Source organism: Periplaneta americana, chromosome 3 (genome assembly GCF_040183065.1).
Source record: "Periplaneta americana isolate PAMFEO1 chromosome 3, P.americana_PAMFEO1_priV1, whole genome shotgun sequence".
Classification (NCBI taxonomy): Eukaryota; Metazoa; Arthropoda; class Insecta; order Blattodea; family Blattidae; genus Periplaneta; species Periplaneta americana.
In genome coordinates, this window is record NC_091119.1 from 118,781,459 (window position 1) to 119,017,176 (window position 235,718).

At 35.1% G+C, this 235,718-nt stretch overlaps 3 protein-coding genes across 5 annotated transcripts; 1 reads left to right on the top strand and 2 right to left on the bottom strand.

The window, feature by feature from the left end:
• Nucleotides 1-67,488: 67,488 nt before the first annotated feature.
• On the bottom strand, nucleotides 67,489-140,098 carry GPHR (golgi pH regulator). Its single transcript, XM_069821418.1, has 9 exons — nucleotides 139,911-140,098; nucleotides 139,649-139,812; nucleotides 119,521-119,627; nucleotides 110,701-110,926; nucleotides 94,876-95,075; nucleotides 80,397-80,578; nucleotides 79,181-79,366; nucleotides 74,140-74,205; nucleotides 67,489-68,050 (listed from the first exon to the last, which is right to left on the bottom strand). The coding sequence occupies exons 1-9, from the start codon at nucleotides 139,950-139,952 to the stop codon at nucleotides 67,850-67,852; spliced, it is 1,374 nt and encodes a 457-aa protein (XP_069677519.1). The 5' UTR covers nucleotides 139,953-140,098; the 3' UTR covers nucleotides 67,489-67,849.
• A 218-nt stretch (nucleotides 140,099-140,316) lies between these two features.
• Nucleotides 140,317-189,182, top strand: LOC138696444 (lys-63-specific deubiquitinase BRCC36-like). Of its 3 annotated transcripts, XR_011331382.1 has the most exons (7): nucleotides 140,317-140,565; nucleotides 143,424-143,631; nucleotides 150,913-151,001; nucleotides 151,100-151,231; nucleotides 156,957-157,065; nucleotides 158,116-158,229; nucleotides 159,328-159,464. XR_011331382.1 is itself a non-coding variant. In XM_069821420.1 (6 exons), exons 1-6 carry the CDS (start codon nucleotides 140,461-140,463, stop codon nucleotides 188,004-188,006), a joined length of 696 nt encoding a protein of 231 aa, XP_069677521.1. In that variant the 5' UTR covers nucleotides 140,317-140,460; the 3' UTR covers nucleotides 188,007-189,182. The 3 variants fall into 3 exon arrangements, 2 of the variants coding, with proteins under 2 accessions (XP_069677521.1, XP_069677520.1); XM_069821420.1 differs by lacking the exons at nucleotides 158,116-158,229; nucleotides 159,328-159,464 and adding an exon at nucleotides 187,954-189,182; XM_069821419.1 differs by lacking the exon at nucleotides 158,116-158,229 and having other exon boundaries at nucleotides 159,328-160,240.
• Tmem63 (transmembrane protein 63) lies at nucleotides 181,743-235,451 on the bottom strand. Its single transcript, XM_069821416.1, has 16 exons — nucleotides 234,448-235,451; nucleotides 234,157-234,328; nucleotides 233,902-234,058; nucleotides 232,982-233,064; nucleotides 221,630-221,764; nucleotides 217,897-218,088; nucleotides 208,868-209,053; nucleotides 208,498-208,578; nucleotides 200,224-200,350; nucleotides 195,552-195,811; nucleotides 193,289-193,439; nucleotides 192,305-192,498; nucleotides 189,180-189,368; nucleotides 185,852-185,988; nucleotides 185,345-185,625; nucleotides 181,743-184,125 (listed from the first exon to the last, which is right to left on the bottom strand). The coding sequence occupies exons 2-16, from the start codon at nucleotides 234,177-234,179 to the stop codon at nucleotides 183,817-183,819; spliced, it is 2,505 nt and encodes an 834-aa protein (XP_069677517.1). The 5' UTR covers nucleotides 234,180-234,328; nucleotides 234,448-235,451; the 3' UTR covers nucleotides 181,743-183,816.
• Between the last annotated feature and the right edge of the window lie 267 nt (nucleotides 235,452-235,718).

The following is a 235,718-nucleotide window of genomic DNA, read 5'->3' on the forward strand; positions in this document are numbered from 1 at the left end:
TTACCGAAATAATTTTGAAGAAGCAATGTCATCAGCTACATCTTTGGCAAAGAGCTGGGGCATTCCACCACAATTTGAAAATAAAAGAATTCGAAAAGTAAAAAAAAAAAACATTTTGATGAATTGTGTCAGGACGAGCTGCTAGTAGATCCAAAGATATATTTCAGAACCACTGTTTTTAATGGCTGTTTGGACATTATTGTAGATTAATTAAAAAACAGATTTGAGGGTATGAATAATGTTAACCATTTCTTCAAAATTATTTCCCCAAAATTTCTAAATTCTGCTTCCGAAGAAAAGAGATTCACAATGCATCTAGTGGTTCTTCAAAATGAATATGAGAAAGATTTACCCAGTGAATTCCCAGACCGGTAATAGGTTTCAGAAACGCTCTGAAAAAATAAATAGCCCCATTAACCTCTGAATCTGAATTAACAAATCTATTAGTAATAGAAAATTTAATTGTAGCTGTTAGCATTCCAGACTTATGCACGGCATTTTACCTATTCCAGTTACTGTTTCTTCGGCCGAACGATCATTTTCGAAGCTAAAACTTATAAAGAACTATTCTATGACCCAAGACAGACTTAGTGAATTCAACCTCCTCAGTATCGAATTGATGTCAGTGAAATCATCAATACCTTCGCATCACAGAAAGCACGCTGCATGGTCCAGTTCCACTAGAGTTCAATGTGAGTACAGTAAAATTTTATAAGTACAAAAAGCAGCAGATAGAAGTATATACTTATTGATAGGCCTAATCGCCTACTTAATTTCAATCACTATAGTATACTTATATGTGTTTTAATAAAATTTATTAATGATTGTTATTATTTTAATAATTTTACAATAATGAACTATTAATTTTTTTAGTTGGTTATTTAACGACGCTGTATCAACTACTAGGTTATTTAGCGTCGATGAAATTGGTGATAGTGAAATGGTATTTGGCGAGATGAGGCTGAGGATTCGCCATAGATTATCTGACATTCACCTTACGGTTGGGGAAAACCTCGGGAAAAACCCAACCAGGTAATCAGCCCAATCGAACCTGCGCCCGAACGCAACTTCAGACCAGCAGGCAGGCGCCTTAACTGACTGAGCCACGCCAGTGGCTGAACGATTAATCCCTTTGTTCTTATAACGTGGAAATATATTGCATTAAAGTTGAACTTCTATCTGCTGTAATTATACATCACATATTCATTTTGTATGAGGTCTTGCCCATCTCATTGAATATTACACGGCTACTATCAAGTAGCCAATATGTATTATTACTATTTAATACGAGAAAAATTCGTACTGGCACCGGGAATCGAACCCAGAACCTCTCAGCTCTGCGTGCTGAGATCTGAGCTATGCTGGGACACGATCCACTGCTCCGGCCGAACCCCTCTCGTAATGCTTATTTACGGCCTTACTACCTGCATTTGAGTCGATACAAGTCATATATGCAGGAGAGCATATTTAAATGACTTTGTGACCATATTCGACATCAGTTTGTGACAACTGCTAACAGTTAATACATCACATATTCATTTTGTATGAGGTCTCGCCCACCTCATTGAATATTACATGGCTACTATGAAGTAGCCAATATGTATTATTAGCGCAGAGCTGAGAGGTCCTGGGTTCGATTCCCGGTGCCGGTACGAATTTTTCTCGTATTAAATAGTAATAATACATATTGGCTACTTCATAGTAGCAGTGTAATATTCAATGAGGTAGGCGAGACCTCATACAAAATGAATATGTGATGTATTAACTGTTAGCAGTTGTCACAAACTGATGTTGAATATGGCCACAAAGTCATTTAAATATGCGCTCCTGCATATATGACTTGTATTGTCTCAAATGCAGGTAGTAAGGCTGTAAATGTCCCGGCATAGCTCAGTTTGACATAGCGCGCAGAGCTGAGAGATCCTGGGTTCAATTCCCGGTGCCGGTACGAATTTTTCTCGTATTAAATAGTAATAATGCTGTAATTATATTTATGTTATTGTTAGTTATTGATAGGTTATACATTTGGGTGCACCAATACATTTTATATTAGAGGGCCCATATCACATTTGTTACACCCTTGAAGAGAAACTAACTTGTAGCACTTCATGTGAACAATCTTGTATTATTATGTAAATGTGTAACAGTTATTCAGTCCTATGTTAGTGTGGTGGCGTGTTTACATTCATAATTTTTAAGACTTTCTAAATTCTTTAATGTTTTCGGTACATTCATCAATAGACCAACAAAAAATTTATATTCATATATGCATTCATATACGTATTTAAAGTGGCCGTTTATTTACCTTTTTTAGTCTCTCTTTAAATGTTTCAAACTTGCCAAAAACATACATTTCAGAGCACTCAATCGTTTTTTCTCCTGGTGTGTCTTCCATATTTTTCCTAGTAGATATGAAGCTGCTGAAGTATTTTGAATAGAGGCTGAGGCACTCCTACAACAATGACAAGCAGTTTGAATTCATTAAGATTACTTCAACCAGAATGAATAGAAGAAATAGTGTACGCACTCTGAGAGTTTACACGGATCCGCCGCAATGCGCCGCTGTTATTGCTAAGCGCAGACTCGGAAGGAATTCACAGTACTTGTTATGCTTAATGTAGTCCTTTTTAAAAGCAAATTTCTTCCATTTAACCCGGCTATTCGTAACTTAAGAAATACCTTTATAGTCTTTTATTCATAAATAATAGTCTTCTATCAGGTATTACTATTATGAACGTTCGTAACAGAAAATACAATGGGATCTGAAACGTTTTGAAAGCAATTATACGTTCAGTATTTAAATAATCTTTTCGTAACAAGTTGCGAATTCAGGGACAGAAAAACCTACGAAATGCTAGTAAATAAAGAGTTGAATGATATTTTACGTGCCTATAAATGAATTAAATTACTCACCATGATTAGTTGCCTTTGAGTTTGCAAGATGACTTGACGGATTTACGAGCTTGTAAAAATCTTCGGATTTTCTTTGTCCTGAAGAAGAATCGGCACTTTAAATAGTGGTAGACTAATTTTGGAATAATATCGATGATGTGTTCTCTGCAACAACCTGCTCCAGAAGACTGGATCGAAAGAGCGTCAAGATAGATCTCATCCCACATTGCACTTGCTAAGCTAATCTTTTCTTTAATTTTCAATTCTGTTTGAATAAGTACGTCATATACAGCTTGGGAGGGATGGTTTAAAAAACTGACGTTCCTACCTGATCCATAGTCTTTGATTTGGGTGAGAGCTGCACAATGTTTAGACCTATTACATTCCTGTCGAAGGGTACAGAGGGTACACACAATAAACTTAGAGGAATGATTTACTACATAACCGGCCACATACTACACTAAACATGTCAATCAATGCAGCAGGAGTGGTATTCACCAACTCGGGCACAGCACTTTCCCAGTATTGACCATGTATTTTTTCATAAATAACATTTTTTCCTTTTATACAGGTTTCTACAAACTTCCTAACTGTCTTATTGAGTAATTCCACTTTTCGCGCTAATGTTCGCATTTGGTTCACAAACGATGTCAGTAGTTCATCATCACTTTTCGTTTCAGAGTTTCCAGCGATGTTAAGAAGGATCTGCTTCGTAGTAAATGCATATGGAGGAAATCTATCGTCGAAGGATGGTCATCTGAACTGAGTGAAGACAAAATTCCGAAGTGATGTTCCAAGGGGTCTTGGGCGAATTTCCTTGTTAGGATATATTTGTATCCTTTGTTCTGGAGCCATTCGCTCATTTCTAAGGTACTCTGTAAGGTTACTACTAAACATTGTTGTAGCAGACGCAAATGTGTTGATTGTAGTTGTGAGACACTGAAGAAAATCAGTAAGGAATTAGTGATCAGAAGAGTCTTTATAAAGAGCCTTAGCAGAAATGTGTGAATTTAATGTGGCGGCAATACAGTTTAAATGCCTTGTAAATTCTTCAGTGCCCTCACTGCCTTCGAAACCCGATGACCCTAATTCTCGATAAAATTTAAGGCCTTTGGCGACACTGTTGCTAAAGAGTTGGAACGTGAGTCTGGTGGCATCCATTCTCTTAAAGGACGAGAGATCTAAATGAGTTGTTGTCAAACTTGGGACAAACTCTACACATTCGCACATCCAGATAAATCTTCCTTAACCCTTCGTTACTCGCGTTAAATTTCGTAACACCAGTACTCACCTGGATTACAATGGTAGTCCACATTTGTTTTTGTTTACAGACAAGGTTTAAACATTGGAATTAGGTTTCAATGTTAAGAAATATATTGTTTTCAGTTATTACAGTAATGATAATGGATATGGTACGCATAACGGAACGTATTAAATATAAATATTAATAATGAAATATATAGTACACAAATTGCATTCAAGTGACATGTTTGCATAATATTTCAACACTGGACGTGTCTTTGAGTCATAATTTATTGTTGCATCATAGTTATGAGTTAGTCCACTATCATCATAATTATTATGTAGGATATCTAGCATTGTTGCTCACTCGCTGTTTGAAGGTCACCTGAACTCTTGATGTAATCTCTCCCACAGGAAACGCAAGTTCACTACTGCTGACCTTTTTTACGTCATATTTGATAACTGAATACCTCACTCAGGGGTGTAGCAAGAAAAAATTCAGGGATGTAACAATCATTCTCACTTCACTTGTAATATTTTACAGATGTTTTTGTGTATTGTAAGAAGGATATTGATGCACTTTCATGTTTATGTTTGCATTTCACACTTTACACACGTGAGTCTAATCTACATGTGATTCAATTATCTCAGTAGGCCTATGCATTTCTTCTACACAGTTCAAACAAATTACATCTGAATGAGTAGGACAAATTCTCTTCAAGCACTGGGAACAAGATTGTCTTGTGCTCTTGTTTCTTGTTCTACCACACATGTAGCACCTACCAATACCTTATGGCCGTGTTCCTTCTTGACCTGTTTGTGGAATGCCTAACAGTTGCTCTCCTCTTCTCTTTACTTCTCTTGGAATTGTCTGTTGGGTGATACGCTCGGAAATTAGTGGCTTCATTAGGTCCAGAGCAAGGGTTTTTAGGAAGTTTTTCCGTTTGTTTGCAGAATAAACAACAAGAGCATTGACACCTGCTATGTTTAGTAAGTCAAAGAAAATAGTCAGAGGCCAGCAGCGTGAATTTCTGCTTACATCATAGGCTGAGCATAACTGGTCCAGGACATCCACAGCACATTTAGTTCTATTATAGAAAGATATTATTTCAGGCTTCTGGCTTCCTCCTGTTTCTCATCCATTGCCTTATCATAATGCATGGTTGATAATGCTAACACTGTTTTGTTTTTCTTTGGTACATACGAAATAATTGTGCAGTTTTCATTGAATCCAAACAATGTATCGGTACTGTTAACTTCCCTGTCTTGAGTAGTTGTGAAATGAGGAGGGATTTCTCTTTTGTTTTATTTTCAAGGTTCCTACAAGTGTAATTTTTCATTTTCTAGAAGATCTAAACACAGAGGTATGCTCGTGAACCAGTTATCGGTGGTCACATTTCTTCCTGTTCCTTTGATGGGATGAACCAGCCTCTTCACCACTGCATGTGCACTGTTACTTTGGTGAAATGGACCATCTGGTTGAATACCAGCATAAATTTCCAAGTTATGAGTGTAATATGTTTTCACATCCACCATAGCAAAAATTTTGATCCCATATTTTGCTGGTTTAGTAGGTATATACACTTTCATGGGACATCGTCCTCTGAATGCAACCAACTGCTCGTCTATAGTTACATATTCGCTTGGAATGTAGCACCTTTGTGAATTCTGAACAAATAACTCGAACACTTCACGTACAGCAGCCAGTTTATCAATTTCTTTCCTTTCCTGCCTGTCATGAATGTTATCAAAGCGTAGACATCGTAACAAAAATTGGAATCTATTGTAAATCATAGTCAGGTAAATTGGCTCTATACCTGTGCCATTTTTATCCCATAGTTCTCTTACGTTCAGTCTTCCCGATTTCAAAGCACCAGCAAGATACAAAATACCCAAGAGTGCTCGAATTTCAACGTCATTTGTTAATTTGCAATCTCTGTCACGTCCGTAATTACGCTTCACATTTTCAATATAAATATTGGTACACCTTACTATTACATTGATTATTGTCTGATCAATAAAGCAGTAAAAACACTCTGTGTGTGTCCGCGCATTTTTTGCAGCTCTTTTAGGGCCCGGTAAATGAATCACTATATTTTGTGCTCTTCTTCTCCCTCGTAGAGATACTGGTTCTTCCTGCCAAATTGTCGTGTTGTCTCTGCCCGTATAGCAGTTTCCATCATTTATAGACATTAGTCTTTCATCACCATCACCATAATCATCATCCTCCTCCTCATTGTCTTGTTCTGAATTAGAATCGTGAACTTCATTCAAAAGATCTTCCCTGTTCCTTTCATCATCACTTTCATTTTCAATGCCAACATCCAGATCTTCATCTAGCCACTTGCAAATATTGCTTGTATTTTCCGTACACATTGGAGCCAACTACAAAGAGGATGGAACGATATCACACACTTTTTTCATAAAGTTACTGCATTGTATCACTCATAACCATATAAAAACTATTTCACTTGCCTGAGCAAGAAACTGACGTCAGTACTCGCGTGGATTACAATGGTAATCCACTCGGAAAAACTGCGTGTAACTTGATAAAACTCCGTATAACTTTGAAAAGCGTTGCTACAAATACGTCTAAACACAAGTAATGCCTCACTTAGACTGTGAAGAGAAACTGCATTGACGCTCAACTACGCAGTGCTGCAGGCGGTGACGTAATACAGGATTAAATATCAATGGATTACTATTGTAATCCACGCGAGTACTGAAGGGTTAAAAAGTCTCCTGTAAAAACTAAAATTGATATTTTTCTCCTTGCAAGAGAGTTCGATTTTATCATGGAAATAATTTGTTATGCATTTCAGTATGTGCACAATATCTGAGAATGCCCGTATCTTTCTTTTTGTCGTCGAACGGATTAGGAATATAGTATTATGCTGGAAATTTTTTCCATTGATTTCTAAGACTTCCAGGCCTTTCCATTTGTTTGACTGCCATCACAAGTGTAACCGACTACTCTCGTCCCAACTGCTTCTAATAGTAGTATAACTTGTATAAGAATTTTAGCGAGAATGTCACCTGGAGTAGCGTTTCTGCTAGCATAAATAGCAATTGGTTGAATCCAATCTTGCATAAATACTAATGTATGATTTGCTAATTGTTTCTTTTGGACATCAGACGTGAGATCTCCGAAATCAACAAATACGTCCACTTTAAGGGAATAATTATTAAATTGAATTTCTTCTCTGAATTTGACCTCATCGAATATTACCACTCCGCAACGTTTATTTTCATGTATTTCATCACTTAGGTAAATTAGGAAAATGTGAGGTACAACTCTTAGTTGTAATTTTCAACGCACTCGCGGTATTGCCATCTTATGACGTTTTATATTAAAACAGTCTGATCGGTTATTTAACGAAAGCTGCCTATCTTTCCGCGGAATCACTCTGGCCCACATTCCAAACTCATCTTTTTCTTTGGGAGATGAAAAGAAATGTCTTGTTACACTATTTCTACTGTAGTCCGGTCTACAACACGGAACAAAACAGTACGGAATTTTTGTAATTATTTTGTAAACCACACACAATATTCTTTTGTCACTGGTTAATTCAAAGCACAACAAATTTAAGACATCTACATAACTCTCAACACCAAAGCATATTAACAACCCCTAACAACTTTCATCATTAAACGCGCGAGAAATATATTTTCGAGGTATCTGACTTCAGACAACAGATGGATCCTAGCAATCGAAGCGCCACTAGTTGTCAGGTCCGCCACCAACAATGGGAAAGCATAGAAGTGCGTACACTATTTCTTCTATTCTTCCTGCTTTAACTATTCTACTGGCCACCACTCAAAGATACTTTTCCACCTGCACTAAGTCCTGAGATTTAATTTACAAAAATATTAAGTTTATGTCTGCGTGTTTATAGCCTATATGAATATGTTTGTCTTTTTTTTCGATTGTAGTAATCTTAAGTCGTGTCACAACTTGATCTCTGTAGCATGTATCACAACATACAGAATCCTTTAAATTTCATAAAAATGTTGAAAACTTGTAGGAAACAAGCATTTTTTTTCTGATGTCAACAAAAATTATTAAATGACTTAAGAAATTTGTGTACTAAATATGAGAGCAAAATATTAGTCGCACAGTATGTTGCAAGTTTTGTGTTTTAGTATAGAACAATTACGGAAATTAATATCAGATGCCACAGGGACACTGTTAACTGAATGACTACTGTGTCAGCTTTCCAAACTGGTAACCAGAATTCGAATCCCAGTCGGTCCAAGTAGAATTTGTAATGGGCAAAGACAGAGCTTGATTGTAAGTTTTCGCAGGGTACTTCCACTTTCCCTATCAGCATTCTACCAGTGATCATCATCATGTAGTGCTACATATTTCACCTTTCATGGTGCACCGAGCAAAACACTTACAACAGCCAAAAGAACTACATCTTCAGCATGACGCTCATAGATAGGGATGCTTTAGTGAATAACACACAGTCATGTACCTGCTACTGGATAAAGAAATATATCATATGGCAGTAGCATCTTCATATATATCACGTTAATATACATATAACATCTATATTTATGTGATTTGTCCACTGTCATAGTTTTAAATTGTAAAGTATTCCACCTGATTGATATTTATACATGTGGCCCTGAGTTTATTTTGGATAGCACAAGAAAGGTATTATTTCATTACTGTACGTCTAGTCACTTCTTAGAAAATATTATTAAATGTCTTTTTCCTTTAAAAAAAAGGACTGTGGTCTTTGTTTAATTATTTTATGTTTTTTTTTAAACATAATATTGGGGCTAATAAGTTTTCACTTTCATGCTATATAAAAAATCACTTTGTTTGTAAAGAATTTGTGTGCTTGGTTTTAAAGGGCTTCACAATTGCCTGGAAATGACAACTAGAACGAGAATGGAAATGAGAAAAATCTTGAAAGCTTGATTTTTTTATGTATGGAAACACAATAGTTTTCTGGAAATGATAGGCCCTGGAACGAGAAACAAAACTTCATTAAGTTTTAATATTTCCATTCCTGGGATTCTTCTATGAACGTCAAATCAGTTATTGTTCAATTTCGATGTTGATTGTTCATCGAAATTATCATGGCAGCTATAGAGTTTGAAGAATTATTATTTACTTACGTGCAAGAAAAAGAATTCTTGTATGATAAGAAGAATGCTAATTACATAAATGAAAGAATGAAAGAAAATGCTTGGTCAATAAATGGAGAGATCTTGATTAGTGATGGTAAGTTGGCAATATTTCAATATTTTCCTTCTGATTTTGTGAAACACTCTACATCAGATCCATACAGGTTTTGCCTGTACAATCGTATTCTTGTTCCTGATGAAGGGAGAGCAGTGGAAGCTGACCGCACAATGAAAAAAAAAAAAAAAATACACGCACGCACACACACACACACACGCGCGCGCGCGCTCTCTCTCTCTCTCTCTCTCTCTCTCTCTCTCTCACACACACTTTTACATTTTAAAAGTTGGGTGAACTAAGTAAATAATTAAAATAAATACCAATAATACCTGGGATTACCATATTTGAAAATGAAAAAACACACATACTTCATTCATACAAAAATTATCACTTTTTCAGAAAAGAGTAGCCTACTGCTCATTCCCTTGAATCTTCCAAAGGAACTCATTTCTAGATCTGATGCTGTCACAGAACTGACAAGTGACACCTTTATAATTATAGGAGACAATAGCAAATTCTTGACACATTCTCTAGATAGTCTATTTATTTCATCTGTCCAATTAACATTTAAGAAGGAAAATATTCTTTCCAAGGCTGCATTATGGGCCGGGATTGCAATGAAAACGGTACAGTTTTCAACAATTCAGTGAGTTTGTTTTTAAAGTGCCTGTTCATGAAATTACACCACTATCCGAAATGATATTTTCTAAAAGTGTTACTCTATTTTCTTTTCCTAGCTGTTTACATACGAGCATTTTCAGATGGATCATTTCATCAAAGAGTGCATTGTCATCTACAGTACTGGTAATACCTTTCTTACTCAATATATCATACAGTTTACTAGTGCCTCACTCAGGTATACCTATTTTACAAAGAGTTAACCAACTGAACACTGTTAATTCATCATACTGTCTCATCCATTTGCTAAGGTAATCACTACAAACTAGGCCTATATAAAACCATTAATATTTCGGAAAACGTATTATTTGTCTTTCTTGTCTTAAATTTTCTTGTAATATAAAATTTAACACAAGAAAAACAAATAATACGTTTCCCGAAGTGATATAGTGTTAAAAGTTGTGTAATCAAGATGTACATTAACATTTTTCTCAAATACATGAACAAATTGCTCATTGTCACATTTAGAGATTAAATCCTGTACTTTGAAGGGACTGAATAGATATTAATAGCCCAGTTTCAAATATTTCAGTCTGATGGCACATAAATACAGAAACCGGAGTATTTGACTGTTTTTTTTTAATGTTTATCCGGGGGTTGAAAATGCGCATTAAAAACCGGATGGTATCCAGTTAAACTGGGTGATTTGATAACCCTCATAATACCTTCAAACTAGTTTCAATGTGTGTTAGTTCACTTGAAAGTTGGCTGAAGTTATAGGTGACGATGAATGCAGAAACATCTGAATTGAATATACGAGTCTCAGCATCACTTCATCTCTCTTGACTTACTTTGAATGACCACTGAAATTTTATGTGATTTTTTCAGAAACATCAATATGTACTGTTCTCTTCTGGTTGAAAATCTTACAACTGACTTAAATGAACATGCTTATGAAGAAATGTGTCATAAGAAATCCCCCCCAAGCTCAATATCTCAGAATTGGATATTTAGTGACTTACATTGATTGGCTACTGAGCCGTCCATATGTTACTAATTCGTCGTCGGCTATCTTGAAACTGTAAAATAAGGCAGACGCTTCGTCTTTCCATTCAGTTGTGAATATTAGTATTCCCGTTCTCATTTCTCGGCTTTCTGTTCTTATTCTAGTTACCGGTACCGTTCCCAGGCAATTGTGAAGCTGCCTTTATAGTGGCAATGTTATATTTTCTTTTTGCTATTATTAAATTTTGTCTGTTTAAAAAAGTAATAGGTAATGGGAGTAAATAGCCCTCGATGATGACGCACCCATTTAAACATCACTATCACAATCACTATCAAGAATAATGTTTTATAGTAATACTTTTGTAAATCATTGTAATCTTTCACTTTAGTTATATGTAGGGCCTATAGTTTCAATAATATACTGTTACTACTTCATAATTTTAAGATTTTATATATACTGAATACTGAAAGAATTTGAAAGCTATCATACCTCCATCTTTATTATTATGTCCTTTTTCGCGTGGTCCCAGATTCTTACAGTAAATCCATCTGTGAGGTAATGTCGACATGTTGTTATCATTTGATTAGTTATCTGTGGACACATAACCACTATTTTAGATTGAATATCTCATTTTTTCACATGTTACATGTTCCATAATGTTGAAGTATACCTTGACTAAAAGAGCTGTAACTCTTTCTGTGGTATTGTAGTAGCGTGAAGTAGCATATATCATGCGGATCACATACATTAATTTAGGAATGTGTTTTTCCATTTTGGAAGGCTCGAGATTGTACAGAGGAACGCAATATTTCTGTAGTGAATACAAGTATTTTACATTGTCTGCTGCCTCATTACTGGCAGCTGTTATTTTCTTATCTAGTTCCTTCCATTTCTGAAAAAAAATATATAAAATTGATGAAAAAACAAGAAACATATGTTAATAACCTTTCTCGTAACTATTCTGAAGTAATATGACACAGCGAGTTCTCAATGAAGATTGGATAAGATTGTTTCTCGACACACACCTCCACAGATTCAATATCGTCTGCTGCAAGGCAGAGTATCGTAAGCACCATTTTGTTAACTTTATAGAAGATACAGGTACGATTCCTACTTATCCAACATGATAGTGAATATGATAGTCAAAGTTTAAACAGAGGAGAAAATAAATTTTTGTGGCTCACAAAACTTTTACAGTCGATACACAATGCTGGGCGATTTATCCTATGCACCATAACTCATTTTCAGTAAAAGTAGTGCTTACGATATTTTGCCTTGCAAAACGCATTTGCATTTGCGAAAAACCAGATATCAGGATTGGTAGAGATCACTCTTTTACGTGTGAGAGGTTAACAAAAAAAAAAGAAAAACTGCATTGTCTCAATATTTCTGCAGTAAATACAAGTATTTTACATTATCTGCTACCTCATTTATTTCACAGGTTTCTTCCATTTCTGATAAAAATATAAAGTGAATGTAAAAACAAGAAACAAATGTCAATCACCTTTCTCGCAACAATTCTGAAAATTACGGCAATGCGATGTCCTCAATGAAGACTGGATAAGATTGTTTTTCTCGAGACACACATACACAGATTCAATGCGTATAAACTATTTGCGAGAAACCAGACACCAAGATTGGTGAAGATCACTTTCTCAGTTGAACAAAAACAAAGAAAAAAAACTGCATTATTTTTACATTTATCTTGGGTAGTAAGATTCTAAATGAATTAGACACTTCCAAATGGTTGACTATTGGGGGAAGCACTCTAGAAGACATCCATTTCAGCTATTGCACTTCACTTGTCCTACTTGTTAAACTACCAATCACTAAAAACTCCAAAATAAACAATATTATGCTGAGCATATTTATACAATTAGCAGTCCACCTCCCTTATTCCACCTATGGATCGTCAGTGGATTCTGTAGAGCAGTAGTGTCAGAGTTGTAAGCTCCGAAACCGGTTGTGGTGCTAGAGACGTCCAGTCGGAGCGTGAACTTGCTTATGTCTGTGGAAGCACCGGAGCTCGCAACGAGTTATAGTGGAGCGCTCAGCTCCGTTTAGGCTGTGTCTGACAACGCTGCTGTAGAGTAACTTTCGAATGACATCGCTTAGGATAGGGAGGAGCCTGCTCCCTTCTCTTCCCCAAGATAGCTAGCGAGCAGCGAGAGTTCATATAGCATTCCTCTCCCACGCCATTCCTTTCGCGTCCTGACTACTCATTGGACCAGCCAGGTATGACGCCAGTTGCGCAGAAGTCTTGTTTTGTGACTGGCATTCTACAGATTCCACGGACGGTCTATAACATTATTCTCTTCTTCCCGTTTTGGCCTTCAGAACGATATCCCCATCTCACATTTCCTACTGACATTAACTATTCATTTTTTATTTCTTCCATCTCTCTGTAATTTTATTTCAGACTCATAATCTTTATATGCTCTTTATATTCTAAAATTCTCAATCTGTACTTTCCTCCCATATTCAACTGCATAATCGTTTAGAATATCCTTATCTTCACTTTCATAGAAAGAAGAGGATATGATTAAATTTCTCTTTATTTGAACTATATCCAGTGTCGAAATCAAGAATTGCTTGTGCTCAGCACTGACAATAGTGGACAAAGCACAGATCACACTTTCCCATTATACTCTTCTTATGACATAGATCATTAAGAGTTTTTGTCACAGAACAGGAATATAATAGACGTGCACGGCACATGTTACAGCACGCAAGCAGAGAACAACAGATTCACTCCTGACTGTGAAGCTTAACATTTGAATAGTTGAGCGCGAAATGGGTGGTTTCATTGATCAAATTATAAAGATTGTTATAGATAAATGTTCTTATTTTTGTGTGTTTATGTTATTTAATTAAGACAATAAGTAAAAATTCGAACAGAACAAGTATAAATAAAATGTTAGTTGTTCTCATGAAATTGTCACTTATCTCCCTGTTTAAATAAACACACAAAAGACTCGTAACATCGTCATTAGATTCTCATCTCAAAACAAATATGGTGGTATCCAATTAGATCAACAAAACAACGGCCTGTACAGTCTTGTTACAGGAAACAAGGGGGTGAAACTGTGTGTGTGTGTGTGTTTGTGTTTGTATCCAATGCCCACCCACACTTGCTGTGATTCGGGTTCTGTATGCTGCGGATAGATGACAGAAATGGGACCCATTTTCTAGTTGTACACCACTTCGGCGGGTCACACTGTACATGATGTGTATCTGTGAAGAGTTATATCATGTACTAAGGTGTGTGTATGTGAAATGTAGTGTCTGGAATGAGTGATGATGATGATGATGATGAAGATGGAGAAAGGGAAACCCGTGCCAGCACGTAGCTTACTCCTGTCGAATAGCACCAAGGGGGCTGCCAGGCTTAACGTCCCCATCCGACGGACGAATCACTGTCATCACTGACATATGCCTTCTCTTCATATGCACTGCGGAGAGATTTGGGATTTAAACCAGGCATACTGATGCACAATCTAGTGATTAGAAGTTGTACACCGCCATCTCTCCTAGTCCTGAGGTAGAAATTTTATAATAAAGTTCCTGACCCTGCCGGGAATCGAACTCGGGCCGGCTAGTCTGGAGGCACACGCTACCACAGAACTAACTCGGCGGACTAGGGAGTGAAACTGAGATAGCAGTTTCTGATAACAAGACTGTCCAAGCTGGTATTGCCCGGCCATCAGTAGCACTAAATGTTTCAATGAAATTTTCTAATTGGATGCTGATAGGGAAACCCGGGAAATATATATATACTGTATATATATATATATATATATATATATATATATATATATATATATGATTATCTGAATCTATTCCCACTATCAAACAACAATCTTGTAGACCTATAAACATCTGGTGGAATAATGATTTAACTTACATGAGAAAACAACAGCAATCTGCTCGGCGACAATGGATGAAAACGATTACAGTTGATAACAAAATAAAATATAATAAAACAAGGGCAAATCTCAGAAGAAGTATTCTTGAAGCCAAAAGAACAAGCTGGCTGCGATTTGTTGGGTCTTTAAACCCAAATACTCCGCCTACAACTGTATGGAAAAGATTTAAAGCCATAGAAGGCAAGAGTTACGAATACACCACTCACCTTAAAGATAGTAATCAAACAATAATAACAGAAAATGCTAAAAAGGCAGAACTCTTAAATTCACACTATGCCCAAAGGCTGACTAATAATTCATCATGGTCTAAATATATGAATAAAGAGGAATAATATCTTACAAGTAATTTTCAACTCTTTTTCATCATAATGATATAACAGACAATGCTTTTACCACTGAGGAAATAAACTTGGCAATATCAGAGCTACACAATTCTACTACAGGAGAGGATGAAATCCATAACGCGCACGTTAATAAATTCCTCTAATAAAATTCGGCAAGAAATTCTCCATCTCTTCAATAATATTTGGAAAACAGACTTTTATCCTAAAACTTGGAAAAATGCAATTGTAATTCCTATTCTCAAACCAGGTAAAGACAAATTGGACCCTAAATCATACAGGCCGATATCTTTGACATCCTGCATTTCTAAATTACTGGAATGCATTGTTCACAGAAGATTAACCTGGAGACTTGAAACTTTCAATCTTTTAAGCCCATATCAGTTTGGCTTTAGTCCACCATGTGGCACAACTGAAGCTCTATTATATTTTGCTCAAGAAATTTATAAAGGTTTCACAGCAAAGAAGACCACATTAGCTGTAATGATAAACTTTGAAGCTGCTTTTGATAATACTCCACACAGATCCATTTTATTACAATCTATGAAACTTGGTATCAAAGGCAGAATGCTAAGATTTCTACATTCGTTTCTTAATGAGCGAACAATTCAAACCTCAGTAAATAATCATTTATCTTCATCCAAAAAAATTACAGGTGGTATACCTCAAGGTTCTGTTTTAAGCCCAAATTTATTTAATATAATGTTACATGACTTACCTGATGTTGTTCCATCTGAGGTAAAAATAAGTACTGGTATTTATGCAGATGATGTTACAGTATGGGCTACGAACAAAGATCCAAACGAATCATTAAGAGTTATACAAACAGCTGTAAATAATATCAGTAATTGGGCATCCAAATGGAATCTATCTCACAATCAAAAACTGAATATACTGTCTTCACAAGAAAATATAGCTTAAAAAACTATAAACCTCACATTTATTTGAATAATCAAGAAATTCAGAACAATCCAACTCCTAAGATCCTAGAATTAATTTTTGATGAAAAACTTTTATGGAAAACACATTTAACCAATGTTGCTTTGCAGTATCTACCACGATTAAATATCTTGAAGATCATAGCGAATAAGAAATGGGGATCAGATATCACGACAATGCGTCTGTTTTATAATGCTTATATACGATCAAAATTGACCTATGGATGTGAAATATGGGGAGGAGCATCAGCAACTCATCTACAAAAATTTCTGTTCTTCAAAACTCAGCCTTAAGATTATGCCTAGGAGTACCGAAAACCACATCAACTGTTGCCCTAGAAATTGAATGTAATATTCAACCAATCAGACACTATATATTACAAAAGGATCTAAAAATACATTTAAAATTGGAAGCCTCATCCAGATCTCAGATATTCTTCAAACTGTCAGATGATATCCTGTGTAATTTCTATAAAATAAACAAAGAAGAAATACCAATCTATATCACAGACACACTCATTGCTAAAACTCCAGTTGTGAACGAAATTCCTCCATGGAAATGGGTGATTCCAGAACATAGCATACAAATTCCAGGAAACCATTCCAAAAATGATCCTCCATACATTCTTAAGTTAGATGCCATGGAACTACTCTGCAGCACGTATAAGGATTACCTTCAAATTTATACAGATGGATCTCTAAATCCTCATAATGGGACATCAGGAGCAGGGTATTATATTCCAAAATATCAAGAAAGTTATTTCCTACCATGTTCATCCTCCTCCAGTCTTGACACTGAATTGCTAGTTATTGATGCTGCTCTTCAGTGTGTTACTCAAATTTCTGAAAAATCTATTTGCATACTTACCGACTCCAAGGAGGCTATATTTAATATAATTAACCCTCAACTACTATGGTGGGGTCATATTTGACCCACGCCATTTTCTTTCTTTTGTTTCTGCGCATGCGCGCCATTCTGAGTCATGCCACTCCATGTATTCTCACATCGCAATGAGATTTCACCAGAGACAAGTCTTGGGGTTTTTATTGTTAGTGGTTTACAAGTAAATGCGTGTTTGGGTCACCTGTGACCCCACAATAGTAGTTGCGTAACTTTATTTTCTTCGGTATGTCGAGTGAAGGTGTTATAATAGACGGGAATTTCGTTGCATCTGATGAAATAAATGACTTTATTGACAATGCTAGTATCGCTGGTGACGAGACTGAAGCTAAAAATGAAGATGATGACTAAGTGATAAGGAAAGTGAGCATAGCGATCACAATACTGGATCAGAAATTTCTGAGAGTGAAAATGAACATGAACGTGATGCAGAAGGTGATACTGATAATACTTCTGCTGGTAGCTTTTTTGGGAGGAATAGATATAAGTGGTCACAGAATTATCCTTCTGCATCGAAAACTCGAAATCACAATATCATTAGTCATTTGTCTGGTCTTAGGGGTCCTGCGCGTGATATCAAACCAAGAACTTCTCTTCAAGCTTGGACTCTCTTCATAACAGATGCTATCCTTCACACAATTATCAATCATACAAATAAGAAACTCGATGAAATGGCTGCCAGTTACGGTGAAACTGCAACGTTCACTAGACACCTAGACGAGCTGGAATTGAAAGCATTTATTTGTCTGGTATTCTTGGCAGGGATATTCATTTCAAACCATGAGGATGTAGACTCATTCTTCGCTACAGATGGAACAGGAAGAGATATATTCAGAGCTACTATGACCAAGGAGCGGTATTTGTTTCTTCTGTTAGCTCTTAGATTTGATAATATTGAAACTAGAGAAGAAAGGAAAAGACAAGGAAATAAGCTTGCTGCAATTTCAGAAGTTTGCGATAGTTTCATAAACAACTGTAACAGAAAATATTGTAGTTCAGAATACACCACTGCTGATGGGATTCTGGTTGGTTTCTGTGGCAGGTGTTCTTTCAGAGTGTATTTAAAAGGAAAGCTACAAAAGTATGGCCTAAAAATTATATGTGTTTGTGTGATTCCAAAACCCATTATCTGATCAATGCATTTGTATATACGGGGAAAATTTGTGGTCCTAACCCACAGGAGTTATTCGTTCCAACAAGGTTTGTCTTGTCTTTGGTGTCACCAATTTCAGGAACTAACAGAAATGTTACAGGGGATAACTGGTTCACATCAGTGGAGCTAATGGATGAGCTAAGAAAAATCGGCTTGATGTATATTGGAACAGTGCGGAAAAAAAAAAGAAATTCTGCCACAATTTTTGCCCGACAAAAAACGAGAAGTTGGATCAACGAAATTCGGATTCACAAGAGACAAAACAATAGTGTCTTTTGTGCCAAAGAAATCCAAAGCTGGTATTTGGTGTCTTCCATGCACCACGACAGTGCTATCCATTCCTCTGGAAAACCTGACATGATAATGGTCTATAATGCAACACAGAGTGGTGTCGATGCTCTCGACCAGAAATGTGCACTTTATAGGACTGGACGAAGATAAAAGATGGCCTTTAGCTATCTGGTATGTTATGTTAGATATTTCAACCGTGAATGGTTACATTACCCTAAGAGCTAGTGATAAAGGCTATGTAAAGTCGTCACAATTTTAAGGGCCTAGGGATGGAACTTATATTGGATCACCTTAAGGTGCCCGCCAATATTTCCACACTTCCAAGAGAAGTTCGGCAGATGATAGCCAGATTTGCAACAGCAGTATTATCTGATGCTGACACACAACTTGAAGGTCCACCAAAGCGAAGACGATGTTGCATTTGCCCAGGCTACAGCGACAAGAAACACCCGACTGTATGCAGTGTATGTGACCGAATTACGTGCAAGAGTCATTCTGAATAGCGAATCATCTGCTATGACTAAGTTGAGAAAAATTCGTTCCGGCACTGGGAGTCGAACTCGGGACCACTCAGATCTGCGTGATGAGCGCTTTTTTCAACAGAGCTATGTCGGGACAGGATCCACAGTGTCAGCCGAATTCTCCTCATTTGTTTCGTTTTATGTTTTCCATGGACAAATATAGTTATTACATTTTTTAAGAAAAAAAAACTATTTGTACACCTCTGTTAAATTTTATATACAAGAATTACCAAAGTATTTTTTTTCTTTGCAGTAATTCAACCATGTTTCTTTGAAATAAGTGTGGACATATCTCTCCTGCAGGTTCACTAGAAAGAGGACAATTTAAAAAAAAATGTCACAGTGTATTATTTTAGATAGAATTTGTATGTTTTTATTTGCACATACTTTTTTCGCACAATTAAAGTAATGATGTTACAAATTTGGTGTCATTGTGTCTCCATATATGTGACTTCTTCATGTTTTCAATTGAAAAAATAAATGTTAAATATAAAGTCTGTTTTTATTATATTTTGCAACCGGGTCACTTATGACCCCACGATAGTAGTCATGTAAAAAAAAATAAGGATAGTAGTTGAGGGTTAAATATGTACCAAACCTATATGCACATAGAATTATTCCAATTCAGAAACAACTAAGTAAACTAAAAGAACTCCAAAAGGAAATAACATTTCAATGGATACCTAGTCATTGCAGCATACCTCGAAACGAGAAAGTCGATAATATTGCAAAACAGGCAACATATTTGCAACCAGGACCACTTCAAGTGATATCTCTATCCAATGCTTTTGCTTCAGTAAAGTCTCATTTTACAAACCTATGGATCAACAATTGGCTCTCTTCTGACAAAGGAAAAATTTTACATTCTGTACAAAAGAAACCAAATGACCTGAAAATGTACAAAAACTTGCCCAGACATGTTCAAACATTTTTAACAAGAGCCAGAACAGGTCACATTGCCACTCAATTTTACCTACACCGATTTCACATTTCTGATAATCCTACTTGTCTGTGGTATAATAATCATGATGAAGGTCTGGAACACATTCTTCTATACTGTCCATCCATAAACCACAAAAGAAGTAAAATCATCAATACCAGTTGCAGAAGACACACCCCTGCAGTATATATCGTCACCTGAATGCAAAAACTAGGTAACTCGAAATTTGCGTTTTTTAGTTATCTCTTTTATAGCATAGAAAAAAATCGCACAAAATGTAATGCAAGGACTAGGTAACTGATTGAACGATACCAGCGACATCTATTTTCCAATGTAACAAATAGGTAAAAGAGAACGAGACATATTCCTTAGTGCAATAAATAAGTAAATAGGCAATGTCGCAAAATAAGAAAAAATCAAGTTACCTAGTTCTTGCATTCAGGTGACGATATTGACTACACCCCAACTCTGGCTACTAGCAACAGGCATCTATAATGAACACCGATCAAAATACCCCTCATTTCTTGTGAAAAACAACAACTGAATAGACTACAGTGGACTATAGTGGACTTTATGTTTGCCAGCAAACAGCTGGATACATTAAGAAGATTGATTATCTGATAATCATGTTGTTTGTTGTTTTCTAATGCCAGGCGTTTGACAATAAAGTCATTTGACAGTGTTGCACTCCAATATTTTTCAAAAATATTGTCATGGTCAGCCATTGAGGCACAGATTTTGAGGTGTTCCGAATTCATTTTTAGATTTGAATTTGATAATCATAGAATTGTATTAAATCATAATTACCAACCAAAAATACAAAATATAAGAAAATACAATTTAAAGAATTTAAAAAACATTAATTATTAATGTGCATAAAAAGGCCACACAGAACAACAAAATAGCGACCATTTCTTTTTGAGATGAGAACCTGATGACGATGTTCTAAGTCGTTTATATGTTTATATTCTTTAATTAAGAAAATAAGTGAAAATTTCATCAGAACAATTGTTTCATTTGTACTTGTTATGATTAAATGTATACTTATTATCTTAATTATATAACATAAACACAAAAATAATAACATTTATCTTTAACAATCTTTATATTTGAACAAAAAAACCACCAATTACGCACTCAAATGTTCACATGTTAAGCTTCAAAGTCAGGCTACCAGGAGTGCATCAGTTCTCTGTGCTGTGTATTTCTATTATATTGTTGTTCTGTGTCAGAAACTCCTATCTCAGTATCATTCTCCTGGTTTATGTAAAAGAAAAACAAAATTAACAATTATTTTAGAAAATTCTTCATGATTAATATTAAATCTATACTAAAATTACGAACCTTCACATATTTGGACTTGCTCTGAATGAGGCATTGAATTGTGTGTGTACATTTCTGGCTTTTTAAATGTTCAACAATCGAAGTGAATTTAACTAAAAGACGACGCCAATACTGGAGTTCAACTATAGGTCCAACATCATCTCTCTCACGACGTAGATGTTGACTCTGTGTCAGCACCTAAAAGACAATGGCAAACTATTCAAATTTCACTGATTAAGTAATTAAAAATTATTTTCATAAGCATATTTCAAAAGTTACAAAATTACAAAAATGGTATAAATAATTCAATATTACTAAAATACCGGCAATACTTTTTTAATTTTCATAAATGCAAGGGCTGTAGTTCTATATCAAGCTTTTAAATTCATAAGTGATAAAACTGTACCGGTAACAGAAACATTTCTTATATCTGAACTGCGACCGAACACGAGCGCTGCTCATTCGGTCTCAAATTTTGTTAATACTACTGTATCTCCTTTTTATATTGTTTGTATTATTTTATTTCTATTTCTCTTGTTTGTTTGTAATTATATTCTTTATTCTGTATATTTAAATTTAAATGAAATAAAATAAAAAATTAAGAAAAAGAACTTCTGACACAAACCTCTTCTATTTGCCTGGACCAAGTACGAATAATAGCTTCAATTTTCTTAACAACTTCTGTGTTCTTAGCAGACGTTCTAACTTCTTCAGCAGTAGATAAAACATCTGACCACATACTCTCCGGAAAATGGAAGTGGACAACTCCAGAAAGATCTGTTTTTGTCACTACAAAAAATGTTATAATGTGAAAGCTTACACATTGTTAGTGTCAGTTTTAGTCTTAGTGTTAGTATTAGTGTTAGTGTACCCTTGAGAGAGCCTCCAAACGCTAGAGAGCGTGCTCCCAGGTAGTGGATAGAGGAATGTTTCCATATGTGGGTGGTAGGAGGAAAATCGAATAGTTTCCATATACCAATAGGCAAACAAGGAGTGACTGACCTCATAAGTTCGAGAAGACAAACAGTCTAATCAGGACGAATAGAAGAAATAGTGTACGCACTCTGTGAGTTTACACGGATCCGCCACAATGCGGCGCTGTTACTGCAAAGCGCCAGAGTCCGTGGATATGCACAGACTCTGCTAGGAATTCACAGTACTTGTTAAGCTGAAAGTAGTCCTTTTTAAAAGCAAATTTCTTCCATTTAACCCGGCTATTCGTAACTTAAGAAATATCTTTATAGTCTCTTATTCATAATTAATAGTCTTCTATCAGGTATTACTATTATGAACGTTCGTAACAGAAAATACAATGGGATCTGAAACGTTGTGAAAGCAAATATACGTTCAGTATTTAAATAATCTTTTCGTAACAAGTTGCGAATTCAGGGACAGAAAAACCTACGAAATGCTAGTAAATAAAGAGTTGAACGATATTTTACGTGCCTATAAATGAATTAAATTACTCACCATGATTAGTTGCCTGCTACCTTCGAGAATTTGCGAGATGACTTGACTGATTTATGAGCTTGTAAAAATCTTCAGATTTACTTTGTCCTGAAGAAGAATCGGCACTTTAAATAGTGCTAGACTAATTTCGGAATAATATCGATGATGTGTTCTCTGCAACAACCTGCTCCCGAAGACTGGATCGAAAGAGCGTCAAGATAGATCTCATCCCACATTGCACTTGCTGAGCTAATCTTTTCTTTAATTTTCAATTCTGTTTGAATAAGTACGTCATATACAGCTTGGGAGGGATGGTTTAAAAAACTGACGTTCCTACCTGATCCATAGTCTTTGATTTGGGTGAGAGCTGCACAATGTTTAGACCTATTACATTCCTGTCGAAGGGCACAGAGGGTACACACAATAAACTTAGAGGAATGATTTACTACATAACCGGCCACATACTACACTAAACATGTCAATCAACGCAGCAGGAGTGGTATTCACCAACTCGGGCACAGCACTTTCCCAGTATTGACCATGTATTTTTTCATGAATAACATTTTTTCCTTTTATACAGGTTTCTACAGACTTCCTAACTGTCTTATTGAGTAATTCCACTTTTCGCGCTAATGTTCGCATTTGGTTCACAAACGATGTCAGTAGTTCATCATCACTTTTCGTTTCAGAGTTTCCAGCGATGTTAAGAAGGATCTGCTTCGTAGTAAATGCATATGGAGGAAATCTATCGTCGAAGGATGGTCATCTGAACTGAGTGAAGACAAAATTCCGAAGTGATGTTCCAAGGGGTCTTGGGCGAATTTCCCTGTTAGGATATATTTGTATCCTTTGTTCTGGAGCCATTCGCTCATTTCTAAGGTACTCTGCAAGGTTACTACTAAACATTGTTGTAGCAGACGCAAATGTGTTGGTTGTAGTTGTGAGACACTGAAGAAAATCAGTAAGGAATTAGTGATCAGAAGAGTCTTTATAAAGAGCCTTAGCAGAAATGTGTGAATTTAATGCGGCGGCAATACAGTTTAAATGCCTTGTAAATCCTTCAGTGCCCTCACTGCCTTCGAAATCCGATGACCCTACTTCCCGATAAAATTTGAGGCCTTTGGCGACACTGTTGCTAAAGAGTTGGAACGTGAGTCTGGTGGCATCCATTCTCTTAAAGGACAAGAGATATAAATGAGCTGTTGTCAAACTTGGGACAAACTCTACACATTCGCACATCCAGATATGTCTTCCTTAAAAAGTCTCCTATAAAATCTAAAATTGATATTTTTCTCCTTGCAAGAGAGTTCGATTTTATCATGGAAATAATTTGTTATGCATTTCAGTATGTGCACAAAATCTGAGAATGCCCATATCTTTATTTTTGTCGTGGAACGGATTAGGAATATAGTATTATGCTGGAAAATTTTTTCCATTGATTTCTAAGACTTCCAGGCCTTTCTATTTGTTTGACTGACATCACAAGTGAAACCGACTACTCTCGTCCGAACTGCTTCTAATTGTAGTATAACTTGTATAAGAATTTTAGCGAGAATATCACCTGGAGTAGCGTTTCTGCTAGCATAAATAGCAATTGGTTGAATCCAATCTTGCATAAATGCTAATGCATTATTTGCTAATTGTTTCTTTTGGACATCAGACGTGAGATCTCCGAAATCAACAAATACGTCCACTTTAAGGGAATAATTATTAAATTGAATTTCTTCTCTGAATTTGACCTCATCGAATACTACCACTCCGCAACGTTTATTTTCATATACTTCATCATTTCGGTAAATTAGGGAAAATGTGAGGTACAACTCTTGGTTGTAATTTTCAACGCACTCGCGGTATTGCTGTCTTATGACTTTTTATATTAAAACAGTCTGATCGGTTATTTACCGAAAGCTGCCTATCTTTCCTCGGAATCGCTCTGGCCCACTTTCCAAACTCATCTTTTTCTTTGGGAGATGAAAAGAAATGTCTTGTTACACTATTTCTACTGTATTCCGATCTACAACCCTGAACAAAACAGTACGGAATTTTTGTAATTATTTTGTAAACCACCACACAATATTCTTTTGTCACTGGTTAATTCAAAGCACAACAAATTTAAGACATCTACATAACTCTCAACAACAAAACATATTAACAACCCCTAGCTACGTTCATCATTAAATGCGCGAGAAATATATTTTCTAGGTATCTGACTTCAGACAACAGATGGATCGTAGCGATCGAAGCGCCACTAGTTGTCAGGCCCGCCACCGACAATGGGAAAGCATAGAAGTGCGTACACTATTTCTTCTATTCGTCCTGGTCTGATGGAGGAAAACCCAGAAAAAAAAATATACTCGACACTCAATAGTGGTTGTTGCAGTGGGCCAACTCCCCACTCCATGAGAAAACTTAACATTACTAATGGTCAAGAAACTAAGAATATTGGATGGATTAAGATACGACCATATGGGAATTTTATTGAAAACAGATAATGAACAATAGATGTTGGAATGTATGGGAAATCTCTACCAGGGGTATATTTCAGATCTTGCGACCTGACCCCTGGTGGTGCCAAGGTACTATTTTTTGAGGTCAGGGTACTTTTATGATTTTTATATTATCGTCAAATTTTGCATTTATAAAAAGTAATAATTTATCCATATTTTAAAAAATTCATAGTGCTGTCTACTGCACAGAACCATCAACTTCTATATCTAAATTCGAACCCATGTATTTTCGTCTTACATTCCATTCCTGAGGAAATGACTGATGATGATGATGATGATGATGATGATGATGATGATGATGATGATGATGATGATGATGATGATGATGATGAAAACGACGACGAAGACAACTAAAACCGGTACTACCGAAATCCTAGAGCCAGGGCACTTTTTCATTTATAAATATACCATTGATCTCTACTAACAAGGATGTTTTTGTAGAGGAATTAAAACATATGATACTAATGTAGCAGTTCTGTTGGAAACCAAGTAGAATTATTCTACCTACCTATCTTTCTGTCTGACCGTCCACCATATATCCATCCAGCTATATTATATTATATTCATTTCTGAAGCAGAGTATAAGGAGCAACATCAGGCTGTAGCAATCTTTTTAGACGCTAAAGGCTCTCCCAGTCTTCTATACCTTTGAGAGATTTCGAGCTTTTTCTCAATACTTCTTTACTTTAGAATGTAGTGAAGTACAGGTTCCAAAATCAAATTAAATATGAAGTATGAAATGTCATAATACTCAAATGAAAAATGACTCTTACTTTTAAGAAATGATATAAAATTACTGAAATAATTCAGAAAATTATCCTTGATGTTCATGCTTTCTGGAGTCTTGAGTAGGTCACCCCACACTTTACTCAGCAACACAACGGGCTTAGTAACTCCTTGCAGTAAGTCATACACCACAGCAACTGTAGTATTATTCTCAGGCTCCAGTTCAAATCCTACGAAATGAATCTCCTGAATAATAAAAAAAAAGTCAACATACCAATACATTATATTATAACTTGAGAAAAATACTTTTAGTCACACACATACTTCATGTACAGACCTCATTTAGGTTTCTTGCTTCTATAGAAACATTGTTTCTTGTTCGATAAGCTATAACACATATTCCTTTTGCCTCTGCGTCCATTCCATTAGTCACTATAACACGCCACATTTTGGAATTCTTTGGCAGATTTGGTGTATAGCGTCCAGATTCTGAAACCAATGACAATACACAGGAACAACACAATCTATGTATAACGCACATTGCTTTATTCATAGTGACAACCTACTCATTCGGTATTAAAACATAGCCTACATATTGTGGTGCCATGATGGAATATTCTGATCACGTCAGGGAATTGCGTGCACATCTAGCGAGAAGGAAGGCACGGGGAAATGGAAACTCGAACTTCGGTAGGAGCTGTAGCACGGTACAGAACGAGGGGAGAAGACTGTGGTGATGGTGCGGAGCGGAGAGAGCAAGGGAAACATCTAGAAGTGTATTCCTCTCGAAGATTCCAGAAGTTATGATGTAATAAATAAAAGCGCTAGTGGCCGACAGAGAGTGAGTCAGTCTTCAGAAGTCAGTCTTGAGTCTTCAAGTCTTGTCTTGGACAGCAGTGAGCGACGGGGACCTGAGTTCGACGTGTGGTGGACCGCAATTGGGAAGATCCGAGTTCGACATGTAGTGGACCACAACTGGGAAGACCTAAGTTCGACGTGCAGTGAACTTGAGTGAGTGAGTCCGTAACTGTGGTAGTGTCCAGGCGAGTGCGACGCATCCGGAAGACCCGAGTTCGATGTGCAGTGAACTTGAACAGTGAGCTAGAAGAACTAGCCAAGGCAAACGAACTGTGAACTGACAGTTTTGTTCTGCACATTATGCATTGTGAACATTAATTGAAATTAGGAGTACACTGTTGTTCTTCTCAATAATACACGTCGTGTATTGCCATTGTCGTCGTGTGGAGTGCAATAACGACTATTGTGTTGCTGTGTTGAGTGGAATACCCATTGTTGTTGGGTGAATTATTAAGAATAAAAGTCACATTGTTGTCGGGTGTGTGGTAGTTAAAGCAAATAAAAGTCATAATATCACTGAATTTTGCTTAACTGTAATTGGCTAGCATGTTGGCCCAGAAAGTCCAGGTTTACCAATCCAGCCAACTTAAGATTTTTCATGATATTCTGTAGTCTCTGCCTCTGAGGTAACTCAGTTTACTCATTTGCAGTGTGAATAAATACTAGAGTTCCCATACATACCGTATTGGAAAAAAATACGGAATACTTATCAGTTTTTACTGAGTAAGTTTAGTATGCTCACCCATCAAATATGCCAATCTTTTAAAGTGTGTGTGTAGTAAAATTTACTACATAAACACTTTACTAACTAACTAACTAAGAGTAAGTAAACAAATAGTAAACAAAATTTTAAGGGAGCATATTTGCATTAAGTTTAAGTTTCTTTATGCAAGTTGCCTTCAAATTGTTTTTACTAAGTTATTACAGAAATAGCTACAAAATACACTACTCATTGACAATATTATTATAAATTGGCTTGCAATATTTCTCTGAAGAATTAATTTCACTTAAAAATTGTTTATTTTGAAGAATCATATATGAAAAGCAACACAATTCTCACTGAAGAATGATTTTAAAACAAGCATTGATTTTACTGTTTTTACAGACAATTTATTTTTCTCATCAGCCCATAGAGCGTTCATGTGAGAAAATAATCTTTCGACACACACATTTGTTCCAGGGATACAAATAACGAACTCGAATATCCTCTTTAAAATTGAGAGTTCTCCTTCAGTACTTTTAAAAAGATCCACCCAGATTTCATCTAAACATTTGGTGTTGCCATCACTCGCTTGAGAAATTAATAACTCACAATAATTGTTTCATAATAGCCCATTTACAATGCAATGATAAAGTGCGATGTTTGTAATTTGTAATGTAGAATAGACATTGTAACTCTTCCATTTTTTCTCAGTTTAGAACTCTAAAATAAGGGACGAAAAGCTGTCCCAAAGACGTTTCTTGGGACAACAGGATGCATTAGCGAAAAATGGAATGATCCCGTATTTTACAGGACATCTGGGAACCCTAATAAATACATATATACAAATTGCAATAATAATAGTTTAAAAATAGATCCAGAAAACATTTTTCCATTTCCTTACCTGTTTTCCAATTCGTAATCACCATATTATCTCACCAACAATTTTGTTTTGTTCCAAATATTTGGACTGATTTTTACATTAATTTTTAACAAAAATAATTTAAATACTGCACTTACAATGAAAAATAATATTGTACTATCAGTTTATCAATTTATGAAAGTAAGAAATATGCTGGTAATGAAATAAAAATCTTAAAAATTTAACATTCCTACCTAGAGGAGGCAGATCCATTTCACTGTAAAACAGCATTACAGCCTGCCGACCACCAGTCACAAACAAACTGTCCAGTAATTTGATATGTGTGTCAGAGTCTAATACTCCTTCCTCCACAACTTTATAATCAATGTCCATAAAAAGAGCAGCAGTATCCATTACATGTCTGTGTTGACCGAGTAAACCACTGCTACGATTTGCACGTGCCTCTTTAGCTCTCATCTGTACAGCATGAGGAAAAATAATATTTACTCAGCGATAAACTATTGAGTTATTTAAATTAAATAAATAACAACTTTACTGTGCTAATATTTGAATTATGGTGATTAACACAGTGAAGTTATTATTTATTTAATTTAAATAACTAAGTAGTTCACCAGTGATTATATAAGTGTTAAAAGAGTGTAATCAAGAATTAAGAATGATTATCTTAGACAGCTCATGCTAAAAGTAGACCTTTTAATACAAGACACTCAAACTAAAAATTGCATATTATACAGTGACACTTTTGTTTAGCCGCGCAGTTTTCATTTTCCCATCGCCCATCACTAGGAGCTTATCTGCTGTCAAGCAGCCATCCATTCTTCGGGCACTGAAACATTTAATATATAGAAATTTGTACTTACCCAGCTCAAAGTAGGTGTTGAAAAATGTCCTCCACCAACTGCTACACATTGTTGACACCTTCTTATGAAATTGTTAATTACTTTAAGAAGTTCTGCTTCACTGATTGACTCGATTTCAGCTCTTATATAGTCTTTAAGCTCATTTATTGTATGTGGGTTTTTCGCATAAACCTTATTTTTAAGTGCCCCCCCCCCCACAGATAGAAATCGCATGGTGTTAAATCTAGACTTCGTGGGGCCCACAAATTTTTACTGATAATTCTCCTTCCGAAAATTCGCCGCAATTCTCTCATGGATTCTTCGGCAGTATGAGCAGTGGCGGATCTTGTTGGAAATATACTGAGGAACGTTCTCCATAAGTCAGTTCATCTAAAAATGGGTCATCACATAATGCTCACTGCTAATTATGCCCTGAGTGAAAACAGACCCAATAATTCTGTGTCCATTCAGTGAACATCACACACCTATTTTTTCACCATACAAAGGTGTTTCGAATGCAAGACTGGGTTTCTCCTGACTGCAATACCAATGATTTTGTGAGGATACGTGTCCATTTAAATGAAAATAGACCTCATCAGAAAAATAAATCAATGTCAGATCAATTTCCTCAGAATTTACTGTCTCTAAAATCAAATTACAAAAATGCAAAGTCTTATTGGGATCTTGTTCATTTAACTTTTGAAATACCGGAATTCTGTATGGCTTTAATTAACTTCTGTTTCCTGCGCCAAACGCTTAAGAGATTTTTGCGGGGTGCGTCTAGTCTCTGTCCTATCTCGTCTAATTTTTCTTTTGTAAGAACATGTCTCCTCCTTTGCTTTTACGATCATTTACTGAACCTGTTTGTTTGAATTTTTTGGCTAATCTTCTTATTGTACTGTCAATAGGCACGGGTCTATTTGGAAATTTGTTACGAAAATTCTGTCGTGTTCTCGCACAAGCTTTCTGTATTTTATATACGTAGTAAGCATATACACACGTTCACGTAACGAAAATCGCATTGCAACAATGCCGAACGCAACACAACACGACTAATTCGAACTTCACGCACGAGTGCAGATGATAAACTAACTCGCAACTATCATTGTATGGCACAGCATTCGTTAGTGGAAGCAGGCGGGAAACACACTAGCTGCATGGGTAACGCGGAAAATGAAAACCCCATGGCGTAACAAAACAGTGTCACTGTACCACTCAGTATTATAATATTTTTATAGTACTCCAGTGTTACCAACTCTGATTTCATGCCAAACAGATAACTTAAAGGATGCCATTAATAATAAATTCTTACCTACCTACCTACCTACTTACTTCGCACAAGGAATTCCCATTACAAATTGTAACAAGTGTACTATAAACATTTTGGTTAATAAATGTACACAAAGTAAATAAATTGTTCCAAGAATTATTTTATTGATAACTATATGAAACAATTAAATGCAATTATAAAAAAATGTGGGACACCCGAGTTTGAACTGGAGACCGCTTGATCTACAATCCAATGCTCTACCACTGAGCTAATTGATAACTCTGTCACGAGTACATCAGAAAGCGCAACAGCAGAACATGTTTTGTGCCACTGCACTGTTCTTGCAGTGAAACTTTTTGGACTAATGTCAATCAGCAACACTCTGATTTCGAACATCTCAAGTTCATCCAGAATCTTGTATGTTCAGGTCGCTGAGTAACTGTTTCAGAAGGTAGTACAATGAGCCTATATAAATGACTTGAGTCCATATAGACTTTTCTTACCGTCCATTTTATGCAATCCATTCAACAACATTCTCACAACAAAGTGTTATCGTGAATTTATTTCTGTATATTAATTTTTGAAAGCCATCTGTATTTATGTTACGCCAGTAGTCACAACATAAATTAAGCTAGAAAACAAATACATACTTGTGTTTCACGGTAACTCTTCTGTTGTGCAAGGAGGACTGTTGACATCTTCCTCTTCCTTGCAGCAGTGAAGTCTGGTGAGTTTTTGCCCGACTTTGTGTCTAGACTGAACTGCATCTTGATATCGTACTGAAAGTGAAAGCAATATTTTATCATTGTAATGCTTTAAAATCGAAATAAATGGAAATACGGAAGTGCAATAAAAGAAGCAATAAAAGATATGAAAAATGGAAAAGTTCTGAGACCACCCATTGAACTACAGCCATTCCATGAAAATTTGGACCTTATGTTAAAAAAATAAAAATGACAATTTCCCATGAGTTAGTGATAGATCAGTTTTAAAGCGAACGAAATTTTCATTATTAAATGTATTCTCGAATTTTTAAAACATTTCTCTTGAGATACTGTTATTTAAACTTCAGGTTTTTTTTCAGCTAGCTCTGATATATAAAATAACTGCATAATTGGCAGCACTTATAACTTGGAGGGAATCTGCTGATTTTTAAACTGTTGATGCAGCTACAAGTTGAAGACTATCATTGTGCTTTTATCTGCAGTGTTGTGAGGTTTCTGGTAGGCCTAAGTACTTAAATCACAATTTTTGTAAAAGTAGATTTTGTTGATCCTGTGTACCACTCATTACAAAAAAAACAGGTTTATAATATCTGTATTAGTCAGCACGTGTGCAAACATTTTTTTTTTTTTTTTTGTGAAAGTAAGATTGTGTGTGTTATAGTGAAATAAACAGTGAAGTCATTATTGTCTTTCTTGCATGGATTTTATTTGCCTATTTAAAATATTATGTCCCACCTGTTATACTAACAAGGGAAGTACCCAAGTTCGACTGGAAACACGTTTAAAATATAATGTTCTACCTGTTAGAATAGCTATCAATGTCATTCATCTGTAAAACTATGTGTATGGCCACTAGCGCCATCTGAAGGTCAGTGTATTAGCCTCGCTGTGTCATAGCAATACCATTGAAGTGTTCAGTAGTGAAGTGCAAGTACTAATGGCAGACCTGAGTAGGCTCAGCCAATTAATCCTGGGAATGTTGTTAACCTGCTGCAAGAAAAGGTACGTCGAACTTAAACACCGGATAATGAGGATGTAATTGGAGTGGAGGATGAGCCGTTTGCATGCATGTTACATAACATCATAATGCAAAAAATACTATGGGGACTTAACAGAATACATACCGACACATTGGATAGAAATAGGGATTGTGAGTCTGATGGCAGAGAAGAAACAGCATATGGGTATGAGAGTTCAACAGTTCTGAAACTGTCCTCTCCAGCAAATGAAGGAACTGCAAATCACCCCCAAAAATATCACGACCCAGTGTGCTACATCAGACAATATATTTTATGAGGATTATTTTAATCATGGTTACAATTCTTACAGGAAACTAGTGAACCGTTACAGCTGCATTCATTCGAAATCCAACTGCAAGGTAATTTTAGATTATGTGACACGCAAAAGGAAAGATCCAGCCACTTCAAGGGAAACAAAACATCAAAATTGAAGACTGTAAAAGGGTCTGTACGAGCACAGTTTGACAGAGCGAAAGACTATGGATCACTGCCACATTCAAGCATGGGGTCAGGAAGCTGCTAGAACAGTTGCTCTGGACAATTTTAAAGCTTCTTTGCATTTCGTCAATGGCTTTAAAGAAGAATATAACATTTCGTTCAGGCATATCAATATGTTCATAGCTCGCAGAGATTGAAGAAGACTATATTATTAGGCAGAGAGCAGAAACATTTGTGGCAGATATGAACATATTCATTAAAGACAAAGCATAGTTAAGGAATGCGTGTGGAATAGGAGCCAACTTTTTATTAACTATTGTCTTCTTCAACACTATCACACAGAGGTGAAAAATTAACAGCTGGTGTGGTACAGTCTGTTCATAGCTCCACACACAGTTACACAAAAGATGTGGTTGTGTTCATGGATGGTAGATTAGTGAACAAGGTTAACATTTTCTTGCAGGAAACACAGGGGTCGTTTGGTCAGCAGGTTGCAAAGAAACTAGCAGCAATGTTTCCACGCAACATTCATGTTGAAGCGAGTAAAAGTAGAGAAATGAGCAAAGTGCACATGAAAAGCTTCTTACATTCGGTCCTCAGTAAACATGTTGGTGAGAAAGGTCTATTACTTCGTGATTCCTGGTCAGAACACAAAGACCACAGTCTGATAGAAGAATGTTTTCCCAGCAAGGATAGTACGTTACAGATACTACCACCAAATACTGCAAACCTCTAGATGAATATATTTTATACAGTACAAACTCTATTGCAGATTTTGTACGCTTGCAAACTGAACAAACTCCAGCTCACACTACATAATCGATATTTCATCATCTGCCTTCACTCTGTCATCCACAACCAATTTCCAAGGTACAGATGTATGTTAATATGTGCGTGGGAAAAAGGTCCAGTGACGAAGTTGATATTCCTGTTGTAGCATTTAATAGTGTGATCATTGTGGCTTTTGATATTGAACTATTGCAGTGCAGATACACTGAAGACGATGTAGCATGTCCACATGTTTCCCTTGCCAAGTGTGCATACTATTCAATTCTGTTGTGTTTTACTCGCTTCATTGAAACTTCACACTTGCACTTTGATGACGAATAAGAGAAGAACGTACCACAACACAGCATCTTCTACTTTGGGAAATACGGACAGGTACATACTGCATGTGTTAATATTGTGGCACTCGTCTGGATGTTCTGGTCGCATCAGGGAGTTTCGCGCGCATCTGGCGAGAAAGAAGGCGTGGGAAAACAGAAACTCGAGTTTCGATAGGAGCTGTAGCGCAGTATGGAGCAAGGGGAGAAAGGCTACTATGATTGGGCGGAAGTAAGGAAGCATCAGGACGTGGATCTCTCTCGAAGATTCTGTAAGCCACACCAATCGAAGATTCCATTAGTTATGATGTAATAAATAAAAGTGCTAGAATCAGTCTTCGGAAGTCAGTCTACAAGCAGGACTGGGCAAAATACTGACATCCAAGTATTTCAAATACAAATACAAAATACTTCAAAGAATTGTATTTGAATTACAAATACAAAATACTTTTAAAAATTAACCAAAATACATGTATATTTCAAATACTCAAAATACATTTGTATTTCAAATATCCGATATAATATATAAAGAAATAAGAATATTACCGAAAATCTAAAATATTATATTAACATTAAAATTATTTTTATCTCGAAGTTTTATATAAACACTGTAACTGAACATTCTTCCTTTTCCCAATCAACAATGACATTGTGCTACATATGAATAATTACTGCTCCCTTTCAAAAAAGCCAGTTTCTCAAAAAGTTCATCAGGTAAGGATGCCCTTGCTGGTGAATGAATAAATCCTGCAAAACTAAACAGTCTTTCTACAGGTGCAGATGAACACAAACTTGTATTATACTTTATAAAAGCTTGTTTCACTGTTGGGTAATTCCCTAGAGTGCAAAGGATTGTCCCTTTGCCATTGAAGAATTGTATGAGCTCATACTCGGCAGTAGACAGGTTCTTTTCTTTTTGCTTTTCAAAGTATGTTGTAGTTGAGTTGAAAACATAAAAATTGTTTTCATCGTCTGAACTGACCAAAGGTGTATCGAGAACTACTAAGCTGATTTCACACACATATTCTGTATCCTCTTCTTTTCATTTGGTGAGGCAGTGTCAGGTAGCTATCTCATCTTAAATGATGGGTGAAAACAAGCTGCCAAAATAGCTCAATTTACCTCTAGGGTCAGATCAAACATCGCTTTAAATCTTGATGAAAGCGAACTCATTAGGACTGGAGTTACCTGGAATAGATGGCGTAGATTACTAGATAACATAATATGTAATCTGTTTTTGAGGGAAATTAATGTGGACAAAAGTTGGCCGTAATAGCACGTCTTCTCATTTTGCATTAAGTCAAGGGCTAAGGCAATGGGTTTCAGAATTGCACACTATTCTTCAAGGTACTGAAACTCAACATCTTTGAAGGTTGGAAATCCCAGTTTTTCACATATACTGTTTATATCATGTTTGATTTGCAATATTTGAGAGATTGAGCCACAAAGAGAATTCCATCGAGTTGGGCAAGGAAACTTTAATGAATATTTCAAGACATCTGATATAATTTCTGTGAATTTGGGTCTCCTAGACGCATTCCATAATGCTGAACACTTAGCAAGTGTTGGGTGATGGATCCTTGATGCTGTTGGAGATTTCTTTATGGCATTAAGGAAATCAGTTGTGGCAAGAAAACTAAGGGTATGGCTAGCACATCTGAAATGGGTAGGCAAATAAGACAGAAGTTCATTCTTCAAATACAAATCCAAACCTTGAAGGACAAGAAGAAGAAGAAGAAGAAGAAGAAGAAGAAGAAGAAAGTATTTTGAGTATTTGAAATACAAAATACAAAATACTTTCTAAAATCCTTGCAAATACAAAATACAAATGTATTTCAAATACTGCCCAGCCCTGTCTACAAGTGAGTCTTCGAGCGAGCAAGGAAACCAGCCTTTGAGAGCATCTGAAAGACTTGGCTTCGACGTGTAGAGAACCGTAGCCGGAAGACCGGGGTTCGACATGTGATGGACCGCAACTGGGGAGACTCGAGTTCAACGTGTCGTGGACTATAGCCAGAAGACCGGGGTTCGACGTGCAGTGAATTTGAGTGAGTCGGTAACTTTGACAGTGTCCACCAGGCGAGTGCGACGTAGTTATGAAGACCTGAGTTCGATGTGCAGTGAACTTGAACAGTAAGTTAGAAGAACTAGCCAAGGCGAGCGAACTGTGAACTGACAGTTTTGTTCTGCACATAGTGCATTGTGAACATTAATTGAAATTAGGAGTGCACTGTTGTTCTTCTCAATAATACACGTCGTATATTGCCATTGTCGTCGTGTGGAGTGCAATAACGACCATTGTGTTGCTGCGTTGAGTGGAATACCCAATTTTGTAGGGTGAATTATTAAGAATAAAAGTCACATTGTTGTCGGGTGTGTGGGGGTAAAAAGAAAATAATAGCTATTGTTTAAAGCAAATGTCGTGTAGCATTTTGCCAAATAATACCTAATTTATCTTTTTTTTTTATCTGCTTGTCATAACTGTCTGTTACACAGAATTGTTTCTTCAGTGATTTGTGCTTGTCTAGTCTTTAGATTTGTTATGCTTCAAACATCGATTGTACACAACTGCGGGGTTTTACATATAAATAACCTTGATGGGTGGTAGAAAAGGCATAGCTCCATATTTTAAACGCATTTGACTCGGTTTTAGCCATTCGAGCTGGGTTACTGCCCTTGTAAGTCTAGAACATCCCCCTCACAGATGGCACTCAAGTACTGGTACATCAGGAGGAAAGGGTGGTTAGGGGTGGGGTAGTCCTCGTTTTTTAGTAGGACATGGTCATAAGGAACTGGGATGGGGGTGAGAGTTTTGTAAAGTTATGAAAGAAAATATAGTCCCCTAAACCTGACGTATAATCTCAAATTGTAAGATTTATCTTGTTTCACGCGTGTAGTATTAATGAAACAAAATAAATATTAAAAAGAGCAATAATTGAGAATTACGAAATAATAAGTTAGTATTATACACGGTGATTAACGAATCATGTTTTGTCTCATTATATGTAAACTATGGACGTTAGCACGGACTGGACAGTGCAAACATGTAAATGGTTAAAGTGTCTCTATGCAGAGATAGCCTACTTGGCACATTTTTATGTTTATTTACGTTAAAGTTATAACTAACTTTTTTTTTAATAAATCATGTCACATTTTTGTACTACATTAGAAATATCCTTGTTGAAGAAATACATTGCCATTTGAACGAGGTTTCTATCCCTATTAGTTTACGAAGTACAGAGGTGTGAAATTTTACAATTACTACTGCTATCTTTATCGTTTGGTGTAAGGGCCAGGGCTGGCTTTCGAAGGGGGGCTACGGAGCTGCAGCACCCCCAGACATTTATGGTTCTTGTCTCGTTTTATGTTGTGAAATACATTTGTTATACAGTCTCTATTTAGCGGCTCGAATTTTAAAAACAATTTCACTCTCATTGACATGCATGCAATCATTAGTGAAGTCACTTCTTCCCCTGGTGCTGACATGCACGCAATCGTTAGTGAAGTCACTTCCTCCCCTGGTGCTGCCAGAGCGAAACCAGAGACAAGGACTATAGAGTGAAGCCACTTCCTTCCCTGGAGCTGCCCGTCTCGTCTCGGAAGCTTTGCGCGTTAGTTTTACCCCTCCCCCTGCTGCCCCTGGCCATGAATACAGAGTTTCCAGGCGCTGCAACATTTGCAGCAGTTTGTCAGTAGCGCGCAGTTTTAAATACATTTTCTTTAACGTTGTGAGTATAACAAGTGCGACAATGTTTAATTCTCTACAGTATTTACAGTCTATTCAGTTCAGTACCTTATCAATTCAGGAGAAATGTGAAATTAAGTGCCCATCAGTTAAATCTCATAATGGAAAGAGCCGCTAAACAAAATAGCCTACAAAGCTCGCATATTTTTTGCTAATGTATCCAGTATCCCTGCTTTCTTCTATCGATCTCCACATAGTCTGTATTAAATTAATGTGCTTGAAAGACAATTCCATCAGCTAGGGCAACAAGATGGAGTTTTAAATAAGAACAGTAAATGTTGTTAATGAGAAGAAGGAGCCATTGCTAGAATGTTTTCAAACCATAATGGAATCTGAAACATCTAACATCACAATAAATGATGCAAGCGCCCTGGTGCGTACTGTTGAAGATCCTGAATTCAATTTCTGGCTCAGTTTTTTTTTTTTTTTTTTTCATTTATTGATGTATCATGTAGATATATTATACAACCAGCTATAACATCACCAGTTAGATATTTCTAAGGTTCAAATCTCCATATACAAAAATTAAATTATGGTTATTTAACGACACTCGCAACTGCAGAGGTTATATCAGCGTCGCCAGTGTGCCGGAATTTTCTCCCACAGGATTCTTTTAAATGCCAGTAAATCTACTGACATGAGCCTGTTTCATTTCTTTTAAATGCCAGTAAATCTACTGACATAAGCCTGTTTCATTTAAACACACTTAAATGCCATCGACTTGGGCCGGGATCGAACCCGCAACCAACTATACTACCGAGGCCGACTCTACATATCAAGCTTTGTTAATGCCATACAGACAATACGAAACTGCACAGTTGAGCAGCGAGATCTGTGAAAATGAAAACCCTAAAAAGTGTCGTCAGGTCGAAAGGATTCAGACAAGGGTTGCGGCAGCCAAGGAAGTGTGTGACCTCATTATCACACAAGCTAACACCCGATTCCAGTTCATAGATTATCTGATATTATCTTCTCTTCTGTGTCAAGAAAAATTTGAATGCTACAAAAGCTCATTTCCTGAAAATGACCTAAATGTATGTGAAGCTTTTCCCAATGCTCGATAAAGACAAACTAAAAACGTAACTCAATCTGTTGTATCAGAAATATCAGTGACGTAGTCAAGCTCTTGCAGTTTCTTATATCTGAGAACTTGCAGGCCTCATTTTCAGAAGTTGTGAAACTACTACGCATAGCTATCACCATACCAATGACAACTTCCGAACCAGAACGTTTTTTCGTGCATTAAGGGAGTAAAATCCTATCTCAGAAATACGATGAGAGGAGAGAGACTGACCGCATTAGCTATGTTTTCCATTGTGAAGACTATGTTAAACGACATCGGATTTTAATAAGATAATGATTCAAAAGTTTGCAACCTACAAGACAAGGCGCATGGAACTAATCTTTAAATAAGGTACGTTGCTTGGTTTATTTTTGTATGCAGCCCCCCTTAATTCAATACTCACGAGCCGCCACTGGTAAGGGCTCCGTTTTTATGTCGCGTCTTTCATTCTCAACCTCGGAGGCCTGGTACAATTACCACCTTCCACTGTATTCCGTCAGAGTCGAAAGTTTCTGTTTTTTTTTTAATTGAGTTATTTTACGATGCTTTATCAACTGCTGTGGTTATCTAGCATCTGAATGATATGGAGGTGATAATGCCGGCGAAATGAGCGCAGGGTCCAGCGCAGAAAGTTACTCAGTATTTGCTCTTAAAGGGTTGAAGGAAAACTCGGAAAAACCTCAACCAGGTAACTTGTCCCAACCAGGATTTAAACCCGGACCCGCTCGTTGCACGGTCAGGCATGTTAACCGTTACTACACGGTGGTGAACCGTTTCTTTGTTGGAATCGTGTTAAGAAGAGGGGAATGAAAGGTAAGTCATAATGTAAAGTGACCAGTGGTACTCACTAGACATTAGAGGAGTGCCAAAAGTGAGAAATAGCAATTAGCCGAGAGCCACAATGCATTTCAGATTATTAAAACTTAAAATCGTGGAGAGATAATCGTCATAACATGCATTACTGGGCAGCAGAGAAGCCTCATTGGGCGCGACATGTTGAGCATCAACAAAAATAGTCACTGAATGTGTGGTGCGGAATTCTCGGCAACTACGTCATTGGGCCATACTTCATTGACGGAAATGTAACGGGACGAAGGTATGCACATTTTCTTCAATGCAATCTACTTCTGTTGGGGGATGTTAATTTAGATATCAGATGGAGAACGTGGTAGAAGCAAGGTGGGCATCCAGCTCATTCCAGCAATTAAGTAATTTGTGTGCTTAAAGTTCCGAAATAAATGGATCGGTAGGAGAGGCTCTCATCATTGGCCATCAAGATTACCTCACATAACACCCTTGGATTATTTTTATGGGGTATCTTAAAGACCGTGTTTACACCATAGAACCAATTACTTCTGAGGACATGAAACAGTGCACCAGAAAATCATATCTGTTCCATTGAAGTGTACCAGCTAGAGCTAGTGATGAGATCCTTTTGGAGATGTGTCAGGGCATGTTTAAATAAAGGCAGCACTTTTGAACATATTGAGTAGCCTATTCCAGTATCTAGTGGATCAATAAAAGACCATTTCAGGACTCCTCTGTACATACCAGCTGCGAGTATCTTGTTATAGTGACATCACTGTATGTACACATTTCTACATCCACGTCATGATAATCAATAGACTTATGAGCTGTGAGGATTGGAGTGATTATAAATTTCTTGCAATAAAATATATTTACAAATTAACTGTGTGTACATTATCAAAACAAAAAAATCCATATTGAAACTTAACACGTAGACTACACCTTTCAATGTATTAATAATACGTATTTTAAATCTTCTTTACCTTATTACTAGTAAGGGTAGTTGAGTAGAGAAAGGAATGACGTGGAGCAGTGCATTTCAAATGTCTACAGAGTGATGTCCTACCAAACAGCAAAGAAGTCTTAAAAACTATGCTTGATTTGTTCGTTGTCTAATTAATCTTATCCTGAATTCCATGCTTGCAGTATCTCCTCAATATGCATTAGTGTGGTACACGCTACATAGCGTACCCTAGACGAACATGTGAGACGGAGTTGCTCACCGCTAGTCTACACATGGGTACGCAGCTCGTGTGCAAACCGGGTTGCGTCTGCTCCTGAAAGTTCAACATCTCATAGCAATCGTAAAAACAAATATAAATGAATGAATCAAACTGAACTGTAAACCACATAATGAGTACATTCAATCTGTTATAAATAAAAAAAGGTCATTTAAAAAATTCTGTTGCGTGCCATAACTCTAAGGAAAATAAACACAAAAATGTAGCAAGTATCTCCGCATGGGGATAATTCACATGTCTGCACACTCCAGTCCATGGTAATGTCCATAGTTTACACATAATGAGATGAAACATGATTCGTGAATCAGCCTGTATAATACTATATAGAAAGCTGATATATTAATAATAACAAAAAGTTCCACTCGAGAGGGCATGAAGTTACACACTGACACTTCACTTATCTTTTGCGTATTCATTCATTGACTTTGTTCGTTTGGAGCACTTTTTCATGCGGTAACGTTCACATTAAATTTTTTATTACGCAATTCACAGACACACGTTTCTCCTGGCTTGTGGTATTTCTTGATTGAACATACTTTATGATGGAACCAATGTATGGCGTATCGTGTGAATGTGTAGCTGCTCCTGATTCACTTTCGTTCACTTCCTGTCAATCATGGCGCCGGTTCCGTAGAACTCAAGGTCAATTTCCCTCCTTTTTACCTTCACTTTTCCATCTGCTTGTCGTATGCTGCGGTGGATGGCAAATGCATTTTTAGTCCGATGTCTTCGGTGTGAAACGATTCTTTGGTCAGCTCGTAGCCTCGATGGTGCATTCATTCCTACTCTTACAAATATCGAGATTTTATTTTCTCAATTTTTTTCTATGTCATTCCTGGTCATCTTTTCCCGTATCAGGTCTACCATATTTTACTATTGGTGATATTGAAGTAATGAACAGAATCATAGCAATGTCTATAGGGATCGTTTGTAAAGATCTTTGATGCTATACGGTACCTATATATACCCTTAATAGCTACTGTTGATCTCTCTTGTATATGATAACGGAACGATGTCGCTCTTGTTTGCAGTGTAATGCCAAGATATTCGAATCTATTCACGACCTCACTAACTGATGTATTGTAGTCGGATATTAACACAGCTCGAGAGGCAACTGCATAGCATGATAACCAACGTCATACTAAGCCATATCATATACCCCCATTCTACTCGGAAAAGTAGGATCGTTCCTAAGAGAGACGGAAATAGGTTTCTGAGTGGATGCCACCATTTCAGAGCTGGACTATAGGCATATCACTCTTTTGATTATACTCCCTCTACCCAACTTAGCAGCTCTTACACGTCCTGCTTTGGTCGATACAAATACAAAAATGACACCCTACAGAGCAATTGTAGAGCCAACAATGACGTTATCATTGTCATGAGAAGCAGTTCTCTTTCTAAAGAGAATAGAAATAGATTTCTTAGAGTGATCGTGTAGGATATCTAGACTAGAACATACACCAAATGAGGAACTTAGAAGACAGACAAAAGAACTTGTACAAGCATAGAAAGAATGTTTTTAATTAAGTTGTATCAACTACTAAGTTATTTAACATTGATGGAATTGTGATAGCACTATGGTAATTGGCAAGGTGACGACGACGATTTGCAACAGATTACCTGACATTCGCTTTACAATTATTTGGGAGAACCTCGGAAAAAACCCAGTCAGGTAATTAGCCCAAGCGGAAATCGAACCCGTGCCCAAGCACAGCTCCGGATCAGCAGGCCTGCTGACTAAGCTATGCCAGTGGCTCGAGACAACTTACGTGGTACTGGTACTGAGACTTGATGAGAAAGCAGGAAACCAATGGCCAAACGAGCATTAAATTATAGTCCGAACAATAGGATATGAAGATGAAGAAGAATAAGAAGAAGAGGAGCAGGCGGCGGCAGACCTGTTGTAATATGGATGAATGAAATGGAATAAAAGCAACAATGAGAGAGCTATGACAGAAGAATGGAAAGAGATGGAAAGATGGCGACTGAAATGTGAGATGTGGCAGGAGTCGTAGAACCTCTCTCTCTCTCTCTCTCTCTCTCTCTCTCTCTCTATATATATATATATATATATATATATTGTCCACACCTGTGGAGTAACGGTCAGCGCGTCTGGCCGCGAAATCAGGTGGCCCGGGTTCGATTCCCGGTCGGGGCAAGTTACCTGGTTGAGGTTTTTTCCGGGGTTTTCCCTCAACCCAATATGAGCAAATGCTGGGTAACTTTCGGTGCTGGACCCCGGACTCATTTCACCGGCATTATCACCTTCATCTCATTCAGACGCTAAATAACCTAAGCTGTTGATAAAGCGTCGTAAAATAACCTACTAATATATATATATATATATACAGGGTGATTCACGAGGAAAAGTAAAAAATTTAGGATGTGAATTCTGAAGTCATTCTGAGTCAAAAAGTTCATATGAATATGGGTCCGTTTTCGAACGGTTACGGAGATATGGCTCTTTGATTTCACAAAACCTTCTGAGATTCTATTGTACTAACTCGCATTTAAGACAGATAACGGACAAATTTAAAGTTTATATTCACGTATGCATACATACCTAATATTTTAGACGTCGGGGTCGATGTTTTCGCACATTTTCAAAGGTACCTCCTTCTGCTTCAATGCACTGTTGCGCTCGGGCATGAATCGCGCTCATTGCTCGGGAGAGTTGCTCGTGGCTGTCCTTTATGCCGCATCCAAAATACGGTACCCTTCTGTTCGGAAAGCGTCGTTCATATTCAGCAATGGCATGCAAGGAACTTCCATCGCACAAACCATAAACATACATAATATCGGCGTATTCTGTAGTCGAAAATTTATAAGGCATCTTGAAAAACACAACTTAACACTTCCGATAACTGTACCTGTATAACTAAGTAGCTGACTGAGCTCCTGTGAACTAAGTGATAGTGGTATTTGTGTTATCTGCGGGTTCTGTGTCATTATGTCAGACAAGGGCAGGCGATTGGACATTTGTATTGCCCCACCACTCGGTTTCTTTCTCTTATCTACATCGCTCACAATGCAGATTTCAATGTTACGTAATTCACTGCGATCAGTGACTTTGTCTCACATTCTCACGTCAGCAACATATGAGTCATTCCACGTCAAATCGCACAAAATTATACAAATTTTGACCTTCATATTTCTGATTGCGTTTATATTTTTTTTATCAACTCTATGGGTCTAATAAACCAACAAGTGTGTTTTTATTTCCTCCTAAGTCTACATGTTTTTAAAATATTGCATGTTGAAATTCGTTAAAAATGTCGCACAGTGCAACATTCAAAGCGTCATATTTCTGAAGATATTGATGTTAAAATTTTTTTGAAAAAAAAAATGCATTTAAAAGCTTAAAGTACTGTCTTTTGTTAAATATTTACTAACTAATTTTAATATAATTATTACAAATATTTTTTTATGATTCAATTTTTAAAAGTTAGATATCAATTTGAAATAGCTGCATTAAAAATCTAAAAAAATGCCTACTAGGTGCACTGAAGTATTCTTAATAATTCCAGAAAAAATCACAATGGGATGTCCAATAGTTTAATGGAAATTTAATTACTTACGAAACAATGTGTACCTGTAGCGGTCAGTGCAGCAGCAGTGGACGAGAAGCGTTGAAGCGTGGGGAGGTTTATCGGCGCTGGATGATCAAGTGAACGTTGCAACATCACACTCAGTACGGATCAAGTCACTCGAGGAAACACTGCTAATTTACTTGTTATATCTTCAAATATTTGTACATTATGCTTTTTAAACGTTTGTTTTCATTCACACTACACTTTAAATTTTCATTCGCCTACCTTCTTTCTAGAAAGAAAATTGTTTTACTAAATCTTCAGTTTCTGACAACGGAGAGAAAGAATGTAATTTTAATGTACCAGTTATTGGTTTTAGATTGTGGTATCTGGCCTGCAAATTTTCAGTGTGGTTTTTGTGCTTATTCAATGGACAAAATATAAATGACACGCTAGAAATGTTTTTTGTGACCAATCAAACAGTTTTTTTTTTTTTTTTTTTGGTGTTGTTATAGGATCTTGATTAGGCTGGCTCTCGTGGAAGGTCTTTTAACAGTTTCTCCAATGCTATCACATGGACTTTTATCATGCAACGTTGCTAAGAAGTATCATTCGGCGCTAATTCCATAATCGTCTTCATGTAAGCAATTATTTTTAAAATTCTTTTTGTTTTTGTATTGTGAAATTGATCCATCGGAAAAGTAAATGATTTTTTCATATCGTTGAATTCTTGGTTTAAGAAATTGATTGCTTCGGATTGAAAAAAGTGAAAGGAATCGGTGTCACATTTCATGCTTTCTGAGATGACAACAATACTTTTGTGACGAATTTCTGTATCTTCTTTGAAATATACTACGAAAGGATGTATTGTGGTTTGGCATTTGTTCCAATGCACACCTTGAACTGAATCTTGTATTACAAATGAATAATTTTCAGAAAAGTCTGCAATAAATATGTCATTTTCAGGTTGTACATTTTCTTTGCATTCCGTCAAAAATAAAATATGGCCTACTTTTGAAGGGATGACGATGCATCTTCTACATGAAAAACTTTACTTGCTAGGGAGCCTTAAACTTTTTGAAACTTTTCACGGGGGTATCGTTTTTGTTGTAGTTTTCTTTTCTTGATAAGGGATTCTATTGACATCAAACTCTTGTTTAATTCCTCAATATTACTGATTTCTAGCAGTGTATCCATATAACTGCTAGAAGAAGAACTGGGATAATCACTTTCTCTGTCCGCACTTTCATTTGATTCATGTTTATTAATATCACAAGAACTACTGGCTTCACATATAATTTCACCTGATCTTTCCGGAAGTTGATAGATTTTGTATGGAAAGAATCACATATTCGCACATTCAAAGACTCCTTTAAATTGAGCTTTATCAATAAATCGCGACTTACGCGTCTTAGTGTACTTTTTTTTAAGCGTGATTAGGAAGGTGGGTGGATTTAAACACTTGTTATATATTACGCGATCTTTGCTGTCACTCATGTTGTATAGAAGTCACGTCACTCCAGGCAATTCAAACCCTGACTGATTATTTTTCTCTTCTATATTTTGTCTCCTGCCATCTGTTTACTGCCTTACCCAGCCTTGCTATCGTTAAACACTTGGTTATATTACAGTATAAACATATAGCATTATGAAGGGCTTCCCCTCTTAGCTGAGCTGACAATAATAAAATAACTTTAGATAAGATATTTACTGTTCCTTAAGGTATTAATCATTTGATGAATGAATGCATTTGATTTGTAATGTGGCGATATCAGTTATTATAATTATGCAACGAGGAATTTCGTAAAACTTTCCGTGGGCAGCCTTCTAGCCCATGGCCACAAGCAGTTCATTAGCTGGGGATCACGAGCACGTGCATACCTCCGGAAAATAAATTGTTACAAATGTATGTGTGCAGATCCCAAATTTCTAAATGCAGTAGCTTACAGATAATACATAAGGGAACAAGTCTATTTTTTTTTTCTTCAGATTTTTAACTTGGCTATATAATATAGTAATTTTGCTTTGAAAAATAAATGATTAAAAAATTAGGCCAAATTTTAAATTTATTTGCGATAAGCCTAAAGTAATAAAAAGTGTTGTATTTAGTCTTTCAAATGCACCAAACCGCAAATCTCAATTACATGTAGACACAGAGTTCCAAGTGAGTTTTTGTAACAGTGCATAATTTGCGTAATTTCAAATAGTCATAACTACATAAATAATTAATAATTGTGAAAATAAAACAATGCGGGTCTCCTTATTTGATGTCTGGAATTCATGAAAAAAAATTCGACCATTTCCGAGAAGGTCGTGTTTTATTGCTGTGCGATTTGACATGGAATGACTCATATGGTAACCTCTGATTCACATTGGGGCGAGACGTTTTACCAAAAAAATGCATCTAGCTCAGCCATCGTTTGAAAACGGACTTATGTTCATATGAACTTTTTCACTCAAAATGGCCTAAGATATCGTATCCTAAATTTTTTACCTTTTCTCGTGAATCACCATATATATATATATATATATATATATATATATACAGAGTGATTCAGGCTTTCATTTCAAAACTTCCCAGTCTAAATAACTAATTATTGAATTCAATTTAAACAAAAAACACGTCAATTTAGATATTGAGGGGGAAGTCTGAAACCAGGCTTAATTGCATTTTAGATTTCACCTCCAACCCTCAGTCACCCCCCTTTGAAATTTCAAATGGCACCCCTATATTTTTATACTTAAATATGAAAGAGCATTCAACTGTTTATACACCTCATTCGTTTTCGCATCTTTTGTTTTATATCGTCGCTTGGCGACCCGTATTTTTGTTATCAGTTGATTGTAGGATGAAAACACAGCTAATTTTGTGTAATTTCCTAAGTTTAATCAACAGGGATTATTTATGTTCTCTCTTGAAGGGTATACACCATTTTAAAATAATTTAATACACAAAAACAACCATTACATGAAATGCTAAAAAAGCTTTGTATAGCTTTATTCTTTTCAGATTTAATCAATAACAAAAATACACGCTGCCAGGCGACAATAGAAAACAAAAAATGTGAAAATAAATGAATGATATGTATAACAACTGAATGCTCTTTCATATTTAAGTATAAAAATATAGGGGTGCCATTTGAAATTACAAAGTGGGGGAGGCTAGAGGGTGGGGGTGAAATCTAAAATGCAACTAAGCCTGGTTTCACACTTCCCCCTCAATATCTAAATTGGCGTGTTTTTTTGTTTAAATCGAATTCAATTTAAATAATAAGTTATTTAGATGGGAAGTTTATAAATACTGGGAAGCTAGAAGGCAAATGGAGAACTTCCATGTGCCTGGGCAATAGATGATGATGACGCTGCTGCTGCTGCTACTACATTCGCATCTAATTTTACTTTATTAATTTCATTAATCATTTCCATATCTCACCTGGGCGAAAGTCGAACTTGCGAAATTGGAATTACTGCCATAGCATCTCAACCAAATGAGCCAAACTGGCATTCAGCAAAATCAAACTTAAAATATGCTTCTTAGGTTTATGTAAAGAAATACAATCACTTTCACCTCACGAATACTTATTATGAAAATTTCTAAATTATTCCCAAGACTTGAAAAGGAATAAATGAAACTGCCTATCCAGAGAAATATTGACACAAGTGCAAAAAACTAAATTGTTCAGAAGAGGCATTTAAAGTTTTAATGAATATCTGGTAATTCATATGAAATCTTATTATGCAATATGACATTTCAGTATATTCAAGACAATCAATATGCTAACACAACACGATATACAAAAGCCTACACAACAAATAAAATTGTATTTTAACATGCGAAATAATAACATAAATAATATACTTACTCAATTGTAAAGGTACTACAATATCAATACAAATTATACGTCTCCAATGTCTTGAAGTACTGGTAAAATTGTTACTGTTTATATGTAGCCATGGGATACCTAGTAACAAACCATAAAATACAGTTCATGAAACAAATGAGAGGCTTTTTTTAATTCTGATGACTGTTTTGAAAAATTCACGATTAATATTAATTCTAAGAATCAACTTCAAAAATAACATATGAATTTAACTGACAAAAAAATTAATGAAGTAAAAAATTAAGTATGGAACAACATTCTTAGAGTTTACTTTTACAGATGACCATCAGATATTGGTGAACGGAAAACCAAACATCATAATACTATAAAGTATAATACTATAATCTAACTACTAAGATTTGTTGAAAATCATCTGTCCTCAAGTGATGTTGATCACTGGGATCTGGAATTACAAACATCAAAATATAAAGAAAACTGAAATGAGTAAAATAATATAAATATGTTCATTGTTGAGAGTGTTATATGGACTATAATGGTGGACTGTTCGAATCATAAAATTATACAACTCGGTTCAGCCAAATATTCATGTGATAATGGGAATATACTTTAAAAAAATTCACTAAAGATCAATAGATGATTAAATTAAAATTGACTTGTTACAAATTTGGAAGTTCATCCAAGATTAATACAGAAACAAATACATTTAAATGTGAGAAGCAAAAGGAATTATAAGTTATTTTCGTAAATGTGCAGTTTTCGAATTATCCAAGTTACTTGGGATCAGTTGTACAATATAGGTAAATGGCGACAAAGTTGCGAAAAAATCAAGCTCAACTGTACAGAGAAGTTTGTAAAGAAATCATTTCAGGCAAATAAATACAGGGTGTCTTTAAAGTCCCTATCCATTTCATGAAGGAAGGCAGTGATCGAAAAATCAACGTTATTGTGAAGTTTTACACTCATTCTACTTCCTTTCTACATGACCGCCATTTATGTCAAAACACACACTCCATCTTTTCATCTTTCAGTAGTAGAACGAACTGTAGACCATGACATGTCAACCATTATAAGGACTGCTGGTTCCCTGATATGAGTCCGTAAATCAGGTAGACCATTCACCTTGCTAGTATACACTTTGGACTTTGTGTAGCTCCATGCAAAAAAAGTCTAACAGAGTAAGGTCTGATGAACAGGAAGCCCACAGTCGAGGTGACCCTCTATCTATCCATCTCCCTGGAAAAGTTATGTTCACATAATCATGGACAATGTGTGCAAAATGTGGAGGAGCACCATCTTGCTGGAACACAACTGTATCCAGTATATCATCCGGTAGAAGCTGCGGTTCCAGGAACAGTTCTAACATATCAAGGTAGGTGTTGCCCGTTATTGATTTCTCGGCAAAAAAAAAAAAAAAAAAAAAAAATGGGTCATACAGTTTTGATTTTGTCATATCCAATCAAACATTCACTTTTGGTGTATCATGTTCCCATTCCGATGTCTTGTGTGGCTATTCATAAATCCATATTCAGCAGTTGTGTCTGTGCACTTTCCCACAAACATGAAAAGTGCCTTTGTCAGAGAATAAAATGTTGTCCATTAAAATCTCATTCTGTACAGCCTCCACGAGCTCAAAAAACATTGCCCGCCACAGGCGAAATCTTCGTCCTCAAGATGATGCAAAACTTGGATGTTACAAGCACGTTTTCGTAGAGTGAAATGTAGAATTTTCCATTCTGTGTTTCAAGGGACATTCATCTCCCTACTGAGCTGTCGAGTTGATGTCTTTGGACTCCTATCACTGGGAATTTGAACCTGCTGTATCCTGCCGATGTGTGGTCATCCACGACGTTCCTCATCACACACACTGCCAATATGCTTAAATTTGTTTACAAGCAGACAAATGTGTGCCCTTGTTAGGACTGGTTTACGGAATTTATGAGTAAATTCTGCTCTAGTGTCTTCATAAATTGTCATATTATGACAATCCACGTACCCCTGCACAAACAATGGCAACCCATTCTTCCATGGTAAACATCATTCACTATGCTAACTGCAGCTGCAAAGAAAATAAGCAAAAGTCTGTGTTATCATGGAAATGTATAGGGACTTTAGAAACACACTGTACTTCCCTTTCAGTTGCCTTTTTTTGTGCAAGGGAAAATACAATTTTTTGATCAGGGCAATTATTTATTCGCAGATTGAACGCAATATTAACTTGATATTTTGTAACAGTATCCACTAAGCTAGTCAAAGTCTGGTCCAGGAATAATTATTCGAAATATACTACATAGTCAGTTTTACTAATCTTTACTTGTTTCTCCTCTCCTTTGGTTCGAGACTCAACATGGCATGGTCACTAATGCTGGAACAGTTTGCTTACCTGTATTCTAAAGTTTAATGGTTACTTGTGCCTGGGATTATGCACTTTTGTGTAGTTTACGGTTATGGTTACCTGAAAACAGAATTGGGTAGAACTGCCACTACCATAATAGTCTGACCTATACTTCAGAATACTGCATAAATACTTATGCATAAAGACTGTGCAAATTAAAAATAATTAAAACACATGTGTTTTATTGATAGCACAAGATAGGCAAATAAATAAGTACTGGTACATAAAAAAGATATGTCCCCTGGACCAAAAATAAATAATTTAATAAAGCAATAACGACATATGTTCTTATATGGTATTCTGAAGTTGTTCCATAGACTGGAGCTAAGAAGTGTGTGTGTGTGTTGGTACCAGTGGCGTAGCGTGAAATTTTGAGCAGGGTAAGCTAACTCAAATTGTCTTTCATATATGTTGCGAAAATGTAGCCTTAAAATAAATAGTAGTCAATGTCAAGTCAGCAGTCTGAAGATTCGTTGGAACCTCATAAGTAACGCCAGTAAGGCATCACCTCAAATGGTACATAGTAAAATATGATTTCATGATTTACACATATCTCTAACAAATAGACACGTACAGTATGTATAATTTAACATCAGCTCACTCCCTGTCATATTTAGAGAAATCACAATATTAACCGTCAATAGATACAGTGTTAGTATAATTACGTCAATCAGCGTTAAAATCTTTATCAGAAGATTATTTTTGACTACATGATTTTACAAAATCAGATGCCCTTACCTTAAAACTTTCTGTAGATGAGCTCCATTCTCTGCTCTTTCTTCTCTGCGAAGACGTCAATAACATACTCCAGAAATGAGGATTCTGAAGAGAGTTCACTAAGTAGTTTTTTTTCAATGGCTAGTGCACTCATACACGACAGTCGATTATTGGACATGGAGTTTCTTAGACATGTTTTGATCCTTTTGAGTGTGCTCATACTCCGTTCGCTGCTTGCTGTCGTGGCAGGGAAAGTTAGAATTAGTCTTAATAACTTACGTCGTTTCTTGATATATGGAATCCAGTCCAGTAGTCACAAAGTATTTTAGGAGTTCCTGAGGAGGTAACTGTTTCTTCTCATCTGCATAAATGTTGTGTAGTTCATTTTCAAGTTTTTCCGAATCAAAGAATGGATACTGTTTCAACAAGTCAGCCACTTGACTAGAGGGAAATTTTGTTCTGTAGTCCATGAATTTTTTTTCCTGAACTAATTCTACAAACTCAAGATGGGGAAAGTCTTCAAATCTCAATTTCATTTGAACTATTTGAGAATCTAATATTTCATAAGTTACAGCTCTCAAAGATATTTGGTGTTTTTCATTATATGACAAATTGTTGTTTAGCTTTTTACTTTTCTCGACGCAGATTTCAATGAAGATATCTTCTCTTAGATTTTCTAAGTTGCGAATAGCAAGATGTATTTCAGCATGACATACTGTGATACTAGCAGAGGTAGATTGCAAAAGTCTGAAGAGTGGCTCAATGTATACGAAGCAAGCTTCAAATACACACAACAAGTACACAAACATTGGATCATCCATATGTCTCTTCAGTCCAACAGCACAATTCCGGGAATCACCATCCCACAGACAATCATCATCGATTATTGCAGTGAAGACACTGTACAAGTCATTGAAATGTTTTAGAATTGTTGAAACTGCTCTAGAATGGAAGTTCCATCGAGTTGTACATGCTTGTGGCAATTTGAACCCCTTTTCATTTAACAAAACCGTTCGCTTGGAAGACTTACTGAAAAAGCTGTGAAATGCAGTTAGAGCAGATATAAATAAACGAACTTGTTTCACAGTTTTGCAACCATGCAAAAGCACTAAATTTAATTGGTGCGCATAACAGTGAATAAAAATAGCATATGGACAGAATTGTCTCACCAGTTTCTGCATTCCTCCTTCCCTACCAGACATCACCGTTGCGCCATCATATGTCTGACTTACAACTTTATTCCCTGCAATCTGCCACTCTGATAAAACCTTGCGCAAAACTTCGGACAATCCCAAAGCCGTCTTGTCTCCGGATACGTCATAAAAGCCAACGAATCGCTCTTCTATGCGGTCTTCAATACAATAGCGAAATATGATGCTCATTTGGCTTTTACACGATACATCTAAGGTTTCATCTGCTTGAACAGAAACGAAAGAACTTTCTTCAATTTCATTTTTAATTTTCTCATTTAATATAGACGTTATCACTTCAATCAAATCATTCTGTATATCTGGAGATGTTCCTTTAAAAAGAGAATTTGATTGCAGATGGTCTCGAATTAATGACTCATTTTGAGCAAGTAGGTCCAATAATTCCAAATAATTCCCTCTGTTGCCACTACTTTCATTTTCTCTATGACCCCGGAATGCAAGTTCTTGTTTTGACAGAAATATTGTTGCCTGAATAAGACGTGCTAAAATACGTCTATTGGACGAAACTTCTTCATTGTGTTTCATTGTTTGAAGGCGGGCAGATTCTGAAAGAGCATGCTCTATGCGAATTGATCCTAGGAGATGAAAAGACTCACTGTGTAGTAAATGTTGTTTCGATGATTGATGTTTCTCGGCTTTCTTTATGAAATTGTTCAAATCAGAAACCCCCTCAGTACACCATTCAGAATTATGTTTCCCCATCATAATACAAACATAACAATACATTTTGTTCTTCACCACACACCCTGTAAGCCACTTGTATCTCGTGTACCATGATGGTTGAAAAGTACGCGTCTGTCTTTTGGTTGTGTCCTTTATTGACAGCAAAGGAGTCGGTCGTTTGTTTTTTAAATCACACTTTTGTTCGTAAGTCAGTCTTGATAATGGAATTGTCCTCAAAAATTCAAGTACATTAGTGTTAGGAACTGTTATTTCACTCATAATTTATTATATCAGCCACAATGCACACTAACATTTCAACTGAACACAACTCACGAAAGGGATAACTCGGAAACTAAACTGTTTTCAATGTGAAAGCTAGCTTCTTGTTAGTCTTGCGACCAGGTAGTTTAGTTACAAAGGAATGGCAAATCTGCGGGGTGGGTTACACAGAAGAATGCGTGAAAGAAAACAGTTTGCTTAGAGAATAGTGGAGGGGGTTGGAAGCTGGTGTGTGCAGGCTTCATGTTTACTGCTGCATCACAAATCATCCTAAGCTGCCGCATCACAATATTTGAGTAAATATGAATTGCATTAAAATTAATACATAATTTTGTTCATAAACTGCAGGTTTATTATGAAGTTATTAACTGGGGAAGCTGAGCTTTTTAGCTTACATTGACGCTACGCCACTGGTTGGTACCATTGCTTATGTAATATTATATACAAGCTGGTGCATAGTACTTGAAATACAGCTCTCAAGAGGTTCCTCCATACTGTCCGTTCTGCCGCTAAGAGCACTGTTCAGTTCTAGAGATTCGTAGCAGAACACTTAAATTACATTAACATTTGGGGCATTTAAAGGACTCACCATTGCTTATTAAATGTGTCGTACAGTACTTTATGGATAATAGATACCATTTTCCAACTTCTGTGTCACAATTATATTAAAATAAATGGTTGCCATTCTTTATATTACATATTACAAACTAAGGCATTACCTTCCTATTGTCCAATTCAAACAACATACATTTTCGGAAATAATTAAAGAAACTGAAAACCAATACATTTTACATGAGCACTGTAGCCTACCCTTTTCACCTATTTTTTGTTATTATTATTATTATTATTATTATTATTATTATTATTATTATTAAGATGTTCCAGTGAATTAAGGTAGGCTATCAGTACTGTATTATCTTCCATTTCCCTGAATTCACAATTTAAACATTTATGGAAGAAGAGGTGTTTAGCCATTTGTCTCCAAGCAAAGTATCACGTGTCTGCAGCAGACAATTCAAAGAAGCCAATTTTAGCATTAGAACAACAAGAAAATTTTTGCTTGCTAATGTGGTACCATCTGTATTTGAGGATTTCCCAAAACATAAACAAATATCTCAGGGTTCTCAGGGACGTATTTTTTTCAGAATTCTGCCACCCATAGGCACATGCACATCTGCTCCCCCTGATCCCCATTTCTCTTTTGTTAATATCTGCATTTCGCTCCCCTAAAGTATTTTCTGTCGTCACTCATGGCTTGTAAATTTAATGAAAGTACAAAGAAAAATCTTTAGTATACCATACAGTGATAGTTGTACCTTATTACAACAAATTGCAGTAATTATTTATTTATTAGGCTACCATAAACCAGGATTAGATTGGCCGCCAGGCTTAACGTTTTCATCCAACAGACGAATCACTATCAACAATGACATATGCCTTCTCTTCATATGCACTATAGAGAGATTTGGAATTTAACCCAGGCATATTGATGCACAATTTAGTGCATGTTGAATCTTTCGTACACTACTTTTAACACTTGAATATAAATAATTGATTAACTGGCGATCTTACTCGTGTTAATTATGTAAGCATGTGCGGCTTACAGCTAGTAGGCTCTGAGGATGGTGTCAAATAGCACCGAAACAGCTGTAAGCCGCACATGCTTACATAATTAACACGATCGCCATTTAATCAATTATTTACAATTTAGTAATTAGAAGTTGTGCACCGCCACCTCTCCTAGTCTCGAGGAGAAATTTTACATGAAAATTTCTGACCCTGCTGGGAATTGAACCCAGGCCAGCTAGTCTGGAGACAGACGCACTACCACAGAGCTAACTTGGCGGACTGAGAAGAAGATATTACTTTCATTAAGTGACATACGTAGTTACATTAGTGAACTTTTTTTGTATTACACAGAAAAAGTATAGTTTGCAGAGTTTTTCAAAAAGTATATGCTAATTTTTGTAATTGTGATATTGTGATGCTAAATGTTTCTATTGATGTTTATTCTGTGAAAAGCTAATATTACCATTTACTGATGATATCGGAAATGAATAATGTATTGTGAGTTTGAAATCAGCATAATTTCTTACATACACCAATGGAGTTTGGGAATTCTATAAATTCAACAATTAATAATTTTCACTGGAACATATACAATAAACTCCATGTATGTGCATATTTAATAATAAATCAGAATTCTAATATTTTATTTAATCCACCTCTTTAAGACTTTATTTTCAACCATTCAAGATTTCTACAGATATATTTCAGTAATATTTACGAGGGTTATCCAGAAAGTAACTTCTATTAGGTCATTAAAAAAGACATCAATGCAGTTTCAGACTTTTTATTATATACAACTTAAAACTACGACTTTTCACTATTTAGACAAAGTATCCAGCTAAACTGAAAGATATGTTACAGTGTTAGATAAATACAGTTGTCAAAAAAAAAAAAAAAAAAAAGTGGCCACACTCGTGAACACACGGTGATGTTACACAATGCATGTGCTTATAGAAGCAGTTCCGGAACTATGGAAGTATTCCATATCTGCGTCTCGTAGATCAGTGGTAGAGTGCTTACTTAATGATTCGAAGGTTGTTGGTTCGTGCCTTCTTCAAGTTTTCACTTTATTTTTTAATCGTTCTTTAGTGATATAAATAATATTCAAATTATAATTTATATTCTGTTATCGTTCTCCATCGATATCAAGTTATTTATATTTTGTTATCGTTCTTTTAGCAATATAAATAATATTAAAGTTATAATTTTTTGTGTTTTGTTATCGTTTTTTAGAGATATAAATAATATTCAAGTCATCATTTGTATTCTGTTATTGTTCTTTAGCGATATAAATAATATTCAAGTTATCATTTATATTCTGTTTTCGTTCTTTAGCGTTATAAATAATATTAAAGTTATTTATATTCTGTTATTGTTCTTTCGTGATATAAATAATCTGTATTTTATGTAAGTAATTATTATAATACAAATAACCATTTTTCTTTATAAAATAGATTATTTTATTTAAATAATTAAATATATATTATATATTAATTAAACAAACCGATATTTATCATTTATATTCTCTTATCATTCTTTAGTGATACTGTATAAATAATATTCAAGTTATCGTTCTTTAGCGATATAAATAATAAATTTAATATTAAGTTTGGAACAATACAGTTGCATAATACTGGTGTTAGTTTTTCTTTTTATATTATTACATTATACTATCTTGAACCGCAATAAAATGAAAAGGAGTGACGAGGAATTGAACCTGAGATGCTGACATCTAAATTCCGAAGTTCTTCCGCTGAGCTACGAGGGCACAAGTGTGGAAACATTTGCGGAAAAATTGGCCCAATCCCCCTCCAAGATTTTCTGATGATTTGTAGAAGCTAGTCGAGGATGCGGGGGACAAAGGCTAATTTGAATTTCCCGGTCTCTGATTGGGTCAAACATCCTGTAATGTGATTTTATATAATGTTGATGTGCTGAATCCGGATTTTCAATCCGTTTGCTTCTATCACGTCAGATTTGTTTGCAAAATCACTTTAAATGTATTTTATAATTACGTGAATTTCATCACAAACTTTTTCATTTCACTTTTTTATTTCAAATTCAAAAACAATATTTAAAAGACACAACTTGCTGAAATTATGTGATGGTTGTTCATACATGTCACTAGAGTGTTTTTGCTTTGTTTTGTCTTGTTTACTTCACTATTGGATGTATAAATTAGCACAATGTATCACACAAAAAATTACACCACTTGCTTCTTGTTGAGAAAGTCCTCCTGTTCATCTGTCTTTTATGTTTGTCTTCAGGTATTTCACGCTTTAACATCCAACAATAATCACCAAGCATACTGATGCTCCCGCATCCCTGGTACCTTCTTTCAAACTCCTGCAGATCCTTGTGAAATCGTTCATCTTACTCTTAGCTGAAAAATCCTAGATTTTCGGCGAAATAATCTAGCTGAGAAAACAGAAAATTTTGATACTCATGTTACAACCAAACTCCTTGTATGCTTCAAGCATGTTAGCAACAATGTTTCGGTAATTAGGATCCTTGTTGCCAAGAAATTTTAAAACAACTTCACAAAACAACATCCATGCTGATTTCTCCTTTTCATCCATACTGTTTTTAAATGCTGCACCAGACATGTTTTCTTATGTCAGAACCATTAAATATATATCTTCTTTCAATTTTCTTCAGATAGCAGTGGAAATTTCTCACATCTGTACTTAAAACAGCCTCCTTCCGTATTTAAAGCTTGTACAAGGTGTTTCATTGAGCGAAGCTTGATGTGGAGAGATGGCAGCACAACTTTAGGAGAACTCACAAGGCTTTGGCGCACAACATTCTTACAACCGACTTCCAAATTTTGTCAAGGTGGCCAGTCTTTCATAGTCCAGTGATCAACTCGTGCCCTACATCCCACAGGCAAAGAAAGCATGGAAATTTGGTAAAACCAGATTGTTGACCCAGCAACATAGTAAGAACTTTGAAATCATCACAAACTTGCCAGTTGTGTTCCTATAGTCTAGTCGCAATAACAGCAGTTGCAAATTTGTGTATGATTTTTTGAGGATCACTAAATAGGCAACGGGTACTGAACCAAAAATGTTTCCGTTATGAAGGAGGAATCCTTTAAACTTCGCTTGGAAGCATCAATGAACAGTCTCCATTCACTTAGGTCATAGTTTGAAAGTCCAAGTTTTAGCATAAATTGTTTCACATTATTGCAATATACAAGATTATCATCTTTGGAGAAAAAGTATTTAAAACCTATTTCACGTTGCCAGTACCAATAGAATGATGTTTGCTTAAGATTTTCTGGTAGCACAGGGATTGGTACATTAGGCACAGGTAAAATGGCTGACCGAACAACTGAATACACGATTTGATTTTTATGTTTAGAATCGTACCCCTTCACATCACACGAACAGAAGTAGCAGTCACTACTATGGTTCAACTGCTCTCTCCAAACCATAGGTACCGGTACTCCAAAGATAGCAACGCTCTTCTCCAATTGATCAAATGACGAAGTTCTTCAGTGCATACTCTACATACTTTGTGTAGTGCCCAAGCTTTACTTTGGTCTCCAAGTTTGATTCCAAAGTAGGCATGGTATGACTTTTTCACAAAATCTGTAATATTACACTTCTGCTTAGGCAATGTGTATATCCTACATAAGTTATATAACAAAAGTGGTCTGGATTATTTAAACATCCTCGATGCAACATGGTAAATACTTTCTTACTGAACTAAAAACTTTCAAAATTCTACTCCACAATAAAGCTTCAAATTGATTTCGTTTCATTTCTAGATGAAACACAGACTAATGAAATGTGAGAGAAACTAGACGAGTTGACTATAATTATATGTGTACAAAACCGCCTTTCCTTATCATAAAATAAATAAATTAAATTCTCATTAACGTTTTCGATACTTGTACTTGATGCTAGGCTGATCAAGCACGAGCAGACCAACACATGTCAAACCACACGCCAGGCTGTACTAAATTTATGGACCTGACAACCTCCACATTGTATCAGTAATATATCTATGATTTACATCAATTTCATCAACTACAATTGGATGAAACGTCTTAACAACACGCATTTTAACAAAATATAAACATGTTAGTGACAAAACGACACTGCGCTTTAGTTCAACGTCAAACATCAAGATCAACAGAAACTGCCCTATTCAACGAACTTTAAATCGGCAAATACAGCCAACATATGTTCAACGTGATTATAATTTTTCAAAGTGATTTTACAAAGTGTTCACATCTCAATGACTACGCTAATAGTGGTTACAATTCTTAAACAGTTTTATTTTCATATATTTTAGATCATCACATGACTTGCAGTGATTTAAATCGGCAAATACAGCCAACACATGTTCAAAGTGATAAAACTTTTAAAGTGTTTATACAAAGTGTTCACATTTCAATAACTACGCTAATAGTGGTTACAATTCTTAAACAGTTTTATTTTATATTTTAGATCATAACATATGACTCGCAGGGATTTAACCTAACATAGCATGTATATCATAGATCAACCTAAGTTAAGTCCAAGCAATCACACTAATATGACCCGAAAATTACCAAATTAAGTTCCATCTAATAGGCAAGGTTTTCATCATATTAATCTAACATTTCACATCTGAAGATGATACACAAGTATCGAAAACGTTAATGAGAATTTATTTATTTTATGATAAGCAAAGGCGGTTTTGTACACATATAATTATAGTCAAACATTACTAGCTTATCGGCAAACTTCAACATGAAATTGATAGACGAGTTGAGTTCAGACTCTCACCAAGGAGTGGCTGACATTTCTATCTTTCACAAATAAAAATAATGGCAAGGCTGCACGTTATTTCGCCCTAACTTCCTTATGTGCTTGTACCCCCTATCTGGTAAGAAACATCCAGTGTCCTTGGTTTTCAATATAAACACCTTAAAAATATGTTGAATACATTTGGTTTTCATATCCTAACATACTAAACTTACATGTGTTAAAGTATTACAGTTTAAATAATTATGCTATAAATTGTCGTAATATATTATAAGAAAATTAAAATAACAAAAAAATGGTACGTGATAGGAACTTTTTGGCTTTGAATTTGATTTCAGCATGCTAAAAATACCCTAAAAACATTAAAACTTTGGAGGCAGGAATTTCATTGCAGACTAGTGATATTTAACCCTTGCAGTGAATTTTGGTGAAGTCCGGAGGGCCCAATTAGTCAAATCCACTCCCTCATCTCCACGCTTGGGCCTCCTGGGATCTAATAAGATTCAAAAGAGACAGTGGTGTGCAGAAAGCAACGGGAAGTTACTGTATTTATCCTCCCTAAGAAAAACTGCAAACATGAGCAAAGGAAGCTCTTAATAGAAAAAGGAGTATCTTCTGTGGACCTCTGGAAAAAGAACTAAGGAAGAGACTAGTGAAGTGCGTTGTGTGGAGTGTGGCATTGTATGGGGAAGAAACATGGACATTACGACGAAATGAAGAGAAACGAATAGAAGCATTTGAAATGTTGTTGTCTAGTGCCTTGCATTTGGCAATGAAGCCATTAGCAGGCATTTGAAATGTGGATGTGGAGAAGAATGGAGTGTGTGAAGTGGACAGACAGAATAAGAAATGAAGTTGTGTTGGAAAAAGTGGGTGAAAAAAGAATGATGCTGAAACTGATTAGAAAGAGAAAAAGGAATTGGTTGGGTCTCCGATTGAGAAGAATAATAGACGACATTAGGATATGTGGATCTTATGCGGAGACTAAGAGGAAGGCAGAAAATAGGAAAGATTGGAGAATGCTGGGTTTGCAATGAAAGACCTGCCCATGGATAGAACATTTATGTATGTATATATGTTCAGAATAGCCTAGAATGTCGTGTCTAAGAACAGTCGTTATTTGCAGAGACTAGTCGATTCCATGCCCACTCAACTGCAAGATGTGATCGAGATAAGGGGAAGATAGACTAAATATTGAATCGTGGCTTTTTGTTTTGTTTTTTGAACGCTTAATTGTTTGAATGTTCTAAAGCAGACGCCAGTAAATTTGTTTTGTTTATGCCACGAAAGATATTTTTGTTGAGAATAAAATCTTTCTTCTTTTCATTTGCAGCCATAATGTCATAATGATGAAGTCATGGCATAATACATTCATGATCCTGATGTTAATTACTGAAGTAATCGTAAAAGAGAAAGGAGCAATTATGTATATTTTGTCTCTCTCTCTCTCTCTTAAAAACCAAGCAAAAAAAAAACATAAAAAGCATGAGGGTATATTTGAACGCAGGACCTCATGAATAAGAGACCAGAACGCTACCATTACGCTATCAAGTAACACACAGAACACTTTAATTATAACTGTAGATATCAGGCAACGTGGTCCAACAACATGTAACATCGCCTGTCTCCGATTTGTAGTGAAGATACCCGAAGGGAACTTTGCTTCAAGAGAGCGGCCACTTTTTCTTTTGACAACTGTACTTGTATTCTGCCATCATAGAATTCTGTTGCCTGTGATCTGAGCTACTCTTCAATACTGGATTCCAAGTTGTCTCCATCAAAGCACAGCAATGTAAGTCATTTCTCCATGTACAGTCAACTCTGGATATAGTGAACCTAAATCATTGGTCCCGACCCGCATACATTATAAAGTACATTAATATTTCCGTTTATAGTGAACCCTCACTTCGGTTATAGTGAAACTAAAACTAGAACTTCCCCAAGAAAATGTAATTTTAAAATAGCCAAAATGGTAATTTAGGAAACTCTTCCTCCTATAAACTTCCAAGAATATGTTCAGAACAAATCTCAAATCATCTACTCGTTATGTGCACTGAAAGGCAAAGGATTTGTTCAGCTTCCTGGGCAGCCTGAAACTTGTTAAAGAGAATAGTGTACACAGTGAGGGAGAAAGGAAGCATTAGTTCTGACTTCTTTAAAAGAGGTTATTCGAAGAATAGGAAGAGAAAGTGTTGTCTTTTGTAAAGGGGAGTAGAGTGATGACCAAAAGGTAAATACAAGAAGGATTACAGTATAATGGTCCTCAACCCTCCCTCCTGTATCTTCGTAAAAGTGAACCTGGGGAAATTCCGAGGCCGAGTACACAGAGGCACACCTCTAGTGGGAAGAGGTGCGAAATCAGTCAGTGCCTCCTATCTACATGGTCAGATTAGATTCAAGTTTCGAACTGTGAACACCAGAATGTCGAAGCATAAAGTGTTTAAGTTGGAAGATAAAGTGAACATTATTACTGATATTGAAAGTGGTCTGTCCCAAGTGGACATTAATATTGTATGTATAGCAACGTCAATAGTATAAAAACACATACTTCGGTTTTTAGTGAACCTCGGATATAGTGAACGAAATATGCTGGTCTGCAGAGGTTCACTATAACCGAAGTTGACTGTACATGAAAAGATGGTAATCACTAGGTGCCAAATCCTGAATGTACAGAAATTGATCAAACAATGTCCAACAGAATAATTTGATAATAATGATACCCGGCCCCAGAACAATTTTTCCTTGAAATTATTGAAATCTGCTTTACAGAGAGCTACTACCTGAATGCCAGATTTACATAATACATTCGTTACTGGAGGTTCAGTAACAGAAAGCCACAATTTAAGTCACACAGTATTTGTCTGCAATCATAGTTCAGTTCTGGCATCTTGTCAGCTCATTTGAGTTGTGTCGATACAAGGGAAAAATTGTGACGGTGTCGTGTATAGTTCCTGGGGTAGCTCAGTCGGTAGAGCGTTCGCACGCTAGGCCAAGGGTCCCGGGATCGATACTCGGCCCCGGAACAATTTTTCCTTGAAATTATTCGAACCTGCTTTACAGGGAGCTACTACCTGAAAGCCAGATTTGCATGATGTCCAACAGAGTTGACATACATACAGCATTATGAGGGTGTATGTCACCATATAAGATCTTAATATGCCATGATGTTTGTTCTGAATGGCCCCCTTTAACTCGTTTAATATCTGATAATAAACTTCTGCACTGATTGTAATGCCTGTTCCATTAAGTCCACTACCAATACTCCTCTTCTGTCCCAAAAGACAGTTGCCATAAATTTCTTGGCAGAGAAAGCCTTCCGACACTTCTTTCGCGAATGAGTCTGTCTCTACATTTACATACGAGTTTGCAAAGGATAGTGATGTGATACATGACACACATAACCTCTCCAAATCTCACCCTTACCTCCGTGTGATGCAACTTGTTTTTCACAAATGAGGTTCTGGGAACTCAGTCACAGCTGACATCAAATATTATATTGAGAGGAAAGTATTAGTAGACGATATATGACCTGGACATAGAGTTATAGTTGCCACCATTCGCTAAAATAATAATAAAAAAGAAACACAAGAACACAAAAGGCATTCTGGAATTTCAAAATCGCAAGCACAGAATTCCAGCAGAAATGAAATAAATAGTGTTAAGATGAATAAAATCTACTGTAAAATAATATTGTAAATGGCAAAGGAGTGGATACCACGAAGGAAAAATAAAATATGTAAACTCTTTCTGGAACAAAAAACAAAAGGTTTATTTAACGATGCTCGCAACTGCCGAGGTTATATCAGCGTTGCTGGTGTGCCAGAATTTTATCCCACAGGAGTTCTTTTACATGCCAGAAAATCTACTGATATAAGCCTGTCACATTTAAGCATACTTAAATGTCATTGACCTAGGCTGAGATGGAACCTGCAGCCTTGAGCACAGAAGGCCAGCGCTATACTGACTGCGCTACCCAGGCCAACTCTGGAACCAAAATCTGGAATAACTTAAAAAGAACAAAGATGCACCTAGAAACAAAGCTGAAAATACTAAATCGGAAAGTGATGTTAGAAATTGGAGAAAAAAGCCTGCTAAATTGAACAAGAAAGTAAATACAGCAAAAAGAGAAGCTTTTAAATAATGTTATTAAAACGAGGCGCATCCAGAAAGTAAGTTTCCCTATTTAAAAAAATAAAAGAACATACACTTTCAGGAAAACATTTATTGGCAATGTTTCAGCTATTTTAAACATAGCCACCATCAGAATTGAGACATTTGTCGTATCGTGGGATCAACTTTTGTATCCGTCGTAGAATTCTGCCACCTGTGAATGGAACCAGTGTGTGACAGACATCTTCAGCTCTTCGTCGTTGCCAAAACGCTCACCGGAGGACAGGAATTTCTTGAGGTGCAAGAAAACGTGAAAATCGCTGGGAGCAAGATCAGGACTGCAGGGTGGATGATCAAACAATTCCCAGCCAAATTCCGTCAAACCAGCTGCTGTGCGCCGACCCGTATGTGGACGAGCATTGTCATGGAGAAGCACAACACCTGCAGTAAGCATTCCACGCCTCTTGTTTTGAATGGCACGTCGCAATTTTCGCAGTGTTTCACAGTAACGGTTAGCGTTCACTGTTTCACCTCTTGGAAGGAAGTCAATGAGCAGAATGCCCTTCCTGTCCCAGAACACCATGCACATTAGTTTCCGTACCGACAGCGTCTGTTTGAATTTCGTCCTGATCGGAGATCCACTATGCCGCCAATGCATTGACTGCTGCTTGGTTTCTGGGGTGAAGTGAGAAATCCAAGTCTCATCGCCTGTGACGATCCTGTCGAGGAACTCGTCGCTGTCATCGTGATACCATTGCAGAAATGTCAGTGCTGCTCCTAAACGTTGCATTTTGTGTTCGGGTGTCAGGTTTTTCGGCACCCACCTGGCACACACTTTTTTGAACAGCAGATGCTTAGTGACAATCTCATGCAACAAGGATAGCGATATCTGCGGAAAATGGCTGCTCAGCTCCGTAATCGTGATGCGACGGTTCTTCATGATGCACTGCCGCACCAGCTCAACACGATCATCATTGATGAGGGACGGTTGCCCACTGCGCTCTTCATCATGGACACTTTGACGACCTTCGGAAAACTGCCTACACCAGCGACGCACCATCTGCTTACTCATGATGTTCGGCCCATAGACCTGACAGAGCTGCCGATGAATTTCAATTGGCGCAATGCTTTGTGCATTAAAGAACTTTATCACTGACCGGACCTCACAGGTGGTGGGAGAAGGAATAAGAGCTTCCATTTTGGACCACTGCTGCCACGCTACTGGCACCAGGCGGGACCTGTCCAGCTGGCATATGATTGATACGTCATAGATCTGTTACGCATGTGCAATTGACACGGCTAATTACATTTACTTTCAAGGGGAAAAAATCGGGAAACTTACTTTCTGGATGCGCCTCGTAATATGGATTATAGAACAGACGGACCTAAAGCATGTTCATTTCTCAATAATATCAAAGAAGATATAGAACCAATAATATATAATGATGAACTTTAAACAGATAATAGAGATTGCTGAAGCATTCAACTCATATAACACAAATTCCCACAAACTACTGTACTACCAGATAAAAAAGTTTCTGAAAATGTTTGTAAAATATTACAGTATAAGGGGAAGAATGTAGGTAACAGAGAAACAAAAGAGGAAGATATTTTCAACAAACCATTCACTCTCCGTGAGTCAAACACAGCAATAAACAAGCTGAAGAACAAGAACAGATAACATTCACACAGAATTCTTAAAACATCTTGTCCCAAGAGCAAGATCGACATTGTTAACCCTTTATAACAAAGTACGGGACACCTCTGTATCAGACAATTGGAAAAAATCAATAATTATTCCAATCTTCAAAACAAACAAACCTACTCAAGATGTTCAAAGCTATAGAATATCTATGACCAGAGTATTAGCCAAAACCATGGAGAGAATGGTGTCCGATAGACTAAACTGGTATTTAGACTCAAATAATCTAACCATCTCAGGCAGGTTTCAGACACATTAAAAAAATTAACGTGCCACTATGGAAGTACTTACAAACAACCAAAATATTTTTAAGGAATTAGAAAAACATGCTTTAATACAGTATGAAAAATTTATTACAAACCTAAGTCACTCAAACAAAAGGATAACAGTAAACAGACTCAAAACACAAGAGGGCTTTTTGACTCTGGTGGAAAACCTCATATTTATTGAGAACCCACTCATCGTAAGAGACAATCAATAGAACATAATTTATATTTAGATCAAAACTTTAGAAACCATCAATTCAAAATACTCACATACAGAATGTCTGCAGAACTTTACAGATGGATAACTCAGATCACCTGAAGAAGGTGCTAGAGCTAGAGTTATATGTCCTCTTTTTTTCAGTTTACCATAATGTTGGTCCTTATTGAACAAATTTTGATGGAGAAATAACAGCTATCTACATAGCTTTACAGAATAAATAAATTTCAGAAAGTTGTAATTGTGACAGATTCGTGAGCCACAATACAAGCAATAGCTAGATCAACTTCAAAAAGTGTCAGGGAATCAAGAAAATTATAAATCATATGATCAATTTAAAAAATATCATTAGTATACAACAGACCCCTCACACTATAATATACATGGAAATGAAAGAGCGGATGCCCTGTAAAAAGAGATACAACAATAATACAGAATAGAAGCCAGGCATTTTCTTTCCATTCTATAAATCATCCACAACAAACTTCATTTAATCCAGAAAAAAAGGAAACAGAGAACAAGTTTTTTTATCAGTCTGTCAATATTAGTAAAAATTTAATTATACCAATCTCTTCGTAAGTACCAAAGAAAACACTCATGAATAAGATTAATATAAAACGAACTCTGTTTGTATGATAGATTTCAGGATATAGGCTATAGCTTTCACAAAACATGCAAAAAAACCATCCAAGTTTCAATTCTCACCCCATTTAGTCTCATTAACATAATTTTTAGCCCTGTAAATATCAAAGCAGCACTCAAGCTCAAACAAATTACACTATGCTGTATCAGTGTTGACAATTTCAACAAGTTCAAATTAGTTTTTTATTGGTGATCCATGACCTACATATACACAACATTTCCGATATACAAGTTGTTTCACATAAATTCCAAATATCACAAAACATCTTGAGTTTTCTGTTATAAATTCACACTTTTGAAATTAACTAACAAACCCAAGTCGACAACTAGTAATTGGAACAAAATTTTGAAAATTTCTTCTTGATTAAAGAAAAAGAAAAATTATCATCCTAAATTTATAACGAAAATTACTAAAGTACGAAAACTCGGAATGTTCCTTGACGATTATATAGATCAGTAGTCATCAGCACAGTGCACCCTTGGGCTAGCATCTCTTACTCCTGCGGATAAGAGATACACTAGCGTGCATCTGGGCAGGTATGCTTTCTTTTTCTTTCTGCATGACGATGCATATTCCAATACACTCCTTACCCATTACCCATTTCAGTGAGTGCTAACAACCACTGGTATAGATGAAAGAATTTATGGCATAAAATTCACCCCTTTGTGAAGAAATGTTCTTTTAGTTTTTAGATCAATTGAATAACATAACAAATAAATACCCAAACTTCAAAGAATATATCATAGATATTTCAAAGTGATGTACCACTTCCAATATTCCAAAATGATACTCATTCATGAATTGTCTTAAATAATTTCGTATGTGTTATGCATCTTCGTTTTGCATATCAGAGATACACATAACTCTTCTAAAAGGAAGATCTGAAACTCAGCATAACTTTCTGTTTTCACAGAAGAAAAACATCTTTCCTGCATAATCTTTTAATACCAATCTGTTCTTAATCACGTCAGACTGATTAAATTAGTCTTCATATACAAAATATGGTAAACATAGCTTTAATTAAAAGCAAATTTACAGCATACAATTCTTCATCACCAGCTCCAAAAGAAGCACACAATTTAGTATTGAAATCCCATGGGTTCACAATCAATCTCCATTTAGATTGTCAGGAAAATAGGATACAAACATCTTCTCATTTGATAAAAACAGGCTTCACTTCAGCAGTAATATAGGTATTCATTCACATGTGTTTATTTCTCTTTGTACAACGTTTCATCAATGTTCGAGTGGGAACAAACACAAACTAACTGTGACTCAAGCTCGAGCTATCCTGCTTCTCCCGGGGCTTGTTTATGTGCCAAGTACAAGAATCCGATGGATGACAGTGCACTGACAAGGAAGATGACATCAAACCAGCGGTGATAGAAGTTGAACTGCAGTTCCCCCAAAACCTGGGTGATAATGGTCCTGTATTCTGCAGGCATGTTCATCCTCATCAGGAGCACTGATGACACGAAATACATTCCCTGAAAGTGCATATATACCGTTTACTTCATCAATCCAAAATTAGTTAGTCACAGTAGTAGGCATCATTTACATTTGCATTAAATAGTATATATGTAAATTATCGGAAGTATGTAGGATATACATGAATTTCGTCAAAAAAGATAAAATGATTCATTTCCATGAACACTGTAATAGAAAAAAATTACGAAATATTAAATAATATATTAGCATTTACATTATTTTTCTGTTTTACCATTTCTATAAAATTTATTATTTAATACTACATAAAACAGCAACAAGTGCATTTAAAAAATGCTGTCATGTTAATCTGCACATACTCTCGTTCATACATTTATGGCAGTATGAAACTCTTACCCAAAGGCAGACATGTCAGCAGTGGAATTCTCGCAGGTATATCAAAGAAATTAATTACAAATTTCCAAATCATAAAAGAAATGGATAATCAAGACAAATTGGAACTAATAAGAATTGAAGTATGGAAAAATCAACATTTCAAAGTCTACAGTGCCTATAACCCACCTGATAATCCTCTTGATCTAACTTTGTTTGAAATACAACCTAAAACTATCACAATTGATAACTTTAATGCCCACTCCCAACTTTGGGGCTAAAATAATGTAAAACCTGGAAAAATGATCATGGACCTACTAAATACTACAACCACAGAACTTGTCTACAGAAAAGAAGATCCCCCTACTTTCATACATTATTCTGGTTCTGGCACAAACCCAGATTTATTACTGGTAACATCAGATATCCATCACGAAACCAAGAAAAAAATAACTGCAGACCCTGGATCTGGCCATAGAGTCATCATTGCTTCTATCCATCTCCACCAAAACCGAAGAAAAGAACCCTACAATAACAAAACAACATAGAATTTTAAGAAAGCAGATTGGAAACTATTTACAACAGAACTAGACGAACATCTCAAGCTCAACACACCACTAAAGGAAAATACAAACTCAGATAGATTGAACAAATATTTCTGTGAATCTATTCTTAAAATTGCAAAAAAGCACATCCCACGAGGCAAACCAAAAAAAATACACTCCATTCTGGACAGAAAACCTGTATTTACTGAAACAAGATAGAGATAAAGCAAGAACCAAAGCAGAACATAGCAAAACACCAAAAGATACTCAAGATTAGAGGAAGAAGACTGCCATTCTTAAAAAAAGCAATCATAACAGCAAAAAAGATCAGTTTTAATAAATTTATTGAAAATATTAATCACAGAACTGACAGTGCTAAAAAATATACATTTCTGAAGAATACTTCCAGTACACAGGAAAATATTAGCCAATCTATTATGTTGTTGTTGTTTTCTAATGCCACGCGTTTGACAATAAAGTCATTTGACCTCTTGCACTCCAGTATTTTTCAAAGATATTATCATGGCCAGCCACTGAAGCACAGATTTTGAGGTGTTCCGAATCCATTTCTTGGTTTGAGTTGCACAATGAGCAGTTAGGGGACTGATATATTCCAATTCTATGCAGGTGTTTGGCCAAACAATCATGGCCTGTTGCCAATCTAAATGCAGCTACAGACGATTTTCGTGGTAAATCGGGAATTAACTGTGGATTATGATGCAGAGAGTTCCATTTTTTCCCTTGAGATTGTGTTATCAAATTTTGTTTGTTGAAGTCTAAGTATGTAGATTTAACAAATCTTTTCACAGAGTAATACGTAGATTTATTAATAGGTCTGTAAGTAGCAGTGCTGCCCTTCTTTGCTAAAGCATCCGCATTCTCGTTTCCCAGGATTCCACAGTGGAATGGTATCCATTGGAATGCAATTCTTTTATTGAGTGATATTAATTGAGAGAGCATTTTAGTTATTTCTGCTGTTTGAGATGAAGGTGTGTGTTTAGAGACGATTGATAGAATAGCTGTTTTGGAATCTGACAATATAACTGCATTCTTAAATTTATTGATGTGGCATAGAAGATTCCTGAGACTTTCACTTATTGCAATGATTTCTCCATCAAAACTTGTTGTTCCATACCCAAGAGATCTATAAAGTGAGAAGAGACAGCACGTAACACCTGCACCGGCACCTAGTTCTCTGGAGATCAAGGATCCGTCAGTGTATAAATGAAGCCAGTTTTGTGGAGGGTACCTAATATTAATTGTCTCTAAAGACAATGGTTTTAGTATTTCAGTGTTTACTTCTGATTTCAGCATTTCTTCTGTTAAATTTAGATTATATTCTATATTTAATAGAGTTAAAGGGTTTGGTTTAATTTGTAAGTTTTCTTTTAAATTCGGGATATTGATTTTCTGTTTTAATTCTTGAACAATGGATATGAAACTTTTTTGAGTTTTCAATCTACAGAGAGGACTGTATGAATGCCAATTGTTTCCTGGTAATCTGATAAGTTTTTCATATTGAATCAGTGCTTAGCCAACCTATTATTCATAATAACAAAACACTAACAGATAGCAGAGATATAGCAAATGCATTTAATAAACACTATTCAAACTCTCATAGATTAAATCTCAATACCAAAAAAACTGACAAATTTATCAAAAGAGAATTATATAAAAATAATAAAAACAATATTACTAGTAATATCACAAAACCTGAAATATTTCATCAAAATTTTACTTCCAAAGAATTAACTAAAGCTATACAAAATTTGTTGTTGTTTTCTAATGCCAGGCGTTTGACAATAAAGTCATTTGACCTCTTGCACTCCAATATTTTTCAAAGATATTATCATGACCAGCCACTGAAGCACAGATTTTGAGGTGTTCCGAATCCATTTCTTGGTTTGAGTTGCACAATGGGCAGTTAGGGGACTGATATATTCCAATTCTATGCAGGTGTTTGGCCAAATACCTGCATAGAATTGAGATATATATATACAAAATTTAAAAACCAAGAAATCTCCTGGTCCTGACAACATTCATTCAGAATTTTTAAACATCTGGGGGAAAAAAGCCAATTCTGTACTTTTATCCATTTACAATTTATCATGGATCACCTCAATTCCTGCAGCTTGAAAAAAAGCAATCATTGTACCAATTCACAAAAAAGGGAAACCTGCTCATGATGTTCATAGTTATCGACCAAAAGCACTATTAAACATGATAGCAAAAACTATGGAGTCAATGATCTCCAACAGATTAACTTGGTATTTAGAATCCCAAAATCTTTTATCACCAAGACAAGCTGGCTTTCGACAACAATACTCTACTAATGAACAAGTCATATGCCTTGGTCAAGAAATAAAAGACAGTTTTAACAAGAAAGAAGATACCTTGGCAATATTTATTGACTTTCAATTAGAATATGATTCTGTTTGGAGAAATAAACTATTACTAAAACTCCAGAAATTAGGTGTCTTCAGCAATATGTTCAGATGGATATCAGAATTCCTTAGTCAAAGATTCATTTCTACCAAATTCAATAACTCACTTTCTCGTTACAGACAAACATATCAAGGTCTACTCCAGGGCGCTGTCCTCAGCACAAGTTTATTCAATATTTATATAAATGACTTACCCTCCCTATTATAGGAATCAAACATGAAAACAGCACTATTTGTAAATGATATAGTTTTGTGGACTTCCGCATCTCACAGACATAGAGACAAAATTCAAAATTCTGCTCTTAAAGCTCTAAATCAACTACATGAATGGAACACATCAAATTTGATGACACTCAATTTAAGCAAAAGTAACTACCAAATATTTTCACTTGGTAAAAATTAAAAAGAGAATTCAATATCCAATACAATGGCCAACACCTTCCTAGAACTTATGAATCCAAATATCTTGGAGTTATTTTCGACAGTAAGTTAACATGGAGCAACCATTTGAAATATATTTCTAAAAAAGCTCGTAAAAGATTCTCCCTTCTGAAAAGAGTAGCAGGAAAGAAATGGGGATGCTCTAGAAATACTCTGAACACTACATACAAAATGTTTATACAGCCAGTGCTGACATACTGCAGAGAAATTTTAATTACTTCACCTTTCATAAACGAAATAGAACGTGTTCAAAACCAACTCTCAGGCTCAGTACTGGTGGAATCAAAACAACTCCAATAGATTCTATGAGATTCCTCACTAATATTAACAGCATCAAAATGACAATAGAAGAAAAAGCACTGATTCAATATGAAAAACTTATCAGATTACCAGGAAACAATTTGCATTCCTACAGTCCTCTCTGTAGATTAAAAACTCAAAACAGTTTCATATCCATGATTCAAGAATTAACACAGAAACTCAACATCCCGAATTTAAAAGAAAACTTAACAAATTATACCAAACTCTGTAACTCTATTAAATACTTTATTGTTGTTTTCTAATGCCAGGCGTTTGACAATAAAGTCATTTGACCTCTTGCACTCCAATATTTTTCTAAGGTATTATCATGGTCAGCCACTGAAGCACAGATTTTGAGGACTCTACTAAATATAGGGTATAATCTAAATTTAACAGAAGAAATATTGAAATCAGAAGTAAACAATGAGATAATGAAATAATTGTCTTTAGAGACAATTAATATTAGGTACCCTCCACAAAACTGGCTTCATTTATACACCGACGGATCCTTGATCTCCAGAGAACTAGGTGCCGGTGCAGGTGTTACATGCTGTCTCTTCTCACTTTCTACATCTCTTGGATATGGAACAACAAGTTTTGATGGAGAAATCATTGCAATAAGTAAAAGTCTCAGGAATCTTCTATGCCACATCAATAAATTTAAAAATGCAGTTATATTGTCAGATTCCAAAGCAGCTATTCTATCAATAGACACACGCCTTCATCTCAAACAGCAGAAATAACTAATATGCTCTCTCAATTAATAACACTCAATAAAAGAATTGTATTCCAATGGATACCATCCCATTGTGGAATCCTGGGAAACGAGAATGCAGATGCTTTAGTAAAGAAGGACAGCACCGCTACTTACAGACCTATTACTAAATCTACGTATTACTCTGTGAAAAGATTTATTAAATCTACATACTTAAACTTCAACAAACAAAATTTGATAACACAGTCTCAAGGGAAAAAATGGAACTCTCTGCATGAGAATCCACAGTTAATTCCCGATTTACCACGAAAATCGTCTGTAGCTGTATTTAGATTGGCAACAGGTCATGACTGTTTCGCCAAGCACCTGCATAGAATTGGAATATATCAGTCCCCTAACTGTCCACTGTGCAATTCAAATCAAGAAATGGATTCGGAACACCTCAAAATCTGTGCTTTAGTGGCTGACCATGACAATATCTTTGAAAAATATTGGAGTGCAAGAGGTCAAATGGCTTTATTGTCAAAGACTGGCATTAGAAAACAACAACATACATTTATGTAGTCTCTGTTAAACATTCACTTAAAATAAAAATGGTTTCAAAATAATTTTGCAAAAGGATAGAAGGAAGGATATCTGATAAAGTAATGGCACTGCAAATACTTCTATGAAATAGTGACGTTGTATAGCAAACTCTCGATGACCTGGGCTAATCACAGGACAAATGTGCACAGATAACTGAAAACACGGATAATAGGATTTCTGTTTTTTAATGCAGAACAAACATTTTTATATAGGTACTAGGCATGTATTAGGGCCTATTGTATTTTAAAATTTAATCTGTCAAACATTTAACACATTCAATTATCAGTTTTAAGTGTGAGCTTTGGAGTGTGTTGCTATTCTTCTAGATTACTAGATTATGTGAAACAATTAGATTTTAATTATACTAATATTGTTACACTTTATAACATTCCTACTTTTACTCTTTATTGTACATATATTCAGGAGACAGATAAGGAAAAACAGCACGTTTCTTATTAAGTCTTCGAAAATGACTGGGAACTAATTAACTTCACGTTCTATAGCCATACAGAGGTTCTCTGTCCTGCTGCCAATAGGATGGGTTTCAAACACACGCGTTTACATGTGGAATCTTCCTGTATGAAATGAGGATTAGTCAGAAATATTACTATCATGACTATTAATACAGACACGATAGCTATGGCTTACAATTAATGAAAAAAAAAAAGCTGATTTTATACCATAGCTTTATTTTAAAGAATGTTTTATAATGCTACCATATTACTCACCATAATTTGTGCAAGAACAAGAACGATGATGTTTGATGACTTACTACTGGAGATTGCATAGAAGAACTGAAAGAAAAAATGTATGTCATTAATGCACTTGTAAAATTAACTATTAACCTTATTTTTATGCTTATCATTCTCATGTATAATTAATAACACTTAATGATAGAATGACAGTCAGTCCCAAAACTCTACATTATACATTAAAAATATATGCTGTATAAAACTTAACTGAAGACACGCTGAGAGTTACAACTGCTCTTGGATAGGCATAGGTCAAGCAAATGTAACTACTCAGCAACCAAAGATGACACATCAAAATAAATTTAAAATACCAATTTGCATGTATAATGAAGGTTAAAATTAGAAAAAAAAAAAAAAAAAAAAAAACTTAAAAGAAGTTGTTTTGGTCTTATATCAGATATCATTAAAGTAAAATTAGTCACCAATATTTATCTTATTAAAGACACATAAGAACAATTAATATATATTTTTCTGCACAGAATGAGCATCAAACAAGGTTTTGCATCTGTCAAACATTTACTGGAGTTTCTTGCCATCTATAAGAAAAGCAGCATGTGGATCAATATGAAGAAGAACCCAAGAATTTTATTAGAAACAGTATGTAAAATTAGATAAATATAACCTGGCAGTTGCTCTATGAACTTTCACATTTTATGTTACGGATATCACACGGGATTTTTATGAATTCTTCATCAACATTTTTTCTTTAAATTGATATTTCAAAATGAAAAGTATGTTGTTATTTTGAGAACTGTAATAGAGAGAAATGTATTTGCATTTATAATAATCATAGTCTCAATTATACTGTACACTGAAAAAAAGAGTCCAATAAATTCCCATATCATATTTACCAAATTCACTCAGTTCCGAACATCATTTTAGACAGAAATGTCTGAATTAGTTTTTCGAATATTTTGCCAATTCATCTTTATAATCACACATATTCCATTGTTTTAAAACCCAAGTCCCTCTTGAATCAACATATTCTTAAGAGAAGTTACAAAATATTATGATAAACAAGAACAATGTTTGGTATAGTTAATTAGCATAAGTGTAACCGTTTTTTAAGTGGGCACCAATTTTTTGTTTGTAATGGTGGTTACATCACCCACTCACGTAAACCCCCAAACGTAGCAAAATTCAGACTGCTTACAGAACACGATTATTTGGCCAAACACTTGAATAAAATAGGAATTTACACAAATCCAAATTGCCCTCTATGCAACAAAGAAGAAGAAATGACTGAAGATTATCTCATAACCTGTGAAGTTCTACCTGATGGATCCACCACTGAAAAATATTGGAGAGCAAGAATGCTAATGGCTTCGTTGCCAAAGCCCAGCATTAGATAACAACAACAACAACATGTTTGATATAGTCAATGGTGTCAACCTTTCAAGTGGCAGTAATATCATAGGGAGCGAGTGGGTGCCTTTCCTCTCTTCTGGCAAAATCAGATGTAAAGCATATTATGTTATATAATTATACATTAACTGTCAGTTTTTTTGAATTAAAAAAAAATGCTTTGTAACATGCTTTACATCTAGCATCTGCTTTCCTGTAAATTTCTTCTTGAAGTATACTTCTGCTTCTGATATCATCTTGATCTTCTAGATCAGAAATGATTTCAGTATTGATATAAATGTACGTCTGAATTCTGATCTTTTTTTTGACAACAATGAAGACTCTTCTGTAGGAGAGTCACTGTGAGAGACACTCACTACTCCAAACACAACTTCACTTAGGTTTTATACTTACTTTTATTCCTAAAATCTAAAACTTTGGTCCTATTTGCACTTATTGTAGATCCATTTTTACTGTATTCTGGAAAAGTATTGCATTGGTAAGCTACAAATTCTTCTTCAAGTCTGTCATGAATCTTCTTCATCAACCAAATTTGGGAATCTTTCCATAAAATATTGAAGAGATGAATATATATTTTTTTCTATGTGAAATATCTACAATTACTGCATTTTTAAGAAATGCATCCTCTTTTGTCTTCTATATATTTTTCACTGTGATAATTTTTCTTTTGGCTGTAATGCCATAATAGTGGGAGGAAATCAGTAATAACTACGGAAAATCCGTAATAGTTGACATCTCAATAGTTCTATTTTCTTAGGAAAAAAAAAATAAAATAAATAAAATTACTATCATACTGAAACTATGATATAGAGATAGAGAGTTCTTTATGTAATAATACTTTCAAATTGCAGTTTATATTTTGAGCTTAAAGAAATGATAATGAAAAATATGGAAAAATGATGGATTAAAAATATCGTAAGAAATAAGGACCTAACTCAGCCATGGACATTGGTGTCTCAACGGCCTTTGCAGTGCTTATCACACTGTGTCTTACTCCCCTTTCCTCCCTAATCCTAACTCCAACTCTCAGGTTTGGGCAGATTATATGTTCTGTATCAGTGGTGGAATCATGGCTTACTAAATTAGTGTGTACTAGCCAAAAACGACTCTACCATGTGAAATGGAAGAAGTTCTTTTGTTGTTTAGAAGGGGAGAACATACATTGTATGTTATGCTCGAAAGTTCTGTTATCAGGTTTGGTCGCGTGAATTATGATACATATTATATGTAAATTACATGTAATATATGTTGCATAGAAAAACTAACTTCTACACGATTTTCTACGCAGTATAATAAATTATTTTCTTGGAAGTTGACAAAATGCTATCACAACATAATTGGCAAGCATTTAGCCTATTTTAAATAGTTTCAATTATAATCAGTTAATCACAGAAATAAAAATAATTTGAGTGATGACATGTAATGTAAGTACAAGATGTTAAGAAAAAAGTGTCTAATATTTTGAGACGTGATAGTATTAATACAAACAAGAAAAAAAGTCTAATAAATAGAATTACCGTAATATTTTTTAAGAAATAAGGGCTGTATTGTAACAGCATCTAACATTAATATATTTGAAGAAACAAGAGTGGTGGAATTGGTATTGTAACAACACCGTATCTTCTAATGTCAGCTCTTTCATCATTTCTTATTGCAATACAGCAGACTAAAGAGTAAACAGGCCTATGTCACATACCCGAATAGCAATGAGCAAAGAGCTCACAATAACAGATATGATGTTACAGTAGGCCTACTTACCAATTTCACAGTTCTTGTTTTTGCAAAGATATTAATTTTAGGGTCCATATTTATTAGATATTTTTTTTTGTTTGTCCGAACTAGTACCTCCTCTCAAAATATTATACTCTTTTCTCTTAACACCCTGCATGTGTAATATGAATAATAATTATCTAAGACTAGACTATCAGATCACAATTTGATCACGAACAATCTAGAAGTGTTTAGTAAAAGTAAAAAATGCCGCCTCTGGGAAAGTATCCACAGAGAGTTTTCAAAAGGACAACAGATTATATTTTTTCTCTTTTAATATTGGCGTTTATAAACAGGACTTCTTCTGTCAGCGGATAAAGGAAGTCAGCAATACGCACAAAGACACTATCTATTACAATAATGATATAAGAAGTTCGGCAAAAAATAAAGACCAAAGTGCTAGTGGGAACTGTTGAAAACACAATGACAAAATGCACATGATAAAAATTTGGCATCTTTGATCACTAGTAAACTCTGGGATCTGTATCAGAGCAGTGAGTAGCTAAGCAACAAGTGAAATTCTGTGTGGTGTCGGCATATCATTTCAAAGGATGAAGATACTATAAAACTTAATATGAATTACCGAAAGTAATGCACGTCGGTAGCCTGAGAAATCGATTATTTAACACTTTGTTTATTCAACGTATTATAACAAGTTTTTAATGTGTTACATTCTTTACATTTATGATAAATTACGCATTTTTACATTATTTTACACATTGTATAGACATTATTTTTATGCGTAACTTCCAAACTCTGCCTTTTAATAATAATGTATTATATGACATTCCTTATAGAAACATGCTGAATTAAAATGTACGAAAAATTAAATATTGTTTGTACGTACTATTTTCGAAGAAAATTTATAAATACAAAATTTGAATAGCATATAAAATATGACTTTCTGAAATTATTGTTAGACAACATGATTGAATATTACTGGCTAGCTATACAATTTCATGGGAACTCGTCTGTGATTTAAAGTAGTTCAGTGAGTTAGAAACAATAAAGAGGTTTATGATTAACGCTGCCAAATTAAATAAACAATTTCTTGAGTCTTATGTTATCCAGGCACTTTCCTGACAATTTGCCACTGACCGCCTTAGCAATTACAATATGGTAACACAGGTCACAGTTTATATTTACCATCCTACTCTGCCCTCCTAGTAAACAAAGTATTGCATATTCTGTGGCTAATGTAACAGAAAATTATGCCCATGGGTGGTCTAGCCGAAAAAATTTGACCAAATCCATTGTTTTACACTGCAAATCCCAGAGAACCTCTGGAAATTGTAACTCCAGCAACATTTCTGAAAATCCATCAACTATTTCGGGCTCAACTGGGTCCACATTTACATATGGCCACAGACTTACAGGATCTATATACTTTATTAAGAATAAGAAGCCCAGACAAAAATGCTGCAGAATATATTACAGCTATTGGATGATAACAACAAAATGAATATGGTAACAAGGAACTACAAGAACTCTAAAGTTCAAGATCCAATGGTTATTATTAGCCTGCTCCACTTCTTGGGCAGCTACTGTGTACAGAATACGAAACTGTTGGAACAATCTATTAGTACAGCGGTCATCAGCACAGTGCACCCTCGGGCTAGCATCTCTTACCTGTGGATAAGAGACTGCACTAACATGCATCCGTGGCTGTTAGCAGGTATTCTTTCTCCCTATCCCTTCTGCACGATGGTGCATATTCAGATACACTGCTTACCCATTACCCATTTCAGCAAATGCTGATGACACTGATCTAGTAGATAGAAGTAGAACTTATCTCATGATAACAGGCCACACTAACAATGAAATTACAATGACCCCATAGATTTTATGGTACTGTAACGTTAAATAAAGAAATTGTGAATACCTTTGTAAGAGTGAGAAGCAATCCTCGAATAGAAGTGACAACGATACAGCCCACCAAGAAAAAAGATATATGTTGCGACCAGAATGTCACGTCAATGTTTATTCCAACCCAGTGCACTGCTATCTCCATTCCTCTGGTTACTGGGTCCTTCTTTCCCACTCGGTCAAAGACTATGTTGATTGTAGACTGCAACAACCAATGTTCTGTTTTGTAGAACAAGTGATGAAGCATGAAATACAAGGAACAGATTTATTTTAGACTGTTTATTGTTTTGGGAAAGTGGCTCTCAAACATTTTCTGCACATAGATAAGTGTTCTTTACAGTGAAGAATGATAGGGTCTAGAAGCACGCCAGTGTTTTTTATTTCTATTTCAATCACAGAAAATAACACAGTAAAAATCTTAACACTTCTCCTTCTTAGTTCCTTTAAAGTTACCATCAGGTATGGCAATGATTACAAATTCTATCACACATGTTGAATAATCACTGCTGAAGTGTAACGAAGATTATTAGTTGAATTCTAATACTAAGCACTTTACTTACTTCTTCTAATTACATAATTACACAGTAAATTCTCCACTATCAACTGAGCTGAATTTCTTGATATTTTGTGTCTGGATAGACAATTTTTATTATTTAACAATTCATTTAAATTACAAGAACATTTCACATGGCAATAATTAACAATGATTCAACCAGAATTTACAAAGGAAAATCTAAGTACTTGGGGGAAATCTGCTTCACAGTTATTGTCCATCACAAATTTTACAGAATCTAACTGCTTGAGAGTGATGAAATTTTTTAGGCTAAATTTCCTTCAGGAAAGAAGTAGAGTCAGAAAGCTTCATATATTAAATGACAGTGATGTAAGCTGAATTCAAAGGCTTATTTCAATCACTAATCTAGTTCCCTGCTATATGCTCTCAAAAATATCTCTGCAAACCAACATTCTCTACAGATTTTTGAAAATTATAGCAAATATATTTATCAATTTTAACTCAACTAACAATAAAAGTTTGTCCATATGGTGTGCAACAGTCAAAAATAAATGGCATAACAGTGCATGGCATAAGAACCCAACCAATTTTATTGATATGCAGAATAAAAGCTGAAAATGTGGAGAGCTGGCCGCAACAGATTAGGATCACAGTTATTATCTGAATGTAATTATGAATCAAGAAAAAATATCTAAACAATGTCTCTATCAATGCTTACTATGAAAATCTTCCACATGCAATAGAGGGAGAAGAAGTATCCCAGGAAGTTGAAGTACTTTCCCTGGAATGTAGAAGCCCATTGCAGTCGCTCCTGCATGATGTGCATGTCATGTGCCTCCAGGAACAATTGTCGGCTCAGTTCTTCCAATGCTGCAATCTCTTGCTTCAATTGCCAGATATCTCCACAATTATTAAGGAAAATTTAGTCGAGATTCGTTCTAAGACTGTGTCCAAAATTTTAAACTGAAAAAATTCTGGGTGAAATAAAGAAGATTATTTTCATATAGTCAAAATTATTTTAATTTGTAGATTATGGGACTGCAGGAGAAACTAAAGTAAGTAGAGAAAATTTATGTTGAAGCACTCTGTCCAACACAAATCTTACAGATCCTACCAGGGATCAAAATCTAGTCCCATTGGTGAAAGGTCACCGGTCCATTCAACGTAGTAACCATGGTGATAGTCGTGACAACAATGATGATGGTAACACGCAAACTACCCACAAATAATCGTCACATTACAATATAAATATCCTGCTGTAGCTCAAGAGAGTTTCTGAGAAGACAGCAAGGTTTGAACACTGACAGATCATATGAAAATTGTAGCAAAGTGGCTATTGGACAGTTTTTCTCGGAGTTTTTGTGCTTCTTCTGTCACTCTCATTCCAATGACGTTTTATTTTTGCTTTACCATCATCTCAACGACTGAATAACAATCTATGTAGTTTAAAATAGATCAGAGAACAAATTGCCAAGCAGTAGAGTTAACAGTTACTCACACAGAGAGTCCACAGGGTTCCGGACACTGATTTTGTTGAAATTTCATGAGGTCAATTTAGATATATGGGGAAAAGTTACACACCCAAAAACCCTGTCAACTGGAAGTTAATTTTCGACAATTTATCTTTTGATTTTTTTCTACACATAACTCATTATGCAAGGTGCCACAGCTCCAAGGATTTCCATAACCTAGTCACACTAGGGTACAAGCACTCATTGGCGCTCCTTACATAACGACGTCAGGAAGATATTGTTTTTCCATCATTTAAACTGATCTCATGAAATTAAAAAAAAAAAAAAAAAAATAGATGTCTGGAACATTGTGGACTCCCCTTGTCAGTTGAGTGAGAAATCTGCTATGTTCACTTTGCTCTGCAAATTGCTATGTTGCCAATTTCTCTTGCTGTTTATAATGTTTGCGCATGTCTATTATAAAGAGCTTGTTTCATGAAAATGTTTTAGAATTATAATTGTCTTGTATCCATTTGAGTAACTGTCGCATCTTTTATTGTTCACATTGTTTCTTCCATTATCATGTATGTGGCATGTCAAGTGACATTCATTTGTACTTGCATTATTGTCACAGCACTTAAATATCTTACAATGGTGAACAGGAGGAAGATAATCCACAGCCAAGGTAGAAAAATGAACTAAAAGGATTAAGAATACTGGAACAACTGGATAATGTGGATTGTACAGGCCGTACCAAGTCATGTGACACAAAAGAGAACAGAAACGTTACTAATAAAATTCGTGACCATATTCTTTAAGAATTCTTCGCAAGAAATCCAATATAGTTCTATTGCTTCTGTCGTTGTAGATGTTAGGAATTCTCTTTTCTCGATCGACATATTGCTTTTTTGGTGGCATAGCTATACAGTATATCACCGCGATTTTTATCTTTCATCAACAAGTAGCCATCTATACTGTTTTCGCTGTAAGAAAAATCCTAATGTAAACACAAGCACGTTGCTGTCATACCCATGATTGGCTCCCAGTCGAAACACTCACATGACGCAGGAAAATATAGTTCGTATTTGGAAACCCTAATCTTGTATTATTTGAAAATAAAAAATTGAATTTTAGTTGTTAAATACAATGAAACATATAACTTCACTTATATGTAAAACGCTATGTAAAAGAAAAGCTACTTTTATATTTTGTTATTTACTATGAACGCGGATGAATACCAAGAGTAATATCGAGGTAGTCTGTTCTTGTAACAAGATGACGTCACTTGAGCTCGTAGTTGTTTACATAAGCACGTGGTGCTGTAGTATGGCTTCTGCATCCTGGAAGGAATAACTCATTTGTCCGGCAGTGATTGACCGTACACGTAAGTTTAAAATAATTTAATTGTAGTAATTATAAAGTAAAAGTTTCCTAAGCAAACTAATGCATAGTAGTGAGGTTAGGTCTACTTGATGAGTAACTGGAAATGTTTAACATGAAACAGAATGTACAACAGTGGGCAGGATTACGTACTGAGAATCTATGGTGCCAAGCTGCGACCAATGAAGCCTCACTTCAGTCACATGCTATTGTTTACATTAGGATTTTTCTTACAGTGAAAAGATTATACAATAAGCTTGGGATGTCCTCGGTTAGATGGAACTAAATCACAGAAAACCTCAGTGCATGGCATCCTGATTATTGGAGTATAACAAATTCAACTATAAAACACTCCGCAATCGAAATGCAAATACACAGCAGCACACTAATTAAAACTGTATACACTGCTATCGAGTGAATGAGTGTTGGGCAAAACTGCCGTATGGCATTCGTACTGTCGGCTAGTCAGTGTCAGTCTATCCAACCATTGATTGAATAGGTGTTGGGCAATTGAGTTGCTCCCGTCTAATTGACACCAATATATCTCATCAAACCCCACCTAACCTTAACATTGACAATGCGTCTGGTTGACACATATCACCTCATCAAGCTCTACATAACCTTAATACTGTCAGTGCGTCTAATTTACACTAATATATCTCAACAAACATTACCTACATTGTCGCTAACAGCTCTCAGTAATGTTGATGAGAGAGAAAACAAATTTCTCTTGGTAACGAAATCATAAGTAAACGTCAAGCTCATATGCTACGTCAAGTTCATATGCTGGCAATATTATACTTGGTTATCATCATAAAAACATGGATAAAAGCTGCAGTACCTAATTTTCCAGTTTAGCAAGAATATTTTCAAAAGGAAGCAGAAAATAATGGTCCTTTGGTAAGTGTGGTAAAGTGCAACAGAGTGTTGGAATGTTGCCAAGTTGTACATGAACTGTATTTTTAGGGAAGGTACAAACAGACTTGAGTCATCAGATTCCATGTCATTTGAATCACCACGCAAGCAAATCAAAAGGAGCTGTGTAATAAAGACAATCAACAAATTCGACACAGATGTAATAAGAATTGTCCACATATTACATAAAGAGTGAATACTCAACATTGAACAATGTACTTATTTGCAAAAAGAAATAAACTTTCAATGGGAAATTACTGTTGTCACGCCAGGAGAAGTCGCCTGAAGTACTTAGACGGGGCAGAGGGGAAACAGTTGCACATGCGCACCACACTGCAATAATAGTGGGGTTTTTATTGTAGTGTTTTATTAGTTTCAACAAGACAATTGTTTTCAGTATACCGCAAATCTTTGTATTGCTTTAGTTATCCTTTGCTTTTCATGTTAATAGTGTTGATAATAATATACTTAACAGAATTTATGTTATTGTATACTGTTATTTAGGCCTATAGCAGTTTTTTGTTTATTGTAAATATGTCGACAAAGAGGAAACAAGGATTGACAATCTATAGCAAAGAAAGGAATATTATTAGAAGTGCAAAATAATTCTGTGCTGAAGAAAAAGAACAGTGCCTTTGCATTCCTCTTACAAAACCTACAGCAAAGGTAGAAAAGTACTCTAATCTATCCACAAGAACAATACAGCGTATAAGGAATGAAATGAAGGACTGCACAGAAGAAAGTGCGTTGTCGACACCTGAGGGAGAAAAGAACGGAAACGTCCAGATTACCGAAACGCAAATGTAGATGACTTCGACGGGAGATTGACAAAAAAGATATAATTGAGAATTTTTATTTGAAAAAGAAAGAGGGCCACCGGCGTAGCTCAGGAGGTAGCGCGTTTGCCTGCTGATCTGCAGTTGCGCTCGGGAGTGTGTTCGATTCCCGCTTGCGCTGACTACCTGGTTGGGTTTTTTCCGAGGTTTCCCCAAGCGGAAGTCGAATGTCAGATAATCTATGGGGAATCCTTGGTCTCATTTCGCCAAATACCATCTTGCCATCATCAATTCAATCGACACTGAAGAAGTTAGTAGTTATTACAGTGTCGTTAAATAACAAGTAAAAAAAATAGTACCAAGCTGCAACAAACTTCTACCCTTTTACAAGAGAAAATTGATTTGAAATGAAAGACAACATTAAGACGAATACTGAAGAAAAAGGATTTCAGGTGGAAGAAGTGTGCCAAAAAAAAAAAAAAAAGAAAAAAAAAAGAGGAAAACACTGTAAATTAGAATACGTGAAGATATCTACAACAAATAAGAAAGCTTAGGAAAGTGGAAAAACCGATTTTGTATCTGGACGAGATGCGGATAGATAGGCCTACCAATTTAACGTTTCCCAAGTGCTGGCACGATAAAAATGTTACGGGAGTTTTGACTACCATAAATGTGTCCAGAACACTCATTGTTGTCCATCAGGATGGGGCTAATGGCTTTGTTGAGAGATTCGAATTAATATACACGGCTGAAACATAAACAGACGATTATCATGGACAGATCATACTCCAGCAATTTTGAAAAATGTGATAATGATAGTCATAGCGACAACACCGAAGATGCAGAATCTTTTATGTCTGACCCCGTTCCCTTGTAGCCAAGTAAGTGGACTGAAGTTTTCAGGTCAGAGTGTAGCGCAAAGTTCCCCCATCCCGCCTATCTACTCCCCGCGCCAACTCGTAGCGCGAAGACAGTACTTCATTGTGGAAGATACTGAAATCTATGAGGTTCAAATACAAAAAGAGCATACACGACACAACTTAAATAAGCTGACCAGTACAAAACACACACAACTGCTCTAAATGATGTGCTGTATCGAAAAAAAACTGTTGAGATTTTAAGAAAATGAATACTGTTAGTTTCTATATACAAGATTCTTGCGTGAAACAAGATTAATAGAAAAACTCTACATACAACAGCAATGTAACAATCAGCATGTAATATATACCATTTGAACTTGGCTGAAAACATCTTAAATTATATAATACACTTCATTATTTGTGAAATAGTGTTCATAAAGAACTATGTATTGTAAACAATGTTGCATGTAAAACATTGATCATAGGAATGTAATTTTATAGTTTTAATTTTTAGATATTTCAAGTCTTAAATATTCTAACTGTAATATTTCATTGCAACCAGAAGATGCCTTGGGCACTGCTTTTTTCTGTTGGAACACTGTCCCTGCAGCTGTTCTGGCACCTTTTTGTTGTATTTTTCATTATAGAACCGAAAAATATGTTAATAATTATGGTTTTTCTTGAACTCCAATTAAGTCTTGAATGTCTTAAAGATGGACGAAAACAGGGTTAAAAATGACAAAATTCCCGTGCATTGGACAGTAATCATTTCCCTGTCCACTATAGTATATTCTATACTGAGTTCCACCACCTTTTTCTCCAGAAGAAAAGCACTGTCCTAGGATGTGGAGAAAACGTTCGTTACATACACTTTTAAAAATATAAGATAAGTCATGAGACTAAAAATTTTTGTATCAATAGACACTTTAGTGCAAAATAAAGATTGTGCGACTTGTCAGAAATAAAACAAAAATTAAGATTAAATGATAGATCTACGTAACAACAGTCATAGTGAGGATTCAAGTAAAGAGGATACTTCTGCTGACAGCACTGGTGAAGATGACGAGAGCAAGGCCTTATCGATGGTACTTGAACTGGAGTGAAGTAAGCAATGTGTGTTGTGTAATATGAATCCTCTTTACTTTTAAAAAAATTTCTTTCAGTCTCTTTTCAATTCACTTTTTTATACGATATAATCAGGGCTAGGATTTATATGTAACACATGTTTCTTTATCACAAAAATAGTCATATTTTTTAAACTTATTTTTATCAAGTATGTTATTTGTAATACAAATAATACAAAATTATTTTACGTATATTTCGACATTTCTGGGTTTAGCACATATTAACATGGAAAATAAATAATATTTCATATTTAGCAGTTTCAATGCAATATTCATACATACTGTAGCTATCTATAGTAGTTTAGTTGGTTTTTTTTTGGTGTAGAGTACTCAATGGTTCGATCATAGCACTCACAATGCTCAGTTGTCCCGCTCTTCGAAATTTATTGGGACTCGAACTCAAGACAGCAATGTCTCACTTTTGTTAGCACTGTACTTGTAGCAAGCTCTGATGCAGTCACCCTTTGTTACAATATTTTTCTTCTACAGTAGAGACAACCAAAACTCTTCTCATTTTCAATAACAGAAAGTATGGCAATGCAGGTAAAGTTTACAGTTATGTATAAAAATAGTTTCTGAACGTGAAGTCTCTGAGAACACAAAGAGAGATTTAAAAATATGTGACTGTAACTTGAACATTAGCGAACTTCCATTTGTGTCAGGTAGAGAAGATCGTTGACATGACAATCCCTCATTTTCTGCAAAGCATCAGCAAGCCCAGTCAGTCAGGATTCTGCTCTTGTCCCGTGAGCTTGTTGCCTTCAAAATGCCAAAAGAAGCTAGACTTACAATTGTGCAACTGAAATATTATGTTAGAGAATTTAAAGATGAAGGTATTGCAACAGATGGGAAAGTGTTATTCTGCAATGTGTGTCAATCCAATGTCAACGTAAAGTCATAGATTTTTAATTAATCAGCACACCTCTATACAGCTAAGCATCAAACTGCAAGAAAAGAAATACCGGATTACAACAAACTTTGTGTCGCAACTGACCAGCATTAACAAAATGAGTCCAACTTAGGAACATTATGAAGTTTTTTCCTTGTATAATTCCTCCTTATTCCTCTTTTCTTCTCTGGAACCTGCTCAGTATTTTGTTGACATCAGACATCGGTAATTTCTAAACATTAAGAGAATAAGGAGTAATAGTCAGTCACGTGATCACTTAGCTTAAATAGTAACTCATACAAGTCACACACAACTCTGTAACACTCTACAAGAATCAACTTTCGCTATCATAGGTTGCTGCGATTTCTTTTTATTTAATCTCTTCTCTTGATCTTACTTTAAACTGTGTCCTTGCGGACTGAGCCCTCTGCTTATGTCCCAGGATAGTGGAAGTTGGTGGGGGTTCGACTAATCAGAATACATGGTAGTATCTACAATATTCCAGAATGTTAACTACTGGTAATCGAAAATTCTAGAATAGGGGTCCATGATGTTCTAGAATATTCTTGAATCTTTCATAGTCTTCTAGTGTTCTAGAACATTTGACACTTCCAGAGTTTTCCAGAACTTTCGAGAATTTTCTATATGCATACAATATCGAAATATCTAGAGAGAACCTTCAGAACTGTTCCTGTACTATCATTCACTAATCATTTCCTGAATATTCTATCTTATGGGATTATTCTATAAAATCTTATGACATTACATACCAAAAAATGTTACAGAATGAAATTGGGTGTGATTCGAAACAAACAAAAACAAAGAACATAAACTTATTTTTCATTTCGTTTGGAAAAATTGACATTATTTTCTATGTCCTGCATCCTCAATGTGTACCATTTCGTCCATATAAGTTTTAGTGTACCAACAAATACTACTATTATTATTATTATTATTATTATTATTATTATTATTATTATTATTATTCCTGGCCAGGACCCTAAGCAGCTGCCTAATTTGCCTAGGAAGAAGTTCGTTGTTGAGTGGCAATCATCTCATGTGATGAAGAGCATAGCTTCAGCCAGTATAAATCACTTTTACAGGTTAATAGGAGAAGCTTCACATTTGAAAACTGAATCAAGACTGAACTAAGAACTGAGGAAAAATAAAAGTGAAATGAAAAGTTAATGTTGTTTTCTAATGCCAGGCATTTGACAATAAAGTCATTTGACCCCTTGCACTCCAATATTTTTCAAAGATATTATCATGGTCAGCCACTAAAGCACAGATTTTGAGGTGTTCCGAATCCATTCCTTGGTTTGAGTTGCACAATGAGCAGTTAGGGGACTGATATATTCCAATTCTATGCAGGTGTTTGGCCAAACAATCATGGCCTGTTGCGAATCTGAATGCAGCTACAGACGATTTTCGTGGTAAATCGGGAATTAACTGTGGATTATGATGCAGAGAGTTCCATTTTTTCCCTTGCGATTGTGTTATCAAATTTTGTTTGTTGAAGTCTAAGTATGTAGATTTAATAAATCTTTTCACAGGGTAATACGTAGATTTAATAATAGGTCTGTAAGTAGCAGTGCTGCCCTTCTTTGCTAAAGCACCCGCATTCTCATTTCCCAGGATTCCACAATGGGATGGTATCCATTGGAATACAATTCTTTTATTGAGTGATATTAATTGACAGAGCATTTTTGTTATTTCTGCTGTTTGAGATGAAGATGTGTGTTTAGAGACGATTGATAGAACAGCTGCTTTGGAGTCTGACAATATAACTGCATTCTTAAATTTATTGATGTGGCATAGAAGATTCCTGAGACATTCACTTATTGCAATGATTTCTCCATCAAAACTTGTTGATCTATAAAGTGAGAAGAGACAGCACGTAAAACCTCCACCGGCACCTTGTTCTCTGGAGATCAAGGATCCGTCGGAGATCAAGGAGCCAGTTTTGTGGAGGGTACCTAATATTAATTGCCTCTAACGATAATTGTTTCATTATTTCAGCGTTTACTTCCGATTTCAGTATTTCTTCTGTTAAATTTAGATTATATTCTATATTTAATAGAGTTAAAGGATTTGGTTTAATTTGTAAGTTTTCTTTTAAATTCGGGATATTGCTTTTCTGTTTTAATAATGTTAAGTTAATGTTAATTGATGAATTCAGTAGTATGATGCATTTCTGTGGACCCTAAAAAGTTGTAAAAAGCAAAGTTTGGTGGTTAAACCTACATTTTTTTATATTATAATATTCCATATTTGTCCTTATTTAAGAAAAAATAATTATATATATATATATATATATATATATATATATATATATATATATGTAGTAGCGTGCAAATTAACCCGAACACGACATATTTTTACATTTTCTGTCATTGTTGGCCTCACAGCTGCTCATACTGCTTTAACTGACATCTGTAGTACGTGTAATTCCATTGTTGAAGGTCTGTAGTTATTATTTTTTTTATAATAATGTGACATTTTGCCTGTCGTTTTGTACTTATAAGCATTTCAGTTGTGTTGATGACTTAATACTGCAATCCTGTGTACATTCTGTCGTCTTCACAAATGGATACAACTCCACGAAAACGGTCTAAAATTATAACATTAGCAGAGCATTCTTCTATGACACAGAGGCAAATTGCTGCAGAATGTCACATCGGTTTGGCTACTGTTAATTCGATCATAAAACGATACAGGGAGACTGGATCCATCACACCCCAGAAAAAAGGAAACTGTGGCCGGAAAAGGAAGACTTCACCTGCAGATGATCGTTTAATTGTCAGGAAAAGTAAATTAAATCCTAGACTAACTGCTGTCGACTTAACCCACGAATTAATGGCTACCACTGGGGCGAATATTCACGTCACAACAGTGTGGCGTAGGCTTTTGGAAGCTGGACGAATGGCTCGTAAGCCTATTAAGAAGCAACTGCTAACCCCTGTTATGTGCAAAAAACGCTTAATGTAGGCAAAATTACATCAACACTGGACAGTGAATTACTGGAAGAATGTACTTTTTTTCCGATGAGTCTCATTTCGAGGTCCACGGCCACCGTGTTTTTCTTACGTACGGAAAGGATCCGAAAAAGTAACAGCAGCTCATCTCCAACAAGCACCCAAATACCCCCCTAAAGTAATGTTTTGGGGTTGTTTTACACATGAAGGGCCTGGAGCATTAATACCTATCAAGGGAATAATGAATCTGACAAATATATTCACTTATTGGAAACCAGAATCGTACCCCAGCTGCAAAAATCATTTCCGGATGGCAGAGGTGTGTTCCAACAAGACCTGGCACCATGCCATACGTCTCGAAAAACTACAGAATTCTTCAACAAGAAGAATATTCAGGTACTCCCCTGGCCAGGCAACTCACCCGATATCAACCCCATTGAGAACTTGTGGTCAATTTGCAAAAGAAGAATGCAAACAAATGGATTGTCCTACAAAGGAGAAGATGATTTCTGCCCTCATCTCAGAGCTGTTATTGGGAACAAGAGAGGCCACATAGATTACTGAGGTATGTCTTAGATCCTTTTTTTTATCTCGTTTGAGTGTTTTTGCATAAGTAAATACGTTGTTCGGATTAATTTGCACGCTACTGTATATATATATATTTTTGATTAATTCAATACATTAATATGTACATATTTTGAACATATTTTTAAATACAAATAAATCCTAACACTGGATATACAGGGTGAGTCGTAAGAATGTTTGGAAAAGGCGTGAGCATGTTCCTGGATCAAAAATAAGAACAATTATTATATGAAAATTTGACGGAAAATGCTTATTTGAAAAAATAATAATAGCAGGACGAATAGAAGAAATACTGTACGCACTCTGTGAGTTTACACAGATTCGCTGCAACGCGCGCTGTTACTGCTAAGCGCGGACTTGGAAGGAATTCACAGTACTTGTTACGCTGAATGTAGTCCATTTTAAAAGCAAATTTCTTCCACTTATCCCGGCTATTCGTAACTTAAGAAATATCTTTATAGTCTCTTATTCATAATTAATAGTCTTCTATCAGGTAGTACCATTATGAACGTTCATAACAGAAAATACAATGGGATCTGAAATGTTGTGAAAGCAATTATACGTTCAGTATTTAAATAATCTTTTCGTAACAAGTTGCGAATTCAGGGACAGAAAAACCTACGAAATGCTAGTAAATAAAGAGTTGAATGATATTTTACGTGCCTATAAATGAATTAAATTACTCACCATGATTAGTTGCCTGCTACCTCTGAGAGTTTGCAAGATGACTTGACAGATTTACGAGCTTGTAAAAATCTTTGGATTTTCTTTGTCCAGAAGAAGAATCGGCACTTTAAATAGTGGTAGACTAATTTCGGAATAATATCGATGATGTATTCTCTACAACAACCTGCTCCTGAAGATTGGATCGAAAGAGCGTCAAGATAGATCTCATCCCACATTGCACTTGCTGAGCTAATCTTTTCTTTAATTTTCAATTCTGTTTGAATAAGTACGTCATATACAGCTTGGGAGGGATGGTTTAAAAAACTGACGTTCCTACCTGATCGGTAATTTTTGATTTGGGTGAGAGCTGCACAATGCTTAGACCTATTACATTCCTGTCGAAGGGCATAGAGGGTACACACAATAAACTTAGAGGAATGATTTACTACATAACCGGCCACATAATACACTAAACATGTCAATCAACACAGCAGGAGTGATATTCACCAACTCGGGCACAGCACTTTCCCAGTATTGACCATGTATTTTTTCATGAATAACATTTTTTCCTTTTATACAGGTTTCTACAAACTTCCTAACTGTCTTATTGAGTAATTCCACTTTTCGCGCTAATGTTCGCATTTGGTTCACAAACGATGTCAGTAGTTCAGCATCACTTTTCGTTTCAGAGTTTCCAGCAATTATAAGAAGGATCTGCTTTGTAGTAAATGCATATGGAGGAAATCTATCGTCGAAGTATGGTCATCTGAACTGAGTGAAGACAAAATTCCGAAGTGATGTTCCAAGGGGTCTTGGGCGAGTTTCCCTGTTAGGATATATTTGTATCCTTTGTTCTGGAGCCATTCGCTCATTTCTAAGGTACTCTACAAGGTTACTACTAAACATTGTTGTAGCAGACGCAAATGTGTTGGTTGTAGTTGTGAGACACTGAAGAAAACCAGTAAGGAATTAGTGATCAGAAGAGTCTTTATAAAGAGCCTTAGCAGAAATGTGTGAATTTAATGCGGCGGCAATACAGTTTAAATGCCTTGTAAATTCTTCAGTGCCCTCACTGCCTTCAAAACCCGATGACCCTAATTCTCGATAAAATATAAGGCCTTTGGCGACACTGTTGCTAAAGAGTTGGAACGTGAGTCTGGTGGCATCCATTCTCTTAAAGGACGAGAGATCTAAATGAGCTGTTGTCAAACTTGGGACAAACTCTACACATTCGCACATCCAGATAAGTCTTCCTTAAAAAGTCTCCTATAAAAACTAAAATTGATATTTTTCTCCTTGCAAGAGAGTTCGATTTTATCATGGAAATAATTTGTTATGCATTTCAGTATGTGCACAAAATCTGAGAATGCCCATATCTTTCTTTTTGTCGTCGAACGGATTAGGAATATAGTATTATGCTGGAAAATTTTTTCCATTGATTTCTAAGACTTCCAGGCCTTTCTATTTGTTTGACTGCCATCACAAGTGAAACCGACTACTGTCGTCCCAACTGCTTCTAATTGTAGTATAACTTGTATAAGAATTTTAGCGAGAATGTCACCTGGAGTAGCATTTCTGCTAGCGTAAATAGCAATTGGTTGAATCCAATCTTGCATAAATACTAATGCATGATTTGCTAATTGTTTCTTTTGGATATCAGACGTGAGATCTCCGAAATCAACAAATACGTCCACTTTAAGGGAATAATTATTAAATTGAATTTCTTCTCTGAATTTGGCCTCATCGAATACTACCACTCCACAACGTTTATTTTCATATACTTCATCATTTCGGTAAATTAGGGAAAATGTGAGGTACAACTCTTGGTTATAATTTTCAACACACTCGCGGTATTGCTGTCTTATGACTTTTTATATTAAAACAGTCTGATCGGTTATTTACCGAAAGCTGCCTATCTTTCCTCGGAATCGCTCTGGCCCACTTTCCAAACTCATCTTTTTCTTTGGGAGATGAAAAGAAATGTCTTGTTACACTATTTCTACTGTATTCCGATCTACAACCCGGAACAAAACAGTATGGAATTTTTGTAATTATTTTGTAAACCACCACACAATATTCTTTTGTCACTGGTTAATTCAAAGCACAACAAATTGAAGACATCTACATAACTCTCAACAAAAAAGCATATTAAAAAGCCCTACCAACTTTCATCTTTAAACGCACGAGAAATATATTTTCGAGGTATCTGACTTCAGACAAGAGATGGATCCTAGCAATCGAAGTGCCACTAGTTGTCCCACCGACATGGGAAAGCATAGAAGTGCGTACACTATTTCTTCTATTCGTCCTGGTAATAGTGACTTCTGTTTTCATAAGTATCTCATCATATTATTGTGTTGTTTTCGTTTTGATTTTGTACCAGTGTTTGTTTACAAACAACACAGTGACAAGACAGTAGTACACTGTTTTTGTTTTGATTGGACGTGGTGGTCAGTGCCTTGGCCACTCAGATCACCTGACCTCACCCCATTAGATTTTTATCTTTGGGGTCACTTGAAAGCTGTCGTCTATGCAACACAGTGAATGATGCAGAGGAGCTATGCAACATGTTGAAAATGCATGCCAACTGATCCGTGATGACAACATGGTGTTTGAACGAACTTGCCAGTCGTATGTACATCATGCTAAGGCATGTTTAAACAATGGAGGGGGACACATTGAGCACCTTTTGTAAATGTTAAATGACAAGTTACTAAAAATTTACTTGTGACACAACAAAAAAAGAACAAAAACAAAGTATGACCATTTCTCCAATAAATAAGCACTTTCCATCAAATTTTCATATAAGGAATTGAGGACCATTTTTACAAAACTTGCTAACTGAAAAAACTAAATTTTACAGGAGAGACAAAAAACTGAATGAAGTCAAGTAGGTTATAGGTGCAACCATCACACTTTGACACACTATAATGAAGAGAAATAATTCAATTTTACTAAGATAACTTTAACATCATGTAGAGGCCTGCTTTATGTTAACGAATCCACCAAAATCTCAATTTTGCAAATTTTGCAGTTAGCAAGTTTTGCAAAAACGGCCCTCAATTGTTCTTATTTTTGATCCAGGAGCACACTCACGCGTTTACCAAACATAATTATGACTCACCCTGTATATGTACTGGTAATATACTGAACCCATATTCAGGTCAGACTTGAACATACGAACCTCTGTATTTGATAGTTTTACAGATCTCAACTCAGCTTTAAGGGACATGTGACTTTGATGATGTTGGAGTATTATCTCTCTTTTTCTCGCACTGGCCTTTCATATTGTGCCAGACTGATTGCTTTTCCTTTCCCTACTTCCCTTAATAGCATGTAGACCATCCACATAAAACTAGGAAAGAACAATAATATAAAATATTTACTGTATCTTGAACTGAGAAGTTACATAAATAACATAAATGTATGTATAAATAAATGAGATAAACATAAATAAATAAATAAATGCATAGTCACAAGTAAAGGACCATCTTCAAACTCAACAAATAGCTTCTGTCACTCTCTAATTCCTAACACAAGTTCTATCTGTTACCATAAAGTTTTTACGAAGGATACTCTCGCCGGTGCTCTTGCTAACTGATGTGGTGACAGTTTTCAACATTCCCCAGAGTCCAGAACTTTCCTGGTTGTTTTGTGCCCCATTCACAACAGAACCTTTCTTTGCTAATGCAATGCGTTTTTTCTTTGCTAAGATCATGTCCATGGTCTGCATTAATCTTTTCTCTATCACCTGCACGTCGGCTGGCATTACTGGTCTGTAAACAGAAAAATAAATCTTGTGTTTTCCCGAACTGAGTTCCACTATAACAATTTCAAGACAACTTTTCAGTGATGCATTTACACACCTTCAGTTCCTCAAGTGGTTGCTTGTCTTAACCAGTGGCATAGCATCAGAAGAGACAGGAAAATGAGCGTGCACCCAACTCCTTCTTCAGAAGAAAGCTGTGAAGCATGCACAATCCAATAGAGTTGAAAGTTGTATGTACGAGAATTTCAACAATTATTAATGATATCGATAATAAAAGTGATTATTTTATGACAGTAGTACCCACAAATTGTCGCAACACTACGCCACTGGTCATTTCAGATTTTATTAAATAATACAGAACAAGAAGGGATATTTGTCCAGTTACAAAATCAGCATGATAAACAATGAAATATAAGCAAAACTGATCCTTATTTGAACACTTTCAGAAATATTAAAACATGTGACTAAATCAAAATATTAATTGTATTACTGTATTATTGTATAGCTCAGCCAGCTAAGGCGCTTGCCTGCCAATCAGGAGTTGTGCTTAGGAGCGGGTTCCATTCCCACTTGGGCTGATTATCTAGTTGGGATTTTTCCGAGGTTTTCCCCAACCATAAGGCAAATGTCAGATAATCTATGGTGAATCCTCGGCCTCTCTCACCAAATATCATCTCACTATCACCAATTTCATCGATTCTAAATAACCTCGTTGTTGATACAGCATCGTTAAATAACCAAGTAAAAACAAAATAATAATAATAATAAAAAAATTCTAATGCATAGACTCTGAGGGAGCATCCTTTAGCTTTTTAATGTAAAAATCGGTAAAATTACTGGCCTATAGCTGGTCTGTTTTAAATAAGTAAAATTATATCTCAAAGAAATTTATTCTTCCTATGTTAACTAACATTTTTCTTTCGAACTGAAGATTGTACACAATATGCGTCAGTTCACCAGCCAATTGAAAGCAATATTATTTTAAATGAGATTTAATAATCTAGATCTATACAATAACAGACAGCTGCTACAGTAGTTTCATTTTCATATTCTGTATATTTTTTTCAGTAAAATGTTAAAGAGAAAGAAATAAGTTTGGAAGTACTGTATTATATTGAAACTGATACTGTGGCTCAGTTGCTAAAGCACTGGGCTTATAAGCCAGGGGACCAAATCCTAGTCGATCAACCTTAAATTTATAACTTTTGTCAGGCAAGGGGAAGGCTATTACCTTAATTCGATTTAAAGCAAGCACAAACAAACCGAGGTAAGACATTTTGCAGGGCTTTCAATGTAAAAAAAAAAATAAAATAAAATAAAATAAGAAAGAAACAGCTGGATTTTCGGTTGTGAATCTACAAATAAATCAATTTGTTTCCCTTGTCTACTATTTTCTAAGGGTAAAGATACGAGTTGGACATGCACTAGTGTATGAGATTTAAGCCATATGACACAGAAAATTAATAAGCATGAGGAATCTATTGCTCATAAGAATGCTTCCCAAGATTTATCCGTCCTTGGAAGAACAGAAATTAGGCAACAGCTTAACTCAGCTTTCAGGCAGAATACTGAAAGACAGAATGATAACTAAGGAAAAATCACTATGATCTTTCAAAGATAATTGATCATCATATTTATAGCACATATTTATAAAAATATATCTTAATATTATGAAATAAATATATTTAAATCGCATTAGTACATGTATTAGTCTCCTTTCATTGGTAAAGGATACTTGACAATTAACTAATAAGTTACAAATACTAGTACTTGTGGAACACAATCATGAAACTTCATTGGTAATTTGTAAGTATGGAGTGGTATAGTACTACTGTAGAAAAGTCTTTTGTGGAACACAAACTCTAGTATTTTTAGTACTTACTAGAGAATTTTTGAATCTACTAATATTAGCTTGTTGCTCTACTCGCTTGGCTACTGATAGTCTTTCTCTTAATTCTCCAATTACCAAATAATGGTCAGAATTACAGTCTGCCCCCCTGAAAGTTCGAATGTCTACTATACTAGTGTGCCTTATTTTATCTATCAAGATGTGATCTATCTGGTTATGTGTCATTCCGTCTGGAGAAGTCCAAGTATATTTATGTATATCCCTATGGGGGAATGTTGTACTCTTGACAATTAAATTTTTTGATGTGGCAAAGTTGACTAACCTAACTCCATTGTCACTACTAATTACGTGTAGGCTCTCTTTTCCAATTGTTGGTTTAAAAATATCCTCCCGTCCTACTTTAGCATTGAAATCCCCCAATAGAACTTTCATGTGGTATCTAGGTAACTGATCAAATATCTTGGAGCAACAGTAACAAATATAAATGACACTCGGGAGGAAATTAAACGCAGAATAAATATGGGAAATGCCTGTTATTATTCCATTGAGAAGCTTTTGTCATCTAGTCTTCTGTCAAAAAATCTGAAAATTAGAATTTATAAAACATTTATATTACCGGTTGTTCTGTATGGTTGTGAAACTTGGACTCTCACTTTGAGAGAGGAACAGAGATTAAGGGTATTTGAGAATAAGGTTCTTAGGAAAATATTTGGGGCTAAGAGGGATGAAGTTACAGGAGAATGGAGAAAAGTTACACAACACAGAGCTACACGCATTGTATACTTCACCTGACATAATTAGGAACATAAAATCCAGACGTTTGAGATGGACAGGACATGTAGCACATATGGGCGGTTCCAGAAATGCATATAGAGTGTTAGTTGGGAGGCCGGAGGGAAAAAGACCTTTGGGGAGATCGAGACATAGGTGGGAAGATAATATTAAAATGGATTTGAGGGAGGTGGGATATGATGGTAGAGACTGGATTAATCTTGCTAAGGATAGGGACCAATGGCGGGCTTATGTGAGGGCGGCAATGAACCTCCGGGTTCCTTAAAAGCCAGTAAGTAAGTAAGTAAGTAAGTACTAGAGAATTTACTTGTAATGTACAACACCATACCTTTGTGTAATAGACCCCCAGATAATCAGCCCAGGTGGGAATCGAACCCACATCTGAACGCAGCTCCGGCTAACAGTTTCAAGGAGTACAACCTCAAAAGACATTATATGGCAAATCATTAACAAAATTTCGGGAAACATTCGTGTGAATCAAGAAAAGAAGTCTGTGATCACAGAAAATTTCTGTCTCCGAAGAAATGAATTCTGCTTCCTGGGACCTGTTTTTTGTACACTGAAGTAAGGTGGTTAAGTTGCAGAAAGTGTCTGCTACGATTCTTTGATTTACATCGTGAAACAGTCATATTTTTAAGAGAGCATTTTGAATTTTGTTAAACTGCAGAATAATATCGAAAACGTCGATAAAATTGGCTTTTTTTGCCGATATCATTCAACGCATGGATGTCCTAAATTTGTAATTGCAGGGCAATACATCAACTGGTCAGCTTTGTTAACAGTTTCCATATAAAGTTGGAATATTATTTAAATCTGCATTGGAAAAAAATAACCTGCTACATTTTTTTGTCGAAAAACTCTCGGAGGAACAGAACATGGAGTTTGGGGAATATAGGGCAACTGAAAATTGGAGAGTTGACTTCAGACTTAGACCGACATTTTCAGTATTTTGAAAGATTTCGCCGTTACATATCTTTATTCAATAATCTTACACATGTAATATTGAATATCAGCCAGGTCATCTGCAATTGTGAACTTCAATGTGATCTGTCAACACATTTCAGGTTATACTAGAGTTGACTTACGGAAACTCCTCTGATCAGAACGTTATCCACTGCTACAAAACTGGGTTCTCAAACTATGTTATTTTTTACAAGCACCTACATATGCGAAACTGCCTTTTCTTACTGAAACAAGTGAAATTCAAGAACAGAAACAGACTTTGAAATGCCGTGTTATTATAATATATTCTTCGAGCGGCAATCCCAGAATTATAGAAGTGAATTTTAAATAATTTATTTCCCATAATCAGAAACTACATTCTCATAAAATAGTATATGTAGAAGAATTTACGCTTAGAAAAATGTCAATTGAAGACATTATTATAAAAACAACTCTTGTCAAAATTGCTATTTTTCATGAGAACAATAAAAAATAAAAGAATAACACGTCAGCTATTCCCATTCAACTGGTGTTTTATCCTTGTGTCTATTGCACTTGACATGGGCCGTTTTTGGAGTCTACAAACATTTAAAATAGTAGCAAATGTGTCCTTAACTCAATTTCATTAAAAATGACAAGTGCTGTTTTTGTAATAATGTCTTCAATTATACTTAAGAAAGGTCCATAAAAATCATGTTCCACTAGATTTTTTTGCTCATTCCCACTGGTCACAATTTTCCAGGCATCTGACCTTCATTTATTAAATTATATGATGCATGTATAAAACTAAACATATGACATGATCTGGCCCCTGATGGAGTTCTCTAAATTAAATTTGGCCCTCGAGAGGGCTCCGAGCACCCAAGTCACTTAATATATGAGTGCACTCCCACATACGACGTAATGTTGAAACATGGAGTAAGCCATGAGGGAAAACCAACGAGAGGAGTTTAATCCGGTGCTGTGGATGGATCCCTAGCGTAGCTCAGGGGTAAAGCATTCAGTGCATATAGCTGAAGGTACTGGGTTTGGTCTCCAGTGCCACAGCGAATTTTTCTCCGTTAATAGTAAGCAATAAACATAACAGAAAATTCGGTTTGTTAAAAAATTAATATCATCATACTGATCCAATTGTCTAACATCTAACAGTACATAACTGCTTGCTCCCAACTGCACAAATCAATATATGAGTGCCTTCCTGTATATATGACGTAATGTCAAAACATGGAGTAGGCCATAAGGGAAAGCCAAGGAGAGGAGTTCGATCTGGTGCTGTGGATGAAGCCCCAGCATAGCTCAGTTGTAGAGCATTCAGTGCATAGAGCTGAAGGTCCTGGGTTCAGTTCCCAGTTCCGGAGCGAATTTTTCTCCATTAATAATCAATAAATCAATCTTCTTAATGTATCCTGCTGTTTGCTGAGAACATAAGTCCACTGTAGTCTTTTCAGTTCTCGTTTTTCATGAGAAATGAGGGGTATTTTGATCGGTGTACATTATAGATGCCTGTTGCTAGTAGCCAGAGTTGTGGTGTAATCAATATATACTGCAGAGCTGTGTCTTCTGCAGTACTGATCATTTTAATTTACTTCTTTTGTGGTTTATGGATGGAGAGTATAGAAGAATGTGTTCCAGATCTTCATCATGATTATTACATCACAGACAAGTAGGAGTATCGGAAAGGTGAAAATGGTGTAGGTACAATTGTGTGACAATGTGACCTGTTCTGGCTCTTGTTAAAAATGTTTGAACATGTCTGGGCAAGTTTTTGTACAATTTCAGGTCATTTGGTTTCTTCTGAACAGGCTATAAAATTTTTCCTTTGTCAGAAGAGAGCCAATTGTTGATCCATAGGTTTATAAAATGAGACTTTACTAAAGCAAAGACACTGGATAGAAATATCACTTGAAGAGGTCTTGGTTGCAAATATGTTGCTTGTTTTGCAATGTTATCGACTTTCTCGTTTCCAGGTATACCACAATGACTACAGTTGCGCTCAAACCTCCTGACGTTTCGCGAAAGCCAGTAACATACGAGCGCAATGTTGTCACAACTACTCTCTCCGTCTCTGTCTCTCAGCGTCAGTACTTTTAAAACTGTGGAGTGCGACCCTTTACCTGAGGTTGGTTTGATAGGGAGATGCAGAAGACTTAATAATAATAATAATAATAATAATAATAATAATAATAATAATAATAATATTATTATTATTAACCGAGCGGGCTAGCGGCATGGTAGAGGGCTGGCCTTGCATTCAGGAGGTCCGGGGTTCGATCCCAGGGGCCGGCAATCCTAACTGAGGTTTTCCATGGTTTCCTCAGTTATTTCCAGGCAAATGCCGGGACTGTACCTCTTGAAAGTCCGGCAATGGACGGTGATCCTTACCTTAATCCTTTCATATGTGTGAGTGAATACTGTGTAATGTCTTAAATGTTTGTGTTGTATCGGAGGAGGTCCTGGCATAGAGCTGATCCCTCATCCGGGGAGGCCCTCCATGTCCTTGTGTGGTCAAAAAAGCATGTATGTGATCCAATAGCTTAATTCCTCTCCCGACAGGTCGTGGCCCTGTAAGGCCCGTGTGGTGTGGGTCATGTAAATGAACCTAAAAGGGAGAAGTTAAACTAAGGTACAGAGAGAGATTATTATTATTATCTTCAGACTGCATTGAATGAAATTAAAAGTCACAAAATATAGAAAAATTAGTTGATTCAGACATAACTCGCTGAATTTACATCAGTTTTGTAAGTTTTACTTTTATTAGGGTTAATAAAGTTGTCGAATAACACAAAGGCACAGTTTGATCAAATAAATTGAATGATAGGATTAATTTCAAATAGTAATTTTCTGTACAAATGAATTGATTGAATTGACATGACCCTAAATAGCATTATGTCCATGCTGTCAGAGCACATTCTTACAAAAATAGCAGTTATTATATGCCTGTTTCGTTTAAGGAAAATGGTGAATTAATAAAACGTACCTTTCGTGCTGCAAATTTCTGCTCCAGTGGCAGAGCTAATGGTAAGCCAACATCGTCGTCGTCAGCCCCCTCACCATCAGTTTTACTGTCATCTGTGTCACTGTCTTCTTGTAAATTAATGACCACTGGTTCTAAAATGTTTTCCCGACCTAACTCTTCAGCGAAATCTTCCTCTTGTAATTTCACCGCGTGTTTCACGCATTTTACCCAGTCCTCAATTGTCACATTATCAAACTCCTTATTTACAAGTTCTTCCACATCCGCAATGATAAGGTGGGAGTCTTATCACTTCATGCCCCATTTCATTGGCCAGCTGATCAAGTTCATACATTTTTTCACTGCTTTTGAAAGGCAACACTTTTTCCAAAAGTTCTGACTTAGTTTCTGATGGAGAAAAACTAACGCCTTTATTTTTCAGCCATTCACTGATTTCATCTTTTTTAGAGGAGGTATTTGGTGGTATGGAGCATTTTCCATTATAATTATACTCCCTTCCTCTAGATGATTTAGAAATCTGTTTAAGAACCAATTGCGAAATGATTGTGCCGTCATTTCTTCGTGATAATCACTGGTTTTCTTTGATCTCAATACCCATTTACTACCTGGAACGAAACCTGTTTCAGCTGATCCTACATGGCAAACAATAAGTCTACCTCCCTTTACTAAAGGCACTTTAAGACCTCCATTTCTATTTGAGTCTTGCCAAACATATTTCAGAGAATGATTTTTGTTGACCCACATTTCATCAAGGTAAAATGTGGGTCGAGTGTCACCTGATGATCTGATCATGTGCATTTTGCACAGAAACTTCAGTCTTGTGGCAACAATATCATTCCGTTCCATTAGATATTTTGGCCCATCAATGGTTTTCCTGTAGCGGAATCCCAAACGATTCAATAATCTTTTAGTGGAAGAAACTGAACCTGAGTAATTAATTTTTTTTCTAAGTAGTACGGTTAGTTTGACAGCTGTTGGAAATTTTCCGTTATCGTAAAAGTAAAAAATTGTACGTTGTACAACGTCTTTTTAGAAGTCGTCTAGATTTGTAACTCTTTTAGGAACATTTATATGCTTCCTAGGAGAATGGAACAATTTATCAGCACCCTGTGTTTGCGCTCTTTTAACTTCTCTGCATACACGGGACACTATAGAGACACTTAAAGAACACACCTCGGCAGTCAGTGCTAGAAATTTTGAAAAGTTAAGATTTTTACGCATTTCTTCAGAAGAGTATTTCCTAAAGAAATTATAAACACTAAACACCATTTTCCGAATTTTACTGCCATAGCCACTCGATCCCCCAATTACCACTTGTACTGGGCTCACTAAGAGACATATTAATTGTTTTGAGAATGCCAAATTGCCAACACACGAAAAAGATATTACATTACACTTTCATATACCTTACTTTAAACAGAGGCAACTGCACAAAACACCATCAGAAATAGAACTGACATTTCAATTTAGTAGTTTCTCTTCTCTCCTCTCACAAAGAGATAACTCTGTTTATATTCTGAAGAGACCCTTTGTTTGAAGCTGTAAGTTTATGGTTCTCAAAATTCTTACATATAAACATTCCTTATCGCATCGCAGCTGTATAAACATCCTCCACTACTTCATTGCTGGAAGTCAGCACAAAAACAATGAGACAGAGGCAACTGTGACGGAAAAAAATGGAAATCTTACGAAATTACGATAAAAACAGTACTCTTAATCAGAAACAACTCTTTGATTCATTAGAAATCCCATCATCCACATTAAGGACAATAATAAAAAATCGCCACTTAATCTCTGCAGCTGCGACGTCGGAAGGATGTAAGCGCAGGAAAGTGAAGGTGATAAACATGAGGACTTGGAAACACGCACGTGACAAATAACTATAAATTACTTTTTTCGAAAGAATTGAGTACAGTATATAGGCCTATTGTAAATGTCTTTGACGTACAGTATAGTAATTACATAATGGAGTAATGCTGTATTACCTTTCATGAATCATGTATTTCAATAAAGAAAAATGCTAATAGATACTGTATATAAGTCAAAATTAGTATACCCGTCTAATACGTGGTCCCGATTAATACGAGGTTTACACGCGGTCCCTTGAACAAAGTCTTATCGGGGTTTTACCGTATTAACCCATAAAATTGGAACCACTCGGAGTAGAAATGTGATTTTTGTTTCTATGTGTTCAGAAAACATTAAACATTCATCATATATACATCCAGGGTCCCAACAACATACCAATTTTCCCAGCGCACTTGTTTTGAGATTTCTAAGCGGCGACTATGCGGCGGGTCTGCATAGCCCATATGTTGCAATGCAGCACTGCTGCTATTGGCTATCGCCGATAAGCAGACACACCTGCAAATGTCAGGAGGCTTTAGCGCGACTGTAGGTATCCATTGAAATGTTATTTCCTTTTGGAGTTCTTTTAGTTTATTTAGTTGTTTCTGAATTGGAATAATTTTATGGGAGTAAAGGTTTGGTACATATTTGATAATATTAAATATAGCCCCCTTGCAGTCAGTAAGTATGCAAATAGATTTTTCAGAAATTTGAGTAACACTCTGAAGAGCAGCATCAATAATTAGCAATTCAGTGTCAAGACTGGAGGAGAATGAACATGTTATGAAGTAACTTTCTTGATATTTTGGAATATAATACCATACTCCTGATGTCCCATCATCAGGGTTTAGAGATCCATCTACATAAATTTGAAGGTGATCCTTATTTGTGCTGCAGAGTAGTTCCATGGCATCTAACTTAAGAATGTATGGAGGATCATTTTTGGAATGATTTCCTGGAATTTGTATGCTATGTTCTGAAATTACACATTTCCATGGAGGAATTTCGTTTACAACTGGAGTTTTATCAACGAGTGTGTCTGTGACATAGATTGGTATTTCTTTTTTGTTCATTTTATAGAAATTACACAGGATATTATTCTAACAGTTTGAAGAACATCTGAGATGTGGATGAGGCTTGCAATTTTAAATGTATTTTTAGATCCTTTTGTAATACATAGTGTCTGATTGGTTGAATATTACATTCAATCTCTAGAGCAACAGTTGATGTGGTTTTTGTACTCCTAGGCATAAGCTTAAGGCTGAATTTTGAAGAACATAATTTTTTTGTAAATGAGTTGCTGATGCTCCTCCCCATATTTCACATCCATAGGTCAATTTTGATCGCATGTACAGTAAGCATTGTCGTGATATCTGATCCCCAATCCTTATTAGCTATGATCTTTAAGAGATTTAATCATGGGAGACACTGCGAAGCAACATTGGTTAAATGTGTTTTCCATAAAAGTTTTTCATCAAAAATTAATCCTAGGATCTTTTGAGTTGGATTGTTGTTGTTGTTTTCTAATGCCAGGCATTTGACAATAAAGTTATTTGATCTCTTGCACTACAATATTTTTCAAAGATATAGTCATGGTCAGCCACTGAAGCACAGATTTTGAGGTGTTCTGAATCCATTTCTTGATTTCAATTGCACAATGGACAGTTAGGGGACTGATATATTCCAATTCTATGCAGATGCTTGGCCAAACAGTCATGGCCTGTTGCCAATCTAAATGCAGCTACAGATGATTTACGTGATAAATCGAGAATCAACTGTGGATTATGATGCAGAGGGTTCCATTTTTTTCCCTTGAGATTGTGTTATCAAATTTTGTTTGTTGAAGTCTAAGTATGTAGATTTAATAAATCTTTTCACAGAGTAATACATAGATTTAGTAACAGGTCTGTAAGTAGCGATGCTGTCCTTTGCTAAAGCATCCGCATTCTCGTTTCCCAGGATTCCACAATGGGATGGTATCCATTGGAATACAATTCTTTTATTGAGTGTTATTAATTGAGAGAGCATTTTAGTTATTTCTCCTGTTTGAGATGAAGGTGTGTGTCTAGAGACTATTGATAGAATAGTTGGATTGTACTAAATTTCTTGATTATTCAAATAAATGTGAGGTTTATAGCTTTTAAGCTGCATCTTCTTGTGAAGACAGTATATTCAGTTTTCGAGTGTGAGATAGATAGACAGATAGATTCCATTTGGATACCCAATTACTGATATTATTTACAGCTGTTTGTATAACCCTTAATGTTCATTTGGATCGTTGTTTGTAACCCATATTGTAACATTATCTGCATAGATACTTATTTTTACCTCGGAACATCATCAGGTAAGTCATGCAACATTATATTAAATAAATTTGGGCTTAAAACAGAACCTTGAGGTATACGACTGTAATTTTTTTTGGATAAAGATAAATGATTATTTACTGAGGTTTGAATTGTTCTTTCATTAAGAAAAGAATGTAGAAATCTTAGCATTCTGCCTTTGATTCCTTCATAGATTGTAATAAAATGGATCTGTGAGGAGTATTATCAAAAGCAGCTTCAAAGTCTATCATTACAGCTAATGTGGTCTTCTTTTCTGTGAAACCTTTATAAATTTCTTGAGAAAAATATAATAGAGCTTCACATGTGCCACATGATGGTCTAAAGCCAAACTGATATGGCCTTAAAAGACTGAAAGTTTAAAGTCTCCAGGTTAATCAGGTGAACTAGATGCGTTCCAGTAATTTAGAAATGCAGGATGTTAAAGATATCAGTCTATATGATTTAGGGTCCAATTTGTCTTTACCTGGTTTGAGAATAGGAATTACAATTGCATTTTTCTAAGTTTTAAGATAAAAGCCTGTTTTCCAAATATGATTGAAGAGATGGAGAATTTCTTGCCTAATTTTATCAGAGGAATTTAGTAACATGTTGTTACGGATTTAATCTCCTTCTGTAGCAGAATTGTGTAGCTCTGATATTGCCAATTTTATTTCCTCAGTGGTAAAAGCATTGTCTGTTATATCATTATGATGAATCAATCAATCAATCTTCTTAATGTATCCAGCTGTTTGCTGACAACAAAAAGTCCACTACAGTCCACTGTAGTCTATTCAATTTTTGTTTTTCATGAGAAATGAGGGGTATTTTGATCGGTGTTGATTACAGATGCCTGCTGCTAGTAGCCAGAGTTGAGGTATAGTCAATATATACTGCAGGGCTCTGTCTTCTGCAACTGGTACTGATCATTTTAATTTACTTCTTTTGTGGTTTAGGATAGATAGTATAGATGAATGTGTTCCAGAAGTTCATCATGATTATTATACCACTGACAAGTAGGATTATCAGAAGGGTGAAATCGGTGTAGGTATGATAGAAATTGAGTTGAAAATTACTTGTAAGATATTGTTGTTCTTTTTTTTTTTTTTAGTGGGTTATTTTACGACGTTGTATCAACATCTTAGGTTATTTAGCATCTGAATGAAGTGAAGGTGATAATGCCGGTGAAATGAGTCCGGGTTCCAACACTGATAGTTACCCAGCATTTGCTCATATTGGGTTGAGGGAAAACCCCGGAAAAACCTCAACCAGGTAACTTGCCCCAACCAGGACTCGAACCCGGCCACCTGGTTTCGCGGCCAGACGCGCTAGCCGTTACTCCACAAATGTGGACACTTGTTCTTCTTTGTTCATATATTGTTCTTTATGAATTATTAGTCAGCCTTTGGGCATAGTGTGAATTTAAGAGTTCTGCCTTTTTAGCATTTTTTGTGATTATTGTTTGATTGCTATCTTTAATGTGAGTGATGTGTTCATAACTCTTGCCTTTTATGACTTTAAATTTTTTCCATACAGCTGTAGGCAGAGTATTTGGGTTTAAGGAGCCAACAAATTGCTGCCAGCTTGTTCGTTTGGCTTCAAGAATACTTTCTCCATTAATAATAAATAATAAACAAAACAGACATTTCTGTTGACTTAAAAAATTAATATCATCATATAAAATAACTTCTGTTTGATTGCAGTTCAATTGTTAACACTGAATACATTGTAAATCCTGATGAATAATTCTGTGACAATAGAGAAAACTTATCAAAATGTGTAGACCATCAAGACAGTAACATTGGTTATGGTTTCTCTCCCCCAAATAGAATACATATTTTCCCATATCAAGTAAGGACACCTGTTTAGGGTTCTGTGGTGAAACAAAAACAAAATGACACAATTTCAAATGCTTACTGTAACTACACTATAAGCCACAGTCGAATACTGTGTTATTACCATGAGCCAATGTAACTTGTGTGACTATGCTCATGTGATGCTACCTTCCTTCGCTACGGGCATGAGGGCAACCAATTTGCATATAAAATTAGTCATGCTGTTTGACCTCTCTCAGTAATATCTCGGCAACAGAAACAGAGCTACAAACCTGTGCGACCACTAGTTTGATCTGTAATCACGAGTTCTGCAACATTAAAGTGAAAATAGATACATGCAATAGACTTTAGTGAAAAATTTGTTATGAGGCTGAGCAGGGCTAATTTTGGAATGTCACTTTATACGAAGAAAAATTATACTGAATTCCCCTCCTTAATTACTTTTCTTAACCTAGACCCATACTTTCCATTTGTAAATCCAAACAAAATAAAACATACAAACCAACACAACTGTAGTTTCATTCCCGAAACTGGGTGATGTCGGGGATAAAGGAGCACATTTGAACACTTTTTCTATTTACATTTTTTATTCACATCAATTATCAACTTTTTGAACTTTAAATGGCACAGAATTATAAGACATTGTTCCATAAACATCTCAGAATTTTATATTTGTAGAAATTACATATATCTGAACCGTAAATTAAGTCAGAACTAATTCTTGTAACATGTTCAAAACTGCTTGATGTATGGAGTACCTTTGAACAGGTATGGGGCACTTTTGAACAATGTCCAAATCATCTGTTAAAGAACTAATTAATGCTAAAAAATGTCGTGTAAAGAGCACTAGTATGGTTATATTTATTTTTCTTTAAAAAACTACTGAAGTCCACATCAAAGTGTTTCATTGTCACAGTGCGAGCACTTCCTCCTGACTTCTCCGGTTGTGTGAGTTTCATGACAATATCACTTTTCTCTGTCTTACTGCAGTCTTTAGTTTTAGTACATGTAAAGTTCAGCGTTTGTCGAAACCTCTACATAAACCTGACATTGTCCATCTACCTCTTCCATTTGTCCTACACAGAGAACTTTAATTTCCTTTGTTGTATAATATGTCAGGAAAAAAAATTCCTCAGTGTCATTTCTTTCTATGGCTACTATATCTTGAAGAGTTCCACATAAACCTGACAATGTAGAGGTAGCTCTTCACAGACTGGTACTCTCAGGTTTTCTCATTCTGAGTTGCATTGTAGCTCATGAAACCCTAAAGTCAGTCAATTCCAGCAATTCTCTTATTGTGCCATGCTTCGATATGCTTGCAAGCTAAATGACGAGCATAATCATATGCTAACTAACATATATTTCTGTAAGTCATGCCATAATTAATCTTAGTACATTTAATAATATAATTAACTAATTCGGACTCCTGCTCCTTGCTAAACACCTATTGTCTCGTGTATCGTGAACCATATTTTCCACCTATATCATCACCTTCTTAAACTTCATTTGGTAAAATAATGACATGTGAGACATGTCATACTATGAAGCTTCAGTTCTTGATGAGATTTTTCCTTCATTGGCAGACCTTGCTGCTTCCTGAATAACTTTATTGGATAATTCATGCTTTTTTTTAGTTGGTTATTTTACGATGCTTTATCAACTGCTGTGGTTATCTAGCCATCTGAATGAGTAAAGGTGATAATGCTAGCGAGATGAATCCAGGGTCCAGCATCGAAAATTCATGCTTGCTCTTTTCTTTATGTATGTCCGAACAATTTTATGCCCTAAAAACAAATATAACATCATCAATAAATTCGTTATATTAAACATTCAAAACGTTTTCTCACAGTATTGTTAAATTAATGTTGTGGAGCAGTTTTGAACAGTGTTCAAATGTTCCTCCAAGGAACTGCTCAAATGTGCCCCACATGACTCTATCAAGTATGACCATTCATTAAAAGAAAGAAGAAGTAAATACTAGAGATTTACAATAATTTTCGAGAAGTGAATTCATTAGGCTCTAATATTACATAACGAAACTCACCTCTGAAACGTTCATGTTGTGAATATCCTTACGAAGTTCGAAGAAAAAAATACTTTCTAAACACTTCAACACAAGTGCATCCACAGAGTTCAAACCGATAAATTAAATGGAAGGGTTGCCTTCTGCTGTCAGTACTGGTAACTTAATGAAAATTATGTTGAAGTGAGAAATTCAAAATTCAACCCCCTTCTCCCCTATTCTACATGTCTGTTATTTTTCAGTTACATACTCGGAGTTGTCAGTTCTGTTCTGAGCATTCGAGGTTCAAATCCCTTTGTTGTAATAGTTTTTTTTCTGTTATGAAAAACAACAACAACAACAATAATAATAATAATAATAATAATAATAATAATAATAAAGTATGGTTTATTTAACTGCAGAGATTATATCAGCATCACCGGTGTGCCGGAATTTTGCCCTGCAGGAGTTTTTTTTTCATGCCAGTAAATCTACTGACATGAGCCTGTCGCATTTAAATACACTTAAATACCATCGACCTGGGCCGGGATCGAACCCACAACCTCCTCGAGCACAGAAGACCAATACTATACCGACTACGCTACCCAAGCCGACTATGAAAAACAAATGGACAGACATCAGGAACAGAAGTCACCCAGAATTTATCACAGCAGAATTACAGATTGTTTATAATTTCCCTATGGTTTGTATGCAGTTTTATGAATATGTAAGAATTTTTCATGAAGCTACTAAACCATGAGCAAAAGTATTAGTAGGTATATTTATGTATGTAAATTGTTGTACACTGCTATGAAAGATTCATGGGATAATTAAGTTTAGCAAATGCTTTCTGCAAAATGAAGTGATCAATTTGAAGTAAATAGTACATCTATAAGCTAGAATATTGATAAAACACGCAAGAATTTGCCTCTTTACTAAAACATCTGGAATGCATCATTTATCTTCCTGGTATTGCATATGTTATAAGGGCTATACTGTTATTTCCATCTTTAGCTCCGTATTTTTCAAGAAGAGTTATGTTGACATTAGATGTATTAGAGACAATCACCTCATAAAGTAGGCCATGGATGTGTAGGGGTAGTTGACAGCACCGAAGCCTGAGAGGAGGGCCATGACAGTGACTCCTATCACTCCAATACGGCTGATGCCTTGTTCAATGGACAGGATGCCTTGCTTGGGGCTCAGAATAGGAAAAGGGTCACCCACTTTCCAGAAGAGATAGATGTACACCAGCCAAATCAATATTGTCAATGGTCGGATCATCTGTATTCTCACTGCAACAATAAAAACTGTGTAACACTCCAAGAAAAACAGCTGCTTTTTAACATATTTATGAAGAATAGCAGGGTCATTCCATAGTGACACGTGTAACATTTTTGAAGCACAATAACTAACTGTGATCTTCACAGGATATTTAATTAAATATTCAGTAGTTCATGAAAAAGACATTACTGTCTTTTAACATAAACATTCCTAAATATAAAAAAAAATTCTTAATGAAAAGGAATAATTAATAATGTAATAAATTTGAAATATTATATGGTGTGACACACGAACATTTCCTTGCTACTTGATTTATTATCAAAATAGAAAATGTTCATATTATTGTACCAAATGACATAAATGCATTCAGTTGTTTTCCAAAAAAATTAAGACACTTTTGTAGTAGCCTACATGTAACTGCTAAATCACAAACTTAAAAAAAATAAATAAATAAAAAAATAACAGTGCCATTAACAAATAAAATATTGCAAATATGTTGTGACACACGAATATTTCTGTATTGTTGGTTACTAATTGTTTTACATGCACTATAATACATCACTTCTTGTGAAAGACTTATATACTCTGCCTAAAGCTCTTATTACACAAAACAACACTAGATTACACTAAAATACTCTTTCAAATTTAAAATAGCCACGGTTGTTTACAACCATATGTGGTGATATTTCCTGTGTAATGTCATGTGACGAATATACCAATATGTCAGCCATTTGTACTACTTTCCTTCCTTGAACATCACAGATACTTTAAATTCTTCCCCACCACAAGCTTTTGTAGCTTCAACTGTATATTTGTTGTCTTCTTTTTTTACTTGGTCATTTAACGACACTGTATCAACGACTAGGTTATTTAGTGTCAATGGGATTGGTGATAGCAAAATGGTATTTGGCGTGATGAGGCCGAGGATTCGCCATAGATTACCTGACATTCGCCTTACAGTTGGAGAAAACCTCGGAAAAATCCAACCAAGTAATCAGCCCAACTTAAATTCTTGAAAATACTATCAAAACATGTTAAAAATGTATAAATATTTATGGTATCAATAGAACAACTATAGCTTTAAAAAAGGTCTATCTTTTAGAATTGCTATATGATACCTAGGGTAAGTTAATTAATGTTATTAAATAAAACGATTTTAAATTAATATCAGAAATTTAGTAGGTACCACTTAACTAATGTGCAAATAATTACACCAATTTATTTATACATAGGTCTAGTATGGTGGCTGGCCGAGACGTAGGTGGGAAGATAATATTAAAATGGATTTGAGGGAGGTGGGATATGATGGTAGAGACTGGATTAATCTTGCTCAGGATAGGGACCAATGGCGGGCTTATGTGAGGGCGGCAATGAACCTCCGGGTTCCTTAAAAGCCAGTAAGTAAGTAAGTATGGTGGCTACCTACTTATCATAAAAATGTACTGTATAAGCTTGTTTTTTATATGAAATAAATTAACATAAACCAATTTTTGTAAGCAATAAGTTACCATATTTTTTTCAAACTGCTTCAAATGCATATAGGATGTTATCTTGTTAGGACCACCTATTTGCAGTAAGTAATAAGAATAAATTTATTTAGATTTGTCAATTTATCTTTAACACACCAGAATTCCAGCCACTTTCAGCATGAACTATAGAAAGTATCGCTAAACTGGAGAATTACCACGGTTGCTTTGAACCATGCCGTTACGTTTACCACCAAATTTAACTAAATACACAATGTCACCAACATAAGAACATGACGTGGTGTGTGGCATAGTTGGAGGGAGAAATTTGTTTTTTTTTCTCTCTCTCTCTGCCTCCTTTGTTCTGAACATTACTGAGAGATAGCACCACTGTTAGCTACTAGGTGTATTTGCGCAAATATATTGCAAGTAGATTACATGACTTATTATGTGGCATAGATGAGAGTCTCGAGACAAAACAGTTTTGCTATATTTCTTTTTTTCTCTCTGTCTACCTCCTTCGTTCTGAACATTATTGAGAGATAGCACCACTGTTAGCGACAATGTGTATTTGCGTAAATATTGCGAGTAAATTATGACGACTGGCTTAGATGAGAGGCTCGTGACAGAAACAATTTTACTGTAGCACATGCGCAGACCTCTCATGCAGTGGGAGCGTGATCCTTACTTGAATTTATTTTCGCGTGTACATTGCAGATTAAATGATTGAGATCCCTTCTTGCTCCGGTTACAGACCTTGCATATACGAAAGTTAAGTTTGGTTTGTTCAGGTTTTTAGTAGTCAAGTCCGCGCATGCACAGACAGGTAATATGATCCTGTTGCGAGCCGCACATGATAAGTGATATGAGGTCGAGGAACGGAAGGTTAGTTTAGGTTAGCTTAGGTTAGGTTAGGTTAGCTTTGGTTAGCTTAGGTTAGAGATAGGGAAGTGACAGGAGATTTTAACATGAAGTTCATTTACATATTATGTAATATAAATGTTATCATTTTCATGTATTTGACGAAACTTTTTAATTTTAACATAAAATTTGATTTCATTTGTCCACGTAGTAGTTAAAATTATATATTATGATTCGTAATATTGATAAACAATAATAGGCCTATAATGAAAGCGGTGAATAATTTCATGACCCCTAAAATTTTTTTTCGTAAAAGGCTAGGTGTTTTTCTCTAGGCAAGAAATAAAACAGCAAGGCGGTCATAATTACGTACTTTACGCTTTGGCGAACATTAACCGGAAATTTACTTTCCGTCATTTTAATGATATTCCGTGAAACACACCTTTTTTCCTGTTCATTTCCTTGTGATAACCTACTTTAAGATCTTACTACATCTGCATTTTCTTTTAATGCATTCAAAAAACCGCCATTGTACTACATAAAACCTTGCACTTGACTAATGGAGTGAATTATTTAAGAATATAGTCGCGAATTTTACTACCACCATTTCGATTGTCTTTTGTTTAACACGGCTGGGTACGGCCTGTGACTAAGTGGCCAGCGAGTAGTGTCGACTATCAACATTTCTCTGCCGTAGGTATTATCCAGTTGTTCCATGTTATTAATACTGTAGAAGCTTTATTAAAATTATTATACTAACCTATCTACAGAGCATCTGACATTAAGAAAATACAACTGTACTCATGGCTGCACTGTTGTCACAGGCATGAACATGCTTGCACTGGTGCTGAGAAGACAAGTTACAGATTAAATACAGTACTCTTAATAATAATGTACACATCAGGTTAGGGGAAGGACTCTGAGGTTTTTTATTTATTTTATTTTATTGGGTTATTTTACGATGCTGTATCAACATCTCAGGTTATTTAGCGTCTGAATGAAATAAGGTCATAATGCCGGTGAAATGAGTCCGCGGTCCAGCACCGAAAGAATCTGATGTAGAAAGAAATGTATAAGAAGATATCTTGCAAAGTGTGCTGAAGACGACTTTCAGAAAACTAAGTCAAAATGTGAGGGAAATTCTGTCTATCTGTTGGTTGATGAAAAAAACAGATATAAAGAATCGTAAGGTGGTAAACATTCTTGTTGCTCCACTGGGTGTTGTGAATGAAAAACCCTGTCTTGTGAAAATCAAAATTGTTGAACATGCAATGCCGATGTTATAGTAAATTTAATACTTGATACACTATATCTTATTGGTGTTCACAGAAGCAATTTTACTGTTTTAATATCAGACAGTGCACCATACAGCCTATGTTTTCTGTTGGCAGGCAACTGGCTGAAGTTGCACCTCAGCTTTTCCATTCTACATTGCATATTGTGCTGAAAAGAGATTAGATTTTCACTAAAAATTGCTGATGAATTCATTGCAGCTGTTAAGGCTGTTTTAGCAAAAACTCCAGCCAGAAAGGAGAGATTGCTGGACTGCCTAAAATAAGCAGGAACATTTGTTCTACCTCCAATTCCTGTACTAACTTGCTGGGGGACATGGCTGAAGGCAGGAAAATATCACTGCATCAAATTCAATACAATGAAACATTGGATTGATTTGGAAGATGGTGAAGGCAGTGCTGCTGTAACAAACTTAAAGCGACTGGTTGAAAATAAAGAACTTGTACTTCAATTCAGAGCTATATCTAAAATATCTGATGGACTCTGCAATCAAATACAGGTTTTGAAATCAGATAATCAAGATACAACAAAGGTCTGGCTTCTTCTATCATCAGTTCTTCAGATGGTTCAAAGTTCAGGTACAATATGTAAAAATTTGGCAGGATATATGAATGAACGTTATCCTGCTCTAAATTTCTGGAAGGAAGTTCAGAATTTAGATCCAACATTAGCTATTCCTGAGATTTCTTTGGCTTTTAGTTCAGGTGAACTGAAACGTTTCTCTGCCATTGATGTTCCAGTGGAAGAAATATCAACATATGCAGCAATGGTACATGGAGAAAATTTGTCTTCAACCTAAGTAAGCTGGCAATGAAGGCAATTATGGTTCTTCCATCATCTGCTTCAGTTGAGAGAAGCTTTTCTACTCTCAATTGGATTTTGAACTATAAACGGTCATGTCTGACAGAAGAAAATCTACAGTGTCACAACTTGCAATTAATCAAAATCAACTTCAAGAGGGTGTTGTTCATCTGAAGAGTGCAAGTGATAGTAACAAGGATGACTAGATTTTCATTCATTTCATGACTAGATTGCTTATAGTGTATTCTTTTATAAACTTATACCTATCAAGCAAACTAACATTAGTGACAAAAAAAATTCAGTTTGATGATATACATAAACAGTAACTATTTGACTTAAGTTTATTGGTATAAAAGACATTATTACATATTATTTATGTTAAAAGAAATTTATAATAAAGTATAATAAAGCATAAATTGAAAAAAAATAAAGCATAATATGGGTTGCTCTAATTATAAGTTAAAAAATCAAACATCTATTATTATAAAAAGTGTAAACATATGTTATTCAAATAATTTATCTATTTAGGGGTGTTCATAAGCCATGCCTTATGCCTGTCCAAAACATGATACTTCCACCTTCCTGCCTATAGTATTCTACAGGATGGCAGGCGCGGGCTGCATAATCAGATACTCTCCAAATTTGAACTCTTCCTGAATCAGGTCTTAGATAAATCCTTGACTCATCTGTGAACAGCACAGAACCTCACCTCTCTTGCTCCCATCTCTGATGCTCTCTTGTCCATCAAAAACGAGCTGCGCAATTATGGCGGTTGAGTGGAGGTATACACCATTCGCCTTGCATGCTTGTTCATCCCGTGAGATGATTTCTAATGGCTTGTGTGCTTATGTGCTTCCCAGTGGTTCGATAGTAAGCACTTCGTAGCTCTGATGCATTGGATTTTGGCTCCCTATGATCTAGACACTTCAATTCCTATCTTCAACTTGAGTGGTTATCTTCGGACGACCTTCTCGGGACCTATCTGCTACTCCACTTGTGTCCATATAACGCTTCCAGGTCTTTCCAACAGCACTATGGCTAACGCCAACATGCAGGACAATCTGCCTATGTGTTAGACCTTCTTCACAAAAGGTGATAATGCACACACAATCATTTTCTGCTATGTGTTCAGGCATACTGACCTTGTTGTCAGAATCTCTTCAATATCCTTTATTTTATGGAAAAAACTGTTTAATATCGTGTATTGATAGAATTAAATTATGCAATTATATAATTCTGCAAAACAGTAGTTTGATTACTAAAATTGGTAACCATAGCAACATGATTAACATCAATAGAGTGGAAGAATATTTATACAGTGGGATAACATAGATTACTTTTAAAGGAAGAAAACATATAAAACTATGTTAATTTCAAACTTTTTTTGATGTATATATTAGTTGAAGAATAAGTCACTAGCTACTTATAGTGCAGCAAGCTAGTAAAGATCCTCGTGGGCGGAGACTACAATAGAAAATTGGCGCGAATTATTGTACTACGAGAATAAAACCTAGTTTTAAATTGTAATAATGAAACTAATCTAATAAGATAATGCTAAATGTTTAAAAGAAGTGCTGTAATGAAAATAATACAGTAAAATCCCTCGTAACCAGCACCCAAATAACTGCAATACCAAAAAACAATGACACTTTTGGCTGAGCAAAAAATCTGCCACATTGCTACACAATCTGGGGCATCAGTTTTGCCACATTACGAAGTTCGCACAAACTTCCATTTTCAGTGAATATTCGAACCTAAAATTTGTGTATTATTTGTGTTGTGTGAGTGTATTATTTGGGTTGTGTGATGTGTTTTAATAAGGAAAATCCACACAGTTTTTATGTTTATTCAGTTATGAGCAAGTGAAAGAAGGATTCTACTGTACTAATATTTTAAGGATAAATTGATTTGTATTATTATTTTTCATGCCATCTAAAATTAGAACCTGAGTGATGATTTAAAGAAAATGAAACAACATACAGTAAAATCCCTCGTAACCGGCACCCAAATAACAGGCAATACCAAAACAACGACACTTTTGGCTGGGCCAAAAAAGAAGTATAAATCTGCCACATTGCCACAGTCTGAGCCGTCAGTTTTGTCACATTAGGAAGTTTGCATGAACTTTCATTTTCAGTGAATATTCGAACCAAAAATTAGTGTATTATTTGTGTTGTGTGATGTGTTTTAATAAAGCAAATCCACACAGTTTTATGTTTATTTAGTTATGTTCAGGCCATAAGTGTTGCCACATTAGGAAGTTCACATGAATTTTAATTTTCAGTGAATATTTATTCAAACCTAGAATTAGTGTATTATTTGTATTGTGTGATGTGTTTTAATAAAGAAAATTCACACAGTTTTTATGTTTATTTAGTTATGTTCGGGCCGTCAGTGTTGCCACATTAGGAAGTTCGCATGAACTTTAATTTTCAGTGAATATTCGAACCTAGAATTAGTGTATTATTTGTGATGTGTGATGTGTTTTAATAAGGAAAATCCACACAGTTTTTATGTTTATTTAGTTGTGAGCAAGTGATAGAGAAATAGGCTTCACATGGCTGCAGTTTCAACATCTGGCACCATGAAATACGAACTCTTTTTTGTATATACCAGTGTTTATTCAATTATCCGGCAAAATCTCTTATCCGGAACTGGCCTGGTCCCTTTGGTGCTGGTTAAGAGGGATTCTACTGTAGTAGGCATTCTGTTGTGAGTGGCAGACACCTACAAAGGATATCACATTGAAGTTGAGACATTAAAATCAGACCGGTATGCAGGAACTAATGAACACAGCTACTTTGCCAAGAAGATAATAGTCAGTAAGGAGAAGAAGGAAGTCTTGAACCTCATGAAGTATTTTGAAATACCAGCATTAGCTAAACAAATTTACAAAGACATTACTGGAAATTTATATCAAATTTAATGTCTGACTGGAAGAGACAGAATGTCCAAGCACCTGTGTTTTGAGAAAATCCATAACAGTTTTCCTTATTTTACACCATGAATGTTTTGATTGGTTCTCGCTGTTACTTGCTATTCATAGACATTTCGCTAGCCCACGTTACGAGCATGCTAACTAGACCCGGCTATCGACTGATTACTTGTACAGGATTCATATCATATCATATCGCTAACACTGGTTTATGAATACGAAAAACGTAAGTTCGCTGATCATTCACCGGAAGCCCGCGCTAAGAATGTCTATGAATATGGCTCTTAATATTTTAGATACAAATTTATATGTGGGTGCTTCAAGAAAGAAATAATGTATTTCAGGTTATTTTAGAAAATATAGACTTTATTCCTTTTTTTATATAAGTGATTCAATTGTTATCATCGTTGAGGGAAAAGAGTTTGTGTTTCCAAAAAATTGTAACATTATTGTGTATTTTACTTTGTAGGTACTTTGTTCAAACTGTTATAGTAAAGAGGAAAAATTACTAAAATATAGATTAGAATACAGTAATATAAATTAAATACAAACTAAAAATAAAATATGACCAAAAAAAGTGATTTAAGAATAGGGGAAAAATTTCAGATTTAAATATTCATGTTTTAATATCTTGGCGTTTAGCGACTTGTGAAAAAAAAAAAAAACAGTAAATTTGGTACTTTCACTTTTCCATTTATAAATATAAATTTTTAAATATTAATTGCATAAAATGAGTAGTACCTTAATAAACAATATTATAGTAAAAGAATAAAATATTTGGGGTTAATACTTTTTGATCATATAAAAAAAACATATTTGCTGACAAATTTAGTTTGAAGTGTTTAGTAACTTTTGAAAAAATGCTCAATTAGGCCTATTATTTTCCATTTCAAGTTTTCTTCCCTAACAGACCATATACAACGACAAACAAACACGTCTGTTTAGGTACACAGCACCTCCTTGCATGACATGGGTGAATACATAGGCCCTAATTTAAAATATATATATATATATATATATAAGTAGTATTTTGTTAACAAGTTACTCTAACAGTTTAACAGCGAAATCTTATTGCCTGTTGGGAGCATACACTCCGTGTCTGTGAACTCCATGCCACATTCACATTTCCCAGATATTCACTCACCCAGTACATTCTCTGGGCCACCTATATAGAGATAAGACAGATTCGAGGAAATTATATCTAGGCTACACTTCAAAGAAATTAAATTTAAAAATGAGGTAAACATACCAAATCTTATGTTGCTTACAATGAAGTACCCTATGTAGAACGGAATGAGAACTATCACCATAAAGAGCATCACATACAACACCAAGTTCCAGTGGAAGTAACGTGAACTGTAAATAAATAATTAAATTAGTTTAAGTCATATTCAAATTGTAATATGTGTCACATAAAGATGAATCATCGGTATGTGAATATACAAATAAAAACCTTATTAACACAACATTTACATACTTTCTAAACAAGATAAAAATGCTAGTATATGGGCAATTGTTACACAACGAAATCCCTTGGGACTTTTATTTCAATCATAAACACTATTTAACTTACTTGTTTATATAAGAAAAATGGAACAAGTGGATATTTCAGACTACAGCAGCACTGTCTATGCTTGCCACTAGTCACCGGACCATACCGAGCCATATATATAAAAAAAAGAGAGAATCGAAATGCTGCTAATGCATGACTACATTCTTTAAGGATTCACTAAATTTAGTCAAGTACACAAGTGCAAGATTTCAAGGGAATATTTAATGCACTAAAAGAAAATGCACGTTTTCGAAGATATAACACACTACCACAACAAAATGAAGGAGAAATATGATGTAGTCCATGGAATATCATTGAAATAGACTAATTTGAGAAACGAAAATATTATATAAAAGGAATAATGGACGTAACATTCACTTGTGTGAGAGGCTAAATTGTACTTTCCAGAGAAAAAGAAAGTTGGCATTACAAAATAAATTCATTCATTCATTCATTCATTCTAATATATAGCTGAACATGCCACACAGCGAAAATTGTAAGAAAGGATTTCAATCAGAGACAATCCAATAATGATACAAAATGAAAATAACACTTTAAAATCGCTCCTTCATATCGTAAAATATTCTATTAAAGCAGGTACTAAAAGATGACACTCATTTATTTACCTCTTTAAAGGTATTTTCTCAATTAGACCTAGTTTAATTGATTTTAGTGGAATTCTTTCAAATACATAAATGCAACAATACTTGTAGCCATATGCTTGTTCCGAACAATTAATTAAATTATTCCATTCTCAAAACAAATGTCCTTTCCTCTAGTGGTCTAACCTTTACACTTTGATGAAGAAACAGTTCGCGAAATTTCATTGTTACTGTGATCTAACAGATTCGAGTTTAAAATTTTGAATATAAGAAGAGCAGTGCAGTTAAAATTTAGTAGAGAGAAGTTTTCAGAGCTAGTTCAAGATTTTGTTGCTGCAATATGCCTAAAGCCACAAAAGCAATTTACTTTGACAGTGGCCTGTTAACGATATCAATTTTTCAAGAGATGGTAAGGTCATTTTTTGTCATGTTTGTCAGAAACAACTGAGTTGTGACAAAAAAAATCACATTTTCAGCAACACAAGGAGTCTACAACCCAAAGAAAATGTAATAAAAAGCAAAAAAAAACATTAATTCAACCATTCATTTTATCTATGACTAATTCTACAGTGGATATTTTCAATATGAGGTTGTGTGAAGCACTTGTTTCAGCCAATACGTCATGGAATGTGTTGAACATGCTTCTTCTAATCGTAAAGTTCCAGATGAGTCTACTTTGTCAAAGAACTATTTGAAGCCCTTCTATAAGAAGACATTGGATACCTAGGCTGACCATATTTTGATTTCTCCAAACCAGGATGCTGACTGTATATAAATAATTATCTTCCTGGCGATATTCAATAGTTACTGGTCCAGGTTGCTAAGTTCAACAATCCTACACAAGACAACTTATATGAAAAATATATTAATATTAACCTTTAAGTTAAAATTCATTAATTGGCATCAGAACAACTGTACATTTAAGCAGGCTCTTGCAAGAAAAGCAAACAACACAGGTTTACTGTAAACTTAAAGAATTGGAAGTATTTTATGAATTATGTACTTTTTAGCAAAATCCAGTTACGCAAACCAGCTATAACGGCTGGGGGGGGGGGGGGCCTCATTGTGCTAACCACATGATATCTCCATTCTGGTTGGATGATCGTCCACCTCTACTTCGGCATGTGGCCGTGAGGCCAGTAGCTGGCTGGTCGGTCTTGGCCCTTCATGGGCTGTAGCACCACGGATTATTATTATTATTATTATTATTATTATTATTATTATTATTATTATTTGGTTTTAGAATACAACTGGTCTACTTTAAAAGCAGTTTTTAGTCTTCATGATTGTTGATGAAGGTTAAGAATTATTTTAAACGATGTTCAGAATGTCACTGCACTGTCTTCATTCCTTCTTGGCTTTAATATACCACTCATATTTATCACTTGGATGAACCTTCTTTAACAACTGTATGTTATTCTTGACTTTCTCATAGAACTGTGTGCAGGTGGGATCAATATTAATTTTACAATACAACAAACTTGTAACACTTGACTCCAATATTCTACTTTTTTCTTCTGACCACACATTGTTCATCACTGAAAATATTCTTTCAACTGGAACAGAAGTACCAGGAAGACAGAATATGTATTCTAGGAGACAAGAGAAGTTAGACAAATTTATCTTTTGGCTCTTGCTACGGAACAACCAATTTTTCTTCACTAGTCAAATTTTCTTCTCTTTGGCTTCTATTTTCTTTTAAAAATTTCTTAGCAATCAACATCTCATCAAAATGATTACCCACATCTATAGCTTCAAACCCAACTGCATCATTAACTTTTTCTGCAGATTTCTCTAAATCATGCCATGCTAAGGTAATACTGTTGACCCAAACAAAGGATCTGGTATCCTCACCGAAGCTATTTTGCAACATTTCAATGCAAGAGAGGCATCTCTCATAAAAGACAGTAACTTCTTGCATGAAAACTGTGCCATAATCTGTTCCTTGTCTTCAAGTGACTTTAATAATTTTTTGGCTCCCTGTGGCAAAAATCTACTTTCTAGCCTTTCCTGAATGTTTGCTTTCAGTTTTTCAAGTCAATGGTCACTTTAGTTGCAGTTGTCTTCATTGTCAGAATTGGCTCATTGAAGAAACGAAGCTTCAGACCTTCATACATATGCAGAAATCTTTCAATAAATGGGAGGGGGGGACAAGAATCTTGTATTTCCATGTTTGAGTAATTTTTTGTACAGTAAAATCCCTTGTATCTGGCAATACCAAAACAATGGCATTTTTGGCTAGGCCAAAAAAAAAAAAAGTCATTCATGCGAAAGGGAAGAGTCGGACAAAAATGTGAGTGGTTTTCGTGGATCTGACATGCCGCATATTGTGTTTACTCTTTACATCGTTTACACGTGAAAACATAGACAAAAAACCTGAAGTAGATCGGGTAGCACTGGCAAGCTGTCACTTGGTCCTTGCAAACAATGCGCGGAGACGATATCTTTAAATTTACCATTTGAACTCGTCCGTTTCGAAGGAGTGTTAGATAAGTCTAAATAGGAAAGTGTGAAATTCTCTGTTCCTACAGCACATAAAAGTTTCATTTGACTGATAGATTAGTATTATAAACAAGCAGACATTAGAGATATGTTAAAGAGGTTCAAATCATTGAGCGCTACTTCATTGTGTTCATAGTCGCAATGTTGGCTACACTGCTCTTCACATCACATGGCCACCATTTAAAATTGTCACAAGGTTACGAAAACTTTTAGTATTTTTTACGCTATTATGTAGTTACTATAAAATTATGAACTGATAAATATACATGATCGTATTCAGTACTAAAAATAAACATTGTACATTGGCTGGTTGAGTGGAAGAGAAGGCCTTATGGCCTTAACTCTGCCAGCGAAAATAAAACATTATTATTATTATTATTTCACTATCACCACGGCATGGCACGTCCTCAGGTTGCGGATAGAGGAGACGGCCTCCAGATATGGAGGGTAACTGCGAATATATTGAATAAGCAGTCGTGGACAGCCGATAAGGGATGGTCCTCCAGCTTGGGGGTTGGGCGAAGGGCTAACAACCCATTACCATAAAAAACAGCTTGTTACGAATCCTTCAAATAAGCCTCGGAATGGGACTGATTCTCTGGCACGACCACAGCAAAGGAATAAGGTTTTGAGATTTGGTAACTCGCTAGATATAGAATAGACTTAGTGGGAGTACAAGAGGTTAGGTTAGATGGGAATGGCATATCACAAATAGGCGATTACTTATTGTATTATGGGGAAGGAAATGATAATCACCAATTAGGAACGGGATTCTTTGCACATAAAAGAATAAAATCAGCAGTAAAAAAGGTAGAAAATAACAATGACAGGTTATCGTATTTAGTACTTAAGGGTATATGGTGCGATATTGTAGTTACAAATGCTCACGCCCCTACAGAAGAGAAAGACGACCATATAAAGGATAGCTTCTATGAGGAATTGGAACACACATTTGATAAGTTAAATAGATACCACATGAAAGTTTTATTGGGGGATTTCAGTGCTAAAGTAGGATGGGAGGATATTTTTAAACCAACAATTGGAAAAGAGAGCCTACACGTAAGTAGCAATAACAATGGAGTTAGGTTAGTCAACTTTGCCACATCAAAAATTAAATATACGTGGACTTCTCCAGACGGAATGACACATAACCAGATAGATCACATCTTCATGGATAAAAGAAGGCACACTAGTATAGTAGACATTCGAACTTTCAGGGGGGCAGACTGTAATTACAATTATTTGGTAATTGGAGAATTAAGAGAAAGACTATCAGTAGCCAAGCGAGTAGAACAACAAGCTAATATTAGTAGATTCAATATTCTGAAATTAAAGGACGAGGAAACTAAGCAACGTTATCAGGTTGAAATTTCAAATAGGTTTGCTGCTTTAGCAACTGCTGACGAAGCTGAAAAAGAGTAAGATGTTAATAGCGTGTGGGACAATATCCGAGATATCAAAATTGCAGCTGAGCAGAGCATAGGTTATCATGAAACTAAGAAAAAGAAACCATGGTTTTTGATGAAGATTGTTCCATTGTAGTAGATAGAAGGAAACAGGCAAAATTGAAATTCTTACAGGATCCAATCGTGGAGAATAGAGATAATTATTTCAATGAAAGATGGGAAGCAAGTCGTACACTTAGGAATAAAAAGAGAGATTACTTGAAGGAAAAACTGAATGAGATAGAAACAAATAGTAAGAATAAAAACATTCGAGATTTATATAAGGGTATAAAGAAATTTAAAAACGGATATCAGGCAAGGGTAAACGTGATCAAGGATGAGAATGGTGACTTGCTTGCAGACTCTCATTCAATCCTGAACAGGTGGAAAAACTATTTTGGGCAACTACTAAATATACATAGGCCAAATAGAAATGATCGGGACGGAATTCAAATACAAACTGCTGAGCCATTTATACCCGAACCCACACTTTCTGAAGTCGAAATTGCGATAGAAAATCTGAAAAAGTACAAGTCTCCAGGTATTGATCAAATTCCAGCAGAATTAATACAAGAGGGTGGAAGGGCATTATCTAGCGAAATTTATAAACTTGTACTTGCAATTTGGGAAAAGAAAATTGTACCAGAACAATGGAAGGAGTCCATAATCGTACCCATTTTTAAGAAGGGGGACAAGACTAACTGTAGTAACTTTCGAGGAATATCACTTTTGTTGACGTCATACAAAATTTCGTCGAATATCCTTTTGAGAAGATTAACTCCATATGTAGATGAAATTATTGGAGATCATCAGTATGGTTTTAGGCATAATAGATCGACTATTGATCAGATTTTTTGTATTCGACAGATATTGGAGAAAAAATGGGAGTATAAGGGTACAGAACATCAGTTATTCATAGATTTCTAAAAGGCGTATAACTCGTTAAGAGAGAAGTTTTATATAATATTCTTATTGAATTTGGTATTCCCAAGAAACTAGTTCGATTAATTAAAATGTGTCTTAGTGAAACTTACAGCAGAGTCCGCATAGGCCAGTTTCAATCTGATGCTTTTCCAATTCACTGCGGGCTAAAGCAGGGAGATGCACTATCACCTTTACTTTTTAATTTCGCTCTAGAATATGCCATTAGGAAAGTTCAGGATAACAGGCAGGGTTTGGAATTGAACGGCTTACATCAGCTTCTTGTCTATGCAGATGACGTGAATATGTTAGGAGAAAATCCACAAACGATTAGGGGAAACGCGGAAATTCTAGTTGAAGCAAGTAAAGCGATAGGGTTGGAAGTAAATCCCGAAAAGACTAAGTATATGATTATGTCTCGTGACCAGAATATAGTACGAAATGGAACTATAAAAATTGGAGATTTATCCTTCGAAGAGGTGGAAAAATTCAAATATCTTGGAGCAAATTAAACGCAGAATAAATATGGGAAATGCCTGTTATTATTCCATTGAGAAGCTTTTGTCATCTAGTCTTCTGTCAAAAAATCTGAAAGTTAGAATTTATAAAACAGTTATATTACCGGTTGTTCTGTATGGTTGTGAAACTTGGACTCTCACTTTGAGAGAGGAACAGAGATTAAGGGTGTTTGAGAATAAGGTTCTTAGGAAAATATTTGGGGCTAAGAGGGATGAAGTTACAGGAGAATGGAGAAAGTTACACAACACAGAGCTGCACGCATTGTATACTTCACCTGACATAATTAGGACCATAAAATCCAGACGTTTGAGATGGGCAGGACATGCAGCATGCATGGGCGAATCCAGAAATCATATAGAGTGTTAGTTGGGAGGCCGGAGTGCAAAAGACCTTTGGGGAGGCCGAGACGTAGATGGGAAGATAATATTAAAATATATTTGAGGGAGGTGGGATATGATGGTAGAGACTGGATTAATCTTGCTCAGGATAGGGACCAATGGCGGGATTATGTGAGGGCGGCAATGAACCTCCGGGTTCCTTAAAAGCCAGTAAGTAAGTAAGTAGGCTATTATTATTATTATTTTTATTATTATTATTATTATTATTATTATTATTATTATTATTATTATTATTATTATATTTCAAAACTTTATTTTTAAATTTCTACATGTAAATTACTAAATTTCAACATGGAAAAAAATGCTTGTGCAGTACAGTATGTCTTTACATAACCTATAAACGTATTTTCCAGCTATCTGGCACTGGCTTTATCCCACAGTTACTGGATACGAGGAATTCTACTGTATTTCACTATCACAAAGTCACAAAAATCTTTCAGTTGACAAGCAAACATTCTGATGGGGGTAAATAAAAAGTTAAATTTTTTGCTTCCACTATGTTAATAATGTCAAAAGAAGTGCTTATACAAATTTTGACCACTTGACCACAAATACGAAGCCATCCAGAGAATGATTTTCCCTGGGGTCGTTTACAGAAAAAAATCACAATTGCTTAGAAAGAATTATTGAAACAGGTAAGCAATTGTTGCGCTATTGGAATTGAGACATTTGTCATACCATGGGAACAATTTTTGTATTCTTGAATCGTAGTAGTCATACACCTGAGATCAGAATCAGTGTTTAACAGCCTTCTGCACCTCTCTGTTGATCCCATGATATGACAAATGTCTCAATTCCGGCAGGGAATATGTTGAAAAATAGCTCAACAATTGTTTTGTCTGTTCCAATAATTTTTTCCAATGAAATTGTGTTTTCTTTCTGTTAACAGACCCTGGCGAACTTATTTTTATAGCCCTCATAATTGCGGTCGAGTGGCCAAAATTTGTATAAGCATTTCTTTTGATATTATTAACATGGTGAAAGAAAAAAATTATCTTTTTTATCTGCCCCCATCAGAATGTTTGCTTATGAGATACATGAACAATATAAACGTAGAAAAACTTGTACACTTCCATGATCAAAGCTTCAATGTCTAATGGAAGACAATTTTAGTAGTCAATTTGTGTTTCTTAATGATGGCGTTAAGTGATTGTGTCATTATTTCCGATGTCACACCAGGGAGTGTTTCAATACTCAGGAGTTAAAGGCTAACTGAGATTTCCGGGTCTGCGATCAGGTCAAAAACCCTGATAGAACAGATATTTAATCCTTGTAGTAAATTTCGGTGAAGTCCAGAGGGCCCAATTAGTCAAATCTACTCTCCTTACCTCCACGCTGGGACTCCCTGGGATCTTTTAAGATGCGAAAGAGAGAGTGGTGTGCGGAAAGTAACGGGAAGCTACCACATTTATCCTTCCCAAGAAAAACTGCAAACATGACATGATGAATCTTTCCACGGTGGACTGTCAAGACAGGAGGCTGCTCAGTAATCTATATATGAAACAACGAGTCAAAGTCAGAATAGGAGAAGAAATGTCTGAAGAAAGTGAAATAGAGAGAGGAGTATGACAAGGATGCCCTATATCATTTACCCTGTTCAACATCTACTTGGAGGATTTGGTGAAGAACTGTTAAAATTAGGAAGAAGAAGAATAAAGTGCATAAGATTTGCTGATGATATGACGTTGTTAGCAGAAGAGATGATACTAAGAGATATGCTACTGGAGCTAAATGACAGCAGTGAGCAGTATGGAATGAAGATAAATGTAAACAAGACAAAGAACATGGTAATAGGAAAAAAAGTAAAAAAGGTAAACTTGTGAATTCTAAATGAGGCAGTAGAGCAAGTGAACAGCTTCAAATACTTCGGATGTACTATAAGCAGTAACATGAGCTGCAGCCAGGAAGTCAAAAGGACAGCAATCGCAAAGGAAGTTTTTAATAGAAAAAGGAGCATCTTCTGTGGACCTCTGAAAAATGACCTAAAGACCTAAGGAAGAGACTCTAACCTTGTCAGAGTTCTTGGCCTCCTATCACTTTGCTATCTCCTCTCATATAACCCACTCTAACCTTATCACATTCTTCAGTATCACGTAACTTAGCTTTACCTAATTTAATCTAACCTAGCCTACAACTTGCAATATTTATGGAAATATATGCTGGTGGAGGATAAAACACAGTGCAACACGATCACCACAATCAGACACTAATACTAACATACCTGCCTCCATGATAGCAAAGACAAAATAATAGATTAACTCATTAATAAATCACAACGCCCTTCATACAAGGAACATCAAAACACACTAACCTCAGTCGTCCTGTCAGCTATACTGTACATTTAAGTCTAACCAAGAAAACATACTTAAACTAACTAGATGAAATGAAAATTATTGCTTTCTGCTCAAGTTTAGTAGTCTCTTCGAATTTCTCACGTTAAATCAAGGCGTTCTGAATAAATTTTGCCAAGAAAACGCGCCATCAGCTAAAGGAAATAATGATAATCATATTTTCCATTCCTATGTGTCTGAACCATTTCAGTCATTGTTCTTTAAGTTTGCTGTTAATGTTCTTGTATTTAAAGTGCTCCTGTTATTACCAAGCTGCCCAATCCTGTTAAATAGGTCTACATTTTAAAAATATCGGCAATTTAACTTTAAATAACCTCTTCATCTTCAATTGATGCTGGTTGTTAATTCATTAATCTAATGACTAAACCGCGGATTTTTAGGTCCTAAAAATGTGTTTTAGGTGGCTATAATAAGCTCTTTCAGTACCCCATTTAGGGTTTATAAAACATAAAGTAGGCTCTAAAAGTATAGGATAGGAAAACATTATAGAGATTTTAAAAATTAGTACAATAGTAACAAATTGGCAAATTTATTGACAAGATAAAGAAATCAACATTAGACCTATACATAGAGTTATAAACTATGGGAAAAAGTAGTACTTGAATGTCCAAACTGTGTTTATACAAAAGATAAAACTTTGTCAAAGGTATCGATATTGTTACTTAAAATGATATTGTCAACTGTCCGAAGACAGATCTGAACCTCATAAGTCACAGCAATAAGACATCACTCATGAGGCAACTATGCCAGGAGATAAGGGAGAGAATGAGAGAGTTCCTTTGCCCCCTCCCCTCCATGCACACATTGCTAACTAGCAACATATTACACTAATTAGACTTCAGATGTATAATAAACAATTGTTCTTCCTCTGATACATATCATCAAGTGAGAATACTGTCTGATCAAAATGATATGTATACACCTAAATGCACTTGAAACTCCACAAAAATTTGTTTCAACTGTTCAAACCATAGTTTATTTCGCAATAAATTACTAAAACCTTCTCTAAGTGTTCTAAAGAAAAAGTTTGGCGCATGTTAGTGAAAATCAATTTATAAGCAGATTTAAAGAATATTCTACATTCAAAGGCGTAATGGAGGCATATTTCAATTTCGGCACATACTCAACTGGAATATTGTAATTAACTACAGGGTCATTCCACGAGATGAGGGACATAAAGACAAAATTTTATATTTAATCGAAGAAACTGTTCTTTTGCATTAAAAAATTCTCCAATTCATTGACTTTATACAGCATAGTATAATTTTAATTTTGGCGGCATAATTTCTTTGTTCCCAACAAGCAAAGTCGACATGGCTGTTACAGAGGGATTCTTGTGAGATTACATCATTTGATTTTAGGACATAGCTATCAGAATATTAAATTCCATGAAGTTAGTGCTATATTACCTTTGAAAGTAATTGTTTCAGTGCCTGTATGTAGTAACAATGAGTGGAAATATAATCTATTAAAGTAGTTATCCACTGTTAAAAGAAATACTTAGGTTATGTAACGTTTGTTACAAAAATATTAATTTTATTTCATAATTAGAAAACTGTTTTTTATTTTAAAATGAAACTTTGTATTATCTTACTTCCTCATGTAAGCTACATAAATACTAGACGTTCTGATTTTTAAAATAATAATTTTATATAAATTCTGTGTAACAAACGTTACATTAAATAATAACAAAAGTTACATAACAATGTGGTAACGTTTGTTACACAAAAAATAATAAGATAATCAGATTTAATACATGAAATTATTGATTCATGGCCTATGTTTGGTAGGCCTATATTTAAAATAAGACGTGTTTTAATACGTTTTCATGTTTGATGGGCCATATATGCATTTCAATATGAAAAAAGCTCCAAAATCTGCTGCTGAGAGAATGCGTGAGTACAGAGCTAGAATGGACACAGAAAAAACTCAAGAGAGACTAGAAAAGTGTCGTAATATTATGAGGAAACTTAGGAAAAAGCCAAAATCAAAATCAGAAAAATCTGCAGAAAGAAAAGCCACTAGGAAGCGAGTACAAGAATATCGTAGAAGACAAAAAGCAAGAGTTTTAAGTTCATGTATTTTGAAAGACAGTTCTTCAGGAAGTCCTCCTTATAAGAGTGCAAATTCTTTTGGAAAGGCTATAAAAAGAGCACAAAGAAACCTTCCAAGGAGCCCTCGAAAACAAACAGCTGTATTAAGAAAGCTTGCCGAATCATTTAATCTATTAGTACAGTCAGCAAAACATTCCACATCTTCTACATTGTCTATTACTGCAGATACTATGAAAATGGTGAAGGATTTTTATGAATGTGACGATGTTTCCCGCCAACTCCCTGGAAAACAAGATTTTATTATAATACGTGAGGATGGAAAGAAAGAATATATGCAAAAAAGACTGCTTGTATATCATTTGCGTGAAGTATACACACTTTTTCAAGAGCAGAATCCAAATATAAAGATTGGTCTATCAAAATTTTGTGAAATGCGACCGAAACATGTCAGGTTGGTCTCTGATAAGGATCAGATAATGTGCTGCTGCCCTTACTGTGAAAATACGCAGTTAATGATTTCAGCAGCGCCCTGGAAAACAAGTGAAAAACCAAAAACCATACAGGAGCTTCTGAAAGAAACAGTTTGTCAAACTGAAAATAAGAACTGTATGAAAAGAAGTTGCCAAGAATGTGGAGATATTGAATCCACGCTGATTACAAAAATTGATGATGACTGTGATGAGGTTCACACCAAGCAATGGGAAGGTGGACATCTGGTTCAAAAAGATATGTCTATAAATGAATTCTTCACTTATTTCAAGAATCAGCTAACGCAACTATCCAATCATATATACAATAAAAGAAGACAATGGAAGGAACAGCAGAATCAAAAATCATCACTACAACCAGGACAGCTGATTCACCTAACAGATTTTGCTGAGAACTATGTAGCAAAATTTCAGAATGAAGTTATGGCAGCACACTAGACACACACATCAGCTGAAACATCAACGACAATCTATACTGCAGTTTGCTATTTCCGAAAATCTTCTACTGATGATGTCACAACAATATGTTTAGCAGTCATTAGTGATACACAGAGTCATGGCACTGCTGAAGTTGCTGCTTTCAATGAAATCCTACTAAACTATCTGTCTACATTAAAGCAGTCTTCTATAACTTCAGTTTATCTGTGGACTGATGGTGCTGCACAACATTTTAAAAACCGGAAGGCAATATCATACTTATGCACATTATCCAAAATTCTAGGATGTAATGTTGAGTGGAACTATAACGAGTCTTACCATGGTAAGGGCCCACACGATGGTGTTGGAGCTACCCTTAAACGCAGTGTATGGAAGCGAGTTTTACAAGGAAATGCTACCGTGCAAAATGCTGAGCAATTTTATGACATCACAAAATCTAACATTTACAACATACATTGTTTTTATGTCCCTGCTGGTAAAATTGACTCAATTGCTGCAAAATATGTAGAAGAATGGAAAAGTGCATTGCCAGTGGTAGGAATCCAACAAGCCCGATGTGTGAAAATTGCTGCACCAAACACAGTTGGGCTCTTCTCAAATACTGGAGATGTTGAACCATTTAAGAAACATAAAATAAAAGAAACGCAGAAAGAAACAAGCAGTCCTACAAAATCTACTCATGCCATTGATCATGCCATGAATTCAAAATTTTCAGAACTATCAGTTGATGATTACGTATTGGTTCATTACCCACAAACTGGACAATATTATGTTGGATATATAATCCTTCTCAATTATGTGAGTAATATGTGTAGTGTACAATTCATGAGAAGAAGAGAAGGAAAGAACACTTACTTTGTGTACCCTACAAATGACGATATAGATGAAATATCCCCAGACCTAGTTTTAAGCACATTGCCTAAACCTAAGGAAGTTAGGGGAAAATTTATTTTCAACACAAATTTTACTGTGCTAGTTGAGTAAGAATGTTATTGTACTCTCAAAAATTACCTTTTTTTAAAATTATCACTAGGATGTTCTTTACAAACTGTTCAATTCTGACTCTGTAACGTTTGTTACACTGTTGTAACGTTTGTTACTCTAAGTTTTTAATTATTTTCAAGTAACATACATCTGTAGAATTAAAAACGTTTATGTCATTTAGTTCTGTAATCTTCCTAGATTCAAGCTGTATTTTTTTTATCTGACATAAAATATTGTAAGAACAGAGAATCACAACAGTCTTTCACAACTTGAGAATCCATGTCCTTTGATGTAACATTTGTTACATTTTTTCAAATTGTAAACCCAAGAACATGCACCATCACAATATTATATTTTTGGTACTATATAATCTTCACACTATCCTCTATTACCAGGTATGTTCCAAAGCATTGCTCTTGTCTACAGTTGACTGCAGAAAAATGTCAAATGATCAAATCCATGTAAGAATGTAACGTTTGTTACAATGGAATGACCCTACACCGGATTTCCCCACAAGTATATCTGCTGCTGCACACAGTTAAGGCTGGTTCACAATAAACCGGAAACGAGAATCGGAACGAAAACGGTAAAATTGTTAAAATGTGTACATTTAAATGTGAGCATTCACAATTAACGAAAAGCTTGCTGGAGCCCGGGATCGGGAATGGAGAGTTGGCCAAGTTTCAACTTTGGCATTCACGTTTCCGATCACAGCCCACTAGATTCATTCTATTGCCATCTAAAAGCTATTTTGTCGTCGTATATTTTGTAGCAAGAAGACCGTGACACAACCTATGCATTATTTTGTTCTGTGCTGTGCATCATGGAGCAAGTTTTATTTGATGAGATTCTAATATTGAGTGTTGAGGAAAATCCTCACGTTTACGATAAGCGGAGCGCCTCGTATAAAGATGAGAAAATGAAGGAGAATACGTGGCTTTCAATAGCTGCATCTTTGAACACTGATCGGAAGCAAATCATATTTTATTACTGTATTGGTTGTATTACACACTACATATTCATGCTTCAATTCAATAACTACTGTTGTGTTCATTTTTGTTCTATTACAAATGTTTCTTCTCTAATTATTTTACGTTATGGTAGACTTAAAATACGTGGTGATAATAAAGATGCATGGGCATATTTATAGTACAGTACCTAATGAAATGTTTCAGTTGAAATTTCGAAGTTGGTTAACCTGTGTTTATGTTGGTTGCCTTGTACTCATGAGAGAATGCCATTGGTCAATTATACACAAATAACACCAGAATGCGTAATATCGACTTTACATATCATTATTGACATACATATCGATATGCATAGTCGTCTACATTCTCGGTTTATTGTGAATCAAAAATTTTCATATTCACGTCCTCTGCTTCTCATTCCCGGTTTATTGTGAACCAGCCTTAAATTCAGGTCCTTGTTCTTTTGTAAAACTTTTTCCATTTTTGTACGCACTTTTTCTCCCATATCTCCTGACGTTTCTTTGAACTCCTCCAGTAAAGACCTCTTTTCATTGATAGGTTTCCATGATCCTTCAAATTTTGAAATGATTGCCACAAGGAACGTATTGTGGGACATAATGTAAGCCAAATCGCGGGGGATGGAGGGATTTTCGATTAACTGTTTTGCCGAAGTGATACAAGCAGCATTCTCAGGTAGATCTTTTTGATGACTTTCTGGATCTTTAAAAAATGTTCACTATAGTACTCTGCTGCTTTTACCCCATCGGGTAAGAACTGGTTGAGGTGGTAGAGGAATATCTGGGAGCTTTTCTTTGAAAGCCTATATCCATGATGGTGCCTTAATGAAAACTATCTTCACCACAGAGATTAATTTATTGACCCTAGGAAATTCTACATGGTTCATATCAGTGACAAGGCATGTTACAAGTAACATAAAAGGATAGACCACCCTAAGCAACGCCAATGCAGCAACCATGTATGTCACGGCATCTGTGTAGGTCAACAGCACTTTGTTTTGGTCAAGATTAGGATATAACTGTACTTTCAGTCCATTGTTGACAAATTGTGCGATTCTTTCTTGGTTTGTCTTAGGAAGTTGCTTTGTGCATACCAGGTAAGCTCGAGATGGCACATCTCGATTCAATTTCCTGACAACTAAATTCGCATTGTATCAATCAAGATCATCACGTCAACTGATATCCAAATATGTGAGTCTGCAATATCTTGTCGGAATATATTCATTGCGCCATTGTAAGATTAAAGGCACGTACTTTTTGCGCACAGACAGTCTTTATAATTAGTGAGAATGGGTTCTGAATTTGCAGTGAGACGAGAAACGTTAATTCCATCCAGCATTAATTTAACATTTTCATGATGAGCACAGACACAAACTGAGTGCGTTCCACTTGTTCCCGGGAGTACACAAAAGGGTATCTATTGGATACAGGAGGGAGAGCCATTAATCCTTCTCATTGAAGGCTTTAAGGAACCAACCTGGACAAATACCCAATGTCCCATCCCTACCTTCCCGTGGTGCAGCTGTTAGTAAGCATAATTTTACGAGCTGAACTGAAGGGAGGGGCTACTCATCAATTAGCACTGGTCAGCTGATGAGTTAATGACCGAATTTTGTATAATTTTCCTCTATTCAATACCTAATTCCCTCTTTACCCTTTCCTATCCAGTCCTCTGACTGAACTCTTACTTTCTTCGACCCCGACAGCATTAGAGCATTCGAGGCCTAGGGGTTCATTTCCCTTTCCTTCCTCCTCTTTCTACTTTTCTGTTCCTAGTGCTGACCTGCTATGGCACTAAAATCGTCCTTCAGTGGCTTAAGGAGGGAAAGCTGGTGATCAACAAGATCTCCCAGCTAGGTCCAGTGGACCCGTCGACCAACAGCAGGTGTGATCCTCCAGACATTCTGGGGGTTGTGTGCGAATGAAGTAGCCACCAAAACGTTAAAATATGGTGTTCACTTAACTCGGCTACAACTTGCCATTTCCAACCTGCATAGAATTGGAATATATGAATCCCCTATCTGCCCATTGTGCAACTCAGACCAAGAGATGGATTCAGAACACCTCAAAATCTGTACTTCAGTGGCTGGCCATGATAATATTTTTGAAAAGTATTCGAGTGCAAGAGGTCAAATGATTTTATTGTCAAACGCCTGGCATTAGAAAACAACAACAACTTTTTGCGCACAAACGACTCAGAAGAGACTGATTGCTGGCAGTACTTTTCAAGAAACATTTTGAATGTTTGATTTTCTGTTTTCCAGAATGGAATGTTGGCTGCTATAATGGCATGACATAAGTCACTGTAAAACTGATTATTTTTGCTGGATTCTTCAGATGATTGTGTCAAAAAAGTTCGCTTAATTTTAGATTTTTGTTCGGCATTTGCCTTTTTAATGCTTCTTATGTGTGCTGAATTAAATGGAACTTTATCACTCGAAACCTAAAATAAAAAAAGCTCCTATTTAGAGTGCAGATAATAAACTATTTCATAATTAATTCAGATAATCTGAAAATAATAGGCCTATCATGTTTGATATTAGATTACTTTAATATTAGGCCCAAGGCATTCATCTAATAACGTCGTAAAAACAAATAGTAACTCATAAAGTCAAAAAGTAACTTAACTACGAAAAAGTAAAAGATAACAATTAGGGTAATCTCTTTGTTACATGCTTGGCAGAACATAATTTTTTTCATCTGTCGAAAAGTTCGGAAATTCTTGAAGATACTGCCTTAATACGACCTGCTTTGGAACTCACTACTGTCTTATACGACTTGCTTTGGAACTCACTACTTTTGTCATTGTCACCCCTGCACTGACATTTCAACTAAAGATACTGAATTTCGAAATAAGAGAGAGAGGGCGAGGGAAGTAGGGAGGGGAAGAGAGAGGGGGGTCATTGTTTTTTTTTAATTGGGTTATTTTACGACGCTTTATCAACATCTAGGTTATTTGGCGTCTGAAAGAAATGAAGATGATAATGCCAGTGAAATGAGTCCGAGGTCCAGCACCGAAAGTTACCCAGCATTTGCTCGTATTGGGTTGAGGGAAAACCCCGGAAAAACCTCAACCAGATAACTTGCCCCGACCGGGATTCGAACCCGGACCACCTGGTTTCGCAGCCAGACGCGCTGACCATTACTCCACAGGTGTGGACGTCATTGTTGTAGTTCTTACAATGTAGAACAGGATTTTTTAAATAGCACTTCATAAACAGGATGGAAAAAAAAAATTAAATTTTCGCTGTCTAGTTTGAGATTGGCAAAAATAGGTAAAAAGATGCTGTTTTAGGCACTCTCAAATAACATTTTTTAAGCATAAATGTTCAAGAAATGAGTAAATACTAAGTCCCAAAGCTAATAAGCAGGGAACGGATTTATATGGACTAAAAATATATGAAATATGTAAATATATATGTAGTTATTTTTACCAAAATATGGAATTAAATATGGATTTTTACCAAAATATGGAATTAAATATGGACTTAAAATTATAAAAAAATGACTATGTACGTTAAATATTGGTACATTTTAATCAAACTAAACAAAAAATATAATGGACGTACCTTATCTTCCAATGTAGTTTCAACAAAACACAATTTTTATTGTCTGTTACCATAACAATAGGTTACAAACATTTCTTTCAAGTGCTGAAAAGTGAATCTTCTTCTATTGTCTCTGAGGATAGATTTATACTGACTAAAAGAGCGTTCGACGTCACAAGAAGTAACTGGTACATAATTCAATTTCACAATGTCTGCTGGGGATAAGTCCAAGTTAATCTTCACTGTTGATTCACCACTCATCACAGCAACAACCTTTTGTAGTTCTTCATATCCAGGGTTTTTTGAAAGTACAGTGTCCACCTTAGCTCTTACTGCATCTGCAACTTTACCTCTACCACGATTCAGTTGTTCCACAGTACTATTTATAATTTCAAAACTTTCAGATAGTGAAAGGTGCCTATTTTGGAGACTTTTGAGCGTTTTTATGATGCATGAAAATGTATGCTGAATGTGAGCTAAGTCATTCTTCACACTTATGTCACAGGTAACTGTTTTCGCAGTATCAATTGAGACTGCATCTTCAGAGTCCAATGCAAGGAGAACATTGTTAATAGAGTCTATATGTTCGGCATAATATTCAACTGCTTCTAGCCATGTACCCCATCTAGTTAAAATTGGCTTTGGTGGCAATGGAATTTCAGGGTACATTTCTTTCAACACGTTAACTCTACTGGGAGCTTTGAGAAATACTTTTTTCACTGATGAAATCAACAAATCTACTTTAGGGAAATTGTCTCTGACCACTTCTGCCACACGATGAAATGCATGCGCCACACAAGTAAAATGAGTCAATTTAGGATATACAACAGATAATGCTTGTCCAGCTTTGACCATATAAGGGGCAGCATCGCTAATAAAGAATAACACATTATCGTACATAATACCCTTTGGCCACAGGATACCCATAGCTTCGTTGAACAGTTTAACTATAGTTTTGTTATTGCACTTTTCTAGAACATCACAATGTAAAAGAATTCGTTCAGAATATTGTTCACTTAACAAACCGATAACTACATTACCAACAAATCTACCTTCTTTGTCGGGAGTCTCATCAATGGAAACCCAAATTGAACTATCTTTAATTTCATCTCTTATCTTCTGTATTGTCTCATCGTAGATGGATGGAGCATACGTCTTCCTAAGTGTTGACTCATCCGGGATTGTATGTTGAGTATATTTTTCAAGGAATTCCCTGAAGACCTTATTCTTTAGTTTGTAGAGAGGAATATCAGCAGAGATGAGAGAACGGCACAGGTCGATGTTAAACTCAGATCTTACATTCGATGTTGTTGGTTGTGTTAAAAACAATTGTCTCTGCTTGGAATTTAGTTGTTTGTTGGCCTGATGTTTACTAGTTGTAATGTGTTGTTGCACCAGGAACTTTTGTGTAGATGATACTGCACACTGACACAAATTACAAAATAATATTTTATTGTCAGTTGATAAACCATCTTCTTTAAATTCTGAAATGTAACTTGTTAGTTTTGATTTTAAATTGACTGAATGACGTACTTTTGGCATATTTACCGTCTTTATAGTATGATTTACAAAACTGAACCTATGTGTACTCTGACTGGCATTTAACTGTTGAGCTGCACAACTGAAGTCTGTTAAAAATTTTAAATTAAATTAATACAGTTTTGTAACCTACTTTCCCATTGTTGATAGGACTGCTAATTTTCAAATAACTCTGATGTTAAAGGGATTACTGAACATGTGTTTAAATCTCTATTGTTGAAATGTATTTTTAAAAGTTAATGGAATTTTGTTTTGTTTTATTGTTAAACCTAATATAATATGGACTGTTTTATATGAAATATGGAAAATATATGGAAATTAACGAAAATATGTACTAAACTCTAAAATATGGAAAAATATGGAAAATAAAAGTAGGATTTTTCAACCCTACACATTGTGAAACATAAAGATAATGCAAAATATAAATTATATTAGCTTTATAAGTAAATATGTATTTACATATAAATCCTTTCCCTGCTAATAAGTTATCAAGAGAAAAATAGGGTTTTTCCTAAAGAACCGCGGTTTACAAATGATCATTCTAATTTTTTTCGGTAATTTATTAGAAAACGTTGGTCGATATGATGGACATCATCGAGGATCAGTGACAGGTTAAGTTTGGTTCAGGCTCTTGGTATGCCTACCAAAAAACATATATGCAAGGCATACTAAAAACCTCAACAAACATAACCTGTCACTGATTCTCTCCGTCATATTGACCAAAGTTTTCTACCAAATTACCTTTTTGTCTTTGTTAATTTCTGGTTAGTGTCTACTACTCATTCTTTTATTTGACGATCGAAGGCTATTTAGAGTTGTGAAATAATATAGCACATTTATTACACTATACAAATGTCGAGAAACCGAGATGTCTGGAGAAAAATTGTCTCAAAGCAGCTCCGCCCATTACAAATTTCACAAGCCTTGCTGAGAATCGAACCCTTATTTCTTTCGTGAAAGGTCATAGTGACTAGTAATAGTGAGCACTAACGGCTCGATACAACATATTTAATTGCAAAGAATGGCTGACTGTGTGAAAAGTTTTGCTTACCTCGAATCCAATACTCCAAGAATCTCGAAAATTATAAGTTCAAACATGGTACATGATAAAGAAAAGGTGACTGAAAATATAAGTTGCACTAATCTATGATGGACTTCATAATCTCGAAACAATTTTTTCACAAAAAATACCCAACCGCCTACAAAGAAAAACACCTGAAAAGAACAATGTTAATTAAAATCACTGCATATATTAACAATATATGACAATGTCACCAAAAATAGACATTCGCAACAATAATGTGTCTACGTGCCTGAGTTACAAGAATAACTAGACAATCTTCTATGAAACCCATTATTATTATTAATATGATAAACTGTAAATATGTCCACACATTCTAATATCATAAACCTGATCAAGAGATCAATGTTTCGCTTTCATTATTTCTTTTTTCGTACACGATCGTCAACACCATTCATACAACACAAACGTATCTTCTTTTCTTGTGCCCGGTTGGCTTCTGTTCGAACAGAACTGCAACTATGTAAATGGGTCGCAGGTCGCAAAGTATTTTTAAAATTTCAGGGCTTTACCTATATTCCAAATATATAAAATCGATAAAATTGATACTTTTATGTATTGAAAACTTTATTTGGAAATATATATCACAAATGAGTGTATTTTACAGCAAATGTTCAATTCTGAGAATAACTTCATATATTGGCCAACATGAAAAATGTTATCTGACCAGCTGATCAGTCATCAGTGTAGTATAGTAGTGTGTCGTCGTGTGGATCAATGTGGCTCTACTTTGTAGTAGTAACTTTTTAATAGTATTAAATAAGTTATATAAATTACTAATCATGGCCCTGTCTTGTGTATATATGACAGCAGATGTATACATGGTTTGTTTGCAACATGCGTTATCAACAGAGAAAGAAGAGGTTATGGGTCTTCTTATTGGGGAGGTTATTATTATTATTATTATTATTATTATTATTATTATTATTATTATCATTATCATCATCATCATCATCATCTTCTCATAAATCAACAAGAGAATGTTTTAATAATTATAATTATTAAATGTAATTGAAGTTGATATAGGCCTAGGATTGAAATTATTACATATTAGCTCACATAATAACCTAATACGTGTTCATATGACTCCTACCAAACTAGGCCTGTTGCTTTCATGTGAATTTAATTATGGGATCTTCAAATTCATAGGGGAAGGTTTCCTACATCGCACGAGTTCTAAATTTTTATTCTTTTATTTTTTTTTTTTTCAGGAGAAGAATGAATGTGTGCAAATTCTATCTTCAGAATCCAATTGCCTAGGGTTTTTTTTTTAAATTTGATACTATTTTTTTTTAATATGTGATTTGATGAAATTTAATTCTTTTACAATCATTTAATTAATAGCTTGCAAATGGGACGATATAAGGGACCAGTTTCAAAAATCGCACTATAGGCCTAGTTATTTTAAATGGAAAATAGCAGACTAAGAGTTTCAAACATAGTTTGAGTTACGTGTTTTACTTCATAATACAAACTACAAAAACTACACTGAAATTGCAACAGCTTTCATTTTTCAAGTATTCATTTGCTACAGAAGTTGCATATAAAACATCCTTTGCCGCCTTTATTAACATTGGCACACGCTTCATGAGCCCACTTAGCACCTTAGCACACACAGAACACGATCATATCTTCTACATAAGTGGTATCACAAAAAGCAGTACCAGATGTCCTTTGTAACACTGACGATAACATTTTCAGAAGAAAACCGTTGTTTTTTTAGATCTAGTTATTCCTTTCCTTTCTTTGTTTCCTTCTATAGTCTTTGCTTTTGCACTGGTTTCTTGATTTTGAGAATGCTGTCCTGCTTGCTTCTGCTTTTGTTTTTCTAGGTTCATTTTGTATGGACTGTACGTAATTATAGGAGCCTTTTGAGCTCCTTTGTTTTTTCTTTTCATGTAAGAGGTAGAAGATTTAGGGACTGGGCTTATTTGCTCAATTGCAAAAACAAGAGTTGAGCTTTTAATTGGAACAATTTGCTGACTGTTCACTGGGATAGTGTCTTTCCTTACTGCATTTTGGGGAATGACCTGCAGTTCATCAAAGAAATGGACATCATTCTCATCATTTCCAAGTTGCTCTGAATCAGCATTTAAATTGTCACTTGCAGTAAAATCGGAAGCAGAAAAAACATTGTGATCTACTGGCCATATACCAGTGGCTCTAAAGCCACTTGCAGCATTCTTCACTGATGCAGCATTTGCATGTGCTTTGCCAAGCAGAGCTGCAACCTCAAGCTGTGATACTGTTCTTCCAGGATTGCTGCGCAACCACTTTTTCGTTGATTCATTGTAGTAAGTTTCAAGAGGATTAAATATTGAAACATCTAAAGGTTGTAATCTGTTGTGTGTCAAGGTAATTGCAGAATTATAACACTATTCTCACAGGCTAGTTTGATTGCTTCCAGATTTTTGGAATGTGTTGTATGTCTGTCGAGAAGGAGTACCTTCCTTTCAACTGATGGTCTTACATGTGCGATGAAATGCTTCAACCATTGTACAAATAAACCAGAGTTAATATAACCTGTATCTGAAACCTCTACCAAGCTACCAGGTGGTGCACCATTTGCTAGAGCAGGATGATTGCGCACACTCTTGAAAATAATCATTGGTGGAACAAAATTGCCGGCTGCATTTGTGCAAGCCATAAGAGTGGTATTTACTCCTCTTTCCCCGCTAGCCACTGTTCCTATTTGATGTTTCTCTTTACGAGCAATGATTTTTCCCTCCTTTTGACTGAACTGTGCTATAGCCTGACTCATCAACATTATTAATAGTCAGAGCATCAGATTTGTTTTTGTCAACCAATTCTTCTAGAATCAAAGAAATTACTTATATTGGCTCTATTAAACCTTTGCTGCGGACAATGGAAATGTTTTCTGCTTGACGCAAACTGAGGTTGGGATGCCGTGACATAAAATTATAGTATCACTTTTTCCCAGCTGATTTGATTTACTTATTACACGCACGCACACGCACGCGCGCGCGCGCGCACACACACACACACACACACACACACGAGTTGCCTCTAATGGCTGAAAGTGAGATCAGGTAAAATGATGACTCTATACAATTTAGAAATTATTTTCGATTATTTTAGTATCTTAGACCTTACTGGTACTCTTGAATAATGACTGTTTTATTCTTGGCAAATCCAAGTTATAACTGAGGATAATATTCCTTGCATTATGTTAAGTTAATAACAGATTCCTAACAGGCAGTAAATTGTGATTTAAACTTGGAAAAATAACCTAATTAATATTAAGGGAACTTGGAGTAGACTGTCATTCATACTGTCACTATAACATGAGAATAACAATATAAGTAAATTTAGTCCTCCTATCTCATGAATTTAAGACGATAGTGATTCCCTCTTTATTTGCAAGAAGTAAACCTTAGGATTGTCCACTTCTGCTTCGGCATGTGGACGTGAGGTCAGCACCTTGGTCATGGTCCTTCATGGGCTGTTATGCCTCGGATTAAATTAATTAATTTACGCCTTAGGATATCATGGTGAAGGAGTCTGATAACTTGTATTTACATTACCTTCGATGTGTTCAGAGTAACACTCACTATATTTTTATTACTAACAGTAGTCCTAATAGTTTATTTAGTTACTGATAGATACTTAATTTTTGTTTCAAGGATCACCTTGCAATATGATCAGTATTTATGATAAGATAACTTTTTTTTATTTATTTTTTATATTTATCACAGCTACTATAAAAATTGTTTCTTTATTTCAGATTGATTCCAAAAAAGTTGCTCATATTTCTGCTGTAATTATGCTGAGGCGGTCAGATAAGCGAAAGGATCGTGTTGAAATTTCACCAGAACAATTAACAAATGCAGCTATCCAAGCAGATAAACTAACCCATGAACTTGGCCAGCCCATGAGAGTACTGGGATGGTATCATTCACATCCCCACATCACAGTTTGGCCTTCTCACGTTGGTAAGTTGTTTCTACAGTGAATTCCAGTAAACGTTCCAGTAATTCTGTCTGCTGACCAATGGCAAGTCACCCCCACTATCACAGCTTCTTGCATCTGCATACTCACTGCGCTTCACCAGATTAAAACTTACGTGCTATTTGATATTAATAAATGAAATAAGTTTTCGAAATTGGTCCTATCCTGTTTTATGACTAATCACTGAAGATGCCAATTCTACTGCTCTGTGTCTCACGAGTTCGTGTTCCCTTATTTGCATGGCTTGTGAATTCCATTATACTTAGCTTATTTCATCACTCCTGACTGGTGTTTATGTAATTCTGGTATAAGCTTTTTGTGTATGTGCAAAGAGAGAGGGAATGAGAGAAACTGCAGCATGATTGGTAAATCTCCGTCCCTCAAAATTAGAGGATTTGTAGACTGTCCTTGAAAAATAGCAATAAATGCACACTGTAACTCAGCTAAGATGAAGTGCAGTTTATTACAGTGTGTTGTGTTTTACATTGGTTACATATTCAGTGTGTGAACATGTACATATTTTGAAAACATGCATACAGAAAAAGAAATCATGTGGCAGAACAAGAGAAAACTTTAGACATAAATTTCCTGGTCGCCCAGTTCCATGGAGAAAAACAATACTAAATTTAGTAAATGTTTAATGAAACAGGTTCATGAAATGAAGTGATGTGAGTTATGTATTACACAAGATAGGAATACTTCCAGCAGACTGTGTGAAGGGCGAGCACTGAATGTCATTAATATAACATAATACGTAAGTTTTAATCTGGCAGAGCACTATATATTCGTAATCTGAAACTCACTGTACCAGTACCAGTAGTTAAGTTACACTGAAGTTCCGTATTTCATAATGTGTGATTTATTTTTAATTTTTATACCGTTTTAAATACCGGTAAGCATGATTCAAGTTAACTGGAATGTGAATTACATGTTTTAACATGATACCATCCACACCTGTGAAGTAACAGCGCATCTGATCACGAAACCACGTGGCCCGGGTTCGAATCCCGGTCGGGGCAAGTTACCCGGATGAGGTTTTTACCGGGGTTTTTCCTCAACCCAATATGAGCAAATGCTAGGTTACTTTCTGTGCTGGACCCCAGACTCATTTAACCGGCATTATCATCTTCATTACATTCAGACGCTACATAAATACAGAGTCGTAAAATAACCCAATAAAAAAAAACATGGTACCATTAATATTGTAATAGTAAAAGTATAACATATCTTTATGCCTAATTTAAATGTTTCTCATGATTTTGCGTAAAAACATGAAATAAAATGGAAACAAAGTGCTTGACAATGCTACACTATATGTATCATATTAATCTACACCAGCGTTGTCAGACAGAGACTAAACGGAGCAGAGCGCTCCACTATGACTCGTTGCGTGCTCCTGTGTTTCCACAGACATAAGCAAGTTCATGCTCCGACTGCACTCTCTAGCTCCACAACCGGTTTTGGAGCTTACAACTCTGACACTACTGATCTACACAGTCAACAATCAACAGCAAATGAGGATAATCAGCGTTCAGACACTGACAGAGCAATATAAGGTTGTAGCTGCACACATAGGTGCGTTCATCTTAAATGAAAACATATAGTTGTGAATAGTGTTTAATGTTATTGATCGAGGTCCGCAGTAGGAACTAAGAAATTTGGAGCGCTTGGAAGTGCTTTGGATAGTATGAGCAATATATGTATGTATCGAGCAGGAATCAGAATTCAATGCAAGAAGTTGTGAAGTAGTTAGGAACCAGAGCTCTTTGGTTATGATGAGGAATTAGTATGACAACAGGAATACTTACTTACTTACTTACTTACAAATGGCTTTTAAGGAACCCGAAGGTTCATTGCCGCCCTCACATAAGCCTGCCATCGATCCCTATCCTGTGCAAGATTAATCCAGTCTCTATCATCATATCCCACCTCCCTCAAATCCATTTTAATATTATCCTCCCATCTACGTCTCGGCCTCCCCAAAGGTCTTTTTCCCTCCGGTCTCCCAACTAACACTCTATATGCATTTCTGGATTCGCCCATACATGCTACATGCCCTGCCCATCGCAAACATTTGGATTTAATGTTCCTAATTATGTCAGGTGAAGAATACAATGTGTGAAGTTCTGCGTTGTGTAACTTTCTCCATTCTCCTGTAACTTCATCCCTCTTAGCCCCAAATACTTTCCTAAGCACCTTATTCTCAAACACCCTTAACCTATGTTCCTCTCTCAGAGTGTGAGTCCAAGTTTCACAACCATAAAGAACAACCGGTAATATAACTGTTTTATAAATTCTAAGACAATAGGAATACTATTGACAGTATTACTTATAATTAGTGGTGTAGAACTAAACCTAGGGCTGACAAATGGAGCAGAGGCACCGCTACTAAAATCAATCCATAAAGAAATGAAAGAAGTATTTAAAGAAATGTTGGATGAAATCAAACAGAACTTCAATGATTTGAACTGCACTATGAGTGTACTAAAGCAAGAAATAGTAAACAATATGGAGAACATGAAGAAAGTACAACAAGAAAACAATCAACAGCAGATTGAGATGAAAAAAATCTAAGGAAGAAAAACTTATTTTCGACATGAATGAAGACTGATGTAAAAATGCAGTATAACATTTGTAATTAGTAAGTTATCTATGCAATGAGATATTAGGTCAGAATTGAATGATCGTCATAATTGGAAAAGCCTTCGGAATAGGAAGGGGAAGAAATGTCCGAGATTAGTCAAATTTATGAATTTGAGTATGAAACAATGTATCTTCAATCACTTGAATAATCTTAGAAGCATGGGATTAAGGATTTATCAGGATTACAGTTTTGTAACAAACAAAAGGATGATATTAATATCATTTTTAAAAGAAGCAAGATCAAAAGAAGAGTTCACAGTCTTAGCAAATGATAAAATAAAGATAAATGGGAACCTGTATATTTTGGAATATTGTCAGAAGAATTTCAAATCATAGGAAACCTGGATTAGAAATGACCCAAGAGGAAGGCATATTTCTTCCCCTAACAGATTGAGTTCTAAGCAACTGGAAGGGAAAATCTGCAAAGTGGTTTGAGAAGGCATTGAACGGTTCATCAGCAGAGTAAAGTAAGATCAAGAGAAATGCAGACATCAGTGAGAGGCAGTCAGCCGACGAAAGAGGCTGACAACCAGAGACAATTGGATAGGAGATGCGAGGAAAACATGCATAAGGAGACGAGTGAAGATACTTCAGAAAGAAGTTTGAATGAAGAAACGGTGTCATCTCCTATTTGGAGTCTGCTGACATTAACGTAATAGAAAGAACCTGAAAAGTTACAACTTTAGAAGCTGGTACCTGAGTGGGAGAGAATATACTAACAATTAGAAATTTAACCTGGGCAATTAGGTAATTAAGTGTGTGTTTTATTAATATAGAAGGAATTATGAAGAAAATCAATAACAAGGATTTAAACAGATCACAGTATCTTAGGTTTAGCAGAAACATGGCTGAATGTTAATAGTAATTAACGATTTTACATGCTTGTACAAGATCACTTCCAAAAAAAGTTATGGGTGGGAGGAATCCAGGAGGAGTAGCATTTATAATAAATAAGTACTTGGAAGGAAGAAAATAAGAATAACTTTTCGAATATTTAAAATAAGTTGAGTGAATTAATGCTTGTATGAATTACAGTAATAAAGGGAAAAAACATAGGAAAAGCAATGAGAGTATTATATAAGAATGTTTAAAGAGCAAATTGGAACAATCTGACGTATTCAAGTAGGGTTGACTGATGTACGGTTTTACTAGGAACAGTATGGAAATTTTCATTTTTTAACATGAAGCATGAAGACATAGAGCATAGGATATAGGACATTTTATTTATTTTTTATTCGTTAGGTAGATATACGGTGTAATAGTTGTTAGATAAATTGGACTACCTCTTTATACGTTTTATTCTTAATGGATTTCATGCCCCTTGAAGAAAAACTCAGTTTTGCCGTGCTTTTTATAAGACAGTATTATGTATATAATAAGAAAGGGTTGAGAATTGCACACTGAAGTGAAAAATATTAACTTGTAGTCAGTTAAATCTGCATTGAGTATATTTCCGTTAAGGGAAAATTAATTTACCTTAAACTTGATAGTTTAAAAAATAAAGTACATTAATCATTGTGATATAAGATTATGTACCAATATGGAAAGTAAAGAACTGTTCAGAACAAAAGGTGAATTAATAGAAAGTCAATTATTGACCTGTTGATTTACTGTGATGTCGAAAGTTGAATATCGATCCATGTATTCCCATTTCTCCTGAATGGCAACTCTATACTCAAGTAAAGCAAGTACTAAGCAGAAAACTTATTCGTAGATCCTGAATACAGAGCAAGCAAAAGACAATATAAAATGTTATTAGGCTGGTGCACGTTGATTAATCTAGTATGGAGATGATCTCATATTCTTCACATTAAAATTGACTAATGGTGAAGGCTAAAAAGTGTAAATAAGGTTGTGCTTTTACGAATGTGAAATCTATATTAGGTCTAATCATAATAATGCAAAAATTAAGGAAAGGACTGGAATAATCTTATGTGTGTAGTGGAGTTATGTATGACTACCCACAAAAGACTTAAAGGGGTCTAGATTCATTTTCCGGGCTGAGAGGCCGTGGTCCATTGGTTGGTTTTATACCAGACGTTTCGTCTGCAACTGCGGCAGACATCTTCAGTGGAGTGGTATCCGAGGTCGCAAAACTCTTCTCGCTGTACCTGAGGCAACTGATCCTGTGGCTGGTTGTGCGGGCGTATTTATAGTGCAACTAGTGAGCCGAGGCCTGTTGTCGCTGCGGTCTGCGCCGCTTTGTTCGCTGCTCCTGTTCTGGGTTCCGTCCTTTTGTTGTAGTGGCTTCTTATCTGTTCTGTTTATGTCCAGGTACCAACACTTGTTTAGCTTTATGCCTTCTTCCTTGCGATTAAAGTTGTTGTCATGTTTATAGATTTCGATTGCTTCTCTATGTAGACGGGAGAAGAAGTGCGTCATTGTGCTCAAGATGTCCGTGTCCTTGAATCGTATGTTGTGATTGCCCTCTTGATAGGCATGTGCTGCCACTGCCGATTTGTCGATCTGTCCTAGGCGGCAATTCCTATTGTGTTCTGTCAGTCTCGTCCTGACGCTCCACTGTGTTGTACCGATGTAGACCTTCCCACACGAACACGGAATCCTGTAAACTCCGGCGGACAGCAGCTTATCTCGTTTGTCCTTGGATGACCTCAGCATGCTCCGGAGTTGCTTAGTCGGCAGGAAGGTCGTTTCCACTTCATGTCGTTTCAGTACCCTGCTGATACGGTCTGTCACATTCTTTAAATACGGTAGGAAGACCGTGCCCTTCTTAGTCGCTTGTTCTTGTGACTGCATAGACAGTGTTACTCTGGGTCGTATGGCTCTCTTTATCTCCGGCCTTGAGTAGCCATTGACCATGAGTGCTGTCGATACATGGCTCAGCTCCCGTTGGATGTGTTGTGGCTCGGCTACCCGCCTGGTCCTGTTGATTAGAGTTTTCATCATGGCTTGTTTCTGGCCGGGATGATGATTCGAGGTCTTATGCAGATATCTGTCTGTGTGGGTCGGCTTCCTGTAGACATCATGACCTAGGGTGCCATCTGTCCTCCTTTGTACCATAACGTCCAAGAAGGGTAACCTGCCGTCCTTCTCCGTTTCCATAGTAGACTGTACTTGCATATGGAAGCTATTCAACTGACTCAGGAAATCCATCAATGATCGTTCACCATGGGGCCAGATTACGAACGTATCATCGACGTATCTAAACCAGCATGATGGCTTAAGTGTCGCGGCTTCGAGGATCGACTCTTCAAGAAACTCCATATAGAAGTTGGCTATCATCGGACTTAGCGGGCTCCCCATGGCTACACCATCCAGCTGTTCATAGAATTCATAATTCCATTGGAAATAAGTTGTGGTCAGAACCTGGTGAAACAGGTCCACTACATCTTGTGGGCAGAACTTGTGTAGCAGCTCCAGTGTGTCCTTGACCGGTACTTTAGTAAACAATGACACCATATCAAAGCTTACAAGTAAGTCTTCAGGCCGCGTTCTCAACATCTTGATTTTTTCTATGAAGTGGGTCGAGTCTCTGATGTAAGAACTCTTCTTTCCTACGTGTTGTTTCAATTGGTTGCTGAGGTATTATGAGCTGGAAAAATACCTCAGCAACCAATTGAAATATACTATAAATACGCCTGCACAACCAGCCACAGGATCAGTTGCCTCAGGTACGGCGAGAAGAGTTTTGCGACCTTGGATACCACTCCACTGAAGATGTCTGCCGCAGTTGCAGACGAAATGTCTGGTATAAAACCAACCAATGGACCAAGGCCTCTCAGCCCGGAAAATGAATCTAGATCTATAGACTCTGGCCGTGAAAGCCCACACTACAAAACTTAAAGGGGTGTTATAAAATGTAGTAAAGAAGCTTCTGTAATAAGATTGATATAATATAAATTACATTAAAACAGATACTAAGAAAAGAACTGTAATAAATTAAGTTGTAGTTATCAAGGTTTATTAGCAGAAGTCAAAAGTGTGTTAAAGTGTTGAAAAATGAGTTAAAACCTGTTACAGTGTAGTAAAGTGTGGTATAAGGAACTTGGATCTTGGGAACAGATACGAAGGAAAGGACTGAAGAACTAACTGTGATAGCAAATTACAGGATCATATTACAAAAATAATAAAAGGAACAATAGTTAAGACTTAAATTGAAGCTTAAATTGAAATAATAAAGCAGTGCAGGTACTAATGATAGGTCAGATAAAATTAGACTACACTAATGCAGTTGAGAAGATAATGTTAATAAAAATTCTATTTTAAGATGTTATTCTTAATATGTAATAAGGATAATAAGATGTTAATGTAAATGATAGTTATGTATGACCTGAATACAGAGATGTGAAGGTCCAGCATAACTTTTACAAATATGTATTGATGTTCATTAAATATCAATATCAGTCTAAATTAGAGAGATACATACCGTCGAGCTGGGTGACTTTGTGCCATTCGCGCATTTCATAAAAAGACATAAGGAAGTAGTCTTTAAAACTGTCACAAGGTTTTAAAGTCTACTAAACGTAAGGAAGTAGACTTTAAAACCTTGTCACGGTCTTAAAGAATACTTCATCACGTTTTTCGCGAATGGCACAAAGTCACCCCTCGCGACGGTATTTAAAGTGATCATTATAATAAGAGATGTTTAATGTTCTTTTCAGACGTGAGGACACAGGCTATGTATCAAATGATGGATGAGTGTTTTGTAGGTATAATATTTTCAGTGTTTACAGAAGATAAAGCCACAAAAGTAAGTTTTAAATACTATTCTGATAAAAATCATTACTGGTTTTAGAATTTTTGGCTTTTGATCTTCATGGAATAACTGTTAATATTTTATGTTAAAAGGAACAACAGGTACAAGTTACATGTTTTCAATCAACTAACCAGAGTCCGGAAGGAGAAGCCCCACAATTTATTCGTCTAGAAGTACCTTTGCATATCAAACCAACTGAAAATCTCTCCAAGCTTTGCTTAGAGGTCAGTATGTATTGCATAAAGAGACAGCTTTATTGAGTCAATACCAGTACTTAATATACAAGTTAATTCCTTTTCTTCATCGTCCCAATTACCTCCCACATGAACACCATTATTTCCTTCAGTGTGTCTGTTCTTTTGCCAGAATTCATTAATTCATTCATAGTTTCTGCCTTCCTCATAGTCTCTGCATATGATCCATCTTAATATTGTCTCTCATATATCTTCTTCTGCCCCGAACTTTTCTCCCATTCACACCATTCCTTCCACTGATCCTTCACTGGGCAGTTTCTTTTTAACCAGTGATCCAGCCAATTTCTTTTTCTCTTTCTGATCAGTTTCAGCATTATTCTTTCTTCACCCACTCTTACTGGCACAGCTTCATTTTTTATTCTGTCTGTCCATTTTACACACTCCATTTTTTCTCCATGTCCACACTTCAAATGTTTCCAGTCATTTCTCTTCACTCCATTGTAATGTCCATGTTTCTGCCCCGTACAGTGCCTCACTCTAAACTAAGTACTTCACTAGTCTCTACCTTAGTTCCCTGCCACCCTCTGAGTTTAAAATTAATAAAAAATGAAAGTATGTTTTATTTAACGACGCTCGCAACTGCCGAGATTATATCAGCATTGCTGGTGTGCTGGAATTTTGTCCCACAGAAGTTTTTTTACATGCCAGTAAATCTACTGACATGAGCCTGTTGTATTTAAGCACACTTAAATGCCATTGATCTGGGCCAGGATCGAACACGCAACCTCGGACACTCTACCGACTGCACCACTCAGGCCAACAAGATTAATAAAAATAGTAACTGAGCAGTACTACTAAAGAAAAAAAATGTGATAGCTGTACTTTTGATATTAAAATATTGTACTTTTTAAACAATAAGAAATAAAAAGACGAGCTAGTTAATGACTTTTCTAAAATGAAAGCAAGGAGTTACTCTTTGCCACATTAGTGGTGAGTACCTATTTTAAACAAAAGTTTTCCATTTTTTTCTTTTCTTTTTGTTAATTAAAATTAAAATTTCGTTATAAATAAAACTGTGTGTGTCCATTTGTTCGCACCTACGTAATATTAACAGCTAGTGCATGTCAATTACGCATCATATAACTAGGATAATGAATTAAAACTAGGCCTATGTGTGAAAATTGAATGAGTACTATAAAGTGGAAAAACTTGATCATAAACCGAAAAAGAAATTAAACCATGATATCACACCTATTTGTGACTTAAAATAATAAAAATACTTCAGAAGTGAGAGAAAAAAAAAAAAGAACTTTAAAAATGTAAGGTCTTACCAAAAAATTCTTACTCCCCTCTCCCTCTCCATGCAAAAGTGAAATGACGTCCCTTCTTAGCTCTTTTTCCAAAGGTCTGCAGAAAATGCTTCTTTTTCTATTAAAAGCTTCCTTTGCCATTGCTATCTTCCTTTTGACTTTCTGGCAGTAGCTCATGTAACTACTTATAATATACCCCAACCCAAGTATTTGAAGCTGTCCGCTTGTTCCAATGCCACATTTCGAATTCACACGTTTACCTTATTTATTTTTCTTCTGATAATCATGGTCTTCATTTTGTTTGCATTTAATTTCATCCCATACTGTTCGCAGCTGTCTTTAATTCCAGTACGATATTCCTTAGTATAATTTCCTCTTCTGCTAACAATGCCATATCATCAGCAAATCTTATGAACTTCATTCTTTTTCCTCCATCACTCCTCCCATATTCTGAAAAAAAGTTCTTCACTAAATTCTCCAAGTAGATGTTAAAAAGGGTAGGTGATGAAGGACATCTTTGTCATACCCCTCTCCCTATATCACTTCTCTCTGACATTTTTCCTCCTATCCTGACTTTGACTCATTTGTTAGAATTGTGCACCAGATGTACCGGTATACTACTGAATTTGGTCCATTTATACCTTAAAAAATGGATATTGCAACACAGTGAATGGTTTGAAATTAAAAGCAAACAAAATGAAGACTATGATTCAGAAGAAAAATAAAGAAGGTAAACATGCGAATTCGAAATGTGGCATTGGAATAAGTGGACAGCTTCAAATACTTGGGTTGGGGATGTTATTCTCCATCTCTGTTGTCATTCTGCGTGATCCTGTGTGCACCTTCATTTAATAACTGTTGCCATAGACTTTCTTTCAGAAAGCGTGGCCTCACACAAACCAATGGTGTGACCTCCTCAAACTGTGGTAGTTGCTGATACAGCATTCTTTTCTTCGTATTTTTTGGCATATATGATACAGAACACTTCTTTCCACTCACCAAGTGTGAAGATTGCCTCCCTGTATTCTCTTTATTGAGGGTGGTTTATCTGCTATACACTAAGTAAGGCCTGTTATGCAAGCAGACCTATTGAGCTGAAACTTCATTCACTCACTCACTCACTCCCCTACATATATGCATTCCATAGCTCAAATATGAAACCAGACAATGCTTATATGGTGTTGCAATTTATATTTTGACTAGTGTATATGTGTGTCTATGCTTGAATGTATAAAGAAATAAATTGCATTTTAATATAATTAGTCCTATGTGGTAACAATTCGATTTATTCTTTGTCTCCGATAACACTAGTCAACAAGGTTTTTGTCACAAGGGTGAAAATGGTCATTTTAGATCAATTTTTGTGTGCTGATAGTGGATCTATACTTGAAAATTTTCCATCACGCACCATTTAAGAGGAAAATTGGAAATTGTGAAAAAAAAAAAAGAGGAATGAATTTACTAAAGAACTCGGGTATCGAACTATTGACTTTATTTAAACGATTACACAGTATATTCATAAGTTTTATAACTTATTGTTGCTCAGAATATACTAGAAGTGTATTTTAAGGAATAGGTTCTTTCAAATATGTGAGTCTGCATTAATAAGGTGCATAGTGGGCGATATATAGGCCTATCTGTATAACGTTATTGCTTTATGGCGCTAGACCAAGAGAAAGCACTGAGAGGATGGGCTTTTAGAGTGACATAGATTGCATTTTAGGATTAGTTGTAAATTGTTTGAGCTTGTGACAAGTTGTATCGCTGGTTTTAAGTGTTCATCTTCGTGTTCATTTACACTTTCTGAGAATGAAAAAATCTCGTCGTGCATGTGTAACTTCGCCGGACAGCTTTTGTTACGTATGTGGAGAATTTACGACAAATTCGCAGCATCGGCCTTTATCAGATAAGTTGAAACAAGCATATTATTACTATTTTGAATGTAATGTGTGTGATGAGGACAAATCATGGGCTCCCCATTTGTGCTGCATAACATGTTACTCAAAACTGATAAAATGAATGAATGGAGAGAAGAATCGAAGTATGCCGTTTGCAGTTCCAATGATCTGGCATGAACCGACAAACCATGCAGAAGTCCGTTATTTCTGTTTAACAAAGATTACGGGATTTTCAAAGAAAACAAGATATAAAATTGAATATCCTAATGTTCAATCTGCAATAAGACCTGAACCACATGGACCAAAACTCCCTATTCCTAATCCACCTTCGCAATTGGAAGAATAGATTCTCCTAATTGAACAAACAGATGACTTGGCTCAACCATCAACAGGATCTGTTCCGTCCTATAGTCCAGAACATCATAAAGAACCCCATTTAATCCAACAATGTGAACTGAACGACTTAATAAGAGATCTTAATCTCACTAAACAACAAGCTGAGATTTTAGGGTCTAGACTGCAACAATGGAACCTGCTAGCACCAGATACTATAATTTCATTGTACAGGAAGGGACATGAACGGTTTTCGAAGTATTTTATAATGAAAAATTCTATGTGCGCGTATGTAAATATAGACGGCTTAATGGAAGAACTAGGATTTCAACACATCCCAGAGGAATGGAGGTTGTTCATAGATTCTTCCAAAATAAGTTTAAAAGCAGTGTTAATGCACAATGGAAACACTAAACCATCAATTCCAGTGGTGTATTCAGTGGATATGAAGGAAACTTATACAAATTTGTCAATGTTACTAGATGCAATCCAATATAAAACATACTGCTGGAAACTCTACTCAGATTTGAAAATTGTCGCCTTATTGCTCGGACTTCAGGGTGGATTCACAAAATACTGTTGCTTTCTCTGTTTATGGGATAGTAGAGCGACTGGAAAACACTATATAGTGAAAGACTGGCCTCCCAGAGAAAGCTATGTCCCAGGAGAACATAATGTCAAGCATGTCTCTTTAGTAAAACCAGAAAAAGTACTGCTTCCTCCTTTACATATCAAGCTTGGTTTAATGAAGAATTTCGTTAAAGCTATGGATAAAAATAGAGAAGGTTTTGCATATGTAAGGAATATGTTTCCGAAACTCTGTGAAGCTAAAGTGAAAGAGGGAATTTTTGTTGGCCCTCAAATTAGGAAACTTTTGGAAGATAAGAGCTTCGAAAAAAAAATAAGTGTTGAGGAACTAGAAGCTTGGAATGCCTTTGGAAGTGTTTCAGTGGGTTTTTAGGTAATAATAAAGCTGACAATTACGAACAGCTTGTGCAAGAACTCCTGCATAGTTTCCAGAAGCTTCGTTGTCAAATGTCTTTGAAAATACATTTCCTACATTCCCATCTCGACTTTTTCCCAAAGACCTTAGGAGCTGTAAGCGATGAACAAGGGGAAAGATTTCATCAAGATATACACAGGATGGAACAACGACATCAAGGAAGGTGGGATTCTAGTATGATGGGGGACTACTGTTGGTTTTTGTTCAGAGAAGGTGACTCAAACTACAAGAGGGAAAAATAACTCTAAATAACTACATATATTTTTAAAAAATATAGCTTGAAGTCTGTATATGGTTGTTTACTTCAGTGTAGGGCTCTTAAGTTATTTGATTTGATATTTTAATCAATTTAATTTATAAATTTTAAAAAATTATAGTTCATTCGGTCCAGTTTTAAATTAATAAAGTAAAAGCTTATTTTGAAGGGAAAAAAAGGAATATAATGCTACTTTTTCTTATTGTAATTATTATTATGTAGCATTATTATTTTTCTATGAAACGTCAGTGTATTTTGTATATAAATTTTGTATCTTAGGAATTTATTTATTATCACTGTTGTAATTACGTATTTTCAAATGCACGAAAACGTTTTTTTAAATCAAAATATTTCCCCTTCTGTCACACAAAAATGTTACGTGTTACAGATTTTTCACTGCGATTTTTGTAATCAGCAGGATCGATTTAGTAAAAATCAGCTGATTTCATTTCTGTGACAGACAAAAAGTTAAAATTTGTTGACTAGTGTAATTATTTTTTTTCACTTTAATATTATCTTGATATACTGTAGTACTGTGAATTGAATATTTCACTACATGACCAGCCTCATGGGATAGTGGTCAGAGCTTCTGACTACAGTTCATGAGGTCCCAGGTTTGATTCCCAGTAGAACACAGGAATTTTTCCTTAAAGGGGAATGTTCCTGTGTTCGTCCATGGTCTGGAAATTAGGTTAGCTTAGGTTTAAGACTTCTCCTGGCAATTCATCATCATCATCATCATCATCAGGGCTGCGTAACTCTGCCTTCCATGTGGCCCAACTTCAGAAGTAGATTACAAATAAGCCATTGCCAGGAGAGATCAGAAATGTCAAATGACAACCTGGTGGCATTGAATAAAAAATATATATATTTCACTACATTTTAAATAATATTCCACTTGAAATATGACTACATTCTTAAGCATTATTTAATAAATTATTTATTCATATTGCAGTCAATGGTGGAGCTGCCTGAGATCTTGTTTCAAGAAGAGAGAGACAGCTATGATGTGACTACCAAACTCACGTTTCTTAGTATTCTAGCCCAATTAAATAACAAGGCTGGTGAGTGTATTTCTGATTGGTACTGACATCAAAATCCCATTATGGCAGTAAATAAGCTGTGAACCTTTCTCCTTCCCAAAATAAATTGCTTCTGATATATTTTTACCGCCATGTTTGTTAGCTTCATACATGTCGAAACACATGAAAACGTTAGTTCGATATTAAGGTTGTAAAATAATAAGAAAATTGATGACTTATTATTTGGAAAGTTCAGGTTTTAATTTTCAGTACTGGGGATTCAAACTAATACTTAGATGATTATCCTAAGTCAAGGAAAGTTACATATATTGTAAGACGAATAGGAAGGCATTCCAGTACATCTAACAAGACCTTTCATGTGAGTAAATAATTGAAATATCCCATTTTCTATTTGGGTCATTATAAAACACCACACATTAGTCATTAACACTCAAGATCAGTTTGGAATTGCACTCATAGAAACATGTTCCAAGATATAAATGTACATTTGACCCAATTTCTGCGTGCTCAGATTTATTGCTAACTCGTGGAGGTACAGATCCAACGTTATGACATTGAAAGAGATTTGTATTTGATGCAGTACTTTCGAGATAACAGCAGGATAGATATTCAAGACGAGCAACTTAGCCACCTAAGCATGCCCACTATGGAGGACAATATTTACTTTACTGCCTTGAAGACGTAATTTGGGAAGACCATGCATTAGAATTGCTGATTTTGCAAACGAACTCAACATCTTGTGCGTCATGCACGTAATTGCCCAGAAACAACTGGAATGCAGCAAAGTGAGCCCATTATATACTAAAGCAACTTACAGATAATCACATCTTCTCTAATATGAAACATTCTTATTCGTACTTTACATATTATCATGAGGGAAGATTGCATTTTCCGTATTATATTGTTAAAGGAGATGAACGTTGATGCATCGTATTACATCAAAGTCATAGTAAGCGTCCATGATATAGAGACATTTCCTCTACCAAATAAATTCAAAACAGTTAAATTAGCAAAGATTTTGGAAACTGTTCTATAATCATAAGTGAGCTTGTCGTTTATTTCCTGAATCAGAGGCACTGTGAATGCTGAGAGCTGTTGACACATATTGGACCAGAAGCAGGCCATTTTCGATGGCAACCTAGGTTGCTTTCCTATGGCATAACTTTCCTCCAGGATAATATCAAGGTACATGAATACAAGACACCTACACTCTTGAATACCTAAGGCATTTCAGAAGATAGGTATTGGAGCATCTTACCTTTGGTCTGTCATGCGGACAGTCCAGGTTCGTGTTCTAGACTGGCCTGGGATTTTTCATTTGATAAATCCATAGTCACACTTGTGGCAGGGAAGGTCGCACTTTGAGTTTCCTTGGGGTTCTCTTGTTTCCCTGTATTAGGCATTATAGGAATCAACATGATTCTGTCCCATTTGCAATCTGTTATCATTCCATAGTATTCCTCGAACACTGACTGGCAACATAAGGAGGTTGGATGCTCGAAACCAGGACATGCAGCAGTTCTCAGTGTAGTAAGCCAGTGTGGGTTATGAAAACTCCTGGCTCGATGGTAAGCACAATAGATCTTCTTGGTCGTAGTGCTCCCCTCTCAAAATTCAATTCAATTCAAAATCCATCTCGTGGCTCTGTCCCAGTACCCAGTGATTATCATCTATTCAGATGCACGACAAAGCACTCTATTGGAAGGAGATTTGCAACTGATGAAGTTGAGCAAGTCATAATGTCCCGGAGTCAGGTGCCTGACAAACATTTCTTCTATGCTGAAATCAGTGTCTAGATGTTATGTTAGAAGAAATGTTTTCATGAAGAATATGTAGGCTATGATACAGGTCGTACCAGCATACAAATAAACATGCTCAGTTGAAAAGTCTTGTTACTACAGATCTCGAAAGTGTAATCAAATAACATGACTATTCTGCTGTAGGATGATGTAGACAAATCACTGGTTTAATTCTTTTAGCTATCATGAAAATGAAAGTTGGCAAATCATTTAGTTTTGAAAAGTACACTTCACTTTACACTTGCGCCTGAAGTGGTATACAATTTTAATGTTGACCCCAACACATGATTTTGCCTTTAACTATTTTATAAATATTAATTTAGGTTGGCTAATTAGAATTGGCAACACTGTTGTTTTCTTCTTGTCACTCTTCCATAGATTTGTACAGTTCATTTACGAATATGGTGAAGTTCATCATAATAAGATTGAAATTAGCCATTTATTTCAGACATTGCTTACAGAATAGTCATTGTTCTGGTTACAGTTCTTACTAAGGCATTGTGCCACATCACAGAAGTTGTGTCAGGCCCACTTGTAACAGCCTTGGAACAACGTAAGGCCATTAATATCAAGAGATACGAAGATCTGCTGAAGGAGAAGAGGAGACTAATTGCCCTTAAATCATAGTCATAAAGTGATACACTTTCTGACTGCATTTATAACTCTCTTCCTATTTATTTGCTGGTATTCAGTAAAATTATAATTCATGTTTACGAGTAATAATGAAAAGTTACTGCTGGAAATGAATAATGTATAAAAAAATACGCCTTGATTTTGATCATAAAAAAGAGAGATTTTAAATCTGAGTTGAATCTGCCTGTGCAGCAAAAATTCTAACAAACATTTCCTTATCTCATAATGTGACAGTGGGTCAATGAACTTGTTCAGTTTAACTGAATGTTTTTATGAGACTGGTTTGGTTTTGAAAGAATCATAATCTTCAATATGTACTTGAAATAGGTGAAAAAATGCATTATTTGTGTAATATCATATAAGGTAGTAAATTTGTAGAAATTGAGTTTTGTAATGATTTCATAATTTCCATTATAGTGTTATTTTCTTGCATATATTTAATGTAACTTAATTCTTATTTGTGATAAGTCAGCTGCAATACAAATGCAAACATTAGTAAATAGCACGTCAGAACCAACAGACTGAAATATTCTACATTAGTAAATTATATAAAGGCAGGATTCTTTATGAAAATACTGCAAATAAGAGTCCTTGTATGTGAATCACATTGTCTTTAGATCCAAGTCGAAAATTTGTTTGTATAAAGCATCACAAATAACACTGAATGTATCATTAACAGGTGTATAACTTTGTTGTTCCATGATTTACAAATTATCAAAGTGTGTTGCTTTAAATGCAATAATTAAATCTGATTGCAGAAAGGACATGAGTCATTTTTTTATGAAATTCACTTATGAGCAGAGTCAAAATCTCTAGACATGTATTCACCTTTGTGTATAGAAAAGATCCCAATCTACGAAAGGTCGTTGAAAACATGGGATTGAATTTTTGGTTGAGTGCAGAAAGATCTGGAAAGATCGACCTTATCTTGCCGAATACCATCTCGCTATCACCACTCCCATCGACGCAAAATAACCTATAGCTTGCCCAAGTCAAGTCTGCGAGTGGGGATATCAGAATGGAATGTAGAGGCAAAACATAGTTGCCATATAGGTCATTTGACGCTCAGATTTCAGTGTGTGCACATCGTTTAAAACACACTACAGAGTGCACGCATTTTTTGTCCTTGTCTTCAGATAAAGGCAAGCTGTGACAACAGTTATGCTGTTTCCCAACCTCCCCTTCATGCAACTTTCTCTCCTATGCCCTCACTTGCCAATCGGAATGCCAAACCTCACTGCCTAGAGTGTGTCAAGGAAAAGTAGTACAGTTATTTCAAAGCGTCTTAAATTGTTCTCGGAGTGTTCGAAGTTACAGCTGTGTTGCTCATACATTGACTTATACTGTATTTATTTAATTTACAGTGAAACCTGTCTAAAGCAGCCATCTGAAGTTACCTTGTAAAATGGCCGTTTTATCAGGTGGCTGCTTGATTAAGGTTGCGGTTCTTTTATGAATCAGCATGAAAATACTGAATTTCACTGACTTTTTAGGACTGTACGCTTACAACAATCATGCATATTAATGTCAGCCTCTTTCATTCTTGCAACTAGCCTTTTCAAAACTCGCTTGCAGTACCTCAATTTAAATGACTGGATAATACCTTGATCAAGGGGCTGGAGGTGTGATGTATTTGGGGGAAGATACACCAATTTCACGGATCACATTGCGATTTTGTCGTTTAATCTTAGAATTGAAATCGCATAGCTAATTCTCAAACAATGATGATGTCATCCAAGCTTTATTGTTGGCAGTCCACTTTACCTCCAATAAGCCCATGTCAATATTTTTCAAACATCTCGGTTTTAATGATTTCCCTATCATTAAGAGTGCTTCTTTTTCTCCTGCAGCATTAAAACAAAAGAGCAGGGTTAGTCTGTCTTCTGCCAACTTCCCCCCGTTACACTCTTTTTTCTTAAAACTTAAGTTTTGTTAGATAGGGCCCTGAAGAAAAACCTGTTTCGTCAACATTGTAAATGTCTCTGAGTTGATATTCGGCAAGAATTGAAGGCAGTCTATTTTTTCCATTCTTCAATAGCATTGGTTGCAATGTCACCTCCTTCACCAGACACAGAATGAATTGCAGTGTTATGCCTTTTTCTAAAGCACTCTAACCACCCATTACTAGCAACAAAATTTCTTACATTGAGTTCTTTGGCAATTTCAAGAGCTTTCTCTTGAATCATAGGCCCATTTACTGCAATTTCTTCGCCCTCGCACACTTGAACCATTCGTAAACGAAATCATTCACATTACTAAACACAGATTCTCTCTTCCTCCCATTCTTCTAATATTTCACCTTTATTCTTAATTATACCGTTTATTTGTGTCCTTCCACATTTGAATATTTCTGCAGTTTTTCTCGCAGATGTTCCCTTCTCACTTTCTTCAATCATTTTTCGTCTCCACTCTAAATTTATTGTTAGACATGATTTCTCTCTGAAACTAACTTCACAGTTCCTCTGAATCAAGTGAATGAGAAAAAGAAAAATTCGTAAAAGCTGATCCATATAGAGAAAGACAGAAAGAGGAGAAAAAATAATAAAAACAATTCGAATGGTTAACTACCTAAAACATACTGTGACATTTTTGATAGAAAATGTCCGTGTTTCAATCCTTAAAAAACGAGTAAGAATTTATAGCTGTGCAGGGTCGGAGTGGAAAGTGACAAAAGAGTCATAAAACAGTAACCAACTAACCCCAAAGATATGGAGGGTGTATTGTTGTACACTTAGCTATTGCTTCCTGTCCTCTAACCATCGAAAAAATAGGTCAGACAGTATCCGTGAAAAGATTTTTTGTTGGACAGTGACCATTATAGTCAGGTTCCAATCCAAATAGACCCCGGCCGCTGGCCGGCGCATGAGGTGGCCGCTAAATAAAGAGAGAATTTGTATTGATCTTATGGAAAATCCAATTGGTTCCAGAGAAAATTGGCCTTTTTGCCAGGTGGCCGTTTAAATGAAGTGACCATAAAGGCAGGTTTCACTGTATATTTTTATATATTTATTTAATTTGGTGCAATGGCCAACAAAACTATACACAGTGAAGGTAGGAAATACATTTATCGTGTAATTAAGTTCTGTGACGAGGAGAAAGAGAGAGGGCAGTTGATAGTACCCATAAACAATACGAACACACGTGCATCACTGGCAACCCAAGTATCTGAGAGAACAATCTCGCAAATAAGAAAGAAGGGTCATATGGCCGATGATGCGGGAACTGAATTAGGAACTCCCAGCAAGAAAAGGAAACCATCTCCAAAAAAATTTCCTTAGATAACTTTGAAATGTGTGCTTTGCAGAACATTATTAATTCTATGTATGCCGTCAAAAAGGAAGTGCCCACCCCAATTTAAACAATGCTGAATTTATAAATGATATGGAAAGCTTTCTAATAAACAAGAAAAAAGTTAATAACCACATTGTAGTTGGAGATCTCAACATTCAAATTCTAGATGACTCTATGGATGACACAGGGCATAGATATATGAATATTATGTATGAATTTGGTTTTTACCAGTTATTAAAATCCATAACTAGACCACAGTCTTTAAAACCAATAACTACTTGAATTTATACCAAGTGTATATCATAGCAATATTACTGACCATTACACTACTACTGCTTGAATTACATTTATTAATAAAGTAGATTTTGAAGAGTCTGAAACTTATAAATATAACAGTAATATCAATTATGATGACCTATTGTTAGATATAAATAATGAAACATGGGATACTGTAATGAGTTATAATGATTCCGATAATGGTATCGAAATTTTTTACCAAATTTTAAATATGAATATTATAAAGCACACAAATAAAACTATTCAAAAAGTTTCTAGTAAGTTTAAAAAGATTAAACCATGGATTACACAAATAGTATAGTTAAATCAATCCGTATGAGAGACAAACTCGTAAGCAAATTGAGAAAAGAACCATTTAATATTATTTTAAAAAACAAATTTTAAAAAATTTCGTAACATATTATCTAATGTAATAAAGAGAGCAAAAGCTAATTATTTCTCTATCAAATTAGAAAAATATGGCAATAAAACTAAAATATTTTGGCAAAACTGTGCGAGAAGCGACAAATACTGAAGTAAATAAAAAAGAACATTTTTAATGAGATTTTCTCGGAATGGTTTAATCTTAAGTGATAAAAAACATATTGCAACAGAATTTAATTCGTATTTTACAAACATTGGCTTGAATATTGTATCATCCATAAAAAATAACAGTTTTCTTAGCAATGTAACTTCAGTAAATTTTTGTATGTATCTTTACCCGTAACAGATGACGAAATAATCAATATAGCCAAAACTTTAAGAAATAATGTATCACCTGGTCCTGATAACATAGGTGCTAAAATACTTAAGATGGTTATAAATTATATTGCCAAACCTCTAACTCATATTTTTAATTTATGTTTTCTAAATGGCAAATTCCCAAATAAATTTAAAAATGCAATTGTGAAACCTATTTTTAAAACAGGAGACAAAAGAAATATGAACAATTATAGACCAATATCATTACTTTCATGTATTTCAAAATTACTAGAAAAATGTATTAAAATTCGATTAATGAATTATCTTGATAAACATAATATTTTAAGTGATAATCAATTTGGTTTTCGAAAAAATTTCAGTACAGATAATGCAATATATCAAGTTACTAAAAAAATTGTTAGAGAATTTGATCAAGGTAACAAATGTATTGGTATTTTCCTGGACATAAGAAAAGCATTTGATACAGTAAAACATGATATCTTAATTTAGAAATTAGTCTTATTAGGAATCAAAGGTAATGCTTTAAACTTAATAAAATTGTATCTTAACGACAGAATTCAAATAACGAAAATTGACAATTATTCAAGTGAACCTTCACTTATCACGATAGGTGTTCCCCAAGGCACAGTTCTAGGCCCTATTTTATTTTTAATATATATTAATGACTTATTAAAAATTGACTTACAACAATACAATGGTGTTCATTATTCTTATGCAGACACAGACACAGTTTTACTTTTTGATAGAAAAACCTGGTATGATGCATTTAATAATTCAAATAATGAACTTAAATTAATATAAAAAAAATGGTATGATATAAATTATCTTTCTATCAACGAAAATAAAACCATAATTATTCCATTCCCATTATCTGAAAAATGTAACAAACCTCCAACATCTATATTAAGTATTAAATTACATAATTCTGATTGTTGTCTTGTATAGTGTAAATGTCTGATTATTAAGGAGTCGTCTGAAGTTAAGTATTTGGGTATAATTTTCGACAATAATTTAAAATGGAACCAACACATTAATTATTACTTTTGTAATAAATTACGTAAAATAATATATTATTTTGTTTTATTGAGTAATTACTTGTCAATAAGTTTATTACGCACAATATACTTAACTTTATTCCAATCGGTAATTATGTATGGAATTATAGAATGGGGTAGCTTATTTAAATCCAATTTTAATCCACTTTATTTATTACAGAAGAAAATGATTAAAATATGTCTTCATAAACCTATTGATTTTCCATCTCAAAAATTGTTTTTAGACTTTAATGATCTTAAAATAAGACAAATTTATTATATTGTATTAATAAAATTCATACCTAAAAATCGAAATAATTTTGAATTGTATTCTCATAGTTATGAAACAAAAGGTGTGAATTCTTTAAGATTGTTTGAACCAAAATGCAACACTGCTACAGTATTTAATCATAGTAGTAATTTAGGCCCAAGAATATATAACAAATTTATATTTAAATATCCTAATCTTGCCAATTCTAATAGTTCTAGTATTAAATTTAAAAAGTTATGTATGGATTTTATAAAAATTGAAAAATTGTAAATTTGAATTTATATATTCTTATTGTGTAGTAGACATACGACAAATTGTATTATATACTTATATACTATTTCAATTCAGGAATCCTCCCCTGAGCACGAGTTCTACTCTTTCAGGGGCGAGCTAAAGTTTTTCTGTAGATATTATATTTTATGTTACAATTATTAGCAAAATAAATAAATAAATAAACAAAATTTTGAAAGAGGCGAAAGAGAAGTTTCAATTCAAGGGGAAGAAAGAAACACTGTGGAAAATTATTAAAGTTTTGGGGTTTAAATTTAAAAAAAATGTAAAAATCAACCATGTGTGCTGATGGAAAGGGACGATATTGTAGCATGGAGAGCACGCTACTTGAGGGCTATTAAAAATAATCTCAAGATGGGAGACAAGAAGAAACCAATAATTTATATAAACGAGACGTGGATTCACGCTTCTTACACAGTTCAGAAATGTTGGCAGAGAGAAGACAAAACAGGGGTCAAAACAAACAATAATTCAGGCCAAAGATACATCATTGTTCATGCAGGTGGCGAAGAGGGTTTCATTCAGGGGGCTGAACTTCTCTACAAAGCCAAACAAAATTCCGGGGATTATCATAACGAGATGAATTTTGAAAATTCCAGTAAATGAGCTGGAGAGAAGCTTTTACCCAATCTGCCACCTAACTCATTAATCGTTATGAACAATGTCCTCATAACACTGTAAGGGACAACAGTCCTCCTACTACCAGTTCCAGGAAGCAAGACATTGAAGCGTGGCTGCAACAGAATAATATTCTGTATCAAGAAAATTCAAGAAAATGTGAATTCTGCGGCTTGTGAAAGTTCACTGACCATCTCCGTCATACAAAGTGGACAGTATATTCCGGAGCCATGGACATGAAGTTTTAAGGTTGCCGCCATACCATTGCAACTTAAATGTGATTGAGTATATATGAAGTATTATGAAACGAGTTGCAGAAAGAAATGTCAGACAGTTAATGTCACAAATTGAATCTTTCACTGTTGAAACATTGCGATCAGTGACGGCTGAGGAATGGAGAAAGTCTTGTCAGCATGTGAGAAAAATTGAGGAAGAGTACTGGTTAAAGGACGGATTGGTTGAGATGGAAGTGGAGAGGATTGTGATTCAGTATGGTGGAATTTCTAATGATAACGAAAGTGACGTTAACCAGGAGGACGAGGGCGATGAAAACGACGATGACGGCGAAGACTTTGACATGTCTGGCATCGTTCCTTTAAAGTAACTCTGGTGAGTCAATTTACTATTTTGTTTCATTCACTGTATCATAATTATATTAATTATTGCATGTTGCATTGTCTGTTTATTTGTATCACGTCATATTATTCCTGTATTGTATCAAGCTTACTTGCATTGCTGCTCTATGAACTGAAGCGCAGTAGGAATACTTTACTGTCGTATGTGACTGTATAGGTCTCCTCTCGTTACTGCCTCCAACTTCCCTTCTTGGCTTACAGACTTAACTTGGTCAGGCAGTAGTGGTTGATACAGTGTCGCTAAATAACCAAGTAAAAGAAAAGAAAAAGCACATTTCACCTGTTTTTGCCTCAAAAACAAAATCTTGCTCTACCTTTATGCCTTGCATATCCAGACAATGCAGTTCCACTCAATGTGCAAAATGTCTGATATTAAGAAATCAGCTGCCTATGTGTCAGAAACTGCCGAAAACGAAGAATTCTGGAATGATATCTTTCAATGGCCAACTAAGAAATGAAAATACAACATGTAGGAAGAAATATTATCAGATATTCTAACAGAGACTGTATAAATACTGTTTTAATGTCAGATGTGAAGAATGTTAGCAGCAACTTGAAATTTGTATGCTTTCCGCAATGGAACAATAAAAATAAGTTAATAAATTTTCACACACAGTAATAACCAAAAATCACTGGTGTAGCTCAGGCGGTAGCACATTTGCCTGCTGATTCAGGGTTGCGCTCGGGCGTGGGTTCAATTCCTGCTTAGGTTTTTTCCCAACTGTAAGGTGAATTTCAGGTAATCTATGGTGCATCTTCGGCCTCATCTCGTCAAATACCATCTGATTATTACCAATTCCATTGACATTAAAATAACCCAGTAGTCGATGTAGTGTCGTTAAATAACCACATAAAAACAAATAACTATAAACTTTGGTTTGTACATTACTTGAATTTGTGTACATTAATAGATATTCACTATGATTTAAGGTAATTTATTACTATATATTTTATCCTCTATTTCCTTGATTGCAGAAAGGACCTGAATCCATCAATTATATATATATATAATTTGAACTGGTAATGGAAATTACAGGAAAACGGCTGAACAGATTTTACTAAATGACCCGTCATTTTGAAGCTTGGCATCTAAGGATTTTCAGAAAAATAGTAACTTTCAGTGAAGCGTTAGTTATTTTCCAAAATCCATCTTTCATCAGTTTTGACAACTAGACTAATTGCATTTCAGAATAAAACAAAATACACTACAATACACAATAGGATATTACACGAAGGCCATGATCTGCAAGATTGCTGACAGATTTAGAGCTCAAATTCAATTGATTATTAAAAACTTCAAGGCTTACTAAAAATAATTTACAGGTCTGATTCTGCGGTGTGTAATTTTATGAGTACAGTTGTGTATTGGATATTAAAATCTACAAAACTTGAGGTGGTTTGATGACATTATTATCATTAGAAATTAAATATTATAGTTAATGCCATGATGTGACTATTTTTATTCATATTATGATATGAAAGTGAAATGTCTTGGGGTTATTTAAGTTGATGCAGAGAATATCTGAAATTAGATCTTCATTTCTATAATATACTGAGTGGCGGCTACGTAGTATATATAAAACTACAAAACTTACGTAAGATAATAATATTGTTATTGAAAATGAAATATTTTTATAGTTATTAATCAAGTGAGGTTGGGTCTTTTTCATATTCTTGACGGTGGTGTGGTGTAGATAATTGTGTGTGTCACTCTCTTCAGTACTGGCTCGAGAGGGCTCAAAAATTACAGTTCCTAAGGAAAGACCAAAAGGTATTACTTACTGATAAAATAAGAGGCCTAGAAAATTTTATAGTCTCCAGATCATTTCAGCAAGATCTCTTAGCTGGATAAAATGATTTTACCCTCTACATTTGAAGCTCTACATGCAGGAGCTATACCAAGATGCTATGTCTATTGTTCGAAAGCATAGCAAACCTGACATTTTTTTTTTTTTTTTTTTTTTTTAACTTTTGCCTACAATCCACAGTGACCTGAAATAGCTATTGCTTTACTTCTACATGAAAAACCCACTAATCGTTCTGACATTGTTATTTGCGTTTTTGCGTTGAAACTCAAAAACCATTCAGAGGGAGAATGTTTCATTATTATCGAAGCAAATAATTTTCAAAATGTCTGGTATTCTTCATTGAAAATAAATCTGAAAAATTTTTATTTGATCATCTAATGGACTTAGTTTGCAGCATTTGCTGCACAAGCCACTACTAAATTATAATCACTGTTTTAATTTAAATGGAAAATATTAACAAGATGGCTTTAAATGTGTATCTTGAGGTATTCTTTCCAGAGAAATTAACTACATGCATATAAAAATGTCGTGGAAACAGTCAAATAGTTTCTCTTTTATATTTCAAAACTGTACTGAAGTGACTGAGGTCCTTTCTGCAATCATTGATTCTAATTATTTTTCTGACATAATGAAAGAAAGACTTACCAGAAATAAAATATAAACATAGGAAAAAATTTCTTTTACTGCATTCAGAGTCACACATTAATGAATTAAAAGCGAAATTCTATCGAAAAAAACTACAATCAACAAATACATATTTATATAAGGTACACTAGGTCCGTCTGCACTTATAAAGTGATAAATGCAGACAGACCTAGTGTATCTTATATATTTATTATAGTGATTTATGTGAACAATCAATAATGTCTATTAAATTACAATCAACAAAGTTAACCTTCCAATTCTGTATACTCATATTAATCAGATAACTTGTATATTGCCCTGGCATTATTATATTTCTTAGGTCAATGTAGAACAATGTATCATATTTGCTCAAATGTTAATTTGTAGCTTTGGTATAGAATACAAAGAGCATTTCATTCTTCGTATTGTATCAGAGATAAGCTACTTCTACTTGCATTTATTCCTTCTGTTACATCTTACGTTTCTAAATGAAATGTTAAATTTAAATGTATAGAAAACTTGTTTTGGGAACATGCAACACTAAATTACCAAGTAAAATGCATGTCTATGAAATGCCACAAAATTGTGGTAAATACATTGAGATACTTTTCTTTTAGCAGTTTTATACAACCGTCAGGGATTGACATTTTTAATAAGAAATGAAATATCTGTATGTGGCCATTTTCACAAGATGCAGATGATAGTGCCAGAATTAATTTCCAGAAATGAAAATGCATCAATGACTGCTGAAAATTCAGAATATATACAATTTAGCTACAGTATAAGTAGGTGTTAAGATCGGACTTCAGTTATGCCCTTGATACGCCATGAAGGTGCTTGGGGGGCATGGAGGTAGTTTTCATGACAGTGCTAGAATTTGACCACTTTTACTTCCCAGGAACACCTGGTACTTAATTTGATAGGAGAATGAGTAAACCTCAGGACTAGAAGTAGAGTTTTCATGACTTCGGTTGTAGAATGAGGTGGTGTGTTCAGCACCATGCTCTGGTCACCTTTTACTGCCTGGGGAAACATCTGGTACCATCATTTCCCATAACTATGGTCCTGGAACACAACTATGGTCCACAGTACAACTATTCAAAGAATATCGTAGAATTAACATAGATCATTCGTAGATAGCTGTAGTGACTTTACTTCAAACTGCAGTACAGAAAAAATATAGATAAACATGGTACTACATTATGGAGTACAAAATTTGAATGGACCATAGTCGTGTTCTAGGACCATAGTTATGGGAAATGATGGTACTTAATTTGATAGGAAGGTAATTGAACCTCGGGGCCATTCTGGAAGTTTTGGCAATGAGAAAAATCCTGTCACCATTTGGGATAGAACCTAGGACCTTTCAGTTCCTAACTAGTTGCTCTATTAACTTACAAAAACTATTCAGAATCTGTGAGGTGTATTAGAGACCATATTATTATTAATAATAATAATAATAATAATAATAATAATAATAATAATAATAATAATAACAACAACAACAATAACAACAACAACAGATACGTAGACTAGTAGGAAAACACAAGTATACTAAAAATTCTATTATAATCTTGCTTTATCCACTATAAATCTCTCAGAGTTCCCACGAACCAAATTCTGTTCCCTTTTGTGATAAGCTGTCAGTCAAGCTATTGAGAATCTCAAAACTATGAACCAGCAGTGCATATAAAAAAACAAAACGAGCATAAGTTGTTAAAGATTTGATTACTGACGGAAAGAATGCCCTTGCTTTTACTGCCCTGCAATTTAACCTTTACATATTGTCTGTATACTCATAGTGCAATGAACTCCAATCTGTAATTAATAGAACTGCAAAATAAGGACGAGAAGAGAGAGAATGTATAACTGAATACTGTGCTACTGAAAAAGGAAGTCTATATGGTTTGGAGAAAATAAGAGAAATGTTGCATTTACGCTTTTCTGGACCTACTGGAGAAAATGCATTCAAGAAAATCCGTGTAAATTTGTTTTCATGGATTCAGAGAACTAGTATTAAAACATAATTGGAAAATAATTTGATTTAGGTAAATTTAGCCTACTGTACACTCAAATGTACAGCATAGAATATAATGAATGCATGTTATGTTTACTGTAGTGACTATTTTAAAATAAACATGGTTTATTATATTACGATTCTGATTTAACGTCTACTCAGGTACTGAAACAATTTTACTTGCCCATCCTCAAAGATTAGCCCTTATGGCTTCCTTATTTATCATTACATAAAATAGAAACTATGGTTATTAGGAAAAGACCTTAAGCCAGGTATGCTCATTCTCTGACTCCCGATTACATTCTGTAATCACAACCTTCCAATGTAGAGCATGCTGTTCCTCGTTCGAAGCTTGACGGATGACTGCGGAAGGCAGTTCAAGTACTTAGTAAACGTACGAACAGTGCAGGACAATGACAGAGTCAAAATCTTCTGTAAGCAAACGATCATTCCGTACAGTGTGGGAGTAAGACTGTTTTTGTTGTGAAAACGTAAAATGTTTACTATGTTGTAAGGTATTGTCAGGAATACTACTGAGCAACATAAAACATTATAGGCTCTGCCATCCAGAACATGCGGAAGTGACAGGGAAGCTATTTTCTGTAATATGTATTCATATATCAACATTATTATTATTATTATTATTATTATTATTATTATTATTATTATTATTATTATTACTACTACAATTATTGTTATTGTTCATGATTTTATTTCAACAGAAATACATGTTATGATAAAATAATTTTTCAGGGGTGCAACGTGCACTACAGTTTCAAACATTGAAAGCACTTCATGATAGGCCAAACATTGAAGAGAGTCGAACAATTCAGAATCCATGTTTAGGAGCAAGTTGTGTAGAGTGTTGGGAATTAGCTAAGGCACTAAAAATCCTTCACGGATGGTGAACTTGTAAACAAATCTATGGTGCATGAACAAAATATAGTTAATTATATCTCTGTACTGGAACAACTCAAATGTGAATTCACAGAACATAGATTTAATGATTTTAGACGTATGGAAAGTGATTATCTTTTTGTTAATCCTTTCATAGTAAATTTAGTACAATCTGTGAGAGTGCAGTTCAAGGACGAGTTAATTGATTTACAAAGTCACGTAGAATTCAGAACTAAATGCGGAGAATATGACTTGCCAAGCATAGAAGTATTCAAAAATGAACAAAATGCAATAACCCAAGATGAGCTTATTCTCTGTCACTCGAAATACAGTATGTGTACAAACAATTATTTTCGAGAATGGTTGCTAAATCCAAAAATCCACACATAGATCTCGATTAACAGATGAGAATCTTTTGTGCATTGCAGTAAATTCGTTGGAAATAGATTTCCAATTACTTGCAGAAAAGAATAGGCCTACACGTATTGAATGTGGAATATGAAAATAATATTATCTATGATATAATAGTATCATAACTGTATAAAATATAATAAATAATGTAATAACTGAATATTTCCTTTCTCAAATTCAGTTTATTCTCCGTATTTGTAAGACAGTGAGAGCGATGCCACGGGCGGTGCTGCAATGTAGTTGCGGAGCCCAGTTCCTACACTGTGTGTGTTATGCAGTGCAGCATCATCCGTGTAATCGGTGCTTTTACAATTTTGAGCATACCTGCCTTAAGCAATATAATGTATACATTATTTTATAATGAAATTATTACAACAGTTATGTAAATGGTGAACTGGTAGTCAAATAGCTAGAACATTGGCTTTCCACATTGGTAACCCAGGTTTAAATCCTGGTAGGTCCAAGTGGAATTTTTGGTGGACAAAGATGGTTCTTCGTATAGGTTTTTGTGGGATACTGGGGATACTTGAACCACCTCAGAAAGCTTCATTAACTCCTACAAAAAATGTATACCTTGAGAAACTTTCATTGCTCTCCTATATGTTGAATCTTGCGACATACAAACCATAGGCAAGCAGCTTTATTGCATTGTCACTATTGTTATGTATTTATTTATTGTTTTATTAGTGGCTCAAGTTACCCAGGAAATGGGTATACTTGAGCCACCCATTTAAAAATGCTATGTGGTGCAAGTTAAACTTCATATGAGGTTACTTGAGTTAATAAAACCTTAAATGATAACATTTTATAGCTTTGGGTAGAGTATATATGTAGTTTATTATCTTTAGCTATATTCTATAATTCACTGAGATAATATGCACACATAATTTTCTTTTCTTTAATTCCGAAATTTGAATTAAAAAATTACAAAAATTACAGAAACGAAAACATCTAAACACCTGACTTACAGGAAATAAATCCTAACTAAATAACTTATAGGTAAGAATTACATATAAATTACTGCAACATCACAGATGATGAAATACGGGTGAATCGGTGTCTTCCCCTGACAACAACTGGATCTCTCAAAACTTCCACAATGTCTTTCTCTTCAAAGTTCCATACATCATCAATAACAGGGAACAGGGAAGTTTTGTCACACTTGCAACTCTTCCTCATTAATTTACAAAGGTATGTATCATCGTTCACTGACTGTATGAGTCCAACATAAAACTTATTTACTGCCTTCTTTGATGGAGGTGAAAATTAAATTTTTCCCACAATGAAGTCTCCAACCTTCAAATTCATGGTTTCAGTGCTTAGAGCATTTTGGATGTTTATGTCTCTATCTACTTCATTATTCTCAGTTTCAGCTCCATTTTCTGATGCTGGATCAGAATCACTCCTTGCCTGAAAGCATGTTTCATTTACGCTCTTTCCAGCTTCGACATTGAGTTTTCTTTTTCTTTCTTTGAAGTTGAAGATTCAAATCTTATCTCCCTAAGATACTTCTCAAATGAATCAGACAGTCGATGAGCAATGTGTTCTGTTGAACCTGGTAGTCGCTTCAGTACTTCTTCTGGATTTAGTGGAAAGATGCCATTGCCTCGAAAACCTGACTGTAAGTTTTTTGCTATTGCAGGTTCGAGTTTTTTCAGCATCTGATTGAGAAGTCGTGGGAAAACACTTTTCGGGATTGTACCCTTATTCTTTGTCTTCCACTCCTGAAGGCACTGACGCCAGCAAATCTTCAAAGGCCTGAAGAATGCTACATCTAGGGGTTGACACATGTGGGTACTGTTAGGTGGAAGGAGAATAAATTTGATATTATAATCTGTGCACTGACAAATGACTTGCCAGATTGTCACAGATCAGAACTTTTGATACATCTTCGGGAGCCTTTCTTAAATATGGCAGTGTTATGGTATTGAACCAGTCCTCGAATAATGCAGTGTCGAACCATCCACTTCGAGATGCACTGTATCATGCCCCCTTTGGTCCTCCTTCCTGCCAGGTATCGTAAATATGTCCTGCCTTGTACACTATGTATGGTGGGAGAAGAGTGCCACTTGCTGTCCCAGCAAACGTCACAGAATGGCTGACTTTACTCGAGTCCAGGATGCGCTCAGGATGCTTACATCCTTTGCGGACCAGCACTTTGCTTCTTCCCTGGTCGTCGACTAAATTCATTTCGTCGAAGTTCACAATTAATTCTGGTGGAACATCTTGAAGTGAAATTGCTAGATTATTGAAGTACTCCACCAGCACTTCTTTACTTACTTGAGCCCTACTGCGTTTAATATTTTCACTCAGCCTTAAAGAAAGAACACCATTATGCCTCTGAAGAAAGGAGCGATACCAATCATCTCCAGGGAAATTATTCTTGAATCTCTTTTCTGTCGCTCCCTTCTTATCAAGATACTGCTTTACAATGCATCTAACATCAAATGAGGTCAGTGGAAAACCCCATTCTGCAGCAGTAATAATTCCTTGTAGAAGGTGATGTTCTTCCTTGGATGACAATGCTGTTGGCCTTCCAAAAGATTGCATGTGCAAGCCCTTCAGTTTTCGATTCAGGGTACTCCTATCAACTGAATGTTTTTCTGCAGCTTTTCTTATGGATAGCTTCCCAGATTTCACTTCGTTTATGGCAGCATCCAAAGCAGATTGGGAGTAATCTGCATAAGGCCTACTTCCTGGTACCCTAATTTGTTTCCGGGGCATGATATAAACTACAAAAAAAAAAGAAAAAAAAAAATTGACAATGTTATTTTACTATACAAAGTAAGACTTTAATAATTACTGCATTTTTGATTGGTTATAAATTCTGAAATATGTAAAATATTGATCTAATTTCTCATTGCAACATTATACTGCATATGGCGCAAGTAACCCCAAAATTTAAAAAAACTCAAAATCAGTAGAAAAAATACACTTATAATTTAAAAATAATGACTATTCATATTAGGATATTGAACACTATACTTCACACTACTGTTTAGTTATAAATTCAACACTATATTAATATTATATTTCATTTTGAGCTGAAAGTTATTTTACTTACAGTTCTGTACTTTTTTGTGCACCAAATCAAAGTATCAAGAAAACACTTCAGAAAGCACATGGAAATTGAATATTAACCAGAAAAACATTTCCTCAACCTTTTAAAATGCCGCCAAATTCAAAAACAAATGAAAATCGAAAATATAATTAGGGCTGACAACTTTGAAAATATATATGTCCCATTTGGCTCAAATATCCCCGATGTCTCAAGTAACCCCACCTTACCCGGTACTTCTATTTTCCCTACCAACATTCCACCATTAAGCCATGTAGTTTGCCTCCCATGTGCACCAAGGGAACACCTACAGCAGCAAAACGAACTATAGTTTCCGTGTGTCATTCAGACATATATGAGAAAAAAAACATTTGTGCAAAAACATAATAAACATTTATGGTACAAATTCTCTTGCATATACACCATGTCCAGCTTATAGGTTTAGTACTACAACATTTAAAACTTTCGTTGTATTAGATTCTGATTGGAAATCCTTGTGTGTATGTGTATGTGTGTTGCACGCACACACACACCTCTCTGTATAATGACATTTGTGGGCCCTAGCAGATTGTATTGTTATATCAGGGTTATTGTTATATTGAAGGTCTGTGATTTATAACATAGGATAAAAAGTGCAAGCAGAGTACCATTTAACCTACAAGATAATACTAGGAACTAAATATAATAAATTACACATTTATGTATTTACATACTGCAGAGGTAGATTTAATACAGTATAGCATTACAGCATAAAATGTTTAAATAAATCTGAAGTTTTTCTTTGCTTTTGCTCTGTTAGACGCATCTTTGATTGCTTTCCTCTCTTGCATTTTTCACCCTTATAAGCCATTGTTTTTTCTGGCATCATTTGAGAAAATAATTCGATTTCATCGGCATTAAAGATATCTTCAGGACTATACCTTTCGAGAACAATTTTTATTTGACTTTCGCACCACGAATCAGCTTCACAAATTGGAGCAGACTTCTCTTCCCTGTCCGTCACTTTGTAGACAATGCCATGCCACTCCATGAAGCACTGTAGCCAGCCATTGCTAGCTTTGAAGTTTGAATCGCCGAGTAGACTGGCAAAACGAAGGAATGTTTGGCAGTTCATAGGAACATTTTGAGCCCTCATTTCATTAAACCATTTTATTGTAGGACTGTCCACATCATCTGAAACTGCCATCTTCGTTTTTGTGCTGGATCAAATTTGCCGCTTGTAACACCATCCTCAATTTCTTTCCTCTTTTTTAAGAAAATCAGACAATGTAGATTGTGAAAATCCACATTTTTGTGAAATTTCTGTCTGTTTCATTCCTTCATCCATATCTTTAAATAGCAGAAGCCATCGTCATGCCTACTTACTCCCACCTCGTCACCTGTACACTGAAAAATAATTAGGAAGACTGGTTATACATCTATTCCTTTGTAGAAATTCCCAGTCTCAGGTATAAAAAACTTTGAAGTTAAAAATACATTACGGTTGTAACAGGGTGTTTCTAATATTTCATCGCTATAATGAAGGATATTTAACGTTATTTATATAGGAAATTTGCCAGGACCATAGAAAAATATTGTTTAATGCAGGTTTATCTTTATATCGATGTCCATTGTACAGAGGTTTGACTTATATGTATAAGTAGAGAATAATAGTCAGCTGTGGGCAACATGAAAAATATCACACCATGTCTCTGATGTGGCGCACATGATCAGAATGCACAAAGATGGTGATGTGGATTCCTCAACAGAAAATGTACTGCATTCATTCACTAGTGAAAATGAAATCTGTAAAGCATGTTCATGTATTTTGACCTAAATTTAACTTTGAACATAAGATATGCTCTTGCTTATGCACAGTGGTTTGAAACGCGAATCTAGCAGGACAAAATTAAATTTGGTCGCCTCGTGAAAGTGCATTTTATACGTTCTGATTAAATTTTGCTCGAAATTAGGTTTGCAGTGAAAATGTAAGAACGCGAAAATACCATATTTACACCATCGAATATAATATGCACACCAATTTATTCATCCAAAAATCCAGAAGAGAAACTGACGAATATAATACGTACCTGTGCTAAAAACCATTCAAGATTAAAATTATAGTATTATGACCAGTTATAAAGGCACTCCACTACCTTTAGCTATAAATCACATTCATCCTCATTTGCAGCATCAGAACTGGAACTTCTGGTCAACAGGTCTAGGTTGGTGTCAGAACACTGACAATGACTAACATTAAAGTCATTCTAGTAGTTAAAAATATCATTCTTATTAGTGATTGTTGTCAAAAATGGACAAGAAATTACGAATGAAAAGTGCGCAGAAGAGAAAACACGAACTCACAGTGGCCATTTCTATCAGTTGTTTCCCACCATATCTCATAACATAAATAGAGCGTTAATTTAAATTTGTTCGAATCTAACGAATATAATATGCATCCCAGTTTTTAAGACATTTTGTCAGAAAGAGGTATCACGTAAACACAGTACAATGTGTGTTCATTGTTAAGATGTGGCTGGCTTTGAAATTCTGGAAATTCGAAGCTGCCCATTCTTGTCTCCGCATGTGCTAGCTTCAGTAAATTGGTCATGTACCATTGGGAGAATCAATTCAGAGAGGGGAGAGAAGTATATACAGAGGTAAGAAATGGAATATTTTAAACAATGGGAAACAAAGCTGTGACTGCATTGAATACAACTTTCCTAACACCTCTTCAAACTGAAAATATTTTGACAGTATATTTAACCTGATATGACGAGAAGGTTACTAATTGGTTTTTGAATTCCAATGGGTGAAAGAAAGAGGAAGTGTGTTTGTAACAGATTTTTTTTTTGTAAAATAATTGCATGTTATTATTACTGCTGTGTCAGATGTAATTAAGTGCCATTTCAGTTATACATTTTTTTTCTTCAGACTAGTGCTGCGCATGATTACATAGTCTCGGGAGCAGTTGTTTGCTTGCTTTGAATCGGAGACTTCCAATTGATGCCGCAAAAACTTTCTTTGAACAAAATAGGAGGTTGTGTATGTCTTGTGGCGCAGACATACACGTTCTGTTGAGCTTTCCTTTAAGCAAATCATGTAATGGTTCGAATTTGAATATTTTTTAACAAGTGTGTAATTTTTTGTTTATTCTCTCATTTGTTTCACTTTTTTTTTTACATTTGAAATTCATAGCATTTGTGGAAGGGCGTGTTAGTTTTATGTTATTGATCAAATTAATATCATTAAATTCAATTACTGCGAAATCTACAGGAAAAGTAAAGTTTTTCAGTGTCTAATGTAAATAATTATAGTTCTCCTAGAAACATTCGTTTATACACAAATAGTTATGTACTGCTAATTAGTCTAATCGATTTAGTTTAACGTAAAATATATTAAATTGAATCAAAGAAACGTGTGGTATGTGTTAAGGTTTACTGTTTAAAAATAATTTATTCTTTGGGCTCTTCGTTACCTTTAACTGTGGAAAATATTTTTACATAATATTCATGAATATGTTCTATTAGAACACAGTATAATATTAATAAATATACAGTAACATAATAATAGTACATAAAATTTAAAATACCGATAATGTAAATTGTAAATAATTTTAATAATAATCCCCAGTGACAAAATTCTGCTACTTTAAACTAAACGAAAGTATTTCCATGTGTCAGAGACCTGCTTCAGTGCCATTTTATCCCACTGACAACTACCACCAACCCCGTCGGACGGCCAGTCATCTTCAAGAACTCCATCTTTCGATTGTCCCTTCCCTCCGAATCTCTGGATCTCTCTGTATATTCCCTCTACCACCTACGGTAGTACTGGAGATCACTGGAGAGCTTTATTCGTAATCTCTGATTCCTCCGCCAGTTGTACTTGCTCCAATGAGCAGCACTACTTCACACCCTATAAAAACATATGATTATGTCAAGCAGAGGAAAAGATGATTTACGTATTATAACCTGTGTGGGAGTATTTGAAGTACTGCAGAAAAAATGGAACAGTGAATGAAAACCGTGATTACATATAAAAAAAATTTAGATTCTAGGACTGCAGTGTTGCTATTTTTAAATTATAAAAAAATACACTGAACTGTATAATATCTGGTTCTTGGAAGTTTTGAAAACAGCTGAGTAGAAACTAGCATATGTTTTTATTGAAACATCAGATTTGGTTAAATTGTGAAGTACAATTTCCTACAAGTATCCCAAAATTATACAAACCACTTTATGACATTGAGTTTACTGCCTATTCTTCAAAATTAGGAAGACTTCATACATTTTTTTAAAGAAGGTAGTACCGAAACCAAGTGTAGACTGATAGAATCCCTGGACAGAGAAACTTCGAAAGAAGAATAAATAATTATTGTGTTTCGCAAGTCAGTTGGCTTCGAGAAAAAATATATCCTACCTGTATTTCTTGTACAAAGTTTCATAAAAATTTGTTCATAGAAAATAACTTGTTAATTTTGTCTAATACACCCTCACCCCCCATAAAGAGGTAATAGTTCTTAAACAAACATAATCCAGTTTGTACACGAAAAATATATACTACCAGAAATTTCTGTGCAAAATTTTCATAAAAATCTGTTACATAGTAGACAAGTTATTTTGTCTAAATGCACCCCCTATAAAGGGATAGTTCCTCTCATGCAATCGTAATCAGGATTTGTACACAAAAAATATATGCTACATGTAACTCCTGCACAATGTTTCATAAAATTCTGTTAAATAGGAGAGAAGTTGTTAATTTTGTTTAAATGCACTCTCTATGAAAGGGTAGTTCCTCATGCAAACGTAATCAGTGTTGGTACACGAAAATATATGCTACTTGTAATTTCTGCACAAAGTTTCATAAAAACCTGTTATATAGGAGAGAAGTTATTAATTTTGTTTAAATGCATCCCTATAAAAGAGTAGTTTCCCTTATACAACCAAAATCAGTGTTTCTACACAAAAATATAGCAGCTTCTATTCAAAGTTTCATAAAAATCTGTCAGATAAAAGTTATTAATTTTGTTCAGCTAGATTTGCATTTTGGACCACTGTGCTACATGAGCATCATTCAGTGGTGCAAGCAATTACAAGAAACAGGTAGTGTTGTGTCCATGCATGGTAAGCAGAAGGTGTCTGAGTTCACAACCTTTGCAAGAAGTCCGAGAAAGTTAGTTCTATGTGCCAGTTTAGATCTTGGCATTCCTCAGATTCCTCAGTCTATGGTCCATGATGTCCATAAAAGATTACATCTACAGGCCTACTAGATTCAGATGCACCAACGAATCTATCCTGAGGACAAACATTTGCGAAAAAAAAAAAAAAAAAAGATAGCAACTTTTCATGTCTATGGGAAAAGTGACAGGCATAATTGTCGAATATTAGATAGTGAAAATCCACGCAAGATTTGCGAAGTTGAGAGACTGGTCAAACTTAAATGTATGCATTAACAAAGGTCCAGGTAATAAGCCTGTTCTTCTTTGCTTAAAAATCAGTGACAGGAACAAATAATCTGGATATCCTGTAACTTTATGCTGTGCAATTTCTTACTAGAACATTTTCCAGCAAGATGAGGCCCTGCCTCACTTCACGATCTTTGTATAATAGTTTCTGAATAGGCAGTTCTCCGGGTGATGGATTGGAAAAGAAGCTGAACGATTCACTTGGCCTCCATACTTGTGGAGAACTTGAATGATTTACGACGCAAAATTCGTCAGGCTATCAACGTCACACTGCAAATGTTGCTGAACACCTCGTATGAGGTGGAGTACAGGTTGAACATCTGCCATGCTATTGGAGGTGCACATATCAAATTGACATAAAATGTGTGAGTTTCTGCACAGAAAACCTCAAGTTTGCCTTCAAATTATGTTAACTTTGAAGAATGTGTTCTCTGATTATGTTAAATGTATCAGCCAGACACTGGTAGAGGTTAGTAGTTAAAACATGCAGTAGAACGGATTTGAATATCATTAACAATGCAATATAACACGAGAAAAACTTTCTGAAGTACTATTTCTACAAGATTATAATTCTACAATTAATTATTTTAGCTTGAATGTTGTTAAAGCAAATATGGTAATGTAACTCTTATAATATGAAAAATATGACTGGTAGTGACTACAAACAAACTTAAAAAGCTTAAATCGAAGAAGCTATCAGCAGGAACAAACAGAAACCGACAACATGCAGAGTATTATAATAAAAGGTGTATTCCTAACGGCTTTCTTAGAGTTTTTTGCAGTGCTTAGAAAAGTAAACATCACATCACCATGTATCATTCTAGGACACACAAACACTGTACTTGTTTCAGAATAAATTAGCGTAGTTATGATATCTTGTAAAATAATATTAATTTATTGTAACACCATCAATGCTTTCCAGTGGGATTAATGGAATCATTCATTTTTTAAACTAATGAATTAGTCTCAAGTGAAAATTGGTGGAATTACGTTCATTTTATAAATAAAAAGTTTTACAAATACCGGTATTACTCTCATATACTATTCATTAAACACACCTGTGTATCTTGAACAACTCAGCACTGTTAGTGTCAATCACTTTTAAATAACAAACAATGTCTTTAACTGTAGAGTCTTTGAAGTATTCTTGTTTATACTGTAAAATGAATACAGAAAGCTGACACTAACCTATGGAGGTAAGTCATCATGATCGTATTTAACCGTGATACAAGTGAACTGAAATGAAGTCAGGTTACACCAAGAGCTAGAATCAATGTGATGGAAGAAGTTACTCTAAGAATTGTTGAACATTTTTACAATGCAGAGTTATTTTAGAACAATTACACAATATTAGACATGGTAAATAATATTTTTTTTACAAAAATGTTTATTAAATTGGATTTCCAGTTTGAAAAACACTGATCTATCGTGAACTTCGATCTATTATGATCTTCAGGAACTTATGTTTCATACTCGAAAGTGTTCTTTACATTATAAATAATAGGAATATAGCAAAGAAAATATAAGTTAAGTTTCATAGTGGAAAGTGTTCATTAGCCTACATTATAAATAATAGCAATACAGCAATGAAAAAATATATAAACTATACAAAAGTTACTTCAATAAATCTTCGTTGCCAAGTGTGTAGTGAGTCCAGGAAACAATAGAAACACTTCCCACTCTGTACATAATTAAAAGAAACTAAGTGTACAATATGTACTCTCCTACAAGGGTTGCCTATCAATAAATAACAATTTATTTTTAAAATTCGAAATAAAATGGTATAAATTAATCCTATCTGCAACATGTGGGTACAATTTAATTAAATAGCATACATAAAATACTTTATATTTGTAAAATTTAGGTTTATGTAGACTACAACTACAATGGAAAGCAATGAGAAACTAGTAATTCATCACAGTGCATCTGTAAATAAGTATGGTCTTTGGTTAATAGATTAAACATTCAAAATTCGACTAGACCTGAAAATCCAACTTCAAGCTTAAGCAATTCATATACAAATATATACATATACGTCTAGCAAAGAAAATATGACCTACACCAACAGCAACAAGATTCGTTGCAATATTGACTGCCAAATCAACAGAAAAATCATATATTGCAGCAATGGATTAAAGTTTTCCATGGTTAATAAAGAACAAATACAATCTGAAAGTGTAAAACATGACCACAAGTTAAAACATGTGGACGATATTAAAGTATTTTTTCGCTATAAAATTAGTTTTCAAGTAAAATGATGAATAGAACAGCTGCTAAAATTCATTATTTTTGTAAATGCTCGACAAGCATCAGTCAGATAAATTATTTTTTTTTATACTGATATCCGACACCAAGAAAAATTCTCAATTTACACAAATCACAAATACACCAAATGGCTGCTTGTCTATGATATAAATAAATGTGAATTACTGTCATACATTCTGAAGTTCCTTACAGTCCTTACTTGAAGGAAATGCAGTTCAGGACTTCAAAATACAAAGGTGCAGTCTCCATTTACAGAATTGTTTTCTTAAATGGTCGAGAAGCAGCAGTCAGATAATCTATTTTATTTTATGCAAATTACTAACACAAAAAAGAACCTAATTTTTATTCAATTTATAGGTAAATAATTGTTAATCCTGTAGACTCCAGGGAAGTTGGGAAGATAAAGTAATGCAGTATTATCTTAGACTTAGAGAATGGATCATAGTCTTCCTCTTCCTCGACCAATATAGTATACAATTCCTGGAAAGTTGAAGACACAATGTAAAAAGACTGCTATCAAATTAAAGGCTGTCACTTACAGAGATATGGCAATGCATGCGCTATTGTGATTTTTCTGGAGGAAGTTTAATTCCAGAATACATAATGCTGCTTCTCGATAACTATGAAATTAATGTTCAGTTCTTTACAGCCAAATTTGAAGGGTCTAACTCATGGCTACACTTCAGTGTTTGAGCCATCATAATCTTGGTACAACGCAATTCTATCATGTGTATTGATGGGTCCTGGATCTAGTGAGAGTACACTATCTGGTGAAACCATTGTGTCTACGACTTCCACATTGTCTCTTGCTCGAGTTCCATAGGTTCGCTGCAAGATGGAGAGTCCTTCCACAGGACTTTGCACACTCACTACGTCAGGTTGACGTGCCTGTGGTGGTTGCAGAACGTCTGGTACAAACTGGTGCATGGATCCATCCCTTCGAGGACTTGCCTGAATTGATGATCCCGGAGATGATCGATAATTCTTGTAAAGATAATAAGTACAGCTTGTTAAAAATTAATGAAAATGGAAGACCAACACGGAAAAGAACAGTGGATAAAGAAACTATTGAAAAGGGAAAATCCTTGAATTAAATCAAAAGATGGTTGACAGAAGCAAATGGATAACAGTTATATTATGTTAAATCTGGGCAAAATATTTAAACACTGTTTGCCATTTGCTATATCACAATGACAATGGAGCATTGCACAGTTCTTTTTTCTTTATCATGGATGGACAAATTGTTACACTTCCGTTCATCATTAAATTACACCACAATGATAATATAGTGCTGCTCATATACTGGGTGATTCACGACTAATAACCCGCACTTTAGGAACCAGTTCTATAGGGAATTTTGAGCATAAAATGTCATATGAACATGGTTTCGATTATATCATTAGCTTGAAAATTATTCGTAAAAATCTAAACATCATATTGTGAATCAGGCTTTGGAGTTGCTTGCATCATAATACAAACATTGTAACGTAAACTAAATGCAGGGTTGCACTGTGACGTGAAGTATGGGGAAAAAGGGAAAGGTATATCTGGTGATTATCAGCTGCTTTCATCAGGGACAGCTGTGCTGAGGTATGGAACGCCATGCCCCGAACTCTTCTCCCGTTCACCATTCCTTCCAGTGCATTGTTCAGTAGGCAGTTTCTTCTCAGCCAGTGACCCAGCCAATTCATTTTTCTCTTCCTAAAATAATTCTTAGTCCTGTCCAAAACCACTGCTACTTTCGTAGGATTCGATCAGCCGTAACTCTTTAACAATTGATAATCGGACACATGTTGTTGTTGTTCTCTAATGGCCGCAATTTGGGATCATTTAACCCATTTTGCTTCTTGCTTCCCAATAAAGTTAAGAAAAGTTTTTATTTTGTAATCGGACACATGTTCACATGACATTTTATGCTCAAAATAGCCTATAGAATTAATTCCTAAAGTACAGGTCATTACTCGTGAATCATCCTGTATTGTGTTCAGTCAAACAAGTCCTACACAAGTAAATAAATTCTCAAACGTAAAATTTTAAATATTTCGATTTCCTATTACATTTCTATATTAGGCCTACTATAAATGCCAGTTAAAATTGTGTGATTGTATGAAAAATGAAGAAAGTATTATTAACAATGATTATTTTATCGAAGTAGCAGCACTCTCTAGCAACATGTTACAATTGTTCTTAAATATATATTTACCTGGTATGAAATTGGACTAAATCCTTTGCACCAATTGAGGAATATCTGTGCTGAGAGGAATAAAAGTGTAATGCAGAAGCCAACCAATGAGTAGATAGAGATATCATTGAACCCTCGTCTGAGTATAGAGAGTGAGGTGAAGCTTAGTTGCTGCAGTGTGATGGATATGATCACGATGTTGATTGCTGTTGCATGAATACGAGAGCTGATCTTTGATGGTCCATATGCAAAATAAATGTTATACCGATCCACAAAATGTTTTAGTATCATATACAGCAGACCTGAAAAGAAAATTTCACTAAGAAGCCAAAAGATCCATTGCCATTTTCATCTCATTTAGGCACGTACTTTGAAACAAAATATTATTAAATTCTTAACAATATTCTATAACTTATTTATATCATCATAATTATGTAAAAAAAATGTATACAAACATCAAAATATATTTTATTATAATCTATTATAATATAGGATGATAATATACTTACAACAGAGTCACCAACTTACCAAACGGTGTGATGAGGGGACAGGAGAGACTATACATAGTTGTCATGGCAAATATGAGTAACATCCATGCATATTGGACACCAAATGGGAACTCCCATAAAATAGCTTTGCGCACACTTGCTGTCTCAGCTTGTGACCTATAACATTAAACAACACTTCTGATATGAGTAATAAAAATTAAAAATTACTGTCCACGAACACTGTTTTCTTTTAAAGTACGGCCTCTTCTTTTACTTACGAGACTGTATGTTTTGAATGTTCTGTCTTAACTCTATTTTTCTTGTTATTCTTATCGAGTGAAAATCCACAACGAAATTATTTCTTATATACATTACACTATAGGAGGAACTACTATCTCTTAAAATTAACCTGTTTCATTAAAACGAGTACAAATAGTGTTAAATTAACTGTCACATAATAAATTCAGGGAATTTTAGCGCAATAAAATTCTGAATACAAGTTTTTACTCTTCAGCAAAGTGCTCATGTAAGTGATTTATGAATGAAGAACTAATCGTGTACAGAAAGTTTAGTTTAAGTCTTAATTTTGAAGTATTATAGTAAATTATTATTTCTATCTATGTGAACACATGATTCCATAACACACACAGCACATGCAAAACACAGTTCATACTAAGGGAATCTCAAAACCTTAAAATGAATCTGAAAAAAAAAAAATTATAATTAAAATTTACAGGTAAGAAGTAGACATATTTAGACATACAGTACAACCTCAATTCTGTGGTGTTTGGTCAGAACACGACAGCTCTGAAAATGGCCTTTTTTAGCTGAAAGCGCAACCCTATATAAAAAACAGTTCTCTTTCGTTTGATACAGCCGTGATATTTCCATCTAATCTTATATTATTTTCATTCACATTTGTATGTAAACTTGAACTATGATTTGTATCTGTAAACTGAAAATAAAAATGCTTGTATCTCAAAACAGGTTTTTTGGAGTTATCATGTTTTGATCAAACACCACAGAATTATCAGTTTTAATGGACATGGCATACTGAATGGTTAATCGAAAAAAATGGATAATCTGTATTATGAATTTTAATAGATATGTCCATCTGGTGCCATTTAAAAAATTTTAAAAAGCCAGTCATTTTTCTGCACTTCCCTACAAATTATATTTTTATGCACATTCTAAGCTTATTAATTACTAAGAAATGGTCGAGCATGAGGATGCGCAGTGGAATTTTTTATGACAGTCAAAGAGAGTGAAATTGTTCATTTAATCTCAACTGAGAACCGAACAAAAGTTGTGCATCTAGCAGGGTTGCCAACCCTCCCATATTTCCCGGGATCTCTCATATTTACTCCTAATTTTTAACATTTTCCCAAGGGTTGCCAACCCTCCTGTATTTCCCAGGATCTCCCATATTTTTTCCTAATTTTAACAGTCTCCCAGCTCCCATATTTTTCTTCTCTTCAAGCATTTTTCTCCCTTATTTATTCAATGTAAGAATCATTATTCTAAACATTTGATTTTGCCGTGAATGATGACTGTTCATATGAAGAATTTTGTTGTTTAAGAGATGCATTGAAATGTGCAGGATTTTCAGAAGGTAATGCTTTCAGTAAATAGGTTTTAGTGCTGACCTGTTTAAAATCAAACAATATTAATATTATAATTCTGAAAAAACTGACGACTTTTGTTTTATGCATACCAAGTTGTAATGCTCATACAAAAAGGATGTTTTATCTCATGAACAATAATTGGACAGATGTTCGAAACAGGAGTATGACACATCTAATGAAATCAGAGCTGCAAACTGCAACTGACTTCAATTAATATGTGAAAGAAAATCTGTTGCAAAATACTCTTAATTTAGGCCTAAGCCTAGCTGTCGAACTATAATAATAAAGTTGCTTTTTAATAACTGAACTGAATAATTTGCCAATTTTCTATGTGAAATTTTGTCGATTTCTTGACCTCCAGTATTTTCTTCAAAAAAAAAAGTTGGCAACCCTAGCATCTAGCGAAGTTACACGATCGTGATAGGCATAACTCTGGGGGGGGGGGGGGAAGAGCGGTTATAAGTCACTTATATATTATTACTGTGCACTACTTAAAAAAATCACATTCTATTTTTAGGTGACAGAATCTGCAGAATGGTTAATCAAGGGCCAGAAAAGAGAGTAAAATAAAGAAGGTAAACTTGCGAATACTAAATGAGGCAGTAGAGCAAGTGAACAGCTTCATATACTTGGAGTGTACTATAAGCAGTAACATGAGCTGCTGCCAGGAAGTCAAAAGGAAGATAGCAATGGCAAAGAAAGATTTTAATATAAAAAGGAACATCTTCTGCGGATCTCTGGAAAAAGAACTAAGGAAGAGACTAGTGAAGTGCTTTGTGTGGAGCGCGGCATTGTATGGGTAAGAAACATGGACATTACGACGAAGTAAGAGAAGCGACTAAAATTATTTGAAATGTGGATATGGAGAAGAATGGAGCAAGTGAAATGGACAAACAGAATAAGAAATGAAGCTGTCTTGGAAAGAGTGGGTGAAAAAAGAATGATGCTGAAACTGATCAGAAAGAGAAAAAGAAATTGGTTCGGTCACTGGCTGAGAAGAAACTGCCTACTGAAGGATGCATGGCAAGGAATGGTGAATGGGAGGAGATATCAGATGACAGACGACATTAAGATATATGGATTATATGTGGAGACAAAGAGGAAGGCAGAAAATAGGAAAGATTGAAGAATGCTGGGCTTGCAGTGAAAGACCTGCCCTGGGGCAGTACATTTACGTATGTATGTATGTATGTATTAATTATACAAAATTAATAAGACACTTATTAAAGAAGAAAGATAAGATCTCTTTCAGGAGGTTTGGAATACCTTATCCCTGCAATGATAAGTATCCTATTTTCTCAGCTTCAATAAAACTTGGAATAATTCAATTTTTACCACATGTACTTCACTCATCGGTTTCCTTTTATACCCAATATTTTAAAAAAAGAAAAAAAAGTATATCAAACAATTAATTATTTTACAAAAAGCTCCTGTTAAATTTATAAAAAATACTGTTAGAACATCCGGTAAAACCTCCAGGTCCATTCACACTAGTAAATATCGAGAAAATGGATGATGAAGTGAGGCAAATGTAATATTATAGCAATATAGAGTGTTAAGTAAATATCTAAAGGCATGAAGTACAATGGCTTACTCTAAGGCAATGATTACTCATATGAAAGGGATCGTAATGCAACACATATTCATTCATTACAAAATACATTATTAGTATGTATAATTTATGTTCTTACAATGCAGTTTTATTTGATTAACAACAGAGAACTCTAAATTATTTAAACTTACCTTGCAAGACATAGCCTGACTGTGTATACAAAAAGCTCTGGAAAGCGAATCAACTCTAGTGCTGTCCCAATGAATGCTGAAGTCGTTACGTAATTCACAAAGAACGCTCCCTTATCAGGTAGGAATAAGCATTCCCATCGATAGGTTTCGTTGCGAGCATGGATTGTCCAGTCCACAAATGCCTGAGCACTTAAAGCAAATATAACAGAAACAACTAATATCAGACAAGAATGTATAAGTGAGAAAAAATGGTACAGCACTGAATATTTCAGTAATATTTACATGTGCAATTTAATTTATCTAAATTAACATGTATATTCCTCAATGTCATACTTCATTAAGAGAGCTGAGGCACTGATACGGTTAATACTTGGTAGTACTAAGTATCACTAAAAACTTAAAATAAGACATCTTTTTTAATACTGTACTTTATTCTTGAGATTTAACATCATTTCCTTCATAGCCTTGAGAGCAACAAAATAATTACCACACTCGCTGCACCAATAGCCTTCACTTTCAACTCCTTAACATTGCGTTCATTCATATATTCAATAACTATAGTATTTTTACAGAGATGTTCAGCACTATTATTGTTCCGGATTGCGTTATCGAACAAAACAGACTACATTCAGAAAAAATGACAAGCTGGTAACAACAATATACTGTATATTAGAAGTAATCTCTTATTTACAGCATCCTAAAAAAAAATTCACAATGAATGATATTTATGCTAACTGTAACTGTATAATGTTTTTAGTCGCTGTAACTGTATAATGTTTTTAGTCGCTAATTTGAGAAAAGATTCTTAAATATTGAATACTGACTATCATATGAGTTATATTCGCGTCAATTGTAAATACGAATTCATTTTGAAAAGTGAAATTCTTGTTTTAAGTTATTTAAACATTCGAGACAATACATGTGTTAAAAAGTTAGAATATTCATGAAATCTACTGTAACTATAATGTTTTAGTTGATAATTTAAGGAATTATTATATTGTACCATCATTATGCAAAATAAATTCATTTCAATTGAAATGATTAAATTATATAATAATATTTCAAACAAAACTTGGTTTTATTTTCTTTTCTACTCCAGAGACACAAATATAGAAGTCATATGAGTGAAGGTTTGCTAAATAAGAGTGCTGAAAAACTCTGTACAAATTGTTATGGCGTAGCTTTCTTTTAAAAATAATAATACTGATAATAAAATTTTTTTATTTGTTTAGTATGCTGTGTCTTTTGGCAACCCTTAATAAAGGGCAGCTACCCTTGTGGGATTTACATATTTATATATGTCAATGAAAGTATGTCTGCTCACATCATCTATTGGAGCTACAGAGTGTTTAGAGAGATGTTGGTGTACATGACCAAGTGAACTGTGGACCGGATTGAAGTCACAGTGTTTGATAATGAAATCGCAACTTAATGTGTACAGTTTATGTACCCGAGAAGTAAACAGAGTCAGTTCCAATACTTCTCGCAGCGACAGTTCTTTTGGTCATGTTAGTATAGTATATTGGGTGTACTTTTTTACAGATAGTCACCTCCAAATGGGGAATAAGTAAGGACGTCGACATTCATAAATCAGATAAATTACTTTTAACATTAAGTATTTCACGACTGTTGAAATGGCTGATATCCATCTGACATGGGATTGAAAATGGTCAAGGAATAGCTGCTATGAGACTGTGCTGATAGCAGTTCCTCATCAGGCATGTGCCAGACTACCAAACATTCGCGCATATATACTGGCAATTGCGAGAAACAGGAACATTCCGTGCAAACATGCGTGACATTGGTCAGAGAGAACCATTCATACTCCTGACATGGAAGAAATTCTAAGACGGATTGAGGGCAATCCAATTAAAAGCACGTGAGCTGTTGCATATAGCTTCAGGGTGGACTGTGCCCTTGTGTGAAGAGACTTGCACAAGCAGCAGTTCTTTTTTTAAAGGAGGAGGGAGCCTGAGGCTTATTGTGCTTACCACTCCTGTTCTGTGAATGATACTTGTAGCTGAACGACCATGCCATGAACCTAATCGGGCTATGATATGAATGATGATGATATGTGAATTAATGATGGCGAAATGAGTCCGAAGTCCAATGCTATTGATTCTGCTTCAATTGGTTGAGGGAAAATCCCAATCAAGTAACTTATCCCAACCAAGATTTGAACCCGAGTCTGTTCATTTCACAGTCAGACATGTTAATCGTTACTCCACAGTGGTGGACTACGAGCAGCAATTACGTATACTTCATTATAAGAAGGTCCAGGAATTGTGACCTGTGGATTACTCTCTTAGTGTGGAGTTCATATACTGGTTTCTGCAGCAGATTGTGATAGTCTGATTTTCTGGCTTACGTGCTCTCCTCAGATGACGCCTCTTTCACAATTCTCATATTTGGGAAGAAGAAAATCCACTTCCACAAGGGTGCATAGCAATCAACAATGGTTTTTCGTCGATGTTTGGGCAGGTATCGTCCATAACTCAACAGGCCTTGCTGCTCACAGAAGAATATGGTTTCAACACAATGAGGTGCCAGCACACTTTTAGCCATGATGTGAGACATTATCTGAGAGACATGTTTGGGAACTGATGGATAGACAGGGTAGACTGATTGTCTAGTCACCACTTGACTTAATGTGCTAATTCTTCCTTCTTCTTCTGGGAACACAAGAAGAACCTCGTGTCTGTGACTCTCACTGACTCAGATGAAGACCTCGTCAAAAGAATCACTGTCACTGTTGCATCTGTTCTTGAAATGCCTCGAATCTAGCAATCGATGTTTCAACATTGTCATGCATGCAATTCTGTTGCCAGTCGCAAAACTGACACCTTTTCTGAATGACCATGTTGTTCACAATCATGTGTCCATTAGTTTTTGTATCAACTCCACCAGCATCTCTGTAAATGCCCCTGGTGCCAATAAGTGAAGTTCGTAAACATACATTCATTGGCAAAAAAGATTGTCTTATGTCCCATAACAATTTATGCAGAGAGTTTTCATCACCTTAAAGAAACAAAACTGTATGTTTCAGAATGAAGGGGCATTATATAAAGTATTTTTGATGAGTAGTTACTGTATAGAATAACGTGCATTGCACTTGCTCAACACACCTTGTAAGGCCTAAGGATGGCAATACCAACACCATGAAAAGTAGAAAAATGAATGTTTTTCTCATGATAGAGTGATTCTGTTCTGAACGCGTCCAGTGAGACAGCCACTGGTCAGAATACGAAACCAAGACAGGCAGCAGGGCTGCCACAGTCCACAGCAACAATGTTGGCAGGAACTCAGACAGGACAGGGCTCTACAACAGAAAGGCAGTGAGAAAGTCAATCAGAAAATTTCTTATGAAATGATGTTAAAAGAAATAAATTCCAGGTTCAAATTCATCACTTCTGCCATAATTAACTTGTAATAATTTCCTTCTTTCAAGGATTGAGCTATTTAACTTCATGATTAATCTATAGATCAAATGCTGCCATTGGGCTCTGGTCCCATATATTTTACATTCTGACAAGATTATGGACTATGTTATATTATTTTAATGTTTTAGACACGTAATGTTAAGTATGAAATAGAAAAATTAGAATAAAGCATGACTTATAAGAGCTACGGCAATCTCTTTTTCTGAATATTCACGTTAATATACTTCATTTCTAAATCCCTTTCTGTCTTATGATATTCTACTTTACTATTGTTTTGACTCACTAATCACAGACCGACGTTCGACTATTCTGTTCAAACTTCTGTCAGAACTGTATATTAATATTTTGCTACATGAGCCAAAATGTAAGAATGAACTATATATTTCAATTCGATCTTCATCTGAAAAAGCTCCGATGTCACTCTGCTGGTAAAAAAAGTGACAGTAAGGAAAACATATAGCAAAGTATGTATCTTACTAATTACATCAATTAATTTTCAATGATAAATTCATGTCGTTTTATCTTATTATATTAATGGCTAGTTAATCTTCACCTTGGAATAATTTTATTGTTACTACATTTTAAAATATGTCATGAAAATCATATTTATTGTATAAGAAATGTAATATCACATAAGCATCATAGAATCTAAATGCGATATTAACTCACCATCTTTTCTAGCTCATTTTCTACTGTCATAGTATCAAGGAAGTTAACAACAATTGCTGGCGTTGTCAGGAAAAACAGCACCAGAAATAAGAAGAAGTTGACGAGCACAGCCTTAATGTACCAGTAGTTGGACGGGACTGACAGATTTTCCCTGAAACAATTGCCGAGAACTTAAAATATACCAAGATTTTACAGATTCATAAAACCCCGTCATTTTGTCTTCACGAAGTCCAAAGTTCTGAATATTATTTTTTTCGCTCAATTTATTATATTATGTTCTATTTAAAAAATGGCATATATGATGTCATACCTCTTAAAAATTAGATCAAAATTTGTCACGAAAGAGACGGAGATTAAATTTCAGAACAATTACCTGACATTGGTGGTGCACGAAAAAGCTAGTGCAGATCTTATTCAAGTATTTTGTTCTACCCTACCATTCTCATTTCCCTATGCTTTCAATATCACATATATTTGTCTCATTGACTCTTAATAATCTGAGTAGTTCAAAAGGATCATTAGCAAAGAAAACCTTCCTTAAAAAAGTAAATCGCAGTCAGAAATGTTTATGACAATAGCATGAATTACAACACAGTCTACAGTAAGCAAGTTTCTCCTTTACTTTGAAGTTTATTATGAATCGAAATATGTTACCTACATTATACTGCTTGCAAAATGTTTTAAAACACTACAAACATAGTTCCATTGTTCTAATTCTTACTAAAATTCTAAAATACTGCAGTTTCTAGTGACACATCTATTTATTATAATATGTTGTTGTTTTCTAATGCCAGGCGTTTGACAATAAAGTCATTTGACCTCTTGCACTCCAATATTTTTCAAAGATATTATCATGACCAGCCACTGAAGCACAGATTTTGAGGTGTTCCGAATCCATTTCTTGGTTTGAGTTGCACAATGGACAGTTAGGGGACTGATATATTCCAATTCTATGCAGGTATTTGGCCAAACAATCATGGCCTGTTGCCAATCTAAATGCAGCTACAAACGATTTTCGTGGTAAATCGGGAATTAACTGTGGATTTTGATGCAGAGAGTTCCATTTTTTCCCTTGGGATTGTGTTATCAAATTTTGTTTGTTGAAGTCTAAGTATGTAGATTTAATAAATCTTTTCACAGAGTAATACGTAGATTTAGTAACAGGTCTGTAAGTAGCAGTGCTGCCCTTCTTTGCTAAAGCATCCGCATTCTCGTTTCCCAGGATTCCACAGTGGGATGGCATCCATTGGAATACAATTCTTTTATTGAGTGATATTAATTGAGAGAGCATTTTAGTTATTTCTGCTGTTTGAGATGAAGGTGTGTGTTTAGAGACTATTGATAGAATAGCTGCTTTGGAGTCTGACAATATAAATAACTGCATTTTTAAATTTACTGATGTGGCATAGAAGATTCCTGAGACTTTCACTTATTGCAATGATTTCTCCATCAAAACTTGTTGTTCCATACCCATGAGATCTATAAAGTGAGAAGAGACAGCACGTAACACCTGCACCGGCACCTTTTTCTCTGGAGATCAAGGATCCGTCAGTGTATAAATGAAGCCAGTTTTGTGGAGGGTATCTAATATTAATTGTCCCTAAAGACAATTGTTTTAGTATTTCAGTGTTTACTTCTGATTTCAGTATTTCTTCTGTTAAATTTAGATTATATTCCATATTTAATAGAGTTAAAGGGTGTGGTTTAATTTGTAGGTTTTCTTTTAAATTCGGGATATTGATTTTCTGTTTTAATTCTTGAACAATGGATATGAAACTTTTTTGAGTTTTCAATCTACAGAGAGGACTGTATGAATGCCAATTGTTTCCTGGTAATCTGATAAGTTTTTCATATTGAATCAGTGCTTTTTCTTCTATTGTCATTTTGATGCTGTTAATATTAGTGAGGAATCGCATAGAATCTATTGGAGTTGTTTTGATTCCACCAGTAATGAGTCTGAGAGCTTGGTTTTGAACATATTCTATTTCGTTTATGAAAGGTGAAGTAATTAAAATTTCTCCGCAGTATGTCAGCACTGGCTGTATAAACATTTTGTATGTAGTGTTCAAAGTATTCCTAGAGCATCCCCATTTCTTTCCTGCTAGTCTTTTTAGAAGGGAGAATCTTTTACGAGCTTTTTCAGAAATGTATTTCAAATGGTTACTCCATGTTAACTTACTATCGAAAATAATATTATAATATTACATGACATATAGCTTTTGCTTTTGTTTCTCTTAAATTACTCAAAACAAACTCATCTTACCAGTATATATCCTTGGGAGAAGGGGCAAATCGGACTTGCCAATTGTGTGGTTCTAACTGACGGCTGACACTGGAAGTGGGTGGGTTGTTTGAACATTTGCAGGAGGGTCTGTGATCATCATATATTTTACGGGCAGCCTCCACAGACAGAAGAGTGATGAATGCAATTCCAAGAGGCTTCTTCAGGGCGGCAGCACGTTCTTCATCTACTTGATTTCTAAGTCGAGTCTCTTCTTCTGCATAGTATTCAATAGCATCAACCTTCAAACAAACAAAACATTTAAGGAATATTATTTGTTTCAAAATGTAGTATTATAATTCAATCCCTTTTAACAGGCCACAAAGGCAGCAGGCTAGTTTCGGATACGAGATTTTGTAGAACATTTGAATAACTATTTAAAAAAATACCTGTTCATATTTTATGATGCCAACTGTTGAAAGTACAGCAAGGGCAAGCTTATTTTTCAATCACTTGATCATAATTAAATAACATTAAACTATGTGGATTTTCTTTATTAAAACACACCACACAACACAAATAATACGTACACTAATTTTAGGTTCGAATATTCACTGAAAATAAAAATTCGTGCGGATTTCCTAATGTGGCAACAGTGACGGCCCAGGCTGTGACAAAATAGCAGATTTAAACAGCTTTCTTTATTTTGGCCCAGCCAAAGGTGCCATTGTTTTACTATTGGTGGTTAATTGGATGCCAGTTACAAGGGATTTTACTGTATCACTAAAGTTAAGATCATCAGAATTGTTTACATAGAATTCACTGAATAATTACTCATTACTAGAGTCCGAATTTAAAGACACATGCTGCATATCACATTCTAAAAGATATATAAAAATAATACGCTTCGAAATGCATTTAGGTACTTATTTACCTACAAATGGCTTTTAAAGAACCTGGAGATTCATTGCTGCCCTCACGTAAGTCCGCCATTAATCCCTATCCTGAACAAGATTAATCCAGTCCCTAGCACCTCCCTCAAATCCATTTTAATATTATCTTCCCATCTACGTCTCAGCTCCCCCAAAGGTCTTCTTCCCTCAGGTCTTCCAATTGACACTCTATATGCATTTCTGGATTCACCCATATATGTTATATGCCCTGTCAATCTCAAACGTCTGGATTTAATGTTTCTAATTATGTCAGGTGAAGAATACAATGCGTGCAGTTCTGCATAGTGTAACTTTCTCCATTCTCCTGTAACTTCGTTTTAGCCCCAAATATTTTCCTAATTGTAAGCTGCATCTATTGATTATTTAAATTCATATCTACAAAGTGAATCTCGGGAATATGCATATAGTATCAGTATCACTGATATTAATAGTAAATTTAATGCATTTTGCACTACATTTACGAATTATTTTAACGAGAGTTTTCCAGTCAAGGTTGTAAAAAAATTCAAAAACAAAAACTTATGGATAATCCAGGGAATTAAAATATCATGTACTGGTATTACAAAGAGGAATCTATATTTAATGATAAGAACAATAATGATCCTGATATTCATAACTACTATAAGAACTGCTGTAAAATTCTACCAAGAGGCAAAAAGAATTAATTTGAATAAAAAAATACAAAATTCAGATAATAAAATTTAAACTATTTGGGATATTATTAAAAATTAAACTTGTCGGTATCCAAAGAATGGAAATGTATTTTATATTAAAATTCATGATTATAAAGTAGAGGATCCAAAATCTATTGCAAATAATTTTAACAACTTCTATATAAATATTATTGAAAACTTAAACATTCAAGACTGTGTAAATGATGCTGCCATTGCTTATTTAACAGATGGATTTAACACTGAAGAATCTGGTTAAACGCAGAAATACCAGGTGATTGGGAGAATGCTATATCCCACCTGGTACACAAGAAAGGAGATAAAGCAATATGTGAAAATATACAGGAATTAGCTCTTCTCAATGTTGCTAATAGGATGTCTAAAATAATGGGAAATATACTGGGAGAATACCAAGGTAGCTTTATGAAGGGGAAATCTACTAGCAATCAGATATTTATATTGAGAACCATCCTAGAAAAATGTTATGAATAAAATGTGGATCTTCACCTACTATTTATTGATTACAAACAAGCTTATGATAGTATTGAAAGAGATCCTTCTAGAGACTTTAGTACAATTTTATATACCTAGGAAATTAATTCATTTAATTCAAATTGACATTATCGGACAACACAGGTAAAGTAGCCATTCAAGGAGCAGTAGCTGATATATTTGATGTGTTATATTCCCAAAAAGACTGAAATACTCGATAGTAAAGCCAATATACAAAAAGGGAGATAGATGTATTATTGATAATTACAGACCCATATTATTATTAACAACATTCTCAAATGTGTTTCAGAAAGTTATTTATAATAAATTATATAATTATTTTGAATACAACAATATATTAGTTTTAGAGCAGTTTGGATTTAGAAAATAGAAATCGACAGAAAACGCTGCTTTTAGGTTAGTGGATGAAGTACTAAATTCTTTAAATTCGAAATTACATGTCTGAGGGATATTTTGTGATCTGGCTAAAGCATTTGATTGTGTAAATCACAATTTATTAGTAAAAAAAATTAAAGTTTTATGGTATTAAAGATGAGATCTTGGATTGGTTTACATCTTACCCTACTTATCAAACAGAAAACAAAAAGTGGAAATAAATATACCAAATAGTCACAAAGTCACTTACACGGATATATATATTTTTTCCAATAATAATAGGTATTTACTTAGAAATATTAAACATAGAGTTCTCCAGAGGTCAATTTTAGGGCCATTATTTTTACAGTTTATATTAATGATTTAGCCTTAACCATAAATAATTTAGCCCATGTAACTTTTTATTTGCAGGTGATACAAGTGTGATTGTCTCAAGTAAACAATATTATCTCTTTCCAAACACTTCTAATATAATGTTAAAGCTAATGGATGAATAGTTTCATGCAAATAAACTAGTACTTATTATTGATAAAACCAGTGTAGTCAAATTTAATACATATAATAGTGGTCAGTTTTCTTACAACATTAGATTAAACGGAACTGATCTCAAAGAATCTACTACACAAAGTTTCTTGGTTTAGAGATGGATAATCACTTGAACTGAAAAACACACATAGAATATTGATCTAATACCACATATGTGATTTTTTTTTTTTTTTCAAAATTTTTTGTTCAAATAAATATAAGTATAAATACTACAGTTTTATGTCTCTCCTGAAAATTTTGATAAAACCACATATGTGGTATTAGATCTTGGCCATTGATATGTTACTCGTAAATTGAGCTATGCCTGTTAAGCATTGAGATTCTTGTCTTCTATTGGCGATATAAACATACTTAAAATGTCATACTTTGCTTACTTTCATTCTACAATGAAATATGGATTAATATTCTAGGCAACTCATCTGAAGATAAACATATATATTATGCCTAAAACCATATTGATTATCCCCAATAATTTCATCTACATATGGAGTTAATCTTCTGAAAAGAATATTGGACAACATTTTGTACGTCAATAAAAGGGATATTCCTCAAAAGTTACTACAGATTAGTCTTTTCCCCCCTTCTTAAAGACAGGTACAATTATGGACTCCTTCCATTGTTCTGGTACAATTTCTTTTTCCCAAATAGCAAGTACAAGCTTATACATTTCACTATATATTAATTTTGCTGGAATTTGATTGATACCTGGAGACTTGTACTTTTTCAGTTTTTCTTTAGAAATTTCGACTTCAAAAAGTGTGGGTTCAGGTATAAATGGCTCAGGAGTTTGTATTTAAATATCGTCACGATCATTTTTATTTGGCCTATGTACATTTAGTAGTTGCCCAATATAGCTTTTCCATCTGTTTAGGATAGAATGAGAGTCTGCAAGCAAGTCACCATTCTTGTCATTGATCGCGTTTACCATTGCCTAATATCCTTTCTCAAATTCCTTTATGCCCTTACATAAATCTCTAATGTTTTTATTCTTACTATTTGTTTCTACCTCATTCAGTTTTTCCTTGAAGTAATCTCTCTTTTCGTTCTTAAAATGTATGACTTGCTTCACGTCTTTCATTGAAATAATTCTTTGAAATGCACATTCATGAAAAATATAACATGCATTTTTAATGTATATTTTGCTGACTTTTCCTTAGCTGATATTTATTTAAAAAGTATCATCATAATCGTTTTAATATTTGATGATTACATTAATTGGACAATGATATCCTTATATGTTTTTGAAAGAGTTGCTATGTTTTATGGTGACAAACCAACAGTAGCTCACGCGATTACAGCTGGATCAACAATTATCAGCAAAGAGCACTTTATAAGTGTGCGATGTTATAACTAATGAACAATGGGAAGCTTGTCTAATATATCAGTATTCTGCACACAGTACCTTCAAATGTTGCATTAATTTCAACAATAAAAAATCACGAATTATGGAAATACATCTGGTACCTAGCAGCTAAACAGATATAAAGTTTCTGATATATTACAATTGATTTATTTATCATATTTTCATGTTAAAAGTTAATTTCAACCAATGAAATACCTACCATGCAAACAATTAAAGCACCATTCATTCAACACTGAATCTAACTCTAACAAAAGCATTCAAGTAAGCAAGGAATGTGAAAAAGACCCACTTACTGTAGGGCATCCGAAGAGATCACAGCAGCCACAGATATTTCCACATGCATATGGCCTCATATCCAGTCTCATGCCAGTACTCTTAACGTAACTTTCACAATACATCCTGGCTTGATAAACCTTTTCTCTATGAACAAAAAAAAATTAAACTGTTATTACATTTATAGAGGGCAAGTGATTTGTTTCAGAATCTGCAATAAACTAATTTAATCATATAACAAATAGGGAACAATGCACTATAAAAGAATTAAAGTAAAAGCCCGATATAGCGCAGTCCGATTTGCCAGGAGAAAAGTATGTCCCCAATAAAAAATATAAAACACATTTAGTGAAAATCAATCTTTTAAAAGAAAATCAATGTACAAGATAATACTGCATGGAGTGTTTCTGCACTGTAACATGCTGCCTCAGCACGTATATACACAACCCTTAGTGGACAATGACCTTTTCTTTGGGAATGTAAAACTGCATTTTAAGAGAGTTTGCAGGCATAACGGGGAAACAATTTGTGTTTTAACAAGTCATGAACGCATTTTTATTCTATTTTCCCTCAAATCTTGTAAAGTGAAAGTTATACTGTATGTACCGTGTTTTAGTCTGTGTCATATGTTCTGGCATTAAGTTGTTCAGTTTTCGTCTGTTTCACACATTCTGAGTCTTAAATTAATTAAACGTTACGTGCAATAATGTCGCAAAAACGAAAACATATTCAGTGAGTGAAAAGCTTAAAATAGTCGACTATGTAAAAAGAGGAGAAATAAAGGCAAACTTGTTACGGGAATATGGCATTCCAGAAGGTACAATTGAGGACCGTTTTTGCAAAACTTGCTAACTGCAAAATTTGCAAAATTGAGATTTTGATGGATTCGTTAACATAAGGCAGGCCTCTACATGATGTTCAAAGCATCTTAGTAAAATTGGGTTATTTCTCTTCATTGTAGTGTGTCAAATTGTGATCGTTTTTTCGAAACTTGCTTTCTGCTATAAGTGAGACATACAGCAAAACTTGCTTACTATAGTGTTTTGTCTCTCCTGTAAAATTTAGTTTTTTCAGTTAGCAAGTTTTGCAAAAACGGTCCTCAATTAGACGGTGAAGATAACATAAATGTTATAGGGGATGAAAATGGTGGCGAAAACGAAGAAAACGACGATGAAGATGATGGTGATGAAAATGTTTTAGAAGAGAAAGACAATATTCCAAGTGTTACTGAAGTGATATCTCTTTTAAATAATGTTATGTCTGGGTTGGAAAAGCAAAGTGAACCAAACAGTATCCGTCTTTTCCATCTTGCTTATATAGGACAATACGCGGAGAAGAAACGCAGTGATTTAGTTCGCCAAAAAAAACTTACGGACTTTTTTAAGTCAGTGTAAAATCAAGACAGTTATAAACAGTGAAATGAACTATTGCTAAAGCAATACAATAACAAGTTTTATGGAACAAACTGCATAACTGGTGAGTGTTTAGTTTATATTACAGTACGTATTACATTATTTAAATTCATGTATAGAACTATAGTGCATTAAGTTACCTTAACACGGACTATAATCACTTCCGATATATCACGGTTCAGCTATAATGCAGTGGTTAAGTATGTCCCCCAACAACTATTCTATATCGGGCTTTTACTGTAGAAGTAAGTAATTATTAAACTGCAAGAAGTGACGAACAAGAAAAGAAACAAATGAAGCCCAATTCAACTGTTCTATACAATAGTTCTTCAAACAGATATTGTACATTAAAAACCCATTCCATGAATCTTTGAATTAGGCACTACTTTACAGCGAAATGTCCGTCTGCCGAGCGTGGCAGCTCTGTGGTAGCGTGTCTGCCTCTAGACTAGCCAGCCCGGGTTCGATTCCCGGCGGGGTCAGAAATTTTCTTGTAAAATTTCTACCTTGGGTCTAGAAGAGATGGCAGTGCACAACTTCTAATCACTAAATTGTGCACCAATATGCCTGGATTAAATCCCAAATCTCTCCACAGTGCATATGAAGGGAAAGCGTATGTCACTGTTTATAGTGCTTCATCTATTGGAGATGGAGACATTCAGCCTGGTGGCCCCCTTGGTGCTATTCGACAGGAATAGGCTATGTGACGGCACAGGGTTTCCCCTTCACCCTTCCTCACTATCATCATCCTCACCCATTCCCTACACTGTACATACACGAACACTTAACATACACTCACTTAGTACACAATATAACTCTTCACAGATACACATAACACATTACTGAGGTCCACCGAAATGGTGTGCAATTTGAAAATGGGTCACAGTCCTGCCATCTATCCGCAGTATGTGGAACCCAAATCACGCAAAGTGAAGTGGACACGCACGCACGCGCGAGCGCGCACACACACACACACACACACACACACACACACACACACACAACACACAACACACAACACACACGCACACACACACACACACAAAAACAGGGAGCAGCCAGCCAGAGGATGTCAATCAAGAAAAGATCAACATTTATCTGCCAACAGTTGATTACTTCAAAGCAAAATACCAGCTTGAAAACATTGAGGTGATTGGTCTTCTTAATTGAGCTCGTGGTGTGATTCCCAAGTTCTTTGAAAGCTTCAGGACGACTTTTGAACTACCACAGACACTTACTACTGACATCATAACTTCAGTTTTGAAATGCTCTTGCCAAATTCTGAGTCATCACATTCACTCTGTTTAATTTCTTTTTCTTCACTTTATAATTCATATATGTTTATTTTAATTTTCTGTCAACAAATTTATGTAAACATTTAATATTGTAAAATTCATGTAGGAGAGTATACTGAGTCCTTCTGGGCTACCTCCAATGGGAGGTAGTTAACAAATTTAAAAACAGGCTTCATGTCAATACAGAAGCTCATGAGTGAATCGAGGACTGGGCACAAATGCATTCATAAGGTAGGGCTAAACAAATTCTTATGCACAGGAAACTTTATATACTGCTGAAACTAAAGATGAATGAGCGTTACATAGTTAAATTTAATGCTACTCGTATTTGAAGGTACTAAAATTTGATGTTTGATTTGCGTTGAGTTTGTTTATGAACAAATGAAAATCAGAAATGGAATAATTTTACAAATATACACTCGGCATTAAGTATTAATTATTCAGTAAGATACCAGTACATAATTTTACTGCTTAATTACATATTTGGGTGAGCTACAATAATGTATACTTAAACTTTATTTGGTCCAAATAAAATACTAATTTTTACTAGGTACATTCTTTTTTTTTTTTTTTTTTTTTTGTCCATGGAACATAATCGTATTTTTACGAATATTGTCGTAAAAGACGATTATTTCTCCTGGACCAAAAGTAAAATACAAATGGAGTAAAAATTAGTATTTTACCTTAGAGCTCATAGGAGTTAAATAATTGATTAAATGGCGATCTTACTCATGTTCATTATGTAAGCATGTGTGGCTTACATAATTAACACGAGTAAGATCGCCATTTAATCAATTATTTATATTCAAGTGTTAAAATTAGTGTACGAAAGATTCAACATGGATCATAGGAGGTGTTCATTTTATAGATTATCCGAGTCATTTTACAAACTGCCTTGAAGTGGCGTTATTGTGGTCATCATTTACCCACATTTGTTTCCTGTGGTTCTTAAAATAATATTTATGTAGTACCATGTTAGCTTTAATGTGTTTTTATTTACGTAAACAAAGATGCGCAATGTGGCCAACACAAACTATTACCTTCATTCCCAATCCACGTCATATTCATATTGGTTTGGAGTGATTTGTTAAGGAATGTATTCAAGACTAATTTACATAACATGTTAAACGAATTATTCTTGCATCAAGAAAAGATGGTCCCTAGACCAAATACATAGTTCTATTTTAATTATGTAATCACTTTATAGTTTTGTCTGGCATTATTATGATGTTATAATTGAGATATCTATTGTTAATTGTTTTTATTTATAACATTAGGCCATAACTGACAGAGTATATAAGGTTTCGCATTCAGAGGAGTGGAGTTTGGGGTGGCCCACAAGCCACAAGTCATGCTTTGTTATTATCTTATACATAGAACTGTTACCTATTAAATTATCTTATACATAGAACTGTTACCTATTAAATATATAACCTCCTCTGTGATCACATCGTGTCCCTAGAGTGGTGAGTTATAATTCTGAGGTTAGTTTCAATTATGTAAGTACAGTAGAATCCCTCTTAACCGGCACCAAAGGAATCAGGCTAATTCCGGATACAAGATTTTTCCGGATAATTGAATAAATACCAGTATATACAAAAAAAAAAAAAAAGTTCGCATTTCATGGTGCCAAATGTTGAAACTGCAGCCACATGAAGCTTATTTCTCTATCACTTGCTAATAACTGAATAAACATAAAAACTGTGTGAATGTTCCTTATTAAAACACATCACACAACACAAATAATACACTAATTTTAGGTTCGAATATTCACTGAAAATGAAAGTTCGTGCAAACTTCCTAATGTGGCAACACTGATCGTCCAAACATAACTAAATAAACATAAAAACTGTATGGATTTTCTTTATTAAAAGACATCACACAACACAAATAATACACAAATTTTAGGTTTGAATATTCACTGAAATGAAAGTTCGTGCGAACTTCTTAATATGACAAAACTGACTGCTCAGACTGTCGCAATGTGGCAGATTTAAACTTTTTTTTTTGTCAGCCAAAAGTTCCGTTGTTTTAGTATTGCCAGTTATTTGGATGCCAGTTACAAGGGATTTTATTGTACGTTTTTCCTCCTATGTGTGTTGTGGGAGGATATCGAAATTTCATCTTATTTTGTAATATAGGTTGGACATGAATAAATAATGTATCCCATTTTGTAGGTTCTATAAAGTTATAAATTATTGAGCATTCATTTAATCATATGGTCGTAATACTCATACATAGGATTTTCAAGAGCTGCAGAAATCCCATACATTTCATAGCGGCAATAAGTTATAGGCCATTCAGTATCTCGTGAAACCTACCTCCGCATGAGAGGAAGGAACAAATAGACTGGAAGCTCCCCTCCCTTGCTACACTTCTAGTTGCAGCTAGCTAGCTCACTTATCCCAACTGTAAAGTTCTAACTATAAGCTACAGCACACTCATGCATTGGGTTTCACGAGATAACAAATGACCTATACAATGAATTGCAGAAAATTACAGGAACACAACAAAATAATGTAGGTCGAGAGGAAAGTGCACAACCGGCATGAAGGCCATGCAACATGCAGCAAATCATCTCTCGCACACTTGGCTGTTTTATTATGACTGAACTTATATTGATTAAAAAGGTGTTGGAAAGATGACCTTCTGCTGCAACACATCTGACATCTCTTAAGGATTTAGGAATTTTAGTGGCTTCATATGCTGTGGTTTTAGAGACACCAGTTTCTTGTGCAAGACGACAGAGATATTTCTATGAGGTGTATTCCAATCTTTCCCCTATTTCATCCGGTTTTTCCTCAGTAAGTACACGCTGTGGTCTTTTGCTGCTTTTATTCAATACTGACCCAGTTTCTCTAAATGTTTAGCAAGGCTGCATATATGTTGCCATGTGGAATGGTAGCATTACGAAATCTTCTTGCAGATCATCTTTTTACCTTTCCGCAATCACTCTTTTCCGGATAAGTCTCTACAATGAAAATCCTTTGCTTTAATATAAATTTCTGTGGTGGCATGTGAGCAAGCTAATTTCGACACTTCACTAACACAATCAGAAGAATGAGACGCAATCTAATGTTAACACAATCACTCCTACAGTGATTCTGAAATGGACTGCCAAGACTGTGGGAGATGGTTGGCCACATGTTGCTAGGCGTTTGTGCCAATCGACCTACATCATGTAAGTGAACACTCTATATGTAACACCGCGCGATTGTACCTTGCTCTAATAAGAATCATAGCAGACTGCACCCAGGCATCGCTGTCTTCTAGAGAAACAGTAGTGTATGTGGTGCTTTGAATTTGATTTGTTTTTCATTAATTTAAGGGATAAGTATAAGTCAGACATTAATAATTTCGGGTAGTATTCTCTGAGAAAAGATTTTATGTGTTAACATTAGGCAGATAGCCTGTGTTATACTTGAAAATTAAAAAAAAAAAAAAAAAAAGTCTCAATAATATCGAAACACTTCTGCCTGAAGGCAAAACAAAATTCGGAGACTTAGTAAGAGTGAGGAAGAACGGGAGAATCGTTTATGAAATAACTATGCTAACATTTCAGCAGTTCTAGCAAGAGCAACTAGCATCGAATGCTTTGAGTGACTTGCCAATAACACAGTTCGAACTTACCAGGCCCGAGAAAGAGGAATCAATTCTCAACGTTTTCAGAGGATTAATGAACAATGAGAACATATTACCAGACTTAAAGAGCGTAGTCGACAGTTAGTACACAGTAATTTTATGTTAGCATTCCATTACGATCTAAATATTGATTATGCTCATTTTAATAGTATTCATATAGGTAAAATGGATCAAATATCTCATAAATGCAATGCAAAAAATGGGGTAAAGAACCAAACAGATTATGTTGCTCTGCTGGAAAAGCTTTTCTTCCTGAGATTCTAGAGCCCCCACAAGCAATTAAAAACTTATAGTAGTACATCGATTTATCAACACACATTTTAAATAATATAGAACAGTACAACATTTTATTTCAAACTAGCTGTACCCGTGCGCTCCGCTGCATCCGTTAGAAATAAATATAAAGTAATTACATAATTAAAATAGGACATTTGATCCAGGGAACATTCGTGTTTGATAGAAGGATAAATCGTTTAATATGTTACTTAATTTAAATTGCATCCAAATAATTAAAATGCGATCATTTTGGTCCAGAGACACTCCTTTGGTGCAATGACAATTCCTTTAACATGTTTCTAATTTTTATTACATGCAACCATAGTTTAATGAAGATTGACATCATTTAGATTTAATGTGTAGCCTATATTTTATTTTACTTGTTATAGGTTTCCATTGAATTATGGTAATAACTTAATTTTAACCCTTGTTTTCTATGTATTCAGTAAATGGCGCTTGGCCCACTATGGTTCTGAACCCTTCAAATAACTTAAATTATATTATATAATATTACATATTATAATATATTATATTATATTATATATTATATTATATTATATTATATTATATCAGAAGTTGCTGTAATAACATTATAGCATTATGTCCATCTAGAGAAACTACACTTTCCAATGGTGAAATAATAATTAATTATATAAATCGGTTAATTTAGCTTCCGATATTACTTCATACAAACACAGAAACATTATCTGTAGGCTATCTTTCATAGCTTTCGATTGTTGCTGTCCAAGGCCCCTTATAGACGAAGTCATTTGTTTTTTAATTCATTACACGGCCTTAGATGGCAGTTATTTTAATTTAAAAACTCATTTATCTCATTAAATATCAGTCCTATCAAAATTTTTCAAGGAATAAAACTTATCGGAAATTATTTTTAAAGAAATTTTTGTTATGTAACATTTTTCACAAAAATCAATAATAAGCGAGATATTTCTATTTATTTAATTCAGGCCCCCCTTATAACCCCCCTTTTAAATAATGTATTTTGAATGCCATATAGCCTAAAATCTAAGTTACAACGAACTTAATTTATATTCCAATTTTCATCGAAATCCGTTCAGCCATTATTGCGTGAAAAGGTAACAAACATATAGACAGACATACAAAAAAAAAAATTCAAAAAAGCGATTTTCGGTTTCAGGGTGGTTAATTATATATGTTAGGACCAATTATTTTTGGAAAATCGAAAATTACCAGAAAAATTTCGGCTACAGATTTATTATTAGTATAGATGTATCGTTTGGTAGCAATGCCTTCTTCCAGCTGAGAGTAACAACCTTCAGTTCTTACAAATATATTCTATTTCAGACGCTGTTAGGTCTAACATAGTACCAAGCTCAAAGGTAGAATTAATTTAACAACTCCAGAAAATATTGCATGGTAATAACAGTTTCATTCATAGTTCTAAATACAACTTTGAAAGTAATTCAAGAGCAAACAACTTATAACTGTTAATAAACTAATTATTCACTAATAATAACAAAGCTCTATTTGAAAATATTACAGATTTAAGTCATTGATATTTATTAAATTTATAAAAAGTGCAGTGAAGTGCACAGATATGGCTAGTCTAAAATAAATATTTCTTATTAGTAGAGCAAAGTAAATCATTACAGAATGGTAAACAGCAAAATCACAAAAAGTATTTTACCTTTCTTTGTCCAAAACACTAACTTTAGATATGTCATATGCCAATTGTATATCCTGAATTTCCATCTCCGGGTATGCTTCACTGAAACATATAACATAAAAAACAGTTCAAAGAAAAGTATTTTTTTTATTTAATTATTCAAAGATACAATAAAGGCTTTCGTGTCTATATTAAATTAGCAACACTACTAGCTCCAAAGTATTCAAAATATTATTAAGGGTTAGCTCCTGTAACAAGTTCAAAGTAAAAAATAAAAATGAAAATGTATATGACAAATTAATCTACTGGCAAATTAACTCAATTAAAAAACAACAAGAATTTTCGAATTACTTGTATTATAATGTACAAATGTCAGAAAAAGAATTCTCACCGGAAATGTCTATGCAAGTCAGCAGAATCACAATTTTTACTGGGTATCTTCGTAATCATCAATGTTCTGGAAACACTATTGTCTCGTTCATCGAATTTTATGGTTACAGAAAACCTACGCATAATGATGATGCCCAATGGCAGGTATAGAATTGCCAAAGTAACGTGAGTCCAAAGATATGAAGAACTGGAAAATAAAACGGAAATAATTATTTGTAATAGAAGTATTAAAAATGGCATTTTATTTTGTAAGTGGGATGTTTGCAAAATGAGGCTGCAAGTCGAATGTAGAAATCCTGCAAACAAAATGAAATCAATTTTAACATGTGTGTCATACACTATTTTTTAGACAACTGTCTGTCTCACAAACTCTTAGCTAACGCTCTACCAACTACACTAAGAGTTTTACTGCAGTCAGAATGGCATTATAATGAGCAATGGTCGTACTCCACTTGAGAACCTGTTATACAATATATAGTGTTTGTGTTACAATATTCACTGTTTAAACACTGAATGATGTCTGTTTTAAATCTCGTATATGAATTATTTTCTCGGAAGATTCTAGTGATTAATAGTTGTGTTCCCCATTATAACTACTAGAAGAATATACGCAATCTTTTGAACAAAGCCTGGCTGTCCCAAGCGCTCAGGGAAATACCTGATTCGAATTTAGTGTCACAGATGCCGGCCATTTTCATTCTGACCAATGATTCATCACTCCCAGATTCACCTAGACAAAAAGCAGTGACTGCATTTCGCATTATAACAAAACATGACTGCCTTGCATCCATCTCCAATATGTCTTATGCAATGAAGAAAAATCAATGATGACAATAGATCTGTACAAATGCACTGCATTACCCCACTGCAACTGGACTCAGCATCAAAATTATATTGTGAAGTGAGAAGGACAATGGAGACACCACCCCCACCGCCACTACCGCCGCCCCCGCCACCACCACCACCACCATTATTATTGTTATTATCATTATTACCAGGGAAAGGATTTATATGTAAATACATATTTACTTATAAAGCTAATATAATTTATATTTTGCATTATCTTTATGTTTCACAATGTGTAGGGTTGAAAAATCCTACTTTTATTTTCCATATTTTTCCATATTTTAGAGTTTAGTACATATTTTCGTTAATTTCCATATATTTTCCATATTTCATATAAAACAGTCCATATTATATTAGGTTTAACAATAAAACAAAACAAAATTCCATTAACTTTTAAAAATACATTTCAACAATAGAGATTTAAACACATGTTCAGTAATCCCTTTAACATCAGAGTTATTTGAAAATTAGCAGTCCTATCAACAATGGGAAAGTAAGTTACAAAACTGTATTAATTTAATTTAAAATTTTTAACAGACTTCAGTTGTGCAGCTCAACAGTTAAATGCCAGTCAGAGTACACATAGGTTCAGTTTTGTAAATCATACTATAAAGACGGTAAATATGCCAAAAGTACGTCATTCAGTCAATTTAAAATCAAAACTAACAAGTTACATTTCAGAATTTAAAGAAGATGGTTTATCAACTGACAATAAAATATTATTTTGTAATTTGTGTCAGTGTGCAGTATCATCTACACAAAAGTTCCTGGTGCAACAACACATTACAACTAGTAAACATCAGGCCAACAAACAACTAAATTCCAAGCAGAGACAATTGTTTTTAACACAACCAACAACATCGAATGTAAGATCTGAGTTTAACATCGACCTGTGCCGTTCTCTCATCTCTGCTGATATTCCTCTCTACAAACTAAAGAATAAGGTCTTCAGGGAATTCCTTGAAAAATATACTCAACATACAATCCCGGATGAGTCAACACTTAGGAAGACGTATGCTCCATCCATCTACTATGAGACAATACAGAAGATAAGAGATGAAATTAAAGATAGTTCAATTTGGGTCTCCATTGATGAGACTCCCGACAAAGAAGGTAGACTTGTTGGTAATGTAGTTATCGGTTTGTTAAGTGAACAATATTCTGAACGAATTCTTTTACATTGTGATGTTCTAGAAAAGTGCAATAACAAAACTATAGTTAAACTGTTCAACGAAGCTATGGGTATCCTGTGGCCAAAGGGTATTATGTACGATAATGTGTTATTCTTTATTAGCGATGCTGCCCCTTATATGGTCAAAGCTGGACAAGCATTATCTGTTGTATATCCTAAATTGACTCATTTTACTTGTGTGGCGCATGCATTTCATCGTGTGGCAGAAGTGGTCAGAGACAATTTCCCTAAAGTAGATTTGTTGATTTCATCAGTGAAAAAAGTATTTCTCAAAGCTCCCAGTAGAGTTAACGTGTTGAAAGAAATGTACCCTGAAATTCCATTGCCACCAAAGCCAATTTTAACTAGATGGGGTACATGGCTAGAAGCAGTTGAATATTATGCCGAACATATAGACTGTATTAACAATGTTCTCCTTGCATTGGACTCTGAAGATGCAGTCTCAATTGATACTGCGAAAACAGTTACCTGTGACATAAGTGTGAAGAATGACTTAGCTCACATTCAGCATACATTTTCATGCATCATAAAAACGCTCAAAAGTCTCCAAAATAGGCACCTTTCACTATCTGAAAGTTTTGAAATTATAAATAGTACTGTGGAACAACTGAATCGTGGTAGAGGTAAAGTTGCAGATGCAGTAAGAGCTAAGGTGGACACTGTACTTTCAAAAAACCCTGGATATGAAGAACTACAAAAGGTTGTTGCTGTGATGAGTGGTGAATCAACAGTGAAGATTAACTTGGACTTATCCCCAGCAGACATTGTGAAATTGAATTATGTACCAGTTACTTCTTGTGACGTCGAACGCTCTTTTAGTCAGTATAAATCTATCCTCAGAGACAATAGAAGAAGATTCACTTTTCAGCACTTGAAAGAAATGTTTGTAACCTATTGTTATGGTAACAGACAATAAAAATTGTGTTTTGTTGAAACTACATTGGAAGATAAGGTACGTCCATTATATTTTTTGTTTAGTTTGATTAAAATGTACCAATATTTAACGTACATAGTCATTTTTTTATAATTTTAAGTCCATATTTAATTCCATATTTTGGTAAAAATCCATATTTAATTCCATATTTTGGTAAAAATAACTACATATATATTTACATATTTCATATATTTTTAGTCCATATAAATCCGTTCCCTGATTATTACCGTTACTATCGTCATCGTCATCATCATCATCATCATTGTTGTGAGAAGAAAAGAAGAGGAACATCTAAGAAAATATGGCTGGAGGACGTTATTGGCATGATGGTAGTGACATATTACAAGATGATGAATGGACTGAGAGGAGGAAGAAAATTAATTGGGCACAGGATGATATATGTATATTTAAAACCTGGTTGGTGATGGTAATAATGTGATGATGATGCTACGTAATTATTATACAAAATCAATCTAATATTCTGTAAGAGATTATTAATACATATACTGATAGCATACTGCATTGGATACTTTGTCTCAGACAGTCCTTCCAATGCTGGAAGGTGAGAGTTGTATAGTGGTAATTCACAAATGTAAGAGCAGAATTTTCCAGCTCATTATGAAACAAAAGCACACTGACAAATGTATATACATAATTTGTTTTTCATTCCATTGTCAAAGGAGCATAACTGAGTATGCTAGTGAAGATTTTCTTCAGACATTGCGATGATCAGTATAAATAAAGTTGCATGACTGGAACTGCAGGAGCAACTATGTCAATTTTTTTATCTCCAGTCTTCGCAGACTAGCTAATATATAAAATACGTCACTGGCTGTTAAGTGTCAGTAGAATGACTGGACTTGAAGAGCCTAGATTCAATCCCAGGGAAATATGGGATCCTCCATCTCATCATAATTTCCAGAGCTCCAGGGTCCACTCAGTCTCCAACAAAATTGTGAATCACGTCTTTCTCAGGTGTAAAAGACAGCTGAAGTGTTTGGTCAACTACATCACCAAAGTCTCTGCTTCTTGCACGATGTCAATCAGGGGGCAAGCATAATGATGCTCAGTTTGATCAGCTACTGCACACTGCGTCATCTGGAACACACTTCACTGCAAGTGAGGCTGCTTACCGCTTAAATGTCACAACACGAGTTTTTGTTCAGGGATCGAGTAATAAAAGACATCTGATGATGTCACTGATCTGTTTGGTTCTGCAGCGGAAAGAATGTTATTGAGAAAAGCCAGTCAAAATAAATAAATACATTCTCAAAACAATTAAAGAATATGAAATTGTTTAATAAGAAAGAAAAATTGGCGATTTAACAGCTTGGCGAATATAATACAAACCTGTGCTAAATACCACTAAAGATTAAAATTATATTATCAAGATAGGTTATAAAGGCACTTCCTTATCACTGTACACAGTGCTGAATTTAGGCCCAGGCAATCTCAGCAATTGTCTAGGGTGACAATTTCCAGGGGGACAGCATTTTCTCTCTCTTTCTCTTCTTTTTTTTCTTTCCCTTTATTTTTTTATTTTATTTATTTTTTTTTTTTTTCATTTTCATTTTACAGTGAAATTTATTTTTAAAACACTTCTTGGTAAATCTTTTCTGAAGTTTGTTCTCGAACACATTGTAGAAGTTGGATATTGTTTTGTTATTGCATTGTCGTGGTCATGGCGAGAGTGAAAGGAAAGTATGCAGCTGCACAGTTATATTGTAATGCCGGTATCATGTTGTTATACTATGAAAATGCTTAAATTTAACTCTTGTATAAACAAGAATACATTGTTGAAAATCAAATTGGATGTGTATTTATTATATTACTGCTATGAATAGTAACCAGAACTCTCAGTTACATTTCCAGTATAATATATCGTCAACAATACTATTGTAACTTTAATACAAAACAAGAATGTAACTTTTATTCAAAACAACAATAACCACTTTCTACAATTTAGTTTAAACACTCCCGTCAACAATGAGATTTCCACTCCACACAGCAACACAGTATTCGTTACTGCACTCCACAGACGACAATGACAGTTCACTTGGATTATTGCGAACAACAATGTACTGCTAATCGTAACTAATGTTCACAAAGCACTATTTACAAAACAGAACTGTCAGTTCTCAGTTCACAGTTCGTTTGCCTTGGTTAGTTCTTCTAGCTCAGTCACTCGAGTTCACAGTATCTCGAACCCCACACCTTCAGAAACAGTCCACTGAACTTCGAACTCAGGTCCCCCAACTGCGGTCCACTGCACTCAAACTCTGGACTTCCGGCTCCCACAGTTACGGACACAACTCAAGTCGAACTCCAGTCTCGAAGCTGGCTTCACTGCTACACAAGACTGGCTGGCTTGCTGTCCAACGACTATAACAACAACTCCTACTAACTAGCTGCAGATCACTTGCGTCTCCTCTTTTTATTAGCAAACCATAGTTTCGAGAAACTACGATGCTCGAAATTTCTACTTCTACAGACTTCTGTTCTCGCTGCTTCTTCCCGGACGATTCTGTTCGGGAACTTTCGTCCCCCCCTTCACCTCGCACAACGAAGCAGCCACGGCTTTGCATCCCCCTTTGCCTCGGGCCACCGTGTACCTCCCCTTGCGTCTGTCCCCTCCAGACCCGAGCGGCTGCAGCCCTCTTCGCTGCATCACTCGCTTTCTCGTGCGCCCCGCCTTCTGTGGGACGTGATCGACTCCCGACTGTCACGCTATTTAATCACTTTCCAGCATGTGCACTATATAATTCGATATGAAAGGTTTATTCCGAAGAGTTGAGTTTCTTTTTAAATTTATTTTATACTTGCGACTGAAGTAAGAAACGCTCGTAATAATTATACCACCAAAAAAACCAATGCTTAAAAATAAACCACAGCCTGCCTTTCACAAATCAATTTTATTTCAACAATGAATAAGTTTGAATATATTTCTTTGCATCGAGTCTGATGTGCTTTGTCAGTGTGATTTTGATGACATCATCAACGCTTTCTCTGTGAAGAAAGTGCGAAGGAAATCTTTATAATTCACAAGTAAAATGCATGTATTTTGATTCCAATAATGTATCGTTTTCTGAATTGTAACATTTCATTTAAAACTAATGTAAACTAAACATGACCTGTATAATAGGTGCTCAAAAAGTGTTTGTGAGAGTTGAGAAGCGGCAAATTTTAGCACTGTAAAGAAAGTGCGAAGGAAATCTTTATAATTCACAACTAAGATGCATGTATTTTGATTCCAATAATTTATTATGTTCTGAATTGTAACATTTCATTTAAAAATAATTTAAACTAAACATGATCTGTATAATAGGTGCTCAAAAACTGTTTGTGAGAGTTGGGGGGCGGCAAATTTTAGCATTGCCTAGGAGCGACACTATACCTAAATCCAGTCCTGACTTACATCACATTCATTCTCACTTGCAATATCAGAACTGGAACTTCCGGTCAACAGGTCTGGGTTGGTGTCAGAACACTGACTGACAATGACTTCAACGTCATGCAACTCTTTCCTCAGTAATTATTGGTAAATTCTTTTGGTTCAATTCAAGACGCACAATTGTTGAGAGTAGTACTCATAAAATCTCAAAATAAAAGAACAAGATATTATTAAGTCAAAAATATTATTCTTATTATTAGTAATTGTTGTCAAAAATGGACAAGAAATTACGAATGAAAAGTGCGCAAAACAAGAGAAAACACGAACTCGCAGTGGCCATTTCTGCCAGTTGTTTCCCATCATATCTCGTAACATAAATAGAGCCTTAATTTTAATTTGTTCGAGTCTGAGTGTTTGAGTGCGAATACAATATGCATCCCAGTTTTTAAGACGACATTTTGTCAAAAAGAGGTGTGTAGCATCACGTAAATGAGGTTCAATGTGTGCACACTGTTAAGATGTGGCCATATTTGAAATTCCTGGAAATTCGAAGCTGCCCATTCTTGTCTCCACACCGCTAACTTTAGTAAATTGGTTATGTACCAGTGGGAGAATCAATTCAGAGAGGGGAGAGAAGTATGTGCAGATGGAAGAAATGGAATATTTTAAACAATGGGAATCCAGGTCCAAAGTTGTGACAGCACTGAATACAACTATCATAACACTCCTCCAAACTGAAAATATTTTGACAGTATATTCAACCTGATATGACGAGAAGGTTACTGATCGATTTTTGAATTCCAATGAGTAGAAGAAAGAGGAAGTGTATTTGTAACTAACTTTTTTTGTAAAACAATCAAATATTATTAATTATTAATGCTATATAAGATGTAATTAAATGCCATTTCAGTTATGCATTTCTCTCACTTATACCCATACGTTTTTTTTCTTCAGACACCCATAAAAACGTATAAATGAAGTTTTACTGAAGTTTTCTGAAATGCTCATTAGTTTCCATTGAATCATTTGCGATCTACAACAAAATATTTTGGTTCTAGTCTGTCAGGATCACAGACATTAAGCTAGCACTGACACAACAAAAAATTAACAACGAATTTAAAGAAATACCAATGATTGCGTGAAACGTCTCTCAAATTGAAGTAATAAAATACAATATGTATTATCTTTAAAACTATAGGCTACTGTAGTGCAGTAGCGTGTTATGAACTGCTTTGGGTTAGCAACTGCCTGTATATAAGCAGTAGGAGTCGAACTACTCTCCAGATATAGCATGGATGCAGCAAGTACTTACCTAAATGTGACATCATCACACGTCACTGTTGTAGTGTATTCTAATTGATATTCATATATACACAACTACCTCTGATTGAGGTTCTGGCTGATATGTACAGGCTGAGAAAAAAGTTTTATCACACAGATACTTTGTAAGTACCAGAAAGAAGGTAGTGTGCATGATCACATGATCAGAGGATGAGCAACCTGGTTCACAAAAGAAGGACTAGTTGAGATAATAAAATTAGTTTTGTTGTCGTATGTCCGACTTAAAAAGTATCTGTGCAGCAAAACTTTTTTTTTAAAACTGTACATCTGTTATCAGGCAGTACATCTCACTTGACGATATGTGTCAGAGGAAGAACACTTATTTGTATACATCTGAAGTCTGACTAGTGTAATATGTAGCTAATCAGCAATGTATGCAATGGAGGAGGAAAAGAACTGGCTACTCTACCCTATTATCTCCTGGCCTAGTTTCCTCATAATTGGTGCCTTGGTATCATGTGTAAGGTTCAGACCTATCTTCGGACAGTTGACTAAATAACAAAGCATATACACAACTCACATATCCAATACTTCCATGACTATTGGAGGCTATGGAAAACATCGAAACACATTAAATAAAAAACAGATTGACACAGACCATGGGGAAAACTACTTATACTTCTGTTTACATGATACCAAAAGTGATGTTAACATATTATAAGAAAATAAAACTATTTTATCCATATAGTATGTCGCTTAAATGTTTCATGTTAAAATGACAGATAGCCTAAAGCTACAACAAAATCTATTTACTGTGAAGATGATCTGCGGACCTCTGGAAAAAGAAGGAGAAGACTAATGAAGTGCTTTGTGTGGATTGTGGTATTCTATGGTGCAGAAACACGGACATTACAATAAAGTGAAGAGAAATGACTAGAAGCATTTAAAGTGTGGATATGGAAAAGAATGGAGTGTGTGAAATAGACAGACAGAATAAGAAATGGAGCTGTGCTAGAAAGAGTGGGTGAAGAAAGAATAATGCTGAAATTTATCAGGAAGAGAAAAAGGAATTGGCTGGGTCACTGGATGAGAAGAAACTGTCTACTGAAGGATGCACTAGAACAGAAGGAATGGCGAACAGGAGAAAAGTTTGGGGCAGAAGAAGGTATCAGATGATGGACAACATTAAGATCCAGGGTTCGTATGCAGAGACTAAGAAGAAGGCAGAAAATAAGAAACATCACAGAATCCTGGGTTTGCACTGAAAGACCAGCCTGTGGGTAGAAAACTATGAATGAATGCTTTTCCATCAACAGATCATATAGTTCGAGAAAATTGGAGTAGGTAGTGCATATGATTATTGTGCAAATTCTTTGCACATCTTACCTAGGATCAAGATTACTGAGGGTTGTATGACCAAATGTCCTTTCATCGCCCTCCAGCTCTCCCTGGAAGTTGATGGGTAGAACAATAGTGAGGGAAATGACCATCATAATCAGCATGTAGACAATAATGTGGCGCTGGAATGAGAGGTACTGCACTGCATCAGGCCCACATTTCATCAATATGTTTTCATCCCTAAACAATAAAATTATTACATTAAAGTGATTATAAATGCGATAACAAAAGATTACTTTGCACAGTTTCTATCTCAAAGAAATAGGAATAACCTTAAAAGATGTTTTGCATATTGTTAATATGTTTATTGATGTTACAACATTATAAAATATAATATAATAGCCCACATTCTTTTTAGTTGGTCTGCACTTCTCCAAAACAAACGATAATTTTGTCAATAACTAGCAGAAATATTGCTGATAAGTCGAATTTAAAAGAAAAATATTAAATTATAATTACTGTTTGTACATACAAAAATATTTGTGGAGTTTGCATTGATCTCCATGTGATTTTCTTTTTGTATGGAACAGCTGTCCGATTTTTTTGTTTTTAATTAAGGTCTTTATGCTTTAGTACAAGTTATTTCAGTTCATTCCGCTCATCATCTGAAAAATGCTTTCCTTTCGGCATTTTATAACAATGCTGAGGAAACAAATGACTGCGCTCTAGCATATGCATCATGTGATGATGTCACAGCTGATACAGCATTGCAATACAGTAGAACTTGGTTATAGCGACCTCGTTTTGTGCGACACCTCGCCTATAACGTCAAATATTCTGTGGTCCCAACTAATTTCCCATAAGACATAAGCTTTTCTACCTTGCTTGATACAACAAACGTATATGCGTCTATATCGCATATAACGTCATTTTCAACCTCAGTTTGGAATACGATTTTCTAAGAACCAAAGTTTTTTACGATATATTTTGTTGAAATCTGGTAACCTGGCAAATTCTTTACTGTCCCCTTCGGCCATAGACCCCTGAAATGCAGGCAGATTCCCCACCCCATTGTAACCCACCCGAATTCATGTGGTATTAACGGTAGCTGCTTGCGATCAATTTCGATAGGAAGCTTTCACTAAATGGACGCATTTTAGCGCAGTATGGCCACTAAAAGAAGAGTTTTAACATTGGAAGAAAAAGTTAAAGTGATTCATCAAATTGAGAATGGAATTAAAAAAGCTTACATGTGTCGTGAGTTTGGCCTAGTTAATTTCACAATCCAAACGATTTGGAAGAGCAAGGATAAAATTGTTGCTGCATTTGAGCAGAATGGATCGAAGCTAGAGGAGGGAGCAGTTAAATTGTAACTGAAATTATGAACATACTCGTAGAACGTAATTTAGAAAGTGTGTATTCGGCCAGTAGGAGACAACAGAGTAAAATGCCTGATTACTTGACTCCTAAGTAAAGACATTTAGTGAGTACAGAACAAACTGTTTTACTACAGAATACTGTATTTATAATTGTACCTGTATTTTATTATGTTCATGGTAGGCTTAAAAGTGGATACATAAATCTAAAATAAGCCTAATTAAGTTTGTTATTTTTTATTTCCCACCTCACTAGACTGATAATACTAATCTCGGTTACTACGACATTCGTTTCTAACAACATAATTCTTAAGATCCCTTGTATGTCGTTATAACCAAGTTCTACTGTATTTGTTTTGCCACAAGGGAATGCTCGTTTCACCGAATTTTACTTATTGCTTAAATAACTATTTATCTAAAACTTTCACCACCATTCTGTTCCCTTTTCTCTTCATAAATACCACCCACACGTCCACTTTATTCCAATATTTTTACTGCCTCTTCCTTCTCTTCTCCTTCCTCACAATAAAATTATGACTGCAGTCACTCCACTGCTGCTGCTACCACTACTACTAACTTTCATTCCATTAAAGAAGACTCCGCATTAAGGTGGATCGAAAATGGGCTTATTTTTTTTTTTTTTTTTGGAATTTCGAAGTTTGATGGGGGGAAAAAAGTTGTATTACGTCCTAGTGCACAAAAAAGTCAATTTTCTAACAACATTTTTAGCTGAAGCCTTGAAATTTTTAGAATTTTTGTAAAATTGTTCATATTTATTAAATAATTATTTGACAGTTCTCCACTTGACATAGATTGTAAGCCTAAGTTATTATGGCTCATTTGATATTGTAAGGATAGACAATTCTCATTAGTATTATCCTTTAGTAGCTAGTGTTGCATCTATGCAACAAGAAATTAAAGTTAATATTTTTATATTATAAATAGAAAGCAGTTGTTGAATATAATCCTTTTCTTCATTAAGGGTCGAATCCATAGATGATGCTTATAATTTGAGGATTTGCTTAACTGGATATTCTGTCTATATAATTTAATCCACCTCGTGGAACCCTGCAGTGGCTGAGTGGTCAGAACTTGATTCTGTCTTGCAGGTGGTCTGGTTTCGAGTCCTGGTTAAGCCTCAGACTTTTATTGAAAAATCCATAGTGACATTTAAAGTGATAAGTAATAAGGAACTGCTTATAGAAGTTTTCATTTCAGAAACGATACTTATATGTTTAAGTATCGTTTCTGAAATGAAAAGGATTATATTCAACAACTGCTTTCTATTTATAATATAAAAATATTAACTTTAATTTCTTGTTGCATAGATGCAACACTAGCTACTAAAGGATAATACTAATGAGAATTGTCTATCCTTACAATATCAAATGAGCCATAATAACTTAAGCTTACAATCTATGTCAAGTGGAGAACTGTCAAATGAATAGCTTAATATCAAAGACGGACATCTGACATCAATCAAATTTTAGATAGCTGTGGTTTTTATACAATTTTTCATGCTTTATCCAGTTATAGTAAAACCATATGCAAACTCTAACACTATATTCATAAAATAAATTGTGTTAAATATTACAAAGAACACTGTGAATTAAAAAATTGCCTTTAGATCAAAACTATGCAGACGACAGATGTCCGTCTTTGATATTAAGCTACTCAAATAATTATTTAATAAATATGAACAATTTTACAAAAATTCTAAAAATTTCAAGGCTTCAGCTAAAAATGTTGTTAGAAAATTGACTTTTTTGTGCACTAGGACGTAATACAACTTTTTTCCCCCCATCAAACTTCGAAATTCCAAAAGAAAAAAAAGAAAATAAGCCCATTTTCGATCCACCTTAATGCGGAGTCTTCTTTAATGCAATGAAGGTTAGTAGTAGTGGTAGCAGCAGCAGCAGCAGTGGAGTGACTGCAGTCATAATTTTATTGTGAGGAAGGTAGAAGAGAAGGAAGAGGCAGTAAAAATATTGGAATAAAGTGGACGTGTGGGTGGTATTTATGAAGAGAAAAGGGAACAGAATGGTGGTGAAAGTTTTAGATAAATAGTTATTTAATTATTATTTCCATTAAAGACGCCACTCAAGATTTGTGGGATTATATGGCAAGAAGAAAGCAATTCAGTAAAACGAAAATGGCAAGGAATTCCAAGCTTTCAAAAATAACCTCTATAAATCTTACAGGATTTCTTGGTACTTGAGCTTGAGTTTCTTCAGTAAGGAAGTTGTCAACTGACTATACTACGGCTATCTTTGACACATAATAATTCCGACTATGTTTAATTCATTTCCAATTAGTGACAATTACTGTAGTAAGCATGTCATTTGCTTAAATCAGCTGAGTACGTTATGTAGTCCATTTTTGAGTTGCAAACCACGTTTACTCACTTAATTCTAAAGATGGCAGTCAGCCAAGAGCAAAAGCCCTTATCAATATGAATACTAGAATCCAAGGAAGCAACAGATTCCACTTCTGAAGCTCCAAGTACTTCATCCATTGTTCCATAGAAAATTTGTGTCCACCTGTAAAAGAGTTAAAACAATGAAGTCCAACTACTCTTAGCGATTTTTCAACATTGACTGCTTATAAAACTAAGATAGTTCTACTGTATAGTAAAAACTTAATCTCCATTTCTATCTGGAGATTTACCCATTTCATTTCATTACGAGACAAATGCTACAATGAAAAAAAGAGAGAGAAAGAGAGAGAGTGTGAGTGAGTGAGAGAGAGAGAGAGAGTGTGTGTGTGTGTGTGTGTGTGTGTGTGTGCGCGCGCGCGTGTGTTTCCCCCCCCAATCTTCTTTCACTGCATCTCCCATTACATCCATAGTAATACTACATGCTGATTCTTCTTAACATTGTTATTAATTTCGTCCTTAATAATAATAATAATAATAATAATAATAATAATAATAATAATAATAATAATAATAATAATAATAATAATAATAAATTTAGCTTCCCTTAAGAAAAGGTTGCCAGATTTGACAAAGTGTATTAAGTAATTTGGAAATACACCTAAAAGGTAAAATGATATACATTTGAAACGGTTAGGGAATCGAATATACAAAATGTCAGAAAAATTTACACCTAAGTAGCGTTTGTCCTCATTTACAGTTAAGAAAGGGGGAAAAAAATATCATCAGATAGGTTAGAATGATTTGAATGCCATATACCGCGAGAACAATAATAGTATGGATTTGTTGGCATTGATATCCAAACCAATCAACAGCCATCGGTTAAGATAACTTCAAATTTCCATTATCACTCCCATACAAGTGATTTCTCAATATCTGAACCGATCCTTTGAGGGCACTAATGGCTATTTCCTTCACAATGCGGTGTGTTAGCTCCAGGTTTTTAAATTTGTTGGCAAAGAAGGAGGGTATGGTACCTCGTGCTCCCACCATCAGACCTATTACATCAATGTGGGACAGGCTATATTTATCTTTATAGAACAGGATTGTTGGTTCATAGATCCATTTCTTTTCACTGTCCACCTCATGCGATTGATCTGCATGTGTCTCAAATCTGATGGTGGGATTAAGAATGTATGCTGAGTTGTTCTTAATGGCAAGGATATCAATTTGCCAAACACTTCCTTGTGTGGCTAGTCCCTGCACCTCTTGATGGACTGTAAACCCTATTTCCTTCAATGCCTCGGCCAGCATAGAACAGACGGTGACGGATGTTGCGAAGGGCCTCACTATAGGGGCAGAAGCCAAGGATATGGGGAAGAGTTTCAATCTCACTGAGACAGCGCCTACAGCAGATACCATCCCGACTTCTACCCGGTACAGCTCAGACCGGAACAACATAGCCTACCATTTTAAGGGCGTCTATCCATTCTGAGAGGGTTAGACCTTTGTGATTTCTTATCCAGCTGTTTGCTGGGGGGAACTCTTTGTTAAGAATCACTCCTTTAACCTTTTGTTGCAAAGTACACCAATTTTCAAATTCTTTTTCTCTTAAAGCATCTCTGACTTTTCGAGAGTTAGTCTCTAAACACACACCTTCATCTCAAACAGCAGAAATAACTAAAATGCTCTTTCAATTAATATCACTCAATAAAAGAATTGTATTCCAATGGATACCATCCCATTGTGGAATACTGGGAAATGAGAATGCGGATGCTTTAGCAAAGAAGGGCAGTGCTGCTACTTACAGACCTGTTACTAAATCTACGTATTACTCTGTGAAAAGATTTATTAAATCTACATACTTAGACTTCAACAAACAAAATTTGATAACACAATCCCAAGGGAAAAAATGGAACTCTCTGCATCAAAATCCACAGTTAATTCCCGATTTACCACGAAAATCGTCTGTAGCTGCATTTAGATTGGCAACAGGCCATGATTGTTTGGCCAAATACCTGCATAGAATTGGAATATATCAGTCCCCTAACTGTCCATTGTGCAACTCAAACCAAGAAATGGATTCGGAACACCTCAAAATCTGTACCTTCAGTGGCTGGTCATGATAATATCTTTGAAAAATATTGGAGTGCAAGAGGTCAAATGACTTTATTGTCAAACGCCTGGCATTAGAAAACAACAACAACTTTTCGAGAGTCCACAAAATTTTCACGATTATTTAAAAAAGATTTAGCAGGAGTTAATTTAAGGCTATTTAAACATGTTTTTACTCTCAATAAGATCCCTAGTGGAAGTAATGTAAGGATCATTAGTTTTGTGTAATACCCTTAAGCCGTTAATATGTTGTAACGTGGATTCCCAGCTTACCCTGAAAAGACCAAGACCTTTATATTTGCGATGTGTATATACCATAGAATCGGATGTGTCAGCTGGTAGGTGCAAAATTTCTTTAAGAGTGCTTTTAATAATTTTATCAGCGTTATCTAAAACAGTATTGGGTATTGTATTCAAGGGCATTGTCTGAAATGTGTAGATTAATGATGGGCAAATTGGGGAATTTAATATACAAAACTTTTGATCAGGATATAATAAAGGCGACGAAATTAGCAAATCTAATCTAGTTTTCAGGTCGAATATACAAACGTCAGAAAAATTAACACCTAAGTAGCGTACATGCTCATTTGCAGTTAACCATGTGATAGTAGTGTCATCAGTAGACATCGGATTTTTAAGCACTAAAAATTGCAGTTTTAGGCGCCTAAAATAAGCTCAAAATTTGTAAAATTAGGCTCTATTTTAATGAAAATAGGCATTTTAGGCACATCAAGGTATCATACTTATTTCTTTCACTGAAATTTTTAGTTATACACTAAAATACGCACAAAAAAGTATGTTTAAACATTAAAAAAGGATACTATATTATATTTATAAACAGAGCTGCACAAATTTAATATATTGAAACTAATGAAATAATGATTATTGATATCAAGATTACTCATTTTAAGTTATTGAAATTCAGTTCCATGCTCAGACTTTATTATAATTATCTGCACAGTACACCACCAGAATTTTTTCTAAATTCTCCACAGTTAACCTTTGCCTTTTGTCACTGAGAATCATTTTGAAAGCAGAAAAACTTCTTTCAACCGAAACTGATGTGAGAGGCGCAAATTTTAAATTAGGTACAATAGAAACATCAATACTTACTGGAACATTTACACTTTCCCCCGATATCACTCTTGATACTTTTTCCAACAATGAAAATCCTACATTCTTATTTAATACGTTGTCCCACTTATTTTTAACTTTTTTCCCAGTTTCGCCCAAAGCAGAATGTATGTTCACTTGAGCTTCCTTTACTATTGCTATTTGGCTACAAAGAGATTGTTTTTCACGTTCTAATTGTTCAATGCTTGCAGGTATGAAAGAAAAGTTTGATGTTATGTAGGCAATATCGTTTTTCACTCGTGAGTCATTCAGACAATCTTTCACTGCTTTCACACACGCTGCACTATCAGTTTCAGGTAATTTATCAATAACTGTGACCACTTCTTTAAAATACTTAGAATAATACACCACTGACTGAATCCAGGTTCCCCATCGTGTAACAACCGGCTGAGGTGGGAGTGGGATATCTGGAAAGTTCTCTCTGAATATTGAAATCCTGGATGGGGCTTTACAAAAACATTTTTTTGTGTTAGAAATAAACGAATTGACAAGAGGAAATTCATTCCGGATTGTTTCAGAAACCCTGTGAAGGCCATGTGCTAGACAGGTTACATGCGTGAGGTTAGGATAAAATGTTTTAAGAAGTGGAGCTGCAGCAACCATGTATGAGGTAGCATCAGTACAAAACAACAGAACTTTAGAATCGTCTATATTACCTAAGTATAAAGACTGTAGGCCTTTATTTACAAAATAAGCAATGGCTTGGCTATTCACTTTCGAAAGTTCCTTAACACATACGAGGTGTGGAATCGAAGGTCCATCAGGACTAAGTTTTCCTACTACCATATTTGCTATATACCTATTCATAGGATCTGAGGTTTCATCCACAGAGACCCATATGTAAGAATCACCTATATCCTCCCGAATGGAAGCTAAAGTTTCATTGTATATTCTGTCTAAGTAATTTTTTCTTAGGGTCGACTCAGATGGGATATTTTGTTTGCAGTATTTTTGTAAAAACTGTCTTAAAACCGGATTTTCAATTGCATTCCAGGGAATGTTAGCAGCAACAAACGCTCTGGTTAAATCAGCATAGAAATTGCTGCTGAGATTGGATGAAGTAGGCTGTGTTAGTAAAGTTTGTTGCAGTTGATTTTTCTGCTGAGCTTTAGCCTTATAGCCGCTCCTTGCACATGCTGCTTTAGGTGGCACTTCTTTTCTTGCGAAATCTAAAATTGTAAAGTAAACTGAATTAAAATAAAATCCTAATTGTTGTATTGCCGTATTTCTATCACAAAGTTAGTGGGTTCGAACAATCAAAATTTTAATGACCTGCGAATACTTTAATTATCGGAATTTAAAAGGTTAAAGTGTAGTGATCTCAAAAAGAATTATACCTCAGGACAGCTCAGTCAATGTATAAATATTATAGGCCTACTCATTAAAATTAATAGAATTTATATATTTCAACTATTGTTACATACCTGTTTGCTACAAATCTTGCAAAATATTATTTTTCCATCATAAGTGAATTCTGAATATTCTGTTAGCCATTGCCGGATCAATGTAGATTTTGCACTTATATTTTTCGGCATTATCGCGTTAAACTTCACAGGAAAACGTTCTACCGCTCAAAACTTCTCAACACAAATAAGGTGAGGGAAAGAGCAACTGTTAACGAGCATTCAAATGAACCGTTGTTATTGAGATTCAATTGGACAAAAATACAAAGTTCCACTTATTGTTGCATTTCCTGGTAGTGTTAACACTAGGAAGGCCATTCTTTTAAATATTTTGTAACGGTTTACCCTACTCATTCGCAGTTTTACGACTTTTCATAAATATTTCAAAAACACTCTTTCTCCAAAAATTGTGATTTTATGACACTCTGAAGGGCAGTACAGCTAATCGGTTTCAGACCGAAAACAGTCATTTTTATAGTATAGTATATCTCTGAATCGGTAGCAGCACATGTTGTGATTGTTGCCTGCTTCAAAACTAAGGTTGGTTCTTTGTCGGCATTTATGCCTCCAAATGCGAAACTTTACAGTGAGTTAGGCATTTTTAGGCGAATATTAACAAATTAGGCTCTAATAACCGTTTTAGGGCATTTTAGGGCACTATAAAACTCTTTGAATACCTTTCAATTTCCATGAAACACAAATATTAATAATTATTTTTACTTTTCTCCTAAAGAAACAAAATAGGCATTTGCCCTAGAATCCGATGTCTGGTCATCAGAAACGTTTAGTTGATTTGGATGCAATTTACAGCGAGAAATATTAACAGCTACAGATTTATTGACATTTATATCTAAACCAATAGCCATCCTTGTGAGTTCTAAAGCAGAGTTTTTGTTTTTAGCTATGATAACAGTGTCATCTGCAACAGGGGCGTATTTTGCGGACTACCAGGGCTACCGGCGGTAGCCCAAGGAAATTACAAAAGAAAAAGTTTATAATATAACATAATGTAATAATTTTGTATTATTAGTTTTACCACAGTAATTAAAATTAAAGTAATTGTTAGATTTATATGCGCTCTCTGCTCTCGAAAAGAAACAAGTTGTCAAGGCGGCATCGCTGGAGAAACCGCTGCTACGAGGGGTAGCCTGTGACCGTTCCACTCACGTCGCACAACTGCCCGTCCCCCGCTCCCTTCTGTTTCCATCGTGCAGTGTAGGCCGGGTGAGTTGCCGCTCTCGTGATCGGTTTCTTCGCAGGCGCGAAGCAACAATACGCTTAGTACACTAGCTCATGAATGTGATTGTGTTCTTGCAGTGCAGTATTTTAAATTTGTGATTTGTTCGAGTGTCTAAGAGTTATATTAATTGTGAATTATTAAGTTTTTAATTTCCCAATTAAGTGATTTTGTGAAAAATATGGCAGAACAAGTTTCTGGAGAGGTTTGTGTTGAAAATGACTGTGTAATAGAAGGTTTATTAAAAGTGCCTTTTAACCGTCGTACATACAACGAGAAAGTTGAAATTGTGAAAATGGAAAGACCAACTCCTGAGTTAAATTTGTCCATGGACATAAAAGAAAAACAACGTGAGTGCACACGCCATTTCACTTCAACATCATATGGTAAGTGGAATTGGTTGTGTGGTAGTTCTAAACTGTCTAAACTATTTTGCTGGTCATGTTTGTTATTTAGCTGCGAAACTAATGTGTGGTCAAAAGAGGGGTTTTCTAATATGAACTCCCTTCAAACGGCAGTCCTAAAACACGACAAATCAAAAGCTCATATTTGTAGTAGCATGAACTTTGCAAACTTTGGGAAGACAAGAATTGATTTACAGCTAGATAAGCAAAAAGCTCTACACATCAACCAATACAATGCTCTTGTGAAAAAAAATCGGGAGATTTTACTGCATCTTATTAACGCAGTCTGCTTTCTAGGAAAACAAGAATTGGCTTTTCAGGGTCATAATGAGTGTGTGGAATCAGACAATAGAGGAAATTGTATTGAATATTTAAGTTCCTTAAGTGAATTTGACCATTTACTGGCCAATCATCTTGAGAGTTCAACAGTATTTCGTGGTACTTCTCCCGCAATTCAGAATGACTTAATATTTGCTATAAGTGGGGTTATGATAAAGAACATAAAATCTGAAATAGAAGAAGCACCTTTTGTGGCTATTGTTGTTGATGAAACAAGTGACTGCTCTAATCAGAGTCAAATGTCCACTGTTTTAAGATACGTCGACAGTAGTGCCAATGTTCAAGAACAGTTTATAGGATTCATAAATGTCAGTTCGGACAAAACTGCTGCTGCTTTGTTTCAGCATGTGGAAGGTGTTATAGCCGAATACAATGTCGGCAATAAGTTAATTGCACAGACATACGATGGTACTTCAGTTATGGCGGGAAATATTAATGGCTTAAAAACAAAAGTTCAAGAAAAGTATCTTCAAGCACTATTTGTCCAGTGTTACAGCCATGTTCTCAATTTAGTTTTGCAACAAACTACTTCATCCATTCCAGAATGCCACATTTTTTTCAAAACACTGTCGGGTTTAGCTGCATTTTTCTCATCATCTCCTAAAAGATCAGAAAAATTCAAGGAATTTATGAAAAAGAAACTCCCAAAAGTAGCACCAACTAGATGGAATTTTACATCTCGGCTTGTAAATACAGTAAAGGAATACAGAGAACAACTGACTGCTTTCTTTGAAAATATCATTTGTAATGACAATGAAGAAAACTGGGATGATGATATAATTGTGCAGGCTCAAGGATATTTGTATTTTTTCACACAGTTTCAGAATATATTTCTTCTTGAAGTCTATGCTAGAGTGTTCGCACATACAGATGTGCTCTACAATATTCTTCAGACAAAAAGTCTAGACATAGCATACTGCTTGCAAGAGGTATCAAAGTTAAAACATACTATATCCGAGTTCAGACGTAGTGGGTTTCCGTCCATATGGAGTAATATGGAAAATGAAAATTCTTCAGCCAATACAATGGAACCACCATTAAAGCGAAGAAAAGGAGATGATGAATTGAAATACAGGCAGCTGTACTACAGCATACTAGATCGTATGCACATGGAAATTACTGACAGATTTTCTGATTATGGAAAGCTTCAGTTCACACATCTTCTAGATTCTCAAAAATGTTCTGCTTATAGAGAAAACTTTCTGAATGAGGCACTAAACAAATTATTTCAGTCCTATAACAGTCACTTTGATCAAGTACGTTTGAAAAATGAATTAAGTGTAATATATTCAACAGAAGTCTTTGATTTTTCGAACAAACCTATCCATGAAATATCATCTGCCATATATGAAAACCAGCTGAACCAAGTTATTGGCAACATTAATTGTGACAATACCAGCTACGTCAGTATCGGTAGAAAGAACATTTTCTGCGTTGAAGAGAATAAAATCCTACTGTAGATCAACTCATACACAAGAACGTTTATCCGGCTTGGCACCTATGTCCATTGAAAAGTCATTTCTACAGAAACTTCGCAAGCAGCCCAACTGTAATTTCAATGACGAAGTCATCAAAGTATTTTCGTCCCAATCAAGACGTCTGGAATTCACATATAAATAGGTAAGAAATTTTATTATAGGGATTTTAAAATATATTTTGTGTAATAATAGGGTCAGTGGTAGCCCAGACCCTTAAACCAGTATATGCCACTGATCTGCAAAACCAAGTACAGTAATGGGTTTTAAACCTGAAACAGCTTGTGTCTTACTGTCACATAATTGTTCCAATGTCTGAATGTTGTTATTTTGTACTGTATAATTGTATAACTTCTTTCTTTTTGTTTGTTTTAATCCCTTATGTTGAAGTTATAGTCTAGTAATACATCTAGTAGTTCTGTATCTTGACAATAAGTTCGTACAAGATTTTCTTGATTTAATATTCTTAAATAGTGTTCTGATACGGCCTAATTAAACTTAAACTCAGTTTGACATTTATCTTGATTTTTTTTTCCTCCCTATGGTATGTTTTTATTTCCAGAGGTGTATCATAGAAGCTAGAAATCGATACTGTTGGCAAACTTAAGAAGTTCCTTATTGTGAGCATTTACCATTGAAGTTTTTGTTACTGGCCATTTTCCACCTTTCTTCCCAATTTCGTTTTTGAGGTCATTTCTTAATTTTTCTAATTTTTGACATTCATATATAATGTGATCAATCGTTTGCTCTGGAGCATTATATGTGGATTGTGGACTATCCATAATATGGAAATGGTGATAATTATCAATAGGATCTGAGCTGTCCATGCCCAGTCAAGAGAACTGCCAGGTTAGGAGTAAGAGAAATGTTCATTTTTAGCCTATTTTTTACCGTGGGGAAGAAAGACTTGATTACTCCTCTGTTTGTAGTCGTTTGCCATTTCCTTTTCCATTGATCTTCACTCCTTTCTCACCTCTCTTTTACTATGTGGCTTTTGGGTACTCTCTGATAACAGATTTCTAAACTCGTGTCTACTGCTGCTTTCTTCGCAAGTTTATCTGCCAAATTCATTCCCCCTGATATCCTGCATGAGCTTTTATCCAGCTGAACTCTATCATCCAATTTTCATCTTCCAGGGTCTTAACTTTTTCCTAATGGCGTCTATTAATTCGTTGTGGTTGTGGGGGGGTTTCTGAGTAAGTCCAACATTATCTGGCTGTCTGTATATATTGCTGCAGTCCTCCATTCCTGTCCAATAGTGCTCAGTTCCTTTATCTTATCCAGAGCTTTTATAATGGCTATTTGCTCGGTCTGATTGTTAGAACATTTTTTGTCCAACCGAAATTCCATTCTATGTATTACTTCTTGATTGGTAAGTATGGCGATTCCTGAACCTATTCCATCTTCACTCCCGCTTCCATCGGTGTATGGTCTGCGTTTCTCCTTACACTTTTAATTCTGACGAAATCAGCTGGATGTGGCCAGTTTTCATAAGGTATGGGAACGTTTAGTTGTAGTCCTGCTGTTTCTGTGTTCTTTGTTCTAATCTACAGATCAGCAATCTCTTCCATTTTGATTATTATTAGGATTAGCCCTGTCACCACGCATAAAGCGTCATTTGATGTAGTTCTAAGGCTTTGGCTATTTTTATATTTATCAATCTCTGGATTCTCTTATATTTCATTTGATTATACTGCTTCTTTAATGCTTCTATCCATACTGGCACACGGTGTGTGTGTGTGTGTGTGTGTTTGGGGGGGGGGGGGGCGCTGTATCATGTCATGGTTTCTAAATAACCTCTTGCAGTTTGCAAAAAGGATGTTAAGGTTGTGCAGCAAATGGGCAGTCTTTCGTTTATAGATAGGTGATTAGACACCTTTTATGATGGTTCCTAATCTTCGATACGAGGTGTGATCATTAAATTTCGAGACTGTGTCTGCTGTGGGCGAGTGGATCACGTGATAGACATGCGTGCCCAGCAGTGACGCTAGACGACCTTGAAGAGACACAACACAAAGTTTCAAAGTGCTATCTTCATTGTCACCTATGTCATACAAGGTTTTATTAGCACGTGCATCTGCACATTTGCGAAATTACGATGGACTCGAAACTGGAGCAGATGCTGGGTAACTATCGGTGCTGGACCCCGGACTCATTTCTCCGGCATTATCACCTTCATATCATTCAGACGCTAAATAACCTGAGATGTTGATAGAGCGTCGTAAAATAACCCAATAAAATAAAAAAAATAAATAAAACTGGAGCAGAGAGCCAACATCAAATTCTGCGTGAAACTCGGAAAATCGGCAACCAAAATCTATGGAATGTTGAACCAAGTCTACGGGAATGAAGCACTGAGTCGGACGAGGGTGTTTTGAATGGCATTCGCGTTTTAAAGTGGCAGAACATTGCTGGAGGACGACGAGAGGCCAGGTCGACCACGCATGTGCAACACTGCCGAAAATGTCGAAAAAATTCAACAAGTTGTGCATGATGATCGACGCATCAGAGAAATTGCTGACATCGTTAACATGTCATTTGGAGAGGTTCAAATGATCCTCACGTCCACGTCCATTTTGAACATATGCCGCATTGCTGCCAAGTTTATGCCCAAGGTTCTGTCACAGGAGCAAAAGGAACACCATCTCGAAGTCTGTCAAGCGCTCTGTCAGCATTTTCTGTATGACCCAGAATTCTTGTCAAGGATCATTACCGGTGACGAGAATTGGTTATGATCCTGAGACCAAGCAGCAATCTTCGCAGTGGAAGAGCCCTCAATCTCCAAGATCAAGACCGAAGAAGGCGAGACGTCCACACCTGTGGAATAACGGCTAGCGCATCTGGCTGCGAAACCAGGTGGCCCGGGTTCGATTCCCGGTCGGGGCAAGTTACCTGGTTGAGATTTTTTCCGGGGTTTTCCCTCAACCCAATATGAGCAAATGCTGGGTAACTTTCGGTGCTGGACCCCGGACTCATTTCACCGGCATTATCACCTTCATCTCATTCAGATGCTAAATAACCAAAGATGTTGATAAAGCGTCGTAAAATAACCTACTAAAATAAATAAAAAAAAGAAGCCGAGACAGGTCAAGAGCGCAACCAAGAGCATGCTCATTGTTATTTTTTTTTTTTGCCATTCATACCTTTCCATTGTATCTTCAAAATTACTGGAAAATGATATAGCCTACATCGTGATAAGCAATTAACAAGCAATAATCATCCAACCATCACATTTAATATAAGAGAAAAATAATTACTTAGCCTAGGCCTACTTACTTTTCTTCTGTTTTTTGAACAAGAGCAATTCTGCCATAATTCCATGCTCTTTTTCGCAGAACTGCAAACAGTATCATTAAAATCTGAAACACGAAATAAAATACCTTAAAGCTAATGATTAGAAGAAATGAAGCAGAAATAATATTAGTGCAGCTAATCTTCGGATCTTCCCACACGAGACTGATGTCTGATTTGCATTTCGTTACCGGTATCCTATGGGTTAAATGAGGGGACATAAGGCCGAGATGAGGGGATAGCTAAGTGACGTGAGGCCGAAAAATGTGAAAAGGTTTCAATGATTTAAGTATGTTTTCTCTCCCGAGTATAGTGTGGGGAGATATCGAAGTTTCACCCATTTCGTAATTGTTATATGGCATAAGCGAACGTGACCAGAGCTTACTGCTACCGGGTATTTTAGTCTATGAAACATTTTTTCTACTGCATGTACCAGCAGGCATTCCTCTAAAAAGACTAAAATACCGCCAAATTCTTTAAGTTTCAAGACTTCTTAAAACAAGAGATTTTACAGCCTCAAACACACATATTTATAGGCAACCACAAGGAGTTTGTAAAATAAAATTTAGGTAGGCTAGATTTCAAAACTGGAAACAATAAAATTCATAGGTACCGGTACACTCTTCTTTTGATTAACTTTTATTTGCACCAGTAGGCATTTTTCTCGTAATAGTCTATGCCAATACTGCAATTCTGATTATCTAGTATCTCGTGCAAATACTCCAATTCTTCTCTAAAACCTTATTCTTTTTCTAAACTACTATCTACCGGTATCTTAACTCGAAGTAGCATACAATCATGTTAAAGTACTACTTATATTATTTGATTCTGGTATGCAAAAAACTGAATTTTCTCTTTTCTGAAATTATAATTCTTTTCAGGCTACATCTGAACTGACTACTTACCAACCAACCCAAGAAGTTAAGCAGTAGATTCTCTGGTATTCCTTCGTAGGCAGAAGTGATAATCTTATTGGTAGTTCTATTGTAGTAAACACATTTGTCCTTCGGGGTGGAATAATATTCTGATACGGTCTCGGTCTCGGTCTCGTTTTGGAATTCGCTGAAAATTAATATTTGAATGAGATATTTCATATTAGGAATAAATTTAAATTTATATAGGCATACGATACGTTAAAATCTGATAATTAACTTTCTTACCTATCTGTGAACTGATGAGCCATCTTAATATGCTTAATAATTGGTGGTCAAAAACACTTATTTACAATGGTGTAATAACCGAATAATGCCACTGTGCATTTGACAGGTGACAGCTGGTATTAAACTACTTTCCCTTCACTTCCATGTTTTGATGTCACGATGACGAAGAATTCTAAAATTAGTCATACAGTTATAGAGCAATAATAAAGAAAAACAATTATTTTATATTATACTATTGCATAATTTTTATGCAAATTAGTTATAAAACACACGATTTACATTCATACTTACATCACTATTTTCCACTTCAATGATAATATTATCAATCTTCATCTTCTGCAGATTATAATCATTGATTGCTTAAAGTTACGGAACATTGTAGACATCGTTGACAAAAATTCAATATGCTATTGCCATCTATCGGCTCGTTTTGAACACCCATAAATAGTGATTCAGGATAGTTCTGGACAGAGGGCTAAATCATTGATAATGGCGGTAGATAGACTACTGTTTGGCGGTGATTCAAATTACTGTTCTATTAGTTTGAATACTGTATACATGCATAATACAGAGCAACCTGTATTTATTTACAACTTTTCACCCATTTATTACACATAAGAAATGACATTACATGAGAGGATCAAATCAGAATGAAACAGTAGTATAGTCATTAGGATTACTTAAAATTCAACATAAGCAGTTGATTTTCACCAATAATTCACTTGAGGGGGTGTTCATACACAACCTATTTCTTTCTTTCCTCCAAAAGACATTTTATCAGACTAGAAACTCTTTCTGAAGAATGTGGTATGTAAAACACAAAAAAGATGCTATTCTTTCTAATTGAGGAGCTTCAGTTTATAAAAAAAATAGTACCCATTTTTGGTCAGTTTCAACACTGGAAAAAATCTTCTTTAGGTGTTCTTTCTTTGCTGCTATGCAAGCGAAGAGTCCTGCATCTTTTAAATGCCGCAAAGCTGTTTGAGAAGATCCAGGGAAATGAGACTTAGTTCTAATGGCAGAAGCAGACTGGTAAGAATTCCTGACTGCTTCTGCAACCAGAGCTGCATTCTCCTCAGGAGTGGACACACGTCTTTTTTCAGAACTTGAACAACAGTTTCAACCCTTTTCCTGGATAATTGCAACCACCTGTGGGTGTCGATCCTCCTTGCAGCCTGGGAAATCGAGTAACCTGCAGTATTAACAAGTGTAAGGAGTGATTTGCTTACGTCCTTGTGTGTGTAATCAACCATGGTAGAACTCTGTATGATGACAGAAAACAAAACACAGGCATGTGCTACTCCTTATATGCGCAAGCATTCATCTACATAACTACCAACAATATTGCAATTAACTAATACTGACCGAAACGAAGTATATATATATATATATATATATATATATATATATATATATATATATATATATATAGGCTACATTTTGTATTAGGAAATACAGGTGATATGATACCATAGTCTAGTATATACAGCCACGAAGTTCAATATGTAGGAAATATGCATCCATAGATAGTTGCTAACCACTAGGATCGCTACTATCTCCTC

What these genes read in the sequence shown, in the direction of transcription:
- Tmem63 (XM_069821416.1), bottom strand. Translation starts at nt 234,179, where the DNA reads ATGGCTCATCAGTTCACAGATAG. An exon ending in GACTTGCATAGACATTTCCG is followed by an intron (nt 208,579 to 208,867) that starts GTGAGAATTCTT and finishes TATATGTTTCAG; the next exon opens with TGAAGCATACCCGGAGATGG. An exon ending in AGTGTTTTGGACAAAGAAAG is followed by an intron (nt 200,351 to 208,497) that starts GTAAAATACTTT and finishes TTTTGTTCATAG; the next exon opens with AGAAAAGGTTTATCAAGCCA.
- GPHR (XM_069821418.1), bottom strand. Translation starts at nt 139,952, where the DNA reads ATGGGTTTCATAGAAGATTGTCTAGTTATTCTTGTAACTCAG. An exon ending in TAGTTATTCTTGTAACTCAG is followed by an intron (nt 139,813 to 139,910) that starts GCACGTAGACAC and finishes TGTTCTTTTCAG; the next exon opens with GTGTTTTTCTTTGTAGGCGG. An exon ending in TCCATGGCCTACTTTATGAG is followed by an intron (nt 95,076 to 110,700) that starts GTGATTGTCTCT and finishes TTCTGTTTACAG; the next exon opens with ACCAGTAATGCCAGCCGACG.
- LOC138696444 (XM_069821419.1), top strand. Translation starts at nt 140,461, where the DNA reads ATGGCCCTGTCTTGTGTATATATGACAGCAGATGTATACATGGTTTGT. An exon ending in TGGGTCTTCTTATTGGGGAG is followed by an intron (nt 140,566 to 143,423) that starts GTTATTATTATT and finishes TCTTTATTTCAG; the next exon opens with ATTGATTCCAAAAAAGTTGC. An exon ending in CCAATTAAATAACAAGGCTG is followed by an intron (nt 157,066 to 159,327) that starts GTGAGTGTATTT and finishes TTCTGGTTACAG; the next exon opens with TTCTTACTAAGGCATTGTGC.